The sequence below is a fragment of the Jaculus jaculus genome, chromosome 5 (assembly GCF_020740685.1).
Source record: "Jaculus jaculus isolate mJacJac1 chromosome 5, mJacJac1.mat.Y.cur, whole genome shotgun sequence".
Classification (NCBI taxonomy): Eukaryota; Metazoa; Chordata; class Mammalia; order Rodentia; family Dipodidae; genus Jaculus; species Jaculus jaculus.
In genome coordinates, this window is record NC_059106.1 from 124840869 (window position 1) to 125129226 (window position 288358).

The 288358-nt window shown below is 40.7% G+C and overlaps 3 protein-coding genes and 1 pseudogene across 6 annotated transcripts; 2 read left to right on the plus strand and 2 right to left on the minus strand.

Moving 5' to 3' along the window:
* The first annotated feature begins 7104 nt into the window (after positions 1 to 7104).
* On the plus strand, positions 7105 to 204644 carry Rock2 (Rho associated coiled-coil containing protein kinase 2). The gene is made up of 33 exons (XM_004665687.2): positions 7105 to 7260; positions 83710 to 83791; positions 86117 to 86217; positions 124292 to 124429; positions 139047 to 139307; positions 156148 to 156292; positions 159460 to 159598; positions 161773 to 161864; positions 162736 to 162895; positions 165209 to 165269; positions 165800 to 165811; positions 168139 to 168218; positions 168368 to 168416; positions 170031 to 170166; positions 170257 to 170348; positions 170552 to 170798; positions 171474 to 171580; positions 172564 to 172723; positions 175464 to 175624; positions 175787 to 175971; positions 182094 to 182163; positions 183498 to 183601; positions 187581 to 187767; positions 189894 to 189987; positions 190072 to 190166; positions 191361 to 191540; positions 191705 to 191873; positions 193596 to 193666; positions 194434 to 194522; positions 194899 to 194977; positions 197144 to 197405; positions 197489 to 197702; positions 203356 to 204644. Exons 1-33 carry the CDS (start codon positions 7120 to 7122, stop codon positions 203357 to 203359), a joined length of 4167 nt encoding a protein of 1388 aa, XP_004665744.1. The 5' UTR covers positions 7105 to 7119; the 3' UTR covers positions 203360 to 204644.
* LOC101612599 lies at positions 102827 to 103194 on the plus strand (annotated as a pseudogene).
* A 3437-nt stretch (positions 204645 to 208081) lies between the features above and the next one.
* Positions 208082 to 226633, minus strand: Slc66a3 (solute carrier family 66 member 3). 4 transcript variants are annotated; one of them, XM_004665689.2, is made up of 7 exons: positions 226461 to 226633; positions 221094 to 221176; positions 220953 to 221022; positions 217040 to 217097; positions 215792 to 215912; positions 212065 to 212106; positions 208082 to 209235 (listed from the first exon to the last, which is right to left on the minus strand). In XM_004665689.2, exons 1-7 carry the CDS (start codon positions 226601 to 226603, stop codon positions 209144 to 209146), a joined length of 609 nt encoding a protein of 202 aa, XP_004665746.1. In that variant the 5' UTR covers positions 226604 to 226633; the 3' UTR covers positions 208082 to 209143. The 4 variants fall into 4 exon arrangements, with proteins under 4 accessions (XP_004665746.1, XP_045005912.1, XP_045005911.1 ...); XM_045149977.1 differs by lacking the exons at positions 208082 to 209235; positions 212065 to 212106; positions 217040 to 217097 and having other exon boundaries at positions 220933 to 221022; XM_045149976.1 differs by lacking the exons at positions 208082 to 209235; positions 212065 to 212106; positions 215792 to 215912; positions 217040 to 217097 and adding an exon at positions 217104 to 217274.
* A 6842-nt stretch (positions 226634 to 233475) lies between these two features.
* C5H2orf50 (chromosome 5 C2orf50 homolog) lies at positions 233476 to 255791 on the minus strand. Its single transcript, XM_004665667.2, has 3 exons — positions 255394 to 255791; positions 243044 to 243083; positions 233476 to 234375 (listed from the first exon to the last, which is right to left on the minus strand). Exons 1-3 carry the CDS (start codon positions 255615 to 255617, stop codon positions 234184 to 234186), a joined length of 456 nt encoding a protein of 151 aa, XP_004665724.1. The 5' UTR covers positions 255618 to 255791; the 3' UTR covers positions 233476 to 234183.
* Positions 255792 to 288358: the final 32567 nt, after the last annotated feature.

The following is a 288358-nucleotide window of genomic DNA, read 5'->3' on the forward strand; positions in this document are numbered from 1 at the left end:
GTGCTAATGACCTACTACTTTACTATAGCTGTCTTTGTATGTCTTTCAAGGTTTTAATTAGCCATATGCATAAACCACTGAATTACAAATGGTGGCCTATGGATTAGTGAAATAGCCCCAAATGGCCTCCTCCACTTTGCTTTATCATCATCTGGCTGCTGAGGACTAATTCTCAAGTCCCATCCAGTATGAGTCAGGCCCAGAACTCATTCTGACCAGGGCTGCAGGGGCAGTGCGAGGCAGCTGGAGAGATCTGGGTGACATCTCTGGTGGGTGTCACCACTTTGAATTCTGGAAGCCAGTAAGGGGCTTATCTGACGCCACTGCAGTTATATGTATGGCCCAGACAGTCTCTGGGCTCCTATCCATTTACTCTCTTCTACCTCTACACACTGGTGTTCCCTGCCCCCTAGTCTTTATTTACATATTCTTTTATTCACTTCTTATTTTCTCATTCCTGTCCTCATCTTGGCTGGAAGGCTGAGACAAACTGCACAGCAAAGAAGAAAGAATGAACAGGACAGAGGTGGGGGCTGGAGAGATGGCTCACTGGTTGAGGTGCTTGTCTGAAAAGCCTAACGACCCAGGTTCGGGTCCTCAGTCCCCATGTGAAGCCAGATACACACAGTGGCACATATATCTGGAGTATATTTGCGGAAGCTGGAGGCCCTGGCACATCCATTCTCTCTCTGCTTGAAAATAAATAAAATATTTTTTTTTAAAGTTCAGAGGTGATGTGGCAGGAGAGTAGGGTGTGGAGGAATTACTACACAGACCAGACCAATTAGCAGAAAGACTGGAAACTTCCTCCCAGCAAGGTGGACATTTAACAGAACATGTACAGAAAAAGAAATTGAATCGCCTGCAGTACACAAATGATCTATACAGGTCCCAATTCACTGAACATGAGTGCCATTGGGCTAAACCTTTTATCTGGCTCTGGTCCACTTGTCTCCTTGCAAGTATTCGGTTTCTCTTCTCTTTTGCATGTGTATATGTGTTCGTATGTGTATGTGTATGGGTACACATGTATGTGTGCTTGTGAAGGTCAGAGCTTGAGTTTGTGCATCTTCCTCAATCACTCTCCATGTTATTTATTGACACAGAATCTCTCACTTGAATCCCGAGCTCTCTGATTTGGCTACTGTAGTTTAGCTAGCCTGCTTGCCCAGGGAGTCTGCTATCTCTACCACTTAAAAGGTAGGCAGCCCCACCCAGCCAGCATTCACATGGATGTTCTTCCTCACACAAGTACTTTTCCCACTGAGTGATCTCCACAGACCCTGGAAGGGTTTTCATTTCTACCATTATCCATATGTCCCTATTAAATTTCTTGTCCTGGAATATAACCCATAGCAGTGGGAACTACATCACACAGTCTCTTCTGTGAACAGTACATCCCATGTAGTTTAGCTGGACCCAAGTGTTTGGAGAGGGGACATAAGAATGTACTCTTCATATGGTGAATGGAAAACAATGGAAAATTAGTCTCACTGTGAACATATAACAAATTCAATTTTTTGGATGTCAAAAACACTACAAGAAGCTGGGTGTGGTGGCACACACCTTTAATCCCAGAACTCAGGAGGCAGAGGTAGGAATATTGCTGTGAGTTCAAGGCCAGCCTGAGACTACAGAATGAATTCCAGGTCAGTCTGGGCTAGAGTGAGACCCTACGTTAAAAAAGGGGGGGCAAGCACCTTGTTAAATATTCTGTTAGAAGCTACAGGGGACTGAGATCTCAGTAAAGGAACCAAAACTTTCATTCCAAGAACATGAGGTGTTGGTGGAAAACCTGTAGGGGCTTGGTAGGGGGTGGGTAAGGGCTTGACAGGTAGAGCAAGGAAGGAAGGACTGCCTTCTGTTTCCATGGGAATGGCTTAAACAGAGAGTGAAGAGGCAAGCAAGTCCATGCTATTTTGAGAAAGAGCTAAGACTACTGGCAGAAAAGTCAGTAGAAAGAGGTTGTGAGCATATAAAAGTAAGTCCCAATGCTGAGCTGAGGATTTCTAGCACAATCCTAGCAGACCCAATGCTGGGTTTGGAGCAGGGGAACTCACATGAAGCATCTTCTAGCCATGTCTATCTCCATAAATGGGGAAAATGGGATTGCCAGCAGTGACTTTCAGGGTTTCCTGACAAACTCACAGGACTGAATTTAACATGAACTTTCCAGGATCCTAGACATTTCTTGGGACCACTATTCTCAAACACATGTAGGTCTATATTTTTGGAGTGACCTACCATTTCCCACTGAGGACACATGAGCGCCAGGAGCAGTTTTTCTCCTTTGAGAATTTTTCATAGTACACTGGTGAAGAAGCTGACTTGGATGAGCATGGTATCTTTCATCTAGAGATCTTAAGGAGCCTTAATGACAACCACGCTTCATTATTTCTGTTTTGTGTATGAGGACAGTGACTCACAGAGGGGTGCAGTGATTTTCTCACTCACCCTGGGAGTTATTATGAGAATCATGAAGGAAAATTAAGATGAAATTCTACTTCATAAACCTTTAAATCCTACACCCTTTATAGTAGTGTTTACAAAAATAATGACCCCTTTGCACTAAGAGTTCATTCCTTTAGTCTGTTGTTAAACCTTCCTTATGTGGGGCAGAAACATCTCAGTATAGCCAGCTTGAGTTCTGCAGCAGTGTGTGTGAAGCACAATGGAAAAGTTGTTAGGTGTTTTATTGGCAATGCCTGGACCATTCACAGCTCATTGTTTTCATCCACCCATCCTTCATTAACTCATTCCATCAACTCATATCTCAGTCCCTATGACATCATCTGTAAAATGGACACATTAATATTACCTTTGGCAAAAAGATGTTTTGGAAATTAAGATAATTTCCATAAAGCAATCTACTTAACATATGGTAAACCCTTATATAATTATCATTAAACAAGTAATTATGAGCACCATTGACAGACACATACAAAAAATGATCCTTTTACAGCCCTGTACGTGGAGAGGGCAAAGTTGCATCTGAAGGGTGAATTCCTGGAAAAGGGACAGATCCTTTGAATTAAAAACTGGTTGGGCCCGGAGGGGGAGGCAGCTGAAGAGATGGCTCAGCTATTGAAGTTGCTTGCTAGCAAAGCCTGACAGCTCAGGTTTGATTCCCCAGTACTCACATAAAGCTAGATGTACAAAGTGGCACATGTGTCTGGAGTTCATTTGCAGAGACAGGAGGGTCTTGTATAACCCCCATACTCTCTAAGTAATTACATAAGCAAATATATATTTTTTTTAATGAAAAGGAAGATATGGTTCTTTAGTAGGCAAAGAGAGGGAGCCCAGGACCCTCAACATGGAAGGTAAAATGTCAGAAGGGCTAGGAAGGGATTTCTGGGTAGTGGATGTTAAATTGACACCAACTACTTAAAACTAGTGGGAATGTTATGCAAGAGAATAGAGATGTATTCATAATTCTAAGAAATGGGGTGAAGCTTCAAGTCCTGGAGAGCGAGGGCGTTATAAAGCTGCATTCACTGACAAGACAGCCTCTTTACTCTGTGTCATTCTTCCTTAGCATTGAACAAATGGCTTTATGCAAGCTCCTACCTGACTTACCAGCACTTAGGACACCAGAGGCAGCCTGAGAGTGGTAGGAAGCAGAACATAAAGACCCTCTGAGAAGAACAGGCCCAGGGGTGCTTTTTCATGAGAGAATAAGGGAGACTTCCATCTCCCGAATGGGTGCATCCCAGGGATTCAATAACAGGGAGGAGGAAAAGTCATGTTGCAAAATACTATGATATCACACAATTCCATATATGTGAGGGATAGATGTATAAGCAGACACTGGAGCATCAGAATGTAAAACAGCCTTGAATGACAAAATAATGCATGAGAAAGGAGAGCTGAAGCTGGATATGGCAGTTCACATGTGCTATCCCAACACCTAGGATGCTGAGGCAAGAGAGAAAGTGCCTGGAGATGAAAAAGATTCTTCAAATTCAAATCTGGAAATAAAAGACATGACCCTTCTGTAGACAAAATGGGGGGAGCCCTTAACTCTCTGTTTAGATCATCAGGCACCAGTGTCATAAGTTTAAGATCATACTGGAATATACATAGTCATCTCCAAGTTAGCCTTGACTACAAAACACAATCAGCACCAAAAAAAGAGGGCTGAAAGACCAATCTTTCAGGTTATAGTCTATGTATTTTTAGCTTGCTTGAACTTTTATAAGATCACATTTATAATTCTTTTGTCAAACAAGAATTTTTAGGCTGGCTTAAAAATATAAAAATAAATGTACACAGACAAAGGGTGGTTTAGCACATACGAAGAGACAAGTAATTTCTTCCTGGTATGCTATGAGATTTGTGTAAAAAAAAAATCTGTACTATGGCTTTTTCTAGTCTACCTAAATAGCTGTATGTAGATGTACATTGTGTGGGCCTTGTTGACCACCACTGCTCTTTCTTTAAAAAATTTATTTATTTATTTATTTGCAAGCAGATATATACAGAGAAACAGGGAGAGCAGAGCGAGAGCGATTGAGAGAGAGAGGGAGGGAGGGCGGGAGAATTGGGTGTTCCCGGGCCTCTGGCAGGCAAGAACCTTAACTGCTGAACCATCTCTCCCAGCCTTTCTTTTTATATTTTTATTTATGGGGGGGGGGGGGGCACACCAGGGCCTCTAGCCACTGTAAACACCAGACACACGTGCCACCATGTGCATATAGCTTACATGGGTTCTGGAGAATAGAACCTACGTCTTTAGTCTTCAAAGGCAAGTGCCGTAACAGCTAAGCCATCTCTCCAGCCACTACTGTTTTCTGAAGGTTTCCGTGGGTACTATTTGCAGCCATAGCTTCCTGTTACTCCACTAATCTCTATAAAAACTGCAGCCACTGCAAACTTAATTTGTAATCTGAAAAAACCACAACGTTCCTTTTTCCTACATATTGTCACCAGGAAAAGGGATCCATAATTAGGATTATCCAGTCACTAAGCTCCAGTGCCTAAAAATGGGAGGAGCTAGAGTTCAAAGTCCTCCAGAAGTGGTTCGGTGTAGGTAAGGAGTAAATTCATCTACAGTCTTGAAGGAGTTTTTTTTTGGTTGTTGTTGTAGGGTCTCACTCTGGCCCAGGCTGACCTAGAATTCACTATGGAGTCTCAGGGTGGCCTCAAACTCACTGCCATCCTCCTACCTCTGCCTCCCAAGTGCTGGGATTAAACGTGTGCCATGGGCCGGGCTTGAAGGGGTAATTTTTAACCACAGGTCAGAGGGATTACCAAGCCGTCTTGCATCAGCGAAGGCCTCTTCCTGCCTCAGTGGAGTCAGAGTGGGTTAGCTCAAAAGGAGCAAAGCGGTTTCTGGAAGCCGTACTGACGGCGGTGGAGTTCCAGCAAGCCCTGCAGTCTGTGGTCTTCGACATGCCAACGAGAAGGTTCTCTTCTGTAGCGGCCCGTTTAGCTTAGTTTTTCAATTTTTGAAAATTTCACTACGTGGTTAAACAAATTTACACAAAAATAAGACACAGCCATTTAGGAACTGTATTTTCATGCTTTTAGTTGTTCGTGTAAGTGTGCACAACCCACTTTGCAGTTTCCACTTCCAATACATGTACTCAACAGACTGCATACCTGCAGGATTCTTTCTGTGAATGTGACAGATCTTGTTTGGATTATTCAGTTGGACAATTGGGTCCACTCCCAGGTTTTGGTTATTACGAACATTCTGAATTGCCCTGCTGTAAACATCTTTATGTAAGCCCTCCCCCTCCCTCTTTGGGTCATTTCCTTACACTTGGACTTCCTTAAATGGGCTTACTGGGTCAAAGGGGCTCTTTGAACAGTTTTATAGCTCTTGGCACATATTTTTCAGATTGCGCCCTGCGAAGGATCTGACCAATGGCTCGGACAGTGAGAGGGGAGGCCTGCCCAGGAGCAGCAACCTCTCTTCCATTTCCCCCCAAAAGCAAGGCGCTCCCCGCCCTCCCCCCCCTCCCGGCGCCCAGCAAGCGCTTTCTCGGCTCCGTTCTGTTCTCCCGCCCCGGCGGCTAAGGGGTCTAATACATGGGCAGGGATGAGCAGAGAGCTTTCCACGATTCCAGGATTCCTGCCCCGGCGGCGGAAACAAGACTCTCCCAAGGCCTTCTTCCAGCCTCGGCTGGCAGCCAGCCGCCCCTCAGCTCTCTCCGAGGTCCCCGAGCGCGCGGCGCGCCCTCCCTGGCTCCCCCGGCCGGGCGGCGGCCCGCGGGCGCAGTTCAGTCGGCGCGGGCGCTGCGAGGCCCGCATAACAGCGCGCTGAGTCAGCGGGGACGCGGCCCGCCGCGGGGCGCCCCGGGCTCCTCCCCGGCGGCGTCGAGTAGGGCTAGGCCGCGGGGGTCAGTCCGCCTCCGAGCCTGAAGCGGCGGGAGGAGGACGAGGGAGCAAAAGGAGAAGAGAGAGCGGAGCAGGAGGAAGAGGGGCGCGAGGAGAAAAGAGCCGCGCGCGGGCGCGGCAGGGCGGCGGGCCTGGGCGGGGCGACCCCCGAGTGGGCGGGGCGACCCCGAGTGGGCGGGGCGCCGGGCGCTCGGCGGGGGCGGGAGCGCGCGTGCGGGCGGGCGCGCGCCGGCGGCCGCGGGCGGAGGGGCTTGTGGGTAGCGGCGGCGCGCGGCCGGGGCTAGGGCCGCGGCGCGAGGGTCCGCGTGAAGAGAAGCAGGCTGCTGGGACGGAGAGGCGGCCCGAGGCGACATGAGAGCCGGCCGAAGGCGGCCGTAGTCGTCCCGAGACTGGCCTTCAGCGTCTCGGGGCCCCGAGGGTGGGGCGGCTCCAGCGGCGGCGGCGGCGGCGGAGCCCGCGGCGGAGTCCTGGAGAGCTCGCGGCGGCGGCGGCGGCGGCGGACCGGACGGCGCGAGCGAGTCGGACTGAGGGGCGGGGACGCGGTGTGCGCCTCGTCGCTCCCGGCACGGCCGGGCGCGTCCTTCCGAAAAGCCCTGCGGGGGCCTCGCGGGCGCTGCGGGGACTCGAGAGCTGAGCTAGCGGCCGGCCGTGGGCCCGGGTGGAGCCCCGCCTGGAGCGGGAGATCCGCGGGCGGCGCTAGGCCCGGAGGCGGCCGGACGCGACCGCGAGGTGCCCGAGCGCTAACCCGGCGGCGGTGACGGTGGCGGTGGCGGCATGAGCCGAGCCCCGACGACGGGGAAAATGCCCGGCGCCCCCGAGGCCGTGCCGGGGGACGGGGCCGGCGCTAGCCGCCAGAGGAAGCTGGAGGCGCTCATCCGAGACCCTCGCTCTCCCATCAACGTGGAGAGCCTGCTGGTAGGTGGCCAGGCTTAGGAGCCCTCCCTGTCCACCCCACAGTGCCCAGCCGTGCATGGGCAGTGAGGTCTCGCTGCCTCCCGCTCACACTCCGGAAGCCCAGGGCTGGTGACCAGACTCTGGCAGCTTGCAGGGAGAGCCACCGTCCTCTCCCCTCTACGTCCTGCTGGAGCTGGTGTCATCTCAGGCTGCCCAGTTCTTGGAGCGCAGGGAGGAGACACACACTCCTTCCCGCCTACCCTGTCGGTTTGGGGCGGAAAAGTGGAGGATTGGCTGTCCTTAACCCATAGCAGCCGATTTGAAAGTGTCAAGCTGTGTGGGGACTTACTTGGGTGCAAGCTGGGAGAAAGGAACCTGATGCTGTTCTTGTTTGGGGTTACCACCCGCGGGACAAAGGACTGCCTTCTGTGCTCTTAGTCGGAAATATGGGCACGTATAGCTTCAGCTCTGCTGTTTTCACTTGGTTTTGAACATTCCATCACTCCATAGTAGCTATCTAGTGTGTTTTAATTTATGTAAACTTAATTGCCTTGCACCGAAGCAAAAAAAAAAAAAAAAGTCTGAGTTGTAGAGTGAGATTAATCAATCCCCTTTATCCTAGCTTTCCTGTGGCACTTAACACCCAAAATAATAGCTGTGCGAAGGTTGGCTTTTGATTAAGAGAGCAACATGTTTTATAAATACACGGTAAAATGCTGGCCTGTTTCTGATTTTGTTAGTATATACAGATTTGGTTATGCGCTATAAACATGTATTTGTGGGAAAAACTGGTGTGAATTTAAGACTCTGGCTATTAAGCTAACTTGCGGGACGAGACTTAAGATGGGTGACCAGACATTCTGTACCAGAAGTTAGATGCTCAGAACTGGGCCCTGCTGGGAGAAGCCTAGTGACTGTGATGAAAAAACTGTCTCCTCCCTTCCCACTGAGTAACTTTTCTGGTGTTGGTTATCCTTTGAGGTTTCTGGAATCATTTGCAGAGTGACTCAGTTCTGTTTGGCCGCAAAGCAGGAACTGACTGGAGAACGTGTATCTTTCTGTGCAATGTGTAGAATAGTGATGTATCACATTATATCAGAATGTCGTGATGAACTATCTTGTATCAAAATGTAGTGGTTTACCTTTTTTTTTTTTTGGCTCCCCCTTCTCCCTTTGGTACTGTTTTCTAGTTAGTATGTGGTTCCTGTGTTTCCATGGGAGCATGGAGCTCTGGACAGTTTTTGGAAGTCTTTAATTGGGGGCAGGATTGGTTGCATGAGGTCGTAGCCTTTCCTTAGCTAAATCAGAGATTCTCAGGCTTCACTCCCAGCATTTTCACTTTGGTATTTTGCTAGCAAAACTTTGATCTAAGGCCAGAAAGTTCAGTTAAAAATAGTACCTGTAAATCTCAAGTATTTATCAAGTTCATACTCAATCTCAGATAAAAATTTATTTGTGCTTTTGTCTCTTGGGTCTTTAATGATGTTAACCACACTGATTAGAATTATTAGAATTATTTTAAAAATATTTTTATTTATTTTAAGCAGAGAAAGAGGAAGAATGAGACTATGAATGGGCATGCCAGGTCCTCCACTTGCTGTAAACGAACTGCAGATGCATCTGCCATTTTTGTGCATCTTTCTTTACATGGGTACTGAGAAATTGAGCCCAGGTTTTTGGCTTTGCAGTGATTAGAATTATTCTGAATTGGGACTAAGCTGTTTATGCATGTGGTATGACCATACTTAAAAAAAAATTTTCTAAGTTATTATGCCTGGTCAGTTAGGTTTTCTCTTCATTATTTAATACAGTTAAGGCACACATTTATTTTTTATTTTTAAAATTTATTTGTGTGTGAAAGAGAGAAAGGATGGGCATGGGCATGCTAGGGCCACCTGCCAGTGCAAATGAATTCCAAACGCACCCTCCACTTTGTGCATCTGGCTTTACGTGGGTACTGGGGAATTGATCTCAGGCCATGAGGCTTTGCAAGAATGTGCCTTCAGCCACTGAGCCATCTCTCCAGCCTGCGATTCATGTTTATTAAGGTAACATTGTTGGTATGAGAGTTGACATGAGATGCTGATTGTCAGCATTCTTACTGCTGAGTATGAATTCACATTCTGAATATGAATACAAACGTGGTTCTGGAGTACAGAAAAATTTACCTAGCCTGAAAGTATCCCTTTATTCCCTGGGAAGGTATCCACTGCTTTCATTGCAAATTGATCAACTGAATATACTTAGTTACAAAAAAAAAGTTGTGTGCATGTTATTATATGAGATATTAGGATGAATTAATATTTTAATTATAGCATACATAAAATTTCTCATTTTAGTTATGTTTTAGAATGTAGGTGTGTGACTTTACATATAGTCACACCACTGTCATCCATTTCTATAATCTTTTCATTTCTTCAAACTAAAACTCTGTAAATTAGTCTTTAAAACGCTATAAAAACTCCTCTCTCTCCAGAAATGCTGATGGAATAATAGCAGGTATCACTTTAAAATTTTGAAACTTTATTATTGAGGCTGCTTTTCACAGTTGAGCATTGTTTTCCTGCACATTGCTTTTCTTTTGGTTTTATCCTAGAATTTTTGTTTTAATAGAGAAAATCTAGAGAACATATTTTAATGTAAATGCAGGCATGGAATTCAGTTACTGTATTTATAAGCTGAGAAAGTACCTTTATAACTTGTATTTCCCAAAGATGACAAAAGTTGGAATTATACCAGAAGTTCCAGTATCAGCTTTCAGGAGGCTGGGCAAACCATTTTTAGAAAAAAAAAAAAAAAGTTATAGAAGATAGTTAATTATATTGTGTGCCAGGGCTTGGTACATAAAGTCATTAAGTTCAGTTCACTTCTATGTGCATTTGGCCAGTATTATTCTATTTACTAAAATTTCTTTATTAACAATCTTCATATATACACAATGTACTTAGATTACCATCACCTTCCACCACCCTCCCTTTGTCCCCTTCTGTCCCTTCCTCCACTGAACCCCTTCTTTCCAACTAGTCCATATTTTATTTTGATGTCATATTTTTATTCCCCCTCCAGCTGCTACGGAGGTCATGAATACAACAGCCATTTTGTGTCTGGAAGACAGTATTCCAAAGCACTCTTCACATCGTTTGGCTCTTACATGTTCTTCAACAATGGTTCCTGAGCCTTGGAGGATGTGATAGAGATGTCTCAGTGCTGAGCAACCCATTGTCTCTTCTCAGCACTTTAGTGAGCTTTGAGTCTCCTCAGTAGTCACCATCATCTGAAAAGAAGCTTCAGTAACTTAAAGTGAGCGTGGCTTTGATATGTGGACATAAACATAAATACTTAGGGGGCAGTTTGACATATCTGTTTAGTCAAAGCACAGTAGTAATTTCCTCCTAGGGCTTATGACTGCCCTATCAGTAGTCTTTTGATTAGGCTGTTTTATTTCTGAGGTTACTAAATTTAAGTGTATCCCTAAATAGTGCTGTTTAGTTTTACTATTTCCTTAAATTTTTAAAATTTATTTATTTATTTTTTTTGTTTATTTGAGTAAGAGAGAGAGAGAGAGAGAGAGAAGAGAATGGGTGTGATAGGGCCTCCAGCCACTGCAAATGAACTCCAGACTCGTGTCACCTTGTGTATCTGGCTTACATGGGTACTGGGGAATTGAACCTGGACCTTTAGGCTTCACAGGCAAGTGCCTTAACCACTAAGCCATCTCTCCAGCTGTACTTCCTTAATTTTTTTTTAAATATTTTTTGTTCATTTTTTATTTATTTATTTGAGAGCAACAGACACAGGGAGAAAGACAGATAGAGGGAGAGAGGGTGGGAGCGCCAGGGCTTCCAGCCACTGCAAACAAACTCCAGATGCGTGTACCCCTTGTGCATCTGGCTAACGGACCTGGGGAACTGAGCCTCGAACCGGGGTCCTTAGGCTTCACAGGCAAGCGCTTAACTGCTAAGCCATGTCTCCAGCCCCTTAAATTTTTTAAAATGGTGTCATTTATGTATTTTGTTTCTTGGTGGTGCTGAGAATTGAGTTTGCTGCCTCATCCTAGGCAAGTGCTGTACTGTTGAGCTACATCCTCAGTCTGTAAGAGCATTCCTAGAACCCATGTGAAGAGTTCCTACAGATTAGGGTATATATCTGGAAGTGAAATTGTAAAAATTGACAATGGACATCCATTCATGTACCACCTAATTACTACTTTACTGGGTTTTCTTTATCACCTCTGTTATCCACCTGTCACCACAGCTTTTATTTTTGATTCATTTAAAGTAAATTAGTGGCATTATTTTATTCTTTTTTAATTTAGTTTATTTGAGACAGAGAGAGAGGGAGAGAGAATGGGCATCCCAGGGCCTCTAGCCGCTGCAAATGGAGACACATGCATCACCTTGTGCGTCTGGCTTATGTGTGTACTAGGGAATTGAATCTAGGTCCCCAGGCTTCACAGGAAAGCCCCTTAACCATTAAGCCATCTCTCCAGCCCAATTAGAGGTATCATTACAGGTGTTTACATTTCAGCATGTATATTATTCAGTAGAATTTAGTCACAGGCACACTGATGCATGCCTGTGATCCAGCTTGGGAGACTTAGGCAGGAGGATTGCTGTGAGTGTAAGGCCATCCTGAGCAACATATGAAACAGCAACAAAAAAAGGGAAACGGATTAAACTTACATGCAGTGAAATATTCAGATCTTACATATACATTGATAGGTTAAAAAATGCACTTACAATGCAAATTCTTACGAACTGTAGGCAGTTATCCAGAAATGTTCTTCACATGCCTTTTCAACAAACTACACACTCAATTCTTTTGTATGTTTGTGCACAAGCAGAGGCCAGAGAAGAGGACATGAGGTGTCCTCTGTAGCTCTTCCATTTATTTCCAGACTGGCTTACCAGTCAGCCATTCCACACTCCATTCTTTAGCATTCTGCTTGTGCTTTTTTTCCCCTTTTAACTAAATGTTACTTTTATCTGTTCTAGCACTTTATAGAAATAGGATCATATAGGTATTAAGACACACTGTTTTGTGTGTCTGGCTTCTTTAGTTCAGCATATTTCTTTTTGGTTTTTCGAGGTAGGGTCTCACGCTAGTCCAGGATGACCTGGAGTTCACTATGTGGTCTCAGGGTAGCCTTGAACTCACAGTGATCCTCCTACCTCTGCCTCCCGAGTGCTGGGATTAAAGGTGTGTTGCCACCACGCCCGGTTCAGGTATGTTTCTTTTTTGACCACTCTTTTTTTTGAAGTAGGGTCTTACTGTAGCCCAGGATGATTTGGAATTCACTCTGTAGTCAGGCTATCCTCGAGTTCAGTGATCCTCCTACTTCTGCCTCTCAGGTGCTGGGATTAAAGGTGCATGTGACCACACCCAGTTTCCAGTTTTTAAAATATTTTTGGCTTGTTTGTATGTGTGCATCCCTGGTTCACATGACTGTGCCTTTCTCCTTGATCGAGGCAGGGTCTCTTGTCTTCACTCTTGTTGCTGTTTATTGCTGTGTTTTCCAGGCTAGTTACTCTGAGCTATTAAGAAAGTTTTCTGTCTCCACCTTCCATTTTGGTGTCACTGTGCTGGGATCACAGAAGCTTCCTACCACAGCTTCCTTTACTTAAGGAGTCTGTGAATCCAAACTTAGGTTCTTAAGCTTGAATGGCAAGTGAATAACCCACTAAGCCATCTTTCCAGCTGTTAATCAAAATTTTAATGGTTTTTGTGTTTTTTGCTCAAGTTATTGTTACTTATCACTATGTCATGAAGATACCCTCCCTTTCTTTCTTTCTGGAGCTTTACAGTTTGACTTTTACATTAGTTTAGGCTACATTTTAAGCTAAACTTAACTGTGTGGTGTGAGTTAGGGGTTGAGGCTAATAGTGGACTTTTTGTGTGTCCTTGGTAGTTAACATCGATCCTCAGTTATGGTTTGTTGCCTAACCCAAGCTCGCCCATCCTCCCTCCCTCCCTTTCTTTTTTTGCATGTACATGTGTGTACTATGTGGTATGTGTAGAATATACACACATGTGCAGGGCTGGGAATGTGGCTCAGTGGAGTGCTTGCCTAGCATGCAGTAGGCCCTGAATTCAGTCCACAGTACTACAGAAACCAACCAAACACACTTGTGTGTGCAGATGCTCAGCTTCTGTGTATGTGGAAGACAGAGGAGAATGTTGAGTACCCCCCTTCCATTACTTACTGTGTGTTTCTTTGAGACCTAGTCTCTCACTCCTTCCAGATCTTGCTGTTTACATGAGCCCTACTGATTTTTCAGCCTCACACTGGGATTACAGATGTGCATGGCCACACACCAAGCTGATTACATGGGTGCTGGGGAGTAGAACTCAGGGGTTCTCAGGTCTTCTCAGGCCCCCATGCTTATGCTGAAAGTACTCTTACCCTGTGAACCATGTATAATTTCATCTATACCCGAAAGAAATGTATTTGAAGGAATTGTGGCTGAACCAGGGAAACACAGATTTTACTTTTCACAGTGAAAAAAGATTTGTCATTTTTTTATATTATAAAAACAATATGCTCTTATTGTAGAAAATGTCAGGACTATAGGAAGGAGAAATGCAAGTGGCATTTACCTACATTCTGCCTATGTAGAGATAAACATTGGTTATATTAGCATTTTGGTAGATGCTTGTGTGTCTGAAATGTAAATGCTAAATAAATTGGATTCTGTTTTGTTTTGGTAGACATTTACTGAACAGTTGGACCTTTAATGTAGTGAGATTTATTAGTTTTGTCACTGTAGGATGATTTCTGACTTAGGTGCCATGCTTAGGAAATCCTTCATTACTAAGATTATAGTATATACTGTCTTTTAGTACTCTACTGGCTTTATTTTTGTGTATATTTTCTTCTGTTTGGAATTCTGATGAAAAGCATGAAGTAGGGGTACAAAGGTCTCATTACAAAATTTCTTGACTATTAGAACTCTCAAAATATTAATTGAGAACCTTGTTATATCTTCACATTACACTTTCTGTTTGGATAATGGTATGTAAGGTGAGTGAGAGGATAATGGTTATAGATCTGGTCTTTGAGTTTTTCCCAGCTTGTTGTTTTGATCATTTTATATTTCATGCCTAATTTTCTTTATTCTCTAAAAGATATTAGACTTCTTTAGTTATAATGTAAGTGATAGAAAATGTATTTTTATGGGGTTATAGATTGAGAACTAGCTCCTAACATTCTGTTATTGGAGTTAGTTTCTGTGCCAATGGGGCTAAGAAGAACCTTTTCTGCACTACTATATTTAGATAGAAACAGGTCTGTCTTAATTACCTGGATGAGTGTGCTGAAGATAATGTAAAATACTAAGCACTCTGTTTTTGTGTACTAGTTGTTTTTTACATTTCATTTTTATCTTTCCGTAAAAAGAATTTATTGACAAGGCTGTGTCTTTGTGGTAAACACTCCAAAATAAAAATATAGACAGCTTATACAATTTTAAATTATATGAAAAATACTTCATAAAGACAGATGTGGTGGTATATGCCTTTAATCCTAGCATTTGGGAGGCAGTGCTGGGATCAAAGGCGTGTACAACCACACCCAGCTGTTTTGTTTTCTTTTTTAATTGTGAACTTCACTGTATGAACATATTGGTCATAGTCCCATCAGGTTATACTCTTATATCTCTCCTCTTCCCTGTCCCCATTCTATTGAGGCCCCTCCTCAGTGGGATTATTGGTATTCATTGTGGGGCCATGAATGCACCAGTCAGTCCCAATGTGGGGCACAATGTCTCAGGATACTCCTTACCATTCTATGGCTTTTACAATGTTTCCACCCTCTTCTACAATGTTCCCTGAGCCTTGGCTAGAGTTTCCTTTAGTGTTAAGCTCTCTGTATACTGTGAATTTCTGCTTTGATGAGTTTTTTTTTCCCCTGAGATAAGATCTCTCTAGCCCAGGCTGACCTGGAGTTCACTATGTATTCTCAGGCTGGCCTTAGACTCACAGTGCTCCTTCTACTTCAGCCTCCTGAGTGCTGGGATTAAAGGTGTGTGTCATCACACCTGATTCATTTTGATGAGTTTTGAGTCTCTTCAGTGTCTACTGCCATCTCCCTGGAAAAGGTTGTCAGGGTAGCAGTGTTAGCAGCACTCCTGTTTTTATTATTTATTTATTTATTTGACACACACACACACACACACACACACACAGAGAGAGAGAGAGAGAGAGAGAGAGGGAGGGAGAGGGAGAGAATGAATGAATATGAATATGAATGGGTGTGTCAGAGCCTCCAGCTACTGCAGATGAACTCCAGACACATGTGCCAACTTGTACATCTGGCTTATTTGGGCCCTGGGGAATTTTACCCTGGTCCTTTGGCTTTGTAGGCAAACACCTTAACTGCTAAGCCATCCCTCCAGCCCAGCACTCATGTTTAAATCAACATGTACTCTGTAATGTCTCCTGGACCCTGAAAGATGTGATAGAGAAGGCTCGGTTCATGTTAGGCAGTTGGCTTTCTTTCCTTGTGCTGATGGATCTTGGGTCTCCTCAATATTTGCTGTCATCTGTAAAAAGCAGAGTCTCCAACCAAGAGTGAGAGCAGCATGGATCAAAAGGGATAGACATAGTCATTTAAAGGACTTTTTTAGTTTAGGTTTTTTTTTTTTTTTTTTTTGAGGTAGGGTCTCATCCAGGCTGACCTGAAATTCACTATATAGTCTCAGGGTAGCCTCAAATTCTTGGCAATCCTCATACTTCTGCCTCCCAACTGCTGGGATTAAAGGCGTGTGCCACTACACCTGGCTAAAACACTTAAAATGGGCACATCCTCTCTTCCTAGCCAAAGAACAGTGGGAACTTCTATCAAGAGTCTATGACCTTACTATCCGTAGAGTCTGACTTGGTTCTCAGTACCAGGTATGAATTTCCTCCTACTTAATAGGCCTCATAGTCAATCAGAGAGTAGTTGATTATCCCCATAGGTTTTTGTGCCACTGATGCACAGGTATGTACATCTTGCCCAGTTGGGTAATTTTGGTAGCTTATAGGATCCCTTGCTTATTCTTCTTGTTGGTGACCATTATCCCCCAGAAGTTCACATAGCACTTTTCAACAGTATTAAGGGCTAGCCTTCAATGGGATGGCTTCCTTCTCAGTTCCAGTGTGTTCTTTTAATGCCTGTGACCATAGCTTGTGTGGTGGCTTCAGCAGTAGGGTCTTATCATTTAGCTCTGTTGGGTGCAATGGTTTGAATTGTTTTGGGGGCCTCATGGGCCTCCCTGACCAAAAGCTCACTGTTAGGGCTAATCCAGTACTGACACTGGAATTTACCAGCAAGAGCCTTTAGTTTTCGGGTTAAGCTTTGTCAGCCTCCTATAGGGTACTTATGCTCAGACTGTTCCTCCACCTTGCCCCTTATTAAAAGCAATATTTTCTGGGTCGGGAGAATGACTCAGTGGTTAAAGATACTTGTTTGCAAAGAGTTGTAGTTTCAATTAGCTAAACAGGAGTAAGGTTTCATTTTTATTTTTAATTATTATTGACAAGGGCTCACTATGTAACTATGACTGGTCTAGAACTTGCCCAGTATAGCCCAGACTGTCATTGAACTAACTCATAATCCACCCTCAGTCTCCTAAGAGCTGGGATTATAGGCATGAGGGACCACACTTGGCATGTGAGGTTATTTGTTATTTTAATACATAAAATATAATAACTTTTGTCTTCTTACTGTGTTCTATAAACAGTTTTGAACTAAAAACAATCCTTTCTTAAATAAGAATGATAATTCTGTAGAAATATATTCTTTTTAAAAGTAGTTCCCAGATAAACATTTTGATATGTGTTCTTGTCATTTGATTCTTATTTATTTATTTATTTATTTGAGAGAGAGAAAGAGGGAGGGAGAGATTGAGTGCACCAAGGTCTCCAGCTACTGCAAACAAATCCCAGATGCAGGCACCACCTTGTGCGTCTGCCTTATGTGGGTACTGGGGGATCTAACCTGAGACCTTGGGCTTCACAGGCAAATTCCTTAACCACTAAGCCATCTCTCCAGTCCCCCCCGCCCCCCAGAACAGACTGACTTGGACTTCACTCTCTATTCCTGGGCTGGCCTCAAATTCATAGCAAACCTCCTACTTCTGCCTTTTGAGGGCTAGAATTAAAAGTGTGTGCCACCATGTCTGGAACTTGATTCTTATCTACCCATAAGGAGGATAATCAAACATCTGTTGTATATGCTGAGATAAAAGGTTAGGATAATTGGTCATATAGGACAAGTAAATTGTAATTTGTATATTTTCTGAGCTGTGCAGCAATGATCTTAGAAAAGACTAAAGCTAATATTATTCTATCTTAGGTGAAATAAAGGTACCTTGTATGGGCTGAACAGCCTTCAATAATTTTTTATATATATTTATTTATTTTTAAATATTTCATGTATTCATTTGAGAGGGAGAGAGGAAGAGAGGGAGAGAATGGGTGTGCCAGGTCCTCTAGCCACTGCAAACGAACTCTAGACATATGCGCCCCCTTGTACATCTGGCTTACGTGGGTCTTGGGTAATCAAACTGGGGTCCTTTTGCTTTGCAGGCAAACACCTTAACCACTAAGCCATATCTCCAGCCCTAATCATTTTTTTTTTTTTTTTTTTGCCTTTCATCATTTATGTGTCATCTGTTCTTTGTGCCTTAACTTTTCTTCTGGTTAATAACATCTAGTTCCTTATGATATTGGTTGATCCCTGTGCTAGATCAACACTTCATGGTCAAGGAAATGAAATACTGGTAGTATATTTCAGGATGAAATCCTTTAAAATGCTATGTTACTGTTTTAATAAGACAATACTTGATTTCTTTTTTTTTTTTTGTTTTTTTGAGGTAGGGTCTCACTCTTCTTGCTCAGGCAGTCCTGGAATTCTCTATGTAGTCTCAGGGTGGGCTCAGACTCTAGGAACACCTCTTACCTTTGCCTCTCAAGTGCTGGGATTAAAGGCATGTGCCACTGGGCTCAGCCAATGCTAGCTTTTTAAAAAAATATATTTTATTTTTATTTATTTATTTGACAGAGAAGTGTGTGTGTGTGGGGGGGAGAATATGGGCGCGTCAGGGCCTCTAGTCACTGAGGACGAACTCCAGACGCATGCATCCCTTGTGCATCTGGCTAATGTGGGTCCTGGGAAATTGAACCAAGGTCCTTTGGCTTTGCAGGCAAACACCTTAACTGCTAAGCCATCCCTCCAACCCCAATACTTGCTTTTAAAAAATATTTTCGTTTATTTATTTATTTGAGAGAGAGAAAGATAACGAGAAAGAATGGGTGCTCAAATGAACTCCAGATGCATGCATCACTGTGTGTATCTGGCTTATGTGGGTCCTGAGGAATTGAACCTTGGGTTTGCAGGCAAGCACCTTAATCGCTAAGTATCTCTCTACCCCAGTGCTTGCATCCCTCCCCCCCCCCCCCCCCCCCCCCCCGCTTTTTGGCTTTTCAAGGTAGGGTCTTGCTTTATCCCAGGCTTACCTGTAAATTGTTATGTAGTCTCAGGGTGGCCTCAAACTCACAGCAATCCTCCTACCTCTGGCTTCTAAGTGCCAGGATTAAAGATGTGAGCCACCACACCTGGGTAATACTTGCTTATTAACAAATTTAAGAATAAAGTCAAAGGGCATGAGAGATTTTGATCAAGAATCCAATTGTCTTTAGAAGTAGCAATGAAAGATTGAGTTGAGCACTGTGGAGCTGGTTTAGTGGATAAAGTGGTTGCCACCCAAGCATGAAGACCTGTGTTTGGATCCCCTTTGACCATGCAAAAACTGGGCCTAGTAGCATTCAGGAAGACTCCTGGGACTTGCTGGCTCTGTAGTCTAGATGCACCAGTGAGCTCTGCTCAGTAAGAGACCCTTTCTCAAAAAATAAGGTAGAGAATGACTGAAGAAGACAGCCAATGTCAAACTCAGACCTCTGTGTACATACACACTCCACATAGACATGCAAAAGAAAAAGTTGAAATAAATTTCAGATTATTAACCATTCTGATAACATTAAAAGATATAGTTTATTTTTATTTATTTGAGAGAGAGGGAAAGAATAGGTGCATCATGGCCTTCAACCTCTGTAAACACACACTAGTTGCATGCACCACTTTGTGCATCTGGCTTACGTAGGTCCTAGAAAATGGAACCAGGGTCCTTTGGTTTTGCTAGTAAGTGCCTTAACTGCTAAGCCATCTATTTCTCCAGCCCTCCCCTGTTTTTTTCAGAATTTTTCTTTTTTAAATTTTCACTTTTTAATTTTAGAGATGGGGAGAGAGAGAGAGAGAATATGAATTGGTGCTCCAGGGCCTCAGCCACTAGTCGAACTCCAGATGCTTGCACTACCTAGAGGGTTTGTGCAACCTTGTATTTGCCCCACCTTTGTGCATCTGGTTTACGGGAGATCTGGAGAGTTTAATTTGGATTGTTAGGTTTCACAGGCAATTGCCTTAACTGTTAAGCCATTTCTGCAGCCTTCTAGCCCTTTTTTTTTAAAGAAGTATTTTTTATTTTTATTTATTTATTTGAGATGGAAAGATGGAACTAACATTTTTATTTGACCTTAAGCTGTTCAATGTTTATTAATTTTCTTTTTGTAGTAAATAAAAATGCCTGCATTTAAAAAGTTGGTAATCATTGGTTGAATGCACTACTACAGATGCAGTGCAATTGATAATGCATGCTTCAGTCTTTTACTTATTCTTACTTGCATTTAAGTCTGGCTGAGAGAGCAGGTATTAGAAAGAGGTGGTATCATTGTTTGCTAATTTTGATAGTTCTTTTTAGTTTCAGTAGCCTTACTTAGGTATATTCACTCACTTACGCATGCTACTTAATGATTTTCATTAAAATTTCAGGGTTGTGGAACTATCCCCATAGCTCTGCTCTTTTCTTTCTTTCTTTCTTTCTTTTTCTTTTTCTTTTTCTTTTTCTTTTTCCTTTTCCTTTTCTTTTTCTTTTTCTTTTTCTTTTTCTTTTTCTTTTTCTTTTTCTTTTTCTTTTTCTTTTTCTTTTTCTTTTTCTTTTTCTTTTTCTTTTTCTTTTTCTTTTTCTTTTTCTTTTTCTTTTTCTTTTTCTTTCTTTTTTTTGAGATAGGGTCTCACTGTAGCCCAGGCTGACTTGGAATCCACTATGTAGTCTCAGGGTGGCCTCAAGCTCACAGCGATCCTATACCTCTGCTTCTCCAGTGCTGGGATTAAAGGCATGGCCACCATGCCCAGCCTCCCAAATAGAGTGGGCTTGTAGTCAGTCCTGATTCCTAGTCCCATTTGTGATCTGTTTCCTGTCTCTAAGTTTTTCTTTCTGTAAATTCCATACAAGTAGAATCTTATGATATACAGTCAGTTGCTTCTGGTATCTTTAATCCAGTATAATTTTAAGTTTATTGTTTAAAAATTTATTTGTGGGGCTGGAGAGAAGGCTCAGTTAAGGCAAGAGAAGGATCAGTTAAGGCGCTTGTCTGCAGAGGTTGTTAGCAAATTGGTTCGATTTCCCAGTGTTCATGTAAGCCAAATGCAGAAAGTGGCCCATGTATCTGGAGTTTGTTTGTAGTGGTTGGAGACCCTGATTTGCTCCATTCTTTCTGTTTGCTTGCAAATAAATAAAAATATTAAAAAAATTATTTGTATGTTTGTGTGGGTGCACATTTGGAGGTCAAAAGTGTTGATTCTTCTACTCTCTTATGAGACAAGATCTTGTTTTGCTTCTGGTTACTCCAGAGTAGCTTCACCTCCCATTGCCATAGGTGTTTTGAGGTTACAGATATATATACCACTTAGGGTCTGTCTTTATTGGGTGCTGAGAGAGGTTAAACTCAGGTCCAATTGGCCCCTTTGCAAGCAAGTACCTTTTAGCTGCTGCAAGTCATCTCCCTAGCCTGAGCATAGGTTTTTTTTTTCTTTAATTTTTTTTTCTGATTATTTTATTTATTTGGGACAGAGAGAAGGAGGGAAGGAGAGAGAGAGGTGGAGAAAATTAAGCATTCTAACTCCAGACACACACACCTCCATGTGCATCTGGCTTACGTGGGACCTGGAGAATTCCAACCTGGCTCCTTAGGCTTCACAGGCAAGCACCTTAACCTCTGAGCCATCTTTCCAGCCCCATAATGTTTTTATTTATTTATTTAATTTTATTTATTTGAGAGAGACAGGGAGAGAGAGAAATGGGTATACCAGGCCCTCTAGCCAGTGCAAATGAACTCCAGATGCATGTACCTTGTGCATCTGGCTTATGTGGGTACTTGGGAATCGAATTCAGGTCCTTTGGCTTTGCAGGCACGCACATCTCTTCTGCCCCCAAGCATAATGTTCTTGATGTTTATCTGTGTTGTGGCATGTATCAGTACTTTCTTCTCTATCATTGCTGAATAAATATTGTTGTATGGATATCTGTTACATTACCTTAATTAGAATTTATCATATTTGAGTTCATGTTTTTGTTTCTCTTTGATAGATTCTAAAGAGTGAGATTGGAGGGTCATAAGTTAGCTTATGTTTAATTTTGAAGAAACTGCCAGTGTTTTTCAAAATGGCTGTGCTTGGTCTGGCGGGATGGCTTAGTGGTTGAGGCATTTGCCTGCAAAGCCAAAGGACCCAGGTTTGATTCCCCAGGACCCACGTTAGCCAGATGCACAAGGGGGTGCATGCGTATGGAGTTTGTTTGCAGTGGCTGGAGGCCCTGGCGTGCCTATTTTTTCTCTCTCTCCCCCTCTTTCTGTGTCAAATAAATAAATAAATAAAAATAAAATATTAAAAGAAAAACAAAATGGCTGTGCTGGGTCAGAGAGATGGCTCAGTGGTTAAAGGTATTTGCTTTACAAAGCCTACTGACCTGGGTTTGATTCACCAGTACCCACATAAAGCCAGATGCACAAAGTGGTGCATACGTTTGTAGTTTGTTGCCGTGGCAAGAGGGCCTGGTTGTGTTCATTCTCTTTCAAATACACAAATATTTAAGATGGCTGTGTTATTTTACATTCCTCTCATCAATGTATGATTATACTTGTAGTGCATTTTGTTAATGACTAGTAATGTTCATTTTATGTGCTTTGCAATTTTTAATTTTTTATTTTTTCTAGGTAGTGTCTCACCTAGCTCAGGCTGATTTGTAAGTAACTCTGTAGTCTCAGGCTGGCCTTGAACTCACCATATTCTTCCTACCTCTGCCTCCCCAGTGTTGGGATTAAAGACAAATGCTTTTCCCTCCCCTCCCCACTCCAGGATAGTGAATGTCTTCCTGTGTTTTTCTAGGTTGGTCTTGCTTGAAATCTTAAGACTTAAGTGATCCTACCTCAACCTGAAGTAGCTAGAATTTATAGGTATGTTCTACCAGGTCCATGCTTTTTCTTTTGATTCTTACTAATTTACTTAAGTGTGGTCTAGTTTGACTCAGGATTTTTTAAAAAAATTTTTATTTATTTATCTGAGAGTGACAGACACAGAGAGAAGGACAGATAGGGGGAGAGAGAGAGAATGGGTGCGCCAGGGATTCCAGCCTCTGCAAACGAACTCCAGACATGTGCACCCCCTTGTGCATCTGGCTAACGTGGGACCTGGGGAACTGAGCCTGGAATCGGGGTCCTTAGGCTTCACAGGCAAGCGTTTAACCGCTAAGCCATCTCTCCAGCCCGACTCAGGATATTTTAATTGTTTTTGTGCAAGGAGATGCTGATCAACTAATGAAGAGAGCTTTGTCTACCCTTCAGAGTCTTAGTTGTTAAGCATTTTGTGTAAATCTTACTACATTTTGTTTCTGAGTAATGAATAAATCTTGTGGAACTGTGTAGCTCTGATGGGCCAGTGAATTCTAGTTAGGTTCTTTTTCTTTTCTTTTCCATATTTTAAGGCTTGCCTTGATTTACTTACATAGATAGGTTGTTGTCCTTGAATTGATAATCTGGGATTAAAGGTTTATAGTACCATGTCCTGTTTAGTTGGGTTATTTCTAAGTAGCATGGGTTAAGGAGTTTTGATTTGTGCATTGTCTTTTTACTTTTTTTTTGTTTTGCTTTGTGTTTTTTTTTGAAATAGGGTTTCACTTTAGCTCAGGCTGGCCTGGAACTCACTATGTAGTCGCAGGGTGGCCTTGAACTCATGGCCATCCTCCTACACCTCTTGCCTCCCAAGTGCTGGGGTTAAAGGCATGTGCCACCATGCTTGTGTTCATTTTTTTTTTTTTTTAAATTTTTATTAACATTTTCCATGATTATAAAATATATCCCATGGTAATTCCCTCCCTCCCCACCCCCACACTTTCCCGTTTGAAATTCCATTCTCAATCATATTACCTCCCCATTACAATCATTGTAATTACATATATACAATATCAACCTATTAAGTATCCTCCTCCCTTCCTTTCTCCACCCTTTATGTCTCCTTTTCAACTTACTGGCCTCTGCTACTAAGTATTTTCATTCTCACACAGAAGCCCAGTCATCTGTAGCTAGGATCCCCATATGAGGGAGAACATGTGGCGCTTGGCTTTCTGGGCCTGGGTTACCTGACTTAGTATAATACTTTCCAGGTCCATCCATTTTTCTGCAAATTTCATAACTTCATTTTTCTTTACTGCTGAGTAGAACTCCATTGTATAAATGTACCACATCTTCATTATCCACTCATCTGTTGAGGGACATCTAGGCTGGTTCCATTTCCCAGCTATTATAAATTGAGCAGCAATAAACATGGTTGAGCATGTACTTCTAAGGAAATGAGATGAGTCCTTTGGATATATGCCTAGGAGTGCTATAGCTGGGTCATATGGTAGATCAATCTCTAGCTGCTTTAGGAACCTCCACACTGTTTTCCACAATGGCTGGACCAGATTGCATTCCCACCAGCAGTGCAGAAGGGTTCCTTTTTTTCCACATCCCCGCCAACATTTATGATCATTTGTTTTCATGATGGTGGCCAATCTGACAGGAGTGAGATGGAATCTCAATGTAGTTTTAATCTGCATTTCCCTGATGACTAGTGACGTAGAACATTTTTTTAGGTGCTTATATGCCATTCGTATTTCTTCCTTTGAGAACTCTCTATTTAGCTCCTTAGCCCATTTTTTGATTGGCTTGTTTGATTCCTTATTAGTTAACTTTTTGAGTTCTTTGTATATCCTAGATATTAATCCTCTATCAGATATATAGCTGGCGAAGATTTTTTCCCATTCTGTAGGTTGCCTCTTTGCTTTTTTCACTGTGTCCTTTGCGGTGCAAAATCTTTGTAATTTCATGAGGTCCCAGTGGTTAATCTGTGGTTTTATTGCCTGAGCAATTGGGGTTGTATTCAGAAAGTCTTTGCCAAGACCAATATGTTGAAGGGTTTCCCCTACTTTTTCCTCTAGCAGTTTCAAAGTTTCCGGTCTGATGTTAAGGTCTTTAATCCATTTGGACTTAATTCTTGTGCATGGCGAGAGAGAAGAATCTATTTTCATCCTTCTGCAGATATTTATCCAGTTTTCAAAACACCATTTGCTGAAGAGGCTGTCTCTTCTCCAATGAGTATTTTTGGCATTTTTATCGAATATCAGGTGGCTATAGCTACTTGGGCTTACATCTGGGTCCTCTATTCTGTTCCACTGATCTACATGTCTGTTTTTGTGCCAGTACCATGCTGTTTTTGTTACTATGGCTCTGTAGTATAGGTTAAAATCAGGTATGGTGATACCACCAGCCTCTTTTTTGTTGCTCAGTATTATTTTAGATATTCGAGGTTTTTTATGATTCCAAATGAATTTTTGGATTGTTTTTTCTATTTCCATGAAGAAAGCCTTTGGAATTTTGATAGGGATTGCATTAAATGTGTAGATTGCTTTAGGTAAGATTGCCATTTTCACGATATTGATTCTTCCAAGCCAGGAAGAAGGGATGTTTTTCCACTTTCTAGTGTCTTCTGCAATTTCTCGCTTGAGTGTTTTAAAGTTCTCATTGTATAGATTCTTTACTTCCTTGGTTAGGTTTATTCCAAGGTATTTTATTTTTTTTGATGCAATTGTGAATGGGAGTGATTCTCTGATTTCATCCTCTCTGTGTTTGTTGTTAGCATATACAAAGGCTACTGATTTCTGTGTATTTATTTTGTATCCTGCTACATTGCTGTAGGTTTTGATCAGCTCTAACAGCTTGCTAGTAGAGTCTTTAGGGTCCTTTATGTATAGAATCATGTCATCTGCAAATAATGATAACTTGATTTCTTCCTTTCCAATTTGTATCCCTTTTATGTGTGTCTCTTGCCTTATTGCTATGGCTAAGACTTCCAAAACTATATTAAATAGAAGTGGAGACAGTGGACACCCTTGTCTTGTTCCTGATTTTAGTGGAAAAGCTTCCAGTTTTTCCCCATTTAGTAATATGTTGGCTGTAGGCTTGTCATAAATAGCCTTTATTATATTGAGATATGTTCCTTCTATTCCCAGTCTCTGTAGGACTTTTATCATGAAGGGATGTTGGATTTTGTCAAATGCTTTCTCTGCATCTAATGAGATGATCATGTGATTTTTGTCCTTCAACCCATTTATGTAATGTATTACATTTATAGATTTGCGTATGTTGAACCATCCCTGCATCTCTGGGATAAAGCCTACTTGGTCAGGGTGAATGATCTTTTTGATATACTCTTGTATTCTGTTTGCCAATATTTTGTTGAGAATTTTTGCATCTATGTTCATGAGGGAGATTGGTCTGTAATTTTCTTTTTTTGTTCTATCTTTGCCTGTTTTTGGTATCAGGGTGATGCTGGCCTCATAGAAGGAGTTTGGTAGGATTCCTTCTTTTTCTATTTCCTGGAAAAGCTTAAGAAGCAATGGTGTTAGCTCTTCCTTAAAAGTCTGGTAAAATTCAGCAGTGAATCCATCCGGGCCTGGGCTTTTTTTAGTTGGGAGATTATTGATAACTGCTCGGATCTCCATGTTTGTTATAGGTCTATTTAAGTGATTAATCTCATTTTGATTTAATTTAGGTAGGTCATATAGATCAAGGAAATCATCCATTTCTTTCAGATTTTCATACTTTGTGGAGTATATGCTTTTATAGTATGTCCCTATTATTTTTTGAATTTCTGTGGAATCTGTTGTGATGTTACCTTGTTCATCTCTGATTTTATTAATTTATGTCTCTTCTCTCTTTCTTTTGGTCAGATTTGCTAAGGGTTTATCAATCTTGTTTATCCTTTCAAAGAACCAACTCTTTGTTTCATTAATTCTTTGGATTGTTCTTTTTGTTTCTATTTCATTAATTTCTGCCCTAATCTTTATTATTTCTTCCCGTCTACTACTTTTTGGTTTGCCTTGTTCTTCTTTTTCCAAGGCTTTAAGGCGAAGCATTAGGTCGTTTACTTGCGACCTTTCTAATTTCTTAATATAGGCACTTAAGGCTATAAATTTACCTCTTAGAACTGCCTTCATTGTGTCCCAGAGATTTTGGTATGTTGTGTTCTCATTATCATTTGACTCTATAAATTTTTTGATTTCCTTTTTGATTTCTTCATTGACCCACTCATCATTTAGTAGTGTATTGTTTAGTTTCCATGATTTTGTGTATGCTCTATAGCCTTTCTTGCTACTGATTTGTAGTTTAATTCCATTGTGGTCAGATAGAATGCAAGGAATTATTTCAATTTTCCTGAATTTGTTAAGATTTGCTTTGTGTCCTAATATATGGTCTATTTTAGAGAATGTTCCATGTGCTGCTGAAAAGAATGTATATTCTGCAGCCTTTGGATGAAATGTCCTGTATATATCTGTTAGGTCCATTCCTTCTATGACCTCATTTAGTCCAGATGCCTCTCTGTTTATTCTTTCCCTGGATGACCTGTCAATTGATGAGAGTGGGGTGTTAAAGTCACCCACCACCACTGTGTTTGGTGTTATCTGTGACCTTAGTTCTAATAGTGTTTGTTTGACGAATTTGGGAGCCCCCATGTTAGGTGCATATATGTTTAGGATTGTAATGTCCTCCTGTTGGAGTGTGCCCTTAATCAATATAAAGTGACCTTCCTTATCTTTTTTGACTAACTTCGGACTAAAGTCCACCCTGTCTGATATTAGGATAGCAACCCCTGCTTGTTTTCTAGGCCCATTTGCTTGAAACACCGTCTTCCAACCTTTCACCCTAAGATAATGTCTATCCTTTGTAGAAAGGTGAGTTTCTTGGAGACAACAAATTGTAGGATCCTGCTTTTTAACCCAGTCTGCAAATCTATGTCTTTTCGTTGGGGCATTGAGACCGTTGATATTAAGAGATATTATTGAAAGGTGTGTATTTATGTTTGCCATTTGTGTGTGTGTGTGTGTGTGTGTGTGTGTGTGTGTTACTTGTTCTACCTGTGCTCTCTTCTGTTAACTGGTATTTGAGTATAGCTGGTTTTTTCTAGGTTCCTTATATGTGTGCTTTTCCTTTTGTTCAGCATGGAGGATTCTATCAAGTATTTTCTGTAGAGCTGGTTTTGTCTTCAGATACTCCTTTAACCTGCTTTTGTCATGGAATGTCTTTATTTCTCCATCTATTTGGATGGATAACTTTGCAGGATAAAGTAACCTTGGTTGACAGTTGTTATCTTTCAGAACTTGGAATATATCACTCCAAGCCCTTCTGGCTTTAAAAGTTTGTGTTGAATAATCTGCTGTAATCCTGATGGGCTTGCTTTTGTAGGTAACTTGATTTTTCTCTCTAACTGCTTTCAATATTTTTTCTTTGGTTTGCGTGTTTGGAAGTTTGAGTATAATGTGGCGAGGAGAGTTTCTTTCTGGGTTTTGTCTGGCTGGGGTTCTAAAGGCTTCCTGTATCTGTATTGGCACCTCTTTCCCAATTTGGGGAAAATTTTCCTCTATGATTTTGTTGAAGATGCCTACTATGCCTCTGGAGTGGAGTTCTTCTCCTTCTACTATGCCCTGAATTCTTATATTGGATCTTTTCATAGTGTCCCGAATATCTTGAAATTCCCACTCATACTTTTCTATAAGTTTGTCTTTCTCTTTGTTGGACTGCATTAGGTCTGCCACCTGATCTTCTAGCTTAGATATTCTGTCCTCTCCCTCATCCATCCTACTGGTGAGATTTTCTACAGAGTTTTTTATTTCATTAACTGTGTTCTTCATTGCTAGTAATTCTGACTGGTTTTTCTTTATTATTTCTATTTCCCTATTTATGTCTTGTATTGCCTTCTTTATTTCATTAAATTGGTGTCCTGCCTCTTCTTTGATTCCTTTGATTTCCTCTTTGATTTCCTCTTTGATTTCCTCTTTGATTGTTTTCATGTGTTCTTTGACCTCTTTGAACATATTTATAATTATTCTTTTGAACTCTTTCTCAGGCATTTCCTCTAACTCTTTCTCACTGGAGGACATTTCTGATGCATTAATACTTTTAGGTGGATTTATATCGTCTTGCTTTTTAGTGTTTCTTGTGTTATAATGTATATATTTTTGCATCTTGGATTAAGTTAATGCTTGGATTTTCTAGCTAGCTGTGTATTCTTAGCTGTATCAATTGATTTGATGTAATATATTTTCAGGGTAGGACCTTAAGGTATTAGGTGTGGCTCTTAAGACTCTCAGAGTATCTACAAAGATGTTCTTAGGGGTTGAGTTTCCCTGCTATAGGAGTATTCAAGCCGGCTGAGTGGAATAAAATACTGGTAGATTCTAAAATTTAACTAAACACTGTAGACATTCAATCAAAAACAGCCCCGAGCATGTATGCAAGAGTAGTTATTATAATGACCAGATCCTCTATCAATAAAGAGGTTTAGATTTCTGGTCTGTTGAGGTATCCAAGTCAGCTTGTGACCAAGTGAGACCCTTCCCTGGTGCAATCCCAGTTACCTTGGGTGATTTTGGTCTCAGTCAAGTTGCTGCCTGGGTCGTCGGGCTGCTGTTCTGATTTCTGGAGCTGGGCACTTGCTTTTCCTACGGGGCAAACTGAGCCGCTGCTGCCGCCTCTGCTGCTGTTGTAGCTGCCACCCCCGGAGCCACCACTGCTGCTGAAGCTGCCATTGCTGTGTCCACCGCCGCTGCTCACCCCGAAGCCGTTGCTGCGGGATCTGCCGCCGCTGCCGCTCCTGGGTCCGCTGCTGCTGGGGCCGCTGGTACCGGTGCTGGAGCCGCTGATGTTGCTGCCGAAGTCTGCTCCTGCTTGGGTCCCACCGTCAGCCCAAGTTGGTGTGGCCGGTCCTGGGCCGCTGCTGTGTTCGCTGGAGCTGGGTTCAGGCGGCAGGGGAGGGGAGGGAGCCGTGGCTGCTCTGGTTGTATCGCTTCTCCACGTGTGCTTTTACCTCGCGGTCTGCTCTTCCCTCCGTTGCTCGCTGCTGTTCTCCCCTCACGTTTCCCGAGTTGCGGAGAGCGCGGTGCGAGGGGAAAATCCCGCACCTGGCTTTTCCTGTGGCTCGAGTCGAGAGTCCGGAGGCTTCTGCCGCTCCGCGGCTGCGGCGGGTGGCCGAGCCGCCCCGGAGCCGCTGTTCCCGCCTGTGCAGGCTCTGGATGCTCTATAACTCTTCCACTTCTCCGCTGCCGCCTCAATTTCCTATACACCTCACTTTTTAGTAAAAGTGTGTATTTTGCTGAGTTTTTTTGGTCTTTTTCCCCCCTAGGCTGTTTTTTGTGTTCATTTTTTGATTGTTTTAGAAGTAAGCTTATAAACATTTCTTTCATCTTAACTTGCTTTATTGTTAAACTTTTCTAGAGGGTAGTAGTTATTGGTACTTTAAGCACTATTGCACTTGACTTTTGGTTTCTGTCTTTGAAGATTCACCTAAACTTAGCCTACAGATTCAAAGGCTATCTCTTGTTCACAGGTGGTGTTGGCTTCTGATTTGGGGTATTATATTTGTATATGTATATATATTTTTGGGTTTGCCAAGATAAACTATTCTTTTCAGATGTAAAAGCTTCCTTATTTTTTTAAAATATTCTGTATCAGGATAGAACCCTACTGTTTTCCTTGTATTTAAGTCTATTTCATCTAGAAGTCACACTCATAGTATGTTTATTGAAATAGTTTTCTCTTTCGCTCTATCTTAGATAATTTTTTAAAGATAGTCACAAATTGGGGAGAAGAGATAAAGTGAACTATAAAGTTAGTGTTCATCCTAATATCACAATTAATCTGAATTTAGAATAAAATTAATTTGGAGCTTCTTTTAAATATGTAAAACATGAAGTTTGAATTTTTGTATAGGCTTTTAAAAATATTTATTTATTTGCAAGCTGAGATAATTACAGAGAGAGAGTGAGAGGATGGGCATGCTAGAGCCTCTAGCTGCTGCAAACGAACTCCAGATGCATGCACCATTTTGTGCATCTGGCTTTATGTGGCTACTGGGGATTGAACCTGGGTTGTTAGGCTTTGCAGGCAAGTGTCTTAATTGTAGACCAACTCTCTAACCCAGTTTCTGGTTTTTTGATGACTACTTTTCTCCAGCTATAATCACAAAAATAAATGTGCAAATAAAATAATGACAAGGTTTTTTTGTTTTGTTTTGTTTTTTCAAGGTAGGGTCTCGCTCTAGCCCAGGATGACCTGGAATTCACTATGTAGTCTCAGGGTGGCCTCGAACTCACAGTGATCCTCCTATCCTGCCTCCCAAGTGCTGGGATTAAAGGCATGTGCCACCATTTCCTGGTACAAGTTTTTAAATATAGGTCATGATATATCTTAACTTTAAATAAATTCTATGATCATCCTGTGTTAGTTACTTTCAGTAAGAATCAACTTTTTTGTCATACATTCTTTCATAAAAGGTAATCTTAAACTTTAATAAATACATTGGAAACTTTTTCCTGTGGTATTGAAAAACAGCAATGTATAATGTCTAGAATCAGTCTCGCTTCCCCTTCCCTCCCATTTTATGTCTATGTAGTCTTGCCTGGCCTGAAACTTGCTATAGTAGACCAAGTTGGTCTTGAATTTGGTGATCCTCCTGCCTCTGCCTCCTAAATGCCAAAATTATAGGCAAACACCAACCATGCCTCACTAGAATTGTTAAAGCTTAATACTAATGTAATTTATTCCTGAGCCTTAGTTATTTTAAGATGTTTCTCATGTGGTCTACTAATGCCAGTATCTGTGGCAGTGGTTTCCAACTCCAACTGTTAGGTCTAGAAGTCACCTGTAGTTCTTTTGCAATACTGATGCCTGACTTCCATACCTATCTATATATTTTATTGTGTGACTCCAGCATCAAGAATTTGTAAGTTTTGAAAGATTTGCAGGTGGTTATTATATGGAAGAAATGTGGGAACCACTGAGCTAGGGAGGAGTGCATTGTAATTCAAAGGTTGGCAGAGGTGGCATTTTTTTTTTTACTGTAACTATTTTTTTTGTGGGGGGGTGCTTTGAGGTGTGAGGTCTCACTCTAGCTCAGGCTGACCTGGAGTTCACTCAAGTCTCAGAGTGGCCTTGAACTCATGCTGATCCTCCTACCTCTGCCTTCTGATTGCTGGGATTAAAGGCGTGTGCCACCATGCCCTGCTTACTGTAAGTAATTTTGTGGGTTGCTGAAGCATAGGTGAAATCTAAAAGAATTATCTGATGTCAACCAGAATCATTCATAGGGTACCTGGTAGAAATTAGATGAAACTTCCTGATGGAGGTACACTAAGGAGTTTGTGTTTAAACAGGCATTTCTGCTGATTCTGATGCAAATATCTTCAAAGATGCTTAGCACTGTGGGTATGTTTTTTTTTTTCCTTTCTTTCTTGTACTAAGTTGAAGAAAAAACATATGCTTAAAAAACAAATGCTTAAAATCTTTTTTAGAACACAGAATTGTATGTGAACAAGGCTGACATCAAAAGATAAACAAGTCACCACATTATATCTTTATTTAGGTTTCCATAGAAATCAGATAAAGCCAGGTAAAACTCCTCCTTTCTTCTCTTCCTCTCTCCCTCAGTTTGATGAATATGCATAAAGGAAGCATCCACATATAAATACAAACAAAATAGGGTGGTAAGTTATACAGAACCAAAAATTTATCAGACACCTTACTCTGTTAGAAATATAGTGTGCAGAAAAACTTACAGCTATAGAAATAACATAAGCTTGGTGTTTCACATTTAACAAATAGTCATGGGGAAAATGATGACAGTCCTAGTCACTGAAGTCAGTTATTAAAATTATTTTATTAAAAATTTTATTTGAGCTGGACAGATGGCTTAGTGGTTAAGATGCTTGCCTAAAAAGCCAAGGGACCTAGGTTTCAGTCCCCAGGACCCACGTAAGCCAGATGCAGAAGATGGTGCACGCATATGGAGTTCCTTTGTTAAATGAATAAAAATAAAATACTAAAAAGTATTTTATTTGAGCCAGGCCTGGTGGTGCATGCCTTTAATTCCAGCACTTGGGAGGCAGAGGTAGGAGGATTGCTGTGAGTTTAAGGCCACCTTGAGACTACATGGTGAATTCCAGGTCAGCTTGAATTAGAGTGACACCCTACCTTGAAAAACAAAACAAATACATACATACATACATACATACATACATACAGAGTTTATGAGAGAGAGAATGAGAATTAGTGTGGGTGTGCCAGGGCCGCCAGCCACTGCAAATGAAATCCAGATACATGTGCTACTTTGTGCATTTGGTTTGCAGTGGGTACTGGGAAATTGAATCTGGCCCAGAGCAGGCTTTGCATGCAAACACCTTTGACCTCTGAGCCACAATTTTTTTTTTGAGTCAGGGTATTGATATATCCCAGGCTGATCCAGAATTCACTATATAGTCCCAAGATAGCCTTGAACTCACAGTGATCCTCCTACCTTAGGGAGTGCTGGGATTAAAGGCGTGTACCACTATACCCACCCATGCTAAAATATTTTAAGGCATCATTTCTTACTGTGTTTTAGATGGGATATATAACTCATGTTTGCAGAATTCAAAATGACAGGCTGGACATGGTGGTGCACACCTTTAATCCCAGCATTTGGGATACAGAGGTAGGAGGATCACTTTTGAGTCAAACACTTAATAAGTAAAATGAGAGCATGAATGTTTTTGTTAATGTTGATGTTGTTTTTTTGGGGGGTTCAATTTTAATATAATTTATTTTTTTTTCTTTTCACAATTTTTATTAACATTTTCCATGATTATTAAAAAAATATCCCATGGTAATGCCTCCCCCCCCCCCCCGCACTTTCCCCTTGCTGTGTTTAAGTTAAAGAAAAGTTTAGTCACAAAACAAGGTTTTCCATTACAAAACAATGAGAAAAAGTCACCTGAAGAATGTTTTGAGTAATTTTGAAAATTTCTGCTGCAAGATGTGCGTGCACACACATGTAAGGTCTCGCTCTAGCCCAGGTTAGCCTAGCACTCACTCTGTGTTCCCAGGCTGGCCTTGAATTCACAGGTGTCCTCTTTCCTCTGCTGCTGAGTGCTGGAATTAAAGGCATGTGCCACCATGACCAGCTAAGACTATGTCTGTCCATCTGTCTATATTAAAATGATGGATTTATTTGAAAGAGAGAGATTGAGAATGGGTGTGCTAGGGCCTCCAGTTACTGCAGATGAACTCAGATGCATGGGCCATCTTGTGCATCTGATTTATGTGGGTTCTGGGGAGTTGAACCTGGGTCCTTAGGCTTCATTTGGCAAGTGCTTTAACCGCTAAGCCATCTCTCCAGCCCAAGAGTATGTTTTTGATTTGGAGGCTAGGGGATAAGGAATTCAAAGTCATCTTTGGCAACATAGCGAGTTCAAGACCAGCCTGAGCTCCATGAAACCCTGTTTCAGTATTTCCCCACCAAAGAATATATTTTTGTTAGAAAAGAGGGGAAATTTAAAGTTATGAATTTTGAGGAATTCTGGAAACAGATTGTTTTTCATATTTAAGACATTTCCATAATAGGAGAACAACAGATGATACAATAAAGTTAAATTTAGAAATAAAAAGAAGCAAGCACAAAATTGACTTATGAAAGTTCTTTTTTTTCCTGAGAGAAGTTACAGAAGAGTAAATAACTTTTGAAGAAGTTACTATTTTTTTTTTTGGTGAGAGAAGGGATTGGAGTAAAGCTTTAGCATAAAGAAGTTTTTTTAAAAAATTCTTTGTTTATTTTATTTTTATTTATTTGAGAGCGACAGACAGAGAGAGAGAGGGAGAGAGAATGGTGTTCCAGGGCTTCGAGCCACTGCAAACGAACTCCAGACTAGTGTGCCCCTTTGGGCATCTGGCTAACGTGGGTCCTGGGGAATCAAGCCTCGAACCGGGGTCCTTAGGCTTCACAGGCGAGTGCTTACCCGCTAAGCCATCCCTCCAGCCCGCATAAAGAAGTTTTATCTTTGAGGATGTTTAAGAGGATGTCGTTTTCCTGTCATAGTATTTTTATGTACTTTTGTCCCCCAGAATGATTTTATTCAGTTTGACTGTAGTTATAAATCTGAAATAAAAGTTTAACAATACACTAAACAGACACCATATATATACCATTTCACACCAACTACACACATTGATGCATATACCAAATTACATAAAAAATGTGAACAACAGCTTATTTAAAATAATTTATATATTTTTAATATATTATATTTTAATATATTAGTAAAACAAATTCTGCTAAAGTACATCCATAAAACAGATTGCTTTATATTTATATTAACATATGAAAATAAAAATGAATTCTTTTTCCTTAAGAGTTTTTCCCCTCAAGTGGAGAGACCATGAAGAAATGTGACTTGACTTGAACAATGTATTTTTTAAAAAGTAGTACAGCATAAGGAACATTGGATTTAGTGTTAAGAGTTAAAACTGGTGCTAATTAATTAGCCTTATCTTCCTAATTGTTATTGATTTATAATGCTGTCTACCTTTGTCAAGGAGTTATGAGAAGCCACATATGTTTTAATGTTCTGGAAATTGTAAAATTCAAGTTTTTGTTTGTTAGTGTTTGTTTTGAGATAGGATCTTACTGTGTAGCCCTGGTCTGACTTGCTGTGTAGCTCAGATTGGCCTCCAACTGTCATCTGGGGCTTCCCTAGTGCTGGGAATCTCAGGCGTGTGCCACTATCACAACTCGGCACATTCCTCTCTTTTTAAGCTTTCATTTGCCCTGTAGACAATAAAGAACTATGTTTTGCAAGGTATTTGCATACAAAATCAGTCTCTTACTATTAGCCTGTCTCTTTCCTCCACCAAAGTAGCATGTTAGTTGTCATGTAATTAGGTTCTGTTGGTATCAAATTAGTGAATGGAAATTAGTTGGCTTCTGTTTGTTTAATTCATTGAGCATAATTAGTTGACATTGAGGTTTGGAATGGACCTTTTACTATTTGGAAAAAAAAGTTGGGCAAAATCTTAGGTTTAGAGCTCAGAAATGACAGGCTTTTGTCGGGCGGGTTGTGTGTGTGTGTTAAGGTTTTCTATCCTTAGAGCTATGAGGCCTTTCTGGAAAGGGAAGGAAGGGAGCAGGGCAGGGGAAGAGGCAATTGTTTTCACTCATAGTCACAATATACTATTTTTTTTTTTTATACTCAGCCTTTGTCTCTACCTAGAGCCCCATCTTCCTCTGCTTTCCAACATATACTCTCCCCCACCCCCCCCAAAAATTACAAAAGTCATACATGTCAACTTAAAAATTGGGGCTGGAGAGATGGCTCAGCAGGTAAGGTGCTTATCTGCAAAGCCTAACAACCCAGGTTCAGTTCTGTGGCAGTATGCATCTAGAGTTCACTTGCATTGGCTGGAGGTCCCAGTATACCCATATTTATTCTCTCTGTCTCTTTGCAAATAAATAAATAAAAATACTTTTAAAAATTAAAAAAAAACACTTAAAATACTAAAAAAAAAAAAAAGTTAGGGCTGTGCATATGGCTTAGTGGTTAAAGAACTTGCTTCCAAAGCCAAAGGATCCAGGTTCAGTTCCCCAGGACCCACATAGGCCAGATGCACAAGTAGCACATGAGTCTGGAGTTTGTTTGCAGTGGCTGGAAGCCCTGGTGTGTCCATTCTCTCTCTTTCTCTCTTCTTCCCTTTCTTCCTCCCTCCCCCCTTGCAAGTAAATGAATAAAAATATTTTTAAAAATTACAAAAGAGAATATAAGATACAAATTTTCAGTTCTTTGTGATCTTAGTCTTCTGAGAAATGTCAGTTTTAAAGGATATAGATCTTTAAAATGCCAAAATAATTTAGTTATCTATTTAAAAAGTTATGTATTTAAATGGAATTTGTGACAGTGAAAATGGTACTATCTGCTTTCTACATTATTTGCTAGTCTAATAGGTTGGGGAATGGAAAAAGGCATTCCTTTAGTTTCTTATGTGTATTTTAGTATTTGATTATTAGTGAGATTGATTATTAGTGCCTGTTGTTAGTCTTTCTTGATTTTAATCTTTCTTCAAGACCCACCTTAAGCTTCTTTTCTTTCTGAGGTTTTTGTTAATTTCCATTCACATCTTTCTCATTGTAGGTAATTTCTTTCTTCCATTTTCTTACATAGTATATATAAGTTTAGGTATTCTGTTATAAGGGGTAATAACTGTGCAGTATCATGATCACTTCTTTATTTTATATGGCCGAACAGTATGGTTGTAAACGTGTGACATTCATCTTTAAGACTGTGGTTACTATTTTTCATGGGCCTTAGTGCTTTAGGTCCTTAGGAAGCTTTGTTGACTGGTTAGCCTGTTTCCCAATTGGGAGGCTGCATGAAGTGTTTGCTGTTCCTCTTTTGTGGGGGTGGTGAGGTGACTTAATGATTTTTGTTCAACTCTTTTCCTTTTACAAACTGGGACTAAAGGAGGGAAAGCTAGAGAAATGTTTTGTTTGTGTACTGAAAATTTTTTTATTTCTTTTTAAAAATGTTTATTTACATGTTATATGTGTGTGCATGCACACATGTGCATGCGTGCGCATTAGGGTTTCCTGCTACTGCAGATGAATGCCAGGTGTACGTGTCACTTTGGTTCTCGATTTACATGGGTGCTGGGAATTGAACCCAGGCCAGCAGGCTTTGGAAGCAAATGCCTTTAACCACTGAGCAATCTCCCCAGCATGAGATGTTTTTCTTCCTTCCTTCTTTTTTTTAAAAAATTTTTTTTTTTGTTGTTATTTTTATTTATTTATTTGAGAGTGACAGAGAGAGGAAGAGGCAGATAGACAGAGAGAATGGGCATGCCAGGGCTTCCAGCCACTGCAAACGAACTCCAGACGCGTGCGTCCCCTTGTGCATCTGGCTAACGTGGGTCCTGGGGAGTCGATCCTTGAACCAGGGTTCTTAGGCTTCACAGGCAAGTGCTTAACCACTAAGCCATCTCTCCAGCCCCCCCCTTTTTTTGGTGTGGTTGTGTGATGCTTTTATTTCTTTTTATTGATATGATGTGATTTTTTATTTATTCATGTTTGTTTAATATGATGACATCATAAGAAGTCAACATGTGAAGAGATGAACTTCCTATGTCTTCTGTCCTGATGGTCTCATCACAACACTCAGAACCACCACAGAATTCAAGTTTTCTGAGGCTGTATCCTTATGTAATGGGGTGCTTGGGGTTTAGGAAAGTCCTTGAACCCTAAACCCATGTCTCCTTTTTTATTTTTTTAGTTTTTCGAAGTAGGGTCTCACTCTGGCCCAGGCTGACCTGGAATTCACTATGTAGTCTCAGGGTGGCCTCGAACTCATGGCGATCCTCCTACCTCTGCCTCCCAAGTGCTGGGATTAAAGGCGTGTGCCACCACACCTGGCTCATGTCTACTTTTTAAAAATAATTATTTTAATCTTAAATTATTTATTAGAGACAGACGGAGGGAGAGAGAGATAGACAGTGAGAATGGGCACACCAGGGCCTCTAGCCACTGCAAATGAACTCCAGATGCATGCGCCACCTTGTGCATCTGGCTTATATAGGACCTGGAGAATCGACCCTGGGTTCTTAGGCTCACAGGCAAGTGCCTTAACTGCTAAGCCATCTTTCCAGCCCCATGTCTACTGAGAAGAATTATTATTACATTTACTGAGGAAGGACAGAGTCAAGGAAAGGCACCCACGTGGCTAGAGATAACATATGGAGAGCCTGGGAAAACTGTAGAAAGAAAAAAGCAAGTTTAAAGAGCTCCTGCCCTGTGGTGAGCTGGAGAAGGTGAAGAGTAAAGTATAGGGGCCCTCCCCCCAGCTCAGCCATGCTGGCGAGCCCAGACCCAGCTGAAAGTTTCACCAACAGCTGAAAGTTCCTAAGTGAGCAGGCAGCTCAGAGAGCATGCCTTCCCCTTGCAAATATATTTATAACCTTATGGTGGTGGGCCCTGCCTTCTGGCTCAGGTGAATCAGAGGGACAGCAGGTTGGTTAGGTGTAGGGACTGTCTCAGGAAGAATCTAGTCCTGATACCAAGTTCTGGGGGCTGAACTTGACTAACCACAATGTTTTGTAGGAAAGACTTCCTTCCCAGGTGGGGTTCCAGGTTTGTGGAAAAACAGGTCTAGGGAACTAGGCAAGAGATAAGAAGTCAGATCATCTTTGGTTTGTAGCAAGTGTAGAATGTGATGGTTTGATTCAGGTGTCCCCCATAAACTTTGGTGTTCTTAATGCTAGGTCTCCAGCTGATGGAGATTTGGGAATTAATGCCTTCTTGGGGTAGTGTCTTATTGGGGACAGGCTTATGAGTGTTATAGACAGTTTCCCCATGCCAGTGTTTGGCACACTCTCCTGTTGCTATGGTCCACCTTATGTTGGCCAGGAGGTGATGTCCACTCTCTGCTCATGCCATTGTTTTCCCTGCCATTGTGGAGCATCCCCTTGAGTCTGTAATAATACCTCCCCCACTTTTTTCCATAAGCTGCTCTTCGTTGGGTGATTTTTGCCAGCAATGTGAACCTGACTGCAACATAGACTTTTACAATCTTTTTTACTTTCAGGGGCCCAGTCACCCTAACTGCTGGCTCCTTCTTTCTTCACCCTCTCTTGAGAAGACACTCTAAATGCTGTTAGAGGAAAGAGGACAATGACTGGTCAGTCTTTAACTGCTTCGGGCTAAACGGGATATACATATATGACAAAGTCTCTCTCTCCCAGAGAGGGAAACTATTCTAAAGGACCCCCAAAGTGTATTGATGGAGTGCAGGAATATAGTCCTGGAAGAAGATGTTGGGGAGAACGACTAAAAGCAAGGAGTTAATGAGAAGCGGTCACATAGCACACTGGTCACCTTTAGGGTTTCCCTTCTTGTGGATTTCTAGGCTTGGGGGAGCATTTGAGGAAACCCATGTAGATGGATTGTCTCAGGACATTCTGAGCATGCACTGGCTGAGATTTTCTCCCAGAACTGTTCACGGAATGGCACAGTAATAATGTCTGTCATGGTCTGAATCTGTTCCTGTATGGCTTGTAAAACAGATGAAATATTAACAGGTTTATCAAGAATATATATACAACATTTAGCCTTGATAGTGAATATGCTATATTTTGTATTATAGCCTCCCAGAATGTACCCGTCCCCCCCCCCCCTTGGAGGTAGGGTCTCGCTCTAGCCCAGGCTGACCTGGAATTGACTATGTAGTCTCAGTGTGGGTGTGAACTCATGGCGATTTTCCTACCTCTGCCTCCCGAGTGCAGAGATTAAAGGTGTGTGCCACCACATCCTGCTTGAGTGTACCTATTTTAATTTGTCATGGGGGCAGCCAGGGCCCAAGGTTGGTACCATATAGTCATTGGGGCTGTAATCATTTTAACATCTATGGTGGTTTTTCTTACTGTAGAATTAGAACTAGTAGAGGGGACCAACATGTATTAAAGCCTTGTTTGTTTTCCCTTTTGGAAACCTCTTGTGTTACTTAATATAATAGGTGATTTATATGATATTTGAGGCAGCTCTTTATCTTTGGTTATATATTTCTCTCTGAGCATTTAAGACTATAAACAGGTAGCCAAAATTTAGTCAAGGATTAATTTTGGAAGTACTGATAGCTCCCCAAAGGAGACTGTAGGGTACCTGAGAGGAGCACTATCACTGGTGTTGTCTGTTAGGATGAGTCAGGGCTGTACTGGCCAAGTTCTCCCCTCCTATGGGAAGAAAGGAGGACTGAGTTTTTCAACTCACTTGTGACTCTTCTGTTTCAGACTGTACACTGATTTCTTTGTTTTTGGGTCTGTGTAACCTCCCTGATCAGGAAGACAAGTGACTTATCAGAGGGCCAGTGTAGAAGTGTCCCATCATCTCTAGTGGCCTCATGACCTGGGAGCCTGGGCCAAAATATTGCCCTTTTTAGCTCTGGTGAATCCAGTGGCTTTGGCTTCTACACAGGTTATTAGAACACTTAGAAAGTTACACCAACCTTGAAGGGTGTACGTATGTTAGCACATTTGATTGGTAAAGAATGACACAAGTGCTTTAAACTACTTTGTCTAGTCTGTAAGTTTAGGTATCCTGTGATTGTATATCTGAAGCATAGAAAGTAGGTATATCTTATCCTATAAATATCTAATAGCTATAAATATAGGCAGAACCTGTTACCAGTCCTGAAAACAATACAAATTTAAACCAATTAAATTGACTTAGAAATCGTCAGTAAAAAGACAAGAAAGACAGTATAAAGTCTTGGCACCTGTGTTTGAAAACATCTTTGATTAGGTTAGATACCTGTGTGAGTACCACTTACCCAGGAAATGTTGGAAACAGAACCACAGAGCTTGATATTACCTTTTTCAGATGAGGACCATTGTTTGAGCATGAGGCTGTACCCTAAAGTAGGGAATATGTCTTAAGAGTTAATTTTTTTTTAATAAGCAATGGATTTGGGATATCAAAAAAACGAGACAGTCATTTAAACAAAATATTTAAACTCTTTAATTACACATAATAGAATAGAATCTGGTTATTGTTGAGCGAAAACATCTGAGCTGTAATACAGCCCTTGACAAATCTGTTTTGAAAGAAGAAACACTGTTTGGCAACCAGTGTTCTTAGCTTAATATTGGATAGCAATTAATCTGATGTACATTTGAATTTTTATTAGAATAAAGCAATTTTATGCCTTACCTATGACTTAAAATTGATAAAGCTTAGGCAAACTATTTCAACATATTTTACCTAACAGGAGGATGAAAATTACAGTGACTGAAATTAAATCACTTAAACCTAAGTCATTAAACCTAGTGATGACCATTTGATAGATTTAGCACAAATAAAACAAGAGCTAGTTTTAAGTCACAATATTCTTAGGTATAATAACCTTATCTTTGGAAATTATAAGTGAATCTTTAAGACCCAGTTTCTTCAATAGTTAAAACCTTGACAAGCAGTTTACTAATCTAAACCTGATTTACTGAGAACATGAAAAGTCAATTTTTGTAACCCTTGAACATAGTGAACTGCTGGACTCAAGTTTATTTACTTGTTAAGACCTTGGCATCAAATAAACATTCTGTTTTGGGTGGGTCTCTGAGGTTGCTTCCAGGATGGATTCACTGAAGGAGGAATCCTTCCCCCAGGGTGAGCCCTGCCCCAGAGCGGGTGGCTCCTCTCAGAGAGGACTTTATATAAGGAAGCTCTGGGTGAAAAGAGCCCTTCCTTCCTTCCTTCCACTTGGCAGCCAGAGCTGCTCACTGCCTTCCAGCGCTGTCTGAAGACCAATGCAACTGAAGACCTGCATGGACCGAAACCCAGTGGCTCCTCAGGAAGCCTGCAGGCCTTCAGTGCCAGATCGGGACTGCTGAGGCATCTGGCAATGGGGACTGAGCAGCTACCGGGTTCCTTGATTCTCAGGCCTGCAACTACTATTGGACTGCCTTAGGCTAACCCAATAAATTCCCTTTTTAATATAAAAAATAAACATTTTAGATTTTATGGAGGAGCCCTTCCCTGAGCAACTTTTATTACCATTATGATCTCCTGGTGATGTCTGTCGTTTTTTTTCTTTTCCTTCCTGACCATTCTATCTTCCTACCCCCCCCCTTTTCCCCTTTTTTTGTTTCCTTTCTTTATCTCTCAGCTTCCTGATGATGATAAACAGAAGTTGTAGCCTGGAGCAACTGTTCTAAGCTCTTGTCTGATTCAGCTACCAATTTTTATAATTTTTAAAAAATGAATATCAGGTTTTGATGGAATTAAAAAATTATCTTTAAGAATAATTTTCTGTTCATGGTATCTGAAGTTACATTACTATGTTTTCTAATTGTCTCCTTAAGTCTTTGGAGAAAAGCAGTGGGAAATTCCTGTTCTTCCTGTGTCATCTAAATGAGCACAGTTTTTAAGGAGACAGGCTAACAGAGACTCTTGGGTATCTTGGAAACTTGGTTGTCCCATCTGAAAGAAAGTGAAAGAATTTAGAGTCAGGTTATACTCTATCCTGTCTTGCATCTTCTTCTTGGTGGGGGTGGGGGAGCATCCCTCCAGCCGATTTGGGAGAAGAAATTAGTTTTTTTTTTTTTTTTAAATCTCCTTCCTGTGGGCATCTTAGCACAAATTTCCCTGTTTTAGCCCCAGTCAAAAGGGTACACATATAGTGTGGTTTGTGTGCCTCCTAGAGCAAGGAGGGTACAACATAGGGGATCTGTGTTCATCTTACAAGGCCAGTTCCTAAGCTGCAGTACCTCTAACTCTCCCCCAGCCACTGGAAAGATCAGGCCCAAATGTGAAGACACCCACATTTACGCCTCTCTTGATAGCTTAAATGCCCTTCTGAGGGAGGGCCTCCTGGGATACTTTTTCCTTCTCTCTGTGGGAACCTGGAATACGGGTCTCCCTGTTTATGAATGTTTCAGAATGGTCTAGGGATTAAAGGGTATTATTTTAAAGGTAACCTCTGGTTTTATTATTTTAATCATAAGGACTAGAGGTGTGACCTATCACATCCAACTGAATCCTACCTTGTGTTGATGTTTGCAAGACCGACAGAGAAAGATCATTTACTTGATGCCTTTATATCATATCTGTTTTTACTTTGATATACAGTATAGGTACGTCTGATGTTTGTCTTATGTAGGGAGTTTGTGACCTGATCAAATACCTTAACTCAGTTTACCAATTTGACTTTTTTTGTCTAGTGAGAAATTTTATCTAACAGAGGTGATTTCAGGTGTTTAAGAGAGTGGCTGTGAACAGAACCAGTTGTGTGGTGTCTGTCACTCTCTTTTCCTTATCAAAGGCAGTGGCCATTTTGTCTCTGGACAGCGTCTGGAGGACACATAGCTTAAACCTGCATGAGGTCTGAGATAAAGGGGATGCCATCCCTTTTCTAGAGTCCAGCTTGTCATGACTTTAAATACAATATGACAGTAAGCAAGGTCAAAAGGAAGTGACAGAGCAGAGAGCTAAGCATCCTGACATTTTTTTGTCCTATTTTGAAATTGTTTGTTTTTACCTAGGAAATTTATTCTACCCATTTGTAATACACAGGGTGATAGGGTCTTGACTGTGTCTACAATGGTTAGACCTTCAAAGAATGTAAATTATATATGTGCTTATGATTTTGTGATCCACCCTGGACAGGGTGTCACCTGTGTCTAATGTAAGCTGAATTTAGATTAAGTCTGTGTCCCTATATAAAAATTTTAGAACATCTTTAAGAGTTTGTAAACAGTTGAAAAATCCTTAATTGTAGGCATGGTGACTATCTATATTTAGCCTGAAAATTAGCATTTTGTTCTTTATAAAAGGAAATTAATTTTAGGCAAACTTTGGTCTTTTTAGCTCTCCTATAGCCTTTTTACTTATGTGTACCTTCATCCACATACTTTAGCATTTTGATTTAAGTGCCACTCAAAAAAAAGCAGTCTTAGCAAGCATTCTATGTCCAACATTGGAAAATTTCTTCCCAGTTCCTCCAATCATCTTATCTCAACCCATACTTAACCATCTTTTTTTTATAAGATTATCAAGACAACTACACATAATTGACTTATCTCATTACGCATCAACAAAGAAGCAAGTAGCCTAGCCTCAAAGAGTTAACTAACCATTTTATTATTGGAAATTTATAAACAGCCTTAGAAAAATGTAGAATCTAATTATTTATGTCACCAAAAATCTCTACCTTTTAAATGAAATTTAAGAATGACAACTAGACTTGTCTTATAAAACCCATATGTGTGTGTGTATCTATATATCTATATCTATATATAGATATATATAAAATTTATATAACCCATTGACTTGGGATACCTCCTTTTAATAAGCTTTATGAAATAATTTAAAAATATACAAGCATAAGAATACAGGCAAAACATAAATGTTTTGTGGATAATCTTTATCAATACTTCTAACATACTTATGAAAGATTTTGATAAGTATAGCTAAAGTAGATTTTTAATGTCTTGAGGCAGGTTGGCTTGGATCTCAGGCCAATTGCCTCCTCTTTTCAAGTGACAACCATTACAGTCTCTTAAAATCCCTGGCAAATTATGAGCCACCACCTTGGGGAGAATTTTATTGTTTGTCATAATCCTCTATGCAGGTTGAAGTTGACCTAGGACATAAACTCAGTAATTATATTTATTTATTTTTAGTAATTATATTTATGATATCATGTAATTAACAATGGCCTATTTACTCACTGTAGGCTTCAGTTAAGTCTAACTTATTTTATTAAGGTATGGCTTCACTCTGCTCTAGGCTGATCTGGAATTCACTATGTAGACTCAGGGTGACTTTGAACTCATGGCGATCCTCCTACCTCTGCCTCCCAACTGCTGGGATTAAAGGTGCGTGCCACCATGCCTGGCTAGATCTTTTTTCGAGGTAGGGTCTCACTCTGGTCCAGGCTGACCTGGAATTAACTCTGTAGTCTCAGGGTGGCCTTGAACTCACAGCGATCCTCCTACCTCTGCCTCCCGAGTGGAGTGCTGGGATTAAAGGCATGCGCCACCACACCCGGCCTGGCTAGATCTTTTAAAGACAAGAACCAAAAACAAACAAAAACTTGAAATACACATAGAAAACCAATAAAAACTTCAGCAGAGATCCGTTGGATTGTTTAGATTAGGACCATCAAACTGTAATTTATACACATAATAAAACAAAAGGTGTCTATAAATAATATCTTGTTGAAAGCCTAGTCATTAAGAAGTTTGGAAAGCATTAAATTAACATTATGTACTTATTTTTGCCAAGAATTTAAAAATCTTTTTTTTTTTTTTTTGAGGTAGGATTTCACTCTAGCTCAGGCTGACTTGGAATTCACTATGTAGTCTCAGGGTGGCCTTGAACTCACCATGATCCTCCTACCTCTGCCTCTCCAGTGCTGGGATTGAAGGTGTGTGCCACCACACCCAGCTATTCATGTGGTTTTTAAAATTTGGGGTCAGACTACCACTTTGGACCCTTGAATTGATGATCCTGTTTCAGCTTTTTCAGTAGCTGGGATAAGAGGCCTGTGCATCAGGCTGAGTTCATTTTATTTATTTATTTTTGTAATTTTTTGTATGACAGAAAGAGTAAGTGAACGAAAGAAAGGGAAAGAGAAAGAATTGGTTTGCCAGGGCCACCAGCCACTGCAGTTGAACTCCAGATGCATGTGCCATCTTGTGTACATACGTGACCTTGTTCAGTTGTGTTACCTTTGTGTGTCTGGCTTATGTGGGACCTGGAGAGTGTAACATGGGTCCTTAGGCTTTATGGGCAAGCAAGTGCCTTAGCCACTAAGCCATCTCTCCAACCCTCATTTTATGTTTTCTGATAACTTGTATGAATAAATGATTTACAGTTATGTAAAGATAGATTTGTCGTAGAGCACTTTGGCAGAAAATCACAGCAGGCATGTCTTTCTCTTTTGTGTCTCTGTATTTCTTGAGGGGCAACATGGTTACCTTCCCTGCTGCCAGCCCTGCCCTGTTATTACAGCCACAGGCCTCTGCTCCATTGGGGCAGGGGAGGAAGCATGTGGCTGCGACCCAAGGTTGCTAAACAAACCTTTTCAGCCAAGCGCCTGGCCCTAGGGCTTAGCTGAGATGGTTCCTGACTCTGCCTCATTTAGGCTGCCTCTCTGGCTGGAGGCTTGCTCTGCTCTGGAGGTTTGGCCTGAAGTCTAAGTTAAAGTGGGCAGAGCCCAGAGCAGGAGTCAGAGCTCCATCTTTCCACTCTCTAAGGGCAACCATGTGTCTTTTAGCACCTTAGCTTGTAAAGGAGAAAAGGAAAAAAAAACAAAACAAAACACAAACCCTAAAAGCCATTCCAGCCAGCCACCTTTGGCTCCTAAAATGCACTGCCTTGTGGCCATAAGGCCCCTCCCCCTCAGTTCAGCAGAATAAGCTCACAAACTCTGGAGTTCAGCCTTGCTATGCATGGCTGCAGGGGTTGGGGGTGGGGGGTTGTCAGGAAAGCTCAACCAAGTACATCTCCCTCCAATGTGAAGTTCTGTCACCTTCATAGATGAGCCTCTCCTGTCACTAGCCCAGCTTTATGGCTTGCCCATAAAGCGCGTATCTCAACAATTCTTGCAATCCCAGCAGGGTAGAGTGGGACCAAATACATGGCCTGCTGGAAACACAGAAGTTTAGCCAGAGATAGTGATTCACAGGTGGAGAGAAGCAGTAGAAATTGTTCTCCCAGCTGGAAAATGTGCTTTTTGTTTTCCCCCATAATATAATAGGCATAATTTTCCTTCTCAAGATAGTCCCTGTGCAGTCTGCCAATATGTAATAGGGTGCTCAAGGTTCAGAAAAGTCCTTGAACCCTAAGCCCTAGGTCTATGTCTACTTTTAATCAAAGAACTGACTAAAAAAAAGACTGAGAAGGATAATTATTAAATTATTTATTGAGGGAAAGTATAGAGTCAAGGGAAGGCACCCATGTGGCTAGAGATCCCTTGTAGAGGGCCTGGGGAAAAAAGTGTGGAAAGAAAAGAGAAAAGAAAGTTCAAGGAGTTCCTGCCATGTGGGGAGCTGGAGGGGGGATAAAGAACCTATGTGGAGAGTAAAGGCTAGGGGGCCCTCCCTTCAGCTTAGCCCAGCTGGTGAACCCAGGGGCAACCCACCAACAGCTGATAGTTCCCAAGTGATCAGGCAGCTCCTGCTTTTATTTCTAAATCATACCCAAGTAGGTGTTGTGTAACACAGCAAAGCTCCTTAATGGTCAAGGAAAAATGTTGATTTGGGGGAGTGGGTAGTGCTAGGGGTCTTTTACATGCTAGGTAATTACAGTTGAGCTACACTTGCAGCCCCAAATGTAGGATTTTATTTATTTATTTTTTTTGGTTTTTTTTTTTTTTTTTTTTGGTTTTTCGACGTAGGGTCTCACTCTGGTCCAGGCTGACCTGGAATTGACTCTGTCATCTCAGGGTGGCCTTGAACTCATGGCAATCCTCCTACCTCTGCCTCCCGAGTGCTGGGATTAAAGGCGTGCGCCACCACGCCCGGCTTTTTTTTAATATATGTATATATTTAAGAGCGAGAAAGAGGCAAACAGAATGGGCATGCCAGAGTCTAGCCATTGCAAATGCCAGATGTATGCGACACCTTGTGCATCTGGCTTACATGCATTCTGGGGAATTGAACCTGGGTCTTTTGGCTTTGCAGGTTAGTGCCTTAAGTGCTAAGCCATCTCTGCAGCCCTAGTCCTCCCCCCACCCCCCCCACCCATAGGGTCTCATTCTAACCCAGGATGACCTGGAATTTACTATGTAGTCTCAGGATGGCCTCAAACTCATGGTGATGGGATTAAAGGTGTGTGCCACCATACCCAGTTTAGAAATTTATTTATTTATTTATTGTTTTTTTTTGAGGTAGGGTTTCACTCTAGCTCAGGCTGACCTGAAATTCACTCTGCAGTTTCAGGGTGGCCTTGAACTCACAGCGATCCTCCTACCTCTGCCTCCTTAGTGTTGAGATTAAAGGTGTGCGCCACCATGCCTGGCTAGAATTTTATTTTTATATTTAGTTATTTTTTTTTGCAATTTTAGTTGTTGAAGCTTAACCACTGGAGTTTCCCCAGATAGTCTCACATGTGGTCTTTAACTACCACAATTGATCTAAATTTAATTTGGCTTTATCCAGAGATGCCTGAATTTTCTCTCATGCCAGGAACAGTCAGACTCTTCTCTAATTGCAATTATTCCAAACACTGAGATGCCTGGTATCTTTTCTTTCATAGAACTCATGGGACCTATCTGCTGAACCCCTTTGCTATAAAGTGACCCCATCAGCCTCATTTCATTGTTGCCTCTTTCTGCTCAGTATATAAGACCTAAAACTATTTTCTTGTCTTTCCCTTCCCCTACCTATTCTTTCTCTCCCTTTTAAACTGTATTATTAATGTTAGTAGATTTATTTGTATCTTCAAATTTTTCACATTTTACTATTACCTTTGCCTCCAGTAGCAACTCTGTTTCTTTTAAGGGAAAGTCTTCTTTAGTAAAGCTTGTAGTTTATCTTACAATTCAGGAACTGGTGGGAGGTAGTTTTCTTTTATTTTCTCTTAAGGGAAAGCCCTCTGTGGTAGTTTGCAGCTCCTACCCAATGTAGGAACAGGTGGGAAGTAGTTTTCTTTTTATGTTTGCAGTTGTTAGATTTTGCAGGCAGGCACCTTAACCACTGAGCAATCTCTCCAGCTCCATAACATCTTGTTAGCATCCCCCCCCCCCCCCCGCCCCAGGTAGGGTCTCCCTTGAGCCTGGGCTGACCTGGAATTCCCTATGTAGTCTCCGGTTGGCCTTGCACTCACAGTGATTCTCCTACCTCTGCCTCCCAAGTGTTGGGATTAAAAGCCTGGCCACCATGCCTGGCTTTGCCACCTGGATTTTTGGTTACAGTTAAGCCTGTAGTTTTAAGTCTCCAGCAAGCAGAGCCCTGCTGGAGAAGTGCTATGTTATTGGGGGTGGTTTTTTACTCGCAGCTGTACCAAGGTATGTGGAGAGAAGCAGTTTGAGCTCTGGCTGTTTGTGTTTTCTGGTTGTTTGGTGATATCTCTCTGCTGTGTATCTATGGGAGTGAGCCAGCTTCTTCTGACATTGGTGGTGTTTTCCCTGGATTCTGTAAGCCTGATAAACCCTTTCCTCCCTAAGCTGATCTTGGTTGGATGTTTGTTTCAGCAATGAGAAAGTAATTGCAAAAGCACACACGCAGACAGGTGAGCCACATTATGCATCTGGCTTAATGTGGGTACTGGGGAGCTGAACCAGTCCTGGAAGGCTTTGCAAGCAAGTGCCTTTAACTGTTGGGCCATCTCCCAACATTTCTTTGTTTAAACTGAAGAAGCAAAATCTCTTCCACAGATGGTCTTTGTAGTTCATGGCAACATAAAAGTCATCAAAAAGAGAGCCCTGAAATTTCCTGTCATTTGACATTCCAGTTGATCATCTTAGTACCATTTGTTCTTTCTTTCCTTCTGTTTCACTGGAGGGGATGCCCATCATTCTGTTTCAGGCATATTCTTCAGCTGGGCTCTGGATCTTTCCTTCTTTGTGTTCCTGCTGATAAACTTTCATTGACTTAAATTTGTTCTTAATTCTAGTCTAATTTTTTTAGTCATGTTCATATGTTCCACAAAACATAATATGACCAGAATACCTATAGAAAGAAATCTCATTTATTTTTAGCCTCTACTTTCTTGGGTTTGTGTATTTCTTGGACATTATTATTTACCTGTAGATGACTTCATAAAGCTGTCTGAAAGCTTGACTTCAACATCCGGTTACCTACTTGTCATTTCTACTTGAAAACACCATAGACTCTGAAGATTAGCATTATCTACAACTATATTTCTCTCCCTCAAATTTGCTTCCGAATGTGCTTTGATTTACCTTGTGTCAAGCCAGAAATCAGGTATCTGTTATCTTTGATCTCATAGTCAGTCATTAGGACCTGGTAATGTACCTCCTAAAAATCATTCGCTCTTAACACCTTGCTACTTTCCTGCTGGCCTTCATACTGTTTGTGTCATCAAGACATTTTCTTCTTCAGTGTTCTTTCCTTCAGCTTTTCTATTCTACTCTGTCATATTCCACCCTCCAGCTAGACTATTTATTGGAACCTGTAAATCCTGAGTCATGTTACTCCTTAACTTAAAATACTTGACATTAGCCGGGCATGGTGGCTCATGCCTTTAATCCCAGCACTGGGGAGGCAGAGGTAGGAGGATTGCTGAGAGTTTGAGGCCACCCTGAGACTATAGAGTGAATTCCAGGTCAGCCTGAGCTAGAGTGAGACCCTACCTGGATAAAACAAAACAAAACATACAAAAAAACAACAATAACAACAAAAAATACTTGCCATTGATTTTCCCTTCATCCATGGAAAAGCAAATTTCTCACAAGATTGCTCATGATGTGACTTCTGCTTACACTTCTTCAACCTTGGCTAATTTGTCACTCATACTCTTCTCTGAAGTCCCACCTCTATTAAATGTTTTATTTTTCTTCCCTTAAACATTAAAAAAAAAAATCTGTAGACCCTTCTTAAAATTAAAAGTATCAACTCACATACTACTGTTATGTAATTTTGTGGAAAACTAGTTTGCTTTTAAGTCAGATTCTGGGTGTAGAAGACAGATAACTTACTTGTAGTAATGTTTTTCAGAAACTGATCTAGTTATATATTTATGATGAGTAGTCTCATCTATAGAGCTCAAAAGGGAATTTCCTTAGGGTACTATTCCAAGTAAGAGGTTGCTGAAGTGAGATCATGTTTCTTGTGATGAGTTTGTTGTGAAAAGTTTGGATAAAGTAGTTAGATCAAGGAAAAAAGGTAAAGTAAAAATTGGATATAAACTTAAAATTGCAGAAAATGAATAAATATTCCAAATGAGTTTTTAGTAAGTGCCTGACTAGAGATTTTTTTGTTGCTATTGTTCTTTCTTTTTTTTCCCTGAGGTAGAGTCTTGCTCTAGCCCAGGCTAACCTGCCTCCCAAGTGCTAGGATTAAAGGCATGCGCCACTGCGCCTGTCGTGACTAGAGATTTTCATGGTATACTATAAAGTTACTGTCAGTAGCAATAATAATATAAGCAAGGTTGTTAAAAATACTTTATTTGGGCTGGAGAGATGGCTTAGCAGTTAAGGCACTTGCCTGCAAAGCCAAAGGACCCAGGTTCGATTCCCTAGGACCCACGTAAGCCAGATGCACAAGGTGGCACATGCGTCTGCAGTGGCTGGTGGCCCTGCCCTGTCCATTCTCTCCCTTCTTTCCCCAGTACTCTCTGCCTCTCTCTCTCTCAAATAAAATGAAAAATTTGCAGCTCCTTAACTTCTGAAACATTTCCTTAGCCCTCCAGTTTTCTGTTTCCACCTCCTTCCGGCCCCCCCCCCCCAGGTAGTTTCACTCTAGCCCAGGCTAACCTGGAATTCACTGTTTAGTCTCAGCCTGGCCTTGAACTCATAGCCATCCTTCTACCTCTGCCTCTCAAGTGCTGGGAGTAAAGGCATGCACTCCTTTGTGAATCTGGTTTTATGTGGGTACTTGGGAATGAAATTCGGGTTATTAGGCTTTATGGGCAAGCACCTTAACCACTGAACCATCTCTCTAGCATACATGCCATTTAAAAGTGGCTAAATTCATTGTTTTTATTAATATGTTGATATATTATATGTCTTTGAGTTCATGTGTATCTGCTACCTTATTATATCTGGGAGAAGCTAAAATTTCTTGAATCTGTAAAACTGACAAATATTATTTGACTCTAGGTATAGAGTCATTCAGTCTTAGGATATGCATAATACAGGAGGGTAGTCCAGACTAGCCTTTACTTTATTTGTTTATTTTAAAATATTTTTTGTTTTTATTTATTTGACAAAGAGAAAGCATGGGGGAGAGAGAGTGAGAGAAAATGGGCACGCCAGGGCCTCCAGCCACTGCAAACGAACTCCAGACACATGTGCCACCCTGTGAATATGGCTAATGTGGGTCCTGGGGAATAGAACGTGGGTCCTTTGGCTTTACAGGCAAACGCCTAAACCGCTAAGCCATCCCTCCAGCCCCTAACCTTTATTTTAATGGTTATGCTATGTATCCTTCATCTATTAAATGGTTAGTTTAGTTGAAGTTTACTGCACTTAAATCTGAGAATGGCATGAGTCTTCTCACTTATTGTTTCAGTTATCAAGAAATTTTATTGCACTTTGTTTTCATTCTTTTTTAAGTTTAACTCGCTCCTGAAATAGCATTATATAACATTATAACCATCACAAGATGGAAACATCACATCCTAGGAACAAAAGCATGCCAAGAGTTACTTAAGCACACATGGTCAAATAAGATCATTTCTTAAATTTGAGTTTTATTATCTGTCATGACAAAATATTTTTAAAGCTTTGGTGTTTTATAACCTATTTTACCTGTTGTCTCTTATGTGAGATGAAGATTGCATGCCTGAAAGAAGAATGCAACTAGTAGCAGAGAGATGCCAGAGTCACCAGAGCAAATAGTCAGTTGTGTAACAGTTTCATTTGTTGTCTCTCCCTCTTGTGGAGTCAATCAAGTACTATGGAACAGTTTCCTATTCTCAGCTATATTGTAGAGTTTAAATTTTATTTTATAAATATGGCATAGGTTTTCACTTTAGTAATTAACAAAGTGTGGATGAAAACAGTGATGAAAAAAGGTTAAAGATGTTCTGGAGATATGGGTCTATGGTTAAATACACTTATCTTCCCAAGCAGGAGGGCCTGAGACTGCCAGAATTGGAATATACAATCTCCACACCCCATGTAAATAAGTAGCTGGATATGGTCATGCTAACCCCCGTCTTGTAGGGGAGTAGAGGCCCAAGAATCATCAGAGCTTTGCAAGTTCTACAGCCAGTTAAGAGACCAGGTGGAAGAGCAGTGGAGCGGGACACCTGACATTCTGCTCTGACTACCTTAGGTGAGTGTGTGTGGTGCTGCAAGAGCACACGCACATGCAAACATTGCACCACCTCTCTCTCACACACGTGCATGCATGCACACAAAAGTTTAAAATCGGTAATTTTTTTCGGTGTGTATGTATCGTGTGCATACATGTGGACCATGCATATGTGTGTGGCGGCCAGAGGAGAATATTGGGTATTCTGTGTTATACTTTTGCTGATTCCTTTGAGATAGAGTTTCTCACTGAACCTTGAAATTGTTAGATTTTTGGTCAGATTTACTGAAATGCAAGACTCAAGATTCTCCTATCTCTGGTCCCCCGTAGGACAAGGGTTACAAGTGTGCATGGCCTTACTTGGGTGCTTGGGATTGCACTCAGGTCTCAGGCTCTCATGCTTGCATGGCAAGTGCTGTTACCCACTGGGCTATATCCCTAGCTCCCAAAATTAGTAGCTTTTGCATACAAATGTTGTATAAAATCTAAATTTTCTTGGGCTCTAAGACCTATTCATCAACTCTCCTTTTGACTATCTCTAATAATACATATGTGTCCTTTGCTTTTGTTGTTTAGATTATACCTATTTTCTTTGTCAGCTTCTCATGGTTAAATACTACTAGTTGAGGGTAGCTGTATTGAATCACTGTTTTCAAGATACCCGTCTTAAGACATATCCAAATATACCAGAAGTGTATGTCTAATATGGTAGCCATTAGTTACATGTGGCTTAAGTTAATTAAACAAATTAATAAATATGTTTCCTTAATTGTGTTAGCATGATCTCTTATACTAAATAACATGTGACTAGTGGGTACCATATTAAGTAGCATAGTTATATAGAATGATTCTGATGACCCATTGAATAACTGAAATAACTTTAATCAGAATGTGAACTGAAGAAGGTTCCTGGTATAATTCTTAGGTATGTGTCATTTAGTAATATACTTCATGGTGCTAACATGTGGGTGATGTTTTTACTAGAACCTTTTTACTGTTTTATTTTGTTTATGGGTGATGGTTTAAAAAGGTGAGAAACTTTATTTCTTTCAAGCCTGACTTCCTTATCAGTCGTCATTTTGATGAGCTAACTTTCTTATTTTAATGTATGTGTGGTATATGTGTGTGTCTCTCTTGAGTTTTTCATGTATTTGGGCACATGTGTAAGTGCTGGTATTATTCATGTGTGTGTGTAGACCAGAGGTTGGTGTTGAGTATTTTCCTCCATCATTATTTATCCACCTTATATATTTATAAAGATGATCTCTTATTTGAATGATGAGCCCACCAATCCAGTTAGTCTAGCTAGGCAGCAAGCCCTAGAGATCTTGTCTCTATCTCCTGAGGGCTAGAGTTATAAGCAGCCAGCACAACTCCCCAGAATTTACATGAGTGCTGAGGATTCAAACTCAAGTCCTCAGTTTGTGTGGCTAGCACTTTATCCACTGAGCTATCTCCTCAGTTTTTTTGATGAGTTTTCTTTATATTTAAAAAAATTATTTATCAGAAAGAGAGAATGGGCACATCAAGGCCTTTTTGCCACTGCAAGTGAACTCCAGATTTCTGTATCACTTTGTGCATTTGCTTTTATGTGGGTATTGGGTATTGGCCTGGCAGGCTTTGCAAGCAAGCACCTTTACCTGCAGAGCTATCTCTCCAGCCCCTCTTTGTATGATTTAAAGTCTTTCACAGTACCTGGGTAACAAGTAAGACTCTTTGTTTAATGACTTGACAGTAAGGATTATGGTTCTGTTAATCAGCTTTTCTTCACGCTGACAAAGTACTTGAGAAAAATAACTTACAGGAGAAAAGGAGGGGGAAGAGGGAGAAGGGGAAAGGGACGGATCATTCTTATGACTGAAAGCAAGAGTAAACATCCAGGGAAACAAATGTATCCTTCAAAGGCCCTACTCCTGACTAGCCCATTTAAGTTAAATTCAGTCACCTCAATGGCTGTACCCTGAGGACCAGGCATTTAACATGTGAGCCTCTGGGAACACTCCAGATCCAATATAACTAGATATCTTTTTAGAGTTTATTTTCTTATTACAAGGGGAATACATAGCCATTATAGAATATTGGAAAATGTAAGGAATGAAAAGATACAGACTTACATTATGATGCTACAGAGATAATTGCTCTTCTCTTTTGGCCAGTTTTCTTCATAGTTCAATTTAAAAAATGTTTGGGAATGTGTTTCATATTCAATATTTCTGTTTGTTAAAGCATATTGTTCTAGAATGCTGAGTTTTCTTAAACTTACACATTAAGGAATATTGAATTAAATGATTATAATAATTAGCCTATCTTTTCTTTTTCTATTGGGTATTGTTTAGTGTGATAGTAGATTATAGGGGCATCTTTGTACCTGGAATATAATCCTGTTAAATTTTTTTACTGTTTATTATAATTATTTGCTTTTAGTTTGTGGGTAAACCCCCCCTTAAATCATTGTATTAAACAGGATATACATAATTTTAGTTAAATATTGCCAATTTGTCATAAGGTCTTGGTATATTGACAGTCATTTTATAATAATTGGGTTGGGCCTGGGGAGATGGCTCAGAGGTTAAAGGTACTTGCTTACAATAATTGGGTTGTTCATTTTTATAGATTTTTACTTGGATGGATAGAAATGGGTATGAAATTTAACAAAATAATTTGACTCTTTTGATATATTACCTTTATGATATTATTATAGTTCTATTGCTAATATGCATTTCCTGGTTTTTACAGGTGTTTTGTTTTTTGAGGTAGAGTCCAGGCTGACCTGGAATTCACTATGTAGTCTCAGGGTGGCTTCCAACTCATGGTGATCCTCCTACCTCTGCCTCCCGAGTGCTGGGACTAAAGGGGTATACCACCATGCCTGGTCAGCATTTATAAAAATTTTCTGGCCTGCCGTTTATATAGAGATGAGCAATTTTTCAGGAATATCCATATTAAGTATCGTGTTTGTCTGACTTCACATGCCACAGTATGGTTTAACTCTTTGAGAAAATGACTTTAGTATAAAGTGCAAAGCACTGAATCATGAATGCTAGGATACTGGCTAGATTTAATTATGAAGGCCTTCTAGAGTTTATAAGTTGATTTCAACAGTGCTGTGTTATAAGGAGCACTGAAAAGAAAAATGATTGATATATAATTTGTTTTGTTTTTTAATGTGCTGGGGATAGACCCCAGAACCTGTGTTTTCTAGGCAATAACACTACTTTACTATTGAGCTACATCCCCAGGGGTATTTATTTATTTATTTATTCTTTGGTTTTTCAAGGTAGGGTTTCGCTCCAGCCCAGGCTGACCTGGAATTCACTGTGGAATCTCAGGGTGGCCTCGAACTCTCGGTGATCCTCCAACCTCTGCCTCCCGAGTGCTGGGATTGAAGGTGTGCGCCACCACACCCGGCTTTATTTATTTTTTTTTTGAGGTCAAGTCTCACTCTAGCCCAGGCTGACCTGGAATTCACTATGTAGTATCAGGCTGGCCTCGAACTCACAGTGATCCTCCTACCTCTGCCTCATGAATGCTGGGATTAAAGGCATGTGCCACCACTCCCACTTGCTTTTATTTTTCTAAACTTACTGGATTTGATGGCCTTAAATTATAGCTAACATGAGATCTCATTTTACTCATTTAAGTATAACATACTATATGTTAAAAACATGCTAATCTTCACAAATGTACTTAAAACCATGCATCAGTTTCTTGAGAACTTGTTTGGAGGTTTTAGTAGCTACTCGTGTACCCTTGACCAAAGACCGGTCCTCCTCTATTCGGGGAAGGTCGTCCTCTTCCACGGGGTCACCAATCGCACAGCCTCGGGAGGGACGCACATGGAGCAGTAAGGGAGGAAGGGGACACCCACTTAGTCAGCCAGATCAGCTGAGTCAACCCTGGCGATCAGTGACAGGTGTTGCAGCCAGATCACCCTCACATCCTGTGCATCAGTTTCTCTGTAGAACACGTTTCCAAAGCACATCGACAATTCACAATTGGATAAAGAGAGCATTGAATTAGAAAATGCTCATAATAATGTTTTCAGTTACTACTTTGGGTTTTGAATTACTGTTATTGTGAAAGGCAAATTGTTGGCTGAATAGTTTTTCCTGGCCCCCTTTTTGGCATGCATTTCATAATTTATTTACCTAGCCCATACACTTTTTTTCATATTAATTTTTGAAAATTATTTTGCTTGTGTACATGTGTGTGGTGTTTATATGTGTAAAATATGTATGCATGAGTGATCATACTCATGTGTTTGTGTATGTGGACATCTGAGGATGATATGAAATGTCTTCCTCAATTGCTTGGCAGTTTATTTACTGAGGCTTGTCTGTGTGTAGGAGCTGTGCAGATCTCATGGTGATGCTCTGCACATGCAGTGCTTTATGGTCTAGAGAATAACACTGAGTTTGAGGAATCTAATCCTTAGGAAAGTATATAAGTAAAATAAATCTGCTCTATTACTGTTCTAGAGCTGCATATTACTATAAGAAGAAAATTATGAGTTCAGTCTTTTAAAATTTGAAACTTAAAGCTCAGTTTAGAATCTTTTTTTGAACATTCTATAAAGTCTTAAAAATGATGCATTTAACAGTTTTTTAAGGCAGGATTGTATTAGTTTAGCCCATTTTATGATCTTGACATGTTTTGTGTTTGCTCATTTTACTAAATTTTTCACCATGTTTTAAGTTTGCTTTGCTTCTTTTATTCCTATTAATCTTGCTATACGTATTTGGGAACTATTGTTAAGTAAATACAAATATAGAACCATTGTATTGTGAAATGTCCTTTTATCTACTTCCTTAAGGTCTGCTTTGGTATTTTTTTCCCATTTGAATTGGCTACTTTTTATAAATTATAATTAATAATTGATATATTTTATTTTAACTTTACCATCTTAACATTTGCTTTTTAGAAGTTGGCCCACTTGTTGTATACCTCTTGTATTAGAAATTACTTATGTTTTGGTTATTTCACATCTTATCTCACTAACGTGCTTATTACTGATCCTTTTTCTTATTTTAGTGGTTTCTCAAGAGATTTTTTTTTTTAACCATCCCTGCAACTTTGATTTATTACAGTCTTGGGGATGGAGAGATGGCTCAGTGGTTAAGGCAACTTGCCTGATTTATTACTGTCTGAGTGTGTGTGTTTTCAAGTTCTTACACTCTCTTTTTTTTCTTTTGTTTGTTACTCTAGCCCAGGCTGACCTGGAATTCACTATGTAATCTCAGGGTGGCTTCAATCTTCCTACCTTTGCTTCCTGAGTACTGGGATTAAAGGCATGCACCACCGTGCCTGGCTTTCTTACACTCTTAAATATAGACTTTTATATTACAGAAAAGCCTTCTTGGTTTAGTGATGTCATGTGCCACCTTCAATTCCCCTTTACTCCCAACTCAGCCTTTCTGTGTTGCCCAAGCTGGCCATGAACTCATGGGCTAAAGCAGTCCTTCTAGCTCAGATTCCTGGATAACTGGGATTATAGGCATATGCTGCTGTACCTGGGTAAGGCTGTTTTCTGTTGTGATTTTGGCAATTACACAAAGAAAGATTAACTTTATTACTTGATATATCATGAGTGAAAAGCATTTGTAAGATGAAGTGTTAGTGATTTGACCACTTTGTGTATAGTAACCATAACATTTTCAGATTTTTTTGATTATAATTTTTCTTAAATACAAGTGATTCAATTTCAATATATATTTTTAATATTTAATATTTGAAACTAATTAAAGCCATTACAGTTAGTTTAATTATAGCCTTGATATTTTTTCAAGGATATGTGCTAATAAAATAACAGAGACCTATATTTGCCTCTAAGTTCACTCCACTTCCTTTATTTTAATGAATTTAGTGTCATTATTTTTCCTTGAAGAGAAATTGTTCTCTGTATTAGTCAAGTCTGTTGCTATTAATTGTTGCCTGTTTTATTTTATTTTTTTCAATGCTGAGAATTAAACCCAGGTTCTCACACATGCTAGACAGGCACTATGTCACTGAGCTACATTCCCAACCCTTTAAAACTTTTATTTCTTTGCTTGTTTTTTTTAAAAAGTATTTATTTATTTATTTGAGAGGGAGAATAAGAGAGAGAGAGAGAGAGAGAGAGAATATGAATGGGCACGCCAGGGCCTCTAGCCACTGTAAACAGACTCCAGATGCATGTGCTCCCTTGTGCATCTGTCTTACGTGGGTCCTGGAGAGTCAAACTGGAAATCCTCTGGCTTTGCAGGCAAATGCCTTAACCACTAAACCATTTTTCCAGCCCCTATTTCTTTTTTCCTTTTCTTTCTTTCTTTCTTTTTTTTTTTTTGGTTTTTTGAGGTAGGGTATCACTGTGGCCCAGGATGACCTGGAATTCACTATGTAGTCTCAGGATGGCCTGGAATTCATGGCAATCCTACCACTGTCTCCCAAGTGCTGGGATTAAAGGTGTGTGCCACCACACCCGGCATTTCTTTGGTTTTGAGACAGGGTCTCATGTACCTTGTGGCTGGCCTTGATCTTCCTGCCTCTTGGAGTACTGGTATAACCGGTGTGTATGACCATACCCTGCTTTCTTTTTCCTTTTTTTTTTTAATTTTTATTTTTGGTTTATTTTATTTATTTATTTGAGAGTGACAGAGAGAGAAAGAGTCAGAGAGAGCGAATGGGCATGCCAGGGCCTCTCGCTACTGCAAACGAACTCCAGATGCGTGTGCCCCCTTGTGCATCTGGCTAATGTGGGTCGTGGGGAATCAAGCCTTGAACTGGGATCCTTAGGCTTCATAGGGAAGCGCTTAACCGCTAAGCCATCTCTTCAGCCCCCTGTTTCCTTTTTAAACTTTTATTTGGTAGGGGATCTCTTTTAAGTTTCCTAGGCTGTGCTAGAACTTTGATTCTCCTGTTTCAGACTGCCTAGTATTACAGGTGTAAAACTACTGGCACATCTTTTTGATTTTGCAAGTTATTATTTATTTTCAGTGAGAAAGAGAGAGAGGGAGGAAGAGAGCGAGGAGGTAGGGGAGGCTCTTACCACTGCAAATGAACTCCAGATGCATGCACACATTGTATATCTGGCTTTACATGGGTTCTGGGAGCTTTGCAAGCAAGCACCTTTAACCACTGAGCATCTCTCCAGCCCAGTATTTGATTTTTAAATACTGTATTTTCCATGTGATTGCTGGGTATTTCCTTGCTGCAGAAGCTGGCTGTTGGAAATAGCTTTGCTCCTTAAATGCCTTAGAGCATTAAGTATTATTAGATCACTTATTTTTGCAGTAGACACATTGTTAAAATTATAGTCCAGGTGCTGGAGAGATAGCTCAGTGGTTAAAGAAGCTTGATGGCCTGGGTTCAGTTCTCCAGTGCCCATATAAAGGCAGATGCACAAAGTGGCACACGTGTCTGGAGTTTGCAGTGGCAGGAAATCCTGGTGTGTGTGTGTGTTTGTGTGCGTGTCAAGCAAGATTCTTGCTTGTCAGTTTGCATTTTAATGGGGAGCCAGATAATAATGGGTTAATAAGTATATTAGATAGTGTTGCCGTCAGTGATAACTGGTAAGGAAGAATAGGGCAAAACAAGAAAAAGGACAAGAAATAGTGTTTAGACAGTGAAGTTTTCCTGAAAAATAGAGACATGGGTTAGAGAACTAGCCATGCTGTTACAAAGTTGGATATTTCAGAAGGAAATAGCAAGTCTAAAGTTTGATTTCAGAATATACCTTGTATAACTTTTTCAAAAGCCCTTTATTTTAAAATAATTTTAAAAACTACTTACCTGCACTTTGCAAGGAGACTCCACATTTTGCCATTTGCCCAAATATCTTTATAAAAAATTGGTATAATCTAAGACCATGTATATCATCCAAATCTATTTTCAACTTAAACTTCTCTCTATTATGTATACATTTTGAAAAGTCCTTTTGTGACCTTTCTGCTCTTGAAAAATTTGAAGATTACATGTCTCTTGATTTGGGCTTGTCTAGAGTTTCTTGGTGGTACTTTTATTTTTTGGTTGAGTATCACAGAAATGATGTAGTGTTCTTAATTTTTTTCTATGTGATTTATCTCATTATTAGTAATGTTAACTTTGATCAACTGATTAAAACTATCTCCTAAGTTTCTAAGTCAGTTCCTTCCCTTCTTTGTCGTTAATGAGAATATTGTGAGGAGGCAGTTTGCGAGTATGTGAAGTCATAATCTAGTCCTACTCTACTCACTGGTTTTAAAGTTTATTGCTATTTGCTATCGAAATTAATTTTTATTTCACTGGTTATTAAATAGGGATTTTATGATTCAATTATCCCTTGTACATTTATTAATTTGCATTCTCTTACAAAAATATGTTTTTTGTATCAAGGATTCCTATTTTATTTCATGGATTATACTCCACTGTAGTAATTATTTTAATGCTCAAGTTTCCAATTTGTTGTGGGAGGCGATTTTGTGCTGGCTTTTATGTCCTTTTGAATTGTCACAATTCACCAATTGTATTTGTGAATGTCTTACTTTTTAAAAAACTTTAAATAATTATAAAGTCTTGGAATTTTGCAAAAACAGTAAGAAATAGTTATATGTTGCTGTTCATTAAAATTTCCTGGATGTTAAAGCAGTCTCAAGATAAGGACTTTGATACAATGCATATGTATAGTTTTTGACATTTTACTCTTTGGCACATGATGCCAAAAGCTCATCTTGTCCTTATCTTGCTTCAGCCTATGAATCAGCCATTTCTCTGAGGAGTCATAGCTTCTAGTAGGAAATAGTATTTAAAAATCAGAGACTGGATCATGGAGGGCCAGGGGCATTCAGTGAACATATCCAAGACAAGGGTTTCGGGGGAAGAAAGAAAGAGGAAAAAAGAGATCTACATGATTAGCTAAATCTACATTTCCATGCTTTATATCTTTATATCTCAAAATCCATCAATTCATGTTGGTACTTGTTGCAGTAAGGTTCACATTGCTGGCAAAAAAACATCTGGCCAAGAGCAGCTTGTGGGGGGAAAAAAGGCTTATTTTGGCTTACAGACTTGAGGGGAAGTTCCAGGATGGCAGGGGAAAATGATGACATGAACAGAGGGTGGACATCACCACCTGGCCAACATCAGGTACACAACAACAAGAGAGTGTGCCAAACAGTGGCAAAGGGAAACTGGCTATAACACCCATAAGCTTACCCCTGACAATACACTGCCTCCAGGAGGCATTTATTCCCACATCTCCATGAGGTGGGAATCTAGCATTCAGAATACCTAAGTTTATGGAGGACACCTGAGTCAAACCACCACATTCCACCCTTGACCCCCATAAACTGATAGCCATACATGATGTAAAATGCAATGCATTCAGTCTAACTTTAAAAGTCTGCATACTTTTTAATAAATCCCAATGATACTCAAATATTCTCATTGCACATGATCTTTTAACCGAGCCATAGTACCAACAAACAAACAAACAAACAAAACCCCAATAAACATTCACACTGCAAAAGATGGTATTGGGCATAGCAAAGAAATATTCAACCAATGTGAGATTTAAACAGGGCAGACATCAAACTCTGTAGCTCCAAGTCCAACAACTCTAGTCAATGCGGAGTCTCCAAGTCTGATAATTCTAACCAGTGACAAGTCTCTGGAGTTCCAATTCCACCCCTCCAGATAGGCTACTTAGAGTTCCGGAAAACATCTGGTATTGACAGCTCTTCTTGGAAGCCATTTCATAGACCTGGCATCTCCACTGAAACCCACAGTTCATCTTCATGGCTCCATTGGGTCTCCCTGCAGGAAATCCAACAAGCCTTCTTCATACTGCCCATGGCCATTTCCAAAATGCAAAGCCATGTTGGAAATTCAATGACCTTCTCGTTCCTACATTTATTACATTCCATAATACCAGTTGGGCTGCCATTTTCTTAATCCACAGGGGAATAAAGCAGACTTTGAAGAACAGAACACTCCTTCAGCATTCAGACACCTTCCGAAGGGTTTGCTTGTTCCTGTTGTCCCAATGCAGCTCAGCTGGCCCAATCTCAAAGGTTGTAATCTGTCAAACAATTGCAGCTGAAGTGGCAGAAGTTTCTGCCCAAAGATTTCATTTTGTCTGTGCCATATCCCACTTCTGATACCAACTTCAGTGTTGCAGTCAGGTTCACATTGCTGGCAGAAAACACCTTATCGAAAGCAGCTTGTGGGAAAAGGAAGGTTTTGGCTTACATGCTCGAGGGGAGGCTCCATGATGGCAAGGGAAAACGATGGTATGAGCGGAGAGGGTGGACATCACCTCCTGGCCAACATCAGATGGACAATAGCAATAGGAGAGGTGCCAAACATTGGCAAGAGGAAGCTGGCTATAACAACCCATAAGCTCGCCCCCAACAATACACTACCTGGAAGAGATGTTAATTCCCAAATCTCCATCAGCTGGGAACCCAGCATCCAGAACACCTATGTTTATGGATGACACCTGAATCAAACCAACACAATACCCTCAGTTGCGCTACATTATGTCCTTAATCTAACTCCTCCTGTATTTGTATCACTTCTGCCAATAATATGAGGCTGTCCCTGTTGTATAGAATTAACTAATTTGCTCTGTCCTCTTGTAGAGCCAGCTTTCCAACCCTACAAGGCTGTGGTGCTGCTCAGATGCCTTTTCTTGTTAAGGTCATGGTTGCTACTGGCCTATCTTCCTACCCCATTTTTACTCACTCCCTGGGGCCCCAGAAAGTCACTGTGGCTGTTACAGAGTGAATAAAGTGATAGGAGTTAGGTAGTTCATAGGAATTTGTACCTAACTGTCATTGGAGATTCTGGGCAGAGGAGTACTTCACTAAAATAATCTGAGAGGAGACAGAAGAGCAAGAATGGAAACAGGAAGACCTGATAGTAAGCATTAGTAAGAATTCAAAACGTGGGGTGGTGGAAACTGGTGCAACTCTGCATTCACTTCCAGGGTAATGCAAACAGGATTTATACATGTTGAAGTTTTGGGTTTTAGAGGGAAGAGGTCAAGCTTGATTCCCAGATTGTTAGAAAGATGAAATTGCTATTTAATGAGATGTGGACAACTGAAAGAGGAAGTGGTTATAGGGACATAGAATAGGCTACAGTAGACCTTATTACTGGGTCTTAAATTCAAGATTTTTGGGGGGAATAGACATATTTTTATATCATCTTTAAAGAAGAGACAAAATAAGTTCTGTACAGTGCATGGGTTTAAAATGGAAGGGGCTCTACAGAAGAAAAAGCCAGTAAAGGATGATATAAAGATGTGTGGGAAACTATCCATTTTCATCAAATCCAAGTAAAAAACATTTTCAAGAAGTACATAGTGAGGGACTATCCACAGATGTTTGTTTATAGGTCATATAAGATGTGAACTAAGAAGTGATTATTGGATTAGTAAGTCATGTGTAGGTTATTGATGAGCTTGTGAACAGTTTAGTTATTATAGAAGATGGAACTGTGATAGTTGCAGCTAGCTGAAAGCTTCTTCCCTGCTGGCTAGCTGTCTCCATGCTAGAAGGGCTATGCAATCTGCTGGGGGTACATGGGGAAAAAAGTTATCCACAGTTCTACTTAGCTGTGGACCCTGAGTATTTCACTACTGACCTGTAAGGCAAGATGTGCCCACTGGTGTAATAGTGGGAGTAAACAACTGCTCTTCAATTAGATTTGAGGCCCACTCCACAGGAGGGAAGTCATACTTGAGCTGTAAATCTGGTTAAAGTCTGTAGCTAGGGTCTTAGGACATGGGGGAAGGTGGGAATCCAACACTGTAGTTATGTTAAACAGATAACATGTCAAACTGCCTTATCTATGCTTGTTGCCATAGATTGGTACTGCTCTCAGCTGTAATCACTGAAGTTTCTTTAAGCAAAGGGCAGAGGTTAATTTAGAGGTGCACAGCTGGCAATGTTATTAAGAATAATTGACCAGTGTCTGTCTGCTCATAAACATGACATCTAAACCACACACTCCAAGGCTCAGGAAACCTCTCAGAAGAGGGGCGGGAAGAATTGCTAAGAGCAGGAGGATGGGAAAGGGGGGCTATGGAATGCTGTTTCTGGATATAACATGGTGGTTTCACTCATGAACTCAGTAGTAGTTTTTAGCACAGAATTGAGCCTGTCAATATTTTCAGCATGGCTGGAGGGAGGGGTTCATGAGACCCAACACCTCTCAGAATAGCTAGTGGCCACTGATGACTGCTGTGAGAGGGGGAGTCATGTTCTTCAGTAGTGTAGCCACTGGTGGGTTGTCCATTTGCCAGTAAATAACCCCTAACCCATGTTCATGCATGAAACCCTAACTTAACTCAGTGGGTCAAACAAAATAAAAATAAAAAACAAGGCATGTAGATAGTGTAGGAATTAAATGGGGAGAATGGTTTTAGTGGGCATGAATGAGGGAGGGCAGTTGGGTGAGAAATGGGATCAAAATACATTGTGTACAGGTATGAAAATCACAAAAAGAATAGGAGCAGAAAAGGAAACATGAATACTAGCTGTATGGGAAGTGATGCCAGTAGATTTTGTTTCTCTAAGGGTAGGAGAAACAGCAATATAAATGCTAGTGGTAAATATAGGAGGGGTGGGGAGGAGGAGAAAAGAGAAAGAATAAACATGAACAAGTGTGAATGAGAATTGACTGTGTAGAGAGAATTGGATAATCAGGGTATGGGTTTTCTGAGACTGTGATTGAGAGGAGCAGCAAAGGCCTAAGTGGAAGGAAGGGATTATGATGACTGGCTATGGAATTTAAGCTATGGAAAGAGTAAACATGGGAATGGGGGAGATGAAGCAAAGTGAAAAACAACAGGGTCTGGATTGGAAGTCTCTGTTGGATCAAAACAACGTTGGAGTTAAACTGGAAAGATAGGATATGGTGGTGAAAAAACATGCAAGATATTTAAAACTGAGATACAGAGGCATTGCACTTATTGGTGGTGTTACCACAGGAATGAGTATCTATTTATGGTAAGTTTAGTGTAGTGATTGCTCAGTGGCTAAAGAAGCTTGCTTGCAAAGCCTAATAGTCTGGGTTTGAATCCCTAGTACCGACATAACAGCCAGATGCACAAAGTAACAGTTGTGTCTGGAGTTTGTTTGCAGTGGCAGGAAGCCCTGGCATGCCCATACTTAATCTCTCTTTGTTTGCCTCTTCCTCTCTGTCTGCCTGTCTCTTAAATAAATCATCAATAAATCAAATAAATCAACTTTTTTCTCTTTTTAAAAATATTTTATTTTTATTTATTTATTTGAGAGAGAGGCAGAGAGAATGGGTGCACTAGGACATCCAGTAACTGCACCTTGTGCATCTAGCTTATGTGGGTCCTGGCGAATGGAATCTGGGTCCTTTGGTTTTGCAGGCAAGCATTTCAACTGCTAAGCCATTTATCCAGCCCTCTTCTAAAAATTTATTTATTTACTTATTTGAGAGAGAGAGAAAGAGCCAGAGAGAGAGAAAGAATGGTACAGCAGGGCCTTCAGCCACTGTAAGCAAACTCCAGATGAATGTGCCACCCTGTGAGTATGGCTTATGTGGGGGTTCTGGAGAATTGAACCTAGATCCTTTGGCTTTGCAGGCAAGCACCTTAACTGCTAAGCCATCTCTCCAGTCCCCCCCCCCCCATTTTTTTAAAAAAAATTATTGTTGGAAAGAGTAACAGCAAGGAGCCAAAATATTTATGAGACTTGAGATTATGAACTGGGGGTAATGGTGGTGTAGTGAGAAGTTGTAGTGAGTCACTGGCAGTCTGATTCAAAGCTGAAGTTTCAGGAAGTAAGAAGGGAGGAAGGATCATCTTAGAGTGACCCTGTGGAGCAAGGTGTCTCACCTGCCCCAACCTACCATTAAGGCAGAGAGTTACAGAATAAGTCCTACTATCAGAGAACAGGCTTTTAGGTACCATATGAATGTGAAAGGGAGGTAATTTAAAGAATTTTAAGTTAATGGTTGAATTGTGTTTATATGACTATTACTTGCTTTACTACTAAAAATAATGTTTAATCTTGCATGATTGTACTACCAGTCTTCTTATTGATTTAATATTTGAGGGAATATTCTGTATAAGGTATTAGGACAAAAACATTAGAGGAGCCAAATTAGATTGGAGGTATTCTCTACTTTAAAGCATATGTAGAAGTTTGCTGCAAGGCAGCTTTTTATCCTGAGGCATCTATCATGAAGGAAGCTGTCATAGAAGTGTTTTATTTCATCTGTCTTTTGAAGAGTAGGTAAGGTTTGGACAAGAATAGGTGACTGAAAAATGGTTTCTCATGCTCATGGTATTTGGCTTCCTCTCAGAATAATAAATGAATGTTAAATGTGATAAAAATTTTGAAAGACTCATGTGAGCAGACATGGGTATAAAAACAAATATTTGAAATATCATATGGGTGGTAGCTGACATCTTGACATGATGTTATCATCTTCAAAGTTCATGCTCAGAACAAGACAGGTGAATTACAAAAAAGAAAAGAAAATTGCAAAACTCTTAGTGTTTTAAATAGGTTTATGATTTTGTATTGGGTTGCAATCTTATTTATCCCGGGCTTATGCAGTCCTTGGGCCATGGATTGGACACATCTTGCAGGACATGCTGCCTGATAATGTGAACCACATATGTGGTTAAATTTTTTATTGTAGCCTCACTTTAAAAAGTAAAAACAGCTGGGCATGGTGGCACACACCTTTAATCCCAGCACTCAGGCAGAGGTAGGTGGATCACCATGAATTCAAGGCCTCCCTGAGACTACGTAGAGAATGCCAGGTCAGCCTGGCCTAGAGTGAGACCCTACCTTGAATAACCAAACAACAAAAAAACCGGGCAAGATTAATTTTAATAATATATTTCATCTAATCTCATACAACCACAGTATTATTTTAGCATGTGTAATCAATATTTTAAAATATGAATGATATATATTTCACTCTGGTTATAGTACCTGAGTCTTTGAAATTTTGTATGTATTTTGTATTTGGAATGCATTTCAGTTCAGACCAACCATGTTTCAAGTGCTCAGTAGACACACATGGCTAATGGTTTTTCTACTGGGCTATACAAATGTATAGCAAATGTGAATGAAGAAAGGTGGTACAGTTACAAGCAATAACAAATCAGAGGATTACCTGTTAGTTCCATAGGCATTTGGAAACAATTGAATAATTTTGAGGAAGACCTCAAAATGTAGCTTCTATTTCAAGGCTTCTGCTCAACAGTAGAATCAGGATGGGCTGTGTGGTGGCTTGATTCAGGTGTCCCCCAGAAACTTAGGACTCTAGGGGAAGCTCCATGATGGCAGGAAAAAATATGGCATCAGCAGAGGCTGGACATCACCTTCTGGCCAAAATTAGGTACATTCTGGCCAAAATTAGGTACATGATAGCAGCAGGAGAGTGAGCCAAACACTGGTAATGGGAACTGGCTGTAATACCCATAAGCCTGCCCTCAACAATACACTGCCTCCAGGAAGTTCCAACTCCCAAATTGTCACCAGCTGGGGACCTAGAATTCAGGACACATAAGTTTATGGTGGGTACCTAAATCATACCACCACATGTGGGTACTGGTGAATCAAACCTGTAACATCAGGCTTTGCAGTCAAGTGCCTTTAATTGTTGAACCATATCTCCAGCCCCTTAGTAGCATTTCATGGTTATTGAAACTTTGGTTTTTATGGAGGGCAGCTCTTTAACCAGAAAAAGTTGTGTTTTTATATTTTAATAAATGGGTTTAATCATACCCAACTAATTTTTTTTACAAGTTTTTAAAAGTTTTGTTTATTTATTTGAGAGCCACAGAGAGAAGGAGGGGGAGAGCGAGAGTGAGTGAGTGACAGAGAGAGAGAAAGAATGGGCGCGCCAGAGCTTCCAGCCTCTGTAAACAAATTCCAGATGCGTGCGCCCCCCTTGTGCATCTGGCTAAAGTGGGTCCTGGGGAATTGAGCCTTGAACCGGGGTCCTTAGGCTTCACAGGCAAGTGCTTAACCTCTAAGCCATCTCTCCAGCCCCCCAACTTATTTTTTAAAATTATTTTTATTTATTTATTTGCAAGCAGAGAGAAGAGAGAGAATGGGCACCCAAGGGCCTCCAGTGGCTGCAGGTGAACTCCAGATACATGGACCACTTTATGCATTTAACTTTACATGGGTACTGGGGAATTGAACTCTGGTCATTAGGTTTTGCAGGTAATCACCTTAACCGCTAAGCCATCTCTCCAGCCCCTGCCCAACTATTTTTAACTGGGTTAGAATATTATGTTTAAAAGTTTAATAATATGTGAAAGTTAACATAGTTTGTACTCATACTAAGATGCAAAGCATCCTATTGAGTAATATCATGAATGACTGGGAACATTTCCAGGCATCCCTTTTCAAAATCTTCTACCTATATATAGGGACTGGGAGTAGAGCTTAAGTCAAGTTGCTCTCATAAGCATGAGAACCTAAGTTCAAGAGAGAGAATGAGCACGCCAGGGCCTCTAGCCACTGCAAACTAACTCCAAATACATGTGCCACCTGGTGCATCTGGCGTATGTGGGTCCTGGAGAATTGAGCCTCGAACTGGGGTCCTTAGGCTTTACAGGCAAGTGCTTAACCGCTAAGCCATCTCTCCAGCCCAGTTTCTAGATTTTTTTAGTTCTGTTCCTCCAGCTAGGCTAAGTGGTCAGGGAAATGTTCATCAAACATCTACATAACAAACAGCAAAAAAAAACACTAATAGGTTGTTATCAAGAGGACAGGTCAGCAAATTATTTACCATATTACACAAGAAAATGTGTGCAATCCATGTGTATATTCAGTAACTCTTAAAGGTGGATGTGACAGCTTAGCCAGAAAATACTGTGTGAACCGGAAAGTTTCATGGTCATTTTTCATCTCAGTATAAAGATCAGAAGTATTTTGTTTGTTACACTGTTGCAGCAGTCTGATGATTACAGATTTTAATGTTGATGAGATGATGTATTGGAGAATATTGTTCTCTTAAGTATTTAGCATTGTGTAAAAGCTTGCTCTGTGAAAGATACAGTGAATACATTTCATGTATAGTACTGTTTATAGTTCAGCCAAAACCAGATCTGCCAGTGGTGACTGTATTACAGAGGTTTTCTTTAATAGATGATTATTAAAGAAATAAGTTGCTGTTGAGAATTCATTATGTTTACTCTAGTTATTTCTTTTCTTTTTCTTTTGGTTTTTTGAGACAGGGTCCCACTCTAGCTGACCTGGAATTCACTATGTAGTCTCCCTGTAGCCTCGAACTCTGCTCAATCCTTCTACCTCAGCCTCTGAGTGCTGGTGTTAAAGGTGTATGCCACCATGCCCAGCTCTTCAGTAGTTATTTCTTACTGCAACAGTGTCTGACACACATTTAAACTAATCAGGTTAAGAAAGTGTGTACTCACTCCTTCCAGTTGTCCAGCAAATCTTTCTTTATAACTTATTTTTTCTTCATTTCTCCACCTTTTATATTATGTTTTTTTCTGAGTGTTTCCAAGGTTATTTACTATCAAGAAAATGGCATAAAATGTCAATACAATTCAGTTATTTTAAGAGAAAGATGAAGTATTGATTCCAGTAGTTTGTGAAGTGTTTGTTTGTTTTTTTTTTTACAAACATCTTTTGGAACAAAATAAAAGAACCTGAAAATATTTTTCAAATTGTTATGATTATATTTAATTAAAATTAATTCAGTGATGGGATTCAAGGCAGCATAATTTAAAAATCCATAGTAATTTGTTTTTATGGTTTTATAGATTTGGCCTTAATTATTTTTCTTTCTTTCTTTTTTTTTCCTTTCTTTTTTCTTCCAGGTAGGGTCTCACTATAGCTCAGGCTGACCTGGAATTCACTCTGTAGTCTCAGGGTGGCCTTGAACTCATGGCAATCCTCCTACCTCTGCCTTCTGAGTGCTGGGATTAAAGGCATGCACCACACACCCGGCTCTTAAATGTTTTTCTAATTGTGGCTATTTACTCTCTAACATAAAATACAAATTTGTGTGGTGTGTGTTCTTATGTGTGAGTGGAGGTCAGAGGACAAATTTTGGTCAGTCTTATCTTCACTTTATTTTGAGGCAGGGTCTCACATTGTTGTCTGCTTGTTCTCCAGGTCTATTAGCTTTTGGAAAATTTTCCTGTTTCACCTCTCATCTTTCCATAGGCACACTGAGATTACAGAACCCCACCACAGCTGGCTTTTTACATGGGGCCTGGGGATCTGAACTGAGGATCTTATGCTTTTATGGCAAACATTTTATCTGCTGAGCTGTCTCTCCAACCCCAGACATGAAATACAAATTCCTGAAAAGTTTTGTGGGAGAAAATAGAATAGGATCAAACTTTTGTTCAGAAGAGTAACAACAATGGTAGGAATTCAAATAAAAATATGAACACTGATAAATCTGTATTGGCATTTGTATCCAGCATCTCAGAAATGTTCAGTGTCCAAAGCCTTAAATACCCCCTGAGAATCTGAATGTTTTTCTTTGGGAGTTTGGCCTGTAGAGGCACTTATTTCCACAGGAGTCATCCTTTTCCCCCTTTATTTATTTATTTACTTTTGTTTTGCTTTTTTTGAGGTAGGGTCTCATTCTAGCCCAGGTTGACCTGGAATTCACTATGTTGTCTCAGGGTAGCCTTGAGCACATAGCAATCTTCCCACCTTTGCCTCTCAAGTGCTGGGATTAAAAGCATGCACCAGGGCTGAAGAGATGCCTCAGTGGTTAAGGTGTTTGCCTGCAAAACCTAAGGACCCAGATTTGATTCCCCAGTAGTAGTGCACAAGGTGGCGCATGTTTCTGGAGTTTGACTACAGTGGCAGTAGGCCCTGGTACACCCCTTTCCTCCCTCCCTCCTCCCCTCCCCTCTCCTCTCCCTTCCCCTCCCCAGTAAACAACAAAAAAAAATTTTAATACAAGCATGTATGCCCGTCTTTATTTATTTGCAAACATAGAGAAAGAGGGACTCCAGACATGTGCCACTTTGTGTATCTGGCTTTATGTGAGTATTGGGCAATCGAACCTAGGACAGCAGCCTCTGAAAGCAAGCACCTTTAACCACTGAGCTACCTCTCCAGCCTCGCCTCCTCCCTTTATTAAATATAGGAGACTGCATTTACAGTCTCATGGGATGATGTGATGTCATGAACAGGAACAATATCTGTGGGTTTGAGTCACTGTTTTTGCTTTAGAAAGGCACTTTGCATCACTTTTGGCTTGTTTCTTAATGTCTTTCTTTAGTACCAAGGCTTTCTCTGTAGGGAAACATTTCTCATTTAAAAACATTAACTTGTTGGAGAAAATAATGTGTTTATGTAATGTTTAACCCATTCCTTTATTAGTGGAATCTGAGATAGTTGTATTGTTGGAATGCAGGTTTTATCTAAATGTTTTCTTTCATTAGTGTTATAGATGCAAATTCCTCCCAAATAGGCTTCAGATTATTTTGACATAATTTGAGAAGGTGATGTGATTACTTTGCCATTCTGTTTAGCTTCATAATTTTGGTCACACAAGCTTGATATATGGAAGAGGTGAAGGGTCAGCTGTGTTATTTTCTTCTTGTTTGCTGCTCCAACTTGCATTGGCATTAATTTAAACCCATGTTGTATACATTTCTCTCCCAGTTGTTAGTGGACAATTTATTATACATAAATTAAAAAAAATATTTGTAAGCAGGGAGAGAGGGAGTGAGAATGAGAGAGAATATGAGTTAATGGATGCACCAGGGCCTCTAGCCACTGCAAACGAACTCTAGACACATGCAGCACTTTGTACATCTGGCTTTACATGGGTACTGGGTAATCAGAACCAGGCTGTTAGGCTTTGCAAGCAGGCACCTTAACTGCTAAACTATCTCTCCAGCCCCATATTTAAATTTTATGATTTGATATGCTTTGACATGTCTATACCCTAAAATGGAATGTCCCTTCTTGGATTATGGGTCCCTAACCCAGGGCCATTTGCTTGCTAGGGAAGTGCTAAACACTGAACTGAAATGGAATAAGTTTTTTTAAAAACAAGGAGTTTAAAAATTGGGGGCTGCAGTAAGGCCCTTGCCTGAAAAGTCTAATGGTTCAGGTTTGATTCCCCTAGTGCTCATGTAAAGCCAGATACACAAAGTAGCACGTGCATCTGGAGTTCATTTGCAGTGGCAAGAGGTCCTGGCATGCCCATTCATTCCCATTAATTTTCTCTTTCTTCTGTCTCTGTGCGAATAAATTAAAAAAAATTTTTTAATTGGGTAGCAGTGTTAAATACCCCTGATAACAATACATGGAAATTGCAACATACCACAATTCATTCAAAACTTCAGAGAAATGTTGCTGAAAATTTTTTTATTTAACCTTTGTGGGGATAAACTCAGTGGTAAAAGTACTTAAAGTATTTTGTGGAGGCCCTGCGTTCAGTGACCAACACTGAAAAAGATAAGAACAAAGATAAAGGTTAAATATGTGAAATTGTAAACTGTGTACAGTTTAGGACACTTTTGGATCTGTTGCTTATTGATGGATACATGGAAATAAAGTACTAATTTATAGAAATAGTTATCAAATCTAGGGAAGATGGTTCAAAGACTAAAGTTCAATCATGTAGTTATTAGTTTTTATCTTTTGCGATTCTGAATGAAAGAAAGCTTACAGCTTTTTGTAAATTTCAGTTAAAGAAAAAAAATTAGGTCCAGTGTCTTTCAAGTAATTGTATTTTTCTTTTAACCAGATTTAAATTGATTGACAAGAAATTACTATTTTTACATAAGATACTATTGGGCCGGAGAGCTAGCTCAGTGGTTAAAGGCACTTGCTTGCAAAGCATGACAACCTGGGATTGATTCTGTTGAAGACTGTTTCTAAACAATTTACTTATAATGTATTTGCAAGTGAAGGGAAGGAGAGGGGGAGAGAATGGGCATGCCAGGGCCCCTTGCCACTGCAAATGAACTCCAGATGCATGTGCCACTTTGTGCATCTGGCTTTACATGGATACTGGGGAATTGAACCTGGGCCAACAGCACTTGCCAGCACTGAGCTTTCTCTCTATCCCAAGGCTAATATTTTAGATGTGAACTTTAATATGTGAACATATAATTTGATTGTATTATGGTCTCATTGTTACCTTATGCCCCATCTGTCACACCTCCTCAATGCACTGACGACCCTCCTCTTTCAGGATAGTCCTTCCTCTGTTTTGTTATATCATTTCTTTGTCCTCCTCTGTCTTCTATGTCAAAATGTTGGTGGGGTCAGAACAAACGAATGTCTTGAGGGGTATTGATACTGACTGTGGGATCATGTATACACTAGGTGGTTAATGTCTGGAGGACAGTCCCCCAAAGTATTTCTTCCCACCCTGGGGCCCTTACATTGTTTCTTCCTCCTGTCCCTGTGTTCCTTTAGTCTTAGAGGGTGTGTTCACTGGTGTTCATTCTGCCACTTCCTCTGCAATGTTCCTGACTCTCTCATGGGTGTGATAGAGATAACTGCCTTGTGCTAAGCACTGAGATTTCTTTTGTTATTTAGTTGAGTCTTGGGTCACTCTGATGATACCACCATCTGTAAAAAGAAGGTCCAGAAGTGAGAACAGCATTAATCAAAGGGCATGAATACACATTTAGAAGGTTTTTTGATGAACATAATGTCATTTAATCAAAGAACAGTGGAAACGTTCCTCTAGGGCCTAGGCTTTTGACTGGTCCTCAGTACCAGTTATGAATTCTCCCCCACCGAGCTGGCCTTCATGTCTAATCAGAGATCAGTAGATTACCCCCATAATTTATGCGCCACTATTACACTCCTAGGTACATCTTGCCTGGCTGGTTAAGTTTTGTAGCTTGCAGGATCCACTGATTGTTCTGATTGTAGATGACTTTTCTCCCCCATACACTCATGTTGTGTTTCCAGATATATGGCTGCTAGGCAGTAAGGAGGTGACTTCCATCTCTGTTGTAGTTTGATTTCTCAATGTCCTGTGGCCTCAGCCTGTGGTATCTTCAGCAGTAAGGTCTTACTATAGTTCTGGTGGATAACCAAGCCCTTTGGCAATGCCTTGAATTGTTTTTTTTTTTTTTTTGGGGGGGGGGTCCTCATGTGTCTCCCTGACCAACACTGTAAGCTTGGTTGGTGAGCCTTCTCTGGCACTGGGAGTTATCTTCAAACCTATGGCTTCAGCAGAATATATCCGCCCAAACTATTTCTCTTCTCTGTTTTTTAAAAAATATTTTTAGGGCTGGGGAGATGGTTCAGTGGTTAAAGGTGTTAGCTTGCCTGACAGCCCAGGTTCATTTCTCCAGTACCCATGTAAAGCCACACATACAAAGTGGTGCATGACTTTGGAGTTCATTTGCAGTGGCCCTAGCAAGCCCATACTCATTCTCTCTGTCCCTTTCCCTTTTTTCCCTTTTAGCTATCTATAAAGTATTGATATCATATTTATTTTTTTGTATCCTTCTCTCTTCCCATCCCTTTCTTCTGTCCTCAGACTATTTTTTTTTTTTTTTTCAAGGTAGGGTCTTACTCTAGCCCAGGCTGACCTGGAATTCACTATGGAGCCTCAGGGTGGCCTTGAACTCACAGCAATCCTCCTACCTCTGCCTCCCGAGTGCTGGGATTAAAGGCGTGCGCCACCATGCCCGGCTTGTCCTCAGACTTTTCAACCCCCTGTATTCTGTCCCTCCACTTGCCTATCTACTATCCCCTCCTCTACTCCCTCCTTACCTCTCCTCTTTCCAAACTTCATTCTAGAGCTTCTTGACCACTGGTGATAACTACTAGTTAGAAACAAAGTGAACTGTTCTGAGCTAGGATCTGTATATGGGAGAGAACAGGCTGCTTTTTGTCTTTCTGAGCCTGAGTCACCTCATTTAGTATAATTCCTTCCAGATGCATCCATTTACCTGCAAATTCTTAATTTCATTTTGCCTTTTTTTTTTTAGGTAGGGTCTCATTCTAGCCCAGGCTGACTAGGAATTCACTATGTAGTCTTAGGCTGCCTTCAAACTCACAGTGGTCCTCCTACCTTGGGCTCCCCAGTGCTGGGATTGAAGGTATATACCATCACACCCAGCAGAATTTCATTTTCCTTTATGGCTGAATAGAATTCCATTGTGTATATGTACCACAACTTCATTATCCGTTCAACAGTTATGACATCTTAGCTGATTCCATTTGCTAGCTATTGTGAATAGAGCAGCAACAAACATGGCTGAGCAAGTGTCTCTGTAGAAAATTATAGAGTCTTTAAAGTATATGCCCAGAACTGGTATCGCTTGGTCAAATGGTAGGTCTATTTTTGGATTATTATTATTATTTTTTGAGGTAGGGTCTCCCAGCTGACCTGGAATTCATTATATAACTTCAGGCTGGCCTTAAATTCAGTGATCCACCTACCTCTGCCTCCTGAGTGCAGGGATTAAAGGAGTATACCACCACACCCTGCTACTTTTGGAATTTTTAGGGTACCTCCATACTGATTTCTGTGGTGGTTGTAGGAGCTTCTACAATGGATCAGGGTTCCCCTCCCCTCCCCTCCCCTCTCCTCCTCCTCCTTCTTTTACATTTTTTAGGTTTATTTATTAATGTGCACCAGAGAGAGAGAGAGGGGGAGGAGGGGGAGAGAGAAAGAGGAGTGCCAGTAGCCACTGCAAATGAACTCAAGATCACAATGTGCATCTGGCTTACATGGGTTCTGGGTAGTCAAACCTGGGTCCTTGAGGCTTTGTAGGCAAGTGCCTTAACCACTGGGTCATCTCTCCAGCCCAGGGTTCCTCTTCCTCTTTCTGCAACAGGCTCACCAGCATTTGTTGTCATTTAATTTTTTTGATGATGGCCATTCTGACCAATGGAATCTCAAAAGTTGTTTTAATTGGATTTTCCTAATAGCTAAATTTGTGGAGCATTTTTTTGGATGCTATTATTAGCCATGTATATTTCTTTCTTTGAGAACTTTATTCAGTTTCCTGCCCCATTTTTTGACTGAGTTGGTTGATTTTTTTTATTGCTTAGTTGTTTTTGTATATTTTAGATATTAAACCTCTGTTACATATATAGCTGGCAAAGATTTTCTCCCATTATCTAGGTTGTCTGTTTACTCAGTTGATGGTTTGCTTAGCTATCCAATAACTTTAGTTCCGTGAGAGCCCATTGGTTGAATGTTTCTCTAATTACCAGAGCTGTTGGGGTCTTATTCATAAAGTTCTTCCCTATGCCTATATCTTGGAATATTCTCCCTACTTTTTTCAGTGTTAGGCTTTATATTGAACTCTTTATTCCATTTGGAGTTGATTTTTGTACAGGATAAGAGAAAAGTCTAGATTCATTCTTCTGTATGTTATTCAGTTTCCCTAGCATCATTTGTTGAAAATGCTCTTCTATTTAGGGTGTATTTTTTTGTTTATTTTTTTTAATTTATTTGAGAGTGACAGAGAGGAGGAGGAGGAAGAGAGAGAGAGTGAGATAGAATGGGCACGCCAGGGCTTCCAGCCACTGCAAACGAACTCCAGATGCGTGCACCCCCTTGTGCATCTAGCTAACGTGGGTCCTGGAGAGTCGAGCCTCGAACCGAGGTCATTAGGCTTCACAGGCAAGCGCTTAACCGCTAAGCCATCTCTCCAGCCCTAGGGTGTATTTTTGACTTCTTCATATATAAATAACCTGGTGGCTGTTGTTGAATTTATACCTGGATTTTCTGTTATATTGATCTGTGTGACTATTTTTGTGCCAGTATCATGCTGTTTTTATTATCATGGCTTTGTAGAACTTGAAATCAGACATGGTGATACCAATAGAAGCATTCTTTTTGCTGAGGACATTTTGGCTCTCTGGGGTCTTTTCTTTTTGCATCCATATGCATTTTAAGATTTTTTTTCTATTTCTGTAAATAATGGTGCTGGAATTTTAACTGGAATTTCATTGAATCTATATATTGGCTTTGGTAGGATGGTCATTTTTGCAATATTCTTCCAATCCATGACCATGGGAGATCTTTCCATCTTCTGGTGTCTTGCTCAGTTTTTTTCTTTAGTGTTTTGATATCTTCAGTGTCTTTCACTCTTTTGGTTAGGGTTATTCCAAGATATTCAGTGGATGACTGTTCATTCTTATGCTTCATTACAACAGCTACACACTTTTGTAATTGACTTCATCTATATTGCACAGTATGTGAGGCAATTTTTTTTTACCCAGTACTTACTATATTTCTTTTGTTCCTTGGTAAATATTCAGGTAAAGATTCGCTTTTATTAGGCAGTAGAATTCCTTCTTAAACTTTGCTTATTTATTTGAGAGAGAGAGAGAGAGTGGGAGGGAGGGAAAGAAGGAGGGGAGGGGAGAAGGGAGAGGGAGGGAGAGAATTGGCATACCAGGGCCTCCAGCCACTGAAAATGAACTCCAGATACATGTGCCATCCTGTGCTTCCGGCTTACATGGGTACTGGGGAATCAAATCCAAGTCCTTAGGCTTCACAGGCAAGCACCTTAACCATTGAGTCATCTCTCTAGCCCTAAAGCCTATTTTTATTGCTGGACGTGGTGACACACACCTTTAATCCCAGTACTTGGAAGGCAGAGGTAGGAGGATCTCTGTGACTTTGAGGCTAGCCTGAGGCTACATAGTGAATTCCAGGTCACCCTGGGCTGTAGCAAGATCCTATCTTGGGGGGGGGGAATATATATATATATATATATATTTACATTTATATATATATCTTTACTTATTTGTGAAGGGAGAGACACAGAGAAAGCATGGGCATGGCAGGACCTCTTGCCACTGCAAAACAAACTCCACCCCATGCGCCACTTTGTGAATAGGGCTTTATGTGAGTATTGGGTAATTGAACACAGGCTGATAGACTTTGTAAGCAAGTGCTTTTAGTTGCTGAGCCATCTCTCCCTCTTTTAAAGATAGGACAAATTTAATTTTGTTGACAGATCTTAGTGTGCTTGTAAAACAGTGAAAGCATTACTCAGCTGTTAGTGATTAATGAAAATAGTTAATGACTTAAGATCTTTTCCAGGTGAATTGATGTGTAAAATTACCTTCAGGTTATGTATATGAGGTCTGTCTTTAGATTTGGGCTCTATCCTTAAGATATCTCATTATGGGGGTGGGGAGGGAGGGAATTACCATGGGATATATTTTATAATCATGGAAAATGTTAATAAAAATTAAAAAAAAATAAAAAAAATTAAATTGGAAAAAAAATAAAAATAAAAATAAATAACTCAAAAAAAGATATCTCATTATGTATTTGTATGAGTGGTATATGTACGTGTGTACATATGCATAGATCCTATGCTCATGCGTCTTGAAGCCAGAGCAGACCATCAGGTGTCTTCACCCGTACACATGTTTCCTGGAGACAGAGTCTAGTGATTTTTGATCTCCAATCTCCACAGGTTACAGATGTGTATGGGTTTTGTGGTAAATCAGGCCCTCATGCTTACATGGCAAGCACTGTTATCCGCTGAGCTATTTCCTCAGCCATCCCCCTTCTTTGGATATAGTTATACTCGTATTTCAGAATCCAAAACCTCTGATTCCTCTAGTTTTGGTTTTTTAAAAATTGTGTCTGTATGTATGTGTGTGTGTGTACCATTGTGCACATGTAGAGGCCTGAGGATAACTTGGGGTGTTTAACCTTTAGATTTCACTTGAGTCAGACTTCGTCATCTTTTTTTTTTTTTTTTTTTTTTTGCCACTGCTTATGTGTCAGTCTAGCTTGTCCCCAAGATTCTGAATTCTCCTGGATCTGCTTCCCACAGCCATAGGCACATTTGGATCACAGATGCATGAACCACTTTGTGTCCAGCTTTACATGGGTGCTGGGGAACCAAATTCAGACCAGCAGGCAAGCACCTTTAACAGCCGAGCCATTTCTTCAGCCCTCTCATTTTTAGTTTTATATTTGTATTTAAGGATGTAATAACAGGAAATATAAGTTGATTTAATATTTCTTATTTACTTGGTCTGTACAAAAGTAAACAGAATTTTTTTTTTACAATAAAGGAGTGTTTATTTTTAGTACAGAACATCTCTGTTCTTCCCAAGTAGCCATCCCTGAGCTATCAGAACATTCTGTAAGGTCCTCAAATTATTTTAACACGTGACTTTTGTCCTCAATCTTCCTTTTAATCTCTTTTTAAAAAAATATTTTATTTTTATTTATTTATCTGAGAGAGAGAAAGAGGCAGAGAGAGAGAATGGGCATGCCAGGGCTTTCAGCCACTGCAAGCGAACTCCAGATGCATGCTCCACTTTGTGTATCTGGCCTACATGGATTCTGGGGAATCAAACCGAGGTCCTTTGGCTTTGAATGGAAGAGCCTTAACTGCTAAGCCATCTCTCCAGCCCCCAGAATTTTTTTTTTATGCTCTATAACCAACTTAGTGTATACACCTATAGGTATATGTATATTGTTTGACATTTTATTACGGGAATAACCATTAACTTTAAGCCCAGAAATGTTTGAAGTATAATACTATCATAAAATTCTGATTCTGTGAAAAAAAAAATATATATGTAGCTTAGAGAAGTTCTTAGTCTCTACGCCTTAGTTTCTGTGCTTCTTGCTGTGACTATCATGTCAGTTCTAGCTTATATATTGTTGTGGAAGTTCAAGTGGCTAATTTGCATATAGTTCTTTATATAGTACAAGGCACAAAATAGTTAAGAAAAGTTTTGTCAATTGTAAATCTTGTGTTGTCCTGCATAATTTACAGTCTTTTGTAAGCAGGCGATGGTTATATCTCAATCTCCACTCCCAAAATAATGTTGTTTTTTGTTTCTTACTGATGTCAAGCTGTAGTGTTTTTGGTTTTTGAGGTAGGGTCTCACTCTAGCCCAGGCTAACTTGGAATTTACTATGTAGTCTCAGGGTGGCTTTGAATTCTCAGCAATTCTCCCACCTCTGCCTCCTGAGTGCTGGGATTAAAGGTGTGCACCACCACACCCGGCTTCTTCTTTTTAAATTTATGTTAATTTATTTATGAGACACACACTGAGGGAGAGGGAGAGGGAGAGGGAGAGGGAGAGGGAGAGGGAGGGAGGGAGGGAGGGAGGGAGGGAGGGAGGGAGGGGAGAGAGAGAGAGAGAGAGAGAGAGAGAGAGAGGGGGGGGGGAGAACTGAATTGCAGATGCACGTGCCACATTGTGCATCTGGTTTACATAGGTTCTAGGGAATGGAACCTGGGTCCTTAAGTTTTGCAGGGAAGTGCCTTAACCACTAAGCCATCTCTTCAGCCCTCAAAGCAGGTTTTCTTTTGGGTCTCTTTTGTATGTATTTCAGTATAAATTGTCTTACATATATAGGAGAAAAAGTCTTATACTAGGTTTTACTTTGTCACTTAATTTTCGTTTTAATTTTTTATTCTTATTTATTTATTTATTTGATAGAGAATGAGGGAGAAAGGGAGAGAATGGGCGCACCAGGGCCTCCAGTCACTGCAAATGAACTCCAGATGCATGCGCCCCCTTGTGCATCTGGCTAACATGGGTCCTGAGGAATTGAACTTGGGTCCTTTGGCTTTGCAGGCAAATGCCTTAACCACTAAGCCATCCCTCCAGCCCTTAATTTTCTTTCTAATTAGAGATATGGAAGAATATTTCCAAAATTATAGAATATAATTCTGATACATCTAACCTATAAATAATTGAGCTTTTTCCATTCAGAACTCACTAAATATCAAAGTTACACCATTAAAAGATATGCTGATATTTTAGCACTTAAAAATAGCCTAGTTTGGCTGGGCATGGTAGTGTATATACTTTTAATCCCAGCACTCTGGAGGCAGAGGTAGGAGGATTGTTGGGAGTTCAGGACCAGCTTGGGGCTACAAAATAAGGTCAGCCTAGGCTAGAGTGAGACCCTACCTTGAAAAATAAAATAAAATAAAATAAATAGCTAAGCTCCCCCCGCCCCAGCTCATATTCTGGAATCTCTGAAAAGTTGTTTCAGAGGGAGCGGGTGTCTGTCTGGGGTCAGGGTGTTGGCTGAATGTTTCAAAGTATAAATTTATCAATCCTGACCTGACTGGAAATTTGATACTTTTTGAGAGAGAGAGAGAGGAAGGGGAGAGAGAGAGAATATGAGAATAAATGAATAAATATGTGTGTTTCTGTGCATGTATGTTTGTTTTCTCCACCAGACAGGGTCTTACTTTGTAGTCCAGGCTGGCCTAGACCTGATAATCTTCCTATTTCAGCCTCCGCAGAGCTGGGATTATTGTGTGTGATATCACAATAATCCAAAGATTTCTTTTCAATGTTGTTTTATTTCCTATAACCCGTTAGCTTCCTTTTTTATCTTTCTCAGGCTTCTCTTATTTCTTTTATCAAGTCAGTTTGCCAGATTGAGTTTAGGAGGATGATTTAAGTCTTGTTTCTAAAATTTGGGTAGTATTCTGCTACTATTGTTTCCTAAACGGTAATTTCCCTAAACCTTAAACAAAATCTGCTCTACAATGAGGATATTTCCTTTGCTCTCCTTAGAGTTGGTTGGGGATGAGACAATATATATAGTGTTGCAATACCATTACCTTTGCAAGCATATCCTTTGCGTGATTTGGGACTTACCAAGTCCTCCCCTCAAATTATACACACACACACACACACACACACACACTTCTTTCTAGTTTCATTATAAATTTAATGAATGCTCATTGTGAAAAGTCTAGAAAACACAAGAAACCTTAAAGAAAAAAAAATGCTCATTATCTTATCCCTTCCAAATCTTAGGGGAAATTTAGTTTTTAAAAAATGTTTATTCTTGGGCTGGAGAGATGGCTTAGCGGTTAAGCGCTTGCCTGTGAAGCCTAAGGACGCCGGTTCGAGGCTCGGTTCCCCAGGTCCCACGTTAGCCAGATGCACAAGGGGGCGCACGCGTCTGGAGTTCGTTTGCAGAGGCTGGAAGCCCTGGCGCACCCATTCTCTCTCTCTCCCTCTATCGGTCTTTCTCTCTGTGTCTGTCGCTCTCAAATAAATAGATAAATAAATAATTAAAAAAAATGTTTATTCTTATTTATTTATTAGAGACAGGTGAGAGAGAGAGAATGAATATGGATGCACCAGGGCCTCCAACCATTGCAAATGAACTCCAGATGCATGGACCAACATGTGCATCTGGCTTACATGGGACCTGGAAAATCAAGTCTGGGTTTTTAGGCTTTGCAGACAAGTGCTTTAATCGCTAAGTCATCTCTCCAGCCTGAAGTTTAGTGTTGAGGCTGAGCTCTCCAAGGATAAAGATAGTATGTTGTTTTTGGATTATTTTTTAGTATATAGAGTAGGCATGGAATTTTTTGTTTTTCAATGAACAAGAACTTAGTATGGTTGGATTTATCTTCCCGCCCCCCCCCCCCCCCCAGGTAGGGTTTCACTATAGCTCAGACTGGGAATTCACTATGTAATCTCAGGGTGGCCTGGAACTCATGGCGGCGATCCTCCTACCTCTCTGCCTCTCCAGTGCTGGGACACTGGAATTAAAGGTGTACGGCACCACCCCTGGTGGTGGTAGCGGCTGCTGCTGCTGCTTCTGCTTCTTCCTCCTCCTTCTTCCTTCTTCCTTCTTCCTTCTTTTCACTATTGCTTGCTTTGCTGGGGATCAAGCACTGTCTCTCACATTCCTAGCCTCCAATATCTAATGAGGAAACCTGCTAGAGCTGATAAATATGGCAATTTTAGGCAATGTAATGTGGGATGGTACTCAGTAAGAATAATGTAAGATGACATTAAAGACTTTTGAATGCTTGGAAATTATAAAAACTTACTTTTTAATTTTTTTTTTTAACAGGATGGCTTAAATTCCTTGGTCCTCGATTTAGACTTTCCCGCTTTAAGGAAAAATAAGAATATAGATAACTTCTTAAATAGATGTAAGTATATTTATTTTTAGTACTTCTATTTTGATGTATAACTATACTGTTGCCAAGAAATACTTGTTTAATATTTTAGTTCATAAATTTATAAATTTAGTTAATCTGTTATCAAAGTTGTTTTTATTAAGTTTATGGTTTTATACTATTTGTGTTATTTTAAAAAGTAATATTCTTTATCTTCGAAACAACTTTGTTGAGCCAAATTACAATACATAAAATCAAAATTTTGTATGAATTAATGGAACTACTTACCTGTTTCAGTTACAGGAGATTTTTTTTTCCTTTTGGTTTTTCTACGTAATGACTTGCTCTAGCCCAGGCTGAGCTGGAATTCACTAGTAGTCTCAGAGTGGCCTTGAAGTCACAGCAGTCCACCTACCTCTCCCTCCCAAGTGCTGGGATTAAAGGTGTGTGTCACTACACCTGGCTAAAATTTAGGTATTGAAACCTCTGAGGCTTTGATTAGATTACCTAGAAGTCTTACTAAGCTTTATGTTTCTATAAATGTGGACATTTAGTCTAGTTAAGAAAAAGTAATCTGACAGCAATTAATATATATATAGTTGTCTTCAATATTTGCCAGTATTAATAATTATAATAAAATGAATTTCAAACAATTATCAGAATGTACTGGGTATGGTAACTCATGCTTATAATCCTAGCATTCTGGGAGGCTTAGGCAGGAGGATTGCTGTTAGTTCAGGGCTATGCTGGGCTATGTAGTGAGACTGTATCAAAAAGATCTAAAAATGGGGAACAAATACTCCAAATGATTAAAACATATTTTTTCTGTCTCCATAGTAAGTTCTTTTGGAATTATCAGACAGTGGTATATTTCCCCAGTTAATCTAGTCTATAATTTCTATAATATGCTATGTAATTGCCTTGTAAGTTTAACTTTTCGTACATATAAATTGCATTTTGATCATGTGTAATAAATACTACATTACCTTCCCTTATCTTATCCCTCAGTCCCATTTTATTTCCTATCTCTCATTAGCTTATCAGGGAGAGGAGTGGCCTCTAGCCCCTTTCCTATCTATAACAGAATGTTGTCTGGTCTCATCCAGTATAGGCCTTGTGCAGGTAACCACAGTGGCTGTGAGTTCATGAGTCTTGTCTATCCTAGTGACAAAGTCAGTCTGTGCTCCTCATCTTCCAGCTCTTAAATTTTCTCTGTCCCAACTTACATGATGTTTCCTGAGCCCAGGAGGGTGGTGGTGATTGCTCCTATTTCTAGAAATAGGTTAAATTTCATTTTTACCAAGATGGACATTGAGAATAGTTTCATAGTCACTCCCTTCCTCCCTTCTTCTTCTTCCTCTTTTTTTTTTTGGCTTTTCAAGGTAGGCTCTCACTCTAGCTCAGGCTGACCTAGAATTCATTATGTAGTCTCAGGGTAGCCTTGAACTCAGATCCTCCTACCTCTGCCTCCTGAATGCTGGGATTAAAGGCATGTGTTACCACGCCCACCTCACCCCACCTCCAGGTTTATCTTTATAATTTTTTTTTTTTTTTTTCTGAGGTAGGGTTTTGCTGTAGCCCAGGCTGACTTGGAATTCACTATGTGGTCTCAGGCTGGCCTTGAAATTACAGCAGTCCTCCTACCTCTGCCTCCCTAGTGCTGGGATTAAAGGTGTGTGCCTCCATGCTCGGCCCTCCCTCCTTTTTTTAAGAGACAAGTTCTGTGTGTCTCTTAAGCAGTCCTGAAAGTTGTGATTCTTTTGTGTTAGTCAACAAATGCTGGGATTGCTTGCCTTGCTTCATGGTGCTTTCTGCCATGGTTTATAAAGCATATCAGAATTGCATGTCGTCACTGTGTAAGCCTGCATCAAACTTGTCAAGCAATAGAGTAGCTTTAAATGTTTTTGTTTTAGCAGTTAATTATCTTTATCTATATTTGTTAATAAACTGAGATAATTATGCTTCTTTGATGTAAAGATAATGTACATCATAGAGTGTTTGGTTTATTGAGGTATCAGGGATAACCAAGGGCCTGGGACATACCAGGCAAGTGCTCTGTCACTGAGTAGCCCCACATTTTAGAATTTTTTTTAAAATTTTTATTTATTTATTTGAGAGCGACAGACACAGAGAGAAAGACAAATAGAGGGAGAGAGAGAGAATGGGTGCACCAGGGCTTCCAGCCCACATTTTAGAATTTTAAGTTTAAATAGGAGCCTTTAATCACCAACGGAATTATCTGAAAATTAATTCTAGTTTCCTGAAATAAAATTTTGTTGTTGCAAATTATAGTAATTATTCTGAAATACCTTAATAAATCTAGTGATATTATAGTTTTGATGATCTTTTTTTATATAGATGAGAAAATTGTGAAAAAAATCAGAGGTTTACAGATGAAAGCAGAAGACTACGATGTTGTAAAAGTTATTGGAAGAGGTGCTTTTGGTGAAGTCCAATTGGTAAGGGTTATTCTTAATACTGTTTTTCTACATCATGATTTGTGGGACATCAATAATAGCTAATTAGTTCTGATTTATATTCTCAGCCTGCTCAAGTTGTTTTTTTTTTAATTATTTATTTATTTGCATGCAGACAAAGGAGAAAGAATAGGTGCACCACTGCAAATGAACTCCAGATGTGTGAAAGTCTGACTTTACATGGATACTGAGGATTTGAACTTAGGTCCTTAGGCTTTGCAGGCAAGTGCCTTAATCACTCAACCAATTCTCCAACCCTCAAGTTTATTTTATGTCCTTGTTCAAGTCACTTTATCTCTGAGCTCTTCAGAGTTTCTATCTATACAGAGAGGCAGTTGTGTCCTTAACTGCAGCTCTGAAAGTCTGATTGGAATAATGCCAGCTTGGTTTCACTGATCACCCTAGCAGTTAATATTCTGCTAAAACAACTGTGTTTTTGTTAAGAATGTCCAGATTGTAAACACTGGGCTAGAGAGATGCTTAGCCATTAAAGGTGCTTGCTTGCAAAGCCTGATGGCCTGGCTTCAATTCCCCAAAACCCATCCATGTAAAGCTAGGTGAACAAAGTGGTACATGTATCAGGAGGTCGTTTGCAATGACAGGAGGCCCTAGTATCTCTCTCTCTCTGTTTTTTTTTTTTCGAGGTAGGGTCTTACTCTAGTTCAGACAGACCTGGAATTCACTATGTAGTCTCAGGGGACCTCGAACTCATAGCAGTCCTCTTACCTCTGCCTCCCGAGTGCTGGGATTAATGGCGTGCACCACCATGCCCGGCTGTCTTTCTTTTTCTTGCTCTCTTCCCCAAATAAATAAATAAATAAAAATCAAAATAAAAATAAAAACCTCTGCTGAATGCATTGAAGTTTATTTAATAACATAAGAAACTCAGTGAATAAATTCTTAATCTTTTCATACCAAATGGTACCAACTGCAAAGATATGTTGACATTACATTTATATAAAATAAAGAGCTGTAATGATTTTCCTGCTTTTACTACCTATTGAGGCTCCTATTTTAAAAATATTTTTTATTTATTTGAGAGGAGAGAGAGAATGGGTGTGCCAGGGCCTTCAGTCACTGCAAACAAACTCCCAATGCATGTGCCACCTTGTGATTCTGGCGTAGATGGGTCCTGAGGAATCAAACCTGGGTCCTTTGGCTTTACAGGCAAGTGCCTTAACTGCTAAGCCATCTCTCCAACCCCGAGGCTCCTATTTTTGTCCTTAAGAGTCCAATTATGTTCTTTGATGCAGCATTGAAAACACAGTTATAATTAAGCCAGTATGAGTTTTTAGAAAAGTCATGACAGACTAATCTTTTTCTTTCTCCTCTTCTGTTGCTTCTTTCTTTGAGAGGTTTAGTAGATTTGTTATATCAGGGTACCACAACACTGAATAGATATATGATATTTGAAGAAGCCTTAACATTCTTTAGGGTGATGTGGAGAAGTGTCAGCTGAGTAATTACATGGGTAGGAAGCTTTATAACAAACTTAATAGTTGCATATTCAGGCTATTAAAAGTAAACATAGATAGTATGTTGTAAAGTCCCAAGGGCAACCTTCAGGACCTCTTCTGTCCTGTTAAACTTATAAAGATTGTTATAAGTCAGCATAAAAATAATTGGTTCCAGTATGGTGTTTTCATACATATGTTTATTTCACCCATATACGTTATATTTATTCTAATTTTCCTTTTTCCACACTGTCCTCCCTCACCTCCTTGCCCCTCTATTGCTGGTCCCTTTTCTCCTCTGAAATAATTCCCACTTCTCTGCTTTCATGTCACATGTTTTCCATTGCCTTCTCTTACTCTGTCCTCCTGCCAGTAAGATCTCTACCACCTCTCATGTTTCCTTTCTAGTTTCAAGACTTGTGTGTGCATACACACACAGAACACACACAAACACACAATCATTTAAAGCTAGGTTCTGCACATGAGAGAAAATATGTATTGTCTTCCTGAGTGTGGCTTAGTTTGCTTAACATAATGCCATCCAGTTACATCCATTTTCCTGTAAATGTCATGATTTTATTTTTCTTTATTGCTGAATAAAATTCCACTATGTTATATATACCACATTATCTCTATCCATTCATTTATTTATAAGCCTCTATCCTTGTTCCATTTTGTTTTTAGCTGTTGTAAATATTACAGCAGTAAACATAAATACAAGTATCTCTGGTATGTTGACTTAGAGTTCTTTGGACTTATATTCATGAGTGGTTTTAGGTTTTTGAGAAACCTCCATCCTCATTTCCACCAGTTTATATTCCCACCAACTGTGTATAAGGGGTTCTCTTTTCTCACATCCTTGCCAATATTTAGTCTCTTTTTTTTTTTTTTTTTTTTTTGCTCTTTTTGAGACGGAGAAGGACACACAGAGAAAATGGGGATGAGAATGGGCATGCTAGGTCTTCTAGCCACTGCAGATTCCAAATGCATGCACCACCATGTTTATCTGGCTTATGTGGGACCTGGAGAATTGAACCAGTGTCCTTAGGCTTCACAAGCCAACACTTTAACCACTAAGACATCTCTCCATCCCACCACTTACTTGTTTCCATCCTTCCTTCCTAAAATATGTTAATTTTTACTACTTTATTTTTCTTTATTTGAGAGAGAGAGAGAGAGAGAGAGATAGGCAGGGTGGGGGAGGGAGAGAGTAAACATGCCAGGGCCTCTGGCCATTACTGATGACCTCCAGATATGTGGACCCCCTTGTGTATTTGGCTTACATGGGTACTGGGGAGTTCAACCTGGGTCCTTTGGCTTGGTATACAAGCACCTTAACCACTAACCCATCTCTCCAGCCCCTAAAATATATAATTTTTATTTGAGGGGGTTATGGGCACCAGGGCCTCCAGCCACTGCAAATGAACTCTAGACACATGTGCCACCTTGTGCATATGGTTTAAATGGGTCCTGGGCAATTGAACCTGGGTCCTTTTGCTTTTCAGGCAAACATCTTAACCACTAAGCCATCCCTCTAGCCCCTGTCATTTGTTGTTTTGATGATAGTCATCACTTTATGTCTGGTGAAATGGGAATCATTTGCATTTCTCTGATAGCTAAAGATACTGATTACTAACTAGAATGTTCATTGGCCATTTGTATATTTGTTTTGTTTTGTGGGTGCATATGTATGTGTGATAATGTGAGTCCCAGTGAACCTATGCCACAGTGCACATGTCAAGGTCAGAGAACATTTTAAGTGTTGGACCTTGCCTTCCACTGTGTTGGAGGCAAACTGTGTTACTCACTGCTCTTTTTGTCAGGCTCTCAGGTCCACAAAGATGTACTGATATTACAGAAGTCCACCACAACTTTTGGTTTTTACTTGGGGCCTGGGGATCCAGACTCAGGCATTCATACTTGCAAGGAATCTTGCCTTGTTTCTAATTTTAAAGGAAATGCTTTCAGTTTACCCACTTATTACTCATTTATATTGGCTATAGGTTTGTCATATAACTTTATTATGTTGAAACATATTCCTTCAGTTCCTGGTCTCTTCAGGACTTTTATCATGAACTTTAATATCTTTGTGCATCTTTTAAGATAGTCATGGGATTTTTTTTCCTTATGTCTGCTTATGTTTTATATTACATTTATCTATTTGTATGTATTGAACCATCCTTGCATCCCTGGAATGAAGCTGTACTGATTACCTTCATGTTGCTAGGACAAAGTACCTGACAAAAATCACTTGTAAGGAGGAAGGGTTTGTTTCAGCTTACAGTTTGTGGAGGTTTGATTCAGGTGTCCCCCATAAACTTAGGTATTCTGAATGCTAGGTTCCCAGATGCTGGAGATTTGGGAATTAATGCCTCCTGTTGGTACTGAGGAGTGGTGTCATTTGCTGCTAGACACCTGACAGTGTGGCTCTGGCCTTTTGGAGCTGATTTTAAGAGCAATGTGGAATGATTTGAAACCTTAGTCTAAGAGATGGTTTGTAGTGCTATAAGTGCAGCTTGATGGACTATTCTGGTCAGAAATGAAAGAACCTCAATGCAGTGAGAACTATGGACTGTGAAATTTGGCTTATGATGGTGAGAAAGAGCTTTGCTTGGATTGGGCTAGAAGCAGTTTGTGTGAGAGGCTTGTTGTTACAGCTATGTTCTGAGATGTTGTACGGGATTGCATTGCATAGAAATGGACTGGTGTGAGCAAGAGAGATGGCACAGGAAAAAATCAAATCTTTGGGCCTAAACTGCTGCCTGTTCACACACAGTTATTTGAGAGATTACAACCATGTGAGATTTGGCCAGCTAACCTGCACTGGGGCAACAGGAAGAATGTAGACTCTTTTTGAAGGGGTCTAATGCCCAAGGAGTGTCCTGTTCTTCAAAGTCTGCTTTTTTCCCCTTGGCTTAACAAATTGCCACCTTACATGATATTGTGGAGTGTAAGAAATGAAGGAAGCTGGGTGTGGTGGCGCACACCTTTAATCCCAGCACTTGGGAGGCAGAGGTAGGAGCATTGCTGTGAGTTCGAGGCCACCCTGAGACACCATAGTGAATTCCAGGTCAGCCTGGGATAGGGTGAGACCCTACCTCGAAAAACCAAAAAAAGAAAAAAAAAAAAAGAAATGCAGGAAAGAGAGGGTCATTGAATATGCAACACAGTCTTGTGATTTGGAAATGGCCATGGGCAGCGTGAAGCAGGTTTGCTGGATACCTGCATGAAGACCTGATGGAATCGTGAGGATGAATCGTAGGTTACAGTGGAGACCCAGTAGAGATGCTGGGCCCACAAGATGGCTGCCAAGGTGAGCTGCTGGCCCCAGATGAAGTTTTCCAGGATTGTGATTAGCCTAGCTGGAGGGGTGGAGTTGGAATTCCAGAGACTTGTTGCTGGTTAGAATTATCAGACTTGACTAGAGGTTCTGGACTTGGAACTACAGAGTTTGATATTTATCCTGTTCAAATCTTGTATTTGTTGACTATTTCTTTACTATGCCCAATCCTATCTTTTGCAGTGTGAATGTTTATTCTGTACCATTATGAGTTTTTTGTAATTTTTTTTTTTTTTTCTATTTTGACTCAGTTAAAAGACCTTGGATTATGGGCATGTTTGAACATCATTAGGATTGATAAAATTCTATGGGGACTCTTAAAGTCGTACTGAGTGTGTTGTATTTTATATCTTGCATGGATATCAGCTTATGGGGCCAGAGGTAGAATGTGGTGATTTGATTCAGGTATCCCCCATAAACTTTGGTATTCTGAATGCTAGTCTCCCCAACTGATGGCAATTGGAAATTAAAGCCTCCAGGAGGCAGTGTATTGTTGGGGGTGGGCTTATGGGTGTTACAGCCAGTTTCCTTATGTCAGTGTTTGGCATACTCTTCTGTTCCTGTTGTGTACCTTATGTTGGCCAGGAGTTGATGTTCTCCTCCTGCTCATGCCATCATTTTCCCCTGCCGTCATGGAGCTTCTCCTTGAGTCTGTAAGCCAAAATAAACCCTTTTTCCCCACAAGCTGCTCTTGGTCTGGTGATTTTTGCCAGCAATGCGAATCTGACTGCAACACCATTCCAGGTTATAATCCATCATGGTGGAGAAGACATGGTTGCAGGAATTCTTCAGAGGGATGAATTCTGAATGCTTAGCTAGCTTTTCCTTTTCATATAGTCTTGGAGCCAAGCTCATGGAATGGAGCCACCTACAGTTAGGGTGGATCTTCCATCTCAACTGACTTAATGTAGAAAATCTCTCTCAGTCATGACCTCAGAGCAGGTGATGGGGGTGATAAGGAGGTTGGAAAAGGGATAGGTTAGTAGAAGTTGGTTAAACCAGTGATGTGTAAGATTATGCACTTGGTTTTAGATGCATTTCCAAAGATGGAGCTATCAATAGTAAAAGAAGTATCTCTATTATTGGTCCAAGTAATGGTAGTAGCCAAGGCCAAAAAGTTCCAAAGACAGTGGGGCATCAGGATAGAGTCTGTTCACCAGAGTTTGGAGCTTTTTTTTTTTTTTTTTAATCTCGAATTCTACTTTACCAGATTGTTTTCTGAAATAGCAACATTTTTCATTTAGGAAGAGACAGGTTCCTTGCTTTTAAGCTGTGATGAGGTTGAAGGCTCGAGGGTTCTGAAGGATTACTGATGCCAGTGAGTTGAGCTGCTGCTGTAACAGGTGAAGGGCCATAACAGAGCCCTTAATGGCTCTATTTAGTTCTGTGGAAAGCTGTTGATAAGGGGTTAGGTTTTGTCCCAGCTCACCTTCAGCCACCCCTGTAGTTGTTATATAGAGGAGGCAAGAGTTATTTTTATTAGTATTGGTAAATAGATTGTGACAAACTCAGCTTTCTGGGATGTACTTTCCTTAGGCAATAGGTCAGTCTCTGTTATCTGGTCATCCGAGACAATCACAAATTCTGTTATTTGGGATCCCTGTGGACTGGTAGAAGAGCTTCCATCTATATATGCCATGTGTGGTCAGGGTAAGGGAGGTGAGACAGTGAAATTCTGGGGTTGTGGTAGGTAAGCTCTTTTAAAGTCTCTAGACAGTAGTGTGTACATTGTTGAGGTAGAGGTATAAGGATAGCTGTGTTAAGTGGGGGCAGGAGTCTAAAGAAATGTTTGGGTTATAGACAGGTAATATGAAAAAGTTGAAATTTGGATGGGGTTACGGTTTAGATAGCTCCTACTTTATCCTGGGGTTAGTATTTCAAGCATTGGAGGACAATCCATGGGACCCAGATAGATGGAGGTGGATTGTCACAGAACCATCTGAGTATGGGTTAACTGTAGAGAGAAGATATAAGGTTAAAATTGTAGTTTATACACAGTATCCCCAAATTAGCTGAATTATTACCAGAAATGACAGGCATGATCATCATGAAGATCTAGAACTGTACTAAATTGTGTGGCCTATACCTGTTTTTATCACAATGAGCACATCTATCTAAAGTTATAGTCTGGGCTGTGATGATGAAATTCTATGAAATAGTCCTTTTTGGCTGTGGTTTTGTATTGAATGTTTGAGACCAAGTAGGTGGCCAAAGTTTAATTTAATTAATTAATTTTTCAAGAGAGTGGGAGAGAGATATTGTGGGGGGGGGGGAGAATGGGCATGCCAGGGTCTCTTGCCACTGCAAACAAACTCCAGACACATGCGCCACCTTTGCATCTGGCTTATGTGTGTACTGGGGAATCAACCCTGGGTCCTTAGGCTTTACAGGCAAGCACCTTAACCATTAAGCCATCTCTCCAGCCTCAAAGTTTAATTTTATATTGTAATTTTAAAGGTCAGTTGTGGCTCTTTAGGGGAGACTTTTAGTGGTCTGCAGGAGCTCTATGGCCGTTTCAGCATCTGTGCCATCTGCTGGGATGAGTCAAGGCCATGCTGACCATGTGGCTTCCCTTCCCCTGGAAACATTAAGAGTTTCCCCTTCTATTTTGACCCTCCTTCTGCAGACTGGATATTGATTTGAATCCATTTTTGGGTGGGGGGTTCTCCATGTCTTCTCTGATCAAAAAGATAGGTGACTTACCAAGAGCTTTAGGATCCTCTAGATAAACAAGTATCCTGTCATCTCTTGAACCCTTTTGACCAGGAGGGGCTGGGACCAAAATGTTGGGTACCCTTTTAATCTCAAAGTCATCACTGGTTCTGGCTACTACATCTGGTTGTTACACACCGAGGAGAAAAATGGGAATATATAGTATGTCTGTATCTTATGTCTTTAACAAAACAGATCTAGTTAAAACATGCCAGCACTTGGGAGGCAGAGGTAGGAGGATCACTGTAAGTTCGAGGTCACCCTGAGACTACATAGAGAATTCCAGATCAGCCTGAGCTAAAGTGAGACCCTACCTCGTAAAACAAAACAAAACAAAAAAAAAAAAAAAAGAAGAAGAAAAAAGTTTAACATTTTGTTGTAACATTTAACTTATGTTATCTGATGATATGGCAAACTGTATCTGAAAGATAGGAGACGTATATTATTTAACATTTGTAAGTATAGACAAAACATGTTAACAGTCCTAGAAACAATTTTTATTAACAAATATATAAATAATAATTTTGACTTTCATTTAGTTTTAGTGTCTTGGTGAGAGCTATCAGTTTTGTTCCTAACACTGGAGGATCTGAACTTGAATATGAGACAAATAACAATGGTGTTTGTCATTAACAGTAAACTTTCGTCAGTGTAATTTTTATAACCATTTTATATTCTATTAACAAACTCAAATCAAGCAATCTGTCAGAAATTAAGTTATTGTAATAAGCATTAAACCCAGCTAAATTTTTACCTTTTAATTGAGTCTGTAAGACAATTTAACATCAGAGTTGAATTTTGGATTTTTTTAATACTTAAAAACCTCTGTAGCAAGATGTAAACAAGCACTTCTGGTTTTAAAACCTAGATGTCTGTCCTTAGTATCTATCTTGGAATTACCTTTAAATATACCTATGTGCCTGTGCACATTTTAGTGGCTTAAATCTTTCTGTCTCAACTGGATTAGACACACTTAATCCTTATAGAGAAATCTGTAACAATTTGATCAACTTTGATTAAAATAAACCAATTTTATGTCTCATTGTTCTGGTTTTTTTTTTTTTTTTGTTTGTTTGTTTGTTTTGTTTTTCCAAGGTGGGGGTCTCACTTTAGCCCAGGCTGATGTGGAATTAACTATGTAGTCAGGGTGGCCTTGAACTCATGGTGATCCTCCTACCTCTGCCTCCCGAGTGCTGGGATTGCCTCATTAATCTTGTTGTCCATGAGTATTAAATGAAGCTTTGACCAGATATCTGATAGCTTATGTTTAAATTACATTATTTGTAAATAACAGGTTTTAGCATTTTGGCCCAAGAATTGTGAATGGAGCTCCTCAAAAATTGAGAAAGCTCACAGTTTATACAGTTATCAGAATGTGGGGATATTCTTGTCTCCCTAAGAGTTAGCATGAATGAAATTAGATTATATATATATTTTATAAAACCTGAGTCATGGGCTGGAGAGATGGCTTAATGGTTAAGCGCTTGCCCGTGAAGCCTAGGGACCCCAGTTCAAGGCTCGATTTCTCAGGACCTACATTAGCCAGATGCCCAAGGGGCACATGTGTCTGGAGTTCATTTGCAGTGGCTGGAGGCCCTGGCACACCCATTCTCTCTCTTTCAAATAAATAAACAGAAATGGAAAAAAAATTAAAAATCCTGAGTCATAAACACAATGACTATCTGGTAGAATTAGTTTTATAAAAGAAAAATCAGTAACTGATAAATAAATCTTAATCTTTTTAAGACTCCGTTTTTTAGTACTTAAAACTTTAACATAGAAGCATTACCAACTTATGAAAGCAGCTTTTATAACTGTCACCATGAGCAAAACAATATCAATGAATGAGATGTTAGACTTTATAACCTGTTGGTTTGAGACTTTTTTTAAATAATCCTGTGAGTCACACTTTAAAAGAATGGTTTTGTAAATGCAGATAAAACTTGATAACTGTCCTGGAGATAATATCATAAACCTGGAAATGAAATGGTATATTAGTAATGACAAATCTGAACTTTATTTATTTATTTATTTATTTATTTATTTATTTATTTATTTATTTATTTGGTTTTTCGAGGTAGGATCTCACTCTAGCCCAGGCGGACCTGGAATTCACTATGGAGTCTCAGGGTGGCCTCAAACTCACGGCAATCCCCCTACCTCTGCCTCCCGAGTGCTGGGATTAAAGGCGGGCACCACCACACCTAGCTTTTTGAACTATATATATAATATAACAAACTAAGGTTATCTGTTCATGTATTGTTAAATCATAAAATTTTAACTTACAAAGCCTCATTAAAGCTGGTTGTTTGTTTGTTATAATTATTTTAATTCTGAGGACTATATCTAACAAGGCTTTAGTGATCTTAGACAAGAGAGAACCAAAGTTATATGCTGCTTTACATATTCCATTTCCTCGTCCAGAGGCAATAGGCCAGTTTGCCTAAAGACAAGGTGTGGGTGACATAATTTTAAATGTGCTTGGGGTCTGAATTGCAGGGGGGTGTGGCAACCCATTTTTCAGAATCCAGCTTACCATGAACTTAAGCAGCATATTGCAAGAAATATAGTTTGTATTGCAGTGAAGTAGAAACAGTTATTAGCATGTATCTCTAAACATGGAGCAAACCTATCAGTCCCTAGGTGTCTGGGTTTTAACCTTTACCTGGCAGACTTTAGGATCCACCTTGTTCTTTGAGCCTGTATGTCTGGCTGTGGCATGGGGCCTCTCTGTCACCATCCTGTTGTTTGCCATCTAGCATGGATCATAGCCTTGTGTTTGTGCATCCCATACACAGCATATTCCCATAGGCAGAGTCCCACATGGAGTCTCATCACCGTGACTGCGCACATTGTTTAAGTCTGTGTCTCACAGCATTGCTACAGACACAAACCAGTGCAGCCAGAAGCTGCATTTCCCACAGATTAGCACTGGTCATTAGTATCTGAGATTCAGGTTAATGTTCAATCTCACATTCTTGTGTAGTAGTTTAAAGTTAACAACAGTTGTTTTGTAGTTATTTTTTATTAATTTTGTTTTATTTAAATAGGGTCAGTTTCACCTTGGGTAGAAGAAATAGTGAGTAGGGCAAGCAGAGCAGAGAGGACAGGCGTGTAGAGTAAAAATATTTGAATATGGGGAATTTTGGACCATTTGCCTAAGTGGTGACAGGAATTATATAAATGAGTAAGAATTTGAATATCAAAAGTATCTTTTTAGGTCATATGGACCCTTTGTCCAATTTATATTGAGGCCAGGCTGTGTTGTAATAAAAGATTAAATAGAGTTTGGACGAAATATCAGGAGGAAGAGAGAGAGAAGGAAGGCTATGGGAGCAGCACAGCAGGGGGCAGGGGAGGGAAGGGCCAGGCCAGGGGCACATCTATCAGGGCAGCTGGGGAGACCAAGTTGGAGACTGGGATACACAGATGCACAGATCAGAGTGGCTCAGTGCCACTCGTGCCTAAGGCAGGTAGGTGTTCAGAGCCAAGGCCAGTGGCAGCCTTGGCATCCCCCTGAGACTGGAACAGCAGCAGATTTGCAACCTGGTAGCTCAGCAAGGTGGAGGAGGAGGAAGTAATGTTTCCCAAACCCAGCAAACTGATCACAAAGGTGCCCCCTTAGGCCTCAGTGGGAGAGAGAGAGAGAGAGAGAGAGAGAGAGGGGGGGGGGGAGAGAGAGGGAGAGAGAGAGAGAGAATGAGTGAGTGAGAGAGTGTCTTGAGGTGCCCAGAGTGCATCTTTCTCAAGCCCTGGGGACTCAGTCAAGGAACTGGCAAGGGATGTGGCCTGGCATGCTGATAAGGCTTAGATGAGGAGGGGAGTGTAACTCTGAAAGCAGGTCAACCCATGAGGGAGACTTATCTAGGAGAATATGAAGAGGGAAGGAGAATAAATGGAGTTGAATTGTGTTGGGTGGGAAAGCCTACATCTGACAGCTGGTTCAAGGCCTTTAGAGGGTCAGTGGCAGCTCGGCAGCCTGGTTGGAGGATAGGAGTTCTGGCCACCCAAGAAGGCAACTGGAAGCCTCCTATCCAAGCCTCAGCACCAGATATAAGGTTTGTGAATGACCAAAGACCATGCATGACCACTCTGAGGCAGGAAAAGAGCTGTTTTATGATACCGGAGCTGCCAACCTGTCTCATAGGAGGAGAGAGAATAGCTGGTGTGAGTCTAGATAGTTTTTTTTTTTTTTTCCCCTGGGCATTTTCTTTTTTGACAACTTCCATGCTTACAGTGAACCATAATATTCTCCCCTCTCCCACTTTACCCTTCACAGATCCACTCTCCAGCATATTCCCTTGCTCTCTCCATTAGTCTTGTGAAGGTAGTACTAGGCACTGCGAGTTCATGGATTTTGTGGCCAATTTCCATCTGGAAGATTGCATTGTAAGCAGTCCTACCCTTCCTTTGCTGCTTAGATTCTTTCTGCCACCTCTTCCGCAATGGATCCTGAGCCTTGAAAGATATGGTAGAGATATTTCAGTGCAGAATACTTCTCTGTCACTTCTTAGCCTTTTGGGTCATCCCAGTGGTCACCACCATCTGACAAGAGAAGCTTGTCTAACCAAAAGTAAGGGTAGTGTTAATATATGGTTATGAACGTTAGGCAAAGTGCTTACAGGGCAGGTGAGCATAATATATGCATTTAGCCAGACAAGAGCAGGTGTTACACTCCTAATGTTCATGACTTCTCCCACCATAGGCTTTTGATTAGGTTTTCAGTACCAGACATGTATTCTCTCCTGTAGAGCAGGCCTCCAGTCTAATTAGAGAACAGATGGTTTCCCCATAATGGACATGCCACTATGGCACCTGTTCGGTCTTTTGGCCTGGTTGGTCAAACATAAGGCATATAGGTCCACTGTTTTCACCTCTGATGGCTTCTGTTTCTCGTAGGGCTGCATGCAATTCAGCTCTTTTAAGCTCTCTGTCATCTGGTGTACTGGGAGGTTTTCAGCTCAGCCCCAGCTTGATTTATCAGTGACTTTGCAGCCTAGACATGTGAAGTCTTCAGCAATAGGGTCTTACCATCTATTTCTGATGGGAAACTGCGAGCCTTGGCAATGGCCTATAATGTTTTGGGGATAATGGGGACCTCCCTGGCCAACAACTCACTGGAAGGTATCCCATCCCTGGCACTGAAATTTTTCTAACAGGGGAGAGTAGGGACGAAACTGAGGAGGTAATCAGAATGGATTGCCATCAGAAGAGGAGCCAGGTTGTCTCAGCAGGAAAACTGTGGCTGAGTGCATTGTTAGATCAGGATAAGGGTTAGGCATGGCTGAGAGCATTGTTAGATCAGGGTAAGGGTTAGGCCTTGTAAACATCTGAAGCTGTATCAGTCAGTCTGCTGTTGTTCTCCCCCTTCATCTTGATTCCATCTTGGGACTCTTGTACTGCCTAATAGTTTTGTCTGCATTTGTCTGTCCTCATGATCTTTCAAACTTCTACTGGAATAGCCCACCAAGCTATGCTTGTAGCATATACAGCTTCTCTAGTCCAGAGTTCCAGATTCTCCCACATTCTTCCCACAAACCAGTTCCAAAAGACTTATGAACCACATAATCATGTTTATCACAGCAGTAGCCCCATTTCTTTGTACCTGTTATCTATACCAGTTACTTTGTTGTTACAGGAACAAAATATCTAGCAAGAGGCTGCATAAGGAAGGAAAGGGTTTGTTTTCAGCTTACAGTTTTGAAAAAATGTTTCAGTATGGTGGCGGAAGGCATGGCAGGCCTGAGCAGGAGGCCTGTACTCTGTCTTCACATCAGCTATAAGTAGAGAGGGATGAATACTCAATTTTTCCTTTTTAGTATTTTTTTTATTTATTTGAGAGAGAGAAGATGAGAGAATGAATGAATGGGCATGCCATCTTGTGCATCTGGCTTTACATGGATACTGGGGAATTGAACCTGGGTCCTTTGGCTTTGCAGGCAAGTACTTTAACCACTAAGCCATCTCTCCAGCCCTCTCTTTATTCAATACAGTCTAAGAATTATTACTAAAGTGATGCAGGATTTGGAAATTCAGGAGGGGGTCCCCAGAATTTATGGCCTCCATGTTTTGGATTCTGTCCTAACTTTAATAAAGAATTACACAAGATGGACTCAAGAAAGGTAAATTATGAATTACTGTAGCAGACAGCTTCAGGTTCACAGAGATGAACTTTCAGACCAGGCACAGTTATGGAGGAAGGGATTTATTGAAGCTTACAGATCCAGGGGAAGTTCCATAATGGCAGAAGAAGCTGGCCTGCCTTCTCAGGCCCAAGCAGACAGAGAGAAGCACAAGCCTAAAAGCCAAAAGCCACAGCACCCTTCAGGAACTCCAGCTAGGCACACTTTGCATATCTTTAGGTTGAAATTGGAAACCCACCACCATACCTTAAGATCATCCAGTGACATTGCCTCCAGCCAGGTAGCCAGCAGATGCAAACTACAAACAATAAACAACTGAATATATTGGGGGCCATCTATTCAAACCACCACAATTACTAAATGTATTTAGGGGGTATCACAAATTGTGGGGTTTATTTAAGGGAGATTGGGGTCTAGTAAGGGAGGCCGAGCATGTGGAAAGAAGAAAACGCACATTGATGTGGAAACACTGTATAGTTTATAAGGTTCATTTAAGTGAAATTGAGGTCCTTAGAAAAGGTCTCGAACAGAGTTGTAAGCATATGAAAAGCAGAATTTAGATGTACATGTAGATAGGTTCAGAAAACACATGGCATTGGCCCTGTGCTTTCCTGAAGAGGGAAAATAACATTTGTAGTTTCATCCAATTGTGATCGTATAGAAGACAAGGAATTCTTTCAGTTTTCCCGTACTTATTAAGATTTGCTTTGTAAGAATATTTCACGTACTACTGAAAAGAACATATATTCTATAGCATTTGGATGGAATGTTCTATAGATATCTGTTATGTCCATTTGTTGTATGATATCGTTTATTCCAGATGCTTCTCTATTTACTTTTTGAGGGTTGACCTGTCAATTGATGAGAGTGGGGATTTGAAGTCATCTATTAATGCCTTTTGATTGAAATTCTTCCCTTTCTACTATACCCTGAATTCTTATGTTTATCTCTTCATAGTGTCCCAAATGTCTTGAAATTCCCATTCATACCTTCTTGTTAGCTTGTCTTTCTCTTTGTTGGACTCTATTAGATCTGCCACCTGTCTTCTAGTTTAGATATTTTGTTCTCTCCTTGTTCCATTCTATTGGTGATACTTTCTACAGTTTTATTTGACTTACTGTGTTTTCATTTGTAGTATTTCTGTTTGGTTTTTCTTCAGCTTTTCTGTTTTCTTGCTCATGTCTGTATTGACCTCCTCTTTTCATTAAGTTGGTTGCCTGTGTTCTCTTTCAAGAGTTTGTTTTCTTCTTTGATTCCCTTGATTTCTTTGAATATAGTTATAATCATTCTTTTGAAATGTTTGTCAGGTATTTCATCTAAATCAGTCTCACTGGAGGTCATTTACAATTTTTGGTGGAATTATATTGTCTTGATTTTTTGTTTTTTTGTGTTATAATGCAAAAATTTTTGCATCTTGGGTTAACGTGATGTTTGGGTTTTCTAATTATCTGCACTATTTTTAGTCGTGTAAATCTGATGTTTATTTTCAGGGTAGGAGTTTAAGGCGCCAGGTGTGACTCTTATATGACTTCCAGAGCAACAGCAGATGTGGCTCTAGGTGTTGGGTTTGCCTGCTATGCAAGTACTTTAGTAGGCTGGATGGAACAAAATACAGGCAAACTCTAAAATTCAACTGAGCAATATGCACATTCAGTCAAAACCAGTATGGAATATTTATGTAAGAGTGGCTATTAAAACAAACAGATAATGTAACAAAGCCAAAGTTTGTAAGGGTGAGTTTTGCCCCACACCTTTATTCATGTCTACTGGGAAGTTGAGTTTTCTGATCTGCATTTCCTGTCTTTTATAGAATCATCTCATCTGCAAATAATGATACTTTGATCTCTTGCTTTCCAATTTGTATCACTTTTATGAGTCTCTCTTGCTATAGCTAAGACTTTCAGTACTATATTAAATAAAAGTGGGGACAGTGGACATTACTTTCGTGTTCCTGAATTTAGTGGGAAAGCTTCAAGTTTTTCCCCCATTTAATATTAATGTTGGCTGTGGGTTTGTCATAAATAGTTCTTATTATGTTGAGATATGTTCCTTTTATTCCCAGTTTCTGTAGGACTTTTACCATGAAGGGATGTTAAATTTTGTTGAATGCCTTTTCTGCATCTATTGAGATGGCCTTGTGATTTTTATTTTATTTTATTTTTTTTAGTCCTTCAGTCCCCATTTATATAGTGTATTACATATATCAATTTGCATCTTTGGGAGAAAGCCCATTTGGTCTGGGTGAATAATCTTTCTGTTATATTCTTGTATTTTGTTTGCCAATATTTTGTTCATAGTTATTGCATCTATGTTCATGTGGGAAATTTGCCTGTAATTTTCTTTTTTTCTTCTACCTTTGTCTGGTTTTGGTATCAGGGTGATCCTGGCTTTGTAGAAAGTGTTTGGTAGAATTCCTTCCTTTTCTATTTTATGGAAAAGTTTGAGAAACATTGGTGTTAGTTCTTCCATAACAGTCTGGTAAAATTCACCAATGAATCCATCTGGGCCTGGACGTTTTTAAGTTAGAGACTTTAAAAATATTTTTTGTTTATCTTTATTTATTTATTTAAATAAATAAAGCAACAGACAGAGAAAGAAAGGCAGAGAGAGAGAATGGGTATGTCAGGGCCTCCAGCCACTACAGACTAACTCCAGATGTGTGCACCCCCTTGTACATCTGGCTATCATGGGTCCTGAGGAATCGAACCTTGAACCTTGGTCCTTAGGATTCACAGGCAAGTGCTTAACTGCTAAGCCATCTTTCCAGCTCAGTTGAGAGACTTTTTATAATTGCTTGGATCTCTGTACTTGGTTTAGGTCATTTAAATGGCTTATCTCATCTTGATTTAATTTTGGTAGGTCATATGAATCAAGAAATCATCCAGGCTCTTTTCTGCCATCTTGGCCCCAATGCAGGTCTGCTGGGAACAGAACTTCTAAAAGGCATAAATATGTCTGGGAGGCTCTGGTGCAAGGCCATTTTTGCTGGCTATAAGCGGGGTCTCCAGATCCAAAGAGAGCACACAGTGCTTCTTAAAATTGAAGGTGTTTATGCCCGACATGAAACTGAATTCTACCTGTGCAAGAGATGTGCTTATGTGCTTATGTGTACAAAGCAAAAAACAATACAGCGACTCCTGGTGGCAAACGTAATAAAACAAGAGTTATCTGGGGAAAGGTAACTCGAGCCCATGGAAACAGTGGCATGGTATGAGCCAAATTCTGAAGCAACCTTCTTGCCAAGGCCATTGGACACAGAATATGTGTGATGCTGTACCCTTCAAGTATTTAAGAAAAGTCAATAAATAAAAGTGTGTTTGTGCTCTTGTGAAAAAAAAAAGAAAAAAGAAATCATCCACTGATTTCAGATTCTCAATCTTAGAAGCATATATATTAAAGTATGTCCTTACGATTTTCTGAATTTCTTTGGTATCTGTTGTAATGGTGCCTTGTTCATCTCTAATTTTATTATTTTTTGTCTCTTTTCTCTTTCTTCTGGTCAGATTTTTAAGGGTTTACCAATCTTGTTTATCTTTTCCAAGGACCGCCTCTTTGTTTCATTGATTCTTTGGATTACTTTTTGTTTCTATTTCATTAATTTCTGCCCTAATCTTTATTATTTCTTTCCATCTACTGATGTTTGGTTTGCCTTGTTCTTTTTTTCCAAGGCCTTAAAGTGAAGCAGCAAATTGTTTACTTATGAATTCTCTAATTTCTTTTTTTAAAATTTTTTTTGTTCATTTTTATTTATTTATATGAGAGTGACAGAGAGAGAAAGAGGCAGATAGAGTGAGATTGAGAATGGGTGTGCCAGGGCCTCCAGCCACTGCAAACGAACTCCAGACGTGTGCGCCCCCTTGTGCATCTGGCTAACGTGGGTCCTGGGGAATCGAGCCTCGAACCGGGGTCCTCAGGCTTCACAGGCAAGCGATTAACCGCTAAGCCATCTCTCCAGCCCTCTAATTTCTTAATATAGACACTTAGAGCTATAAATTTCCCTCTTAGGACTGCCTTCATTGTGGTCCAAAAGTTTTGGTATGTTATGTTCTCATCATCATTTGATTCTATGAGTTTATTAATTTCCTTTTTGATTTCTTCAAATGACCCATTCATCACTCAATAGTGTACTGTTTAGTCTCCATGAATTTCTGTATGCTCTGAAGTTTTTCTTGTTGCTGATTTGCAGTTTAATCCCATTGTATTCAGATAGAGTACAAGGGATTATTTCAGTTTTCCTGTATTTGTTAAGATTTGCTTTGTGTCCTAATATATGGTCTATTTTTGAGAATGTTCCATGTGTTGCTGAGAATGTTCTGTAGATACCTGTTAGGTTCATTTGTTCCGTGACATCATTTAATGCAGATGTCTCTGTTTATTTTTTGCCAGGATGACCTATCAGTTGATGAGAGTGGTGTATTGAAGTCAGTCCTACAATTGTGTTTGGTGTTATCTGTGGCTTTAAGTCTAACTAGTGTTTGTTTGATGAAATTGGGAGCCCCCATGTTAGGTGTATACATGTTTAGGATTGTAATGTCTTCCTGTTGGAGTGTTCCTTTAGTATAAAATGACCTTCTTTATCTTTCCTCACTAATGTTGGTTTTAAGTCTATTCTGTCAGATATTAGAATAACAACCCCTGCTTATTTCTTAGGCCCGTTTGCTTGAAATACCCTTTCCCATTCTTTTACCCTAAGATAGTGTCTGTCTTGTATTGAGAGATTAGTTTCCTAGAGACCTGGGTATTTGTCTGCGTCCACCTTCACTTTTTGGTAGAAGAGTTTATTTTGCTCTTTTCTGTGCCCCTCCCCCATCGGCTGCTTTTGTGTGGTTATTACTTTGCCATGTTACTTGGAAGTTCTGACAGTTTTTGAATTACAGTTCAAATTTGCTACTTCACCTGAGGTAGTATCCACTTCTGAGTCTCTGATCCTGTAACCTGTGACTCCTTTTCTTCAAAACTTAGGGCCTGATTTCTCACTTCTGAGATTCAGAAAAGAGATGCTTATTTGTACTTTTTACTTACTGTGCAGATGTAGTTTATATGTGAAATCAGAAAGGGCATATTGATACTATGTACTCAAGCCGTGGTGCTCAGTGGACTTGATACATCTATCTGAAGTGTAATTGACTAGAAAGGTTCATTTAAAGTTGAATTGGGGAAAAGACTGCCTTTGAAAGTAATGAAGTTATTTGGCTGTATATTTTGATGGTTTTCAGAGGTGATGGTGAAACTTTAGCTTTTTGATGGTGTAGTGAGGAAAGTAAGTATTATCTGATAGTTCAGCTATGAAAAGGAGGGAAGGGAAAATATACAGTAAATGAATTGTAGATCTACCATTTTTTATGGAAAAGCTTTAACTGCTTAGCTATTTCCTGATTCTCAAGGGTCTGCCATTTTCTACATCATAGATCATAATGAGGATAAAATCTTCTCCAAATTCAACCCTGTAGAATAGAGACAGTAATGCCTATTTTAATATAAGGATCATTGTGGAAGACTAAGTGAACCAATAAGTCAACCTGGCTTTGGTGCTAAGTGCTAGTTGCTTTTATTGTTACTGCTTATTGATATATAGAGTCATACAATTATTTACACAGGTAGTGTCTGCATACTTAGGAGTCAGTGTAATTATTGAAGCGATACTAGACTTTAGAGTTGGATTTCTAAAATATTATTTATTTATGAGAGAGAATAGGGGCATGCCAGGGCCTCTAGCTGCAGCAAACAATCTCCAGATACATGTGCCACCTTGTGTATCAGGCTTATGTGGGTACTGGGGAGTCAAACCTGTGTTCTTAGTCTTCACATGCAAGGACCTTAACCACTAAGCCTTCTCTCCAGCCTTAGAATTGGATTTTGAATACAAATGTGTCAGACTTTGTGGTGGTTTGATTCAAGTATCCCCTACAAACTCATGTGTTCTGAATGCTAGGTCTCCAGCTGGTGGCAGTTTAGGAATTGGAGCCTCCTGGAGGTAGTGATTTGTTGGAGGCAGGCTTATGGGTATTATAGTCAGCTTCCTATTGTCAGTGTTTAGCACACTCTCCAGCTGCTGTTGTCTGCCAGGAGGTGATGTTCACGTGACTTCTGCTCATGCCATCATTTTCCCCTTTCATCATTGAGCTTCCCCTAGAGTCTGTAAGCCAAATAAACCCTTTCCTCCCACAAGCTGTTCTTGGTGTGGTGTTTTTTTGCTGCCAACACCATTAAGACTTGCCTGGCTTATTTATTTATTTATTTATTTATTGACACCGTTATATGTTTCCCAAACTGGATATGTTTCCCAAACTGGTTTCATATTTCTTAGATGTCCTTGCCCTTCTGAGCCTCCTTCCTTTATCTCCCCAAAGCTGCAATTTTATGCATGAGCCACTGTATCTGGTCTTATATGATGCTTGGAATTAAACCCAGAGCCTCATGCATGCTAGGCAAGCACTATACCAATTGAGCTTCATCCCTAGCCCAATATGTCATGTTCTAATGTAGTGTATTTACTCTTTGGTGTTAACTTGGTCATTAGAATACAGCATGTTAGGGGAAGGAAATACATTTATAGATTAGAAGTCTTTTGTTTTTGTTGTTACTGTTAATTTTCTATTCTAGAATTTATTTTGGCTACAAAAGATGCAGAAATAAAGTCAGAATATTTTTAAAATTAAAAATATTTTTAACATTCCATTAATCTGATGACCTGACCTAAAAGTTTGTGGCATGTTTGTTTTGGCTGTATTTCTTAGTTCTATTACCTTAAGCAAGGGCTCTTTAAAAGAATAATAACATTGGTTGCAAATAAAATGTCTAAATGCTTCTTCCTTCTATAGCTGTTTGAAGTTGACTTGTGTGCAGTACATAAATTAGTATGGTGGATGTATAGAGGAAAATGTTCACTATTTGACTAATTTTTTAAAAATAGTATTTCTGTTTATTTATTTGACTACTTTTTAAAAAATAGTATTTCTGTTTATTTATTTGACTAATTTTTTAAAAATAGTATTTCTGTTTATTTATTTGAGGGGGGAGAGAGAGAGAGAGAATATGGGTGTGCCAGGGCTTCTTGCTACTGCAAATGAACTCCAGATGCCTGCACCACCTTGTGCATCTGCTTATGTGGATCCTTTGGCTTTGCAGGCAAACGACCCATCTCTCCACCCTTTGACTAATCGTTATTATGATTTTTTTCTAATTGAAGCATCATTTGCAGTACAAATTTTCTGTTTAAAATATTTTTTCAGGTTAATTTGCAAGTATATAATCACAAAGTTCTCATTAAGAAGTTTTTATAAATAGCCAGGCTTGGTGGCACATGCCTTTAATCCCAGCACTTGGGAGGCAGAGGTAGAGGATCGCTGAGAGTTTGAGGCCACCCTGAGACGACATAGTGAATTCCAGATCAGCCTGGGCTAGAGTGAGACCCTACCTCAAATTCCCCCCACCAAAAAAGCGAAGTTTTTATAAATAAAATTCTCATTGTAAAATTTTGTATCACTAGTATGCAGTAGTATATAAGAGCTTTGGCTCTAGAGCTAAACTACTTGTAGTTGATTTCTGCTTCTATCACTAGCTAATGTGATTTGTGTCAAGTTACTTATCTTTCAGTGTCTTAGTTTCATATTTGTTCACTGAATATAGTAGTAGCATTTATATCTCATAGGATTTCTGTGTGATATAGATGTTATAATAACTATAAAACATGTGATGTGGTTTCTGGATCATAGTACTGCTCAATAAATGATAGCAGTTAATTCTGAGATACTCATTTGTGAATACTGAAATAAGAATGATTTAATCGGGGATCTATTACGTTCCAAGAAGTGTGCTGGTTTCTAAGGATACAGTAATAATGGTTTTTCTCTTTCTAAAAGCCACAGTCCCATAGATTTGAAGATTAAGCAACTAAAATTTTTGTTTGAAATTAGGTTAAGTAATATGAAGGGAAAGATCTAGATTCTTTAAGAGCCTGTAATCAAAGAATCTACCTATTGGAGAAATAGTTCAAGTCAGTGAGAAAATGGCATTAAGGTGAAAAGGAATTAGCCACAAGAAGTGGGGCATTGTGGTGGGAATTGAAACAGGGAATAGCATGTGTAAGTATTGGTTTGGGATTGCACCATGCTATTCAACTTTGGAGGGCAGTGATTTTTCTCATATGGGTAAAAAGGGCATTTCTTTAAGTTTTTCAAGTAGGGTCTTGTTCTAGACGAGGCTGTCCTAGAATTCACTATGTAGTCTCAGGTTGGCCTCGAACTCATGGCGATTATCCTACCTCTGCCTCTCAAGTGCTGGGATTAAAGGTGTGACCCACAATGCCCAGGTTAAAAAGGCATTTCTTAAATACTAGAAAAGTTCTGTAATTATAAGAAATTGCTCATTTCCTATCTTTTAATGACTTATTTTGTTTTTTAAATCATAAAAGGCCTATGACAAATGATCTTTACCTGATACCCACATTCTTGTTTAATCATGTCCTTTTTGATCTTTTATCATATCACATTTTAATGGAAAAAAGTAACTCAGAATAGTGTAGTGATTAAGAGCTTGGATTCTACAGTTAGAATTTTTGGTGGATATCAACTTTATAGGCTGTGGTAACTACTTGTTTTCTGTGATTCAGTTTTTTCATTTTTTCAGATCAAGTTTGTAAGTTGTTATGAGTGTCAGATAAGCTAATACATAGAAAATACTAGAATAGTACCTGACACAGTAAAAATGTCACCAGTTTTTGGTCAGACTATTTAAAGTCATTTTGGAAAAGCTGTTAAACTTCTCTCCAAAACTTAAAGTTCTAATTTTTTAAAATTTGTTGTTGACACATGCCCCCTCAAACAGGAATTTGCCTGCTCAAGGCCAAAGTTGCAAACTCAATTTTAATAAAACAATTGAGCCTGTGGTGCCATAATTTACACTGTCACATTCTCTGTAACTACCACACTCTCTGCTTTATAGCCATGACTTATTTGACATTTTTATTAACTTATAATATACTTTAACATGTATAAGATTAGAATTATAATTGTTCTTGCTTCATAAATCTATGCTTTCTTTTTCCTTCATCCTGGTAAATGATGTCTCCAGAATTTGGCTTGTTGCCATTAGTGACTTCCCTTTTCTTCAGTCCTCATATATTTAGAAAGTCCTAAAATTTTTGCCTTCATATTATTTCTTCAGTCTCTGTTTTGTTTACAGGATTCACTGCCTTCATTTTCTTCCAAGATTTACCACCCAGTTGTGTTCTGTGCTTTGTGATCTTGTTTTCCATGTCTGTTAGCAGTGTTTCACCATTGTTACTATTGATCTCAACTTGTGAAGTGATGATCAAGCAGATATCAAGACCATATTTATTGAGTGTTTTTGAAAAGTAATGCTATTCATGCTTACTTGGACTGGCATTACTATTAGGCAAACTGTTTTCTTTATATTCTGGCATTCTCCTGTACCATGGCTCCCATTCTAGGTGTGGGTATACTAGAATCAACTGAAGGACTTTTCTACCATGCACATTTTGTTTTAATTATTTCTGTACCTTTCTCTGTGGAATTAGAGAGTGAAAAACCACAATTTTGATGTGATCAACACTGCCTAAAAATCTCTCCTATTTGCATTTAAAAACTTATTATTATTTATTTATTGAGAGTGACAGAGAGAATGCGCGCACCAGGGCCTCCGGCCACTGCAAATGAACTCCAGATGCGTGTGCCCCCTTGTGCATCTGGCTAACATGGGTCCTGGGGAATCAAGCCTTGAACTGGGGTCCTTAAGCTTCACTAAGCCATCTCTCCAGCCCTCCTATTTGCATTTTATGGCTACCTTTCCTACTAAATGATTGTGGAATTCTCTTCCTGGCCTGCTAGGACCTCTTCTGAGATATAACATAATTTATGTATTTAGAGTTTTTTGACTCCCTACCTCTACTTGCCCTTCCTACCCCAAGGTAGGGTCTCACTCTAGTCCAGGCTGACCTGGAATTCACTATTTAGTCTCTTACCTCTGCCTCCTGAGTGTTTGGGATTAAAGGCATCTGCCCAGCCTACCCCACCTCCAGGTTTATATTTAAGAAAAAAAAAATTTTTTCCTGAGGTAGAGTTTCACTTTAGTCCAGGCTGACCTGAAATTCACTGTGTAGTCTCAGGCTGGCCTCAAATTCATGGCGATCCTCCTACCTCTGCCTCCTGAGTGCTGGGATTAAAGGTGTATGCCACCACGCCGGGCTAAAAATTTTATTTATTTATTTATTTGCAGCTCGTGATAGAGATAGAGAAAATGGCCATGCCTGTAGCTACTGCCAATGGACTCCAGATGCATGCATCACTTTGTGCATCTGGCTTTAGGTTGGTACTGGGGAATTGAAGTCAGGCTGTTAGGCTTTGGAGGCAAGTGCCTTAACCACTGAACCATCTCTCCAGCCCAGTTTTCTCTCTTTTTTTTTTTTTTTTTTTGAGGTAGGGTCTCACTCTAGCCCAGAGTGACCTGGAATTCACTATGGAGTCTCAGGGTGGCCTTGAACTCATGGCGATCCTCCTACCTCTGGCCACCATGCCTGGCCAGTTTTCTCTTTTTAACTCTTCCTCTTCGCTATCATTTAGACAGGCTGCTCGTTACTGATCATTCATGTTTTTAGTCATCAGTTGACTATTTCCCAGTGCTTGCTTGTTTCAAAAGAAACACCTTTTATCTGTATAAGATATATGAATCTTTAAAAAAAAAAACATATTTTGGGGCTGGGATAACTCAGAAGGCACCATGGTGCTGAGAAAAAGTGACAGAGGAGTGCTCAGCCCTGCAATATCTCTATCACACCTTCCAAGGTTCAGGGTCCATTGCAGAAGAGGTGGTGGAAAGAATGTAAGAGCCAAAGGAAGGGTTGGGCTCCTTACAACATGCTCCTCCAGATACAAAATGGCCTGGATATCCATGACCTCACAGTGCCTGACACTACCTGCACAAGACCATCATAATAGAAGGAAAAGATGATGACGCCAAAATAAAAGACAGACTTACTGAGAGGGGGAGATGGGACGATAGAGAGTAGAGTTTCAAAGGGGAAAGTGGGGAGTGGGAGGAATTACCATAGGATATTGTCTACAATTATGGAAGTTGTTAATACAAGAAAAGCAAAATGAAATTAGAGCCAACCATGAAGAAAAGTGCTACACACCTAATTAACTTAGCATGGCTCAAATAAATACTGTCAGTATCCAGTGTTACTGAGAAACAAAAAGGTAAAGTTGTAATCTGTGATTAGAAGGAACAAAGTTGTTCATATGTCTAACATAATTTATTAAATGGAAAATAATTTTCATAGCCATATCCACAAGCATTTGTTAAACCTTTATCATTTTAAGGGAATGAATATGATAGGCCTTCTATATGTTAGCTATAGCTTAGACCAGTATCATGTGAGGTTCCATGGGGCTCATATCAGAATTGAATGATATCTCTCACTAATGAGACTAATGCAGCTGAAGAGCTATGGAGCAACTAAACAAATATTCTAAAAGCAGATGGTACATCAGAAACACAGAAGTGCACTGTTGAATGCTACCTAGTATGCTCTGTGCCACATTTCTCTTTTGGTGGGGTTTGCCTTGTAGAAGTAAATGTAAGAAGCCATAGATCATTACTAGAAAATTTCAGTGCCAGGGATGGGGCACCTTACAACGAGTTGTTGGTCAGGGAAGCCCCTGATGTCCCCCAAAACACTATAGGATATTGTCCAGGAGCTTGCCTGCCCACCAGAACCAGATGGTAAGACTTATTACTAAAGACGCCATATGCTTAGGCTGAGGGTCATTGAGAAATAAAAGTGGAGCTAAGCTAGAAATCTCCCTGTTGACTAGCTGTCATAGTGCTGGAAAGAGCTGCACAGGCTGTTTGGGGAGAAAAGTCATCATCAATAGACTTAACCAGAAGTGGATCTGCAAGATCTGTGGCTGGATGTCCAGGCTAGATGTGCCAGCTGTTGCAGTGGTGACACACCTGTTATGGGGGAAACCCAGTGCTCTCTGATAGGACTTGAGACCTGCTCCATGGGATGGGGTTCCTGTCTGGTACTGAAATCCTAATCAAAAGCTTATGGCTTAGGAGATCATAAGCCCTAGAGAGTCAACTACTACTTTGTCTGGCTCAATTTATGTATTATGTATACCAAACTTCCCTCTAAAAACACTTATGTTTGTACTCATATATTAATACTGTTCTCACTTTAGGTTAGAGAAACTTCTTTTTAAGAATGGCAGTAACCATTGGGGAGACTCAAAGTGCTGAGAAATGACAATGTAATTTCAGAGACATCTCTATCAAACCCTCAAAAACTCAGGGACCACTGGAGATGAGATGGAAAGAACATGAGAGCCTAAGGAAGGAAAGGACTGCTTAAAATACTGTTTTCTAGACTCAGCGAACATGGCCTTCATGACCTCACAATGACTGGTGCTACCCACACAAGACCTGGATACTAGGTGGAAAAGATGATGACATCAAAATAGAAGAGAGACTAGTTAGGAAGAAGGGATTCATTGGAGTGGGGGACTTGGGAGTGGGAAAAGGGAGAGTGGTAGGTGGGTATTATGGTAATGGTATATTGTCTAGATGTATTTGAAGCTGTCAATAAAAAGTTTTAAAAAAAAGAGAAAATTCTTTTGGGCTGGAGAGATGGCTTAGTAGTTAAGGTGTTTGCCTGCAAAGTCAAAGGACCCAGGTTTGATTCCCCAGGAGTCATGTAAGCCAGATGCACAAGGTGGCACATACTTCTGGAATTCATTTGCAGTGGCTAGAGGCCCTAGCACACCCATTCTTTTTCTCTCTGTCTGCTTCCCCCAAAATAAATGAAAAAATACTTAAAAAAAATTTTTTTTGTTCATTTTTTATTTATTTATTTGAGAGCGACAGACAGACAGAGAAAGACAGATAGAGGGGGAGAGAGAGAATGGGCGTGCCAGGGCTTCCAGCCACTGCAAACGAACTCCAGACACGTGCGCACCCTTGTGCATTTGGCTATCGTGGGACCTGGGGAACCGAGCCTCAAACCGGGGTCCGTAGGCTTCACAGGCAAGCGCTTAACCGCTAAGCCATCTCTCCAGCCCTGAAAAAATACTTTTATTCACTTAATTGCAAACAGTTAATGAAAGATGGTAGGGGAGGGGGGAAAGAGAGAATTGACACACAGGTCTCTTCCCACTATAAACGAACTCCATATCCATGCACTTCTTTGTGCATCTGGCTTTTACATGGGTACTTGGGAATCAAATCCAGGTCATCAGGCTTTGCAAACAAGTGTCTTTAACCACTGAGCCTTCTCTCCATCTGGCCCAGATCTCTGCATATTTTAATCAGTATCATTTTACTGTATAATGCCCTGTCTTGTAGTTTATATGTGTATTTCTTTGATTTCTCCTTTTATACTAAAGGTCTTTTGAGGGAAAGAACGGATAACTTTTTCAACTAAAACTAGCCTTTTCATATCTGGCAATTTTACCCTTTTCAGTCAGGTATTCAGTTTAGGAAAAGAAAAGAGCAACCCTCTCTGCAGACATTTGTCAGTTCACCCCTGCAAATTGCATCTCTGCGACTGGATTTTTCTCATCTTTCTATATCCTGTGTAACACAGAACCTTGAATATTGAAAGCATCCATGAAGGGAATTGACAGGTCATTTGATCCTTCTTGACCCTGGGGATCAGCTTGCTTCCTTACCATTTGCTTTTCACATACTGGGTTTAAACTACGCTTGAATCAACCAAAGACAAGGCTATATGGAGACATTTTCCAACACTCCTCAAGTATTTTCAAAGGGGACTTTTTAGGTGTGTGTGTGTGTGTGTGTGTGTGTGTGTATAAATGGATCTTGGAATGTGATGAATTTTGGGAGCTGGGGTAGAACACTTGCCTAGGTGTGTGCAGAACCCTGTATTCCATCCCTAGAACCTCAAAAAAAAAAAAAAAAAAAAGATATGCAGGCAGGGAGAGTTAAAACTAGATCTTGACTGTTAACAAGGCTATTTGTAAGCTATAGAAATTATCTCCTTTTCTCTAATGTTTTCATAATTTTGTACCTACCCCTCAGTCTTGGCTTCCTACAACACAGTATACCCCCCCGTTTTTTTGCATGCACCTTTGGTGGATGGTTCATTGATAGTAGACAATAATTTCCCTAGGTTTGCCCCATAGATGCATTTGGACCTTATAAGAAAAACGTATAAGCCGGGAGTGGTGGCACATGCCTTTTTAAAAAAAAAATTTTTTTTTGTTTTATTTTTATTTACTTATTTTAGAGTGACAGGGGGGGGGCAGAAAGAGAGAGAATGGGCGTGCCAGGGCCTCCAGCACTGCAAAGGAACTCCAGATGTTTGTGCCCCCTTGTGCATCTGGCTAACGTGGGTCCTGGGGGATTGAGCCTCGAACCGGGGTCCTTAGGCTTCATAGGCAAGCGCTTAACCACTATGCCATCTCTCCAGCCCGGCACATGCCTTTAATCCCAGCACTCAGGAAGCAGTGGTAGGACGATTGCTGTGAGTTCAAGGCTACCCTGAGACTACATAGTGAATTCGAGAGTGAAACAATCCTACCTCGGGGGGGGGGAGGGAGGAACAAACGCATATACTTTTTAATAGTAAAAATAAATTTGAAAGTCTTAAACGCCATATTTTGGTTAGAATGGTTCTCAAAAGTTTTTGTCTATTAGTGTTCTAAGAATCTTCTAAGCATGTTCTTTAGATCCACTTAGGAATGTCTATCTTCCTAAGTTATTTTTTTAAACAAATATATACCAACTATACAAAATACAGAAGAAGAAATGAGAACTCACTCAAAAGTTCCATAGGTTATAAGCATGACTTAACCTTTTCCCTTTCTTCCTTTTGAGAGATAGGGGGAGCATTTTCCCTCTTCATGTGTAGTCAGCTAGACTGTGTTTTTGTGATTTTCTTTTTTCCAGTGTTGAGCATCAAACCTAGGGCCTTGCACTTACTAGGCATTCGTTCATCCACTGAGCTAAATCCCCAAACCCTATATTGTATTTTTATACTCATATACTTCCAAAATTAAAAAAAAAATTAACAAGTTGAAAGTGTTTTGTATAAGTAAATAGAACTATTGGAATAGGAGATAGGTTTTTTTTGTCATTTAGGTATTAGACATGTATCACTTTATGATAAAATGACTATGTTCCATTTGTTGTAGAGGTAACTACCATTTTCATCGAGTATATTTTGTACACTAAACATTTATAGTCCTTACCATTTTTAAATTTTAAAATTTTTATTTATTTGAGAGACAGAGAAAGAGGCAGATAGAAACAGAGAATGGGCATGCCAGGGCCTCCAGCCACTGCGAACAAACTCCAAATGCATGTATCACCTTGTACATCTGGCTTATGTGGGTCCTAGGGAATCGAACCTGGGTCTTTTGGCTTTGCAGGTAAGCCCCTTAACCACTCTGCCACCTCTCCAGCTCTACAGTTCTTAACATTTTATCTTTTTAACAACTCTGTGATTCTTATAGAGATGGAGTCCTAGAATTTATAAGGATTAAGTAAATTGTCCACCAAGTTCATAAATATCCAGGATTTTGCCCATGTTCATTGACATCTAAATCTGTATTTTAAAAAATAATCTGGGGTCAAGTTCAGCCCCCAAAACTTGGCTAGCCTCTTCCTGAGACAGCCCCCTAGCCCAGGCCAATCAGCTGACCCTCTGGCTTACCTGAGCTGGAAGGTAGAGCCCATTACCATAAGGTTATAAGTCTGTTTGTGAGGGGAGGGCAAGCTCTGTGGGTTGTCTGAGCACTTGTGAACCTCCAGTTTCTGGTGAGTTTCCTCTTATCTCAGCCTGGCTTGGCTGAGATGAGGGAGAACCCTCTAGCCCCTACTTTCCACATAGGGTGTTTTACCTTCTCTTGCCCTCCACATGGCAGGAACTCTTTGTACTTTATTATCTGTTCTCTCTGTTATTTTTCCAGGCCTACCATGTAGACTCTTATTTAACTTCCCTTGGTTTTGTACTTCCCTCAATAAATATAATAACTTAATAACTATCCTTCTCAGTTTGATTTGTCTGATTCTTCAGTTAAATACAAATGCGAACCCAGGGTTTGGGTTCAAGGACCTTCCTGAACCCCTAACACCCTGTTTCAGGAGAATGGCTGTGAGTTCAAGGCTAGCTTGAGACTACATACTGAATTCCTGATCAGCCTGGGCTAAAGCGAGAACCTACCTCAAAAAAAAAAAAAAGCCTCCCTAAATTAATCTGTACAGTAATACTGAATAGCAACTACTGTCTCAGTATTTGTTCATGTATCTATTCATCCATATTGACTGGAGAAGGAGCTGAAGAATAAAGGGAAATCTATAGAGATGCTGAGGGAGATTATAATAGAGTAACTCAGATATTCTCAGAGGAAGATAATGGAAACCAGCTTTACTAAAGTAGTAGTACTTACTGAGATAGTTTGTAACATCACTGCTTATGAATTTTAAAGATATGATATAGACATATAGCATGAATAAAACTATTCTTATCGTTTACTTATAAATTCTATCAGAGATGACAAACTAGTAGTTCCCACCTTTTCTGTTATTAACCAATAACTGTTCTAGCCAAGTAGTATAAGTGAAACTCAGACCTTATAAGTCATAGCCTCTAACCAAAGTATTCTTTATGTTTTCAGAGTTTTATAAATATCCTGTAGCTATAAAAAATAATTTGTTGAATTATTGAATTGCAGCTTAGCATGTGACTACCACTGGATAGTCCCAAGGTAAAAACATGCATTCTGTTCCTCAGTGAATTTAGAGACCCAGACATTCACACAGTATATCTATCACATGATTATAAGTAATATGGGAGCATAGAATGGGGAGCAATTTAGCATCACAAAAGTGAAGCCAATAAATATTTCTCTCATTTGGAAATCATCTTACGGCTATATTGTAAAGCTGTTTTTTATTTGAATGAATGGCCTTTTCTTCTGGTTTATCTTATATGTAAACATTGGTTGTATACTAGCTGATATATTTTTTAGTTTCTGCTTGTAGCTATGGTTGAAAAGTTCCTAAATTTTACATTCCTTATGTAATGGTCTAAGCATAAATAATAATATATATTAAGTGGCTTTTGATATATGAATTACTTTCTCTAATGAAGTTAGAGAGCATTCAAAATTTCATTTGTTCTTAGCACAGTGCAGGTATGAGGAGCATTGTATATATACATAAAAGAGGAGAGTACGGTAGCAACTTCTTTTCAACAACTTTTTAGTAGGTGGACATGGGAGTATTTTAGTGTGTCACTGGAATGATATTTGCACACTCAGTGTATAAGTCAATTAAAATTCTAGGGGCTGGAGAGATGGTTTTGTGTTAAGGTACTTGGCTTTGATCCCTAAGGACTCAAGTTCAGTTCCCCAGTACCCATGTAAGCCAGAGGCACAAGTTGGCACATGTGTCTGGAGTTTATTTGCAGTGGCTGGAGACTCTGGCACACCCGTTGTCTCTCTTTCTCTCTCTGCCTTTTTCTCTCAAATAAACAAAATATTTTTAATTAGTTATGGATATACTTAGTTTGTAAACAGCATATGTTGTAACATTCTTTCCTTCATCCTTGTCCCTTGTCCAAAGGGGCCCTCCTCACTGGGGATGGTGGATCATGTATTTTGGAGGCAGCCATCAGTTATGGGGAAGAGGCAATGTCTCTGTGTATAATGTCCCAACTTGTGGCTCTAACAATCTTTCTGCTCCCCCTTCTGCAAAATTCTCTGAGCCATGTTGGGTTCATTTTAAATCTGCTTCAATGATGGGCTCTTAGGAGCCTCTGGATCTCTGATGTGTTAGGTGTTGAGTGTCCTCAGCATCTATTTCCTTCACCCTTGTGCTGATATCAGGTTCACCGAGAAAGTAGTACTCTTGCTCATTTCCACAATTCCTCGGTAGTTTCAGCTGGGGCTGTGGTGAAGTGCGATGGGTCATTTCTGTCCTCAGGTTCTGCTCCTGTCTGAAAAAGAGAAGCAGATTCTCCAGCAGACAGTGAAGTCAGCACAAGTTAAACGGGATAACCATTATTAGTTTAGAGAAAATTTAATGGGTGTAGGCCTTCTTGTACCCCAAGGTTAGGGGGAGCTGCTACAAATGGCAATCACACATTTACAAAAATGTTCATCATCCCTAGCCATCAGGGAAGTGTAAATTAAAACAACCATGAGATTTCACCTTACCCCAGTAAGGATAGCGAACATTAAAAAATCAAATGAAAGCAAGTGTTGCCAAGGATGTGGAGAAATAGGAACCCTCATTCACTTTTGGTAGGAATGTAAGCTGATACAACCACTATGAAAATCAATGTGGAGACTCCTAAAAAGGTTGAACATAGAGTCACTAACAGACCTAGTTATTCCCTTACTGGATATTTACCCTAAAAGCTCCATGCCTCAGTTCAGAGATATTTGCTCAAACATAAAATCGAATTTATCTGCTGTGATAGGATTTTCTAGTTTTAAAATGCTTCATCTCTCAATCCCTGACTTTCTTGCTTTCATATTACTTTTTGGTGCATTTTCAGGATTGTGAAAATTTTATCGCACTGTAAATCTAGGGAATTGTTATTTTAGTCTAGTAACAATGTAGAAGATGAGTATAAGCTATACTTCTTACCATGTAGCCCTTTGCATTTAGGATTCTTTTTTTTTTTTCTAGTTCATTTGTTTTTTTGTTTATTTATTTATTTAAGAGTGACAGACAGAAAGAGAAAGAGGCAGATAGACAGAGAATGGGCATGCCAGGGCCTCCAACCACTGCAAACAAACTCCAGACGTGTGCGCCCCCTTGTGCATCTGGCTAACGTGTGTCCTGGGGAATCGCGCCTCGAACCAGGGCCCTTAGGCTTCACAGGCCAAGTGCTTAACTGCTAAGCCATCTCTTCAGCCCTAGGATTCTTTTTTATATAAAGTTAGAGTGTATCAAAACACATCAGGGACTGGGAAAATGGCTACACAAGTTTGATCCTCAGCATTCATGTACAGAGCCATACATGCCTGCAACCCCATCCTGAGGGACACAAAGGCAGAAAGATTGCTTGAGTTCCCTAATCAGCTAGTACTCACCACAACATATGGAGCTCCAGGTACAATGAGAGACTTTTGCAGGGAAATAAGATGGAAGGGTGATTGAGGAGGGCACCAAATATCTCCTTCTGGCCTCCACATGCATATGCAGGACACATACGAATCTGTACACACATGTGCATAACATTGCACACACAAAATGCTGTAACTTCTTAATATAAGAACCATTGTAAGTAAAATCTACTTATGCAGTTTCCCCTGATATTATAACTGCTTTGTCTCTCAAGTACTGAAATGTGTTAAATTTTCCAACTAAAAATATGGATTTGTATTTTTCCTTAGTTCTGTCAGTTTCCACGTCATGGATTATCAAGCTCATTTATTGAGGATACATAATTTAGAATTATTATGCCTTCTTGATGAATCACTTCTTTTATCCAGAATATTGCCTTTACATTTTATAATACTCTGCTGTGAAGTTACTTTATTACTTAGATTCCTACACCAACTTTCTTATCATTACTTTTGTATGGTAAATATATTTTTCTTTCCCTTAATTTTCAACTTGTCTGGTTTATATCTAAGTTATGTAAATACAGATCTTCCTTTTTATTTGTCTGATTATTTAGTAGTGAATATACATTGTCCATTTATACTTACATGCTTTTAAACTGCTTAACATTTCTTGGAGGCTTTTGAGTTTCTGTTCATTTTCATCTATTAGTTTTTAATATTTCATTTTTATTATTTATTTGAGAGAGAGATATTGATTGAATATGATTGGGTGTGCCAGGGCCTCTAGCCACTCAAACAAACTCCATATGCATATGACACCTTGTGTGTCTGGCTTATGTAGGTCCTGGGGAATCAAACCTGGGTCCTTTGGCTTTACAGACAAATGCTTAACCACTAAGTCATTTCTCCAGTCCTATTTCTATTAATTTGTTGTTACTTTCCAGATTTATTTGTGTTCATATTCACTGACTTTCATTCTATTACATTTCTGTGTTAAGGCCTTCTAGTGTTTTTTTTTTTTTTTCTTATACACTTTCTAGTTGAATTTAATTATTTTCACTTCTCTACTTATATTTTCTCCTGTTCAGTTTATTAAGACTTTATAATATTCTTTTATTTTTAAACATACTCCTTTATATTAAGCATATTTCTAGGATCTGTTTGTAAGTATGTCAAAGTTCTCATTTATAAGAGAATTCTCCCTAACAGAGGAAATTTTTCTTTCTTTTCTGCTTTACTTAGGACAATTTTGAGATTTGACATAATGTATTTCTATCATAATCCCTTCCCATTATAGAAAAGCATATTAAAGTGAAATTCAACATTTTTAGGGACATTTTCTGTTCCCTTTTTTTCCTTGATGATTAGTCATACTTTTCTTTATGCCTGTAATTTTTTTTTTTTTTTTTTTAAGAGAGAGGAGGAGAGAGAGAGAATTGGCCTACCAGGCCCTCACCCACTGAAATCAACTCCAGACGCTTGTACCACCTAGTGGGCACTTGCGACCTTCTGCTTGCTTCACTTTTGTGTATGTGGCTAATGTGGAATCTAGAGAGCCAAACATGGATCCTTAGGCTTCGCAGGCAAGCACCTTAGCTGCTAAGCCATCTCTCCAACCTTATGCCTATATTTTTTAAATTACATACTGGGCCTTGTGCATATGTAGTAGAGATTTGGGATTTTGTTATTTTGATGATTTGAATGTAAAATGCACCCTCTTGCCCCATAGGCTAATATGTTTGAACACTTGGCCCCAGCAAAGTGTTGCTATATTTGGGAAGGCTGTGGAGATGGAGCCTTGCTAGAAGAAGTGTGACACTTGGGCCAGGACTTTAGACATTACAATACTGTCTCACTTGTTGTTCCTTCTCCCTACCCTGCTTCCTCACTACTTACCTGTTGATGTGGGGCAGGCACCCTGCTCAGGCCTTCTCCACCATGATAGGATAGACCACCCTCTGGAACTATATTGTGCCTTATTAAACCCTTTTCCTTCCATAAGCTGCTTCTGGTTGGGGATTTTGTTTCAGCAACCAGAAACTGACACAGAATATTGATTTTTATTCTGATAGGTTGTTCAATTAATTATTTGCTGGTCAACCTTAACTTGTGAAGGCTGTTTTACACTTTGTAAAAGTAGGTGTGTAGAATATAGCAAGGTGTTCCACCAAGTCCTTTTAAGTTGATAGGATCCAACCTGCTAACAGTGCCCACTTTTGATCTCTAGAGCTTGCTATTAGGCTTAGTGATGATAGAGTAAGCCTTACTTTAACATAGTTTTTTCTTCTAAGCTGTGTCAACTGGATGTCTAGGAAATGATCAAGTTGTCTTCAGTCCTTAAATGGAAATTTAATGTCTTTTCAGTTTGCTTCAGTTGCTGTTATCTGATAACCCTGTGATGATTTTTCTCAGTATTTTCCAGCCTTTAGTCTTTACATGTGACATATGTAACTCTGGGAACATCCTTCTATATAGCTCCAAGCTTTACCTTCCCAGTGGAATCCAGCTGCCTCATTTGTGTTGAACTCTTAATTTCTGCCTCCTCAACTCCGTAGGACCACTGTGCTCTACATAGGCAAATTACTTGGTGTATGCTGGTTGGGATATTGATTTCAAGCTGTTTCTGAGCCATTATGGGGTTGACTTAATGAGCTTTTTCCTCAGGAATTGTAGCTACTTGCTGCTTATTTTACAAGCCTTACTGGGAGCTTTTGCTTCATGCATATGTTTTGGTGGTTGTGTACAAGGGAGGACTGGCTGGTGCCAGTTATTCCAGCATAGCCAGAGTGTATGGTTCTGCGTGTCAAATGTTGGTGCTTATTGTGTCATTCTAGAATTTGTCTCTGTGTGTGTTTAAGAGATTTGTTAAATCTACAACAAATAAAATTTCTTATTTGGGTTTTGTCAGAAGGAAAGAAAGGTTTCTGTATTAAATATATATAGCATTTTATGATACTCTGAAATGTTACTACACTTTATATAGTATTGTACCTGAAAATTATGATGATTTTTATTGAGGAAAAGATGAGCAGTCCCTTTGTTTAATTTCTTTTTTTTAAATCAATATAAGTATGACTTTGTATGTGGATAGTATTTTGTAATTGATAACTAGAAATATTACTTGTTGAATCTTTCACAAAACCAGAAATTCATAATCTAGCCAGTCATCAAGTCAGTTGTTTTGCAGATACTCAGACATTTCATGAGCATCTGTTTTACTGCCAGTGCTTGTGTTAAACTCGGTACGGGGGACAAAATATGCGTGAATAACTCCTGTTTTTGCTAAGTTCACATTTTTATAGGGTACCAGCAATAAATAAAGAAACAACATTCAAAAAATAACAAGTTATGATGTGAACTCAAAAGAAGACAAATGCAGTTTGGAGCTAGCAATAAGGTTCTTGTATTGGGTGAACAGAGAAAACCTCTGAAGAGATTTGTATTTTAGCCTAGTGGAAAAGGAGCTAGCATCTTGGGGGAAGAGGTAGAATCAGGAGCTACAGTGGGTTTTCTAATAATTTCCATATACATCTAAAGCGGAAAGGATTAATATATTAGAAGAACTGAAAGAAGAAAGAAGATAACTGTGCCTAAAGTATGAACAAAGAGAACAAAATGAGAAGATTTAAATTGGGAAGGTGGACATAGGCTAGATCATTTCATATCTTGTAGACGATGGTCTAGAACTTATTCTCCTCTTGGCTTCCTTTTCAAAAATTAATTAATTAATTAAGTGCTAGAGAGAGTGAGAGAGACAGACACACAGGAAATGGGCACACTAGAACCTCCAGCCACTGCAAATAAACTCCAGACACATGCACCACCTTGTGCATCTGGCTGTATGTGTGTACTGGGAAATCAAACCTGCACATGCAATGCCATATAGGAAGTTTTTTAGGAGGTTTTGAGCAGAGGAGTGACCAGAAATGTTATATCTGAAGTGGATATTTAGATTGAGTAAATCCAAATGACAGGAAAATTAGTTGAGATTTTGCTGATTATTGAAGAAAAAATGTTAGGCCAGTTTGTTAGGCAGTGGAAATAGCTAGAAATGGTTGGATTCTAAAACAATTTAAAATAGAACTGGTGTGATGTGATTTTCTGATAATTTTTTTTTTTTTACCTTGAGCAGCTAGAAGGATGAAACTTTCATCGACCAACATGGAGACTACTGTGGGAGGGATGGATTCAAGGGTAGAGTTTAGAAGTTTCAGCTTTTGTATATCCTGTTAGACACATAGGTAATAAATGTTACCATTCATTTTTATTAGCCAATGTTGACTGTTAAAATCATTCACTAAATATTTCTTGGTTCTATGATAGACAATTGGCTGTGTTCAGGAAAGTGAAAAGTGTGGTTAAAAATAGAAACCACTTTTGCTTTTAAGCAACTTATAGTGTAATGAGAAAAATGGCAATTGGTCACATACTATATTCTTGGTTATTTTTCCCTTTAAGGAAAACTAACTTGTAAGTAGCCCCTAGGAAGAAATAAGGGTGAATTAATAAAAATCACAAGTATCCCTTGATATCTAAATCTGTTAGTTATTAAGTGTCCAGATAATGATAGGTATATGTACAATGGTATTTCCAACTAAAAGTAGTGTTTTTCCCAGTAGACATATGTTAGGAACTTCCTATTTAACAATATCTTAATATTTTTTTTTTTGAGGTAGGGTCTCACTCTAGCCCAGGCTGGCCTGGAATTCACTATGGAGTCTCAGGGTGGCTGTCGTGGAACTCACAGGGATCCACCTACCTCTTCCTTCCAAATGCTAGGATTAAAAGCATGTGCCACCATGCCCTGCTCAGTATCTTAATTTTGTTGTTGTTGTTGTTGTTGTTGTTGTTTGAGGTAGGGTCTCACTCTAGCCCAGGCTGACCTGGAATTCACTATGGAGTCTCAGGGTGGCCTCAAACTCTCAGCAATCCTCCTACCTCTGCATCCCGAGTGCTGGGATTAAAGGCGTGCGCTGCCACAACTGGCTAGTATCTTAATTTTTAAAGTTGTTTCACTTCTTTAAGATGAAGGAATGATGCATCATGAATTTAGCTTTAGATGAAATGAAGTAATTGTTATTGGTCTAGAATTAAAAGATGTTATATATTTTGTGAAATATTTATGCTATTATAAATTTTCTCCTTTGTTTCTTTTATGTACTATTACTCCTTTTACTTTGGGAGAGTTAGTTTTTTGAGATAGGATCTTTTATGTGCTTTTCCTTTTTATTCATTAGTTAAGTAAGGATCATTTTGTTTTGCAATGAAAGCCTAATAATATTATTGTATGATTACTCTCCTCATAAAATTAAAATATTCCTAATGTTTGTTTATAAAACTCCACAGGTTCGTCATAAGGCATCGCAGAAGGTTTATGCTATGAAGCTTCTTAGTAAGTTTGAAATGATAAAAAGATCAGACTCTGCTTTTTTCTGGGAAGAACGAGATATTATGGCCTTTGCCAATAGTCCCTGGGTGGTTCAGGTAAGCATGCTAACTTTCATGGAACTATTTCTTCTTTTTTAGTGTCTATTAATTCACAGGATTTTGTTTTACATACTGAGTATCCTGTACTCATTCACATAGCAGTAAGGCAGTTGCTTTTAATAAGAACTGATGCCGGGCGTGGTGGTGCACGCCTTTAATCTCAGCACTTGGGAGGCAGAGATAGGAGGATAGCCGTGAGTTTGAGGCCACCCTGAGAATACAGAGTGAATTCCAGGTCAGCCTAAGCTAGAGTGAGACCCCACCTTGAAAAACCAAAAAAAAAAAAAAAAAAGAACTGATGTAGCATGTTTATATGCTTATTTCATGTTCCTAAGTGGTATAACTGTTTATTCATAACATGTAATAATTACTTATGTTGATTATTGACACAACTATTACTTGAAGCTCTTTTTCTTTTTAATTTCTTTATATAAAGAACTGACTAATCACCAGTATGCAATTATTCTCTACTTACCCATTCTTACCATTTACATACTAGGAACATAAAGAACTCATTGATTTGAAAGAATACACACATATTAATATCATTTAGATTTTATGATATATCACCAGCCTATCTAGAATAGGAAAAAAAGTTCCTTCTGTACTTTCTATTTTATGTATCTCTTATCTCCCCACCCTCTTTTTCTTATTTTATTGGAGACAGGGCTTGGCTGTATAGCCTATACTGGTTTGGAACTTGAAATCCTCCTGCCTCTGTACCATCATGCCTAGCTTTCTGTTTTTTTACTTAGACTGGTTTTGTGGATTTTTGAGAGAGAGAACACAGAGATAAAGTGCCATTTTCATATTACCAGGACTATACACTACTAAAGCAGTTATTTATAGCTGTTAGTGTTAACCTTGAGCATGGGATTTTATTTAAGCATCTTTTTTTCACTTAGAAAAGACATTATTGGACATCTCTTTAAATTCCTATCTTGGCCTTTGCCATTTAGCATACCCTTACATTATGGGCTGAACACTTCCACTTGAAGGTTAGGTAGAAGCTTCTCAATTACAAAGTTTAGGTAGATTTTGAAATATATATATTTCCTTACTCTCAGCTCTGAGTTCAGCTTCAAGGTACCTTGGAATTGATCCTAGGTTCTCATGCATGTTAGATAAACACTACCATTTAGCTCCCTCAGCTCATTTTTCACTTTTTGTTTCTTGAGAGAGTGTTTTATGCACTTTTTGTTTTTGAGTCTCTTACTAAGTTGCTCAGGCTGGTCTTGAACTTGTTCTAAAAGTCATACAGGCCTTTGTACTTAACATTCTCCTGCCTCTGCCTCCTGAGTAGCTGGGATCACAGGCCTGAATCACCATATACACTCTAAGCTTGATTTCTGACAAAATTCACTAAATTGATAGTGATGGTTAAATCCACAAGCATAAGTGACACCATTGGCACTACTCATTTATTAATAGGAGAAACTTAAACTATTTTCTACTATTTTCCATTAATATTAATGAATATTAACATGCTAATGCTATCATAGACTTTAAACATGAAAAGTTAAAAGTATGAAGACTTTTTTTTCCTAAAGCTTTAGAAACTGTGTTGCTGACTTTGTTTTGTCATCCTTTCTCTTGGGCTGCTTTTACAAGTTACCATAGGCTGGGTGGCCTAAATAATAGACATTCATCTCTCACAATTCTGCAAGCTGGAAATCTGAGATTAGGGTGACACATGGCTCAGTTCTTGGCTGTCTTCCTGGTTTATACAAGCTGCTCTCTCATAGGTGGAGAGCAGAGAAAGAAGCAAGCTGAGTGCTGTCCTTTTTATTTTTATTTATTTATTTTTTTTTGGTTTTTCGGGGTAGGGTCTCACTCTGGTCCAGGCTGACCTGGAATTAACTCTGTAGTCTCAGGGTGACCTTGAACTCATGGCAATCCTCCTACCTCTGCCTCCCGAGTGCTGGGATTAAAGGCGTGTGCCACCACGCCCGGCTCAATGTGCTGTCCTTTTTAAAAGGGCACGAAGACTGCATTCTTAGAATAATTACATTTAAAGAGCCTCATTTCCAAATATCATATGGAGATTTAAGGTTTCAGTATATGGATTTTGACTGACTAAATGTTCAGTCTGTGGCTCTCTCTCAATACCTAAATATTCCCCACGAGAAAACTTTCACAGCTCATTTAAAAATGAGGAAGTTATATTAATACATTACTGATTAATATTGAGACCTCACTCAGGTTACACCAGTTGTTCCAGTGATGGTTTTATGGTAGAATTTAGTTTCAAATGATAACACATTTATTTTCTTTCAGTTTTAAATGGTTTTCAGTCGTCCATTGACTCATTTCTTTGGGGCTTTCCTATCCTACCCTTATTGTGCCCTTTTCCCTGGATGTCCTCCTTACCCACTTAGGCCTTCATTTTTCATGACAGCCGTCTCTAGGTATAAATACTGCTGCTTTCCTCTCTTGAGTTCTGATAAAGATACTTGGTAAGTAGCTTACCTTCCTTCTCCTTTTAAAAGAGGGTTTTAAATCTCTTTGTTTAAGAAATTTTTTCTAGTTGTTCCAGTATCACATATTGACCCCCCCCCCCCCCACTCCACACATATCCCCACACACACTGGTATGCATTGGCTCTGTGTTGTGATTCAATTGACCAGGGTTCTATTTTGGAGTTTTCTATTCTATTCACTTGTTTTGTCTGTTTTTTTTTTTTTAATTTTTAAAATTTATTTATTTGAGAAAGAGAAAGAGGCAGAAGAGAGAGAGAGAGAGAATGGGTATGCCAGGGCCTCTAGCTGCTGCAAATGAATTCATCACATGCTCCACCTTGTGCAGCTGACTTATGTGGGTCCTAGGGGATTGAACCTGGGTACTTTGGCTTTGCAAGCAAGTGCCCTAACCACTAAGCCATCTCTCCAACCCATGTTTTGTATCTTCTTAACATCAGCACTAGTACCAGTGCCCGGAGTTTGTTTGTTCCTATTACAAATACCATTCCATTGTAAGGATATATGACACTTGTTTCTCTGTTGATGAACATTTAGTTTTCCCGGTGTTTTCCCTTATAAATAAAGCTATATTAATTATTTATGGATTAATTTGATCCTTTGGAGACTTCTTGTTGTAGTTGTTTTGTTTCCAGTACTGAGGATAGAGCACAGGGCCTTGAGCATGCTATGAAGGCTTTTTGAGGTAGGGTCTCACTTTAGCCCAGGCTGACCTGGAACACACTATGCAGTCTCAGGTTGGCTTCAAACTCACAGTGATCTCTTCCTCCTTCTTCCTGCTTCCCAAGGGTTGCAATTAAATGCATGCACCACCATGCCTGATTGAGATATATATATATGTATATACACATATATCTATGTATGCATATATATACACATATATCTATGTATGCATATATATATATACACACACATACATACACATATGTGTGTATGTATATATACATATATAGAGAGAGGGAGCTTGTTTATAAACTGTGTTAGGATTGGTTTAGAGTTGATAGAAAATACTTAAATTTCTTTTTTAAAAAATTTATTTATTTATTTATTTATTTGAGAGCGACAGACACAGAGAGAAAGACAGATAAAGGGAGGGAGAGAGGATGGGCGCGCCAGGGCTTCCAGCCTCTGCAAACGAACTCCAGACGCGTGTGCCCCCTTGTGCATCTGGCTAACATGGGACCTGGGGAACCGAGCCTCGAACTGGGGTCCTTAGGCTTCACAGGCAAGCGCTTAACCGCTAGGCCATCTCTCCAGCCCTTAAATTTCTTGTAATGTCTATATTTAATACGTGTTTAGGTTTATGAAGTTAATTTTGAAGTATAATTTGAACATGATAAAAATCACATATTTCCCATATACAGTTTAATGATATTTTAGGAAATTTATGGGATTATGCAACCATCATTAATCAGTCTGGTCTCAGACCATTTGAAAATGATTATATTCATTTGTAGACATTTTATGTTACCCTTTAAGCCCCAGGCAATCAATAATGTGCTTCATGCCTCTATGGGTTTGTTTTCTTTAGACATTTCATATAAATGAAATTATACAATAATTGGTTTTTGCACTTATTTTCTTTACTATTAAGTTCTTTCACATGGTAACATCTATCTTAATTCTTAATACTAATCTGTTGTGTGGTGAGGTATAATAATAAAGACCACTTGTTCTTGTCCTCCTTCTCTCCCTTCTTCCCCCTTCCTCTTTCCCTTTTTCTCTTTCCTTTTTCTTCTTGTTTCTGTTAGAGAGCTTCAGAAGCCCTGGAATTTTCTGAGTGATAGGAGTGTTTTTGCCAATGAAGCAGCCTCCTGGTAGCTTCAGGATGGGTCTGGACACCAAAAACACCAAGCATGCAATTAGAAGATGAGAATTTTCAGCTGCCAGACCTCAAGGAAGAGGAAAGTGGCAGGAGATTGGATTTACTGTCATGGCCAATGATTTTAATTAGTGTAATGAGGCCCCAGTAAGAAGTCTAGATACTGACACCCAGTGAAGCTAACTGTGGAGAACACTACATTGAAGTGCTGCTGCTTAGGAAGGGGGAGAGGCATGATGTGCCCGGATTCCACAGTGAAAGGACACAGAAAGTTCTACAGACTACAACCTCTATGTGTTCTCTATAACAAAACTGTAATCATAAGCACAATGCTTTTCTGAGTTCTGTGAGTCACCTTAGTGACTTAGAGCCTAAGGGGGTTGTGTGAACCATTCAATTCAGAACCAGTTAGTCAGAAATGTGAATGAATGGCTTGGCAATCCCTGATGGCTAATGTCTGAAATGAGGACCAGATTCTTGGAGAGGACTAAATTCTTCATTCAGCAATCTGCCAACACTGGATAGTTAGCATCAGAATTGTATTGCAGTATACCTACTGGATGAATGTTTATGATTTTACCAATTGATAGGCATTTCAATGTTTTTTTTTCTTTTTGGTATGTTAGAAGCAATGAACAATACTGCTATGACATTTGCATACAAATGTCTAGTAAATATATTTCATTTCTTTTGAATAGAAACATACTAGTGGACGGGACTGGAGAGATTGCTTAGTGGTTAAAGGTACCTGCTTGCAAAGCATGATGGCCCAGGTTCAATTCCCTAGTACCCATGTAAAACTACATGCAAAAAGTGGCACATGCATCTGGAGTTTGCAGTGGCAAGAGGCCCTGCCATGCTCATTCTTTCTCTCTCTCTGTCTTTACAAATAAATAAAAATATTAAAATAAATATACTGCTGGGCGTGGTGGCACATGCCTTTAATCCCTGCATTCAGGAGGCAGAAGTAGGAGGATTGTTGTGAGTTCAAGCTTAGCCTGAAGCTATGTAATGAATTCAGGTCAGCCTGGGTAAGAGTGAGGCCATACCTCAAAAAAAAAAAAAAAAAAAAAGCTGGAGCATGGTGACACACGCCTTTAATCCCAGCACTCAAGAGGGAGAGGTAGGAGGATCGCCATGAGTTCGTGGCCACCCTGCGAGTACATAGTGAATTCCAGGTCAGCCTGAGCTAGAGTGAGTCCCTACCTCAGAGAAAGGAAGGAAGGAAGGGAGGGAGGGAGGGAGGGAGGGAGGGAGGGAGGGAGGGAGGAAGGAAGGAAGGAAGGAAGGAAGGAAGGAAGGAAGGAAGGAAGGAAGGAAGGAAGGAAGGAAGGAAGGAAGGAAGGAAGGAGAAAAAAAATATATACTGGTGGGATCTTTGATCACATAGTAAATTTATGTCAAACTTAAAAAAAATTATTTAGAATATGGACACACCAGGGCCTCTAGCTACTGCAAACAAACGCTAGACATATGCACCACTATGTGTGTGTGGCTTATGTGGGTACTGGGGAATTTATTCTGGGTCTTTAGGCTTCAAAGGCAAGCTATAGCCTGAGCAGGTACTTGCTGCTTATCATGCATGAGTCAGAGAATGGGTAAGGGAAGAGAGAGAGCAGTTAGTCTGTTCCAAGAGTGGCTACAAATTACCCATTCTTTCTCTTAGAATGGGGCTTAATTCTTCTATCTATTGAATTTATATTTTTTAGACATTTCTAAACAGCTCCTCACCTTGTAATCTTGCTTCTGGTTTTTTTGTTTTGTTTTGTTTTGTTTTTTTTTTTTTTGGTAGGGGAGTGGGTATCCAGGTAGGATCTTGCTCTAGCCTAGTCTGACCTAGAATTCACTGACTAGTCTCAGGCTGACCTCAAACTCATAGCTATTCTCCTGCCTCTGCCTCCCAAGTGCTGGGATTAAAGGAATGTGCCATCATACCTGGCTTGTCAGCTCTCTTCTGTATAAGGAATATGCAGGAGTTTGTTTTGTTTCCATAAAACTATTTTTTAAATATCATTTATTTACTTACTTGAGAGAGGGAGAGAATGGACATGCCAGGGCTTCTAGCCACTGCAAGTGAACTCCAGATGCATATGCCACCTTGTGTATCTGGCTTACATGGGTACTGGGGATTCAAATCATGGTGCTTAGGACTTGTAGGCAAGCGCCTTAACTGCCAAGCCATCTCTCCAGGCCCCATAATGCTATTTTTAAATAAATATTTTTATTTTCTTGAGAGACTATGGGCATGCCAGAGCTTCCTGTGGCTACAAACAAACTCCAGACACATGTGCCACTTTGTGCACCTGGCTTTATGTGGGTGCTGAGAAATAAAACCTGAGCTGACAGGCTTTTGCAAGCAAGTGCCTTTAATCACTGAGCCATCTTCCCAACCCATAGCTATTTGGGTTTTTGTTGTTTTTGTTTGTTTTTTCAAGGTAGGGTCTTACACAGGCTGACCAGAATTCACTCTGTAGCCTCAGGGTAGCCTCCAATTCACGGGAACCTTCTACCTCTGTCTCCTTCATGCACCACCACACCCAACTGTTTTATATATATAGACAACTTCTATACTTTCCCTCCCCTCCCCCACTTTCCCATTCACAACTCTGCTCACCATCATATCTACTCCCTGTCTCCGTTAGTCTCTCTTTTAATTTAATGTCATCATCTTTTTCTACTATTATGAGGGTCTTGTGTAGGCACTGCTAGGCACTGTGAAGTCATGGATATTGAGGGCAATTTCTGTCTGGACAGTTGTATGTAAGGAGTGGTACACTTCCTTTGGCTCTTACATTCTTTCTGCCACCTCTTCCTCAATGGACCCTGAGCCTTGGAAGGTGTGATAGAGATGTTTCAGTGGTGGGCATTCCTCTATCCCTTCTTCTCAGCACTATGTTGCCTTTTGGGTCATCCCAGTGGTCATGGCCATCTGAAAAGAGAAGCTTCTCTAACCAGAAGTGAGAGTAGCATTAATATATGAGTATGAACATTAATTGTAGTGCTTTCAGGGCAATTTGATGAGAATAACATATGCATTTATCCAGACAAGAGCAGGCTTTCTACCCCTAAGGCTCATGACCTCCTTTGCCATAGGCTTTTGATTAAGTTTTCAGAACCAGGGAGGTACTTCTTCCAATAGACTGGGCCATCAGTCCAATTAGAGAGCAGTTGGTTTCCCCCAAATCATACATGCCACTATTGCACTTGTTTGGTCATTTGGCCTGTCTGGCCAAACTTGACGTTTCCAGTGTCCACTGTTTTCACCACTGATTACTTCTATATTCCATAGGGTTGCATGCAGTGCAGCTTTTTCCAGCTTTCAGTTGGCTGGTCTATAGGGAGAGGATTTTCTGCTAAGCACCAGCTTGATTTCTTAGTGGCATTGCCACTCAAGCATGTGAAATCTTCAGCAATAGGGTTTTACCATCTGTTTCTCAAGGAAACCAAGAGCCTTGGCAATAGCTTGTAATGTTTTAGAGGCAACGGGGGCCTTCCTGGCCAACTCACTAGAAGGTACCCATCCCTGGTACTGAAAATTTTTTAGTAACAATCTATGGCTTCTAGATGTGTCATTATTCAACAAAGTAGGTTTTCATATGTCTTTTTCAGAATGTCTTGAATTTTGATTGACCCCCCCCCCTTTTACACAGTCTGTTCCCCTGGCCACAGTTAGGCCTTTTCTCTCCCTGTAATCTGTTCTTCTACTTGCATATGTACAGTACCATCACCTTAAGTCCTTTCTTCTTCTCCCTCCCTTATAGCCTTTTTCTAGCTTACTGGCCTCTGCTACCAATTTTTGGTTACAGCTCACACGCAAGTCTATACATTTGTAGCTAGGATCCACATACGAGAGAGGACATGCGATGTTTGGCTTTCTGGACTGGGTTATCTCAGTAAAATACATTCCAGATCCATCCATTTCCCTGCAAATTTCATTATTTATTTATTTTTTTTACTGCTTAATAGAACTCCATTGTATAAAAGTACTATATCTTTATTATCCATCTGTTGAGAGACATTTAGGCTGGTTCTATTTCCTAGCTATTGTGAATTGAGCGGCAATAAACATGGTTGTGCAAGTATCTCTAAGGTAGTGAGAAGAGTCATTAGGATATATGCCTAGGAATGCTATAGCTGGATCATGCGTTAAATCTATTTTTAGCTGTCTCAAGAACCTCCGCACTGATTTTCACAATAGCTGTACCAGATTACATTCCCACTAACAGTGTAGAAGGGTTCCCCTTTTTCTGCATCCTCGCCAACATTTATTTTCATTTGTTTTCTTGATGGTAGCCATTCTGACCAGAGTGAGATGAAATCACACATTAGTTTTAATTTACATTTCCCTGATTGCTAAGGATGTAGAACACTTTTTAAATTGTTTATATGCCATGTGTATTTCTTCCGATGAGAACTCTATTTAGTTCCGTAGCCCTTTATTATTTTTTAATTTTTATTTATTTATTTATTTATTTATTTTGGTTTTTCAAGGTAGGGTGTCACTCTAGCCTAGGCTGACCTGGAATTCACTATGGAGTGTCAGGGTGGCCTCGAATGCATGGCAATCCTCCTACCTCTGCCTCCCAAGTGCTGGGATTAAAGGCATGTGCCACTATGCCCAGTCCATAGCCCTTTTTTTTTTTTTTTTTTTTTTTTGATTGGGTTGCTTGATTGCTTACTGTTCTGTTTTGGAGTTCTTTGTATATTCTGGATATTAATCCTCTGTCAGATGTATAGGTAGATTTTCTCCCATTTTGAAGGTTGTCTGTTTGCTCTATTCACAGTGTCCTTTGCTGTACAAAAGCTTTGTGGTTTCATGAGATCCCAGTGGTTGATTAGTGGTTTTATTGCCTGAGCAATTGGGGTTATATTCAGAAAGTCATTGCCCATGCCAATATGTTGAAGGATTTTCCCTACCTTTCCTGTAGCAATTTCAGAGTTTCAGATCTGATATTTAGGTCCATGATCTACTTGGATTTGATTCTTGTACATGGAAAAAGACAAGGATCTATATTTTCATCCTTCTACATATAGATATCCAGTTTTCCCAACACCACTTGTTGAAGAGGCTATCTTTTCTCCAGTGAATATTTTTGACGTTTTATTAAAAGTCAGATGGCTGTAGCTGCCTAGATTAACATCTGGGTGTTCTGTTCTGTTCCATTGATCTACATGTCTGTCTTTGTGCCAATACCATGCTGTTTTTGTTACTATGGCATTGTTCTATAACTTAAAATCTGGTATGGTGATACCACCAGCCTTATGTTTGTTGCTCAAAATTGTTTTGAGTATTTGAGGTTTTTTGTGCTTCCAAATCAATTTTAGGATTGTTTTTCTATTTCTGTGAAGAATTCCACTGGAATTTTAATGGGGATTGATTGCATTAAATGTGTAGATTGCTTTTGGTAAGATTGACATCTTCACAATATTCATTCTTCCAATTCAAGTACATGAGATGTCTTCCCATTTCCTAGTGTCTTTCTGCAGTTTCTCGCTTGAGTATTTTAAAGTTCTCATTGTAGAGATCCTTCACTTCCTTGGTTAAGTTTATTCCAAGGTACCTTATTTCTTCTCTTTTCTCTTCCCTTCCCCTCCCCTCCCCCTCCCCTTTCCTCCCTTCCTCTCCCCTCCCCTCTTCTTTTCTTTTGAGGCAATTGTGAATGGGAAAGTTCCCCTGATTTCATTTCCTGCATGTTTGTTGTTAGCATATAGGAAAGCTAGATTCCTGTGTGTTTATCTTGTATCCTGGTACATTGCTAAAAGTGTTTATCAGTGCTAACAGTTTGCTTGTAGAGTCTTTAGGGTCCTTTATGTGCAGAATCATATCATCTGCAAATAATGATAATTTAATTTCTTGCTTTCCAGTTTGTATCCCTTTTATAAGTGTCTGTTGCCTTATTGCTATAGCTAAGACTTCTAGTACTGTATTAAATAAAAGTGGAGACAGTGGACACCCTTGTCTTGTTCCAGAATTTAATGGAAAATCTTCAAGTTTTTCCCCATTTAGTATTATGTTGGCTATAGATTTGTCAGAAATAGCTCTTATTATATTTAGATGTGTTCCTTTTATTCCCAGTTTTTACCGATTTGCATATGTTGAACCATCCCTGCATCCCTGGGTAAAGCCCACTTGGTCAGGGTGAATAATCTTTCTGATATATTCTTGTATTCTGTTTGGCAATTTTTGCATCTATGTTCGTGAAGGAGATTGGTCTGTAGTTTTCTCTTCTTTTCTTTCTCTCTCTCTTTTTTTTTTTTCCCCGAGCTTTATCTGGTTTTGGTACCAGGGTGTTGCTGTCTTCAAAGAAGGAGTTCGGTAGAATTCCTTCCTTTTCTATTTTATGAAAAGTTTGAGAAGCAGTGGCATTACCTTCCATGACAATCTGGTAAAATTCACCAGTGAATCCATCTGGACCTGGACTTATTTTAGTTGAGAGACTTTTTATAACTGCTTGGATCACATACTTGTTTTAGGTCATTTAAATGGTTTATCTCATCTTGATTTAATTTTGTTAGGGCATGTGAATCAGGGAAATCATCCATTTCTTTCAGATTCTCAATCTTAGAAGCATATATATTCTTAAAGTATGTCCTTATGATTTTCTGAATTTCTTTGTTGTCTGTTGTAATGATATCTTTTTCATCTTTAAGTTTATTATTTTTTGAATATTCTCTCTTTCTTCTGGTCAGATTTGCTAAGGGTTTACCAATCTTGTTTATCTTTTCCAAGAACCAACTCTTTGTTCATTGATTCTTTGGATTTTTTTTGTTTCTATTTCATTAATTTTTACCCTAATCTTTATTATTTCTTTCTATCTACTGATTTTTGGTTTGCCTTATTCTTCTTTTTTCCAAGGCCTTAAGGTGAAGCAGTAACTTGTTTACTTGTGAACTCTCTAATTTCGTAATATAGGCACTTAGAGCTATAAATTTCCGTCTTAGGACTGCCTTCATTGTGTCCCAAAGGTTTTGGTATATTGTTTTCTCATCATTTGATTCTATGAATCTGTTGATTTCTTCAATGACCCATTCATCTTTCAATAGTACTGTTTAGTCTCCATGAATTTCTGTATGCTCTATAGTTTTTCTTGTTGCTGATTTGCAGTTTAATCCCAATGTGGTCAGATAGAGTACAAGGGATTATTTCAGTTTTCCTGTATTTGTTAAGATTTGCTTTGTGTCCTAATACATGGTCTGTTTTTGAGAATGTTCCATGTGTTGCTGAGAAAAATGTATACTCTGCAGCATTTCGATGGAATGTTCTGTATATACCTGTTAGGTCCATTTGTTCTATGACATCATTTAATCCTGATGTCTTTCTGTTTATTTTTTGCTGGATGACCTGTCAGTTAATGAGAGTGGGGTATTAAAGTCACCCACTACAATTGTTATTGGTGTTATCTGTTGCCTTAAGTCTAATGGTGTTTGTTTGATAAAATTGGGAGACCCCATGTTTGTATACATGTTTAGTATTGTAATGTCCTCCTGTTGGAGTGTTCCTTTAATCAGTATAAAATGACCTTCTTTATCTTTCATCACTAGTATTGGTTTGAAGTCTATCCTGTCAGATATGAGGATAGCAACCCTTGTTTCGTAGACCCATTTGCTTGATATATCATTTTCCATCCTTTCATCCTAAGGCAGTGTGGGATCCTGCCTTTCAATTCAGTCTGCAAGCCTGTGTTTTTGGTTGGGGCATTGAGGCCATTGATATTAAGGGTTATAATTGAAAGGTATGTATTTATTCTCCCCATTCTTATTTTGTAGTGCTTCTTATTTTCCCTTGCTTGTTTAAACTGTTACTTTAGTATGATTTATTTTTTCCTATTTCCTCCTGTGTGTATTTTGCTTTCTCTTTAGCATGAAGGATACTTGCAAGTATTTTCTGTAGAGCTGGTTTAGTTGTCACAAATTCCTTTAGCCTGTTTTTGTTGTGGAATGTCCTTATTTCTCCACCAATTGGATAGATAACTTTGCAGGGTAAAGTAATCTTGGTTGACAGTTGTTACCTTTCAGAACTTGGTATACATCATATCAAGCCCTTCTAGCTTTTAAAGTTTGTGTTGAGTAATCTGCTGTTATTCTGATGGCCTGCCTTTGTAGGTGACTTGCTTTTTCTTTCTAACTGCTTTCAATACAATGTCCTGGATGTCTTGAAATTCCCATTCATACCTTCCTATTAGTTTGTCTTTCTCTTTGTTGGATTGTATTAGGTCTGTCACCTGGTCTTCTAGTTTAGATATTCTTTTCTCTCCTTCATCCATTCTACTGGTAAGACTTTCCACAGAGTTTATTTTATTTTGTCTTGTTTTTCTTTTTCTTGGTTTTTTGAAGTAGGGTCTCACTCTAGCCCAAGGTGACCTGGAATTCACTACGAAGTCTCAGGTTGGCCTTGAACTTATGGCAATCCTCCTACCTCTGCCTCCTGAGTGCTGAGATTAAAGGCATGTGTCAGCATGCCTCATTCTCCACAGAGTTTTTTATTTGACTGTGTTCTTCAGAGCTAGAATTTCAGCCTGGTTTCTCTTCAGTTTCTATTTCCTTACTCATGTCTTGTGAGGACTTCCTTATTTCACTAAGCTGGTTGCCTGTGTTCTCTTTCAGGAGTTTGTTTTCTTATTTGATTCCTTTCATTTCTTCTTTGGTTTCTTTGAGTGAAGATACCACCTTTTTAAAAATCTTTGTCAGGCATTTCACCTAAAAAAGTCTCATTGGTGATCATTTCTGATGAATTTATAATTTTTGGTGGGATTGTATTGTCTTGATTCTTTGTGTTTCTTGTATTATAATGTAGTGACTCTTGCATCCTGAACTGATTTGATGCTTGGGTTTTCTACTTAATCTGCAGTGCTCTTAGATGTTACAATCCACCTTTATATACTTTCAGGATAAGGTTTCATGTGTAGCTCTTGTATCCCAATCCAACCACAGAAGTAATCCTAGGTGTTGAGTTTTCTTGCTAAACAAGTATTCTAGTAGACTGTGTGGAACTATTTGCTTGCAAATTTTGAACTTCAACTGAGCAATATACATATTCAATAATAACCAGCACCAGAGTATGCAATTATGGGGATTAAAACAGATAGTCATAAGCCAAAATCCCTGAGGGTGTTTCTCTATACCCTTAATCTTGTCAGCTGGGAGATAGAGATTTCTGTTCTGAATTGGGTTTCAGCTCAGCCTGGATCTGAATGAGACCCTGCCCCCAATAATGACAGAAGCAAAAGACAAAGGCCCTATAAATCTGAAAGCATCAAAGACAACAATATTCAACCCCCAAATACAGCTTATTTGTGAAAATGGTAAAGCCACCCAAGAATATGTAACCCATAACCTGTCCAGACATGGAAAGAGAGATTAGCTCTTCCAATGCAGGCGTATGCCCTTTTGTTTGTGGGGTCAGTTGGCCTTATTACCTTTTGGGGTGGCTTCCATCTCACCTATGCTGAGTGCCCACCTCCATCCCTCTGTTCTGTGCTGTGAAGCTGGAGCTCTGGTCAGCTGAGCTGGATGCGCTGCCACAGGGGGATAAATGCTAGAGGTTTACAGTTGTGATGGTTGGAGGATGGAAGAGTGTAGAACCTGGAGTTGCTCACACAGTCTTGCCTATATCCATTTCAGTAGCTCCTTAGTTGATCTCATGTGTCTTTCCTTTAGATTTCTTGACTTTGCAAGGAGAATGATGAGGATGGAAAATCCTCTTGTTTGGTCTGCTGCTGCCGATGCTTGGCACGCCTGGTGGGGCGGTGCCCAGCAGGTGTGCAGATCGTGTGGATCAGTGGGTTTTAAGTGCCTCAGTGGGATTCTGGACATTTACCTCCTTTCTGGTGGATCTTGGTCTCTCCTGCTTCTCCACTGTGTCTAAGAAAAGCTGTACTCCTTCACTGTTCAGAAGAGTGTATTTTGCTCTAGTTTTGCTTAAATCCCTCTCTAGGCTGGTTTGGTATGGCTCCTAAGCCATCATCTTACCTGATGACCCCATAGCTATTTGCTTTTAAACTTAGTTTTTCTGTCATTCTTTTACCTTTTTCACTCTCATTCCTATTGTTTCCCTTTTAAAATGTTTCTATTTCCTATAATGTACTTTCCATGAGATTAAAATATTCATTTATGCATAATTTATAGGATGCTTGAAGAAGTACTCTTGTAAATGTTGTGTAGGTTTTGTTTCCCCATTGAATATGTCTATGCCTAAAATAAAATATTTCATAAGTTTTAACAGTTTAGTGATAATTTGTATTTTTCACCATTAATAATTTGGGGTGTTTTGTCTATGGCCTTTTTTTTAGTATAAAATTTTCACTTTGTTTTTCAGCTGTTTTGTGCCTTTCAAGATGACAGGTATTTGTACATGGTAATGGAATACATGCCTGGTGGAGACCTTGTAAACCTTATGAGTAATTATGATGTGCCTGAAAAATGGGCCAAATTTTATACTGCTGAAGTTGTGCTTGCACTGGATGCAATACACTCCATGGGCTTAATACACAGAGATGTGAAGCCTGACAACATGCTCTTGGATAAACATGGACATCTAAAATTAGCAGATTTTGGCACATGTATGAAGATGGATGAAGTAAGTAAGCATTAAAAATGGTAATTTTTGAGAAACAAAAATAAGTGCAGATGTGGATTTTGTAATTTGTAAAAATATTTTTGCTTGTGTGTTTATGTTTAATGTGTATGTGGTGTGGTGTTTGTGATATATGCTTGTGTATATGCCCTTGTAGCACTAAATCCACTCTCCTGCACTGACGGTAGAAGGTAAGGGGTGAGAAATGCTTGCTTGCAGGGCCTGGAGTGGAACTTCCGGATGTTTGGCTCCATTGCTCCTCTGTCTGTTCTTGTTTTGAGCCAGAGTCTTTTTTACTGCTTCCAGAACTTGCTGGGCTCTGAAGAATCTCTGGTGTCTGCTCCCCTGTGGGAACCGGGGTTATAGATGATGTGGCCATGCCCATCTGTTTATTTGGAAGCTGGAGATTTAACTCAGGGCTTCCCAGTCCTTCATACTTGCACAGAGAGCACATTTAATTGCTGAGCCATCTCTGTAGCCCAATTTAGGAATTTTGAACAAAAATAAATTTAGTCTTGCTAATAGTGTAACAACATAAGACAAAACCATTTAAAGCATTTCCTTTACTATTCACTCATCTAGCTGTAATTTATTTTAGTGGATTGTTGAGTACAAGTCAAAATGAAAACTTAGCTAACTTAATTATCTTCTCCATAGAATGTTGGCAATTAAAATTGGGTCATGCATCTAATGATCAAAGTGTGTAGAATTAGGGCACAATGTGAACAAAGGTGCATGGGTATTTCTACCACCATTGTTATTTCTGTATTTTTTCCCCTTTCGAATAAGGAGGTAAGCTAAGGAAAAAGAAATTGATGTTACCTGTTGCACCTATCCTCTCTGAATAAACTTGGGGACATTATCTAATGTAGTGTTTTACTATTATTCAATTATATTGCGATTAAGTTGGTTCAGTAACATTAACCTCATAGCCATTTATGATACAGATTTAGTTTGATGGCAGAATTTATACTTTGTCCCTTTCTCTCTAAACTGTAATTCTTTTTCTTGGTCTTTCAAGGTAGGGTCTCACTTTAGCTCAGGCTGACCTGGAATTCTCTGTGTAGTCTCATGGTGGCCTCAAACTCACAGTGATCCTCCTACCTCTGCCTCCCGAATGTTGGGATTAAAGGCAGCACCACCACGCCCAGCTAAACTGTAATTCTTAATGAAGCATGATCATGGGGTTTTTTTTTTTTCTCTTGTTGGATCTAGAGAGTGACTGATAATGCTTATGTGACACACAGTCAGAAATACTTAGTTGTATGTATGCTACAGAAGTAATGCTAGTGGCCATTTTTGTCTAACTTAATAAACTCAGCTACAATTTAACATGTTTATCTTTAGCTTTTCTTCCTAGAGTCTGTTATGATGCTTCTCAGCCATTAATTGGTGTTTATTAGGTAGAGGTTTTGGTTGTTCCCAGAGCTCTCATGCTTATTTTACAGTAATAGACTAAGAAATGAGTGAAGAAGATCAATAAAGAAGATAAAGTATGAAATATATATGTGTGTGTTTTCAAAGCAGGGTCTCGCTTTAGCCCAGGCTGACCTGGAATACACTCTGTAGTCTCAGGGTGGCCTTGTAACTCACAGTGATCCTCCTACCTCTGCCTCCTAAGTGCTGGGATTAAAGGTGTGCGGCAACACACCTGGCTACAAGAAATAATTTTTTTGTTTTGTTTTGTTTTTTGTTTTTAGAGGTAGGGTTTCACTCTAGTTCAGCCTCACCTGGAATTCACTATGTAGTCTCAGGGTGGCCTCGAACTCAGGGTGATCCACCTTACCTGTGCCTTCCAAGTGCTGGGATTAAAGATGTGTGCCACCACGCCCGGCTCAAGAAATAAATTTTTTTTAAGTTTTTTAAATTTTGTTATTTATTTCAGAGCAACAGAGAGAGAAAGCCAGAGAGAGAGAGAGAGAGAGAGAGAGAGAGAGAATGGGCACACCAGGGCCTCTAGCCACTGCAAACAAACTCCAGATGCGTGTGTCCCCTTGTGCATCTGGCTAACGTGGGTCCTGGGGAATCGAGTCTCCAATCAGGGTCCTTAGGCTTCATAGGGAAGCGCTTAACCGCTAAGCCATCTCTCCAGCCCAAGAAATAATTTTTAATAGATTTTATATACAAGACAGTTTAGCAGTTCTGTCATGGTTATATGCTGTATTTCTGTGGATGTTCTCTGTGAATTGAATTAAACCAATAACTCAGTAATTTTTGGAGGTGGGATGAGGTGGGTGTTAAGAAATAGATTACACAATAGGGATCTTTTTAAAACACGCTTTTGTTTATTTTTATTTATTTATTTGAAAGTGACAGACAGAAAGAGGCAGATAGATAGAGAATGAGCACACCAGGGCCTCCAGCCACTGTAAACTCCAGATGCATGCCCCACCTTGTGCATATGGCTTACGTGGGTCCTGGGGAATCGACCCTTAAAGCAGGGTCCTTGGGTTTCACAGGCAAGCGCTTAACCACTAAGCCACCTCTCCAGGCCCACAATAGGGATTTTTGTTGTTGTTTGAGGGAGAAAAAGAGAACAAGAGGCAGACAGAAAGAGAGTCAGTATGGGCACACCAGGGCCTCCTGACACTGAAAATGAACTCCAGATACTTGTGCCACTTTGTGCATCTGGCTGTACATGGGTACTGGTGAATTAAACTCAGCCATCAGGCTTTGTAAACAAGTGCCTTTAACCACTAAGACATCTCTCCAGCCCCACAGTAACTTTTTAGAAGCATGCTAAAATTGGCTAGCCAAAAAGTATGCAGTCTATGAGTATGGGGAAAAGGAGAGAATGTGGTATTCATGAAATATTTTTACATGTGTGTAAGAAAACAAATAAAACCAGTCATTGTGATATCTTAAATTGTCTTTACAAACAAAATAAAGTATGGCTTAATTTCTTTTAGGATTTTTTAAAGTCTTTAAACATTAATTTGTAGACTCGGCATGGTGTCACACATCTTGGGAGTCAATTTGAGCTGCCTTGAAAAACAATGACCACAAAAATAATTTTATGTGTGTGCATGTCAGGGTCTCTTGTGGCTGCAAAGGAAGGCCCATCTAGCTATACATGGATGGCTCATGAATTTAACCCACACTGGCAGGTTTTGTAAGCAAGCAACTTTAACATGAGCCATGCCCCAGCTCTTCATTTATGATTTGTTAATTCAGATTAAGACAGATGAGTAAATTATATCCCCTGGTTTATAATTTATTGTCGTGAGTAGTTTACAAATAGTCTCCACCTCATTTTTTACACTCTTTTGTTCCAAAAACCTAATGGAAGCCGGGAATGGCCATGCATGTCTTTAATTCCAGCACTTGGGAGGCAGAGGTAGGAGGATCGCCACAAGTTCAAGGCCACCCTGAGACTGCATGGTGAATTCTAGGTCAGCCTGAGCTAGAGTGAGACCCTACCTAAGAAAACCAAAAAACAAAACAAAACAAAACAAAACAAAAAAAACTCCTAATGGAGTATGTTTATCGTGTATAAGCATAGTATATGCATCTATGTTTAGGTTTGCATGAGTAATATATTAGAATTGATAACATTTTTACTTCTGTCATTTTTTTTTTCAAGGTTAGGTCTCTCTCTAGCCCAGGCTGACCTGGAACTTACTCTATAGTCCCAGGCTGGCCTCAAACTCATAGCAATCCTCAGCCTCCCCAGTGCTGGTACTAAAGGTATATGCCCCCTCATGGGGCCTCAGCATTTTTATATCTACCCTTGATAGTTTATTGCTTCTTACTGCTGCTAAGCATTCTATAGTATTTGTCAACTTGCCCTTTTATTCCCCTGGTATGTTGGATTCACCTCTAGAACCTTGCTATCAACAGCATTGGCTTGAATGTCATGTATGTCCCACGTGTGTCCTGGCAAGGGCTTCTCTAGGTATCTCTTAGAATGATACTTCTGTATCAGAGGGTACACAAAGTATTACTTGATTTCTATAATGGCTGTGAGTGACAAACCTCTTCATGTACTTGTCAGCCATTTTTCTTATGAATTACCTGCGTGTTTTTTGACAGTCTTAAAATTGTCTTTTATTTTTTATTTTTATTTTTTGTTTTTTTTTGAGGTAGGGTCTCACGCTGATCCAGCCTCACATGGAATTAACTATGTAGTCTCAGGGTGGCCTCGAACTCATGGTGATCCTCCTACCTCTGCCTCCCGAGTGCTGGGATTAAAGGTGTGTGCCACCATACCCGTCCTAAAATTGTCTTTTTGATATATAAGCATTCCTGATACCTAGATGGTGGTTCCATATATTGCTGTTATCAGCCATATATTGTTCAAAAAGAGGCTCATGTCTTTGTTTAAAGAAGAAATTAATATTTAAGATAGAAATTATTTGTAAGAGCTGGGAACATACCTCAGTGGATAAACTACTTTTGTGAGGACTGGAGTTCAGACCCACAACATCCACATAGAGCGTGGGTGGACATGGCAACCTGTAATAGCAGTGCCTGGGAGGCAGAGACAGGTGATCCCCTGGACAAGCTGGCTAGCTAGACTAGCCAAATCAGCAAGTACAGGGTTCAAGTGAGAGGCCCTATAGAGAGTATCTAGGAAGACACCCGACACCAAACTCTGGCCTCCACATTCATGTTCACACAAGTGCACCACATATGCACAGTACATACATACATGCATTAAAAAAAGAAGTACATATATACACACTCTGTCTCTTTTTCTCTACCTGTCTACTTCTATATCTCTCTCTCAAATAAATTTAAAATAAAAAAGGAAGTACATAGAGTTTATAGTTTTATATTAACTAGTACATAAATAATATTTTAGAAGTTTTAGATCTTTTACTTTGTTTACTTTTCTTTAATTATTATTTCAGTGCCAGAGCACCAGAGAGTTTAATTCTCATTTACTTATAGATAGGATTGACCAAGCCAGTTGGCCAAATCTGGCCTTTGACTTGGTATTGTACACCTTTGTGGTGGTTTGATTCAGGTGTCCCCCATAAACTTAGCTGTTCTGAATGCTAGGTTCCCAGCTGATGCATATTTGGGAATTAATGCCTCCTGGAGGGAGTGTATTGTTGGGGGCCGGCTTATGGGTATTAAAGCCAGTTTCCCCTTGCCAGTGTTTGGCACACCCTCCTGTTGCTGTGGTCCACCTTATGTTGGCCAGGGGGTGATGTCCACCCTCTGCTCATGCCACCATTTTCCCCTGCCATCGTGAAGCTTCCCCTCGAGCCTGTAAGCCAAAATAAACCTCTTTTTCCCAGAAGCTACTCTTGGTTGGGTGATTTCTACCAGCAATGCGAACCGGACTGCAACAACCTTGTATGACAAAAATGATTTTTATGTGCTTCAAGGATTATAGGAAAAAGAAAGGGCTGGAGGGGTGGCTTAGCAGGTAAGGCATTTGCCTGCAAAGCCAAAGGACCCAGGTTCAGTTCCCCAGGACCCAGGCACAAGGGGTGTGTTGCAGTCCGGTTCGCATTGCTGTTAGAAATCACCCAACCAAGAGTAGCTTCTGGGAAAAAGAGATTTATTTTGGCTTACAGGCTCGAGAGGAAGCTTCATGATGGCAGGGGAAAACGATGGCATGAGCAGAGGGTGGACATCACCCCCTGGCCAACATAAGATGGACCACAGCAACAGAAGGGTGTTCCAAACACTGGCAAGGGGAAACTGGCTATAAAGCCCATAAGCCCGCCCCCAACAATACACTCCCTCCAGTAGGCATTAATTCCCAAATCTCCATCAGCTGGGAACCTAGCATTCAGAACAGCTAAGTTTATGGGGGACACCTGAATCAAGCCACCACAGGGTGTAAGTGTCTGGAGTTGGTTTGCAGTAGATGGAAGCCCTGGCAGGTCCATTCTCTCTTTCTCTCTGCCTCTCTCCCCCTCTTTCTCTGTTAAATAAATAAATAAATAAATATATTTAAAAAGAAAACTATGACAGAGATCTTACATGGCCCACAAATCCTACAACACTTAACAGTTTTCATCTTTGATAGAGAAAGTTTGTCTGTTTCTAATTTATAGAATAGATATAGATGTTTATATCCTTTTCCAACTCTCCTGGCATCCTCTAAAACATGTCAGGCTGGGGAGATGGCTCATCAGTTAAAGGTACTTGCAAAGCTTACCCCATCCAGGTTCAGTCCCCAAGTACTGACATAAACCAGATATACAAATTGGCACATGCATCTGGAGTTTGCATTGTCAAGAGGCACTGGTGCACTAATATTTATATTCTCAAACTCTCCTGTCCCCTTTGCAAATAAAAATTATTTTTTAAAACCATTACATCATAGATAAAATAAAAATGAAAACAAAACTGTAGAATTACAACTTAGAAGGGCTAAAGTTTGCCACTATCAAAGTTAACAGTGGTGGCATCTCAGTAAGTTCTATTATTGGTAAATTATAGGTTATGTTGTTTTCTAGATGCTTTTGCCCTATCTCATTTTTTTCTCTAAAGAAAAAAAAGAAAAAGGAAAAAAAGAAGGTTCCACGCTGGAGAAATGGTTTAGTCATTAAGACGCTTGTGAAGCCTAAGGACCCATGTAGGCCCATGTTTAACTCTTCAGAGACCACTTAATCCAGATGTACAAAGTGATGCATGTGCAAGGTTGCATGTGAGCACAAGGTAGAACACGTGTCTGGAGTTCAGTTGTAATTGCTAGAAGCCCTGGTGCGCCAATCCTCCCTTCTACCCACTCTCCCTGTCCTCTCATAAAAAAAAAAAAGAGAGAGAGAGAGAGAGAAATGAGAGAGAAATCCTATGTAGATATGGGTGGATCATGTTAGAAATTTACATCTGGATATGCTTCAGTGACAGCCAGGAATTACTATTTAAAATGACTTGTGGGCTAGAGAGGTGGTTTAGTAGTTAAGATGCTTCCTATGAAGCCTGAGGACCCAGGTTTGATTCCCAGTACCCACATAAGCCAGACGCACATGGTGATGCCTGCATCTGGAGTTTGTTTGCAGTGGCTAGAGGTCTTGATGTGTCCATTCTCTCCCTCTCTCTCAAATAAATAAAATTAAAAATAAATAAATAAAAATGACATGTATAAATAAGATATGTTGGCTGGGGCATAGCTCAGTTGGTAGAGTTCCTTAGTACCATGCATGAATCTCTAGGTTGGATCCCCAACATTACATAAAAGTAGTCATAGTGGTATATGCCTGAAATCCCAGTAGATGGAGGCAGATGGATCCTAAGTTTAAGGTCATTCTTGGTCAACCAGAGGCCTTAAGGAGATTGAGGCCAGCCTGGCCTAGAGGACACCCTGTCTTGAAAATAATAATAATAATTATTATTATTGATGCGTTAGATTTACCCCGTGCCTGGCATTCACTTCACAGCAACTGTTAGCACCTTTCTAAACTTAAATTTTACACACACACACACACACACACACATACACAACAACTACAACAGGTTATTACTTTTTGTAAACACTTTTATTTATTTATTTGCAAGCAGTGAGATATAGAGAGAAAAGAGACTGAATGGGTGTTCCAGGGCCTCCAGGCACTGCAAAGAACTCCACATGCATGTGTCATTTTGTGCATTTTATGTGGGCACTGGAGAGTCGAACCTAGGTCATTAGACTTTGCAGGCAAGCACCTTAACTGCTGAGCCAACTCTCTAGCCCTCTTTATACTCTTATACTGTCACTCTTGCTCCCATTTCTCTGGATCCCTCCTCAATGGGGTTATGGTATTCACTGTGGAGTCATGAAGGCCTCAATCAATCCCTGTGGGATACTGGAGGGACCATGACTCGAGATATTCCTATCCACTCTGTGACTCTTACAGTCTTTCCACCCCCTCTTTTGCATTGTTCTCTGAACCATAGCAGGCCTCTTGGCAGTCTGATTTGTAGGCTTCTTGGCAGTCTGATTGAGTGTGTTCTCAATAACCTCTGGATTTCTGCTTTGATGGGTTTTGATTGTTCAAGGTGTCTGTCACCATCACCATGGAGCTGGTTGTCAGGCTAGAGGTAAGAACAATATTCATGTTGCAGATATGTTTGTATTTTCTGTGGGGCCTTGGCAGATGTGATAGAGGTGACGAATCACATGTTGGGCAGTCACCTGTCTTCTTGTTTTATGAATGGATCTTGGTTCTCCTCTATTTTTTATGCCTTCTTCTATAAAACAAGACAGATTCTCTAATCAAGGGTGAGAGCAGCTGGGGCTAAAGGAGGGTATGCAGAGTTCTTTGAGAGACTTTTTGGTGCGTAAGCCTACTGTCCTCTAGAGAGCAGTGGGGGTTTCTCTCCAAAGTCTGTGAATTTTCTGACCATGCAATTCTGGCTTGGTTTCTAGTATTAAATATGAGTTCTTTCCTACTGAGCATGTCTCATGTCCAATCAGAGAACAGTTAGTTACCACAGAGACTGTGTGCCTCTATTGCACAGGTGTGTATCTCTTGTCCAGCTGGTTGATTTGTAATCTGCAGGGTCCCTTGCTTATTCATGCTGTTGGTGACCATTGTCCTCTAGCAGCTACCATAGAGCTTTCCAGTACTATGAGAGCTGCTTGCCAGGAGGAAGCTAGTTGCCCTTTTGATTCTAGCATGGGTATTCCAAAGTCCTGTAACCACAGCCTGTGGTGTCTTAAGCAATAGTGTCTTACCTTTTAGCTCTGGCAGGTAGTCAAGTGTTTTGGCAATGGCCTACATTGTTGTGGGGACCTCATGGGGTATCCCCAGCCAACAGCTCACAGTTCTGGGCCTGAGATTTTCTGAACAGAATCTGTGGTTTTATGGTTAAACTATTCTAACTTGTGTCTGGACTCTCCACTCTCCCTTTAATATCTTGTAGGTGGTTATACCTTGTAGAATGCTAGTCAGAAGGAGAGTTTTTATGGAACTGATTCATATTGTCTTAACTTTTAATTTCCTTCCCACCTACCCTATCTCCTATCCCTCCAAGCCCCTTCTACCCCCTATATTCTGTTCCTCCCCTAACCTGTCGAGTGACTCCTCCTCCTCTCCCCTCTCCCTCATTCTTCTCTCTCCTGATCTCATTCAGGTTTTATGCTTACTGCCATTTGTACTTTCTCAATTGATCCCAGTTAGGAATCATAAATGAGAGAGCATATGTAGTGTTTGTCTTTCTATGCCTGCATGACCTTGCTTAGAATGATTTGCTTTCCAGTCCATGTATTTTTCTGAAATTTTCATTATTTCATTTTTCTTTAACACCAAGTAGAATTGCATTGTGTATATGTACCACATCTTCCTTATCCATTCATTAGTTGATGGGTATCTGGGATGATTTCACTTCCTCTTTTGAATAGAGCAGCAACAAACATGGCTGAGCAAGTATCTTTGTAGTAAAGAGTGGAGTTTTTAGGGTATATACCCAGGAGTGGTATATCTGGATCAAATGATAGATCTGTTTTCATCTTTCTCAGGAGTCTCCATACATTTCTATAGTGGTTCTACCAATTAACACTCCTACCAGCAGTGGATAAGGTCTCCTCTTTTCCCACATCCTCACCAACATTTGTTGCCATTTGATTTTTTGACGAATGCCATCCTGACTGGAGTGAGATGAAACTGATTTTTGTATTTCTCTGATAACTAAAGATGTTGAATACCTCTTTAAGTGTGTAAGGACCATTTGTATTTCTTCCTTTGAGAATTCTCTGTGCCCCGTTTTTTGATTGGGCATCTGATTTTGTTTTTTGCTTTTTGGTTTTTTGAAGTAGGGTTTCACTATAGTCCAGGCTGACCTGGAATTCACAATGTAGTCCAGGGTGGCCTTGAACTCAAGGTGATCCTCCTACCTCTGCCTCCCGAGTGCTGGGATTAAAAAAAAGGCAGGTGCCACCCCACTGGGTTTGTCTGATTTTTTTATTGTTGAATTTTTTGTAGATTCCAGATAATAGATCTTTCTCAGAGGTGAAGACTTTGTCCTATTCTGTGTGGTGTCTGTTGACCCTGTTGATGGTGTACTTGTCTGTACATAGCCTTTTAGTTTCATGAGGCTTCAGTGGTTGAGTGTTAACCTAATTTTCTGTACTGCTGGGGTCTTTCTGAGTTCAGGAAGTCTTTCTTTACACCTATATAATGGAGTGTTCTCCTTGCTTTTTCTTCTAGTTGCTTTAGAGTTTCAGGTCTCATATTGAGGTCCTTAATCCATTTAGAGTTGACTTTTGTTGAATATGTTATCTTTTCTTCAGTGTGTATTTTTGGCCCTTATGTCAAAGATCAGGTACTGTAATTGCTTGGATTTAGAGATGAGTCTTCTATTCTGTTGATCTGCATCTGCTTTTGCGCTAGTATCATGCTATTTTAGTTGCTATGTCTTTGTAGTATATCTTGAAATCAAGTGTGGTGATACCTCCAGAATTATTTCTTTTGCTTAGGTTATCTTTGGCTATCTAAGGGCTTCTGTTCTTCCATAGGAATTTTGAGACTACTTTTTCTATCTCTGTGAAGAATATTGCTGGTACTTTCATTGGAATTGCATTGAGTCCATATAACGCTTTTGGTAGGAGGGCCATTTTCACAATATTAATTCTTCCATTCCATGAGCATTGGAAAGTCTTTCCATCTTCTTGCATCCTCCTCAATTTCTTTCTTCAGTGTTTATTTTTTTTTTATGTGTGTGTTTTGTTTTTATTTGAGAGAGAGATTGAATGGGTGCACCAGGGCCTCTAGTCACTGCAAATGAACTCAAGATGCATGCTCCACCTTATGCATCTGGCTTAGGTGGGTCCTCAGGAATGGAACCTGGGTCCTTAGGCTTCAATGTTTTCATGTTGTATAGGACTTTCACTTCTTTGTTTAGGGATACTCCAAGGTATTTACTTATTTATGTACTTTGTGGCTATTGAAAATGGGCTACCATCACTTACCCCTTTCTCCATATGAATATTGTTTGTGTATAGGGAGGCTCCTGATTTTTGTGTATTAATTTTCTGTCCTGACACTTTACTGAAAGAATTTATCATCAGAAGTTTTTTGGTGGAGTCTTCTGAGTCACTTATATATAAAATCAAGTCATCTGCAAATAGGGCTAATTTGAGTTCTTCCTTAGTTTTGTTTGTTTGTTTCTTGGCTTTTCAAGGTAGGGTCTCACTTTAGCCGAGGCTGACCTGGAATTCACTATGTAGGCTGAGGCTAGCCTTGAACTCACAGTGATCTTCCTATTTCTGCCTCCCAAGTGCTGGGATTAAAGACATGTGCCAACATGCCCAGCTTTTGTATCCCTTGTCTTACTGCTTGACTTCAAGTACTATGTTAAAAAGCAATGCTGAGAGTGGGCACCCCTGTCTTATTCCAGACCTTCATGGGAATGCTCGAGTTTTTCCTCATTTAGTATTATATGGCCTTTAGGTGCATTATAAATAGCCTTTATTATCTTGAGATATAGTCCCTCCATCCCTAGACACCCCAGTGTTTTAATCATGAAGAGGTGGTGTTTTATCAAAGGCTTTTTCTACATCTGTTGGGATAATCATGTGATTCTTGTGTCTGTTTATGTAGTGAATTAACTTATTAATTTCTATATGTTGAACCATCCCTGCAATGAAACCTACTTGATTGAGATGGATAATCTGATGTGTTCTTAGATTCAGTTTGCAAGGATTTTATTGAGAATTTTTACATCTAAGTTCTTTAAGGATATCAGTCTATAATTTTCTGTTCTTGTGTCTCTGGTTTAGGTATTAAAGTAATGCTGAGTGCATAGACGGAGTTTGGAAGTATTCCCTCTTTTTCAGTTGTTCAAAGTAATTTTTAAAAAGAGGTTTTGGTTTTTGAATGAAAGCTTGGTAGAACACAGCAGTGATGCCATTTTGGCCAGGACTTTTTGTTGGGAGAATTTTAATTACTTTTTCAATTTTGCTAGAACTAATAGGTTTGTTTAGGTAGTTTATTTATTCTAGGTTTTGTTTTTGAAGGTACTATGAGTCAAGGAATTCATTTATTTCTTCCAAGTTTTACCCAGTTTTGTGGAGTACAGATTTTTGAAATATGCCCTGATAATTCTTAATATTTCATTGGTATTATTTGTGATGTCTACATTTTCATTTCTAATCTTGTTGATCTGAGTCTTCTCCTTTGTTCTTTAGATAAACTTGGCTGGGGGCTTACTAATTTTGTTTATTTTTTCAAAGAACCATCTCATTTCATCAGTTTTTTAAAATATGTTATTTATTTATTTATTTATTTATTTGAGAGTGAGAGATTGGCTGTGCCAGGACCTCCAGCCACTACAAACAAACTGCAGACACATGTGCTACCATATGTGTCTGGTTTATGTGGGTATTAGGGAATTGAACTTGGGTCTTTAGGCTTCACAGGCAAGTGCATTAACTGCTAAGCTATCACTACAGCCCCATTCCACCAGTTTTTTAAATGTTTTATTTATTTCTAATATACTAATTTCTGCTTTGATCTTGATACTGTATTTCTGTCTAGTATTTTTGGGCTTAGGCTGTTTTTATCTTTCCAGTGGCTTCAAATTGGTATTTAACTTACTTACTTGAGATCTTTCTGTTTTTGTAATGTAGGCATTTAGTGCTATAAACTTCCCTCTGAAAACTGCCTTCATTGTGTCTCATAAATTTTGTTATGTTGTATTTTCATTGTCATTGAGCTTGGTGGGTTTTTGGGGGGATTTTTTGTTGTTGTTGTTATTGTTGTTTTCAAGGTAGAGTCTTGGAGCCCCGCTGACTTGTTGATTCTCCTCAAAATTCTTTAGCCTTCTGTTGATCTCTCTCTCTTCTTAAGTATTTTTATTCACCTATTGTAACAGACAGCTTCAGGTTCGCTAAGCTGAACTTCCAGACCAGGGACAGCTATGGAGGAAGAGATTTATTGATGCTTACAGCTCCAGGGAAAGTTCCATCATGGCAGAAGAAGCTGGCCTGCCTTCACAGGTCCAAGCTAAGAGGGAAGCATAAGCCAAAAGCCACACAGCACAGCACACTTCAGGAACTCCAACTAGGCACACTTTGCATATCTTTAGATTGAAATCTGAAACCCACCACCCCCCCTTAAGATCTACCCAGTGACACTGCCTCTAGCCAGGTGGCTGCAGATGCAAACTACAAACTAATAAAAAACGAATATATTGGGGGCCATCTATTCAAACCACCACATCTACTTATTTATTTGCAAGCAGAGAGTCAGAGAGAATGGGCATGCCAGGGCCTCCAGGTGCATGCACTACTTTGTGTATCTGGCTTTACATGGGTACTGGGGAATTGAACTCCGGTCCTTAGGCTTTGCAGGCAAGTACCTTAACCACTAAGCCATCTGTCCAGCCCTGTTGAGTTTATTCTGTCTTAATTTTTTTTTTTTTTAATTTATGGAGGGGGAAGAAAGAGAATGTGTGCCACCTTCTACCTTGTATTCTGGCTTAATTGGGGAATTAAACATGGGTCCTTTGGTTTTGATGGCAGATGCCCTAACTAGTAAGGCATCTCTCAAACCCTGTTGATTTCTTTCTGATTGACTTTGATTTCATTAAGCCAATTATGAAATGTTTGCTGATTCTTTGGTTTCCTTCAGCCATTTATTGAGTTGTTCTTGTTGATTATCTTTTATTTCCTTCATCCATCTTTTGAATTCTCTTTGTCACATTCTTTCCAATTTATTGGCCCATCTTTTGACTTGTAATTTGAATTCTCTTTGCCCATTTTGTTCCATTTCCTTCAGCCAATCTTGGAGTTCTAATTTGATTACGCTCTGTCCAGTTTCTTCCCATTCAGCCAGGCATTTGTTCATAGTCTCATTAAGTTTGTTCAAAATGCTTGTCGAGATTTCATTTTGGGATACTGTGTGTTAGGTTTCCTCTAAGCTTTCACTGAAGGCTTCCATTGTACTAAGTAGTCTTGATGGCGATTCCTTTGCTTCGTGTGTTCTGTGTTATTTGTTTTGCATTGTAGTCTGCCCATCTTGAGGTTAGTTGTTTCACTGAGGCAATAGTAGTTCTTGTATAGCCTGCATTGTGTGGCTTGGTTAATTTTAAGGTCACAGCGGTTTTAGGATTGAAGACTATGCACTGGGTTGAGGTTCATGCACTTGTGCCTGAGGAGAGACTGTTTTGTGTGTGCCACCTCTGGGAAAATCTGGGTAAGACCTTGGTGTCCAAGTTGGATGCTGTTCTTCCAGTTCTATTCTCTGGCTTTTTGGAGTGAGATAGCTCTAGCTTCTCTTGGAAGATGGGGCTTGCAAGGTGGGTATGAGAAGTAGAATCTAATTTGTCGACTATTCTCTGCTTACCTTCCACTGGTTTGCTCCTCCTCGGCGGCAGCCACGTTAGAATGGCGTGTAGCCCTAGCACTCAAGCCCAATGCTCAGCCCCATCTCACAATGGAGTCCAGCCCTGTGCATAACTGAGCTTCCCCCTATTTATTCTCTCCCGGGCAGCCACTATAAAAACACAGTTATCACCTTTTAAGGCACATTTATACTAGTACTTTAAGCTTTTTGAAGATAGGGTTAAGATTTTTACCTATCAATATGTTAGTGATGTGGAATACCATTTAATTAGATCAAGACTATAATTTTACATGTACTAACCTTGTGTGAGTGACATCCGCTTTTAAAATATAGTTTCTTCTGAAAAAAAAAACTTATTTCCTTCAAAATCATAATTGGTATCTAGGAGGATAACTGAGACAATCCAGTGAAATAGCTTTGTGTAGCGGGAGGCAGACGAAACTACGATTCTGCACCCTTGTCGCTGTTGTTGAGGTGGTGCCCAGCTGCAGATTAGACTGCACCTGCTCTAGCAAGAGTCTAGCAAGTTAGAGCTGTGCCTCCGCTGAGATACAGATGCTCAGTTTTGATTTTGAATATAGATTTAAAGGGCTAAGGCCTTTGATTTTTTTTTTTTTTTCAAGGTAGTGTCTTGTTAGTCCAGACTGACCCAGAATTCACTATGTATGGTGATCCTCCTACCTCTGCCTCCTGAGTGCTGGGATTAAAAGCATGTACCACCATGCCCCGCTTGATAAATTTTTGATAAATTCATTTATAATTTTTCTTTTCTACCTTCCTAAGAAGCATATTGATCTTTTTTGGAGACCAACTCCTTGATTCTATTTGACCAATTATAAGTTTTCAATAAACTTCCATTTCATATTTTGTCATTGACAAAATGTATTTAATTAAATATATTTAAAATACATTTATTTATTTATTTATTTATTTATTTATTTATTTATTTGAGAGCGACAGACACAGAGAGAAAGACAGATAGAGGGAGAGAGTGAGAATGGGCGCGCCAGGGCTTCCAGCCTCTGCAAATGAACTCCAGACGCGTGCGCCCCCTTGTGCATCTGGCTAACGTGGGACCTGGGGAACCGAGCCTTGAACCAGGGTCCTTAGGCTTCACAGGCAAGCGCTTAACCGCTAAGCCATCTCTCCAGCCCTATTTAAAATACTTTTGAGGAACAAGGAACATTTTCAAATTATAGTGACTTCTGTTCTCTTTGTTATATGCTTATGGAAATAACATCATTGAGTTATTTCTGTCAAATTGAAGAAAAATAGAATACTGTTTTTGAAATTAATTTTTCATATTTAACATGTTTTTATAGCACTTAAATACGTTTTTAAAAATCATGTCCACAAAATGTTAGACCCCTTTTTCAAAGCAGTCATAATCTTAGGGCTTTTTGTTGCTATGTGATGCTGGGAATTGAACGTAGGGCCTTTCACATACTAGGCAAGCACTTCAACATTGAGCTATTCCCAGCCTTAATACCTAGTATGTTAATGTTTTTTGTAGCTTTCTTAAGAGAGATTTGGATGCCAAAATCTTTATTAGGCAGGTTAGTGGAAACAAAGGACATTTGAATTAATCTATACAATTATTGCAGGTTAGTTAGAGCTTAGGGTGAAGGAACATTATTTATAAAGCTCTGTCCCACTAGGATGATTTAACTTGGCAGCAGGCACTCTTATGTGTGTATACACACACACATTTTCCTAAGATGGTTCTTCCTAATTTGAAAAAGGCATGAGTTAGGTAGGGATTATTCTACGCCCGCTGAAACTAAAGACAGATAAAGATGTTTTTAATTACTTTGCCAAACATACTGATATCATAACTATATACTTAGGAATATGTAAAGCTATTTCAAGCTACATATTCCTAAATATTAGCTATTTTTAAATATGTGGCTTAGAAGCGTCACTTTCAAACCACTGAGATCTTTTAATTTAAGTGTTTAACCTATTTTCTCTTGTTGTTTTTGATTTTGAGGCAGGATCTCACTCTGTAGCCTAGGCTGTTCTTAAACCTGCAGTGATCATCTTACCTTAGCCTCCCAAGTGCTGGATTTATAGGCATGAGCCATCAGGCCCATCTTTATTTCTTTATTTTTCTCTCCAGAAAATAGGAACCTTTTCTTTATCCAACCTCCAGACCGAGGCCTTTTGTTATCTCAAGTGCTTCCGTTTACTTCAAATATGTCACAGCTTCTCATTTCCAATGATTCTTTTAATTTCCCCATACAGGCTGTCTTAAAACCACATTTTATGCCTCCCTTATAAATACAGTATAAAAAATAAGAATAAAAACCAAGAAAAGTTATTCATTTGCACAGTCTCTGGAGTTGACTGCCTTGTCCTTCTCTTATTGAAGAAGCTTCCTGTAGTTCATATACAAAACCCATACTTGGTTTTCCCAGTCCAGCCATTTTTATTCATTTCATGGTGCTCATATCTCCTGTATCCTGAACCCATGTCCACATTGAATGAAATTCTCTTGATAGTGACATGTGGTCATTGTATGTCTGATAATAAATGAGTGAATTGTGTCAATTTGTGTGTGTTTTCACACTGGTTTGGATATTTAGTTTTGTTTTTAATCTCTGCTGTTTACCCAGACTGGCATGGTGCATTGCGATACAGCAGTTGGAACACCTGATTACATATCACCTGAAGTTCTGAAATCACAAGGGGGTGATGGCTACTATGGGCGAGAATGTGATTGGTGGTCTGTAGGTGTCTTTCTTTTTGAAATGCTGGTGGGTAAGTAAACCTTTCTACTTGTACTTTCTTTCAAAACCCTTGTCTCGACACTTTAATTTGGTCAAGAAGTAGAGAATACAAAAAAAATTACCTGTGTCCTATAGAGGAATTGGAGTTTCTAGAAACTTCAAATTAGAATCTGATCTGAAACTGTTAAATTTCAATATGATTGAGAAGAAGTTCAACATGAAAGGAATTTAAAGTGTATTGGTTAGAAATATTTCTCTATAAGCCAGGCGTGCTGGTGCACACCTTTAATCCCAGCACTCGGGAGGCAGAGGTAGGTGGATCACTGTGAGTTCAAGGCTACTCTGAGATTACATAGTGAATTCCAGGTCAGCCTGGGCTAGAGTGAGACCCTACCTCAAAAAAAAAAAAAAAAAAAAAAAAATCTCTGTAAAACCTTTTTATCTTGAAACAGTGTCTCCTTATAGCAGCCAACAGTGACAGTGACCTCAAACTCTCAATCTCCTTGCCTTAGCCTCCAGTGTGCTAGGGTCATATGTATGTGCCTTCACTCCCTTTAAGGGAACAGTAGACCAAATTAATAGTTTCTGTGCACCTTCATTTTAAGATTTCTTACTATTTGTTATAATTATAAAGGCTTTAAAAATATTTGTTTCATTGGCAACAGAACTAAAGATAGTCTAGTTCGTGTAATTTTGTTAGGTGATTGACTATAAACTATTCCTTTTATTTGCTACTTATACATTTTTAGTTTGTAATTAAATGAAATGAGTCATAAAAATATAATTGTCCATTACATTGTCAAATGTAGTTTTACATTTTGGTTTCCATTTTAGAAAATTCAGAGGCAGATTTAAGGATTTGTTGTTTGAAAAGCTAAAGTAGCACTCTGAAGTTTCCCATTTCTAAGTACCAGGATCCCTCACAATATCAGAGTTATAGAACTTTCTTCTGGATCATGAAGCCAATGTCTGAATTCCCTAGCTTGGGGATGAATGGAAATGTGGTTCAGTCTGTTTTCCATGTCAAGTGTGATAAGGCTAAGAATTCCACAGGGAATGACTTCAGAGCTAAAAAATGATTTTTAAGATGACCCTAGAAGGAATTGGTAGTGTAAATTCTGTATATTGGAGTATGGTTATTGCTTAAACAAAAGTCAGAAGCTTTCAGAAAACCACAAACTTAAATAATTACTATGCCACATTTCTTCTAGCATAAATTATCTTCGCTTGATGATAATTCAGCATATGTAGCATTTAAAATCTTGCTGTACTTAGTCTCATATTAGGGTGTGACCTAGTTTTTTTTGTTTGTTTATTTGTTTTGTTTTTGTCTTTATCATGAGACTGACACCAAGTAACCTTACTTAAATGTTTGATCTTATATGTTTGGCTTTTGTTTTTAGGGATTTTACAAAATAAAGTACTTGGGGAAAGTAACGTGGCGTAGTTGAAGCGGCTATTTAAATTCTACTGCTGCTTTTAAGTTTAGAGCTGGAATATTTTGAATGGCAGTGGTTTGTAGTATTCTGAGTCTGCTGTGTTGCTTGCTCAGGTTGGTGACACTGTACTTCATTTAAAGGATTCCATTGCACTAGAAAAATGTTGAATTGAGTATTCCTTTGCATTCCCTTTGACTCAGACTACAAGTAGCTAGCTGCATATATCTTTTAAAGTTTGAGGTTAGTTAATTGAGGGAAATCTGGTGTGCACTAAAGTTACTTAGAGTATATATGTAGCAGGCCCTTTAACCTTTGTGACTACAAGTGGATACCAGCCAAAAGAGTACCTTCAAGCTCTACCTCTACACTTGCTCTAGTGTCTTGTTGTCATTGTCACTAGTAAGATGGAGCACTGCTAGCTATTTGTCATCTTGGGTAGGTCCAATATGGACTCTGTGGGCCCTACTCCCTCCCACATGAAGTAATCAAAGTGCTTAGAGCAGCACTACTCAATCTGCCATGATCAAAATGATTTATATCTGTGCCATGCACTGTGGTAGCCACTAGTCACACTGAACACTTGAAATGTGTCTAGTATATCTAACTAGGGAGCTGCACTTTTCATCTTATTAAATTTCAGTATAATTAATTGCCACATGTAGCTAGTGGCTGCTGTATATAGGAACACAGCAAGAGTCATTTCAAGATGCTGATTCAACTAGGGATTGTTCTTTTTCTTTCTTTTAATTTTTTTGTTTATTTGAGAGCGACAGAGAGAGGAAGAGAGAGAGAGAGAGAATGGGCATGCCAGGGCTTCTAGCCACTGTAAACGAACTCCAGATGCATGCTCCCCCTTGTGCATCTGGCTAACATGGGTCCTGGGGAATTGAGTCTCGAACCTGGGTCCTTAGGCTTTACAGGCAAATGCCTAACCGCTAAGCCATCTCTCCAGCCCCAGGGATTTTTCTTTGTTAAAAAATATTTGTTTATTTGAGAGAGAAAGAAAGAGGTAGAGAAAGAGAGAATGGGCATGCCAGGGCCTCTAGCCACTGCGAACAAACTCCAGATGCATGTACCCCTTTGTACATTTGGCTTATGTGGGTCCTGGAGAATCAAACAGGGATCCTTTTTTGGCTTTGCAAGCAAACACCTTAACCACTAAGCCATCTCTCCAGCCTGACCTAGAGATTTTTCTTTTTAATTGTTTAGTAAATTATTTCCCTCAGTCTTTTGTTTTTGTTTCTTTTGCTATTGCTTTTTTGTTTTGTTCCTTCTATAATACTGAGGATTGAATTTACAGCCTTATGCAGAATTGCCAAGCACTCTACCATTGAGCTGTATCCCCAGCTTAAATAATTTTTTTAAAGATTATAATGACACATGCCTGTAATCTTATCATTGTGGAGGTGGAGGCAGGAAGATCATAATTTGAAGGCCATCCTCAAAAAAAGAACAAATTAACCTGGGTGTGGAGGTAGAGGTAGGAGGATCGCCTTGAGTTTGAGACCACCCTGAGGGTGAATTCCAGCCAGAAAGAAAAAGAAAGAAAGAAAAGAAAAAAAGAAGAAGAAATTATGGAATTAACATTGCATTTAAGAGTAGAGAATCAATGTATTTTTTTTTTGTATGTCACTTTTTTTGACTATGATTCTTGGCACCTGGGCCATTTGATCTGCCATGCATGTGGACAGATTTAAATTGGTAAAAAAATATTTAATTTGAATTCCTTATTACAGTCACTGTTTTCTTAAATTTTTAGGGGATACTCCATTTTATGCAGATTCACTGGTAGGAACTTACAGCAAAATTATGGATCATAAAAATTCACTGTGTTTCCCTGAAGATGCCGAAATTACTAAGCATGCGAAGAATCTCATCTGTGCCTTCCTAACAGATAGGTAACATACATTGAGTTTCTTTATAGAAAAATCCCTTTGCTTTTAGATTTGTAGAAATGAAAACAGTTTATTTACATATGAACTCATTCTTGCATAAGATTCTGGTTTAACTAATTCTTACAGCTAAGCCTGGTGTTGGATTACCTTCATCATTTTTTGTATGCATACTAATTATAAGCTCACTATTGCTCTGCTCCTCATGTCCAAAAACAACACACACACACACACACACACACACTCACATACACACACCCCACAGAATTTAGTAAAATAAAACTTACATGACAGACATTTTACCCTCTTGTGGTATAAAAACTCAACAGTCTGTAATTTCAAAAACTGCTTGACATGGAAATGTCTTGTTCCCAATCCTATTTTATTTGCATTTGAGTATGAACAAATCTGGAAAATCTATAATTTTAAAAACAAATAGGTGAACAAAGATGTGAAAACCTGCTTCAAAAGGAGATGTTAGTGATTTGATTTTTCTTCTTTGGTTTGTCTGTCTCGTTCTTTTCCCTTGTCCTGCTTTATACTTGTGGTTTAAGTCATCCTAGCAAAAGACTAATACATACTAGAGGGTGGTCATATCCTATTCCAAAAATGACTCATTAGTTCGTGATCTTGGGGAAATTATTAATTTTTTGGTAAATAATTGATTGTCCGTAAAATAGGGTCTCAGATTATATAAATAGGAATATTTCTGGCTTTCACCTGCTACAATATCTCTGCAGACCTAATGGTTTATTATCTGGTAGCTGTGAGGACTGCAGTGATAATCCTCATGCATTCATATTTACATACTTTTGTAGGATAAAATCTGTAAAGCTAGAATTTTAGAATGAAGTGATTTTCACCCCCCAAAAAATTGATACCCAGAGAAGTTACATCATTATATGTTTTCACTAACAATGTGATTTTTCTCTCAAAATGAATGTCATAAATTTTTTTAATTGTCTATTGGAGGTAACAAAAGTTGTTTCATTTTCCATCATTAGAAAGGAAACTTGTATTTATCAGTCACTTACTGAAGCTTTAAATTTTGCTAATTATATGATGAAAATCAATATTGATAAGCTCAAAATATAACTTGAATAATGTTAATGGAGTTTGTGAGCATTGCATTATACAGTGTACAAGCCAGGCATGGTGGATCATGCCTATAATCCTAGGACTTGGGAGGCAGAGACAGGAAGATTCCTAGGAATTCAAGACCACCCAGCCTGAGCTTCAAAGTGAGACCTCTCTCCTTCCTTCAAGTAACCCACAGGGTATATAGCATATGCTATTAAAAGGAATACTGTTATGAATATTTTGCTGTAACAACTTATTGGGAGGGGTACAGACTAAGAAATGATTGATTATAGATAGTGAACAGCTGTTTTGACTTGCTTCTTCTCTCCTGCTTCTGTAAGTTCTTACTCTAGCCCAGGCTGACATGGAACTTACTCTGTAGTCCCTCCTAGCGATTCTCCTACCTCTGCCTCCTAAATGCTGGAATTAAAGGGGTATACCACCATGCCTGACAATAGCTGTTTTGAAAGTGACAATGTCATAATGCAGGCTACAGCATGTTCCTTCAGGTACATAGTGTTTCCCAATTGTATTAAACATAGCACCAAGAAGCACATCTGAAGCAGATGCTGTTTATTTTCATGAAGATTTAGTGGCTCAAAACCCAACATTCTTAATATTTTTCTTGTATTTTGAATCATTAAATGTAAGCATAAAAAGAGAATAGCATAGAAAGTATGGATAGCTGCAAAATTATATGTATTCTTTTTAAGAAGAATTTTTTTAATAAAAATTTTATTAGAGAAAGTTGAAGTAGTAAGTTAGATTTTTCTTAAGTCTTGAGGTTGGTGGGTCATGCAGTTTGGCTTGTACAGGAGAAAAATTTTATATAAAGGTCTCCTATGCTTTTGTTTGATGTTAAGTGCCAATGGAAATATATTTTATTTCCCACACATCATTGAGGTCTTTTTAATCTACCCAGAAATTAAACACTGTAAAATTGATTGCTTATTTTTGAAAAACATGTAAGCTGAAGTTTTCAACAAAAACATTTCAGTTGTTTTGTGGTTCTTATTTTAAGTAAACTGTTAAGAGTTAATGTTTTTGCTTTTTTCATAGTTTATTTTTTATAATACAATTTTTTTAACTGCATTGTTTAGGGAGGTACGACTTGGGAGAAATGGGGTAGAAGAAATCAAACAGCATCCTTTCTTTAAGAATGATCAGTGGAATTGGGATAACATAAGAGAGAGTAAGTCAATAAATCTACTTCCATTCCATCATATTTTAAGTCTCATAAACTAATTTTCAGCTTCTACAATAATAGGCATGTTTGATACCACATAGGCTAACTCATTTTTAAGTTGAGAAATTTTTTAAAAATTACTTTCCTATAACAAAATTGTAACTAAATATTTTATGACTATCTGACAAAACTAGTATGTATTTTTAATTTTTTTATTTACTTAAGAGAGAGAGAATGGGTGCAACAGGGCCTCTTGCCACTGTAAATAACTCCAAAATGCATGCACCTCTTTCATGGATCTGGCTTTATATGGGTGGCAGGGGTCGGGGGTAGTTAGACAGCAAATGCCTTTAACCACTAGGCAGCCTCCCCAACCCCTGGGAACATTTCCCAATTATTTTGTGATAAACATGATACATTGTGTACTTTGCCAAGTCAATTTTTATGGATCTCAATAATTTTTAGAATGGGGAGAATATAAGCCAGTACTTTTGAGTGACTTGAATTGACAAATCAATATTTCTTATGGAGACAGTACTCTGGTGAATTTTAACTTTATCTTTTTTCACAAATGACATTGATTCATTTTAAAGGTAAGAAACATTTTCCATGTAAAGATGTACAAAAGTGAGAATCCTACCCAGTCAATCTATTATTGATACTGGTAATTTTAGCACCTATCATTATGTACCTTTCCTTCTTTGATATATTAGTTTAAAACTTATAAAATTTTAATTCTGTGAAATGGAAAAATGGAAGCTTAAGTTTCTAAAATTGTATCCAATAAAATAGTCTTAATTATAAAATAGAGTTGGTTTGTCTTTTATGTTTTGGTTATGAATAAAATCACTCAGTTCTTTTTTTTTTTTTTTAATAGCGGCTGCTCCAGTAGTGCCTGAACTCAGCAGTGATATAGACAGCAGCAATTTTGATGACATTGAAGATGATAAAGGAGATGTAGAAACTTTTCCAATTCCTAAAGCTTTTGTGGGAAACCAGCTGCCTTTTATAGGATTTACCTACTTTAGAGAAAATTTGTATGTGATTTGTTTATTAAATTTTACTGTTTTCATAGCTTAGCCATAAGGTATCTCATTTTGAGATTGAATAACTGAAGATGAAATGTTAATTTGTTTTAAACTTTTTGGTTTTTGAAAATGTACTATCTGACCTTTTGTTGTTTTGTTTTGTTTGTTTCCAGATAGTGTCTCACTCTAGCTCAGGCTGACCTGGAACTCACAGTAGTCCCAGGCTGGCCTCGAACTCATTGTGATTCTCCTACCTTTGCCTCCTGAATTCTAGGATTAAAGGCATGTGCCACTATGCCTGTCTGAACTATTTTTTAATTTTTTATTTATCTCGCATGCGTGTGTATATGTACTGGTATGCGAGGACCTCATGCCACTGCAAGCAAACACCAAACACTTGAATCACTTTTTGTGTCCAGTTTACATGGATGACTTGGGAATTGAACCCAGGCTACCAGCAATTACTGATCCATTTCTGCAATTCCTGGGGCTACATTTATTTTATTTGCTATTTGAGTGCTACATAATATCCGTTTACAAATAATTTAAAGGCGCTATCTTAACTTTTTAACAACATAGAATAAGAACAAATACCTGTGCTTTTGATGGAGCTTTTGGTGAAGTATATAAGAGAATTAGAGTCATAGGGAAGGGTAAAATGTGATAATTTCCTTTAGAAGTATGCCAAGATGGGGCTGGAGCAATGGCCCAGTGATTAAGGTGCTTGCTGCAAAGCTTACCAACCAGGATTTGGTTCCTTAGTACTCACATAAAGCCAGATGCACAAAGTGCCATGTGTATCTGGAGTTCACTTGTAATGGCTAGAGGCTCTGGCATGTGCCCATTCTTATTTATCCTTCTTTCCTCCCCCCTCTCTCTGCTTGCAAACAAATAAAATTTTTAAAACATGCCAAGAGAATTTGAGATAATTCAGAAGAAAAAGCAAAAGTCACATTTGTTTTGAGTAATAATAGGGAGAAGTCAAATAAGACCTCAAGGAGGAGATAGGTAGTATTTTAACTAAGTCTGACAATGAGAAAGGATTTTGAGTGGCCAAGATGTAGTCTAGTTGACATTATGGGGAGATTAAAAGAGACTGGTGGGGGCAGTGAATGGTAGAAGCAAAAGTGGAATTGTAAACATTTACTGGGAATAAGAGCTTAGTTCAGTGGGTCTGACGTGTAGGACATGGGATATGCTGTGTTACTGGATTGTGATCTTCTTGCCTGTAATCTCTGTATTTGGCACAAATTCAACCATTAAAAACAGTCAATAAATAGTTACTGATTGGCCGGGCATGGTGGCGCACGCCTTTAATCCCAGCACTTGGGAGGCAGAGGTAGGAGGATCGCCATGAGTTCAAGGCCACCCTGAGACTACATAGTTAATTCCAGGTCAGCCTGGGCCAGAGTGAGACTCTACCTCAAAAATCAAAACAAACAAACAAACAAAAAAAGTTACTGATTGAAGTGGATTTTAGACGTAAGTTAGAAAAAGTGTTTAAGAGAAGAATATCCCAAGAGATAAATGTTCATGTGCTTTACTTAGGGACATTTGACTGACACAAAGGAGCCACTAAGAACTGTTAAAAAGTTGAATGAGGGCTGGAGAGATGGCTTAGTGGTTAAGGTGCCTCCTTGCAAAGCCAAAGGACCCAGGTTCAATTCCCCAGGACCCACGTAAGTCAGATGCACAAGTTAGTGCATGTGTCTGGAGTTCATTTGAAGTGGCTAAAGGCTCTGGCACACCCATTCTCTCTCTCTATCTGCCTCTTTCTCAAATAAATAAAAATAAAAAAATAGTTCAAAAAGCTTAGTGAAATATTAAAGACATTTGAGAAAATTTGGTCCATTTGTATTTAATGGCAACACTGATCAGCTGTCATAGTTTGCACAGTTCCGAGCTGTTCCTCGCATGAGATAACAAAACCAAGAAAATCCTAGTCCCAACAAAGTTAAGACTAGGCCACCTACTAAGGAAAGGCAGAAAAAGTTCAGCATTTAAAATTTCTGGCGAGGTGTGATGGTACAAACCTTTAATCCCAGAACTAGGGAGACTGAGGTAGAAGTCTAGCCTAGGCTACAGAGTGAGTTACAGGTCAGCCTGGGCTAGAGTGAAATCCTGCTTCAACAAAAAAAAAACAACAACAAAATAAATAAAATTTCTGAAAATAATATAAATATGTCTACCAGCAAAAAAAAAAAAATGTTGAAGTATAAAAGAAAACTTTGTAGTTGATATTTAAATCTGAGAATAGCTTCATTGAATAAGGAAACAAATAAAACCCAAATACAAAAGAACTTTCTTCTCTCTTCCTTACAGGTTATTAAGTGATTCTCCACCTTGTAGAGAAAATGATTTAATACAGTCAAGGAAAAGTGAAGTATGTATATGTTTTTACTAATACCACTGATTTTTAAAATGCTTACTTGATACTACTTTTTAAATCACAAGATGGTTTTTATGAGCAGTACAAAACCTATTGAAGTGATTCATTTATGTGAATAGTGTTGATGTTCCAGATATCATGTTAGTAGGAAGATGAAATATACATGGCCTTACGCTTAATTCTGTAGCAAAACAATGGGTTTATAAACAGTTGTAATTCCACTTAGAAATTTTTATAATCTTACTGCTGTAAGAGTCCAAATATTGGGAGGTTAGCTCAGAAGTTGGAGAAAGATTCAAATTCTGAGTTTTTATTTAAGGATGTATTTATGTAAAGAATAACATCAGAATGTTATAGTATTTTGTGACTGTAAGCCAAATCATACACATAAATGATAATGCTTATTCTTCAAACTTACAGAAAGTAGAAGAGTAGCTTAGATAATTTTGGTATGACTTGTGTTTTAATAATTTCATAAAGTATGACAAGTACTGATTGTTTTCTCTATTTTTTTTTCTTAATAGGAATGTCAGGAGGTATGTTGTCATATACTGAAAAGGAGACAAACTCTGCAGTCTAGCAATGTTTTAATATAGTCGTAGTCTACTTTCCATTTGGAGTACTACATCTACCCACGAGAGAAGTTCCTGTCATTTTTGCTACCAAGTATCCCTCTTACTGATTTTCTTATGAGTTTGTTGTTTAAAATATAGGTTATACCATTTTAGCCAGGCATGGTAGTGCACACCTTTAATCTCAGCACTTGGGAGGCTGAGGTAGGTGGATCACCATGAGTTCAAGGCCAGCTTAGGCTACAGAGTGAGTTCCAGGTCAGCCTGGGCTAGAATGAGACCCTACCTTGGGGTAGGGGAAAATACACACACACAGAGACTGTGTTATATAATTTTAATATTTTTTATTTATCAATATGTGCTGTCAGCAAGAACTTTTAATTAACATGTCACACCTAGCATGCTCAAATTATTGTAATAGCAGCCAAAAGCAATTAAGCTTGACTAGTCCATTATCCTACATGTATTTGTTTTGGTATACTAGAGATTTTCTTAAGATAGGTGAGATAGTTAAGAAACCATAGAAAACATAATCACTGAAAGAATAATAAAGAACATTGGCTCTAGAGCCTAATGGACCTCAGTTTGTTTTGATGCTACCATGTACTGGCTTGGCCTTAGTCTTACACTCTTTCTGAATTTCAGTTTCTCTATCAAGTGGATATAATACCACTGTCTTACTGTTTTTGTTAGAATTCATAAGAAAGTACATGACATTGTACCTAAGGTACCACACGAACTAACGTATCATTTAAAAAAGAATATTTCAGTGGATTGATTACTTAATTTAGTAACTTTTATAATTTTTTTTTAGCCTTTTAACTTTTGTAATTTTAATTTGCTTTAAAATCAACATGGTGAAGGGCTGGAGTCTAGATGGCTCAGCCTGCAGTGTTTAGCGACTTGGGTTTGATTCCCTAATACCCATGTAAAGCCAGATGATGCACAAAGTGGTACGTGCATCTGGAGTTCCATTTGCAGTGGCTAGAGGCCCTGGTACTCCCATTCATATTCCCACCCCTCTCCCCCGACTTCTTGCAAATAAATAAAATCAACAAAAACTAAGGAGAGGATTTTTAATGTAATTAACTATTTAAAACTCATTAAGTAAGACTGTCTTCATAGTAGTGGGCCTAGCACTTTATAGAAAAAACACAAAAGAAAGGCTGGGGGGATGGCTGAACAAATAGGCACTTGCCTGCAAAACCTGATGGTATGGGGTCAGTTTCCCAGTGCCCACATAAAGGCAGATGCACAAAGTAGCCCATGCATCTGGAGTCCATTTGCAGTGACCAGAGACCCTGGCATACTTAGTTCCCTCCCAGTCACTCCCCTGCCCTCTCTATCCCTCTCTCTTTCCTTCCCTCTATCTGATTAAATATAAATAATAGAAAAGGTTTTTTTCAAGCTCCCATTCTCTCTGTCTCTCTGCTTTCTCTCTGATTATAAATAAATAAAAATATTTTTAAAGATCACACATGGAGAGATGGCTTATTGGTTAAGATGTTTGCCTGCAAAGCCTAAGGACCCAGGTTCAGTTCTCCAGGTACCACATAAGCCTGATGCACAAGGTAGCTGGAGTTCATTTGCAGTGGCTACAGGCCCTGCCATGCCCATTATCTCTCTCTCCCTCCACCCCCCCCTGTATCTCTAACAAGTAAATAAAAATGAAAAACTTAAAAAAAAATCATACATACAAAGAATTTGCATGAACTTCCTTGTGTTTTGCTGCACATTGTTGGAGACAGTCTAATTGTAACCCATGTGGGCCTTGTGTTTGAGATTCTTTGCCTCAGCCTTTTTAATTCTAGGATTACAGGTATACACCACCACATCCATCCCTTATTTCTCATTTTTAATAGCAACCCTCTGTTTCTGAGTAAATTCATTAGAATAGTGTGTATATTGATTTAAGATATAAACCTTTCATCTTCATCCCATAATCACAATATAGTGACAATATTTTCACATAAAGAAGAATCATGTAAGGAGGCCAGAATTGGTATCCTTTATTTATAGTGGCTTAAACTTGGTATCATAGAAAAATTCTGCCAAAATGAGAGCTTCTCTGTGGCTTTGTAAGTGTATTTATACCTACATGTGTGCTGTGATGCAGAAAAAAGCAGGATACGGGGAACTTTTCCCTCTGTAAGTGAACTGAGCTGGTACAAACACCATACTATTAGAGAGGAGCATATATTAAGTGGAAAATGTAAAATAAGCTAATCATTATTTTCAAGTCTTACCTTCACATATAACCAAAACTTACAGTTTCTTGTTTTTTTTGACAGATTCAGAAAAAATTATATACACTAGAAGAACACCTTAACAGTGAAACACAAGCCAAGGAAGAGCTAGAGCTGAAGTGCAAGTATGATTCATAGATGGGTACTTTGTGTGAAAGTTGAGGTTTCAACATTTCCTGAAAGAGAGAAGCTGCAAACTAATTTTGTAATTTGGGGCTATTCTTTATCATACATTATAATTATTTATTTACTGTTTCTTTCTAAAATTCTTTAGATCTATTAATACTCGCCTTGAGAAAACAGCAAAGGAGCTAGAAGATGAGGTAAATTTTCCCTTTTTTTTTTTTTTTTTTGGTTTTTCAATGTAGGGTCTTTCTCTAGCCTAGGCTGATCTGGAATTCACTATGTTGTCTCAGGGTAGCCTCGAACTTGGTGATCCTCCTATCTCTGCCTCCCAAGTGCTGGGATTAAAGACATGCACCACCATACCTGGCAACTTTCCCTGTCCTTTCATTGACAATTTTTATTTATCCTTTTTTTCTATTTCATTTTCCAAGGTAGGGTTTTACTCTAGCTCAGGCTGACCTGGAATTCACTATGTAGTCTCAGGGTGGCCTCCTACCTCTGTCTCCTGAATGCTGGGATTAAAGGCATGCGCCACCATGCCCAACTCATTAACAATTTTGTTAGTAAAATCATGATGTCTACTTACCTACAGAGATTTTACAATACCATGGCAATGCATATCAACAAAACCTACCTTTGTTGCATAGGTGAACAGAACTGAAATTATAGGGTAACTTCTGTTATCTAGACTTGTCTTGAAAACATGAGCTAATTTAAGTATCTATAGGTATTTCAACTAGAAACAATTTGCATGAAAATGCCATCATGAAACCCATTTCTTAGTATGAGAACTTAAAAAAATAATTTAAAAAATCTCACTTGTATTTTCCTTATAATGACATGGCTTAAAATCAGAAAGGGACTGTTTTTACAAAGTTGACACTTATCAGGCTAGAGACATGATTCAATGCTTAAGGGCATTTGATTGCAAAGCCTAATAGACCAGGGTTCAATTCCACAAAGTGGCACATGCATTTAGAGTTCAATTGCAGTGACAGGAGGCCCTGGCATGCCCATACCCACTCTATCACTGTCACCCTCTTTCTCCCTCTAGCTCAAATAAATAATATTTTAATAGTTAAAATTGATATTCATAGTATTTTAGATCAGTAGTACTAATAATGGTAATAATGAAATGCTGTATAGAAAACTTGACTTTTAATATTAAAAAAAGCTTTTAGAGTCTTGATTATTTAAGAGTGGTGTGCTATTTTACAAACAGAAGTATTGGTGACCTTTCTCATTGCTGCAATAAATACCTGGTAAGAGCAATTTAAGGACAAGAAAGTTATTTTGCCTTACAGTTCAAGAGGATGGTCAGTCATAGAGGGCTGCTCATAGTGGTGTGAACAAGCTTTAAAGTCAATATTGCTAGTATAAACTACTAAGGAGAGGCTTTGTAATGTAATTGACGCATTAAGTAGTGGGCCTAACACTGTGTAGAAAAACCCTGAAAAAGGGCTGGGGAGAGCCCTTTGTAGAGAGATGAATGCTACTGCTTAGCTCATTTTCTCCTTTACAGTCTAGGACCCCAGCCCATGAGATGGTGCTACTCACAGTTAGTATGTATCTTCCCACATCAATTAACCTAACTCTAAAAAGACTGTCACAGACATGACCAAAGATTTGTTTTCACGATGATTCTACTAAATCTGTCACAGTGGCAACTAATTAGGCATCACACATGGAAAACATAATTTTAACACAGTGATAGCATTTTTTGAGATAACTTCTTATCTGTTTGAAATAATTAATGTTTTCATTAAATTTTTATGCATATTTCCTTTTGATAATAATAAGCATTATTTCAGATTACCTTAAGAAAAAATGTGGAATCAGCATTAAGACAGTTGGAAAGAGAAAAGGCTCTTCTGCAGCATAAAAATGCAGAGTATCAACGGAAAGCTGACCATGAAGCTGATAAGAAACGAAATTTGGAAAATGATGGTTTGTATTGTAAAAATTTAATGTTTATCAAGAAATAGATTGAATGTATGTGATGTATTAAGTTTGCCACTAATGTGCTTTGTATCACAGTTAATAGCTTGAAAGATCAGCTTGAAGATTTAAAAAAAAGAAATCAGAACTCTCAAATATCCACCGAGAAAGTCAATCAACTACAAAAACAAGTAGGTTGATGTCAGTTTGTAAAAAAGATGCTGAATTTTGTTCAGGATGGCTTGTTGACATTAATTGTAATTGACAATCTTTGTAAAAAGACTTTGCCTCTAATTTTAAAAGGATATCCTTAGAAAAATCCTTTCGGATTTTCATTTAAGTTGTTTTTAATGAGGTAATTGACATATTTGTTTGCTTTTGAATGGCATCACAGCTGGATGAGGCCAATGCTTTGCTGCGAACAGAATCTGATACTGCAGCCCGGTTAAGAAAAACCCAGGCAGAAAGTTCAAAACAGATTCAGCAGCTGGAATGTAACAATAGAGATCTACAGGATAAAAACTGCCTGCTGGAGACTGCTAAATTAAAGCTGGAAAAGGAATTTATCAATCTTCAGTCAGCTCTAGAATCTGAAAGAAGGGACCGGACCCATGGAACAGAGATAATTAATGATTTACAAGGTATAGAAGTAAAGATTGGACTTAATTTGATTTTGGTAATCTGTACATTGAAAACTAACACTATATATAATGGATAATGTGCTGGAGGAGCGCATTTGTTGGTTTTTAAATTTTTTATTTACTTATTTGAGAGAGTGAGGGAGAAAGAGTGAGCATGGGTATGCTGGGGCCCCTTGCCACTACAGATGAACTCAAGATTCATGTGCCACTTTGTGAATTTGGCTTTATTTTCTTTTGTGGTTTTTCAAGGTAGTGTCTTGACCTAGCCCAGGCTGACCTGGGATTCACTATCTAGTCTCAGGCTGGCCTTGAACTCACAGCAATACTCCTGCCTCTGCCTCCCAAGTGTTGGGATTAAAGGCATGCATTACCATGCCCAGCACTTTATTTTTGCTTTTTTTTTTAATGGAGTATTCAGTTATATAAAGTTAGAACATTATAAGTAGATTGATACAAAATTTGTGAACAAAAGATATACATTCAAATAATACTGGTATTGGTTTCTTGGGTAGTCTCCAGCAGAATTTAACTGTAAAGCACTCTGCTGACAAGTTGTAAAACTCTCGTTCATAAATAAAAGCTCCAAAATATAAATTGTCTAACAAATTATTATTTCTTAATGGAATGTATATGAATTGATGAGTATATTGTTTTAAACAATGTTGTAATTTTTAGGTAGAATATCTGGCCTAGAAGAAGATTTAAAGAATGGCAAACTCTTACTAACAAAAGTAGAATTAGAGAAGAGACAATTGCAAGAAAAGTTCACAGATCTGGAAAAGGTAAAAACATGTTATGCTTTACTTTTTTATATGTGAATGTGCTTTTTTACAGTTTCATGCATGTATCTTCATCATATTGACCTCCCATTACCTTTCCTTGTCCCCTTACTACTCCCACTGAACCTCTTCCTCTTCCCTACTAGTGTCCCTTCTGTTTTCATGTTTTGGGGGAGAAGGGGCTTCTTTCCAACTAGAATCTCTTGTATTTTGATGTCTTTTTTTTTTCTTCTATTTTCTCTCCTATTATTCACGTCTAGCAGCAGATTTTTTTTGTTTTGTTTTTACATGTAGCAAGAGAAAACATTAGATATGCTGTAAAAGTTTGAGCAATATTACTGTAGGGAAACAGGGCTGGTAGCTAAAGAACATTAGTCTCTGAGAAGCAGACGGACAAACTTAAGAAGCAGCAAGAAAGATGAGAGCTAGATGGGGAGAGCCAGGAGAATGACAGGGTCTATGGATAGTGTCAGTAGTGCAGTGACTTCAAATTAAGAGACACTTGAAAAGTACTTGAGGGGCTGGAGAGATGGCTTAGCAGTTAAGGCGCTTACCTGCAAAGCCAAAGGACCAAGGTTCAATTCCCCAGTACCCACATAAAGCCAGATGCACATGTATTTGGAGTTTGTTTGCAGTAGCTAGAGGTTCTAGCCATAGCCATTATCTCTCTTTTTCTGCCTCTTTCTCTGTCAAATTAATTAATTAAAATATTTTTTTTTTAAAGAAAAGTACTTGAGTTGTATAGTGAGAACGCTGTGATCAAATTAAACAGACCGGATTAAGACCTCTGAACACTGGAGTAGAGAGGTGGTAGAAGGGGGCAGAGAGTTGAAAAAGTAGAGGGAATCGATTATTTAATGTTCAGGAAGCCTGGATGAAGACAAGCAGGAAAATACTGAACATTCGTAATTAACTTGTTTAAATTTTTTAAGTTTGAAGTTGTGAGCCAGCCTTTTTCTCAAGTTGCCACTGTTCATGTTTAATAGGAAAAGAGCAACATGGAAATAGATATGACATACCAACTAAAAGTTATACAGCAGAGCTTAGAACAAGAAGAAGCTGAGCACAAGACCACAAAAGCACGACTAGCAGATAAAAACAAGATCTATGAATCTATTGAAGAAGCTAAATCAGAAGCCATGAAAGGTATGCATTGTAAAGAGTCATCCAACATTTGTCCAATAATTCATTCTACATTGAACTCTGGTTTAAGAACATTTATATTTTACTGCTAAGTATTGGGACCTTAAAGGAAGAGAACCATCAGGGAAGCTTTGAGTACTTTTTATTTTTTATTTCTGCATGATTATAATGATCATATCTAAAGTAGTTAAGTAAAAACAAAATTATTCAACCACAATTTTTTTTTTGCTTTGGTTTTTCAAGGTAGGGTCTCACTCTAGCCCAGGCTAACCTGAATTCACTCTGTATTCTCAGGGTGGCCTCAATCAAGGTGATCCTCCTACCTCTGCCCTCCTGAGTGCTGGGATTAAAGGTGTACATCACCATACCCAGCTCAACCACAAATTTTGAGGTCTAAAAGAAATTAATGTTTTAGTGAAAGGTACAGAGTATGAAGTTCTGGGTATATCTACTGTTACTTACTTGTTTTGGGTTTGTTGTTGTTGCTACAGGGGCTCACTCTAGCCTAGGCTGACCTGGAGCTCACTCCAAGGCTAACCCCAAACTCACAGTGATGTTCCTACCTCGTCGTCCTCTTTTGTGCTGAGACTAAAGGCATAGGCCATCACACCCAGTGATCTAGAAATATGTTTTTTGACATATTTATTGTCGTTTGACATTTCACTAGTATGGTACAAAATAATTACCAGTTTTATAAAATAAAGATTTTAAAATAATAGCTAATCTAATAGAATATATAAATTCACTGAATACTTTGAACTCTGGCCTAATAAAAATGAGTCAGATTTGGTTAAAGGCATATAATCTAGTAGATCTCAAAGTTTTCACAAACCCAGCCTTTGTCTTAAGCTTGTCAACAAGAAAAGGATAATTTGTTTCCAAATATTATAATAAAAATGAATTTGAAATTCTAAAATTAATCAATATTTTCGAAGAAGTTTTAAAACTTTTTGTTTTAAAGTGCGTGTGAGAGAGAGAGAGAAACAGAGTCATGCTCTATAGTTGAGGCCAGTCTTGAACTCATGGTGATCTGCCTGCCTCAACTTCCTAAGTGCTTGGATTGTATGCATGAGCCAACATATTTGACTTAGAATTCTTAAAACTCTTATGAATAAGTTAGCAAAAACAAAACAAAACAAAACAAAACCTTTTTAATCACTATATACAATTATCACATAAAATTTTAAAAAACATTTTTTAATTTATTTGCAAGCAGAGAGAGAATGAGAATGGACATGCCAGGACCTCTTGACACTGCAGATGAACTGCATACACCACTTTGTGTATTTGGCTTTATGTGGGTTCTAAACCCTGCATAATGTGGGAATTAAACCCCAGGCTGACAAGCTTGGCAAACAAACATGAACCACTGAGTCATCTCCCCAGCCCACACTTTAAATTTTCCTACTGAATTCAGTTTAGTTTAAGACACTAATTCAAGGAGATAAGAAATGAAATGAGTGCTTTATTAGAAAAATCTAACTGGAAGAGAGGGTGTTAGTGTGCTGTATTTTTCTGTCTAGTCCTAAAAATAAGAGTTAAATTATCTTTTGAAATAATTTATGTGCAGTAGGGTGTAAATATTTTTGATGTTTTTAAATGAGTCAGTATAATTTGATTATTCTGTAAACTGATGAGAATGAACCAATTCAGTGTAATATAACTAGCATTTTCTTTAAATTGGTACTTGCAATACTAATAGTAGGTACATGATGGCTTCCATATTTTACACATGGGTTCACAAAACTTAAATATAATAGATGGCGTTCAACTCTGGGTTGCACACATTTAATCTTTTGGCTACATGTTATTGCCTCCTTGGATTAAGAACATGGCTTAGCCAAATAATTACTAACAGTGACTTTGTCTAGTCACTTAAACTTTCAATGCCTTATTTTCTCTAAACCCATGATAGGTTTGTTGGCTGTGAAAATCACAAGTGTGCGTATAAAATGTTTAGAATGGCTAAATAGTAGTACCTGAAGACAGCTTCATTTAGACTACTAAAAACTAAACTTTTTATAGATTTAATTTTCACCTAACAAAACCCTATAATAAATAATAATTAGATCTAGTCAAATAATTAATGAATGTCAAAGCCAGGATTTAAGTTCAGGATATTTGGCCTGAGTCTTGGCCTTTACCACCTCCTTGAAACACAACTTTCAATATCTGTATAATAATAGTATGAAAAGAAAGATAATAAAATCTACCTGGAATATTTGAAGGTAAAAATAGTACATTGACAAAAGTAGGAAGAAAGGAATCTTTCTTTCAAAGATGTTAGCCTTGGGCTGGAGAGATGACTTGGAAGTTAAGGTCCTGGGAAGCCTAAGGACCCAAGTTTGATTCCCTAGTACCCATGTAAGCCAGATAAGATACACAAGGTGTTACGTGTGCCTGGAGTTTGTTTGCAATGGCTAGAGGCCCTGGCATACCCTTTCTCTATCTGCCTGTTTCTCTCTCAAATAAGTAAATAAATTAATAAATACTTTAAAAAAGATATTGGCCACCTATATAGTCATAAAAACAAAATTACCTTTCCTTCATTAGATTGGATGTATTATCAGTATGATAGACTTTATGTCTGGCAAATGAAACTTATAAAACATAAGTTTTTTGATATTTCAAATAAAGAATGATGAAAATGTTAAGTTGGAAGTGAATAAAATACAATAAAGAAGTATCAATAATAAGCACTTTTATTTGCAAATTTATGTGATATCCAATTTTATTGCAATAGAAATGGAGAAGAAGCTCTTGGAGGAAAGGTCTTTAAAGCAGAAAGTAGAGAACCTATTGCTTGAAGCTGAGAAAAGATGCTCTATTCTGGATTGTGATCTCAAACAATCACAGCAGAAGTTAAATGAGCTCCTTAAACAGAAAGATGTGTTAAATGAGGATGTAAGTATGCATTATAGTGTTATTTAAAAATAAACAAACAAAGCAATAATAAATTAGCTTTATTTATGCATCTTTTACTATGAAATGCATGGGAAAAGTACCAGTGTTTTGAAAATTCAAAATAATTTACTTATATGCTAAGTATACAATTTATTTTTATAGGTTAGAAATTTAACATTGAAAATAGAGCAGGAAACACAGAAGCGCTGTCTTATGCAAAATGACTTGAAGATGCAAACCCAGCAAGTTAACACACTAAAAATGTCAGAAAAACAGTTAAAACAAGAGAACAATCATCTCATGGAAATGAAATTGAACTTGGAAAAGCAAAATGCTGAACTTAGAAAGTAAGTTAATTGGTTGAGACAAAGTATGTACACAATTATTAACATGGTGATATCTTAATTGTGGTTTATCTGGGATAGGGGCATGGGGATTGACCATTTTACTTTCATGACCACAGTCTCTGTCCATACAAATAGGGGTATTGAATGTCACTGCTGTCCTTATAGATTAGATGTGCTTCTCCAGCAGTAATTTTCACACTGCTGTCTAATGGTATGACAGTAGAGAAAGTGAAAGTGAAGGATCAGGAGATATGTGGGACACTTTCTTTGAGAGCCTATCTCAGATTAGCCAGGGAGGCTTATTTTCTGTGTATTGGCGTTGCTTTGGTTTCTAGCATATGGTACAGATTTGACAAGTAAGTAGACAGACATTTTCAGTCGCTCTACAGGATCTACTCTAATATTCTATGTCATTTACTTAAGAAATAGAAGCCATTTAAAAAATACACAATAATAATAATGTTAATATTTGCCCCACTCTTTATATTACTAGTAAAATTACTTCCTCTCAGTCATGATCAAATGTCATGTTGGATCTGTTACTTAGTGAGAGAGGATGTGATATTAAAAAAATGAAACAGAGGCTGGAGATGGTTTAGTAGGTAAGGTGCTTGCCTGCAAAGTCAAAGGACCCAGGTTCAGTTGCCCAGGACCCACATAAGCCAGATGCACAAGCTGGTGCATGCATCTGGAGATCATTTGTAGTGGCTGAAGGCCCTGGTATGCCCCATCCTATCTCTCTCTCTGCCCCCCCCTCTCTCTTTCATAAATAAACAAATGCATAAAATTTAAAAAAACAAAGTTTTGATTTGGAATCATAACTTCATTTTTACCCAGACATTTAAGGGCCAGTGACTAAACAAATTATATAAAATAGAATTGTGGATAAAAGTCCTAAACATACAGATGGAACATAGAGAAGTTAAAGAACTTTCTCCTTGTTTTACATATTTTAAACTACCCAGGTGGTATTCAGATACTTTCCTATGGCAAAATACTCAGTTATTAATTTATTTATTGGCAGGATCTCATACTGTATCCCTTAGATTTATAGACTTGCTTCCCGGAGTGCTAGTGCCCAGCTAGGAAATGTTTGTGGGTGGTGGTTGTTGTTGTTGTTGTTGTTGTTATTATTATTATGAGAGAGAGAGAATGGACAGGCCAGGGCCTCTAGCCACTGCATACAAACTCCAGATGCATGTGCCACTATGTGCTTCTGGTTTACTTAGGTTCTGGGGAATTGAACCTGGTTCCTTAGGCTTCGCAGGCAAGTGCCATAACTGCTATGCCATCTCTCCAGCCCTGTGAGTTTTTGAAAATATTTTATTTATATTTATTTATTTGACAGAGAGAGAGAGAAAGAGAATGAGTGGGCGTGCCAGGGCCTCCAGCCACTGCAAATGAACTCCAGATGCATGCACACACACCCCCTTGTGCATCTGGCTAAATGTGGGTTTGGGGGAATTGAACCTGGGACCTTGGGCTTTGCATAAAACCTTAACTGCTAAGCCATCCCTCCAGCCCATTTTTTTTAAAGAGATTAGAATAAACTATGTTTCCCTTTATGCATATAGACATACTCTTTTCTCCAGAGGTAATACAGGTCGAGATTGTATCTACAGACTTTTTCCTTAATCTGTATGTGTACATTTATGCAAATATTACAGGATTAAAGTGTAGTGCATTTTTCTTTTTGCTTATTTGCCCCCCCCCCCACCCTCCACCCCTCGAGGTAAGGTTTCACTCTAGTCCAGACTGATCTGGAATTCACTATGTACTCTCGGGTGGCCTTGAACTCACAGCAATCCTCTTACCTCTGCCTACCCTGCTTAATTTGACTTTGAATTATATCTCAGGAGATATGTTACTCCCCAGCTTGTTGGTTTTTCCTTAGCTTTCACTTTGAATGAATATATTTCTGTGTTTTTTGTTTGTTTGTTTGTTTGTTTGAGGTAGAGTCTCACCCTAACCCAGGCTGACCTGAAATTCAGTATGTAGTCTCAGGGTGGCCTCATCAAACTCACAGCAGTAGTCATACCTCTGTGACTCCTGAGTACTGAGATTAATGGTGTGTGCTACTACGACTGGCTTGTTTTGTTTTTATGAAGCAGGGTCTCATGCTAATCTAGGCTGACCTGGAACTCCCTCTTTAGTCCAGGCTGGCATCAAATTCTTAGTGATCCACCTTCCAAGTGCTGTGATTAAAGACACTTGTCACCATTCCTGGCTTTCAACTCTGCTTCTTAATTGGGTTGTTAAGATCATTTTGTTTTTTGTTTTATAATGTTTGTTTATTTGAGAGAGGAAGGAGAATGAATGGGCACACCAGGGCCTCCTGCTACTGCAAATGAATCCCAAATACATGCATCACTTTATGCATCTGGCTTTTAAGTGGGTACTAGGAAATATCAAGCTTTGTAACCAAGTGCTGAGCCATTCCTCCATCCCCCATCTTACTTAGTTTTATTTATTATTTATTTGTAAGTAGAGAGAGAGAAAAAAGAGAGAGAATGGGTGTACCAGGGTCTCCAGCTGCTGCAAACAAACCCCAGGTGCATGTGCTACTTTGTGCATTTGTCTTTATGTAGGTACAGGGTAATTAACCCAGGTCATTAGGATTTGAGGCAAGTACTTTAAATGCTGAGTCATCTCTCCAGCCCTCCTCATTTTATTTTTATTTTATTATTATTATTTTATTTATTTATTTTAGATTTTGAGCTAGGGTCTTGGTCTAGCCAGACTGACTTGGAATTCAGTATGTAGTCTGTGGGTAGCCTCGAACTCACAGTTATCCTCCTACCTCTGCCTTTGGAGTGCTGGGATTAAAGGCATGTGCCACCGCTCCTGGCTCATTTAATATATGCTCATTCATATATGCTAACAACAAACACAGGATGAAATCAGAGAATCACTCCCATTCACAATTGCATTAAAAAAATATAAAGTAACTTGTAAACCTAACAAAGGAAGTAAAGAATCTCTACAATGAGAACTTTAAAACACTCAAGTGAGAAATTACAGAAGACACTAGAAAGTGGAGAAACATCCCTTGTTCCTGGATTGGAAGAATCAATATTGTGAAAATGGCAATCTTACCTAAAGCAATCAACACATTTAATGCAATCCCTATCAAAATTCCAAAGGCATTCTTCATGAAAATAGAAAAAATAATACAAAAATTCATTTGGAATCACAAAAAACCTCAAATATCTAAAATAATACTGAGCAACAAAAATAAGGCTGGTGGTATCACCATACCTGATTTTAACCTATACTACAGAGCCATAGTAACAAAAACAGTGTGGTACTGGCACAAAAACAGACATGTAGATCAGTGGAACAAAATAGAGGACCCAGATGTAAGCCCAGGTAGCTTTAGCCACCTGATATTCAATAAAAATGCCAAAAATACTCATTGGGGAAAAGGCAGCCTCTTCAGCAAATGGTGTTGGGAAAACTGGGTATATATCTGCAGAATGATGAAAATAGATTCTTCTCTCTCGTCATGCACAAGAATTAAGTCCAGATGGATTAAAGACTTTAACATCAGACCTGAAACTCTGAAACTGCTAGAGAAAAAAGTAGGGGAAACCCTGATAGAGGATTAATATCTAGGATATACAAAGAACTCAAAAAGTTAAATAATAAGGAACCAAACAAACCAATCAAAAAATGGGCTGTGGAGCTAAATAGAACATTCTCAAAGGAAGAAATACGAATGGCATATAAGCATCTAAAAAATTGTTCTACGTCACTAGTCATCAGGGAAATGCAGATTAAAACTACATTGAGATTTCATCTCACTCCTGTCAGATTGGCAACCATCATGAAGACAAATGATCATAAATGTTGGTGGGGATGTAGAAAAAGAGGAGCCCTTCTACACTGCTGGTGGGAATGCAATCTGGTCCAGCCATTGTGGAAATCAGTGTGGAGGTTCCTAAAACAGCTAAAGATTGATCTACCATGTGACCCAGCTATAGCACTCCTAGGCATATATCCTAAGGACTCATCTCATTTCCTTTGAAGTACGTGCTCAACCATGTTTATTGCTGCTCAATTTATAATAGCTGGGAAATGGAACCAGCCTAGATGTCCCTCAACTGATGAGTGGATAACGAAGATGTGGCACATTTATACAATGGAGTTCTACTCAGCGGTAAAGAAAAATGAAGTTATGAAATTTGCAGAAAAATGGATGGACCTGGAAAGGATTATACTAAGTGAGATAACCAGGCCCAGAAAGCCAAGTGCCACATGTTCTTCCTCATATGTGGATCCTAGCTACAGATGATTGGGCTACAGCGTGAGAAGGAAAATACTTAGTAGCAGAGACCAGTAAGTTAAAAAGGAGATATAAAGGGAAGAGAAAGGAAGGGAGGAGGCTACTTAATAGGGTGATATTGTATATATGTAAGTATAGTGATTGAGATGGGGAGGTAATATGATGGAGAATGGAATTTCAAAGGGGAAAGTATGGGGGGAGGGAATTACCATGGGATTTTTTTTTTATTATCATGGAAAATGCTAATAAAAATTTTAAAAAATTAAAAAAACATATTTACTTGGGCTGGAGAGATGGCTTGGCTATTAAGTGCTTGCCTGTGAAGCCTAAGGACCCCAGTTCAAGGCTCAATTCCCCAGGACCCACATTAGCCAAATGCACAAGGAGGCAAACGCATCTGGAGTTCATGTGCAGTGGCTGGGGGCCCTGGTATGCCCATTCTCTCTCTTTCTATATATATATCTGCCTCTTTCTCTTTGTTACTCTCAAATAAATACATAAATAAATAAAAACAAAATAAATGTTTTAAAAAATTATTTATTTGAGTTGAGAGAGTATGTGAAGAGAAAGGATGGGATCCCCAGGGCCTGTAGCCACTACAAACAAACTCCAGACTTTTATGCCACCTCGTGCATCTGGCCTAATATGCTACTGGGGACTCAAGTCTTCACTCACCCTAAGAACGAATTTTCAGATACTCATGAATTATCTTTGGTTGATTCATGTAACTTGTAACAATATATGTATGAGAATGTTGTTGATTTAGTATAGCATTATTTATCTTGGAACTCCCTCTTATTTAGAACTTTTTTTTATACTCTTAAAAATATGAGAGTTTGGGCTGGAGAGATGGCTTAGTGGTAAAGGCGCTTGCCTACAAAGCCCAAAGACCCATATTTGACTCTCTAGATCCCACATTAGCCAGACAGACAAAGGTGAGGCAAGCACAAAGTTGCATATGCCCCCTAGATGGTGCAAGCATCTGGAGTCTGATGTCAGTGTCTGAGGCCCTGATGTACCAATTCTCTCTCTGTGACTCTCTAAAACAATGAAAATAAATAAAAATATGAGGGTTTTGAAGAATTCTTGTTTACGTGTCATATCACATGATACTTCTTGCATTATAAATAACAGCTGAAAGCCAGATGTGGAAGTATATATCTATAATCAGTCCCAGCACTGAGGAGGCGAAGGCTAGAAGATTGCAGTTTTAAAGCCAGCCTGAACTATATAGAAAGATCTTGTCTCAGGGGAACAAGGGGAATAAAGTAAAATAAACCTGAGAAAAAATTGCAAGTGCAAGCAAACATTGTATTAGCTATTGCATTAATGAAATTATATATTATTTAGCCTTAGGACAAGTTATAAAGAAATGAGAGTTTAGTTTTTTATGTTTGTGTTTTATATGTGGTATTATGGCAGGATCTCAGTATGTAGCCATGTACCCCCAGGCCAGCCTCAAACTCCCAGTGATCCTATTGCCTCAGCTTCTAAAGTGCTGGGATGGTAGACATGACATCACCACACTTGGCTTTCTTTGCTTTTTGTTTGTTTGTTTATGAACAGATGAATAAATGGGTCTCACGAGATTGCCTAGGCTAACCTTGTACTCTCAGTCCTCTGCATCAACCTCCCAAGTGCTTGGATCACCAGACTGTACCACCAGGCCTGGCAGGAATCAAGAGTTTTAAAAGCAGGAATATGATTAGTATTTGCATGAAAAAGATGTACTTCAGTGATTCTTTGAAAGTCTTAGTGTTCCCTAGACCATACTTCCAGAGTAACTGGTTTAAAGTGGGTACATTTTATTTAAGCCATTGATTGGCTGTCTTCACAGAGAACGCCAAGATGCAGATGGGCAGATGAAGGAACTCCAAGATCAACTTGAAGCTGAGCAGTATTTTTCTGTAAGTTCCAGACATGTTTATTTGAAATTGTTTTATTTGTCGACTTTAAAAGGTTCTGATTGAAGAGCCAGGAGAGTGGTTTTGTTTAAAATAATTTATTTTTGTTTGGCTTTTGAGAGGTCCATTGTGTATCCCAAGCTGGCCTACTATTTTCAGTCTTTCTGCCAATACCTTCTGAGTGCTTGGATTAGCAAGAGAATACCACTACAGCCATCTCTAAAATATTGATAAATACCAGATAGAATTGGATGGGATGTTTTATATTTCAAAGCTTATAAAACTGAATGGAGTCTGGGGATGTAGCCTAGTGGTAAAATATTTAATTAGCATGGGTGAGGTCCTGAGTTTAATACTCAGTATCACAAAAATGGAGAGAGGGACAGGACAGAAGAATATAGATTGTTTTACAGAAATCTATTTTGTGGGGCTGGTACATGGACCTGGACCTGGAAATTACTTGGGATACTAATGTGGTAGGGTCCCTTGAGTATACAAGTTTGAGACCAATCTAAGTAATAGAGCAAGACACTGTCTCAAAACAGTAACAACCAGTGAGTCTGCTGTTGTTGCTAGGAACATAATTCTAAGCACATACTATAACATACCTCTGAAGCTGGTTAAAAACATTGCCTTGGATTGGGAAGACATGGTTGTACATTTAAAGGTTTTTGCTTGCAAAGCCTGCTGGTCACAGTGCAGTTCCCTAGCTCCCATGTGAAGGTGAACACAAAATGCCCTGTGCATCTGGAGTTTATTTACATGGCAAGAGACCCTGGTGTACCCATATACACATGCATGTGCACACACATATACACAGATAAATTTTTTTAACTCACTGCCTTTTGGTGTTTTATAATGAAAGAAATAAAATTGCTATTTTAGCATTTGTCCTTTTTTGAGATCCATTTTAAAATATAAGTAGAAAGTACCCTCTTTTCCATTGGCTTGTTTTTACAAATCAGTATTGTTTTTTTTCTTACCTCTTCATTCATCCTACCAACCTAAGCCATTTAATCAGAATAATATCTATAATATCCCATTGAAAGACATGTTTGTAAATTATTAACTGATGTTTTAAGGGGTCATGTATGCTAAAGGCAGAGCCGTGAATATGTGCATTATACCAGTAAGTACACCTGTAGTTACTAGTTGAACTTTTATTAATTTATTAATTGGCCGCTAGAAAATAGTCCCGTGAAACTACTGACTTCTAGGAGCCCAAAATTATTTAATACTAAGAAAAATATTTGTATTTGTTCAAGTTTTTGTCCTTTTTTTCACTTTTTGTCTTTTTATGATAATGTTATCCATTTCTGTTGTATTTTGTTCTTTAGACCCTCTATAAAACACAAGTTAGAGAACTTAAAGAGGAAAGTGAAGAAAAGACTAAACTTTGTAAAGAATTACAGCAGAAGAAACAGGAGTTACAAGATGAAAGGTAAGGACAGGACCCTTGTCCTTTGCTTTTAAATATATACTCTGCTTCTAGAACAGTGCCTGGTGTTCACCAAGAAAGAAGCAGTCTTGCTCATTTCCCCAGTTCCTCTTTGACTTCAGCTGGGACAAGGGTGAAGTGCACTGGGTCATTTATCTCCTCAGATCCTGCTCCCATCTAAAACAGAAGCAGAATCTCCAATAGAGGGTGATTTCAGTACAGGTTAAATGGGATGACCATTATTAATTTAGTGATGCCAAGATTAGTGTGAGCTTGACATTGGGAAGCAAAACTGTTAACTGGTTATGATTCTGACTTGTTTCCTAGTTCCAAATATGGGTTCCTTTTCACTGAGCAGATCTGTTAGCCAATCCAAGAGCAGTTGGTTACCCACCATGGCTGTGTGCCACTATTGCACTTGTGTGAGCATCTTGTCAGGTTATTTGCTTCTGAGTCGCTTAGACTTTGAGTTGCTCAGACAGAAGTTGGCCACTTTCCTTCCGGTAACTCATGTAATGCCTTTCAGCACTAGATGGGCTAATTTTCTGCTCTGGGTTTAATTTTGGTAGGTGATATGTGTCTAGGAATTCATTCATTTCTTCCAGATTATTTAAGTTTATGGAGTAGAGGTAGTGAAAGTATGCACCGATGATTCCACCTATTTCATTGATGTCTGTTGTGATGTCTCCTTTCTCATTTCCAATTATGTTGAGACTTCTCCCCCCACCCTTTTTTTGCGTGATCAAATTGGCTATCGGTTTGTTATTCTATATTTTTTTCGAAGAACCAGCTCTTAATTTCATTGATTTTTTTTTAAAAAAAATTGTTTTCTTAGTTTCCAATTCATTAATTTTTGCTCTAATCTTGATTATTTCTTTCTGTCTTGAGCTCTTTGGGTTGGATTCTTCTTGTTTTTCCAATACCTTTAGGTGGACTGTCAGGTTGTTAATTTTGGATCTTTGTCTTTGTAAAGAAAGCAATTAGAGCTATGAATTTTCCCCTTAGGACTGCCTTCATTGTGTCCCATAAGTTTTGGTAGGTTGTGTTTCATTATCATTCAGTTCTAGGAATTTTACAATTTTTGTTTTGTTTTGTTTTTCGAGGTAGGGTCTCACTTATAGCTCAGGCTGACCTGGAATTGTCTTTATAATCTCAGGGTGGCCTCGAACTCACAGTGATCCTCCTACCTCTACCTCCCGAGTGCTGGGATTAAAGGCGTGCACCACCACGCCGGGCATGATTTCTTTTTTGATTTCTCCCAGGACCCATTCATTGTTTAAAAGTGTGTTGCTTAGTCTCCTGCAGCTGGTGGAGTTCTTGATGTGTCTCTTATTGTTAATTTCTAGCTTTAAAGCATTGTGATCTGACATGATGCGGGAAGTTACTTCAATTTTCCTGACTTTATGAAGGTACACTTTATGGCCTAATATATGGTCAATTTTGGGGAAAGTTCCATAGGCTGCTAACAAGAATGTATTCCGAGGAATTTGGGTAAAAAGTTCTGTAAATATGATGTTATTGAGCTCTATTATTTCCCAGTTTATTTTCTGCTTAGATGATCTTGTCTGTTGATGATAGTGGAGTATTAAACTCTCTGACTATGATAGTGTTGGTGTTTATTTCTGTCTTATTGTTGTATAGATTTTATTTTATAAACTGTGATGTACCTGCTGTGTTTTGTCATATATGTATTTATGATTGTGCAGGATCATTCTCTTGACAAGTAAGGAGTGGCCTTCTTGGTCCTTTTTGATTAGTTTTGGTTTGAAGTCTATTTTATCAGATTATTAATGTAGCAACATTCACTTGTTTTTTACTTCCCTTTGCTTGGAATATCATTTTCCAGCCTTTCACCCTGAGAACGTTTCTGTCTTTAGTGGTGAGATGGGTTTCTTGAACCTAGCAGATAGAAAGGTCAAGTTTTTTGATCCATCCTGATAACCTGTGTCTTTTGATGGGTGAGTTAAAACTATTAATATCTAAGGTTATTCCTGTGAGGTTTGAAATAATCCCTGCCATGATGAGGTGTTTTATGGGGTTTGGTGCTTTCTTGTGTTTTTGTTACTTTTTTGAGCTTGGTCTGTTTTGGTTATTGTGACCTTCTTCTTGTTGGCTCTTGAAATTGGTTGTTTGACAGTTCTGTGTGGAGTATTCCCTCAAGTATTCTCTGTAGGTTTAGCTTTGTGTTTGTATAATCATGGAGTTGACTTTTTTTTGTGGAAAGTTTTTTCTTTCACCATCTATTATGAAGGATATTTTTGCTGGGTAGAGTAGCTTGAGTTGGAAGCCATACTTTGTTAGACTTTGACGTATTCCATTCCAGTCCCTTCTGGCTTTCAGGGTTTCCATTGAGAAATCTGATGTAATTCTGATGGGATTGCCTTTGTATGTTGTGAGTTGTTTCTGTCTTGCTACTTTTAACACTCTTTGTTGTTAAGAGTATCTTGAAGATTTTCTTCTTTGGTCCTGTCTGTTTGGTGTTCTATGGGCTTCTTTTATCTGGATGGGCCTCTTGTTTGAGAAATTTGGAAATTTTTCTTCAATAATTTTGTTGAATATGTTTTCTCTACCTCTGGTCTTGATTTCTTCTCTTGGTATACCCATGAGCTGGATGTTTGGTCATTTTAAGGTGTCCCACAGCTCCCTCATATTCTGTTCACTTGATTTTTTGAACTTAGCAAAGTTTTTGGCCTCCAATCAGTTTCTTCTGTATTGTCTTCCAGGTCAGAGGTTCTGTCTTCCACATGGGTAACTCTGTTGGTGAAGGGTTCTAGAGAGGTTTTTATAATTTCTATTTGGTTTTTGTTTTCTGTTGTGTTATTTTGCATTGTGCCCATCTGTTTTGAGGTACCATTTCAGTTCAAGTTCTGAGTTTCTTGATGTTTCTTGGAATTCATTCTTTCATTTGATCAAGTAAGTCTTCATTAAGCATAGTCAACCAGTTGTTGAGATCTTCCATTTCTTTACTTATCTTCAATTTATTCATATCTCTTTGGGGGTTCTGATGTTTTCTTCAGTCAAGTTAAGCCTACTGTCAGTGCTGAATGCTCTAGGAGATAATTCTGTTCAGTTTCATTGATACGATTGTTAGTTCTTTGATGGTTTGCTTCCAACTAAGCAGTTGTTTTGATCAGGTTGTCATTGGTTGTGTTTTCATTTTGGGATTGAGTTTCTGTTGATTTTTTTCTCGGGTTTCATTGGAGGCCTCCATTGTAGGAGTAGGCATCCTTGATGGAGATCTTTCAGTTTTCTGACGTTTGTTGGCTTTTTTGCATTGTTGTCTACTCATCTTAGGAAGATTCTTTATCTTACTGAGGAGAAAGCAAGTTTTTGTCCTTTGACCCATGTGCTCTTACCCAGGTGAACTGGCTGGTCAGGATACCAGAGCAAAAGGCCTAATTCCACAGATCACACAGGGACCAGGCCTCCCCTAGTGAGGCACAATGGGACCTACCAGGACCACCAGAGGACTGGGAGGAGCCAGGAAACAGGGATCTGGCCTACTCACTTTACACTGTCTGGCCTGCCCACAAGCACACTGTCCTTGCAGGGAACCTAGACCAGGGAGCTGGGAGGAGCCAACAGATAGGGTTCTGGCCTGCTCTCTCCACACCTCTGCACATGCCCCAAATACTGACTTTTTTAAATGATGTATCTCTAAGTTGGGGATTTAGAATGCACGAGCCCCTGGATTCAATTCCCAGTGCCATAACGCTTAAAAAAAAATGAGGGCTGGCAAGATGGCTTAGCGTTTAAGGCACTTGCCTACTAAGCCTAAGGACCCAGGTTTAATTCCCCAGTACCCATGTAAGCTAGATGCACATGGCAGCACATGCATCCGGATGTTGTTTGCATGGCTAGAGACCCTGGCACACCCAGATTCACTCTCTCTCTTTCTAACAAATAAACAAAAATAATTGTTTTTTATAAAAGAGCAGAAAGTAAAGAGTTTTTAAAAATCAGTATTTTAAAAAAAATACAGAGATTCCTTGGCTGCCCAACTGGAGATCACCTTAACTAAAGCAGATTCTGAGCAGCTGGCTCGTTCAATTGCTGAAGAACAATATTCTGATTTGGAAAAAGAGAAAATCATGAAGGAGCTGGAGATCAAAGAGATGATGGCACGGCACAAACAGGAACTTACCGAAAAAGATGCTACAATTGCATCTGTAAGTAAAGTTTTAGTTCCTTTACTTGAGTAGTTGGGTTTACTTTGTTACTTATGCAGACCTACTGAAATGCTACAGGAATGGGAAAGTATGGTTTTAGAACAGGGCTATAAATATACGGACAAAATATGAAAAATAAAAACTTAAAGCTACTAGAACAGAATATAAAGCTCTTACATATGATAGATGGGGACTTAAATGACAAGATATGTGTGATGAAATAGAGGAATAGTATCTAGAATACACATAGAACTCCTACAACTCATTGAGAAGAAAAAAATACCCCCCCCAAAAATATATATGATGATTTACCTTACTGCTTTTCAAAAAGGCTAATAAAACATCTCTGAAATAACCATTTAGTACCCAACACATGGCCAAAAGTCACATGTCTATAAGATATCTGGAAAAATGGTATTCAAAAACAATTATTTTTATTTATTTATTTACTTACTTGAGAGCAACAAAGAGGCAGATATAGAGAGAGAATAGGTATGCCAGGGCCTCCAGCCACTGCAAACAAACTCCACACGTGTGTGCCCCCTATGCATCTGGCTAATGTGGGTCCTAGGGAATCGAGCCTTGAACTGGAGTCCTTAGGCTTCACAGGCAAGCACTTAACCACTAAGCCATCTCTCCAGCCTGAAAAATGACATTTTTAACTACTACTATGGAGAGATAAATTCAATATGGCAGTTTCCAGTAAAATTTTAGCATGTAATACAACTTAAAGTCCATATCAAAATAAGAATGCCAGAGAAATTCAGGCACAATGCTTATAGTAACATGAATGTTTATAAATAGCAAAAACTCAAATGTTTTAGTAGATGACTTAATAGATACATTAAATAAACTAGTGTAGTCACACATGGCTGTGGTTCTGTATATTAAATAAGCCAGGCATGGTAGCACATGGCTGTGGACTCAGTACTCAGAAGATGAAGGTAGGAGGATCAGGAGGTTAAGATCATCCTTAGCTCCATAACAAGGTTGAGACCAGCCTGAAGTAGCTGAGACCCAGTCTCAAACACAGTGACAATAACAACAATGATACATTATTTTAAAGATAGAGCTTAAGTGAACTAGATCTTTAGATATATTACTAGGTTGATTTGTTTTCTTCCTTTTCTTTTGAACACAGGAGGGTCCAGAATTGAAAGTTCTCATATCTTAGTCTTCCAAGAGTTGGGATTATAGACATGCACCACTATGCTCAGCTAGCGGTTTATTTCTGTAATATGTCAAGTGAATAATGATTTTAAATCTTATAAAAGCCACATATATTATTTCATATATATGTAATAGAAATAAAAATATTGAATGATTTCAAAGGGGAAAGTGTGGGTGGGAGGGTAGGGAGGGAATTACCATGGGATATTTTTTTATAACCATGGAAAATGCTAATAAAAATTAAAAAAATAAAATTAAAAAATTTTTAAAAAGCATGCACCACAAAAAAAAAAAAATTGAATGAGCCAGGTGTGTTGGCACTCGGCTTTAATCTCAGCACTCGGGAGGCAGAGGTAGGAGGATAGCTGTGAGTCCAAGACCACCCTGAGACTACATAGCGAATCCAGGTCAGCCTGGGCTAGTGTGAGACCCTTCCTTGAAAAACCAAAACAAATAAATATATATATATACACACACATACATATACATATATAGAGAGAAGATTAAACACACACAATTCATAATAAAACTTCAAGAACTATAGTAGGAATAGAATTTGGAGGCATATAAAAGAATGTCCACTTCAGTACAATTTCATCCTAAAATAACATTTTAAAGGAAACATTACAGTTTGTTTAGAAATGGGTTATTTTATATGTTAGAAAGGAAAGTAGAATTTTGTGTTTTCTTTTCATTTATTAAATGGTTTTCTCCTTTAAAGAAAACTGCTAAGGATTTGTAAAGGAAATCAAATTTTTGGTTTCCTGAGGTACATAATAAAGTCTGTTAGGCAAAATCTTTATTAAGGGCAAAGTTGATAAAGTAGCATAAGGGACAGAAGGGAGGGAAGAGAAAAACGTAGAAAAACAAGAGGTATCGTGTTTCGGGGGGAATCTCCATTTGAATTCTTGTCTTACAACTTAAAGTTTGTAAATTGGAATTCTACTATTTTTTAGCTTGAAGAAACAAATAGGACACTAACTAGTGATGTTGCCAATCTTGCAAATGAGAAAGAAGAATTAAACAACAAATTGAAAGATGCTCAAGAACGTACGTACTAGCAAGGAAAATGTTTAATTTTAATATACTTAATATCTGTAGTTATCAACATACCTTTTATCTCCATTTTTTCAGAACTGTCAAAGATGAAAGATGAAGAGATAAGTGCAGCAGCTATTAAAGCCCAGTTTGAGAAGCAGCTGTTGACAGAGAGGACACTCAAGACTCAAGTATGTCACTGGAACCAAAATTCTGTTTTGAATTTTGTTTTTATTCACATCTTAAATTTTATTTCTAGCACTATAAATGAGTACTTTAAAGGGTTGTTGTTAGGAGAACCTAGATTTGATTAACATTATCCATCTCAATGTTTATGAAGCCTTTTCATGTTCTTTCTCAGTGTTTTATTATAATCCAGAATTTTTCCAATTGGAAAGATCTATAGAGAATGACTCATTTATTGATGGCTGAAAAGAATCAAATGATCTGAAAAGGCATATGTCATTTGGTCGTGACTGCCGTGTAAATGTGTGTGGATAATGAGTACCATTCTCTGTTGTTGACAAGGTACATTTCAATGCCAGTGCAGAATTTATAAAAGAACATCTGCCTATTAAGGTATTTCTTGGAGCAACATCCAATGAAGCCTGTAATTTGTTTATGTGGTCTTAGGGATCACCCAGGACCATGCACTTGATACACAAGTGCTCTACCCTTGCTATACTCCCACACCCTGTAAACATTTTTAAGTTATGTTTCTCAAATACCTGGAGAGATGGCTTAGTGGTTAAGGCACTTGCCTACAAGCCCAAGGACTTATATTCTACTCTCCAAGTCCATGTAAGCCAGACACACAGTGACACAAGCATGTAAGGTCACACATGAGCACAAAGGGGTAGTTTGATTGCAGGCCCTGTCATGTCCATTCTCTCTCCTCCCCTAACCATGAAAAAGGGGGGAGCTGGAGAAATGGCTTAGCAGTTAAGGCACTTTCCTGCAAAGCCAAGATACACAGGTTTGATTCCACAGGACCCACATAAACCAGATACACAAAGTAGCACATGCATCTGGAGTTCGTTGACATTGGCTGGAGGCCAGTGTGCCCATTCTCTCTCTCTCTCTCTCTCTCTCTCTCTCTCTCTCTCTCTCTCTCTCTCTCTCTCTCTCTCAAATAAAGCCAGTCTGTTTGGCTTGCCTCAAAAAAGAGAGAGAGAGAATGAAAAACTATTGAGAATACAAAATGGGGAAGGATAAATAAAGTGTGTTATTTAAAGTTAGATAGAAAAAAAATAAAAATTATGAGAAAGTATTTCTTTGTAACTTTATATAGAAGGAATGACTAAAGGTTATATAATTTGTAACTGGTGAGTTCTTGAGAAAACATCAACAGAGCTTATTTATATGCTTATTTTTACATTTTTAAGGCTGTGAATAAGTTGGCTGAGATCATGAATCGAAAAGAACCTGTCAAGCGTGGTAGTGACACAGATGTGCGAAGGAAAGAAAAGGAGAATAGAAAGCTACATATGGAGCTCAAATCTGAACGTGAAAAATTGACGCAGCAGATGATCAAGTATCAAAAAGAACTGAATGAAATGCAGGCTGTGAGAATACTCTTTGAATTCTACATTGAAAATTTTTGAAGAAGTAGAATCATTTTCATATTTGTGTACATTTTAATGGTTATAGAACATTTCTATTAGTAATTATTGAACCAAAATATAAAATTACATGACACATTTCATCTAATTAATTTATTTTCTTCTAGCAAATAGCTGAAGAGAGCCAAATTCGAATTGAACTTCAAATGACACTGGACAGTAAAGACAGTGACATTGAGCAGCTGCGCTCACAACTCCAGGCCTTGCATATTGGTTTGGACAGTTCCAGTATAGGGAGTGGACCTGGGGATGCTGAGGTAGATGATGGATTTCCAGGTACAGATTCTCTTTCGTCTTTTATATTTGTCTTAAACACATCAGGTGACTGGCATAAATATTGTGCTTAGCTTTCCTCTTGAGGAAAAATGCTTGTCATTTCTTTATGGAAAACTTCTCCCTGGAGTGAGGATTCATTTAAATTTTGGGTTTATTTTGGTAATTAACTTTTTAACAATGATTTTCATTTAAAAAACTAGATGGAAAGAAAAACAAGTGCATAGATTGTTAATTCAAATATCATAGCTCTCTTTATAATAGTTTTCATTTTATTTTCTCTCTGCATTCTTACTTTCTTACATGTTGGTTGTTAAGTTCATATCACTCAATCACACACTATGGAATCCATGTCCTTCACCTATCAACGTTCCTCTACTTCTCTCAGTATTGCCACTAAGCCTTCCAGTTCTCACATGCTCCTTGACTCTGACTCAGAAGAAGAATGTTTGCCTTACTTACCCATTTCATCGGAATCTAATGGTACAGGTGATAGCCTGAAAATCGTCTTGTCTTTGGAATTTTCCCCATTACCCTTAATTTTGTCCTTTTGAAAAAAAAAAAATTTAACATTAACTAATATTCACTAACTCTGAAATGTTCTGTAGGCTCAGTAAAAATAAAAACTGCTGCATGAACCAAGAATTTGATTTTAAGGTATTTTCAAATATTATTGCTATTGTAAGTGATCAGTTGATTTTGACAATTTATAAGAAATGGAGCAGTATATTCTGTCACTTAAGATTTTACTGCCTCATTCACCCATTTTCAAATAACAAGTTCTTTTGGATGGCCATACTGACTAAAATTTTTAAAAAAATGGTAGTCTGTTTCAGAGATGTTTTCATTTAGTATTTACCTAGTGCTCATTGTGCTTAGCCTTACTCTGAAAGGGCTTACAGTTAAAATGAAGAAATCTAAGAGTTTTTGTTAAACTCAGAGGTTATCACTGTGTGATCTCTATACACTAAAACTCTGTTTCCTCATCTACTTTAGGAATGTAACTCCTTTTGAAGGACTATAGGGAATTTATATAAAATATCTAGTACAGTTGGCACATAATATATGTTAAATAATGGATAGCTACTTTCATTTTCAGAATGGCCTCCCAATGTTACTTCACTTATTTCATTAAGACACTGATCAAATCTATTAGAACTTTCCTTTATAGAATTAGAATTTTACTGGTTTTGATAATTTGGAGTTTATAAGTCTTTTGGTTATATTATTGTTTGTTAAATAACTTGGATCTGTAGTTTACACAACTCTGTTTCATTTTAGTATGACCTTTCTAAAATTCCACATTTTCTGAATACATACTCATTTCAAATGTTTTTTACTCAAAGATGTGCATTACTCCTATAGTCAGTCTTTCTGCTGAAAGTAAATGTATAGTAACCTACAAAGTAATGTAGATATGCTGGTGAGAATAGCTTCTCTCAGAGCAACTTTTTTCCTGAATTTTGCTGGTGCATGAATTTAATCAACAGAATATTTGACTTTATAAGAGTTTTTATTTCCAATGTGAAATAATCTGGATTTTGTTTGTGATATATAACTTGCTTCTACTGATCTTGCAGTATTATTGTATCCTAGATAATATACAATACATACTCTGAAAGTCATAGTTGATTGGATTTGTGACTTCTTTATTGAAATTTTATTAAATTCCTCATAGTCAATGGAAACCTTTATATTTATCTCATATCTTGTACTTATTTGTAGAATCAAGATTAGAAGGATGGTTGTCATTGCCTGTACGAAACAACACTAAAAAATTTGGATGGGTTAGAAAGGTAATTGGCACTTTTAATGTAGTTATTTTTTCCTTCTATTTTAATACTAGCCGTTTCACTTATAGAGTTGTAGTATGAGCATGCCTAAAAGACTTTTAGACACATGGAATCTATTCACGCTTTTTTGTTTTTGTTGTTGTTTTGTTTTTTGAGGTAGGGTCTTGCTCTAGCCCAGGCTGACCTGTAATTCACTTTTGGAGTCTTAAACTGGCCTCAAAATCACAGTGATCCTTCTACCTCTGCCTTCCAAGTGCTGGGATTAAAGGAATGTGCCACCATACCTGGCCCTATTTTTTTTTTTTTTTAGAATGATGTGGTTTTTCTTTTTTGTCCTTCATTGGTTGTTAATAAAGTGGATTTTGATGTCATGAAAATATAATTCTATTGACCTTGGTGCTTTTGTTGCCCTACTAGGAAAACAACTTTAGACATGATAGATAGAAAGTCCCATTTATTTCTTTTCTGTTACTATATTTGTTGATGCTACTGTACTCTTTTTTTTTTTAATAAAGTTGTCAATATTGTTAGAGCCCAAAGTTAAATATATTTCCCTTTATTTCTCTCCTTATTTTTTTATTTGAAATAGCTATAAAAAATTGATAAATGCATGTATTATTTTAAAGAAAACTTTCCTAAAGCTATATTAGTACATTTTAGTTACTTAGGTATTTTATGATTTTCATCATAAAAGTAGAATGCCTTATAAAAGAAGCTAATATGGCATATAATAATATATTGATTGATTCCTTCCTTTCCTTTTTTAACAGTATGTGATTGTAAGCAGTAAGAAGATTCTTTTCTATGACAGTGAACAGGATAAAGAACAATCTAACCCTTACATGGTTTTAGATATAGAGTAAGTATTCTTACTTCTTGAAGACTCTTCTTTTTAGATTTGAGAAGAGTAATATGAACATTTCTATCAAGCTAATCATTTACTATACTACTGTTGTTTTTCCCTTGAATTTCCTTCATAAAAATGAAGGAGACATAGAGGATCTAAAGCACTGTTATTTATTTCATGGATCTTTGTTTTATGAATCTTCATTTGTTTTTTGAAGAAAATCTGACTTAATGGAATTTCTATCTTGAGTAACACTTGATATAAGACAAGTTAGTCTGAGCTTCTAACATGGGTCAAAGTAGTCAAGTTTAAACTTAAAATTATAGAATAGCTAATGTAATATAATCCACAGACACTATTTTATTCTTTTATTAAAAATCTTTTACAGCAAGTTGTTTCATGTCCGACCAGTTACACAGACAGATGTCTACAGAGCAGATGCTAAAGAAATTCCAAGGATATTTCAGGTAAATACAGTTGTGTTTTAGTTTTCTATCTTTGGTGGATTGCATATGACATCATACGTCAGATTCCTTTCTTCATTGACCTTTTCAGATTATTGTTCTGTTTCAGTCCCATTTAAAGATAGATGGTTCTTTAAAATGTATTTATTCTGCTGGGCGTGGTAGCACAGGCCTTTAATCCTAGCATGTGGGAGGCAGAGGTAGGTGGGTCCCCATGAGTTAGTTCCAGATCAGCCTGGACTAGAGTGAGATCCAACCAAAAAAAAAAAAGAAAAAAGAAAATGTATTTATTCTGTTTGGGGACATCTTCATTCCTTGTTTCATAATTTTACTTGTTGAAGCCTGTAGCATGTTTTATATTGTATCTCAAGATATATGTTATGATATATGTGTTTGTTTGTTTTGTTTTTGCTTGTGTTATGAAGCATGAACTTTGTCCTGTTTCAGTTTTATTCTCAACTCTAGAAAGTTTAGAAAGTTAATTGTTATATCTGGTAGCCCCTTTACTTTCTATGTAAAATGAATCCAAATTCTTCCCCTTACTGCTTTTATTTTAAAGTTATTTGAACCTACAATTATTATTGAATTCTTTCTTTGTAAAAATTGTCAGAGAGTTGTCTTCTTGTTTTCTGGGCCCTTAGACTGTTTTTTTTGGGGGGGTGGGGGCTTATATCCCTCAACTGTCTTTTAAAATGAAGATGTGCATATAAAAATTACCCAGTTTTCTATTCTTAAGAAGTACAAAGGGCTGTAAACTGGAGAGATAGCTGAGCAATTAAGGTGTGTGCCTGCAAAGTCTAATGATCAGGGTTCAATTCCCCAGTACCCATGTAAAGGCAGATACGCAATTAGCTAGGGTATGCGTCTGGTGTTTTGTTTACTGGGGCTGGAGGTCCTGGTGCACCAATTCATATTCGTATTCATTCTCTCTCTTCTTTCCTCCCTCCCTCCCTCCCTCCCCCCTCTCTTTTTTCTCCTTTCAAATAAATAAAATTGAAAAAAAAAATCTTTTTAAAAGAAACATAACACAACTGTTAATTTAATTGCCATATTTCTTCAGGTGGTTTTGTGTGTGTGTGTGTGTGTGTGTGCGTGTGTGTGTGTGTGTGTGTGTGTGTGTGTGTGTGTGTTTGGGAGAGCAGGTTGCAAGGATTGAGCCCAGAGCTTTGAACTATATCCCTTAGCCCCTAATGTCCTTTCCAGAGGAGGAGAAAAAGAAAATAATAATAAATAAATAATAAAACCTAATAAAGGGCAAGTTTTCCTTTTATTGGCCTATGCTAATTAATGGATTTGCTCAAGTATTCTAAGATACTAAAAAGAAATAAGGAGATAGCATTTGAACAGGATTAGTTCTTTTGTCCTGTTTTTGTTTGTTTTGAAGTCAAGTTACCTATAGCCCAGACTTGCATCAAATTTGATTTTTAACAAGGATGACCTTGAGCTTTGGATCCTCCTACTGCTACCTCCATAGGGCTGGAATTCTGAGTGGTGTGCACCACCATGCCTAGTTTATGTCATGCTGGGGATGGAACCTAGGGCTTTATGACACAACTGACTGAGCTATATCTCCAGACCATAATAAACTTTTTGAAATGTGAAGTAAAGTGACAGTCTAGTGACCTTTCTTACATAAGCTGCTCCCCCAACAGAGAGTCAAATTTAGGGATTGTGCAGGCTACAACAGGATGTTACTTCTGAGTCACACTCCCAAATCTCTTAAACCAACTGTCTGTCTCGCTCTCTTCCCCCGCCCCCGGTGTGTATGTGTGTGTGTGTGTGTGTGTGTGTGTGTGTGTGTTTTCATGTAGTAGATGTACATGCATGAGTGGAGGCCAGACAATAGTCTCAAAGTGCTATTCCTTCTTTGTGAGAGTGTCATTGGCCTGGAGTTCACTGATTAGGCAGATTGGCTGGCCAGTGAGTGCCAGGGCTGCCCCTGTCTCTGCCTCCCTGTGATGAGATTATAGGCATGCTCCTTTGTGACATTGGTTCTGGGGATTGAAGTCAGATCTTCTGCCCAGCTCCCTGCTTAGGTGAACTCCAAATGTGTCTTTTTCTCATTGAGCAGTTTAGGCTAATGTTATTTATTTATGCTATCAGAATTATTGCTAAATAAAAATAACTTAATATCTAGAAATCATTCAACATTCTTTTTGGTATTTATAGATTCTCTATGCCAACGAAGGAGAAAGTAAGAAAGAGCAAGAATTTCCAGTGGAACCAGTGGGAGAAAAATCTAACTATATTTGCCACAAAGGACATGAATTTATTCCTACTCTTTATCACTTTCCAACCAATTGTGAGGCTTGTATGAAACCACTTTGGCATATGTTTAAACCCCCTCCTGCTTTAGAATGCCGTCGCTGCCATATTAAATGTCATAAAGATCATATGGACAAAAAAGAGGAAATTATAGCACCTTGCAAAGGTAAATAGGAACTTACTTGCTGCGTTAATGTTGTGTTGAGATTATTTAAAGCACATTAATTTATTTCATACATTTCATTTTAGTTTATTACGATATATCATCGGCAAAGAATCTGTTGTTATTAGCAAATTCTACAGAAGAGCAGCAGAAGTGGGTTAGTCGATTAGTGAAAAAGATACCTAAAAAGCCTCCAGCTCCAGACCCGTTTGCACGGTCATCTCCAAGAACTTCAATGAAGATACAACAGAATCAGTCTATCAGGCGGCCCAGTCGACAGCTTGCCCCAAACAAACCAAGGTAATAAAAAAATATGGTAAAAAATTGAAGCTACCTTTAAAAATATTCTTTCTTTAATATTCAAACTATTCCATATTAGTTTTACTTTGATTGGTATTTTAATAAGCTATAAAATATCAATATTATAAACTTAAAATGTGCTTGTCTTACTGATTTGTATGAAAAATAATAAAAATATGTTTTATAAATCACACATACATAAAATTCAACCAAAATTATTGAAAAGTTGTTTTGTCACATTTTTGCATATAATTATACCATTTTCAGCTTTAGTCAGCACATGAAGTGATCAGTGAGTAGGATGAGAGTGCACAGACCTTCTCATGTAGGTGCACATGCTGCACTTCTTGTTCTTTTCTTTCAGGTTGAGATGAGAACTGAAATTAGCTTCAGGGGTAGTTTTACATCCATAACTGAAACAGTAGCTGGCTTGTGCTGTGAGGAGCAACACAGGTCAGCTTGAAAAACGAGAAGATGGGATAATGAGTAATTAGTATGGAGGCAGGTCAGGGATAATTATGGCATACAAAACCATTTTCATATGGCTAAAATAGAGTTGGTTAATTCTGTATTTTCATTCAGAATAGTCACTCATTACTCCAGCATTTATGAGCTTTGTTATTCTTTGAATATAAGGGTTTGGTTAGCTACAGGAGAAAGTGTAAAGTAGTCAGGTATCTAATTTCATATATCCTTTTTATTCCCTGTGGGTTTAAAAAAAATTTATTTATTTTCAGGCAAGAGGTTGGATAAGCATGCCATGGTCTCTTGCCACTGCAAGTGAACTCCACATGCTTATGCCACTTTGTGCATCTGGGTTATATGGGTACTGAGGAATTAAGCCTGGGCCATCAGAAATGACCACTAAGTCATTTCTCCAGGCCACTTTAAACTTCCTTGAAAGTAGTTATCTCAAGAAAGGAATTTAGAATAACAAAGGGAGAATAGATATTTCATCAGTGAAAAGGTTGTATATTTAGTGTGAGGAATGATAAATAATATAAAATAGTGATTACATGATAGTAATTAAGCTAAAGATCCAAAGAATTCAGAGGCATCTTTGGCCATTTCATGTGCCTTGTAAAATTTGGAAATTAAGTTTCTGTTATTAATGTAGAACTGTTAATGAAGAAATGCTATTTTAATACCTCTGTTTTAGTCTTTTAATGCTAACTAATACTCAGTACTTTAGACTGGGTGAGTTATATAGCAGTTTATTTTAATTCATAGTTCTAGATGCTGCTGAGTTGAGCATAATACCAGCATCCAGTGCAAGCCTTCTTATATCCTAATATGGCAGAGGGTTTCACGTGCAAACAAGCTTCCTGAACAGAGCCACCCCTCCAAAAAAAACCTCATTAATTGATAAAATTCCCCAGTGACCTCCCCAGTGTTCATCTAGTCAACACTGCTGCACTGGAGGTCAACAAATGGACTTGAAAGTCATATTCAAAACCATATACTTTATAGCATACAGTGGTTTTCAGCTTCTAGAAGTACTTCCAAATGTATTCTGTTCTGCTGTTGAACTTCCTTCATATTCTCTTATGTGGTCTTGTGGAATGCAACAGCATTATCTTTTTGTCTTAGTGTATTATGTGCAGGTACACATACATGTACCTCCACATGGAGGCTGGAGGACAAACTTAGGTGTCATTCTTTAGGCATCACCCACCTTTGTTTTTTCCTTGAGAGTCTCTCACTGGCCTGGAGCTTACCAAGTAGACTAGACTTGCTGGCACGATAGAAATGGATAGTCTTGTACTGAGGGTGAAACTAAAAATTTTCCATACCATCTCTGAAGTGTTCTTTGACAGTAAGTTTCATGGCTTGATCCTTATTGATCAATTAATGGAGGAGCCAAGCAGACAGTTATAATACTTTTTAAATGTTGCTGATAATTGAGGCATAAGCACAGTACTAAAGAAAGGAAGGAAACCTTGAAAAATTCTGCCAGAGGACATGAAGAAAGGTCTTAACACAAAGGAACGTAAAAAGCAATTTTCCAGGCAGGCATAAAGGGAAAAGACAAGTCCAAACAGTGTTGTGTTTCAGAAGCTCGGAGTGGCAGGCTTAGGTTCACAGTGCTGTGTTCTTGCTGAGGGCAGGGGAGGGCAGTAGAAAGTCATGGTAGAAGATGGTGGCATGATGCTGGAGAAGAATTTTTGAGCCTGACTGAAAAGGATTAGTTATATTATGCTAAGAAACTTTGACTCTGTTGTATAAATACAAGTTTCTCTGTGAGGGCTTGATGTGTTCAGACTTACTGAGATCTTGAACAGAGTGATGCTAACAGTGAAAAAGAAGAGAAGAAACCTTGATTCAGTAAAGAATTTTTTTTAAGTGAAATAGCCAGAATCAGCTGATTGAGTAAAAAGAGAAGAAAACATTTTAAGAGGATCTTGTGCATTGCATTAATAACCTAGTTATACGGACACAAACTTAAGATACTTGAAAGGTATAAAAGGCAGATTTCCATAAACTATACTGAAATTAGGGGCTGGGGAAATGGTTCAGCAGTTAAAGGTGCTTGCTTGAAAAAATTATTGGCCTGGGTTCAATTCCCCAGCCTCCCATGTGAAGTTGGATGCAAAAAATGGCACAAGTGTCTGGGCATTTGTTTATAGGGACAAGAGATCATGGCATGTCCATAAACATAGATACGCAAATAAATAATTTTTTAATCCTAAAACTTGGGCTTAGATACTCAAAAAAGATAATAATTGTTATTATTATTTTACTTATTTGAGAAAGGGAGAGAAAATGGGTATGCCAGGGTCTCTAGCGACTGCAAATGAACTCAATGCATATGCCACCTTGTGCATCTGGCTTACGTAAGTACTGGGGACGCAAACCTGGGTCTTTGGCTTTGCCAGTAAGCACCTTAACCACTAAACCATCTCTCCAGCCCTCATGAAGGATATAAAATCCAATTTACTCAGCCAAGTTAAGTTGATAGTGCTTATGTACCTGTGACTTTTCTCTTGACCCTGCCTGGCTTTCATATGTACAGTCCTCTTGGATCCTGTTGTTACTTCCTTCTAAGGTTTATGATGCTGTTTATAAACAACTGTGAGTTATGTGTATGTAGTCCTTTTCATGCTTGTCAAACTGAGTGTTGGGATAGTTACATCTTTCTCTGGACAGTGGGCAATGAGGTGAGCAGGAGGAAGCAGATTGTGTCATCATCTTTCAGGTAGTATTTCTACCTCCCATTCTCTGGAATTCTGAAGAGTATCTGGCCAACATGATTATATTTGTGTGCTCCCACCCTAATTTTTATCATGTTATTCATGAAGGGAAAGTGAGTGCTTACAGCACAAATTACAGGTTCTAGTCATAGCATTATACTGAAGTGAATAAAGAGTGTTAGAGTATAAATTTGCAAACCTCCTGTTCCAGATTGCTTGATTTGGCATTTAAAGACTGGGATTGGTCATTTGATGATGTTGATGGTGATGATGACGATGTTTTTGATTTCTGAAGAAATAAATGGGGTAAATCAAAAAATGAAAAATGAATTCTTAATACTTCCATGTAGTGCATGTGGTTTGATTTGAGTTTTCAGTTTTTAGTAGTTTTGAAATTTTTGTAAGTTTCTTTAAGTATGTATTTCATAAGTAGTTTGCAGAAATGTTTGTAACTAAAATTCCCATGTTAGGTATAAAAGTGAAATGCTATGTTCAGATTCTTTACGGGGTGTATTTTTTCCATTCAGTTGGAATTAAAATATTTTATCTTAGGAATGAAACATGTACAAATAACAAAAGGACCTCATTTTGGTCCCTTCATATATTCCAAAGAAGCTATACTCAGAGAAATAAAATTTATAGTGTTTTTAATTCTTACAGCTAAACTAGTTTGTGAACATAGCATGGTATTCTTTTCTCCATTTCTCCTTTCCTCTACTTTCTTTCTAGCTTACAATAATCAAAACTATAAAAACTTCATTAGTCTGATAAGTGCTGTGAAATAAACCTATTTCTGATTTTTTTTTTTTGTGAAGTGGTGAAATGTTTGCAAAACTTAATGCTACCCTTGCTTAAAAGAATGTTAATGATATATGCTGTGAAATTTTCTGTTTTTAGAAAATGTGAAATAAAGCTGGGCAAAGTGGTGCATGCCTGTAATCTCTAGCACTTGGGAGGTAGAGGCAGGAGGATCAAGAGTTTGAGGTCATCTTCAGCTCCATCTCCATTTGGAGGCCAACACGGGCTACGTGAAAGCCTATCTTTAAAAAAAAAAAAAAGTAGCCAGGCGTGGTGGCGCATGCCTTTAATCCCAGCACTTGGGAGGCAGAGGTAGGAGGATCACCAAGAGTTCGAGGCCACCCTGAGACTACATAGTTAATTTCAGGTCAGCCTGTACCAGAGTGAGACCCTACCTCGAAAAACCAAAAAAAAAAAAAAAAAAAAAAAAGTGTAAAATTAGATAGGGTTTAATGACATGAAAGCCTTTAATCTCCACTCAGTAGGTCAAAGCAGAAGGTTTGCAAGTCCCAGGACATATAAGGTAAACCTGTCTCAAGAAAAACAAGGCGGACAGAGAAAGGAGGGAGAAGCAAAGAAAATGGTTAGATTAGTACCGAGTAAAGGAGATTAAATGAAAGTTAGCCTCATAATTTAAATCTTTTACATAGAATAAATGTAAAAGAAGTAATATCTGGGCTGAGAATATGCCCCAGTTAGTAAAGTGCTTGCTTAGCATGCACAAAGCCTTGGGTTCAGTCCCCAGCACCACATGCAAATTCCTGTAATCTTAGCACTGGGGAGGTAGAGGCAGAAGGATCAGAAGTTCAAAGTTATCCTTGGCTTCATAACAAGTTCCAGAACATCCTGGGATATATAAGACATTGTCTCAAAAATAATAAAAGGGAAAAAAAGGTAAGCCAGGAATCCCTGCACTTAGGAGGCAGAGATGAGAGAGTGACTCTAAGTTTGAGGCCAGCCTGGGACTATAGAGTGAGTTCCAGGTCAGCCTAGACTAGAGTAAGACCCTATCTCAAAAACAAAACAAAATAAAGTAATAGTCACTTCAAACTAACCTTGTTGCAAAACATATACTTAAGTCATGTAAGTCTGTTTATATCTGGGTTTTATGGAATATCTCTTTACTTTATTCCTATTTCATAAATAAGAAAAATGGTTTGAGTTCAAATAGTTAAGTAGAGCCTGACCCATAAATTTGGTCTTTCAATTTTATGGGGCAGCTAGTAATAGTTGAAACTCACTTTCAGATGTGTTGTTCTTGAGGCATACCATCTAACCCTAACAGCTGATTAACGGCATTAAAACTTATGCAGAATGTTTGTAGCCAGTATGGAACTTACAAAGTCACATTGTTTTGGGAAAGAATATGATCGCATGTAAATAGAATAAGGAAAGTATATAATAACATTTATGCATGATTTGGATGTTAGAAGTATAGAAGACAGTGTGTGTTAATATTAATTAGGTGACTTCTGAGCTGGGCATTGCGGTGCATGCCTCTAATCCCAGCACTCTGGAGGCTGAGGTAGGAGAATCACCCTGAGTTTAAGGTTATGGGTTAGGGTGAGACCCTGACTCAAAACAACAAAAAGAAATGATGCTTTTTTAAAACTGACAGTCTCTTATTATTTCTCTGTATCAACTAACTTTTCTTTTCTTTCCAGCTAACTGCCTTCTATGAAAGCAGTCATTCAAGGTGATCATATTCTTCCAGCTAAAACAAGACTGAAATATGATGGCCCAAAATTTATTGAAAAGCTATATTTTACTGAGAGACTGATACACACAGTCTCTCTTTCTCCCTCCGTCTCTCTCCCTCCATCTCTCCCTCCCTTTTTTTCCTGTAATATAAGTTACAAATCATGGAGAGGTTTTCTGCCCCCTTTGAAACAAGCTGAACCAACAGTGATTGGTTAGGAGAATACAGACATTTCTTATGGCTCTTTTGGCAGTCAACTCACACTACATTGCACAAAAGGATTGAGAAGAGTAAAGAAATCTCTTCAACTTCAACAGAGTTTTCACCAGCACATTTACCAGAAGAATCTGGAGATGGACCCCACTATAGTGATGTCAACTGTGTCTTTGATAAATGACCGTGACATTTTGTGTATGTATGTGTGCATATGTGTGTATAAATATATATATATGTAATTATGAGTTTGATCATCATATATGCACACATACATACACATAGTACTGTAATATTGCAAGAAGTTTTTTAAACTCACCATTTTATTTTTCTACACATTAATCCGATATCATTACTTCAGTTGCAACTATGCATTTGTATAAAGCCATAATGTTGGAGTTTCATTCCCTCACTCATATGTACCCAATGGGAGCTGCATGTCATTCAAGCAATTACTGTAACAGAAGTTTAAAGTTAGTTATATCAGTTTCCTAATGCTTATGGTAGGCAACTCCACCCAGTTTGAATACCTTAATTTTTTTTTGAAATCTCAACCCTTTTCTGTATGTAAGGAAAAAAAAAAAAAACAAAGTGTTTACCAGCTCCTAGGATGCAAACAAACTTGCTTTGTGGATGTAAAATAGTGTGCTGTTTTACATGTATTAATGTATTTGGTCATAGAAGCAGTAATGGATTGCATTGGAATGAATATGTGATGAGCATCTGTTACTCATCCAAGCTTTCTTACAGACTTCAGGATCAGTCTATGACTACAGAATGTCTCCTTTGCTTTGAATTTGCTGGTTACCCTTGATGTTTTTATTTCTGGTAAAGATACCTGTGACTGTTTTTACATTTTCATACTCAAAATTCAAAAAATGTTTCAAATATAAAGAAAATTAAGATATACTGAGGATATATTTTAAATATTTAAAAGTGATCCTGAAACCCACAACTCTGGCAGTATTTCTCTATTAGGTTAAAAAGCTGGCTTAAAAAAAAAAAAAAATTGGGGCTGGGTGTGGTGGCGCATGCTTTTAATCCCAGCACTTGGGAGGCAGAGGTAGGAGGATCACTGTGAGTTCTAAGCCACTCTGATACTACATAGTGAATTCCAGGTCAGCCTGGACTACATCGTGACCCTACCTCAAAAGAGGAAAAAAAAAAAAAAAAAAAAAACTGGGAAAAGCAGCCTCAAAGGCACTTAATTTGATGTTTATTTTTTAAAATGATGTTAGGGTTAGAATAGAGGCGGGGCTTCTCCTGCTGTATTTCTCATTGTCCCAGGTAAGTATGTTTTGTACCGCAACAGTATGCAGCAATGAAAAGTGTAAAGGCTTTTATCAGTCTGTCTTTATATAAATACACATTTGGTGTGATATTGAAATATTTGTCCAATATTACTGAAAAAAGTATACATTTTTCATTGCTTCCCTTGAGGGTCAGTGTACAGCTGTATAAATAATTGATCCTTGTTACAGATGCTATAGTAGAAGTCTGTGGCCTACTGTATACTGTATCAGAACTTGGTGGCCCTCACATGGCCTAGTTACATCTTTCATGCTGCCTGCCAAGACTAGATGTGCATGCCATTTCTATGCAGCAGCTAGTGTTCTGCAGCTCTGGTTTGAGGGCATAGTTTTCTTTCTTTGTTCTTTCTTCCTTTTCTTTCTTTTTCTTTCAGATTTAAAAATGAAAATATATTAAATTTATATAGAAGAAATATTTCCATTCATTAGAGTTGTTAAAAGAAAACTGAATTAATATTTTATATAAAGATTTTGTTACACTATGGGAGGTTCTATCCTATTCTGAATTGGAGAGTATATATACATATATAAATATATATATATTTTTAATAAACTTTATTAAGGTGAAACAATGTCAAGTTTACACATGAATAATTGAAGTTTTGAGTAAAAAAGTCTAAAGTTTAAATTTTGAATGCTGTGTGTGCATATATATAAATGAGAATAAGGAGAATCATGGTGTGATACAACTGTAAAAGGTAAATTAATGTGAAGTATTTAAAAGAATAAAAGGTATTCTTAGGGGTGAAAAAATCTCTCCCAAGGAGATTCTTCACCCAGTATGGTGTAACAAGGATTTGCAGGGTTGTTTGTCTGTCCATTTGAAATGTGCATAATAAAAACCATGACCTTGGATAAGAATTTGCTTTCCCCCTCCATAGCCACCTGCAAGTCCATGAGTGGGTGCACCTGCCCAACAGTCATTAGAACAGCAACCTACTTTTGTGCCCATTTCTTTTTCTAGAGGCTCCCAAACTTCCAAGATGAATAATTATAAGATCAAATATTGCTTATTTCTCCACACCTGATTTCTCCTAAAGCCATAAATACCTCCTATTGGAACTAAGAAACAGGTAATACTGGGTTTTCTTAGTTGGATTTTTTTTCAACTTTTGTGGAAATAGCAAAACAAATACAAGGAAAAACTAAGTGCCAGTATTGCTGTTGAAATTAATGTAAAATCCATTTTGTATAAAGTGTTATCTTAAACATGCTGTCTAGCAAGATCTAAAAAACAAAATCTTAATGTTTAAAATGGTCTAGCTAGCTAATGGATATGTGTTCTGGTAATCCCAAGGAAAGGATTGTGCTCCTGAAACCAACCTGTGCTAGAATCCACAGATCCGCTCAGGAATGCACTGTGACTTGGTGATCTGCAGATCCCAACTAAGATACCCAAATGTTGCCAAATCACAACTCGAGAAGTTAAGCTGCTGCTGTTAATCTTTTCTTGTAGGTTTCTGAGGGTGAGATGGCGAAATTCAGACATTATGTTATTGCTTTAAGTAACATCTTTAAGCCCCAATTAGCACAAGTTGCTTCTGAGTTTCTCAGTTCCTTTTGACACGGCTACTGACTTTCTTTCCTGACCTGAAGGTGGCTTCAGCTTCCGTGGCCTATGGATGTGCCACAGCCAATAGCAAAGCACTTTGAAGAGCACTGTGTGACAGTGCGAGTGTCATGCCTCACCTTCATTTCCTCCTCATGGTGACTTTTGTTTGGAACTGTAATAAATTATGAACTGCATGGTTTAGATAATCATATTGATCAGCTGCCCCTGAACAAAAAGTATACCCCTCTTGATTTTTTAAAATTTTGTTGCATCTTTGTAGCATTGTAATTGTATTTTATGCCTGCTTTTTATAAAAAAAAAATTAAATAAACTAAGATGTAAACATGTTCATACTTTTCTTGGGGAGTAGTCCCGGAATGCTGCAGCCTCGTGAACCAGTCTTCCCTACAGGTTGTGTATATACAATGCGGATGAGTATTCTGCTAAGGAAACTACAGATAGGTGATTCTTGTGCCTTCTTGTTTTTGGAGAGATAGGAGTTTCATCTGGGACCCTGGCCTCTCATTTGATTTGGGCAATTTAAAGGGCATGCAAATGTAACTCCTCTCATCCTGATTAAGGATAAAGAAAGAGCTTCACAGTGCCTCTTGTCTGGACACAGATTGCTGATGGCTAGTTCTCAAATGTCCTTGTCTGGCAACCAGTAGTTTCCTTTCTAGGACACTGAAGTATTCACTGAGTTGCAGTATTTTCAACCATAAAATCGGGCTAATGGCTAGTGTGCAGTCTCATTGTGGGTTTAAATATGATAATGCATGTGACATACTGGAATAACTCAGATGTTTTGTCCTCCCAAGGGGAAATACTTGTTTCTCCCAAAGATCACGTAATTTGTATTTATATTAATAGTTAAATTATAAGCTCATATGAGAAAAAATTAACTTGGAGATCCCAGCCGGGCATGGGGGCACATGCCTTTAATCCCAGCACTTGGGAGGCAGAGGTAGGAAGATCACCATGAGTTCGAGGCCACCCTGAGACTACATAGTGAATTCCTGATCAGTCTGAGCTGGAGCAAGACCCTACCTCAGGGAAAAAAAAAAAAAAAAAAAAAACAGATCCCCCAAAAAGCCAGGCATGGTGGCACATGCCTTTAATCCCAGCAATGGGGAGGCAGAGGTAGGAGGATCACCATGAATTCAAGGCCACCCTGAGACTACGTAGTGAATTTCAGGTCAGCCTGGGCTAGAGAGAAACCCTACCTCAAAGAAATAAAAAGAAAGAAAGAACAGTTTAACTTAGGTTTCTTTTGAAGGGAGGAGATCTTTTTTAAGTTAGAATGTTTTTCCTCTTTTTAAAATAATTACTTAGTTGTTCGCTTATTCACTTGAGAAAAAGCAAGACAGAGAGTAAGCATGCGTGAGCCAGGGCCTCCTGCCTCTGCAAACAAAACTCTAGATTCATGTGCCACTTTGTGCATATGGCTTTATGTGGGTACTGAGGAATTAAATCTAAACCATCAGGCTCTGCAAACAAATGCCTTTAACTGCTGAGCATCTCTCTGGTCCACAGTGTTTCTCTTCTAGATTTATTGATGCATTAAAGCCTATAACTCACATAACTGAAAATTATTGACAGAATAAGACTCAGCAAAGTACAAGAAATGAAAGTTTATTTTATATAGTAAACATTTTCCAGTAAACAACATTTACTTAGTGGGATATGCCAGAATAATATTTACATAAAAAGGGAAAGTGATCTTTTAAATATTAGGGTTTATAAAATTTTTAAGGGGGGAATACAGTGTACAATAATAGGATAAGAAATGCTACTATGAGAATAAAATACGTAATAGTTAGATAGTATGCTACTAAATAGTCTGCTGTGGCTAGTGCCAGTACTAAGTTCCATTAATGGTGAATGTATGAGCATAGCCTGTTTTTTAACAAAAGGTGACATTTTGCTTGAATTGGAAAACTTGTTAGTATCCTAAACAGGGCTACAGTCTGTTGAGAAAGTACTTAGAGGCACAGTGCGAGGTTGAAGGACTACATTAATACACAAACAGCCCATTTATATCTGCTTGCTTTGACGCCCTTGCTGAACTTCAGCTGATGTTACACTGCATTATGGCATATAGGTTAAGAGTTAAAACAGTTCTAGAGTGGACTGTACTGACTCACTACACTTCCAGTTCTGACTGAGCAAAACCCCACTCTGTTCCTCTTGCCTATGGAAAGATTCTAAAAGATAAAATGTTGATGTAGTTGGCTTTTCAGAGAGCACTCAGTCATGACTAAAGGCCAAAATGACTGGGCAAGTTACACCACTACAAATGTCAAAAGTGCAGGTGTCAAGTTAGATGTTAGGTCCACATCTATTTTCCTCACTCTCCCAAATCTCAGGAGGCCACTGTAGGCTACATAGTGTGATCCTGTCTCAAAAAAAAAAAAAGTAAGCCCTTACCATGATCTCAGTGGAGAGTGGGAAAGGGGAATTGGCATTTTTAAACAAGCTCTTCACCCACCTGCCTCTTCCTTCTTAGGGTGTGCTGTGTAGCCTAGGCTGTCTGTGTCCTGACTACTAGGATTACAGGTGTGCACCACCATGCCAAGCTAAGTGATTCTTTAAGGCCAAAAACTTCTGACTCCAGAGTTCCTGAAATGACTGGGTAAACTGTCATTTGCAACCCACTGTGTGTGGAAAAGACGTATCCATCATTCAGCTTTCATAATAGGCTTCCGGTAGCGAAATACTGTAGCTGTTACCCATATATTTAAAGCCAGCATGATCACAAAACGTAGAAGAACTGAAATAAAAGGAAAAATTTGACATTAAAGACGTATAGAGGAAGATAACCTCGTGTTCTAAGTAGAAGCCTGAATAGTGCTTCAACCCCACTTCCCACTCAGAACTTCTGCAGGACTTGAGACTTAGAACAATGTTGCCTCCAAATATTCTGAAGAAATGACTCTCCTGTCATGATGCCTGCCTTCGACAGCATGGCCTGACTTCATGAACATTTCTCCATGCATAAGAGAAACAAGGCTTTGGCTAAGAAGTGCTGAAATGTTGAAGGACCCCTTTGACACAGTGTCCAGGATACCAGGGTCTTGGAGCAATGTGTGTTAAACAGAAGTAGTCTAATGCATTCTAGTAAGATAATTCTAGCCAGATTTGGTGGAGCATCCTGTAATCCCAGCTATGAGGGAAGCTAAAGCAAGAGTATGTTTTTGAGCCTAGGTGTTGAAGGCCAACCTGTGCTACAGACTACACCTCAGAACAATAATCCTGAGAAAACCTAGGCCAAATGCCAAAGCATACTTAAAATGAACTAATCATGAAACATGTAACTAAAAAATACGTGAAGAAGTGGATCATAACAGCCACTTACTCTTAAAGAGGCATTGGGTACTCCCCTGATAATTCTTATGGGACTTAAATAACTTGTCTTCAGGACAGGGTTTCGTGTATCCCAGGCTGGCCTTGAACTATAGTTGACAATAACCTTGAACTTCTAATCCTCCTGACTTCATTTTCCTGGTACTGGGGCTATAGACTCACACTACCACATCATTTATGCAGTGCTGGGAATTGAATGAGGACTGCATGTTAGGCAGGAAAGCACTCTGCCAATTCTCCATTCCCAGCCAAGATTGATTTAAGATGGTACTTCTGTGTTGGTAAAACACAGAAACTGACCCCCAGATAGCTAGTTATTTTCAGGAGTGGCACCAGGTAAGAAATAAATCACAATAGGACTGTGTTGATCTTTTCATTTTTCATGTGTAGATTTTTTTTATTTGCTTGCTGTTGTTGTGTTTTGACTCATTTTCCGTCTGTGAAGTTTAGGTTCTGTGCAAGAGAACTCCATCTTTCCCACCCCCTTGATCAGAGTTTATGTGTGCTTTGACCAGAACAGATTCACTCTTGACAGTCAGAGCTGGTAGAAGGTACTTAGGCAAAAGGTACACCTTCCACATAGGAACATGTATCTTTCCTGAAGTATTGTATCTCAATTAAAAGGTCTAGGAGCTAGGGACATTTTCTAACCTGGTTCAGATCAGTGTCTGTTCTAATCATTTGTCAAAGGTGTAACAACATACAGTCTGTTCAACTTGGAAACTGAAAACCGTCTGAGTTCTTTTTTGGTGAACCAAAATATTCCTCCTCCATCATGGCTTTATCTTGAACGACACACATACACACATCAAATAATACTCCTCTGCTTTAAAAAGCCTTTGGAGGGCTGGAGAGATGGCTTAGTAGTTAAGGTGCTTGCCTGCAAAGCCAACGTTGGATTCCCCAGGACCCACGTAAGCCAGATGTGCAAGGTAGTACATGCATCTGGAGTTCGTTTGCAGCAGCTGATGCCCTGGCATAACTTTCTTTCTACCTACCTCTCTCTCAAATAAATAGAAATAGAATATTTTGTTTTAAAAAGAAGCCTTTCAAGCCTGAGAAAACCTATGGGTATCTAGCTCTGTCTCCTGCAGGCCTCTCTTTGCTCCTCTACTTAAGCTTAACTCCAACTCCCTGCTTCTCAGCTCTGTACTCCTCAGCATAACAAGCCCGGATCCTGTGCTACTGGCTATATGTGCTACCTGTCTGATCAGCTTTAAGACCTCAATTTCTCCAAAGGACTTTCCCTGTCCAGGTTCCTTAAGGTGCTTGTCCTGCCCTGCTTTTCCTTTTACACGTGTGTAGGTGTGAATTTAGAGGCCAAAGGAGATAGCCTCAGGAAAGCTGTTTACCTTTTATTCCCTTTCTTCTTTATTTAAGACACCTGCAAAATCTTCTGGCCCAGGTTCAATTTCCCAAAACCACCAGTTTATGCTGGATGCAAAAAAAAAAAAAAAAAAAAAACAGTGCCCACCATTTTTTGAGATGGTCTCTCATTGACCTTGAGCTCAGCAACTTAGCTCGACAGCAGGCCCCAGCAATCCTGCTGTGTCAGCATCCCCAGTGTTGGTAGTAAAGGTGGGCTGCACTGGCTTCTGCCCTGCCCTTGTTTGTGAGAGACTGGCATTCACTGTTAACCAGGCTGGCGTGGCTTCCTGACCTCAGCCTATCAGGTAGTGGGGACTGTAGGCAGTAGCCCACCTAGCTGCTTTACCATTGGAAAAGACATAACTACATAACTCAGAAATTCGTTAAGCAATCCCTTCATTGTCCATTTTCACTGGTGAGTAGAACGCCATGCTGGGAGCTACTGCCCTTAGGTGTGTTCCATCACAGCAAGTATAAGAAGCAGCTACTTAATAAAGATGGTCAGCCACTGCTGAAGACGCTATATGTTGTATCCTTAAATCCATAACCTGGTAGAGCCAAAGAGACATATGAAGTCTTAAGATGGCTTCTAGGGGCTAGAGAGATGGCTTAGCAGCTAAGGATCTTGCCTGTGAAACCGAGGGGCCCAAGTTCATTTTGCTAGTACCCATATAAGCCAAACACAGAAGGTGGCACATTGAATCTGGAGTCTGTTTGCAGTGACCAAAAGCCCTGGGGTGCCCATTCTCTCTCCCTCCCCTCCCTCCCTCTGTCTTTCAAATATTTTTTTTTAAAAAGTGATAGTTTCTAAATGGAGGCATAAATCCTGCAAAACACAAGCATGAGGTCAAAAGTAGAGTCTGCTTACTTGTAAAGTCATTGGTGGTCATTAAAGTTGTTACTATTCTTGCTGTAAAAGAAAATGCAGCAATAAATAATTTGCTTCTTAGACATTTTAATAATCAGCTCACATCTTTCACCTTTAGAGTACCAGTGCATACTAATTTTTTGAAAAATGTTGATGAGACTGAGTACCAAAGAGTATTGTGTACCATAGGTTTCTAAAGAGCAGCCAGCAGTCACTTGAACAAAAACTGCCCCCAAAGGCAAAGGCACTTTCTGGGTTTTTTTTTTCAAGGTCAGATCTCACTCTAGCCCAGGCTGACCTGGAATTCACTCTGTTGCCCCAGGCTGGCCTCAAACTCACAGCAATCCTCCTACTCCTGCCTCTGCTTCCCAAGTGATTAAAGGTGTATGTCACTACACCCAGCCAGAGTTACTTTCTAACCATGCCAGTACCCTGGGGCGAGGAGGCATCTCCCTATCCCACTCTGTGCCTACCCTTAAACAACTTCAGAGGCTGGAGAGATGACTTAGCAGTTAAGGCACTTGCCTGCAAAGCCTAATAATGCATGTTTAAATCTCCAGGCCTCACATAGCCAGATGCACATTGATGCAAGCATGTGATGTCTCACATGCACAAAAGGGGGTGCACATGGCTGGAATTTGTTCACAGCAGCTGAAAGGCCCAGGCATGCCCATTCTCTCCCTCTCAAAAATTTTAAAAAAAGAACTTCAGAAGTCTAATTGCATATTGAGCTTGAGTCTTCTGGTTCAAAAGAGGTTCCCAGATTTAAAAGTGCTGAATTCTCTAGGGTGAATTCATAGGTAAGGAAACTGGGTCAAAGAGGGTAAGCTTCTCCCAAAAAATGCTTTTGTTTGGCTCCTTTATTCATTGGAACACTTCACACAGTGAAGGGGAACTTGGAGTAGCAGTTTAAGGCAGCACTTGGCAACAGTGGGAAATAGAATGCCTCTGCTCCTCACCCAGATCACACAGGCAATTTCCCTGCCTCCCACATACATCAGCACAGCAGTTCTTCAGTCTTCCAACTAACCTGTGAGCTTCTGAAAGATGAGACCAAAATCCTACAAAAATGGCATTGCCAAATGTTATAACAAAAGGCTAGATACAGATACTATGTAAGCAAGCCAACAACTGAAGTAAAAGAAATGAATCTTAAACAGTTGAGGAGAAGGCTATCCAGCTGGCCAATTCTCAAAAACCCTAACACATCTGATAAGGGGTGAATAACCAAAATATATAAGGAACTCTTAAGAAATCCTGTATTAAAAACATAATGAAGGGAGGCATGGTATATGCTTATAATCCCAGGGCTGAGAAAGGATTTTGAGTTCATGGTAAGATGCTATCAGAGGGTTGTGGGGGAAGAAAGGCAATATATTTGACTGACTGTAGAGATTACAACAGTAGTTAGCAGAGCCTTAGGAGTGCAAGAGAGGGAAGTTGGGATGATTCAAGGCTAACAAAATTCCAGTGAGGAAGGAGGGATGAGTTCAAGTCAGTTCAACATGGTGACTTTGTAGGGGGAGCAGAGTGCTGATAACTATCTCCAGTGTCATTTCTAAAGTGATTTAAAGTTGTCAGCCTCATTTATATAAAGGAAACACTGAGTTTGAGCCAGACGTGTTGGTTCACACCGACAATTCCAGCATTTGAGAGACTGTGGTACTAGGATCGCTGTGAATTTAAGGCCAGCTTAGGTTACAATTAATTCCAAGTCAGGCTGGGTTAAAGTGAGACCCTCCCTCAATAAAAAGGGAAGGGCTGGAGAGATAGTTTAGCAGTTAAGGCACCTGCCTGTGAAGCCTAAGGACACATGTTTGACTCTGGAGATCCCATGTAAGCCAGACACACAGTGATGCAAGTGCACAAGGTCACACATGCACCCAAGGGAGCATATGCATCTGGAGTTCAATTACAGTAGCTGAGGCCCTGTTGCGTCAATTCTCTCACTATTTCTCTTTCACTCTTGCTCTCTTACATAAAAAAAAAAAATGCCAGTCTGTTGAGCTTGCATAAAAGGGGGGGAGGAAAATGAGTTTAAACATAGTTTTTAACCTATAAAATCCAGTGCTAGAGCCAGGCATGGTAGCCTGTGCCTTTAATCCCAGCACCTGGGAGGCAGAGGTAGGAGAATCACCATGAGTTTGAGGCCACCCTGAGACTACATAGTGAACTCCAGGTCAGCCTGGGCTAGTATGAGACCCTACCTCAAAAAAACAAAAGAAAAAATTATATATATATAGGGCTAGAGGTAGCTCAGTGGTAGAGTACCTGACTAGCATACACAAGGCCCTGAGCTCAACCCCACAGGGAAGAAAAAGTGCCTGAAGATACCGTTTGGGAACTCATAAGTAACATATCAAATTAGTAGTTCCAGGGCTGGAGAGATGGCTTAGCAGTTAAGACACTTGCCTGCAAAGCCAAAGGACCATGGTTTGATTCCCCAGGACCCACCCCACATAGGCCAGATGCACAAGGTGGCGCGTGCATCTGGAGTTTGTTTTCAGTGGCTGGAAGCACTGGCATGCCCATTCTCTCCCTCCCTCCCCCCCCTCTCTCTCTCTCCTCTCTCTCTCCGTCTCCCTCTCTCTCTTTCAAGTAAATAAATAAAAATAAAATATACAAAAAATTAGTAGTTCCAAAAGATTTCACAATAACACTAACTTTTGTAGTGTTATTTTTGATTAAGCTTCTTACTTAATCTCCAGCAGGTGGAGCCCTGCTAGAGGAGGGTGTCACTGGGGGCAGATCTTGAGTCCAGCCCTAAGGTGCTGACAGGCAGCCAGTGCTTGCTGGTGCTTGGTGTGGTGTCACTGCTGTGAGTGTATGATGAAGTAAAACCCTTGCCTACCATAAATTGCTCCTGGTTGGTGTTTGTCCCAGCAGTGAGAAGGTAACTATAATTTTCAAGTTATAGAGAACTCAAGATTCAAGGAATTTCCATGTAAAAACTACAGCAGCAGCCCTAGATGAAGACCTTCCTGTAAATTATAGAAAAAGCATGAGGTATAATTTTGAAATCTAAAACTAGTAGGGGCCGGGAGTGGTGGCACATAACTTTAATCCCAACACTTGGTAGGAGGATCACTGTAAATTCCAGACAGAGTAAATTCCGGGTCAGCCTGGGCTATAGTGAGACCCTGCCTCAAAAAAGAAAAGAAAAGAAAAAGGAAGGAAGGAAGAAAGAAGACAATAAAACTAGTAAGGACAATAAGTGGGCTAACTCTGAATTATTAAAATTTTTCTCTTTGCTTGTAGCACATATGTATAGCAGGTAGTGCTTACAGGAACCCAAATGAACAGTGGAAATTTTAAGTTGAGACCAAACAATATGGCTGCAGGAATATGTTACAAATTACCATGGATTTACTGTATGAGCCTCATCTGTCTAGTCTGTCATATTGTAAAGATTCAATTTTTTTTAATCAATGGATTTCATGCTTCAGTCCTCAAAGAGCAGAACATGTATTGGACCAGGTTTTTGGAAGGAAGTATGTTTTCATCCTTTTTTTTCTCAACTAGAATTCAGATTTTGCAGAACAGCAGAGCAGTCTGCATTGAGCCCACCTTGCACACATAGGCACCCTGCATCAGCAGGTTCGACCTGATTAGTTCCTTGCAAAGTATTAAAGCTCAAAGGACTCTGACCTTGGACACTCATTAACACTTCTAGAGAGCCCTGGTGCTGACAAGCCCAACTCCCAAGAGTTAAGAGTCAAATTCTTACTTGCACAGGTGTAAGCAGAGAGACCCCAAGTCAGTGCACTCACAGCTTCGGAGTCCTGAGCCTTCCACAGGCACTGAAGCTGGGCAAACTTACTGGCCGCACTGATGAACGTACATAAGTTCTGTTGGGGACAAAATGCAAGACAGATATATTGTTGTAAAACACCAGAGCCAGCCTGACATGGAGGCTCCTGCCTGTAATCCAAGCCCTGGGAGGCTGAGGTAGGAGGATCACCATGAGTTTGAGGCCAGCCTGATCTACAGAGTAAGTACCAGGTCAGCCTAGCCTAGAGTGAGACCCTGCTTCAAAAAAAAAAAATATATATATATATATATATATATATATATACACACACACATACATATATATACATACATTCTCTGCCAGGCATGGTGGCACATGCCTTTAATCCCAGCACATGAGAAACAGGTAGGAGGATCACTGTGAGTTCAAGACAGTTTGAGACTACATAGTAAATTTCAGGTCAGCCTGGGTTAGAGCAAGACCCTGCCTCAAACAAAACAAAACAATTATCCAGTTACCAATCCCAGCACTGAGGCAAACAAGGTAAGAGGATATGCATGTGGGTGGGGACATGTGGAAGGCAGAGGCTGGTGTTGGGCTGTTCCTAGCTTTTATGTGGGTGCTGGGGGTCAGAGTTCAGGTCCTCATACTTGTAGGACAAGTATTTTATGGACTGGGTCATTTCCCAGCCCTAAATAAAATGCTTTTTAAGTCTGGCAATTGCCAACTTGCTATAGTTTAAAACCCAGTTTGGTGACGAATTATTCTAATACATGATCCCCCTGCGTTGTGGGGAATGAACCAGCCAGCGAGTTTGACATTGGGAGCGGTAAGAATAACAGCTTGGCTAGACTCTCCTGTCTCCTACAGGCCCTTTCCAAAAATGAAGGGAAAGTCGTGATGACAGAGAGGGTGGGTGAGAAAACTCACAGACTATTCTTCACCGTGGCTATTTTATTAGGGCAGGTGTTAATATCTGCCACATATTCATGAATGGTGTTCTTTCTCCAGCCACTCCTAGACATCCGCCAAGAAGTTAAAAAGGAAAAAAAAAACATCTACCACATACTTAGCTAAGAATAATGACTTTTAATGTGTGGCTAGCACTGCACTTTCAACTTTCTAAGTAAAACTTTGGGTCTCTAAAGGCTCTCTTGGGCAGCAGTAAGGGGAAAGAAGGCACCTGCTGTTTTTAACATGTGCTCTACATGGGGCACGACTCACCATGGCCAGATCAATGATCCACTTCTGCAGGCTGAGGATGAACCAAGAAGCCACAAATCTGGCCAAGTGCTAAGGGATAGGGTGGTGAGTCACTGGCAGCTTCAACACCTCCTATCTGTCTTGTGCACACAAACCCAGACCACAGAGGGTGACAGGAAGCCAAGGTGGAGGGCAGGACTGGCCAGTTTGGAAAAGATAAAGGACATTTCAGATATCAAAAGAACAGCAGCAAGGGCTGGAGGGGTTGCTCAGTGGTTAAGGCATTTGCAAAGCTTAATAAACCAGTTTTGATTCCCCAGAATCCATGTAAAGCCAGACGCACAAAGTGGCACATGCGTCTAGAGTTTGTTTGCAATGGCTAGAAGCCCTGGTGCGCCCATTCTCTGCCCCCTTCTCTCTCTGTGTCTGCCTCTTTCCCTATGTGTCTCTCAAATAAATAAATAAAAAGAACAAGCACAACAAAAAGAACCGCAGGAGATTATGGAAGAAAATACAGACTCCGGTGTCCACGGACTGTTCCCTGGGACCAAGGATAATCGGAATGCAGTAAGTGCCTGCTGATTTCCTGAATGCAGACATCACTAAGAACTTACTAAGTGCTTAAGAACCTTACAAAGGAGGGATATTCTGCAAAGCTGGTGGGATGTGAGCTTGTTACTTAGTTCTTTCCCCTTTTCTCACTATGTTGTACAAAAATGGAATAGTTGGAACATGCAACGCTGGGGGTGAAGGAACCATACTCAGTTTTCACTGAACATGGAGCTAAGTGAGGCTGTGGGATGAGCCTGCTTCAGTGAGCAGCTGAAGAAGGCCATGGGGAGGCAGAGCCAGGGCAGAAGGGGCAGCTAGGAGGCACTGGGAGACCCAAGGAAGTCACTTTACACCCTGGTTTGCTTCTCAGCACCATGGGCTTACCTGTCCTATCCTCAATGCTACCAGCATACCAAAGAAACCCAAGAGATGGCTAGTATTATAAATTCATTAACTAAAAGAAGGGAATAGATCCAACTAGAAATGTCGTGTGCCAGAAGGCAAAATAGCTGAACACAGCAGTCATGGTCCACAGTTGACAGGGCCAGGATTTAGCTGCATGAAACTATTTTAAATGTTCTTTATGCAAAGCATAGTGGTGCGTGTCTGTAACCCCACACTTGAGAGGTGGCAAAAGGAAAATCAAAGAGGTTCAAGGCCAGGGCCTGGTTAGATTGCTCAGTGGTTAAAGGCATTTGCTTGCAAAGCTTGCTGCACCCATGTGAAGCCAGATGCCAAAAAGTGCATGCCTTTAATCCCAGCACTGGGGAGGCAGAGGTAAGAGGATAGCTGTGAGTTTGAGGCCAGCCTGACAGTACACAGTCAATTCCAGGACAACCTGGACTAGATCAAAAAGAAAAGAAAAAAAGGGGGTGGATAGATGGCTCAGTGGTTAAGGCACATGCCTGCAAAGCCTAACAACCCAGGTTCAATTCTCCAATACCCATGTAAAGCCAGGTACACAAAGGGGCACATGTGTCTGGAGTTTCTTCGCAGCAGCTAGAGGCCCTAGCATGCCCATTCTCTCTGTCTGTCTCTCTTCTATCTTTCTCTGCTTGCAAATAAATAAATAAAAATATCTTTTTTAAAAGGTGGTACAAGCATCTGGAGTTTATTTGTAGAGGCAGGAGGCCTTGGAATGCCCATTTTCATTCTTTCCCTCAAATAAGTAAATAAATATCTTTTTAAAAATATTTTTTGGGGCTGGAGAGATGGCTTAGCGGTTAAGCGCTTGCCTGTGAAGCCTAAGGACCCCGGTTCGAGGCTCGGTTCCCCAGGTCCCACGTTAGCCACATGCACAAGGGGGCGCACATGTCTGGAGTTCGTTTGCAGAAGCTGGAAGCCCTGGCGTGCCCATTCTCTCTCTCCCTCTATCTGTCTTTCTCTCTGTGTCTGTCGCTCTCAAATAAATAAATAAAAAAAAATTAAAAAATAAATAAATAAAAAATAAAAATATTTTTTGTTCATTTTTGTTTATTTATTTGAAAATGACAGAGAGGGAGAGAAAGAGATAGATAGAGAGGGAATGGGCACACCAGGGCCTCCAGCCATTGCAAACAAACTCCAGACGCCTGCGCCCCCTTGTGCATCTGGCTAACATGGGTCCTGGGGAACCGAGCCTCAAACCGGGGTCCTTAGGCTTCACAGGCAAGCGCTTAATCACTAAGCCATCTCTCCAGCCCTAAATAAATATCTTAAAATAGACTTGGGATGCAGCTCAGTGGCAGAGCACTTGCCTAGCATGCTCAAGACTCTGATTCCCAGCTTGAAAATAAAAAGTTTTTCCTCAAAAACTGCTGCTTCCATAGTGCATAAACCACAATCCTATGGGGAATACCTGCAACCCCACTGAGGAGAGTCCCCAGCAGAATGGGGGCAGGGACAAAGGAAAAGAGGGTACCAACACATGATGTACCCATACAAAATATGTTGTAAATAATAAATAAATAAATAATAATTATTTTAAGTTCAGGACTTGGAAAGCTTGCCATCCTGGGTTCATTCCTCAGTATCTACATGAAGCCAGGTGCACAAAGTAGCCCATACATCTGGAGTTTGTTTGCAGCAGCAAGAAGCCTGGATGCACCTGTACTCATTCTCATCCATTCATTTTCTCTATATCTCTCTCGCTTCTCTCTCCTTGCAAATATATAGAGCTGTTTTTAAAAAAGAGTTCAAGGCCATTATCCAAACATAATGGGTTCAAAGCTAGCCTGGGCTATATAAAACTGACACAGGGCTGGAGAGATGGCTTAGCGGTTAAGCGCTTGCCTGTGAAGACTAAGAACCCTGGTTCGAGGCTCGGTTCCCCAGGACCCACGTTAGCCAGATGCACAAGGGGGCGCACGCGTCTGGAGTTCGTTTGCAGTAACTGGAGGCCCTGGCATGCCTATTCTCTCTTCTATCTGCCTCTTTTTCTCTCTGTCTGTTGCTCTCAAATAAATAAATAAAAATAAACAAAAAATATTTAAAAAAAAACTGTGACACAAAAAGGGGGTGCTGGAGATGGCTTAGCAGTTTAGGTGCTTGCCTGTAAAGCCTGAGGGCCCAGGTTATATTCTCTAGGTCCCACATAGGCTAGATGCACAAGGTGGCACAAGCGTCTTGAGTTTGTTTACTGTGGCTAGACTCCCTGCTGTGACCATTGTCCCTTCCTCTTTCTCTCTCTCTCCCTCTCTCTCTCTCTCTCTCTCTCTCTCTCTCCCTTCTCTCTCTAATAAGCAAATAAAAATAAAATCTTTAAAAAAAGAACACCAAACATCATAAAACACTAACTCAACTTTCCAACTAATTTTTGTGATTTGTCCCCAATTTTGTATCACCTCACCTCATTCTACTTATTCCAAACATATGTAGACCATTTTATAAAATCTGATGGAGGTAGATGCTACTAAAGTCCTAGACATGACTCGTGTGCAGGCTTGCAGGGCTTCCCAAGTAGAGCTACAGAATGCCCAGGGAAAATGGGATTTCAACAACAAATGATTTTTCAGTATGTCATGTGACATCCTGGGTATATATTTAAGAACATCTATTAAGGGCTGGAGAAATAGCTCAGTCAGTGGTTATGGTACTTGCCTGAAAAGCATGATGACCCTGGTTTGATTTCCCTAGTATCCACATAAAGCCAGATACATCCCATGGACAGGGACAGTACTGAAGTCTGTGCAGGCAGATGTATGTTTGAAATACCTGGTAAGAGACCCTACGTCATAATATTAGAGCAAATAATACCCCCAAATCCTATTTTTTCTTTCTAGTGCTCCGAACAGAACCTAGACCTACCTGTATGTCAGGAAATGCTCTACCACTGATGCCAATCGCCATGTACCCCACCCAAACCTCTCCAATCTCATTTCTACCTCAGATGCAGAAAGGATACGCAGCAATGTAGGGCACAGCCTGCTTCACGTTCCCATTAAAATGAAAGACGCAGAGCAGCAGGATGATGTCTGAAAGGAGAGGCTCTGTGAGAGGAGGAAGGATTTCTGGAGGGCAGGCTGGGAACAGAAAGGCTGGTTACCTTGTGCAATGAGAATGGGGTACTCCAGGTAGGTGAGAAGTGGATTCCCGTAGTAACACTGGTAGCGCAGGAAGACCAGAAACCTGGGGACAGGGGTAACACACGTTCACACCCACTCTGCACTCAGCAGGTACAGGAACAGTTGCCCATTCCTAGAGCTGGTGGGAAGGGGCAGGGTGGAGCAGGAATACTTGGAACAAAATGGGTAGACAGTCAAGTTGGTAACAGCACCACTCAACACTTGCAGGGCATGAGACTGGAGTCCATGTTCATAGTCCCTTAACACGGCCATTTGCAGAGGCTAAGAAGATGGCTCGAAGATGAAAGACACCTGTATGGAAAGCCTGCCAGCCTGAGTTCAATTTCTCCAGCCACACACGTTAAGCCATACAAGCATTCATTTGTCTGGTGTGTGTGTGTGCGTGCGCCTGCGTACGCAAACACACACAAGATCATTTGCAAAGGACTTTCACAGAGAGCAAAGCCAGAGGCAAAAATCACAAGGAATGGGGTTTGCAGAGCTAACATTACAAAAGTGGGCTTTGTGGAGGGGTCCTGGGGCTACTATCCAGGTGATTGCATATGTTCTTATTCTGAGAGGCTGAATAAGCAAAGAAGGAGAAAAGGGGCCTAGGGGCTGGACATGGTTTTGCACACCTGTAATTCCAACATTGGGGGCCTGAGGAAGGAAAATCAGGAGATCAAGGCCTGCTTTGGCCACCTAACATATTTGAGGTCACACAACATTCTGTGGCTACATGAGACTTTGTCTCATAAAAAGAAAGAGTTGTATATATGTAAGTGCAATGATTGAGATGGGGAGGTAATATGATGGAGAATGGAATTTCAAAGGGGAAAGTGTGGCGGGGGAGGGAGGGTATTACCATGGGATATTTTTTTATAATCATGGAAAATGTTAATAAAAATTAAATTAAAAAAACACAACAATGCATTCAGGGTCCAGCCAAATAGCGCAAGCTTGGGTGTGAGCCAGCTGGGAGCTGGACAGGAAGAGGGAATTGTACTTGCAGACCCAGCATCACAAAACAACCAACAGGTGACAAGCAAAGCAAACAGGGCTAAAAATCAGGACTTGGCCAGGCTTTCATCTTCTGCTCCCAAAGGCCCAAGTCAGTGTTTTTCAATCTACGAGCCCTGACCTGTGAGTGGATGGAAAAATGAATTGAGCAGGGCACAACTAGCATTAAAAAAAAAAAATTAAAACAGGCCAAAGGAAGGATAGGACTGCTTTAAAATGCACTCTTCTGGATGCAAAATGGCCTGGATATCCATGATCTTGCAGTGCCTGGCACTACCTACACGAGACCAGTATAATAGGAGGAAAAGATGATGACATCAAAATAAAAGAGAGACTGATTGAGAGGGGGAGGGGATGTGAAAGAGAGTGAAGTTGTGAAGGGGAAATGGTAGGGAGGAAATTATGGTTTTTTTGTTTATAATTATGGAAATTGTCAGTAATAAAAATAAATAAATAAATAAAATTTTTAAATAGAAAAAAAAGGAAAAGAAACAGAGGGGGCTGGGAATGTCACTAGATGGAGGGCTTACAGATGGCCTGGAGAACTAGAGACACTACTTGCCCCAAGAAAGGAGAGCAGTGGGGGAAAGGCATGAAGAACCACTCAGTTTTCCTAAGAAAATTCTAGTCATGTGAGCGTAGAACACTCCAGAATGCCACCCTATGGAACAAAGGCCTCATGAAGCCTCTTCCGTGAGACCCTAATCTCATTCTGTCCATTCTGGCTGCCACAGTCTCCCAGAGTCCCTGTTTTCAAAGCTGGGCAGGAGCAGTGAAAAAGCTATGTGAGCAAAGCAGGTAAGGAAGGGAGGCTAGGGGGCACCTGCCTCCCTCATCCTGTTTCTGGCAGTGCCAAGTTCTCTGCTTAGCCCGGGGTAGACAAGGATGGGGGTCACAGGATGGGAGGGATGCCAAGGCTCAGTGTCACTGTGAATAGCTAGCTATTCCCCAGACTTGTGCCTCAGGGGTCAGAGTCCTACATGAGTCCTACAGCATGGCTGCCTGTAGGCTCCTTATTTTTTTTTAAATAATTCTTTGTAAAGCAATCATGTTAGAGGAGAGCCCAAGGGCCCCATCCCTCCCTAAGAACGTACTGGCAGCTAATGGTTGAAGGGGGAAGGACCAGGAGACATTTTCTTCAGTGGTGTAGCCACTAGTATATTGCACATGCTCTGGTAAATAATCCCCACCCAAGCTCATGCAGTAACCCGCATTAAGCGCAGTGGGTCACACAAACACACAAGGGAAGACAAGACATCAAAGTAGAAAAGGGACTAGTTGAGAAGAAGGAGTTCAGTAAACGGGGGACAGGGAAGGAGGGCATGAGTTAGTAATGACAGGGGATTATGATCAAAATGTATTATATAAATATGTTAAAACTGTCAATATTTTTAAGACATCATGGGTTGGGACGATAGCTCAATAGTTAAAGGTACTTGCTTACAAAGGCTGCTATCCCAGGTTCAATTCCCAAGCCACCCATGTAAGCTGGATGCCAAAAAAATAAAAAAAGTTCTGGTGTTTGTTTGCAGTGGCCAGAGGTCCTGATGAGCCTACACACACACACACACACACACACACACACACAAATAATAAATAATGTTTTTGTAAAAGGTAATCATTAGGGCTGGAGGGATGGCTAGTGGTTAAGGTGTTTGCCTGCAAAGCCATAGGACCCAGGTTTGATTCCCCAGGACCCACGTTAGCCAGATGCCCAAGAGGGCACACTCGTCTGGAGTTCGTTTGCAGTGGCTGGGAGGCCCTGGCGCACCCATTCTCTCCCTCTCTCTCTTTCTGTTAAATAAATAAATAATAAAATTTTTTTGGAATAAAAGGTAATCATTAGCTGGGTTTGGTGATTCATGCACTGTTAGGAGCAATAATTAAAAATAAAAATGGGATGTTAGAAGTAAATGGGAACTGCTAGAAGCAATAATTAGAAGTAGATATGTACACTAACTCAGAAGTGACAAGGTCACCATGGCAACCAGGGGCCAAGACCAGAGATTGACCAGAGACCTTCATCATGCTGATATGCAAATGAGCTAGCCTTAAGGTGGCTATCAGTAGCCAGAATGACTGAGGAAAAACACAGGTGTAAGAATTCAGCAAAGATTCAGGAAATTGTCACTCAACTCAGAGAGGCAGACTCCACGTTTCTGCCTCTGTGCTGACACCCACTGTGAAAACAGGAGCCTGTGGGACCCCTCAACAGCCTGGTAGGGAGACCTCCAAATGGAGTGCTGGTGAGTGCCTCGGGAGGTTAAGGCCAGGAGGCTAGTATAGTTAGGAGGATAAGGAAGGGAACTAGCCTGATTACCATGTGAAGAGTGAATAAAGTGTGTAAACTGAATCTACATAATTCGCCTCTTGACTAATGAGTATAGGGCTGGTGACAAGCACTCAGGAAGCTGAGGCAGGAGGACTGCCATGAGTTTGAGATGAAGCTAGGCTACATAATGAGTTCCAAGCCAGTTTAAGGCTCCCTCCCTAGGTGCCATCCTGGTCGCGCCAGACCCCTCCACATTCTCTGGTATCATTAAGAAAGTTCAGTTCTCAAAACACAGTATTAAGTTTGCCCAGATCCCTGGTCCAAGGAGAATCCAGGACAACTACCTTCCCCTCAAGGCAGAGTATGAAAGCAACCTAGTGGCCTCAGAGTTTTCCTGCTGTGGGCCAAGCAGGCAGGCGAGGCCGGAGGGAGGAGGCAGCAGTGCAGTGCACACCCACCCCCACCGGCCACCCCAGGCAAAGGAGAAGGGAAGAGGGCCGGGTAAAGCGGAAGAGCCAGCATGGGAGAGCCAGGACCTTGCCAGTGGCACTCCCAATTCCTGTTGTTCCTGCCTCAGGAATAAAAACTATTCTAGAGCTCTAAAACTGCCTGGGAATTAAAGAAGGAATGCTCGTTGGGCATCCCTGCTGAAAGTGCTCCGGAAACACCATTAAAACCATTATACTAAATTGCTGGCGGCAGCAGGGATAAAACACTATTGGATTTCAGAGGTGGTGCCTAACCACTACCATCTGGCCGTGGGAGAGGAGAATGGCCTTGGAACTGGGCCTTGCAGCCCAGCCCACTTACAGTCATCTAAGTGGCCCGCCCAGTCCCTGCGGGAGTGAAGCTTCTGGAGGCCTCTGGAGAGAGCCGTCTTTATTTGTACAATTTCATCACCAAGTCCCCACCTTCTAGCTCCCGGGAGCTGGGTGACCTAGTGGAAGCTGGTTTTCCCTCGGGTTAGCTGTTAAGTAAGGTGATAGTCGACACAGGATTTCAGATGAGTCTTCCCCTTGGTCCCTTCAGTAGGTTTGCATTGTTAAAGCGAATCAACCACGGAGGAAATGTAGACCGGGCAGGTGACACGGGTGGCAATCTGGCACCAGGCAGCTTCGGCTTCCATAGCTCAAAAGGGATTTAGCAAGCAAGAGGCCAAACCCCTCTCAGGACTTTCCACGCCCGCATCCCTTGTCCCAGACAAGCTGTCACTCCGGCCCCAGACAGGTCCCCCCCATCCCGCCAGCCTCTCCCAACCTGAAATGCTCATATTTCTCTGCTCCCCTCCCAGACCCGGCACCTGTCCTAGGGACCCGTCCCCCAATGTGGGGGACGTTTACTAGCAGTGGTTCGATAGGCGCGCCCCTCATGGTGGGCGCAGGCTCAGCCCTCGAAGTCATTAGGTGACTGCGCGGTGGGACGCGGGACCTGTTAGGGAAGGCAAAGCAAGAAGGCTCTGCCCGATCGCGACCCACAGTAAAACCGCACCACTCAGGGACTTGTAGCCATTCCATCCATTTGGCTTTTCCACCCAAGTTTCACAACTCTGCTTCCCGCGCTTAGGTCCTTAGCTACTGAGCCCGAGCCTCTGCGGACTTGGCACGCATGAGCCACGGGGCAGCAGTCCCAGCTCCCTTCTTGCTGGGACTGTCGGACCCCTGTCCACTTTTCAAGCGCCCATTGACGTTCCCCTCCTCCTCTCTCTCCATTGTTGAGTCCTCAAGACAGTAATTCAGCTCACAGCCCAACGCCTGGTCCACACGTGAGGAAATGGGGATAGGAAAAGTGGATGGTGCGGGGCGCGGGGTTAGGGTTTAGGGATCACGAGGGACTGGAGGTGCAAACGGCTTTGCTCCCAGTGGGCAGGTTCCGTCACTAAGGACCAAGGGCTGAGTCCGCTGGGTATGTTTTCTCATCTGTAAACAACTCGTACCTCCCCGGCCTTGGGGAGAAGCCAGGAACGTGGGTGGGGGCACCCGGGCAAGCACCTCTCGAGCCAACCCTACTCCACCCGGCGGTGCGCTCCCAGCTCCTGGCAGACAGCCCGAGGCCTTACCCCGCCATCTCGAGCAGTAAACTCGGGAGGCTGATGCCCCGCGCGCTGCGCGCGGCCAGCTGCGCGTGGATCTGCGGCAGCTTGAGCGCGGCGCACACGCCCAGCGTGCTCCAGTTGCAGAACCACAGCAGCCCGGCCTCCATGGAGTCGGCCCGCCGGCCGGGATGCCCCGGGATCAGACGCAGCGAGAAAAGCCGGCTTGGGGAGCCCAAGAGCCGGAGAGTCCTTCCGCCTTTACGATGACCCCGCCCAGCCCACGTTAGCCCCGCCCACTATGGCTTCCCGCCCTAATTCGCCCCGCCCACTATGGCTTCCCGCCCTAATTCGCCCCGCCCACAACTGTTCCCGATCGCCCCACCCCGGGATCGCTCCGCCCCATCCTTCCGCCTTGGCATGCTGTCTCGGCCCACCCCGCAGCCCTCGGCCAGTTGCTGATTCACTTTTCCGCGTCCCATCCGTCAGCCTGGTTCTGAGCGGCGGGGAGACGCCCAGCAAGTCCAGTTTCCCCAGGGGTTGAACGGGCAACGCCCCTCTCCTCGCCAGGGTGTGGGTCATTGCAGTAGGGTTTTCCATTCTCTTTGTTTTTTAAAGGTAGGGTTTCACTAGCCCAGGCTTACCTGGAATTCTCTACAAGTGTTTTTTTGTTTTCTTTGAGTATTTCAGGGATTCACATTTTAATAACACTTAATCCATCCTCTTTGGTTTGCATCCTCCTGGGTCTTACAGGTGGGAAACAGGCTTGGAGAGACCAAGAATTTGCTAGGCACCCCGGGACCCTCACTTCTCAATCTCCCATGGCCCATGCCCATAAGTGCTTCAGAATGCAAACCTTTTTCTTTTTCCTTTTTTTATTTTTTTGCCGAAGTGATTTTTGTTTTGTTTTGAGATAAGGTCTTGTACAGTCCAGGTCGGGCTTGAACTCTCTATGCAGGCAAAGCCTGCCTTGAACTCCTGATCCTCTTGCCTCTTCCTCCCCAAGTGCCCAAATGCAGGTGAGTGCCACCACATTGGTTTAATTTGGTTTGGTGTTTTGAGACACATCTTAGGTAACTCAGGCTGGCCTTTGATTCCTGATCCTCTTGTTTCCACTTCCCAAGTGCTATTAAAGGCTTGAGCCATCATGCAGGGCTGTGAACCCATTTCTTTCACCAGGTTTTTGAGACAGGGTCTCACTGTAGCACAGACTGCCCTGGTACTTGCTAGGTAGGGCAGGCTAGCCTCAAACCTGCCTTGATCCTTCTGCCTAAAGCATTCAGTCTAGCCCAGGCTGACCTGGAATTCACTCTGTATTCTTAGGGTGGCCTCGAACTCACTGCAATCCCCCTACTTTTGCCTCCTAAGTGTTGGGATTAAAGGCATGTGCCGCCACACCCGGCTTAAAGCATGGTTTTTAAGGAGTAAAATAAGATAGCTATTGATAGAGGAGGTATGTTGCTGGAGTCTGAGTAAAACCTTCCCTTCTTCCCTGAGAAGTTATAAAAGCAAGTCGCTCTCTTTATAGAAGGCTGAAGCCTCTCTCTGGCTTTGAGGACTCCAAACCAAACCTCTAACAAACCTTTTTCCCTAAAGAAGGAAATCCATCTCAGCCATTTCTTGAGAACTGGCTTTTCCTTTTGAGTCAACATTACTTTAATAGGAAGGAGGCAGGATTGGGAGGACCCTACTTTTCAGTGGTATAGTTGCTCCTAAGTTGCACAAGGGACCCTAGTAATGCAGTTTTCTTAAGTCGAATGGGTGGGCCTTTTTGGTGACACAGCTGCCAGAATGTCACCCGTGCTCCTGTAAACAACCTCCATAAACTCACTGGTTCACCCAGCTGGACTTGGATGGAATTGTCTCTTTGGTCTGTTGGTACCCTGTCTGGGTTGAATAGGTGATTCTGTGTGTCTTCCTAGGAAAAACAATGCACCAAGAGGGAATGGGCACAGCCCTTGAGGCACAAAATTGGGAGAAGGGGGCAATTTTCCTGGCTTCTGGAAATGTGTGTATATTGAGGCCAGGTAATGAAGTAAAAAATGCACATGGTCACACACACATGTGCATACACATGCACACACACGCGCACAGGCACACACACACACACACACACACACCAGATACAAACTAGGGAAATGCATGTATGATTCATGGGCACTACCTTTACATCTGAAGCTGAGAAGCATGGGGCTGGCCCTAGACAAAGTCAGGGCTTGGGCTCCACTGAAAGGTGCACAGGCCTCAGCCCAGCTGGGCCATCCTTAGCATGAAGTGCTTCCATCAGAGAGCTGTATCAAAACCGCTGCTGCTTGAGACTCTGCTACATCCTCAGGAGGTTAGTGAGTACCTTGCAGGTCCCTACAGTTCATACCCACAGAGGGATCTCTCCAGCACGAGATCCTGCTTATGTTGGAGAACCCTGCCTCCTCCTCACCTACCAGAGGACACAGAAGCCAGCCCACACATGAGCCTGAGCCTGTCCCTAAGCCACAGTTGAATGCAGAAGTCAGTGTCTGCCCAAAGCTGACTGAAGACTTCCCTGCTGAGGAACTGGGGGAGAACAACGGTTTCCATACTGCCTGGGCTACTCTCTTGACCCAGGAGAGGCAGCTTAGGATCCAGTTGGGATGGCTCCTTCTGCCATCTTTTTAAAATTGTTTTATTTATTTATTTATTTGCAAAGAGAGAGAAAGAGATAATGAGTGTGTCAAGGACTCTAGCCAGTGCAAACAAGCTCCAGAAGCATAAACCACTTTGTGCATCTGGCTTTACATGGCTACTGGGGAATTGGACCCAGGTCGTTAAGCATTGCAGGCAAGCCTTAACTGCTGAGCCATCTCTTCAGCCCTACTTCTGCCATCTTGACTTTTCACTTCAATTCCTAGACCTATAGGGAGGCCCCAAGAAGTCCAGTGACCACTCATACACTCTCCATCTAAGTTAATCTATAACTGACATTCTTTTTTTTTTTTTATTTTTTCGAGGTAGGGTCTCACTCTGGTCCAGGCTGACCTGGAATTAATTCTGTCATCTCAGGGTGGCCTTGAACTCATGGCAATCCTCCTACCTCTGCCTCCCGAGTGCTGGGATTAAAGGCATGCGCCACCACACCCAGCTTATAACTGACATTCTTAAACACGTGTGTACAAATGTGTCCTGTCTGCCTCTATTCATCACACAGTTGTTTTGCTAAACTACTTGCCAGTTTGCTATAGACACCATGACACTTTGCTAAGTCTACCAGGATGGATCCTAGGAACAAGAGTATGCTCCTATATCAAGGCTTCTGAAACGTTGTCCACTCCATGGCCCCTTTACACCCAAGAAATTTTTATGCAAAACTATGTATAGAAAATAGGTATACATACTAGTGAGACGGATTACATACTTGTTTTTACATAAAGAATTAAACCTTGGGTTGGGTGTGGTGGCACAGGCCTTTAATCCCAGCACTTGGGAAGCAGAGCTAGGAGGATCGCTGTGAGTTCAAGGCCAGCCTGGAACTACGCAGTTGAATTCCAAGTCAGCCTTGGCTACAGTGAGGCCTTACCTAGAAAAAAAAAAAAAAAAAAAAAGAATGAAATCTTGGACAAACATTGGATACATCAGGGCACAGAGCATCTTCAACATTTTTCAGAGTTGAACAATATTGATTCTACATACAGCTTCACATAAATATCTGGTACAAAATGACAGAAGTATGTTTGGTGTCATCTCAGAAGTTGTTGGAAATTCTGTCCTATTCAGCAATTCAAGCAAGGATTTTTAACAATTAAACATTCTAACAATGAAATTCAAAGATATACTAATTTTGCAGGAAACAATGTACACAGCAACAACAGTGCAGTTCCTAACACCTGAGAGTCTCGAATCTGAGCCGAGGGGTTTCGGGACATGGCACGTATTTGGAACCAAGCCTGCAGTGAAGTCTCGTGATATTACACAGGCAAGCGCTATCAGAAACAACTCGGACTCATTGTGCATTTCATTTGTTAATTAAATTTTGGTTGTTGTGCACTCAGAAATCTTTTACTATTGCCAAAGTCTTGAATCCCATGCTTTCGGTTACAGGACCCAATATAGCCATAGTGTGATCGCCCAGCCTGCGGGATAACTGGCGCAGCTCTCCTGTGCTTTCCATCACCCAACATTTACTCTCCCACAGCACCCTGCCTGCCACTTTGGCGTGGGCTCCAGGGTGGGTCAGAGACGTCGTCTGTAATCTGGATTACTTCTTCCTCATCCCCTTTGCCTTTCAGGACACTGACATGTTTGATGCATCAAGGCCGGGTATGTGACAGGCTGTTCCTGGTAACACTCAGAATACACTCACTCATTTATTATCTATTCATTTGGCAGGAGGGCTCCTTGGGTGAGGCTCCTATGTCCCCAGAGCATCATTTGAGGAGGTATCTCGTGTTAGCTGTCCTACTACTGATGTGATTTAGTTTAAAAAGCTGGTTAAGATTTCAACCTTTACTATTCTCTAAGCATCTTTAACCAAATGGTTTTCGTGGCTTTTATTCTTGCCTAAATCAGATAGACATAAAATGATTATTTTCTGTTCCTATTTATCCTATAGTTCCCAAAAGAGTTCCCCAGTACTTGAAATCTTAAATTATTAGTGTCAGGCATGCCTGTTATCCCATCACTTAGAAAGGTGAGGTAGGAAGATTACAAACTCAGTACCAGCCTGGGTTACCTAAAGAGATCATTCCCATAAAACAAAAACTATCAGTATGAACCATGGATTCTTTGTTGTTGCTGCTGTTGTTGGACACTAGCTTGACCTTGGGGAAAGGGACACCAGGCTTGGGCACTTAGGGTGCCCTTCAATATCCATACTGTCAGTCCTTAATTTGGCCAATGGGCACCCTCCAGATCAGCTCTTCTGCCTTTTTATAATCCCTCATCATTTCCTGGGCTCACAGTACCGCTGTGGTCATTATCTGGTTCCACCACAGAACAAAGCCACGTGGAGATGCTCAGGGAAGCGGCAAAGAGAAGTGAAGGAAGAGGGGAGGGGAGTCCTTTCTGCTGTTAGCTTTGGAGTCCATTCCAGAGCCTGCTGCTGTCCAACCTGGGGGCTCTGAGCTGCCCCGTCTTGGTTCTTCAGTGCAGACCTGCAGGACTGGTGTCACTTCTCCACGTCTGAGTCTGGAAGTTTCCTGGCCCAGCCAGCCTCCCTTGTTGTGGCTCAAACAAGGCAAGGGGCTGCTGGCAGGCCTTTGTGCAGAGTCCATCCTGATTCCTACAGGCAGGGCAGGGAAGCTTGAAGACTCCATAGAGACCACAGGGTGGGCAGAGGCTAGGCCAGGATGGGTGTAGTGAGAATTCCTAGCCACACAGTTGTGGGGATATAGGAGGCTCCCAGTGGCTCCCAAGGTTCATCTGGGCCCTTGCACTCTGGTGATGGGGCCCCAGGAAGTCCAATCAAATGGAGACAGGTAGAAAAAATCTGTTCCCAGCCTGATGCTAGTAGCTAAGGTTAGCAGAACCCCGACCGTGTGCCGGTCTGAGAGCTGGAAATGAGGTGGTCAGTTACATTGCATAGTTGCAGCTGACTAATAATGCACTTTGAAAACTACACACAATCACCGTGATGCCCAATGCTCACTACACACACACACATACACACACCATCACTGTGATGCCCAGTGCTCATTACACACACACATACACACACACACACACACACACCACCACCACCACCACCATGATGTCCAACGCTCACTACACAAACACACACACACCATCACTGTGATGCCCAATGCTCACTACACACACACACACACACACACACACACACACACATACACACCATCACTGTAATGCTCAATGCTCACTACACACAAACACACACACCCCATCACTGTGATGCCCAATGCTCACTACATACACACATACACACACACACCATCAGCATGATGCTCAGTGCTCAGGGACCAGAGCCCTGGGGCTTGTGGTCTGTCTCCTCATCTCCCTGGTCCATCCTCTAGCTGTGGGAACTGACTGGGATTGGGGCACTGAGTCAGATGTGGAGATGGACCCTGGCTCTTCTCAAGCTGGGGGAGCCCAATCAGGTGGGTCCAAGCCTTTGTTCCAATGGTGAGAAAAATACCCGAGATGGAGATGACCTGGGCAACTGCCAAGCCAGCCATCTTCCACACTGCATGGTCTGTCAGCTGCTAGACATCCTGAGTGGGAACCAGTCTGGCTGGACCCCAGCCCAGCAACAGGGACAGAGGACTTCTTGAAGTCCCTCTACTCTGTGCAGATGTGGCCATCTGCTGCTACACTTTGCCTTGATTCTTCTTACCCTTCTGGCTCTCAATTTCTCCCTCAAAAGGAAATGGATCGATTTTTTTTTTTTTTCTTTACAAGGTGATGGTAAAGGAATATAGAGCAAGCTTATGGCAGAAACACAGACTAGCTGTCTATGTACCCACTCAGCCTATGGCAGGCACTGGGTGGTCATGTGATCCTGACACAGTGTGACAATAACTCTGGACTCAATGGGCCAATTACTTTTGGGAGGGGCATTGAGGTAGGGTCTCACTCTAGCCTAGGCTGACCTGGCCCTTACTCTGTAGTTCCAGGCTGGCCTTAAACTCACAGCAACCCTCTTCCTCTGCCTCCCGAGCACTGGGAGTGCACCACCATGCTCAGCTCTGGCCATTTGCCTAGCCCTGTGACAGACTGACAGGGCACTTGGTTTTCACCTCAGACTCCTGGAAAAAAGGCCTCAGCCTCCAGCTCAAGCCTGGCCTGCTTTGCTTCCTCCCAGAGGAGATCAGCCTGGGATGGTCAGCACACACATGGGGGACCAGGGTGCTCAGTGGGGTGTAGGGGTCTTGCATGTGAGGAAACAGCCCTGCCTGACTGCAGTACTGGTATAATATTGTTGGAGGTGATAGGATTCTGGAGCTCAAGGAAATTGGTTTTATTTTTCTTTTTATTTATATATTTGAATGAGAGAGACGGCAAAGAAAGAGGGAGAATGGGCATACCAGCACCTCCAGCCACTGCAAACGAACTCCAGGTGCATGCACCACCTTGTGCATCTGGCATACATGGGTCCTGGGGAATTGAACCTGGCTCCTTTGGCTTTTCAGGCAAGTGCCTTAACAACTAAGCCATCTCTTTAGCCTGGTTTTCCTTTCTTCGGGGTCCAGAGATGATGGTGAGGATGCTGATGATGCTGATGATTGTTTGGACTTGGGGGGTGATTTTGAAATAGAGTTTTCCCTTCTTGATATGTAGCTATGACCAGCATCAAGTTCACCATGTAGACCAGACTAGCCTTGAACTCCCAATGATCCCTTACCTCTGCCTCCCGAGTGCTAGATTTGTGGACAGGAGCCACCATGTCTGGCCCATGAGACTTTCTTTAAGCAAGCAACCCTGTAACGGGCTGAGTACTTAGGACTTCGCTGACTGAGGGTGAAGGCAGGACAACTGAGACATGGAGGCTATGAGCAACCTGCCCAAGGTTATACTGCAGAGGGCAGGACTGGACCCAGCTGCCATGCTTCTGACCCAACACAGGGCTCCTTTTCGATGCCCACCACATTACTGAAATGGAAGAGCTGGGGCTCTGTGGCCCTGGACAGTTTCTGGAGTCTTCTTTCCCTCGTGTGGGACAGGGACAAGGGCACCCTCTGAAGGCTGCCAGTTCTGAAGGAGCCAGTCCCAGCCCAGCATGTCCCTCCACCCACACCCACCTGTGGGGGCCCAAGGCCTCTGGCTACGCGGGCTGCAGCTCGTCCTCTGGCTTTCTCTTCCGAGTCCCTTCCATGAAGAAGAAGTCCATGTGGGTGAGAGCTCTCCCCAGGGGCGTGTCTACCCTGCTGCCCACCACCCGGCTGGAGGAGCTCGGGACTGCGTCAGAGAAGAGAGGCACTTCTGTGGGTAGCTTCTCTGGTTCCTTCTTATTGCCCTGGGGAGAGGGGGTTGGCTCAGGTCACATACCTCGTAAGAAAATGAGGGACGTGTATGCTGTGGGGACCCCTAGGCTGTAAAAGACAGAGCAGATGGTTTCTCTGTTTGAGGTGCTCTCTGGATATGCTGATTGCAGTTTGGACCTGGGACCCCAGGAGTGACAACCTGGCATCATTGGCTTGTGTGTCCTGGGGCTTCCCAGACCCTTCACTTTTATTCTCTGCTCTGCAACCAAGGAGGGAGGTTTTCTATCCCTTTACCGTAAGACAGCCTCCTATAGGGTGGAGGCCAGAGTTCTTTTGTGTTTATTTTATTTTTATAAAATATTTTATTTTTATTTAAGAGAAAGTGAGAGGAGAGAGTGAAAGATGCAGAGAGAGAGAGAGAGAGAGAGAGAGAGGGAGGGTGGGAGAGAATGGGTGCACCAGGGCCTTTAGCCACTGCAAACAAATTCTAGATGCATGCACCACCATGTGCATCTGTCTTGCATGGTTTCTGAGGAATTGAACCTGGGTCCTTAAGCCTTGCAGGCAAATGTCTTAACTTCTAAGTCATCTCTCCAGCCCTGTGTTTATTTTTAATTGTTGTCATCTTAAGTTTTTACTTAAAGTATAATATTTAGACGGAAAATGCACAAATCATAGTTGTACAGCTCCACAAATGGAATGGACATGCTCATATGACCCGATCTTGATTAAAAAAACAAAAGATCAGTCCCTAGACATTTCCTTTCAAGCTCTTATTCAATTACTCCTCTTAAAGGGCAACCTGGCCTTAACCTCCAACATCAGTCTTGGTTTTGCTTGGCTTTGAACTTTGTATGAATGGGATTGTGGATGTCCTGTCTGACCTTTTTCTATAATATGCCTGTAAGGTTCAATGATAGGCAAAGCATTTGCTTTACAAGCATGAGGACCTAAATTTCACCCACAGAATACATGTTTAAAAAAACTGAGTGCGGAAGCACACATTTGCAATTCTAGGGCTGGGGAAGTAAAGAAAACAGACTCCCTGGAGCTTGCTGGCCAACCAGTGTGGCCTAGTTGACAAACTTTAAGCAACTGAAAGACCCTGTCTCTAGAAAGGTACATGATGCAGGACATCTAAGAGTGTCTTCCATACACGCATGCATATACATGCAAATATGCCTCACACACAAACTTGGATTTATACCACATAGTATTCTGTGTGTGACAGGAGGTGTTAGTACTCTGTGTGTGTGATAGGAGGTGTTAGTACTCGGTGGGTGTGACAGGAGGTGTTAGTATTCTGTGTGTGTGATAGGAGGTGTTAGTATTCTGTGGGTGTGACAGGAGGTGTTAGTATTCTGTGAGTGTGACAGGAGGTGTTAGTATTCTGTGTGTGTGAGAGGAGGTGTTAGTACTCTGTGTGTGTGACAGGAGGTGTTAGTTTTCTGTGGGTGTGACAGGAGGTGTTAGTATTCTGTGGGTGTGACAGGAGGTGTTAGTATTCTGTGTGTGTGACAGGAGGTGTTAGTACTCTGTGGGTGTGACAGGAGGTGTTAGTATTCTGTGGGTGTGACAGGAGGTGTTAATATTCTGTGTGTGTGAGAGGAGGTGTTAGTACTCTGTGTGTGTGACAGGAGGTGTTAGTACTCTGTGTGTGTGACAGGAGGTGTTAGTACTCTGTGTGTGTGACAGGAGGTGTTAGTATTCTGTGTGTGTGACAGGAGGTGTTAGTATTCTGTGTGTGTGACAGGAGGTGTTAGTATTCTGTGTGTGTGGCAGGAGGTGTTAGTATTCTGTGGGTGTGACAGGAGGTGTTAGTATTCTGTGAGTGTGACAGGAGGTGTTAGTATTCTGTGTGTGTGACAGGAGGTGTTAGTTTTCTGTGGGTGTGATAGGAGGTGTTAGTACTCTGTGTGTGTGACAGGAGGTGTTAGTATTCTGTGGGTGTGACGGGAGGTGTTAGTATTCTGTGGGTGTGACAGGAGGTGTTAGTACTCTGTGAGTGTGACAGGAGGTGTTAGTATTCTGTGGGTGTGACAGGAGGTGTTAGTACTCTGTGGGTGTGACAGGAGGTGTTAGTATTCTGTGGGTGTGACAGGAGGTGTTAATATTCTGTGTGTGTGAGAGGAGGTGTTAGTACTCTGTGTGTGTGACAGGAGGTGTTAGTACTCTGTGTGTGTGACAGGAGGTGTTAGTACTCTGTGTGTGTGACAGGTGGTGTTAGTATTCTGTGTGTGTGACAGGAGGTGTTAGTATTCTGTGTGTGTGACAGGAGGTGTTAGTATTCTGTGTGTGTGGCAGGAGGTGTTAGTATTCTGTGGGTGTGACAGGAGGTGTTAGTATTCTGTGAGTGTGACAGGAGGTGTTAGTATTCTGTGTGTGTGACAGGAGGTGTTAGTTTTCTGTGGGTGTGATAGGAGGTGTTAGTACTCTGTGTGTGTGACAGGAGGTGTTAGTATTCTGTGGGTGTGACGGGAGGTGTTAGTATTCTGTGGGTGTGACAGGAGGTGTTAGTATTCTGTGGGTGTGCAGGAGGTGTTAGTACTCTGTGTGTGTGACAGGAGGTGTTAATTTTCGGTGGGTGTGACGGGAGGTGTTAGTATTCTGTGGGTGTGACGGGAGGTGTTAGTATTCTGTGTGTGTGACGGGAGGTGTTAGTATTCTGTGGGTGTGACAGGAGGTGTTAGTACTTTGTGGGTGTGACAGGAGGTGTTAGTACTCTGTGTGTGTGATAGGAGGTGTTAGTACTCTGTGTGTGTGACAGGAGGTGTTAGTACTCTGTGGGTGTGACCGGAGGTGTTAGTACTCTGGGGGTATGATAGGAGGACTTAGTACTTTGTGTGTGTGAGAGGAGGTGTTAGTACTCTGTGTGTGTGAGAGGAGGTGTTAGTACTCTGTGTGTGTGAGAGGAGGTGTTAGTACTCTGTGTGTGTGACAGGAGGTGTTAGTACTCTGTGGGTGTGACAGGAGGTGTTAGTATTCTGTGGGTGTGGCAGGAGGTGTTAGTATTCTGTGGGTGTGACAGGAGGTGTTAGTACTCTGTGTGTGTGACAGGAGGTGATAGTACTCTGTGGGTGTGACAGGAGGTGATAGTACTCTGTGGGTGTGACAGGAGGTGTTAGTATTCTGTGGGTGTGACAGGAGGTGTTAGTATTCTGTGTGTGTGACAGGAGGTGTTAGTATTCTGTGGGTGTGACAGGAGGTGTTAGTACTCTGTGGGTGTGATAGGAGGTGTTAGTACTCTGTGTGTGTGACGGGAGGTGTTAGTATTCTGTGTGTGTGACAGGAGGTGTTAGTATTCTGTGGGTGTGACAGGAGGTGTTAGTACTCTGTGGGTATGACAGGAGGTGTTAGTACTCTGGGGGTGTGATAGGAGGACTTAGTACTTTGTGTGTGTGACAGGAGGTGTTAGTATTCTGTGTGTGTGAGAGGAGGTGTTAGTACTCTGTGTGTGTGACAGGAGGTGTTAGTATTCTGTGTGTGTGATAGGAGGTGTTAGTACTCTGTGTGTGTGACAGGAGGTGTTAGTATTCTGTGGGTGTGACAGGAGGTGTTTGTATTCTGTGTGTGTGATAGGAGGTGTTAGTACTCTGTGTGTGTGACAGGAGGTGTTAGTACTCTGTGTGTGTGATAGGAGGTGTTAGTATTCTGTGTGTGTGACAGGAGGTGTTAGTATTCTGTGTGTGTGACAGGAGGTGTTAGTATTCTGTGTGTGTGGCAGGAGGTGTTAGTATTCTTTGGGTGTAACAGGAGGTGTTATATTCTGTGTGTGTGACAGGAGGTGTTAGTATTCTGTGGGTGTGACGGGAGGTGTTAGTATTCTGTGGGTGTGACGGGAGGTGTTAATATTCTGTGTGTGTGAGAGGAGGTGTTAGTACTCTGTGTGTGTGACAAGAGGTGTTAGTACTCTGTGTGTGTGACAGGAGGTGTTAGTACTCTGTGTGTGTGACAGGTGGTGTTAGTATTCTGTGTGTGTGACAGGAGGTGTTAGTATTCTGTGTGTGTGACAGGAGGTGTTAGTATTCTGTGTGTGTGACAGGAGGTGTTAGTATTCTGTGAGTGTGACAGGAGGTGTTAGTACTCTGTGTGTGTGACAGGAGGTGTTAGTTTTCTGTGGGTGTGACAGGAGGTGTTAGTATTCTGTGGGTGTGACAGGAGGTGTTAGTATACTGTGGGTGTGACAGGAGGTGTTATATTCTGTGGGTGTGACAGGAGGTGTTAGTATTCTGTGGGTGTGACAGGAGGTGTTAGTACTCTGTGGGTGTGACAGGAGGTGTTAATATTCTGTGTGTGTGAGAGGAGGTGTTAGTACTCTGTGTGTGTGACAGGAGGTGTTAGTACTCTGTGGGTGTGACAGGAGGTGTTAGTACTCTGGGGGTGTGATAGGAGGACTTAGTACTTTGTGTGTGTGAGAGGAGGTGTTAGTACTCTGTGTGTGTGAGAGGAGGTGTTAGTACTCTGTGTGTGTGAGAGGGGGTGTTAGTACTCTGTGGGTGTGACAGGAGGTGTTAGTACTCTGTGGGTGTGACAGGAGGTGTTAGTATTCTGTGGGTGTGGCAGGAGGTGTTAGTATTCTGTGAGTGTGACAGGAGGTGTTAGTATTCTGTGAGTGTGACAGGAGGTGTTTGTACTCTGTGTGTGTGACAGGAGGTGTTAGTTTTCTGTGGGTGTGACAGGAGGTGTTAGTATTCTGTGGGTGTGACAGGAGGTGTTAGTATTCTGTGGGTGTGACAGGAGGTGTTAGTATTCTGTGGGTGTGACAGGAGGTGTTAGTATTCTGTGGGTGTGACAGGAGGTGATAGTACTCTGTGGGTGTGACAGGAGGTGTTAGTATTCTGTGGGTGTGACAGGAGGTGATAGTACTCTGTGGGTGTGACAGGAGGTGTTAGTATTCTGTGGGTGTGACAGGAGGTGATAGTATTCTGTGGGTGTGAGAGGAGGTGTTAGTACTCTGTGTGTGTGACAGGAGGTGTTAGTACTCTGTGTGTGTGATAGGAGGTGTTAGTACTCTGTGTGTGTGACAGGAGGTGTTAGTATTCTGTGTGTGTGACAGGAGGTGTTAGTATTCTGTGAGTGTGACAGGAGGTGTTAGTACTCTGTGTGTGTGACAGGAGGTGTTAGTTTTCTGTGGGTGTGACAGGAGGTGTTAGTATTCTGTGGGTGTGACAGGAGGTGTTAGTATACTGTGGGTGTGACAGGAGGTGTTATATTCTGTGGGTGTGACAGGAGGTGTTAGTATTCTGTGGGTGTGACAGGAGGTGTTAGTACTCTGTGGGTGTGACAGGAGGTGTTAATATTCTGTGTGTGTGAGAGGAGGTGTTAGTACTCTGTGTGTGTGACAGGAGGTGTTAGTACTCTGTGGGTGTGACAGGAGGTGTTAGTACTCTGGGGGTGTGATAGGAGGACTTAGTACTTTGTGTGTGTGAGAGGAGGTGTTAGTACTCTGTGTGTGTGAGAGGAGGTGTTAGTACTCTGTGTGTGTGAGAGGGGGTGTTAGTACTCTGTGGGTGTGACAGGAGGTGTTAGTACTCTGTGGGTGTGACAGGAGGTGTTAGTATTCTGTGGGTGTGGCAGGAGGTGTTAGTATTCTGTGAGTGTGACAGGAGGTGTTAGTATTCTGTGAGTGTGACAGGAGGTGTTTGTACTCTGTGTGTGTGACAGGAGGTGTTAGTTTTCTGTGGGTGTGACAGGAGGTGTTAGTATTCTGTGGGTGTGACAGGAGGTGTTAGTATTCTGTGGGTGTGACAGGAGGTGTTAGTATTCTGTGGGTGTGACAGGAGGTGTTAGTATTCTGTGGGTGTGACAGGAGGTGATAGTACTCTGTGGGTGTGACAGGAGGTGTTAGTATTCTGTGGGTGTGACAGGAGGTGATAGTACTCTGTGGGTGTGACAGGAGGTGTTAGTATTCTGTGGGTGTGACAGGAGGTGATAGTATTCTGTGGGTGTGAGAGGAGGTGTTAGTACTCTGTGTGTGTGACAGGAGGTGTTAGTACTCTGTGTGTGTGATAGGAGGTGTTAGTACTCTGTGTGTGTGACAGGAGGTGTTAGTACTCTGTGTGTGTGATAGGAGGTGTTAGTATTCTGTGGGTGTGATAGGAGGTGTTAGTACTCTGTGTGTGTGACAGGAGGTGTTAGTATTCTGTGTGTGTGATAGAAGGTGTTAGTATTCTGTGTGTGTGACAGGAGGTGTTAGTATTCTGTGTGTGTGATAGGAGGTGTTAGTATTCTGTGGGTGTGACAGGAGTTGTTAGTGTTCTGTGTGTGTGACAGGAGGTGTTAGTATTCTGTGTGTGTGACAGGAGGTGTTAGTATTCTGTGGGTGTGATAGGAGGTGTTAGTGTTCTGTGTGTGTGACAGGAGGTGTTAGTATTCTGTGTGTGTGATAGGAGGTGTTAGTATTCTGTGGGTGTGACAGGAGTTGTTAGTGTTCTGTGTGTGTGATAGGAGGTTTTAGTATTCTGTGCATGTGACAGGAGGTGTTAGTATTCTGTGTGTGTGATAGGAGGTGTTAGTATTCTGTGTGTGTGATAGGAGGTGTTAGTACTCTGTGTGTGTGACAGGAGGTGTTAGTACTCTGTGTGTGTGACAGGAGGTGTTAGTATTCTGTGGGTGTGACAGGAGGTGTTAGTATTCTGTGGGTGTGACAGGAGGTGTTAGTATTCTGTGGGTGTGACAGGAGGTGTTAGTATCCTGTGGGTGTGACAGGAGGTGTTAGTATTCTGTGGTGTGTGGTATGAGATTGTCCCACAGGCCGTTTCTGATTTTTACCACCAGCAGTACCAGGGCTTGTCCACTATAGCTCTGTTGAATGCTTCTCTTAGAACATCTGGCTTTTGGGTAAAGGCATGAATGAACCAGCAGGACAAGTATGAATCAATGACTTGATGTGACAGGGCATGTCTCATCTGTTTGAGCTCCTGTTTAGTATTAACTGTGTGCCCTTTGTGTCTAACAGCAGTGGAATAACCAGGTGAATGATGAGGCCCTGGCTCACAGCTGAGAAAGACTATGTCCTTTCCCCTTGGGCAAGCTGTGGGTTTCAGTAGTGGCTGAATTTTGAGTGACTGGTGTGGAGTCCTGGACAGGCTAGAAGCCTGGATCAGAGGCTCAGTGCAGATTGTCAAGTCCAGGAACTATGGGGATTTTTCTTTTTTCTTTTTTTTGGTTTTGTGTTTGTTTGTTTGTTTTTCCTCCAAGGACATGCAGCGATAAGACCACAAACAACCTGGCATGACATCATCGTCAACTTGGCTTTTCATATTGCTCATTTTCCAGACTAGTTTTTGGTCATTCTTTTCAAAGCTACACCCATTTGTCCACTCTTTCATCCATCCAACAGGGACCCAGCGCCAAGGTGGCACTGATCATAGAGTAGATAGATCCTCAGCAGGATGTGTGGCTGGATCCATCCCTGTGCTTGTTCTCCCATTCTCTCTCTCCAGGGTCTCATGTAGCTGAGGCTGGCCTTGAACTTCTGGATCCTCTTACCTTCACCTCCCAAATGCTAGGATTACAGGCAAGCACCATCATAGCCAACTTCTGTCCTTTCTCTTAAGGAGCCTGGCAAAATGAGTCATGTATCCCATGACATGCCAAAGGAACAGTTCAATGTAGTGGTGAGTCAGAGTCAGAAATGGGTGATGTGGCCAGGGGTGAAGAAGAAGGGTCTTGAGTCATCTTCAGATATATGGGGATTTTGAGTTGAGTCTGGGCTACATGAGACTGTTTTTGAAAGAAAGAAAGAAAGAAAGAAAGAAAGAAAGAAAGAAAGAAAGAAAGAAAGAAAGAAAGACAGACAGGAAGGAAGGAAGGAAGGAAGGAAGGAAGGAAGGAAGGAAGGAAGGAAGGAAGAAAGAAAGAAAGAAAAGAAAGAAAGAAAGAAAGAAAGAAAGAGAGAGAGAAAGAGGGAGAGAAAGAGGGAGGGAGGGAGGGAGGACAGGAGGGAAGGAAGAAAGGGAAATAGGGAGGGAGGAAAGGAGGAAGGAAGGAAAAGGAAAGAAATAAAAGGAAGGAAGGAAGGAACAGTGCAGCAGTCCAACCTGCTCAGGACAGGGGTCCTCCCTGAGAGAGCGGTGCTTGTGCAGGGTTTTGAGGAATGAGTAGGAGTCCACTAGCTGAATGGTGGGAAGGGTGTATGCAGAGCCAGAATACATAAGGCACAAATCAAAGAGAGACCATGTTGGTTGGTGTGTGGTGGGTGAGGCTAAGGAGAGGGACAGAGTCATCACTAGAAATTTATGAGTTACCCTAAGACTTTCTGACTCTCACGTGGATATTAATCAGGAAGTTCTATGGTCAGTTTTGCTGTTTGGGGAAATTACTCCAGTGGCAAATGGAAGATGGGTTAGAGGTGGTGACTCGGGGAATGCATTACACAGTTTCATTTTCTTTGTGGGATTTAGCCCATGTATTCTTACACAAGATAGACTCCTCAACCAAGAGGAAAATTTCAGCAGCAAATGTCTGTCATTTTTAATAAAATCAACAAACACAACGGAATTGTTTTCAAAGTGTCCTATATAAATATTTTCTTTTTCACTAGACCCCAAATTCCTCAACACATCTTTTTACTTTACTTATCGTTTCAGCACTGATCATAGAGTAGATAGGTTCTCAGTAGATGTTAGTTGAATGAAGGAAAGAATGAAGACATATTCACTCTGTAAGTATGTTTACCAGAAAGGAACTTCGCCTTACCATTGGGTCATAGTCTCTCAGGAAACCCCAGTTTTCAGCCCTGGAAAGGAAAAACACATAGGCAGAGTGAGTTCTCCCTGGACATTCTGAAGACCGACTTCTGTGATGCCAAGAAGTCCATGTAGCACTTCGCGGAGAGCCAAGACAATCTGTAGCTGAAACGGGTGCCCCGTGCCCAGGGCGGAACTCACAGTGACTTTTCCTAGGCGAGTTACCTGTGCTGCTGAGGGGAACCGCTGGCTGAGGTCGCACCACGGGCTGCTGCCTTCTCAGAAGTCACATTATAAACCCTTAAGAATTGGGTGAGGAAAAACCATTTTCATGTCCCCCAGACCCCTGTAGCCTTCCGGGATGTAGCAGAATAGGGGAAGGGCAGGAGAAAGGAGGGCGGGAAAGGATGCGTGACCTGCACAGCATGTTAATGCTTTTATTTTGGTGAGTGCATGTCCAAAGGTCAGAGCAGGTCAGCAGGTGGCTTCCTCTAATATCAGGTGTCCTTCTCTATCACTTTTCCACCTAATTTCCCTAGGAAAGACTCTCTCATTGAGCCTGGACTGACCCATGAGTTCCAGGGATGCTCCTGTCCCCACCCCAGTACTCAGTGCTGGGGTTACAGACATGCCCAGCCACACCCAGTTTTTTCATGGATCTCAGGGACTGAACTCATTCTCGTGTGTGTGTGTGTGTGTGTGTGTGTGTGTGTGTGTGTGCACACGTGTGTGCCTTCTGAGCTCTATTCCCAGGCTCTATTCTGATATTATTGAAACCAATTTCTTTGAGTCAACAGTTGTGCATGACTCATAATAAAAATAGCCTCATAGTAACCCAGGCCCAGAAAGCCAAGCGCCACATGTTCTCCCTCATATGTGGATCCTAGCTACAGATGATTGGGCTCTGCATGAGAAGGAAAATACTTAGTAGCAGAGGCCAGTAAGTTCAAAAGGAGATATAAAGGGAAGAGAAAGGAAGGGAGGAGGCTACTTAATATGTTGGTATTGTATATATGTAAGTAGAATGATTGAGATGGGGAGGTTATGATGGAGAATGGAATTTCAAAGGGGAAAGTGTGGGGGGGAGGGTATTACCATGGGATATTTTTTATAATCATGGAAAATGTTAATAAAAATTGTGAAAAGAGGGCTGGAGAGATGGCTTAGCAGTTAAGCGCTTGCCTGTGAAGCCTAAGGACCCCGGTTTGAGGCTCGGTTCCCCAGGTCCCACGTTAGCCAGATGCACAAGGGGGCGCACGCATCTGGAGTTTGTTTGCAGAGGCTGGAAGCCCTGGCGCACCCATTCTCTCTCTCTCCCTCTATCTGTCTTTCTCTCTGTGTCTGTTGCTCTCAAATAAATAAATAAAAAATTTAAAAAAAATTGTGAAAAGAAAAAATAAAATAAAATAAGTCAGGGCTAGAAAAAAAAATTAGCCTCATAGCTTCTGAGCCTCCTGTCCCAGTCAAACTGATTCCAGTCTTTTGTTTGTGTGGTTGTTGTAGACAAGGCCTCACTATAAAGCACAGGCTGAACTTGAATTCACTGTATAGCCCTGGCTAACCACAAACTTATAACCATCCTGCCTCTCTCCCCCCAGTGCTAAGATTTCAGGTGTGTGCCTGGCTGTTTCTAGTCTTCTAGTTCTTTCTTCCCCTTTTGAGTCCATGGTTTGTAATAATATAATATAATATAATATAATATAATATAATATAATATAATATAATATAATACCTTGCTTGATTTAAAATTTTTATTTATTTACTTATTTTGGGCATTTAGAGACAAAGTCTCTGTAAACCAGGCTGGTTTGGAACTTAATATATATAGCCTAGGATGGTCTTGAACTTGTTTGAGCCTCCCAAACTCTGAAATTACAGGTGTGTGCTATCATGCCAGACTCAACTGTTTGATTTTTAAAAGTTTAAGTATAACAATTCACTTCTTTTATTTTTAATTTTTTTTTTTCGGTTTCTTGAGGTAGGGTCTCACTCTAGTTCAGGCTGACCTGGGATTCACTATGTAGTCTCAGGTTGGCCCCGAACTCACAGCGATCCTCCTACCTCTGCCTCCAGAGGTCTGGGATTAAAGGCATGCACAATTATTTTTGAAGAGTGAGAGTGAAGGAGACACATCAGGGCTGGTTGGGGATGGAGCTCTGTGTTTGTTTGCCTAGTATGCACAGAGCCCTGGGTTTCATCCCCAAGATGAGAAAGGGAAGGAGGGAGGGAGGAAGAGAAAGGAAAGGAATTTTTAAAAGAAGTGAGCAGCCCGTGGTGGCACACACCTTTAATCCCAGTGCTCAGGAGGCAGAGGTAGGAGGATCACCATGAGTTCGAGGCCACCCTGAGACTACATAGTGAATTCCAGGTCAGCCTGGGCTAGAGTGAGACCCTACCTCAAAAACCCAAAACCAAAAACTTGTATTACAGAGATGGCTAGACTGATGTTTACTGCCCTTTCTTTCTTTCTTTCTTTCTTTCTTTCTTTCTTTCTTTCTTTCTTTCTTTCTTTCTCTCTCTTTCTTTCTTTCTCTCTTTCTCTCTTCCTCTCTCCCTCCCTCCCTCCCTCCCTCTCTCTCTCTTTCTCTCTCTCTCTTTCTTTCTTTTAGGTTCTAGGATAAACAGGGTACCATCTGATGCTAATGGATAGGGGGAGGAAACTGAGCAGTGCCTGTCTCCTTATGGCTTCTCTGCATGACATTTGTCCTCAGGTAGTGGGCAGGCTGCTCTGGAGTGAAGAGAGCTTTCTAATCCATGTAGATAAGGGTGGGGCAGGAATTTCTTTATGGAAAAAGTGACAAATGGCCAGGCATGGTGACACATGCTTTCAATCCCAGCCCCTGGAAGGTAGAGGTAGGAAGCTTTCCTTCAAGACTGCAAGCCCAAAACAAAACAAAACAAAACAAAACAAAACAACAACAAAAACCAACAACAACAACAACAAAAAACTGTCCTCCTAAAAAAAAAAAAAAAAAAAAGATACATCAAAATGGAAGTGAATCTACTTGGAAAGAATAAGGGATTCAGCCGGTGTAGTGGCGCACGCCTTTAATCCAGGCACTCAGCAGGCAGAGGTCGGAGGATCACCGTGAGTTTGAGGCCAGCCTGAGACTACATAATGAATTCCAGGTCAGCCTGGGCCAGAGTGAGACCCTACCTCAAAAAAGCAAAAACAATAAAAATAAAAAAGAAGGAAAGAATAAGGGATTCAGTGGAGCATGGGGGGTGTGGGGGGATTATGATAGTGTATGTTGTCTGTACTTATGGAAGTTGTCAACAAATAATTTAAAAGAAACCCTTTCCTTCTATCAGCTGGATGCTTTATCCCAGCAGCAAGAAGGTAACTACAAAAGGGTGCCAATGAGGTTGGGATTCTGGACTGAATAAAGAGGAGAAAGTGAGCTGAGCACAGCAATCACTGCTCGGTTTCCTGGCTATGGGTACAATGTAGCCGTCGCCTGCTGCTGCCACATAAATGTCCCTTGCCATGATGGACTGTGCTTTTGAATTCCAAGCCAAAATAACCCTTCCTTCCTTAAGTTGTTTTTGTTAGCTATTTTGTCCCAGCAATGAGAAAAGCACACACTCATCGTTAAGGAAATTCAAATTCAACCACAACAGGGATACCACCTCACATCTGTTAGCATAGCTATTATATTAGCAAACAACCCAACAACAAAAGCCTCCAAACCCCCACAAAACCGAAAAGACAATCAATGAGTATAGCAAGACTGGGAAGAAATTAGAATCCTTGCACACAGTGGGAATGCCAAATGGTACAACTGTTGCAGAAAACACTATGGCATTTTCTCAAAATTGGATGAGCCAACATTCTTTTTTAAAGTATTTTGTTTATTTGAGAGGGGAGTGGGGGAGAGAGATGCAGATAGAATGGGTGTGTCAAGGTCTCTAGCCATTGTAAATCAACTCCAGACACATGTGCCACCTTGTGCATCTGGCTTTACTTGGGTACTGGGGAATTAAACCTGAGTCCTTTGGCTTTGCCAGTAAGCTCCTTAACCTCGAGGCCAACTCTCCAGCCCCGATTCCACACGGTTTTTTTTTTTTTTTTTTTTGCTTTTGCAACATTTTATTTCTTTGTTTTTAAAATTTATTTTATTTTTTATCTTTTCACAATTATTATTAACATTTTCCATGATTATAAAAAAAATAAAAAATTACCCTCCCCCCCACACTTTCCCCTTTGAAATTCCATTCTCCATCATATTACCTCCCTATCTCAATCATTCTATTTACATATATACAATACCAACATATTAAGTACCCTCCTCCCTTCCTTTCCCTTCCCTTTATATCTCCTTTTTAACTTACTGGCCTCTGCTACTAAGTATTTTCCTTCTCATGCAGAAGCCCAATCATCTGTAGCTAGGATCCACATATGAGGAAGAACATGTGGCGCTTGGCTTTCTGGGCCTGGGTTACCTCACTTAGTATAATCCTTTCCAGGTCCATCCATTTTTCTGCAAATTTCGTAACTTCATTTTTCTTTACTGCTGAGTAGAACTCCATTGTATAAATGTGCCATATCTTCATTATCCACTCATCAGTTGAGGGACATCTAGACTGGTTCCATTTCCCAGCTATTATAAATTGAGCAGCAATAAACATGGTTGAGCATGTATTTCTAAGCAAATGAGATGAGTCCTTATGATATATGCCTAGGAGTGCTATAGCTGGGTCATATGGTAGATCAATCTTTAGCTGTTTTAGGAACCTCCACACTGATTTCCACAATGGCTGGACCAGATTGCATTCCCACCAGCAGCTGTAGAAGGGTTCCTCTTTTTTCCACATCCCCGCCAACATTTATGATCATTTGTTTTGATGATGGTGGCCAATCTGACAGGAGTGAGATGGAATCTCAATGTAGTTTTAATCTGCATTTCCTTGATGACTAGTGATGTAGAACATTTTTTTAGATGCTTATATGCCATTCGTATTTCTTCCTTTGAGAATGCTCTATTTAGCTCCATAGCCCGTTTTTTGACTGGCTTGTTTGATTCCTTATTATTTAACTTTTTGAGTTCTTTGTATATCTTAGATATTAATACTCTATCAGATATATAGCTGGCGAAGATTTTTTCCCCATTCTGTAGGTTGCCTCTTTGCTTTTTTCACTGTGTCCTTTGCAGTACAACATCTTTGTAATTTCATGAGGTCCCAGTGATTAATCTGTGGTTTTATTGCCTGAGCAATTGGGGTTGTATTCAGAAAGTCTTTGCCAAGACCAATATGTTGAAGGGTTTCCCCTACTTTTTCCTCTAGCAGTTTCAGAGTTTCAGGACTGATGTTAAGGTCTTTAATCCGTTTGGACTTAATTCTTGTGCCTGGAGAGAGAGAAGAATCTATTTTCATCATTCTGCAGATATATATCCAGTTTTCCCAACACCATTTGCTGAAGAGACTGTCTTTTCTCCAATGAGTATTTTTGGCATTTTTATCAAATATTAGGTGGCTATAACTACCTGGACTTACATCTGGGTCCTCTATTCTGTTCCATTGATCTACATGTCTGTTTTTGTGCCAGTACCACACTGTTTTTGTTACTATGGCTCTGTAGTATAGGTTAAAATCAGGTATGGTGATACCACCAGCCTTATTTTTGTTGCTCAGTATAATTTTAGATATTCGAGGTTTTTTGTGATTCCAAATGAATTTTTGGATTGTACTTTCTATTTCCATGAGACTGTCTTTGGAATTTTGATAGGGATTGCGTTAAATGTGGAGATTGCTTTTGGAAAGATTGCCATTTTCACAATATTGATTCTTCCAATCCAGGAACAAGGGATGTTTCTCCACTTTCTAGTGTCTTCTGCAATTTCTGGCTTGAGTGTTTTAAAGTTCTCATTGTAGAGAGTCTTTACTTCCTTGGTTAGGTTTACTCCAAGGTACTTTTTTTTTTATGCAATTGTGAATGGGAGTGATTCTCTGATTTCATCCTCTGTGTGTTTGTTGTTAGCATATATGAAGGCTACTGATTTCTGTGTATTTATTTTGTATCCTGCTACATTGCTGTAGGTTTTGATCAGCTCTAACAGTTTGCTAGTAGAGTCTTTAAGGTCCTTTATGCATAGAATCATGCCATCTGCAAATAATGATATCTTCATCTCTTCCTTTCCAATTTGTATCCTTTTCATGTGTGACTCTTCCCTTATTGCTATGGCTAAGACTTCCAGAGCTATATTAAATAAAAGTGGGGACAGTGGACACCCTTGTCTTGTTCCTGATTTTAGTGGAAAAGCTTCCAGTTTTTCTCCATTTAGTAATATGTTGGCTGTAGGCTTGTCATAAATAGCTTTTGTTATATTGAGATATCTTCCTTTTATTCCCAGTCTCTGTAGGATTTTATCATGAAGGGATTTTGGGTTTTGTCAAACGCTTTCTCTGTGTCTAATGAGATGATCATGTGATTTTTGTCCTTCAACCCATTTATATAATGTATTACTTTTATAGATTTGTGTATATTGAACCATCCCTGCATCTCTGGGATAAAGCCTACTTGTTCACGGTGAATGATCTTTCTGATATATTCTTTTATTCTGTTTGCCAATATTTTGTTGAAAAATTTTGCATCTATATTCATGAGGGAGATTGGTCTATAATTTTCTTTTTTTGTTCTATCTTTCCTGGTTTTGGTATCAAGGTGATGCTGGCTTCATAGAAGGAATTTGGTAGAATTCCACTTTTTCTATTTCCTGGAAAAACTTAAGAAGCAATGGTGTTAGCTCTTCAATGAAGGTCTGGTCAAATTCAGCAGTGAATCCATCTGGGCCTGGGCTTTTTTTAGTTGGGAGATTATTGATAACTGCTCAGATCTCCATGATTGTTATAGGTCTATTGAAGTGATTAATCTCATCTTGATTTAATTTGGGTAGGTCATATAAATCAAGGAAATCATCCATTTCTTTCAGATTTTCATACACTGTGGAACATATGCTTTTATAGTATGTCCCTATGATTTTTTGAATTTCTCTGAAATCTGGTGTGATGTTACTTTTTTCATCACTGATTTTATTAATTCATGTCTCTTCTCTCTTTTCCTTTGGTCAGAATTGCTAAGGGTTTATCAGTGTTGTTTATCCTCTCAAAGAACTAACTCTTTGTTTCATCAATTTTTTGGATTTTTTTTTGTTTCTATTTCATTAATTTCTGCCCTAATCTTTATTATTTCTTCCCGTCTACTGATTTTTGGTTTGCCTTGTTCTTCTTTTTCCAAGGCTTTAAGGTGAAACATTAGGTCGTTTACTTGCGACCTTTCTAATTTCTTTATATAGGCACTTAAGGCTATAAATTTACCTCTTAGAACTGCCTTCATTGTGTCCCAGAGATTTTGATATGCTGTGTTCTCATTATCATTTGACTCTATAAATTTTTTGATTTCCTTCTTGATTTCTTCATTGACCCATTCATCATTTAGTAAATATTGTTTAGTTTCCATGATTTTGTGTATGCTCTATAGCTTTTCTTGCTAATGATTTGTAGTTTAATTCCATTGTGGTCAGATAGAATGCAAGGAATTATTTCAATTTTCCTGAATTTGTTAAGATTTGCTTGTGTACTAATATATGGTCTATTTTAGTGAATGTTCCATGTGCTGCTGAAAAGAATATATATCCTGCAGCCTTTGGATGAAATGTCCTGTATATATCTGTTAGGTCCATTCCTTCTATGACCTCATTTAGTCCAGATGCCTCTCTGTTTATTTTTTCCCGGGATGACCTATCAATTGATGAGAGTGGGGTGTTAAAGTCACCCACCAACACTGTGTTTGGTGTTATCTGTGACCTTAGTTCTAATAGTGTTTGTTTGGTGAATTTGGGAGCCCCCATGTTAGGTGCATATATGTTTAGGATTTTAATGCCCTCCTGTTGGAGTGTGCCCTTAATCAATGTAAACTGACCTTCCTTATCTTTCTTGACTAACGTTGGACTGAAGTCTACCTTGTCAGATATTAGGATAGCAACCCCTGCTTGTTTTCTAGGCCCATTTGCTTGAACCACTGTTTTCCAACCTTTCTCCCTAAGATAATGTCTATCCTTTGTAGAAAGGTGAGGTTCTTGGAGACAACAAATTGTAGGATCCTGCTTTTTAACCCATTCTGCAAACCTGTGACTTTTGGTTGGGGCATTGATGCTGTTGATATTAGGAGATATTATTGAAAGGTGTGTATTTATGTTTTCCTTTTTTTGGGGGGGGGTTCCGATTCTACCTTTGCTCTCTTGTGTTAACTAGTATTTGAGTATTGCTTGTTTTTTTTTCCAGATTCCTTATATGTGTGCTTTTCCTTTTCTTCAGCATGGAGGATTCTTTCAAGTATTTTCTGTAGAGCTTGGTTTTGTCTTCAAATACTCTGTTAACCTGCTTTTGTCATGGAATGTCCTTATTTCTCCATCTATTTGAATGGATAGCTTTGCAGGATAAAGTAACCTTGGTTGACAGTTGTTATCTTTCAGAACTTGGAATACATCACTCTAAGCCCTTCTGGCTTTTAAAGTTTGTGTTGAATAATCTGCTGTAATCCTGATGGGCTTGCCTTTGTAGGTAACTTGATTTTTCTCTCTAACTGCTTTCAATATTTTTTCTTTGGTTTGTGTGTTTGGTAGTTTGATTATAATATGGCAAGGAGAGGTTCTTTCCAGTTTTGTTTGGCTGGGGTTCTAAAGGCTTCCTGTATTTGCATTGGCACCTCTTTCCCAATTTGGGGGAAGTTTTCTTCTATGATTTTGTTGAAGACGCCTACTATGCCTTTGGAGTGGAATTCTTCTCCTTCTACTATGCCCTGAATACTTATATTTGATGTTTTCATAGTGTCCTGAATATCTTGAAATTCCCACTCATACTTTTCTATCAGTTTGTCTTTCTCTTTGTTGACCTGTATTAGATCTGCCCCCTGCTCTTCTAGCTTAGATATTCTGTCCTCTTCTTCATCCATTCTACTGGTGAGATGTTCTGCAGAGTTTTGTATTTCATTAACTGTGTTGTTCATTGCTAGTAGTTCTGACTGGTTTTTCTTTATTATTTCTATTTCCTTATTTATGTGTTGCATTACCTCCTTTATTTCATGAAATTGGTGTCCTGTGTCTTCTTTGAGTCCTTTGATTTCCTCTTTGACTCCTTTGATTTGTTCTTTGACTTCTTTGAACATATTTACAATCATTCTTTTGAAATATTTCTCAGGCATTTCCTCTAACTCGTTCTCACTGGAGGTCATTTCTGATGCATTAATACTTTTAGGTGGATTTATATTGTCTTGCTTTTTAGTGTTTCTTGTGTTATAATGTATATATTTTTGCATCTTGGATTAAGCTCATGCTTGGATTTTCTAGCTAGCTGGGTATTCTTTGATCTAATGTTATATATCTTCAGTGTAGTAGCTTAAGATGGTAGGTGTGGCTCTTAACACTCACAGAGTATCTAGAAAAGTGTTCCTAGGGGTTGGATTTGCCTGCTATGGGGATATTCAAGTAGGCTGAGTGGAATAAAATAGAGGTAGATTCTAAAGTTTAACTAAACACTGTACACATTCAATCAAAAACAGCACCAAGTATGTATGTTACAGTAGTTATTATAACAACCAGATCCTCTATCAACAAAGAGGTTAAGATTTCTGGTCTGTTGAGGGATCCAAGTCAGCTTGTGACCAAGTAATACCCTTCCCTGGTGCAATCCCAGTTACCTTTTTGGATGATTTTTGTCTCATACAAATTGCTGGCTGGGCCGTTGGGCTGCTGTTCTGATTTCTGGAGCTGGGCACTGGCTTTTCCTGTGGTGCAAACCGAGCCTGGCAACTGTGGCCCTGCACAACGGCACCCCCACTGCTGGAACCACTACTGCTGATGCTGAAGCTGCTGCTGCTGGATCAGTCACTGCTGCTGCTAAAGCTGCTGCTGCTAGATCTGCCACTGCTGTTGCTGCTGCTGGAACCACTGCTGCTGCTGCTGAAGCTTCTGCTGCTGGATCTTATGCTGCTGCCACTGAAGCTTCCATTGCTGGTTCTGCTGCCACTGGGGCCGCTGTTGCTGGTGCCTGAGCTGCTGATGTTGCTGGGGGACTCTGCTCTTGCTTGGGTCCCACTGTCGGCTCAAGTTGGCATGGCCAGGTCCCAGGACCGCTGCTCCGTTTGCTGGAGCTGGGCACAGGCAGTGGGGGAGGGGAGGGAGCCGATGCTGCTCTAGTTCTCTCACTGTTCCAAGTGTTTTTCTACCTTGTGATCTGCTCCTCCATTGTTCACTGCCGCTCTCCCTTCATGGTTTCTAGAGTTTGTGGAGAGCTCCGGTGTGAGTGGAAACTCCCATCACCTGGCTTTTCCTGCGGCTCAAGCTGAGCCTGGTGGTGTTCTGGTGCACCACCGCCGCTGTGGTCAGTGGACCTGCCAGGGCTGCTTTTGCCAGCTTGTGTGGGCTTTGGATGCTCTGGATCTCTTCTACTTCCCCCTACCGTTTTAATTTCCTATACACCTCGCTTTTGTGTGTATTTTGGGCTGGAGAGATGGCTTAGCGGTTAAGTGCTTGCCTGTGAAGCCTAAGGACCCCAGTTCGAGATTCGATTCCCCAGGACCCACGTTAGCCAGATGCACAAGGGGGCGCACGTGTCTGGAGTTTGTTTGCAGTGGCTGGAAGCCCTGGCGCGCCCATTCTCTCTCTCTCTGCCTCTGTCTGTTGCTATCAAATAAATACATAAAAATAAACAACAACAACAAAAACAAGTGTGTATTTTGCTGAGATTTTTGGTCTTTTTCTTCCCTAGGCTGCTTTGGCGTGGTACCTACGCTGCCATCTTAACTGCAAGTCCTGTTTTCAATATTTATCTAAAACAATGGGCATCAGGACCTTAAAGAGGTATCTGCACTCCCATGCTCCCACACTACGTTACAACAGTTTAAACAAGGTAAAATGGATAGAAAATATATGTCTGTACGATAGAATATTATTCTGCCTTAAAAAGAAGGAAACTCTGCTATATGCTAAACAGGGATGAAAACAGGCATGCTTAGTGAATCAGGTACAGAAAAGAAACTATTGCCTGACTCCACTGACATGTTATGGTGTCTGGGCAAAGAACAGGTCTGGGACTGGAGGAGGGAGGAGCAGAAGGTGTGCTGATCAATGGATATAAAGTTTCAGGTATGCAAGACAAAATAGTGTATCGGTTACTTTCTCAATGTTCTGACGAAACACCCAACAAAAGCAACATAAGGAAGAAAGGGTTTCTTTTACGGCGCTCCCAGTCTGAGGGTGCGGTCACAGCAAGGAGACGTGCAGTGAAGGGACTGGCCACATGGCCGCTGCAGGGGGGAGGCAGTGTGATGCAGGCTGGTGCTCAGCTCTTGGGAGTTTTATTTCCCCCAGGGGGTAGTGCCTCCCACATTCAAGGTGGATCTTTAAACTTTCCCAGAAACACCCTCAGACACATCTAAAGAAGTGATTTTCCATGGTCATTGTAAATCCAATCAACGATCATAAATAGGTTTAGAGACCTATGTACTGAACTGGTTCATTCAGAAATGCAAGGCTGGGATGTGGCTCAGTGGCTGAGCACTTGCACAGCATTCACAAAGCCCGGGGATCAGTCCCAGGCGCCTCCCTGTGCCCCGAACCAAAAAAGAAACATGAAGACTAATCATGCTTAAAGCCCTGGACTGCAAGTCTTTACACCTTTACAAACCCTGTCTGTAGCTTTTTCTTAGTAACAACAACAAAAGAAAAACCCAAACACTAACCTCACTCTGGGCCCCTGGCAGGCGTTGGGCCTCCCTTGCTTGTCACTTCCTCAGAGTGGGCCTTCCCTGGGGATTAAAAAGGAGGCTCTGCCACTCCCTCAGCTCTTCCCATACGACTGGGGAGGCCCTTTGAACTTAGTTCACATTCTCCCAAGGCATTTTGGCTGCAGGCTCCTGGGAAGGGAGGCCCCATGGAGCCCTGGCCAAACCTGCAGGCCGCAGAAGCTCAGGGGTACCCTTCATTAAGGGAAGGCACGGACCAGCCCATTACTTGAGTCCGAGGTCAGCATTCCTGGGTGTATAGCTTCCCGTTGCCAACCCTCCCCCACCTTCAGTCCATCCCTCCAGCTCCAGGACCAATGCCCCCTCTCCAGTCTGCTAGACAGGCTGAGAGTGGGCAGCGGGGACAGTTGGCCAGCCTCACCCTGCCTTTCCTGAGGCTTCTGCCCAAGTCTGGCACTGAGCTGGCCTCGCCCATCACCTCCACTCCCAGGGTTCTGTCCCTCTCCAGGACCACCTTTTTGAGCACTCTCCTTTTTCTCTAGAACCCTCTAAGACCTCCAAGGCAGGCAGGCAGCTGGGCGCCGGAGGGAGAAGGGAGGCTCGGGAAGGGCACTCACCAGCGCCGCTGGCTTCGCTGCTCCGCTGCCACCAGCTCTCGCCACAGCTGGTCTCGCTGCACGCCCGGGGCCTCCCCGGGAGCCCGGCAGCCGCCAGCAAAGCCTCTGGTTGCAGCTGGACTACTACGGGCAGCCGCGGAGACCGAGGCTGGTGGCCTGATAACGGGGGGTCGGCAACCAGCTGAAGTAGTTCTTTCGGGGCCAGGGGAGGGTCGGCTCCCCATGGAGGACGCAGAGAGAATTTCCCCAAGGGGAACCCCTGCGTCCAGCTCGGAGAACCCGTCTGGGGGTCCTTACTGTTCCCTCACCGGACCCCGCGCGGAGTGTCCGATGGGGACAGAAACCCTCTAGGCTGGGGAGATCATTTGAGCCCAGCTGTGTTTTGAGGTTCTGCCGGTGTTGGTCGTCGCCCTGGGAACAAGCACTTCACAAGTGTGCCCAGAAAGGGGCGGACCCTGGGGGGTGCGCACGGGCGCGAGGGACATCTCAGCCCCAGAGGGGAGGGCAGAGTTTCTGAACGTGTGCCACGAGCAGCTCGTTAGCCGCCCATCTCCGTCCCTAGGCAAGAGGCGTCGGCCGGCGTCCAGATCCCCGGGATCTCGGCCGGGGCCCGAGGGTGGACGGGCCCCGCGCTCTCCGCACAGCAGGCGGGAGCCCGGCCGCCTGGTCGGCGGGGGAAACGCGATCGCGCTCCCGTGCTGCCCTCTGGCGGACGAGGCGGGCGCTGATGGGCGCACTTTGTGGGCGGTTCTTGGCAGAATTGTGCAACAGGTGGTGCGTATATACGGGAGGCGGAGAGAAAAGGCGTGGTGACGCCTTATCATCGGTTTGCTACGGTGCTGAACCTCACAACCACCCGTGGAAGACTTTTCTAGGCAAGTGCTTTGCTACTGAGCTACCCTCCAGCTCAGAAAGCAGGCACCACTCCTCAAGTGAGGACACACCTAGGCTCTCTGCAGCAAGGTTAAGTGACTACCCAAGGAGACGCAGCTACCACCACAGGTCTGGTTTTTGAGGATCGGGATTGTGATATAGACCTCAGTTTGTTTGTTTGTTTCTTCTTTCTTTCTTGTTTAAAAATTTTATTTATTTATTTATTTATTTGACAGAGAAAGAGGGAGAGAGAGAATGGGCGCGCCAGGAACTCCAGACGCATGTGCCCCCTTGTGCATCAGGCTAATGTGGGTCCTGGGGAATCGAACCTGGGTCCTTCGGCTTAGCAAACGCCTTACTCGCTAAGCCATCCATCCAGCCCCTCAGTCTTGTTTCTGCTGTATTCCTGGGTAGCCGAGTTCCCTCTGAGGCTTCTTCTAGTCAGGGTTATCTGATCTCAACTCACCCCACCCCACATCACTTCTGTCCAGGGACTTTACACTTATGTCACTCAGCTGTGCTGTTCTCTGTAATAGTTGTCACACTCCCTTCTCTTTCCTGAGATGCTCTATGGCGGACTCAGCTGGGGACGGTGATCCCTTTCTGGACAGCTGGGAGTTAACAGGATGGCCAAGGGTCGACAGGGCTGTGGAGGCACACACAGGTGCCCAGGGTAACAGACCACTGACCACCCAAGGGCCTTGGCCTGGGTGTCTCCTCTGGATTCTGCCCCAGGAAAGAGGCAGCAGGTGAGGAGGATTTGCCTAGCTACAAAACCGGGGTGCACAAAAGCATAGACGCAAGAGAGAGAGGTGGGAGAGAGGGCAAGGCCTGGAGCTGCAGGCAGGTGGGAACCAGGCATAGGGGTGCTTTGGACTTTATCCTGCAACTAGGATGGGCTTACTGATGGGCTTCAAGTACTAGGCGAGCTGCAGGGTCATAAGCACAAAGAAACAGACAAAAAGTAGGAGAACGTACTGTGACCCCAGGAAAGGTTGTGTGGAGGCCACCCTGGGAGACCAGTGGGTCAGGTTAGGTTAGTGAGGGCTTCCAGCCTCATCTTTCAGCATTGGCATTGGAAGCAAATGAGGGAACTTGGCTTTCTGAGATGTTATGGGTCTGCATCAAATCACAGATCCTGGCTCCTCCAACTCCTCTGCTTTTCTTCCTGAAGCCCAGTTGGCCCTTGGACACTTCTGCTTTCTGAGTGAACCCAGGTGGCCCCTGCTACAGCTGGGAGAATGGCAGCCCCAGGACAGGCTTTCCTGGACACTGGTCTCTCTGTGGTATTTGTTTGTCCTCACAGTGAGGACAGGTTCTGGCCATGCCAAAGGAGCAGCGGCTCTGACTTCCTGAAGCTCAGGAGCTGTATTTTCACTTAGATAGGGTGCAGGCTGCCACCCCGAGGAAATGTACTTTGTGTCCTGAGAAATCCTTTGCCAGGCTGATGTGGGCAGTGGCATGGGGCAGCTAAGGACAGCCATGGTCCAGTGCTTCAAGCGCAGTCCTTTGGCCACAAGCTTCAGTGGCAGAAAAGTACAGGGCAGGCTAGCTAAGCAGGCTACCAGGAGCCTAAGAGGAACCTTTAGGATAGACCAAGTTCCTGATGTACCTAGGGACTGAATATGCCCATAGAGGGTTATTTTCAAAAGTTAAAATATATAGGGCTGGGGCAGGGCTCAGTGGGTAACTGTGCTTGCTGCACAAACATGGGGACCTGAGTTTGATCTCTAGAACCCATTTAAGAAATCAGGTCACACATGCCTGTAATGCTGTAACCCCAATGCTAATAGCTTGCTGACCAACCAGAGTAACCACAAAACTAGCACAAGCTACAGGTTCAGTGAAGAACTCCATCTCAAAGAAATAAAGTGGAAGAGTGACAGAGGACACCTGACTTCTATCTCGTGCATCCACACACATGTGGATGGGATGCATACATCTGTACAGATATGTGCATACACCACACACCAAAAAATTAAAATATAAAAACATTTTTAAAAGGGCCAGATTGGTTTGGCATAATGGCACATACCTTTAATCCCAGCACATGGGATGCTGAAGTAGGAGAATCACCACAAGTAAAAAGCCAGCCAGTGCTACAGAATGAGTTTCAGGTCAGCCTGCGCTAGAGTTGGGGGAAATCTTAAACCCTGGGAAAAGCGATCTGCGGGCATGATTTTAATTTTTCTTCTTTAATATCCTAATGGTGGCTGCCTGTGTTTTAGGGGGAAACATTTTTCTATATTGCTGGAGGTCAAAGCAGTGTTTCAGGATGTCAGTGAACAGTGGTTGCAATCCGCCTACAGGCCAGCAGGGGGCAGCCTATAGCTTTGCGTCTTCCCTCCCTCCTGAGAAATTACTGCTCCTGACATCCCACAGTGCTTCACAGTAACCCTTTCTGACCCAAGACATTACAGAAGTACAATGTCCAAAGAATCCCTCTCACTCTTCTATCCCACCATGCTGGAGTTACATGTCATCTGCCTGTGGGCACAAGTATCTATTATGGCTGCTTCATAGACCACAGTACTTCCCTGGATCTGAAGATTCCTGAGGACTTACGGGTGGGGACTGTGGGTGGGCAATCTCTTTCCTGGTGCCATCCATGTCCTTTACTGCCACATTTAAGACATTAGATGCTGTCTGTTGTTGTCCAGCCCTGAATTGTCCTTATCCTCTTCTACCCTCCTCTCCCTCCTTATCATTCCCTTACTCCTCCCCCTCTTCTTGTTTGTATAAAGAACTATGGACATATGTGAACACTTTTTCTTGCTAAAATAAAGACACTTTATTTATTCATTCCCTCCCAGGGATATCCTCCCAACAACCTGGTCAAAGATAAACTAGGTAAGTCTTCAGTGACCTTGAACTGCTTCCCCTTCACTTCCCCATTAAGCGTTTAAAAAGTATTCCATATTGGAATTTTGTTCAAAATGGGCTGGTCTTAGCAGTTAGAATGTACCTTTTCTGCATTCTTGGAAACTGGGGCAGCATTTCCTGTCTTTGTACTTCCTGACCTTTCCCCTAATATTGTGATTTCTTCTGTAGTTTTGCACTTGATCCACAATATGGCTCTCAGTGTCTTTCACTCGCCTCGTTGTGTCTAGCTTTGAAGAGGCAAAATTAGAGAAAGACTTCACCCCTCTTTTATCAGGAGACTATCATAACCAGATGTGAGGCACCTGACAATGGGATTTATAGATCAAAGTTGAAGTAATGCCAGCAGACCAGTTTGATCAGCTGGTAAAGGTTGAGAACTCATCTAATTTTGAAAATAAGCTTTCTAGCCAGGCATGGGGGCTCTTGCTTTTAATCCCAACACTTAGGAGGCTGAGGTAGGAGTGTCATAAGTTCAAGGCCACCTGGACTACAGTGAATTCTAGGTCAGCCTTAAACCTGCTTTAAAAAAGCCTGCCTTAAAAACAAAACAAAAACAAGGGGTGTGGTGGCACATGATTGCCATGATTTCTAGCTCAAGGCCACCCTGGGACTAGTGAATTCCAGGTCAGCCTAGGCTAGAGCAAGATCCAACCTCAACAATCCCCACCCCTCCAAAAAAGAAGCTGGGTGTGGTAGCACACCTTTAATCCCAGCACTCAGAGGTAGAGGTAGAAGGATTACCATGAGTTTGAGGCCACCCTCAGAATACAGAGTGAATTCCAGGTCAGCCTAGACTAGAGTGAAACACTACCTGGAAAAACAAAACAAAACACTAAAATAAAATAAAATAAAATAAAATAAAATAAAATAAAATAAAATAAAATAAAATAAACCCCACAAATAACCAACAAGCAAAAACATAAGCCTTTTGAGTGGGGTGGGTAGGTTTCAGGTGAATTCACCTAGGATAGGGGAGAGAGAAGGTTCTGGAAGTGATTTAACTCCTTTCTCCCCTGGCCACATTCTGGGCCTGAGCCTCCAGAAGTGTCAGTGTCCTGTGGTCTGCAAAGGAGAGTGGGGAGCTTTCTCCAAATAGTTTTATAATTTGTGGGATTTCATTACTGTTCATTTGCTAATCCATACACAGTTCTCAATCTTTGGAGAATTTATTTATTTGTTGCTATATGTAAAGTACTTTTGGTGGTCTACATCAGCTGTCCCCCCTAAGCTTTGTGTTCTGAATGCTTCATTCCCGCCTAATGACCAGTGGGAGGTAGAGTATTACTAGCGGGTGTGTTATTGGGGTCGTGCTTAAGGGTGTTGCAGTCAGCTCTCCCTTGCAGACCAGCTCACACTCCTGCTGCTGTTTCCACCCGCTGAGGCAGCGGTGATGGCCAGCCTCTGCTCCTGCCATGCTTTCTGCTGTCATCATAAAGTGTCCCCTTGAGATTGTAAACCAAAAGCCTTTTCTCCCATCAGCTGCTTTTGTTTAGGTGCTTTATCCCAGCAATACAATGGCATTGATTCAGGAATCAGTGTTCTCTGCACATGCAACACTATGATACACCAATATAATATAGGAACGGGGGTGTCTAAGAGTTGCAGGCCCTTCGTGGCTCCTTATTGGGCTGGAGTCCAGGGTTTAGGATGCCAGACTGTTACAGTCACGCAAAACTTCTTCTGAGGCAGTGGCCACCAGGCTCTTGTCTTATGAGTTCAAAGAATTGAAATCCACAGACCAGAGGGAAAGGTTTAGAAATATTTCATTAGAGATAGAACTTAAAGCACTTAAGAGAGGCAAAGAGGAGAGAGTACAGACAACCTTCACCCAGGATAAGGCATGAACTGGATAAAACCCCCCTAGAGACCCAGACTGGGGCCTTGTATAGGTTCTGAGTGGGAGCTGAGCTAATTAGACTCGCCCCAGCGGATCATGTTAATCATTCCAGGAATCCTAATCCTCTAGAAGAGGAGAGAACTCCTTTCTAGGGAAGGACTCTGGTTGAATGTAAAGAAAACAAACCTAAGGAGGGAACTCCTTTGAGCAGCAATACACCTGGAGAAGCCAGATCTGTCTCTGATCTCTAGCAAAGTAGAGACTGCAAGGGCAGGCTCAAGGGCATTATGACCTTGTGTGGTGGAGATTTCAGTCAAACTAAAGTCCCTCTCCTTTTGTCTGTGCTCAGCAGTGTTTAAAAATCACCTCGGACTCTAAACTGAAAAGTATGTAAACAGCCCTGTCTTATTCTTATCATAACCCAGCACAAGTGAGTCACTAAGTTCCATCCTGGGTCAGTCAGACATCTTTCAAGACCAAACCATGGGTCAAACCCCTAAACAAACAGCCTTCTGTTCTATCACTGACTTACTGCTAAGGAACTTCCTGTTTGTGCCCCCAAAATTATATAAACTTATAATCCACCAATAATGTAAAGAATTCAAGGTGATGTCAGACTGCCTGCCATACTGTCTATAGAACCCCTGAGTGATCAGAGCCCAGGACTCAGGCTCTGAAAGTTATTTCCCTGAATGTCATGAATAAATAATAAATAATAAAAAATAAAAAAATAGGGCTGGAGAGATGGCTTAGCGGTTAAGCACTTGCCTGCAATGCCTAAGGACCCCAGTTCAAGGCTTGGTTCCCCAGGTCCCATGTTAGCCAGATGCACAAGGAGGTGCACGCGTCTGGAGTTCGTTTGCAGAGGCTGGAAGCCCTGGTACGCCCATTCTCTCTCTCTCTCCCTCTATCTGTCTTTCTGTCTGGGTCTGTCGCTCTCAAATAGATAAATAAAAAATGAACAACAACAACAACAACAACAACAAAAAAATATATATATATCTCTGGTGCCATCTCTGTGTGACTCAGTTTGCCATTAACATTTTCTTCTATTTTCAGGGCTTTGTTACCCTAAACTGTCTCAGCACCTGCTCTGTTATCTGTAGAGTGAAGCAAAGTTGGACAGCTTGGTACTGTCTAACCCCGACTTTTATAATTTCTGCTGCAAAAACATGGAACAACCAAGGGTCCTCATTGAGGGGCTAAGATCAGCAAAAGTCTGACTCATTCTCACTCAGGGTCTTCTTAGAGACGGCAGGGGTCATTACTGATAGGTCCTCCTACTCCCTTGGTGTTGGGACTGAAGCCCACTTTAACTTTATCTTTGAAGGTGATTTTTAAAAATTTTTTTATTTATTTATTTGAGAGCGACAAACCCAGACAGAAAGACAGATAGAGGGAGAGAGAATGGGTGCGCCAGGGCTTCCAGCCTCTGCAAACGAACTCCAGACGCATGTGCCCCCTTGTGCATCTGGCTAACGTGGGACCTGGGGAACTGAGCCTCGAACCTGGGTCCTTAGGCTTCACAGGCAATAGCTTAACCGCTAAGCCATCTCTCCAGCCCTGAAGGTGACTTTTTTTTTTTTTTTTAATGGTGGAGCTCTGAGGGAGAGAAGCAGCCAGTTTGTGCAATGCAACAGCTGCTGGCTGGCACATGAAGGTAGGAAGGCTGCCCCGGCCTGTCCTTCCCTAGCTGTCCCTGTGCTCCTTAGCATTCCAGGGGGACACAGCAACTGTCACAAATGCACAGCAAGATTCTGGCAATGGAAAGACTATAACACAGAAATATTTCTTTTAATATTTTGGTTGGGAATACAGACAGCTGTGAGAGGCTCTGGTGCCGAATTCCACACGTGCGGAGTGACTGACAATCTGCCGCAGTGCGCACTGACTTGGCTTTTCCTGGGAGAGCTGCCTCGGCAGAGGATACGTGTGCAACGACGAGGAAGCCGCGGAGACCGCGGAGCGTCTCCTAAAAGTCTGCACGGGGGCGTCGGGGACTGTCAGAGTGGCGCTGCTTGCTGGACTGGCTGTGAGGGTGGTCCTAGGGGCCTTGTACACCCCAGGGCTTGTTTTGGTGGTGTGTCTTCTTTGAGAGAGACTGTCACTGTCTGGGCCTTCAGGTTTATGCAGCGAGTCTTCCTGATGCTGACCTGAGGACAGTAGGCTGACGGCCCTCTGTCCCGCTACCTTCTCACCTCCTGCGCCCAAAGGCTGCGCTGGACCATAAGCCCTTTCTCACTGGGTGCTGACACCCCTGTGGTCTCTTTACTGCTTTGCCACCTGCTGTGGCTTAAATAATTCCGTCAAAACTCACCTGTTGGAATTACCTCCTTCCATCGTATTATAGACATGAGATGCCTCCCATCTCAACTGCATTTCTACTGTTTACAGCTTTCCCCAGCGGTGGTCTTCTTATACGGCAGCAGGAAATGGACTGAGACACTATCCTGTCTTCCCTTGCTCCAGCCACTCTGAGCCACCTGGTATTTTCAATACATTAAGAAAGAGTGACTGGGCTGGAGAGATTGTTCAGTGGTTAAAGCACTTGCTTCCGAAGTCTGACTGTCCCAGGTTGATTTCCCCGTGCCCATCTAAAGCCAGATGCTCTAAGTGGAACGTGCATCTGGAGTTTGTTAGTAGTGGCAGGAAGCCTTGGTGTGCCCATACTTACTCACTCTGTCTACCTCTTCCTCCCTCCCTCCCTCTCAAATCAATCAATCAATCAATAAAATATTTTAAAAAAATAGAAGCTGGGCATGGTGGTACACACCTTTAATCCCAGCACTCAGGAGGGAGAGGCAGGAGGATCGCTGTGAGTTTGAGGCCATCCTGAGACTACATAGTGAATTCCAGGTCAGCCTGGGCTAGAGTAAGACCCTATCTTGAAAAAAAAAAAAATTAGACAAAAAAGAGTGACTGGTCTATGTGCTCTTCTAGAAGCCACTGGTTGCCTTCACCATCTCTGCCATGTTGGCCTGGGCCCCAGTGGCCTGGAATGTGCCCTCACTTAGGAATGAGACCAATAAGTGGCTGGGTCTTTTTTTCTACTCACAAAGAAATTGTAAGTAGGCAGAATTTGTCTCTAGGCCAGTAGCAGGCCTGCTCTCCAGGGGCCCAGGTAGTGGGTCCGCCTCCTCTTGTCCTGGTGTGGTGGTTTGATCCAGGTGTACCCCATAAACTTATGTGTTCTGAATGCTGGGTCCTTAGCTGGTGGCAGTTTAGGAACTGAAGGCTCCTGGAGGTGGTGTATTGCTGGGGGCGGGCTTATGGATATTATAGCCAGTTTCCTCATGCCAGTGTTTGGCACACTCTCTTGTTGCTGTGGTCCACCTGATGTTGGCTAGGAGATGATGTCCATCCTCCGTGCATGCCATCATTTTCCCCTGCCATCATGGAGCTTCCCCTCGATTCTATAAACCAAAATAAACCTTTTCTTCCTCATAACCTGTTCTTGATCAGGTGTTTTCCGCCAACAATGTGAACCTGACTGCAACAGTAAAATTGATACCAAGAAGTAGGATCATTACTGCTAGACATCTGACTGTGTGGATTTGGCCTTTTGAAGCTGATTTTTGAGAGGAGTGTGGAAGGATTTGGAATCTTGGCTTAAGAGATGCCTTGCACTACTGTAAGTACAGCTTGATGGACTATTCTGGTCAGAGTTAAAAGACCTGAATACAGTAAGAACTATGGACTGTGAGGTTTGGCTTATGAGGGTGAGAAAGAGCTTTGCCTGGACTGGGTTAGAAGCAGTTTGTGTGAGAGGCTTGGTATTATGCTCGTGTACTGAGAAGTTGTGCAGGGTTTCATTGTGTAGAAATGAACTAGTGTGAGCAGAGGGATATGGCACAGAAAAAAAAAGAAATCTTTGGGTTGAAGCTGCTGTCCATTCAGCTGCAATTGTTTGAGAGATTACAACCTTTTATACTGGGCCAGCTGACCTGCACTGGGACAACAGGAAGAATGCAGAGTCTTTTGAAGGGTCCTCAATGCTGAAGGACTGTCCTGTTCTTCAAAGTTGGCTTTACTTCTCCTTGGAGTAAGAAATTGGCAGGCCACCTAGTATTAAGGAGTATAATAAATTCAGGAAAGAGAGGGTCATTGAGTTTGCAACATGGTTTTGCATTTTGAAAATGGCCATGGAAGTATGAAGCAGGCTTGTTGGATTACCTGTGTGGAGACCCGATGGAGCCATGAGGATGAACTGCGGGTTACAGTGGAGACCCAGTGGAGATGCCAGGACTAGGAGATGGCTGCCAAGGACAGCTGCCAGGACCAGATGAAGTTTTCTGGGACTATGAATAGCCTAGCTAGAGGGGCAGGATTGGAACTCCAGAGACTTGCCACTGGTTAGAATTGACTTGGAGACTCATCATTGGTTAGAGTTGTTTGACTTGGAGCTTGATGTTCACCCTGTTTAAATCTTGTATTGGTTGAATATTTTTTTGCTATGCCCAATGCCATCTTTTGCAGTGTGAATGTTCATTCTGTGCCATTATGAGTTTTTTATTTTTATTTTTGGTATTGCTACTCAGTTAAAAGAACTTGGATCATGGGGATGTTTGAACATCATTGGGATTAATAAAAACTATGGGGACTTTTAATATTGGATTGAATACATTACATTTTACATCATGAATTGCTATCAGTTGATGGGGTTCAGGGGCAGAATGTGGTGATTTGATTCAGGTGTCCCCCACAAACTTAGGTGTTCTGAATGATAGGTCCTCAGCTGGCGTAATTTGGGAATTGAAGCCTCCTGGAGGCAGTGCGTTGTTGCAGGCAGGCTTAGGAATGTTATAACTAGCTTCCCCTTGCCAGTATTTGGCACACTCTTCTATTGCTGTTGTCAGTCAGGAGGTGATGTCCACCCTCTGCTCATGCCATCGTTTCCCCCTGCCATCATGGAGTTTCTCCTTGAGTCTGTAAGTCAAAATAAACCTTTGTTTTTCCCCACATACTGCTCTTGGTCGGGTGTTTTCTGCCAGCAGTGCAAACCTGACTGCAACATGTGGGCATCCTGGAATTAGTGGCAGAGCTTTCGATCTTTGTAGTCTGTTGTCTGTGGTCTGGGAGCTCAGCTCTTCTCCCTGAGGTGCTGGTGGGAATGCCATTGGTTCCTGGCCCAAAAGACATTATGAATAGTGTCCTTAGTTTCAGGGTCACTTTGCTTCCACTGTTTCTTTAACACGCTAGGCTCTTAGTTGCTCCTTGTCCCCCACTCTAATTTGGTGTCCCCTCCATGTCATGTAGAGTCCGGCAGGTTCAGACACCATGTGAATGGTCTGCCCTGGTCCTGGTGGGGATGGAGGGGGCCAGGCTGTGGGAGTGGGGATTCCAAGAATGGATGACAGCGGGGCAGGTGACCTTCTCTAAGAGTCCCAAATAAGAGTCAGGTCTTGTGGTTTAACCATGAAAGTACCCTCATAGCCTCATGTGTTTGAACCCTTGTTTCCTAACAAGGTGGCAGCATCTGGGAAGCTTATGAGACCTTTCAGAAGCAGACCTTTGCTGGGGAAGTGTGTCACTGGTGGCAGGCTTTGAAGTGGTACAGCCTAGACCCACTTCCTACCCTGTTTACTTCTTCCATGTTGCTGTGGTGCTTGATGACAGCTGTCTACTCTTGCCATCCTCTCCCCATCATGACAGACTCTCTTTCTTTCACTATTTCTTTGTTTGATTTTTGAGGTAGGGTCTTGTTCTAGCATAGGCTGATTTGGAATTCACTATGTATTCTCAGGGTGGCCTCAAACTCATGGCGATCCTCCTACTTCAGTCTCCTGAGTGCTGGGATTAAAGTCATGTGCTACTATGCCTGGCTCTTTTCCTTTTTTTTTTTTTTAAATCATTTTAATTACTTTATTTATTCGAGAGAGAGAGACAGAGCATGCAAGGGCCTCCAGCTGCTGCAAACAAACTCCAGATGCATGCTCCCCTTTGTGCATCTGGCTTATGTGGGTCTTGGAGAATTAAACTTCTATCCCTTGGCTTTGCAGGCAAGTGGCTTAAGTGCTAAGTCATCTCTTTAGCCCCCCCTTTTCTTTCTTCCTTTTTTTTTCAATGTAGGATCTCACTCTGGCTCAGGCTGACCTGGAATTCACTATGTAGTCTCAGGGTGGCCTAGAACTTGTAGCAATCCTCCTACCTCTGCCTTCTGAGTGATTGAAGGCATATGCTACCATGCCTGGTAGCCCTCCTTTTAAAAAATATTTTTATTTATTAGAGGGAGAGACAGAAACAATAGGGGGGAGGAGGAAGAGAATGGACCCACTAGGGCCTCTAGCCACTGCAAATGAACTCTAGACACATGCATCACTATGTATATCTGGCTTATGTATATATATTCTGAAGAATCAAACCTGGGTTCTTAGGCTTTGCAAGTAAGGGCCTTAACCATTAAGCCATCTCTGCAGCCCCTCCTTTCCTTTCTTAAAGTGCCTCTAGTCAGGTATTTTGTCCCAGCAACACAAAAAATAACTGATACATGGCAAGTGCCTTGCCTCTGGTTTTGACTTTCTGAGCCTCCTGGCCTAGGTAAAGGGGATTACCACAGACCCCACTTGTGCCACCTGCCTCTGCCCCCTTCTTTCCTCACTGCCCACAAGTAGAAGGTTAAGAACTTCTGTTCCTTTTCCCATGGAAACTGCCTTGCCCCGTTTTTCTCCTTTCGGGTGTAGGTCTTCCTGCCCCTGCTGCTAGTGATGATTTCAGGATCTTCTCAACCTTGGCATCGCTGAGGCCAGGAGCTCCCCGAAGACATGGCCTGATGTCTGGTCACCTACTCCTGGCATAAAGGTGATCATACAGGAAGCACCAATGTGAGAATGAACTGTCTTTAAGGTGGTTGCCCTCCAGTGTATAGGATCACCAGGTGACCCAAAGGATATGTATACTGGAAATACTTTTTTTTTTTTCCTGTGGTAGGGTTTTACTCTAGCCCAGGCTGACCTGGAATTCATTATGTAATCTCAGGGTGGCCTCGAACTCATGGTGATCCTACCTCTGCCTCCTGAGTGCTGGCATGCACCACCACGCCTGGCGCTGGAAACACTTTTGATCTCCCCTAGAGAATTCCAGACACCTAACACAGGGAGCCCTATGGGAACTTTGGGAAGCACTTTGAGAAACACTGTTCCAGATGTTTTTGTAAAATTCTATAAACTATTCATTTTATTTCATTTTTTAATGAGAAAGAGAGAGAGAGAAAGAGGGAGAGAGCAAGAAAGAGAGAATTGGTGCGCTAGGGCCTCTAGACACTGCAATCAAACTCCAGACATGTGTGATACTTTGTGCACATGCATGACCTTGTGCTTGCGTCACCTTGCGTTTCTGGCTTAGGTGGGACCTGGAGAGTCGAACGTGGGTCCTTAGGCTTCACAGTCAAGTGCCTTAACTGCTAAGCCATCTCTCCAGCTCCATAAAACTCTAATGTCATCAGTTTTCTCCTATTGTGGTTTGACTGTGAAGTGTCCCCTAAAAGCTTCTGCACTGAAGCCTTGCCCCTCACCAGGTGGCGCCATTGAGCAGTGGTTGGATCCCAAGTGCTGTAACGCTATCCCTCCCTCTGTCATTGATGAGTTAGGTGGGCCTCGCTGGAGAAAGTGTGTCCCTGGGGTGCACCTTTGCAGGATGCATCTTGCCCCTGGTCTCTTCCTGTCCCCTCTGCCACTTTGCTCCACCACAAGCTCCTGTCATGGTGCTCTGTCTCATCACAGGCCCAGAAGCAACAGAACCAAGCAACCATGGATCCACGCATCCGAAACCACTCATTTCTTTTTCTCAGGTATTTTGTTACAGTGAAGGGAAAGCTGACTAACATATTACAATGCTGTTATTTTGATGATATGACCAGCCAGTGATTTGGGTGTAAAATTCAGCATTCCCAAGTAGAGATCAAATCTGGGAATCGGTCCAGAGATGCTCTTCACAGTAGGTAGGAATGTCATTTTGTCTGTGTGCACTGAAGGAAGGCCAGCATGACATATTCTTTGGGATAACCCTACATGCGAGTGGGTTATGGTACAGGGGAGATGATGGCAGGTGAAGGCTCCAGGATGTTGGATGGGTGACCATTCTCTTGTCCTGTGAGCCACAGAGAGCTCTGCCCCCAGCTTTCCAATGTGTCCTGGGCACTCTTCCCAGGGCCATGGAGAACAGTACGCACAGAGCAGCATGTTGCTGAAAACACCACCTTCTCCAGCACGAAGAGGTCCTAATGAAGACCACTGGCTTTGAGACCTTCACAGCAGGGGACGACTGTCCCTAGAAAAACAGGAGAGGCACATGATTTTAATCAGTTAGGGGCTTTTTCCCCCTCCACCTCAAAGGAAGGCTGTTTGGGTTCTTTCTTAAAGCCTGCTATGTTGGGCATGCCATGGAGGGAGGCAAGGTCACATGAGACTTGACAGAAAGCTGCCTTTATAGGGCACTGGGCCAATGGGATCATCACTGTTCCTAACCTATCGTTGGTCAGAGGATGATGGATGTCCATGGGCAAGAAATATGGTCAATTTGAAGAGACAGTGACCATCGACCTCTGCCTACCTGGAAGCAGTGGAAAGGACTGGAGCAGCCCTGCGGTTGATATTAGCAGCTCTGAGTGGGCTCTTAGTCTCATTGGCTGGGAAAAGAGTGAGAACTTCACCAGAGAAAGCTCCAGAATTGTTGTTTGTTATGTTCCTGCTTCCATCACATGGGGTCACATCTGTCACCTCACCTAATCTTCAGGCAAGGGGCATCACCATGTACCATCTGACAGGGAGGCAGACAGACAGATTCCCGCTTGCTTAAAATCATGCAGCTAAACCTCAAGGGGCTCAGAGGGTTGGACCCTGGGCCTCCCCAATAGGGATGTGAACACCATGAGATCTGTAGTCACTCTTTTTGCATTTTTTTTTTTACAAGCAAGTTCCTTTTGCCAGGCATGGTGATGCACGCTTTTACTCCCAGAACTTGGAAGGCAGAGGTAGGAGGATCACTGTGAGTTTGAGGCCAGCCTGAGACTACATAGTGAATTCCAAGTCATCTTGGGCTACAGGGAGACCTTACTTGAAAGAACCAAAAAAAAAAGTTACTTTTTAAATTTTATTTTGTGTATAGTATGTGGTATGCGTGTGTGTATACATGTGTGTGTGCAGGGTGTAGAATTTGTGCTATGTATATGTGTGTGTACAGATGGACTTGCCTTGTGTGCACGCATGCAGAAGTCAAAGGAGAATATTCGGTGTCCTCCTCTTTTTGGTCAGTTGCATATTCTCTCAGGTCCCTCACAGAACCTGGAGCTGTCATTTTTTTCTGGTCACAATGGTTGACCAGAGAGATCCAGTGACTCTCTGGTTTCCTTTCCGCACAGGACTGGGGTTAGAGACATGAATGGCCATGCCCAGCTATTTACATGGCTGCTGGGGAAGAGAATGCTGGGGGTGGGGTGAGGTGGGGGAGGGACTGGGCCTTTCCAGGCCTTCATACTCATGCGGCAAACACTCTTACACACCAAGCCATCTCCTTAGCCTGCCTAGCCTGCCTCTTGTGCTTCCTGACACCATGTGCTTCCACAGAAGACCTGCTTCCTTCCCCCTGCATGTGGACTGGCAGGCTGCATTCTGTGCGCGTGCCATGATTCTGACCACACACACTGAATGTAGCACGATGACATAATTATAGAAGTGAAAATCACACCAAGCTTCCATAGCCACCTGCCCTGATCGGATACAGCCCCCAGGACACACGATAATCATCTGTTACCCTTTTTCTAAGACAGGACACACCAGCTCCTCAATACCAGCCAAAGCTAGAAATGAGCAAATAAATATGCATTCAATCTGAATGCTATAATTAGAGCTCCCATGTGGCTAAAGAAAAGTAGAGACGTTTTAATTTCAGGCCTCTGCTTGAATGTTAAGTCGCTGCTAGGGAACAATCCATGTGGGTTAACCCCTGAAGATCTGAAGAACCCGGAGTGTCTGAAGATACTTTGTGTAAGTGAAGCTGAGATGTACTTGCTATACCTCTGGACATTCCTGCTCAGTGTTTTTTTTCCCAGAGCCAAGAGAACCTGGTTGCTTTCAGATAGTTCTAATAGTGACTCAAAATCATGATTTTTTTTTTCAGATAGTTCTAACAGTGACTCAAAATCATGATTTTTTTTTTTTTTTTTTGAGGTAGAGTCTTGATCTAGCCCAGGCTGACCTGGAATTCACTATGTAGTCTCAGGCTGGCCTCGAACTCACAGCAATCCTCCTACCTCTGCCTCCTGAGTGCTGGGATTAAAGGCATGCGCCATTATGCCCAACTCAAAATGATGATTTACATAAAATTTCCAAGTGTATTTGCAGGAGAAGTTGGCATAGCTCTCTGGCACCAGTGGACTGGGTGCTGATGGGGTGGATGCATGGAATCTCTTCATTTATTAATTCATAGTTAGGGCAGGCGTGTCTGTGTTTCGAATGAGGCTAGGCAGCGTGTTTTCCTTGCCGGCTTCACAAATAGGCTTCACCTCTGTTTTCTCACCCACGACGTTCACATTTACAAGCGTGATGTCATCGTATGATCCCTCCTTAGTTGAGTGCTGGGCAAAATGGACCAGAACAATCCTCCAACAGCTATTGGCTCTGCCTGGCAGAGTCACCAGCAAGCTGGCACGTGGATTTTATGCCTTCTTGGCTAATGCATGGGAGAAATTGGCCTTTCTGAAAAAGAAGAGTTCACATGGCCCCAAATTACTGTGCCCAGGAGGAGATGGTCCCCGTCATTAAACCAGGGGTGGGTGGAAGGGTATGAGCAAGCAGATAGGTGCACTGGGGTCACCTCCATCTCAGGAAAATTCTGTGGAAAAGACAGTGGGCTCTGTGCCTTGGCCTACACCCCTGGCTCGCTCATTCCTGGCCATTAGCAAGTGCTAGATGACAGCAGTTACACTGTAAGTACTGCCTACGTGCCAGAGGCTGCGGTGAGCCTGTCCACCTCCAGGGCCCCTGGGAGCAGGGTCAGTGTTCTCACACACCACATTCTTAAGACAGAGGCTGCTCCCCTGCTTCAGGCAAGACTGCCAGGTCTAACCAATGAAAACAAAGGCCTCTCAATTCAACCTGAATTTCAGATAAAGAAAGAAAAATTGTTTGAGAGAAGGATGCCCTGGGCATTGCATGGAGAAGCTTCGGGGTGCATCTGAGAGTCTATGCTCACTGGACACCCTGTCATGGCTCTGGCAACTCCACCGTGGGCTTCTGTAATGGCAGTCTGGGTGAGGCAGGAGAATTTGCATTTCCAGTAAGTTCCAGGGGAGGGTCAGACTGCTGGTCCATGGGTCACATTTTCAGAACCACTGAGAAGCAGCTTAAGGAAAGACAGGGCTTATTTCTGTCTGACAGCCTCGGGGAAGCTTTGTGTCAGTGTCAGCCTGCAGAGCGAGTGAGCTGAGCTGTGACCACCTACGGGGGCTGAAGTCATAGACTGTAAGGTCTCGCCCCCTGTGACACCCTCCAACAAGGCTCCACCTCCCGAACTGTCACCAGCTGGGGACCAAGCATTCAAAACACATGAGGCTATAGGAGACATTTCACTTTCAAACCACCACACCCCATCTTACAGAGGAGGAAATGGGAGCACAAAGCAATGAAAAACTTGTCTCAGGGGCTGGAGAGATGGCTCAGTGGTTAAGACATTTGCCTGCAATGTCTAACGACACGGGTTGGATTCTCCAGTACCCACGTACAGCCAGATACACGAAGTGCTTGCATCTGGAGTTTGTTTGCAGTGGCTGGAGGCTCTGGCGTGCCCAGTCTCTCAGCCTTTTTTTTTTTTTTTTTTTTTTTTTTTTTAATTTGAGAGCGGCAGACACAGAGAGAAAGACAGATAGAGGGGGAGAGAGAGAATGGGCGCGCCAGGGCTTCCAGCCTCTGCAAACGAACTCCAGACGCGTGCACCCCCTTGTGCATCTGGCTAACGTGGGACCTGGGGAACCAAGCCTTGAACCGGGGTCCTTAGGCTTCACAGGTAAGCGCTTAACCACTAAGCCATCTCTCCAGCCCCCCCCCCTTTTTAAATCTCTTACCTTGTAAAAAATACACTTGTCCTTGACCGTCCGCTGGCTCCTAGCCTGCCCAGCAGAGCCCTGCTATCACACTTCAACCAGAAACGCTGGTCAGAAGAGCGCAGCGCCTGCCTCCCACAGGCTGCTGCTGCTGCTGCTGCTTTTAGTGTTTATTTCTTTACTTGAGAGCGAGAATGAGAATGAGTGCCTCTTTGTGCATCTGGCTTTATTTGAGTACTAGGGAACTGAACCTGAGATGTCAGGCTTTGCAAGCAAGTGCTTTTTACTTCTGAGTCATCTCCCCAACCCTGTCTTCTTTTGTTAAATTTTGTTTTTCTTAATTGACAAGTTTCATACTTGAGCATTCACGTAGCTTGACCCTAATCCCTCCTGGTGCCTTCTGTGGTCCTCCCTTCCGCTGGACTTCTTCCTACTGGTCCCTCTTCTCTTTTGATTGCTTTTTTTTTTTTGGCCTGCTCCCATCACCCATGTTGACATATTGATGAGCTCAGTATTGTGGAGGTTTGCTGGAGATAATACAACCACTGTGAGGTCATGAAAATATTAGCATGAAGCCCTTTTGTTGTTTGTCAGGCAGTGTCAGCTGGGCTGCCTGGGCTTCCCTTCTCCACACTCTCATTACTGACAACTTTGTTTATCGCTTCTGTCCTAAGATTTTTTTCAGCATTTTTTTGATTGTCAACTTCCATAATTATAGACAATAAACCACGATAATTCCCTGCCCTCCTCCACTCTCTCTTTCACAAATCCACCCTCCATTATATCCCCTCCCCCTCCCAGTTAGTCTCTCTTTTATTTTGATTTCATCATCTTTTCCTCCTGAGGGTCTTGTGTAGGTAGTGTCAGGCACTGTGAGGTCATGGATATCCAGGCCACTTTGTGTCTGGAGGAGCACGTTGTAAGGAGTCCTACCCTTCCATTGGCTCTTACATTCTTTCCACCACCTCTTCTGCAATGGACCCTGAGCCTTGGAATGTGTGAAAGAGATATTTCAGGGCTGAACACTCCTCTGTTACTTTTTCTCAGCACTGTGGTGCCTTCTGAGTCATCCCTGTGGTCACTACCATCTGAAAAGAGAAGCTTCTCTAAGAAAAAGTGAGAGTAGCAATAATATATGGGTATGAACATTGAGAAAAGTGCTTACAGGGCAGTTTGGTGAGCATATATACACATCTAACCAGATGACAGTAGGCATTGCCTACCTAAGGCTCATGACCTCCCATGCCATAGGCATTTTTGTTGTTGTTATTGTTGTTTCAAGGTAGGATCTCACTGTAGCTCAGGCTGACCTGGAATTCACTATGTAGTCTCAGGGTGACCTTTAACTCACAGTGATCCTTCTACCTCTGCCTCCTGAGTGCTGGAATTAAAGGCACGCACCACCACACCTGACTGCCATAGGCTTTTGACAGGTTTTCAGTACCAGGCATGTATTTCCTCCTGTGGAGCAGGCCTCCAGTCCAATTAGAAGGCAAGTGGCTTCCCACATAACAGACGTGCCACTGTTACACCCATTGGCTCATTTAGCCTGGCTGGCCAAACTTAAGGCTTGCAGTGTCCACTGTTGTTTATCACCACTGATGACTTCTCCCTCCCATAGAGCTGCATGCAGCATAGATTTCCCAGCTAGTCTACAGGGCAGAGGTTTTTAGCTCAGTTCTAGCTTGATATCTCAGTGACCTTGTAGCCCAAGCATGTGGAGTCTTTATCAACAGGTTCTTACTATCTAGTGCTGGTGGGAAACCAAGAGTCTTGGCAATAGCCTGTAATGTTTAGGGGACATCAGGGACCTCCCTGCTAACAACTCACTGGAAGATATCTCATCCCTGGCACTGAAATTTTTCTAGTAACAATATATGGCTTCTGGTTGTGCCATTATCCAAAAAAGTAGGTTTCCACATGGCTTTTTCATAACGTCTTAAATTTTGATTAACCCTCCCTCATCCTTCCTCTACTCAATCTCTTCCCTTGTCCTCACTTAGGCCTTTCAAGCCCCAGTAATCTATTTATCTTACATATATAAAGTATCATCTCCTTAAGTCCCCTTCTCTCCTTCCTCTCTTATCTCCTTCCTCTCTTATAGCCACTTTCTAGCTTTCTGGTCTCTGCTACTGATTCTTACTCCAACTCACATAAAAGACTAAACATTTGTAGCCAGGCTCCACATATGAGAGAGAACATGTGACATTTGGCTTTCTGGGCCTGGGTTACCTCACAATATAATCCTTTCTAGATTCATCCATTTCCTTGCAAATTTCATAATTTAATTTTTCTTTACCACTGAGTAGAACTCCAGTTTGTAAATGTGCCATATCTTCATTATACACTCATCACTTGAGGGCCATCCAGGCTTCTTCAATTTCCTAGCTATTGTGAATAAAGCAGCAATAAACATGGATGTACAACTATCTCTAAGGTAGTGAGAAGAATCCTTAGGATTTATGCCTAGGAGTGGCATAGCTGGATCATATGGTAGATCTATTTTTAATTGTTTCAGGAACCTCTACACTGATTTCTACAATGGCTGTACCAGTTTACATTCCCACCAGCAGTATAGAAGGGTACCTTTTTTTCCACATCCTAACCAGCATTTATTGTCATTTGTTTTCTTGATGATCGCCATCCTGATAAGAGTGAGATGGAATCTTAAAGTAGTTTTAATTTTTTTTTTTCTTGAGGCAAGCCCAACAGACTGGCCTTTTTGTAATGAGAGAGTGAGAAAGAGAACGAGAGCAAGAGAGTGAGGGAGAGGGAGAGAGAAAGAGAGGGAGAGAGAATTGGCATGTCAGGGCCTCCCACCACTGTAATCGATTCCAGACATGTGCACCACCTTGTGTGCATATTTGACCTTATGCATGCATCGCTTTGAATGTCTGGCTTATGTAAGATCTGGTAAGTGGAACATGGGTCCTTATGCTTCACAGGCAAGAGCTTTAACCACTAAGCAATCTATCCAGCCCTCAAAGTGGTTTTAATTTGCATTTCCCTGATGGCTAAGGGTTTAGAACATTTTTTAAGAGATGTTTATAGCAAATCTGTATTCTTTTTCTTCTATTTATTTATGTTTTTGGTTTTTTGAGATAGGATTTTGCTCTAGCCCAGGAATTCACTATGTAGTTCTGGAGTGGCCTCAAACATACAGCAATCCTCCTACCTCTGCCTCCTGAGTGCAGGGATTAAAGACTTGTGCCACCACATCCAGCCTGTATTTTAAAATTTTTTTATTTGAGAGTGACAGACAAATGAGAGTGAAAGAGACAGAGAGAGAGAGAGAGAGAGAGAGAGAGAGAGGGGGAGAAAGAGAGAGAGAGAGAGAGAGAGAGAAGAAGGGAGAGGGAGGGAGAGAGAGAGAGGGGGAGAAAGAGAGAGAGAGAGAGAGAGAGAAGAAGGGAGAGGGAGGGAGAGGGAGAGAATGGGCTCATAAAGGCCTCCAGCCACTGTAAATGAACTTTAATTGCATGCACCACTTGTACATCTGGCTTACATGGGTCCTGGGGAATCAAGCCTTGATACAGGGTCCTTAGGCTTCATAGGCAAGCGCTTAACCACTGAACAATCTCTCCAGCCTCCATAGCTCATTTTTTTTAAATTTTTATTTATTTATTTATTTGAGAGCGACAGACACAGAGAGAAAGACAGATAGAGGGAGAGAGAGAGAATGGGCGCGCCAGGGCTTCCAGCCACTGCAAACGAACTCCAGACGCGTGCGCCCCCTTGTGCATCTGGCTAACGTGGGACCTGGGGAACCGAGCCTCGAACTGGGGTCCTTAGGCTTCACAGGCAAGTGCTTAACCGCTAAGCCATCTCTCCAGCCCCATAGCTCATTTTTAATTGGGCTGTTTGATTTCTTATTTTTTAGTTTTTTGTATATCCTCTGTCAGATGCATAGCTGGCAAAGATTTTCCTCCCATTTTGTAGGCTGCTTCTTTGCTGTATTCACTGTGACCTTTGCTGTACAAAAGCCTTTTAATTTCATGAGGTCCCAGTGGTTGATTAGTGCTTTTATTTCCTGAGAAGCTGGGGTTATATTCAGAAAGTCATTGCCTATACTGGTAGGTTACTTCTGAGTAACTTAGGTCCCTGCTTGCTCCCACTGCTGTTGGCCACGTTCCCCCAGTAGCTCATGCATTGCTTTCCAGCACTAGATGTGCTAAATGTCTGGGGACCGGCTCTTTTTTGGATTCCAGTCAGGGCTCTCCATGCTCTGTGTTGGTAGCGTATGGTGTCTTCAGCAATAGGGTCTTACCTTTTGCCTAAGGTAGGTAATCACATGTTTTGACAGAAACCTGTCTTGTTTTGGGGACCTCATAGGTCTCTCTGATCAACAGCTCATTGTGGACAGCAACTGATTTCCAGTACTGGGAGCTACAGGCCAGAGACAAACAAGATTTTTAAGCTTAGGGACTTCATTCCCACCCTCTCCAGGACCCTTATTTTCAGGTGCTCCCCACTTATTCCTGTTGAGAGTTATATCTTTTAGTCTTTCTCCAAGGATATAAAGGTTTATACAATACCAGTTCATTTTGGATTTAGTTGTTTTTTTTTTCACACCCTCCCCTTCCCCTCTCCCCAAGCCCTTCCACCCCTCTTGTGTGGGCCTTGAGTTGCCTATCAAATATGGTAGCAACCTGAAGCTGGTCCAGGTTAGGGACCACAGATAAGTGATACCATTTTTCTGTGATTGTGTGAGTTTGCTGAGTATGATCTGTCCCAAGTCTGTGCATTTTTCTACAAATTTCATTGTATCATTTTTTTTTCCTTACTGCTGAGCAGAATTCCAATGTGTAAATGTATCACAACTTCGTTATCCATTCATCCAATGATGGGAACCTTGGGTATATTCCAGTTCTTAGCTATAATGAATTGAGCAGCTATAAATGTGGTTGAACAAATATTTCTGTTGTAAAGCATGAAGCATTTAGGATAAATGCCCTTTAAGGGAATAATTGGGTTTGTTGGTGGCTCTATGTTCATCCTTTTCAGGATTCCCCATATTGATTTCTATAGCGGTTGTACAAGTTTACATTCCCACCAATAGTGGATGAGGGTTCCTCTTTCCCCACATCCTCACCAACATTTGTTGTTAGATTTTTTTAATGATTGCCATACTTACTGGAATAAGGTGGAATTTCATAGTTGTTTCAATTTGCATTTCCCTAATGCCTAGAGATGTTGGACATGTTTGTAAGTGTGTATTAGGTATTTGTATTTCTTCCTCTGAGAACTCCCTTTGTCAGGCATTTCATCTAAATCAGTCTCACTGGGGGGTCCTTTCTAATGGATTTATAATTTTTGGTGGAATTATTGTCTTGACTTTTTGTGTTTCTTGTAGAGATTTTTGCATCTTGATTAATTTGTTGCTTGGGTTTTCTAATTATCTGCAGTATTCTTAGATATGTGAATCTGACATTATACATCTTCAGGGTCGGAGATTAAGGTGCCAGATATGGCTCTTGTATTTCTCCCAGAGTAACAGCAGAAGTGACCCTACGGGTTGAGTTTGGCAGCTGTGCAAGTACTCTAGTTGGCTGGATGGAGCAAAATACAGGCAAATTCTAAAATTCAACTGAGCAATATACATACTCAATTAAAACCAGTATGGAGTATTTATGCATGAGTGGGTATTAAAATAAACAGACAATCTAAGAAAGTCAAAATCCCCTAGGGCTTCCCCACACCCTTAATTCTGTCAACTGGGAGGCTGAGATTTTTGGTCTGTAATGGGTTCCAGGTCAAGCTGGGGCTGAATGATACCCTGCCCCCAGGAATGACAGAAGAAAAAGACAAAAGCATAATTCAGGAAGTAACAAAAGTCAACCCCAAAATACAGCTTATTTAAGAATGGTAAAGCCAACCATCAATCATATCTAACACATAGCATGCCCCGACATGGAAGGTGTGGTTAGCGCTTCCAACACAGGCCCATACTCCGGAGCTTGAGTAGGCCTGTTCCCTTTGGGATGGCTTCTCCCTCTCTGTTGTGCTCCACTAGGCTGGCTGGGTTGGTGGACCCACTGCTCTGATCACTTGTGGTGGGTGCTGTGTAGCTGAGTTCCCTGCCCCAGATCTCCAGTGGTTGCTGGTGTTGGAGTTTGGGGGAGAGGAGGCTGCGGAGTGGGCCTGAAGTTGTACCCGAGCTGCACAGCTGGTCCTGTTTCTCCTCTCCTTCAGGAGCTACTCAGCTGGTCCCTGCTGTCTTCTTTAGCTTTCTGACGTTTCAAGGAGGTTGGTGTGAATGGAGGGTCTCTTCACCATGGTTCTGCTCCTGTAACTCAGGCAGGACCAGGTACGTACGTGTCTAGCTCTTCCTAGGGGATGGGGACTGCTGGTGCTGTGGCGGGAGCTGATTCTGGCTGCCTGTATGGTTGCCAGAAGCTCTGGGTCGCTCTTGCTTCTCTTCTGTGATACACCTTCACTTTTCAGCAGAAGAGTGTATTGTGGTATTTTTCTGCTTATTTTCCCCCTAGGCTGCTTAGGCATGGCTATTATGCTGCAATCTTAAATAGAAGCACCTCATCAATTTTTGAAATACATCATTCCAAACTCCTCTGGCTTATTAGAGTTTTCACTGAAAAATTAGCTGCTATTTTGATGGCCCTGCCTTTATGACTTGATGTTTTTCCCTTAGAACTTTCAGTACTCTTTCTTTGTTCTGTGTATTTAATGTTTTGACTATGATATGACATGGGGAGTTTCTTTTCTGGTCCTATGTAGTTGGTGTTCCATGTACCTCTTGTACGTGGATGGGTAGCACTTTCCCTAGATTTTAAAATTGGTATAATTTTATAAAAGCATTTTCTATTCCATTAGCCTGAAGGTCTTTTCCATCTATGCCTACTATTTGGACATTTGATCATTTCATGATGTTCCACATAGCTCCTACATTTAGTTTGTATGTTTTTTTCTGAACTTCTCTGGGTTTGATTATTTGACCAAGTCCTTTGTTCTGTCTTTAAGACTTGATTTTCTGTCTTCAACTTGATACATTCTGTTGGCATGTTTTCCATTGAGGTTTTAAAAAATATTTGTTTACTTATTTACTTGAGAGAAAGAGAGAAGAGAGAGAGAGAGAGACAGAGAATGGAATGGGGATGCCAGGGCCTCTAGCGTCTACAAACAAACTCTAGATGCATTTGCCACCTTGTGGCAATCTGGCTTACATGGGTACTGGGGAATAGAACCTGAGTCCTTAGAGTTCTCAGTCAAGTGCCTTAATCATTAAGCCATCTCTCCAGCCCTCCATGGAGTTTTTAATTCAATTTTTGTATTTTTCATATCCAGTTTTATTTCAACTTGGTTTTTCTTTAGAATTTCTATCTCTTTATTGTGTTCCATTTTTACATTCTGGTTAACTTTATTTCATCGATTTGAAATTCATTTAGGCATTCATTTGTGTCCTCTTTGAGTTTATTCAGGATTTTGTTCATATGGTTGTCTGTGTCTTCTTTGATTTTCTTGTACATATTTGGATTCATTCTGTTGAGCTCAGTGTCTGCTGTTTCCTCTCAGTGACCCTCGTGGAGGTCTTCTCCTGTGGGGTTGGCAGTTCGTGGAGGAAATATATTGGCTTTTTTTCCTGTTACTTATTTTGTATTGAAATTTACCTATCTGAGACTGCACTTGGTCAAGTTTCCTGGCACACCTGTGGTAAGTGGGTATTTGCTACAGTGATTGATGTTTCCTTGCTTGTCTTTGCACTGTGTGGGGTCCAGAGTTGAGGTAGTTGGTGCTTCCTTGTGGGTGGGGGAAAGTGAGGTTGATGACCTCCCTTCACTTGTCATTGTGCCCTGACTCACATGGGGGTCTCCATTCAAGTGTAAGACCATTGTCAATGTGGGGGAATGGAGAGGCTGCCAGGAGAAGCCAGCACCTGAACTCATCTATGACTGATAGGCAGCAGCTTTGAAGAACAGAGAGGGTGCTCGAGAAAGCCAGCACCCAAACTCACTAGTGGCTGATCAGTGGCAGTCCAGGGAACAGAGGGTGATGGAGAAGATTGGGGAAAAGAGAAGGGTGCTAGAAAAAGACTAGAACTTGTCCCCATAATGTCCTCACTGTGGGAGTCTGGGGGAAGAGAGAGGGTGCTGGAGAAAACCTGAACACAGCTCAACAATGGCTGACCCATAGGAGCCTTGGGGGATGGGGGTGGGGGAGGGACGGACTCTGCATAGGAGAAAAGCCAAATCTGAGTTTAACAATGGCTGGCCTTGTTTTGTTTTGTTTGAGGCAGGTGTTACTCTAGCTCAGGTAGACCTGGAACTCACTCTGTAGTCCCAAGATGGCTACAAACTCAAGATAATCTCCCTACCTCAGCATCCTGAGGGCTAGGATTATCAGCATGTACCACTATGCCCCACATTTAGGCTGTCTTCTTACAGGCATGTTCCCCTTAACCCTGTTCTCCATATGCAACCTGAATGATTCTTGTAAAATATCAGTTGGATCCTGTCACTCCTATGCCCAAAAGACTACACTGGTATGTTAGTTTGAATTTATATCCCCTAATAGACTCAAATGCTCTTTGTTTGTTTGTTTGTTTGTTTTCAAGGTAGGGTCTCATTCTAGTCCAGGCTGACCTAGAATTCACTATGTAGCCTTAGGTTGGCCTAAAACTCAACAGTGATCCTCCTACCTCTGCCTCTCAAGTGCTGGGATTAAAGGCATGTACCACCATGCCAAGCAGTTTTTTTTTTTTTTTTTTAATTTGAGGGTGAGGAAGAGGCAGATAGAGAGAAAGAATGGGCATGTCAGGGCCTTCAGTCACTGCAAATGAACTCCAGACACATGTGCCACCTTGTGCATCTGGATTATGTGGGTCTTGGGGAAGGAACCAAACCTGGGTTCTTTGGCTTTGTGGGCAAGCACCTTAACCACTAAGCCATCTCTCTAGCCCTGAAATGTTTTATGAAAGCCGTAACTTCCACCTGGCTGGAAGAGGTATTACTATGGGCAGATCCTGGGGTCCAGCCCTATGGTGTTACTGGGGTAGATCTGATTCCTGGCCTGTGCTATGCAGAGTGCTTGAGCTCTGCCTGGGGTTCCCAGAGGGTATTTGTTTTTTGGTGGTGCTGGTCGTGATTACTTTTCCCTCTGTGTGGATCTGTGAAAGGGGGTCAGCTTCTTCCTCCATTATGGAACTTCCCCTGGATCTGTAAGCTTCAAATAAGTCCTGTTCCTCCCATAAATTGTCTTGTTTGGAGGTTCATCTCAGTAGCTTGGAGCTGACTATGACAGAAATTGGTACCAGAGAGTGAGTCATTACTGCATGATGAATCTGACCATGTGGATTTTGGTCTTTTGGAACTTGTGTGCTGAAGAAATGTGTATGGACTTGGAACTTGTAACAGCAGAAGCCCTACAGTGTTAAGCCAATCTTTATGGACTATTATGGTGGTGAGAGTTTGAAAATGCTAATTACAAAAAGGATTGTATTTGGAGGCTTTACTTACGAACTTTCAAAAGAGAGGGAAAGACTGCAGAGAACTTTTCTGGAACCGGTCTACTGGCATAAGGGCTGGCTGCCTTCTGCTGCCCATGCCCAGAGGGTTTGATCAAGGTTAAATTTGTAAAGGAACAATGTGCATGGTGGCAGATATAGAACTGAGAAATTTAAGATTTAAAATTGGAAAAACTCAAGCAAGTTTAAGGTTATTGGCATTGAGACTGGTTGTTAAAGCTGCTATTGTTAAGGATATATTACCATGACTAAATATGGCCCAACTGCTTTACATTGAAACAATGGAAAGGATGCCTGAGGAAAGACTAAATGGTAGAAATGCAATGTCTTTTGAAAGGAATTGACTGAAAGGAAGGAACCTTCTCTTCATGGTCACAATTTATTTCATCCATGAATTAAGAAATGGCCGTGTCCTGGATACCTGGTATTGGTTTTAGAAGCATGAAACATCTTTTCATGCATCCATGGAATGGGTCATGAAGTGCACATGGTTCCAGGAGCTGCTGCTGAGACACAGCAAGTGAGGCAGGGCGTGATGACCCTCATGAATAGGCTGGAAGAGCCTTTGAAGGATGGACTGTGGTTTTCATGGAGACCTGAAGATGTTTTGGATATACCAGGACAGTGCAGGATCTACCATGGAGTACTGTTGGCTCAAGATGGAAGTTTCCCCTGGCTACTCAGCCCAGCTGAAGGGGTACAATTTGAAAATCCATAGACTTGCCACTGACTGCTGGTTATGGATATTGGACTTGAACTGCAGATGTTTGCCTAGTGGTTGTTGAGTTTGCATTTGTTCAGTCTCTCCTTGTTATTCCTTAAAGCAATGCAAATGTTTACTCTGTGCCATTATATGTTGGAAGTATGTAACTTGTTTGATTTTACAGGATTCACAGTTAAGAGAGACTTAAATCTCAGATGAAACTTGGATCTTTGGAACTATGTTAAGTTGGAAAAGACTATAGGACCTTTGAAATTGGACCAAATACATTTTAAAATGTGAAATGGTTATTAGGTCCCAGGGATGGAATGTGGTAGTTTGAATTTTTGTCTCCCAACAGACTCAGATGTTTTATTAAGTCTTTAATTTGGATTTCTAGCCACTTGGATGGAAGAGGTAGCACTGTGGGCGGATGTTGGGGGTCAGCCCTAAGGCGTCCCTGGGGGTGGATCTGAATTCCAGCATATGGTACGCAGAGTGCTTGAGCTCTGCCTGGAGTTTCCAGGGTGTATTTGGTTTTGGTGGTGCTGGTGATAGTTGCTTTTCTCTCTGTGTGGATCTGTGTAAAGTGGGCCATCTTCTCCCTCCATTGTAGAAATTCCCTTGGATCTGTAAGCTCCAAATAAGTCCCATTCCTCCCATAAACTGTGTCTGGTCTGGAGTTTCATTCCAGCAACATGAAGCTGACTACAACAACTGGCTTCCATTTCCCCTCAGCAAAACCCACCTTCTTACTCTGAAACTGCAAGAGCAAAAGGCAGGTGAGCCCTTCAACATATTGGCATAGACAATGACTTTCTGAATATAACCCCAATTGCTCAGGAAATGAAACCACTAATCAACCACTGGGATCTCATGAAATTACAAAGCTTCTGTATAGCAAAGTACACTGTGACTAGAGCAAAGAGACAACCTATAGAATGGGAGAAAATCTTTGCTAGGCACACATCTGACAGAGGATTAATAACAAGAATATACAAAGAACTCAAAAAAATAGAACAATAAGAAATCAAACAACACAATTAAAAAATGGGCTATGTAGCCGGGTGTGGTGGCGCATGCCTTTAATCCCAGCACTCGGGAGGCAGAGGTAGGAGGATCGTCATGAGTTTGAGGCCACCCTGAGAATACAGAGTGAATTCCAGGTCAGCCTAGATTAGAGTGAAACCCTACCTTGCAAAACCAAGAACAAACAAACAAATAAACAACAAGAACAACAAAAAGAAAACAAAAAGGGCTATGGAACTAAATAGAGAGTTCACACTGGAAGAAATGCAGATAGAATATAAACATCTAAAAAAGTATTCTACATTTGTATCCATCAGGAAAATGCAAATTAAAACTACTTCAAGATTCCACGTCACTCCTGTCAGAATGGCTACCATCAAGAAAACAAAGGACGATAAATGTTGGCAAGGATGTGGAAAAAGGGGAACCCTTCTACACTGTTGGTAGGAATGAAATCTAGTACAGCCATTGTGGAAATCAGTGTGGAGGTTCTTGAGATTGCTAAAAATAAGTTTACCATATGATCCAGCTATAGCACTCCTAGGATATGATGGACAGTGGAGTAGTGAAGGGGAAAGTGGGGGAAGGAGGGAAATATCATGGTTTATTGTCTATAAGTATAGAAGTTGTCAATAAAAAATTAAAAAAATCATTATTAATAAATAATTGCTATTTAAATTAAACTGTATTTATTATTTATTTATTTTACATTATAATTATTATACAACTATTAATCACATAGTATCCTTATTAAATATAAGTGATCTTTGTTTAAAAACAAACAAACAAAAAAACACCTTCTTGTCTAGTATGGTGGTACATGCCTTTAATCCCAGTACTCAGGAGGCAGAGGTAGGAGGATTGCTAATGAGATCGAGGCCAGCCCATAGAATTCCAGGTCAGCCTGGGCAAGAGTGAGACCCTACTTGAAACACACACACAAAAAGATCACCTTCTTACTGTGGCCCCAAAACCTGGCTCGGGCTTCTTCTAAGTCCCATTTTCTCACCAATTCTGTGATAGTCACTCTTCTGCAAAGACCCTGCACTTCTTGCTAATCTGCAGAAGCAATGTTAACCACTGAGCCTATACTTCTTACCTCTAGTAGTGATCTCCAGACACCCCAGCAAACTCCTGCCTCAGGCCCTTGTATTTGCTTCTCTCTTTGCCTGGAAACACTTTCTCCACCTATTCCCATGGCTCCCTCCCTTCATCCAGGTTCCTACTTGTAATGTCTCCTCATCATACTCCTCCACAATGCATGACCCACAATCCCCCTGGGGATGACTGGCACCCCAAGGAGGAGGCTTTGGAGGAGGGGCTGGGACCAGGTTAAGCATGGTACCGCCAGGTACTGTTTTCATATTGAGTATATCTATAACTAATAAAAAGAATGAAAGAGGAAAGAAAGGAAGGAAGAAGAAAGAAAAAGAAAGAAAAAAGAAAGGAAGGAAGGAAGGAAGGAAGGAAGGAAGGAAGGAAGGAAGGAAGGAAGGAAGGGTACACCTATAGTATTCTGGGTGGATCCTAATCTCCTAATCACCTGCCCTGCTTTTTGTGGCTGTAGAGCGCCCCCAGCTGGACAGCTTTCTCTGCGGACTAGTGCCCTTGCCACAGAGGCTGTGCTAGATGTTGACTTACTGGTTAAAACGTGCAGGTGGGACCTGGACCTGGCATTCATGGTGATACTTCCAGGAGAGATCCCTAACTCAAAGTCCTAGAGTCTTTTTTTTTTGAGACAGGATCTCATGTAGCTCGGGCTTGCCTTGAATTCTCTGTGTAGTAGAGGATGACCATAAATTCCTGATCCCCCCGCCCCAACCCCACAAATGCTGGGATTACAGATGTATACCTCCAACCTGCCTTCTTTAAGTGACCATGACTGTATTACAAATGGCTCCAGAAGTACCCAAACCACAGTGGAGTCTTGAAGTGACAGACTGATGGGCATGGTGACTGTGGGGAAGAGAGCAGACTGGGGAGACCACAGGTCCTGAATCAAGACGCTGAGTAGCCAGCCCCTCAGTCTCCCACCCTGACAATGAAGTTTAGCTGTCACAAGTCCATTCCTTGTCAACTTGACACCAAATGTATCACTTTTAAACATACATTTCACCTTTTGTCCTCAAAGGCTCATAGACACATAACACAAAATGCATTTCATTCATCTATAAGAGTTCCCAAAATCTTTTTTTTTTGTTGTTGTTGTTTGGGATTTTCCACGTAGGATCTCACTCTAGCTTAGGCGGACCTGGAATTCACTATGTAGTCTCATGGTGGCCTTGAACTTACATCAGTCCTCCTACCGCTCCTTCCCGAGTGCTGAGGGCTGGGATTAAAGGTATGTACCACCACATCTGAGTCCCAAAATCTTAACAGTTCTAAATTGTTCAAAGTCGAAAACCTCTTCTGAGATTCAAGGCAATCTTTAACTTTGAACCCCTATATAAAAAAGTAATTTATACCTTTTAGTCTACAATGGCACAGAATAAGCTTTCCTATTCCAAAAAGGTAGTGTTACAGACATATATGTTCATGTTGCTGGCAGAAAACACCTGACCAAGAGCAGCTTGTGGGAGGAAAGGAAAAGCGAGGAAAGGGTTACTTTGGTTTACAGATCTGAGGGGGAAGCTCCATGATGGCAGGAGAAAACAATGGCATGAGCAGAGGGTGGACATCACCTTCTGGCCAATATCAGGTGACAACAGCAGCAGGAGAGTGTGCCAAACACTGGCAAAAGGAAGCTGGCTCTAACATCCATAAGCCTGCCCCCAACAATACACTGCCTCCAGAAGGCTCCAATTCCCAAATTGCTACCAGCTGAGGACCTAATATTCAGAACACATAAGTTTGTGGGGAATACCTGAATCAAACCACCACAGGTAGAATAGGAGGATTGCAAGGGAAGACCAGACCAAAGCAAGGCTGAAATAAACCCTTGAGGGAAGCACCAAGCCCTGAATCACCACATCCAACTTCAGGGCTTTTAGTAAAGTTGTGTGGGACCCTCCAGTTCTGCAACTGCAGCACACATGGCCACTCTGCTAGATTCCCTCCACGCATGTCTGCAGCTCGCCATGTCCCTGGCATCTCCAACATGCTGGAGTCTCCACTGCAACTTAGGCTTCATTTTCACATGGTCTCCTTCCAGGGGCTCCAACACAGCCACAAGTTGCCTCACCTCCAAGGCTTTCTGGAACACTGGTGCAAGCGTCTACGACCTTGTTCTTGCACCTTACATGTCTACAAAACCATATGGGTGATCCTCTTCAGTCCTGCGATCAGTTTGAGATGTAGTCTGAACCCTTCTGTCATAGCTGAGATGGCCTGTCTGTACTTTTGTGGCTGAACCTGGAAAAACACTTCCCTAGCCAGTTGTTTTTAAGTAGGGGACTTCTTTAATGGCATTCCTGGCTCAGGCTCTTTTTGCAATTGAATTTTCATTTCACAAGTTTGAGAATTTGAAGGGTAGAATCTTTCCCTCAGGGTACCTTTCCTATTAACTCAGTGCAGAGTATGAAATTTCTTTGTAATGGTACTGATCTTTTCCTTTATAACTATTATTTGAAAGAGAGAAAGAGTGAGTATGGGCATGCCAGAGCCTGCTACTACAAACTCCAGACATATTACCACATTGTGCATTTAGTTTTACATAGGTACTGGGGAATTGAACCCAGGCCATCAGGCTTTGCAAGCAAGTACTTTTAACTGAGTCATCTCTCCAGCTCTGGTACTAATCCTTTTAATAATTGCAACTGCTTTTTGTGCACCTGTCTTGTCTGCACTTTAAATTCCTTTACCAAATGGCACATTTTTTTCTTCCTGCTTTGACTTCTCATTATAAACTTCAGTAAATGCTTTGAGTAGTAAGTATGCCACAGCCTGAATGCGGTACTATTTTGAAATTTCCTCTACCACATGTCATCAAGGATGATGGAGGATCGAAAAACCAACACAATACAAAACATAAAATCAAAGAAGAGGGACTGGTGGAAAGAAGGTGTTCAGTGAAATGGGATCAGGGAGGGAGGACAGAATACAGTAAGAAATAGGAGGGAATAATTATCCAAATACATTGTGCACATGGTATGAAGATTGTCAATAACAAAAATTATAAAAATGAAATATCTT

What these genes read in the sequence shown, in the direction of transcription:
- Rock2 (XM_004665687.2), top strand. Translation starts at nt 7,120, where the DNA reads ATGAGCCGAGCCCCGACGACGGGGAAAATGCCCGGCGCCCCCGAGGCC. An exon ending in AAGATGTGTTAAATGAGGAT is followed by an intron (nt 175,625 to 175,786) that starts GTAAGTATGCAT and finishes TTATTTTTATAG; the next exon opens with GTTAGAAATTTAACATTGAA. An exon ending in AAGATGCTACAATTGCATCT is followed by an intron (nt 187,768 to 189,893) that starts GTAAGTAAAGTT and finishes ACTATTTTTTAG; the next exon opens with CTTGAAGAAACAAATAGGAC.
- Slc66a3 (XM_004665689.2), bottom strand. Translation starts at nt 226,603, where the DNA reads ATGGAGGCCGGGCTGCTGTGGTTCTGCAACTGGAGCACGCTGGGCGTG. An exon ending in CCCCATTCTCATTGCACAAG is followed by an intron (nt 221,023 to 221,093) that starts GTAACCAGCCTT and finishes CTCTCCTTTCAG; the next exon opens with ACATCATCCTGCTGCTCTGC. An exon ending in CTCTGCTTACACCTGTGCAA is followed by an intron (nt 212,107 to 215,791) that starts GTAAGAATTTGA and finishes TTTCTTTTACAG; the next exon opens with CAAGAATAGTAACAACTTTA.
- C5H2orf50 (XM_004665667.2), bottom strand. Translation starts at nt 255,617, where the DNA reads ATGGGGAGCCGACCCTCCCCTGGCCCCGAAAGAACTACTTCAGCTGGT. An exon ending in CAGCGAAGCCAGCGGCGCTG is followed by an intron (nt 243,084 to 255,393) that starts GTGAGTGCCCTT and finishes TTTCCTTTCCAG; the next exon opens with GGCTGAAAACTGGGGTTTCC. An exon ending in TGAGAGACTATGACCCAATG is followed by an intron (nt 234,376 to 243,043) that starts GTAAGGCGAAGT and finishes CCCTCTCCCCAG; the next exon opens with GGCAATAAGAAGGAACCAGA.